Consider the following 288,358-nt stretch of genomic DNA (forward strand, 5'->3'; position numbering starts at 1 on the left):
TGTGGTGGTTTTGGCTTTTTGCTGTTCCTAGAATGAATTAGTTTCTTATAGACCTTTAGATTCATCATGGTAATTGTATATTATCAATTGCAATTAAGTCTCTACCTTTTATGGAACACTTTGAGGTACACCACTCTTATGGCCATTTGATTTTGTCTCAGAAGTAAGAACTAAGTATAAATTTTGTTAATGTTTACTGAGGATGTAATCAATCTTTATGGTTTTGGAATTTGGTTGTTCATTAAGTGTGATATTTCTTACATGGGAGTACAAAAAATATACACCCTAGGATATGGACTATATGAATGAGAATGACTATCTAGTATCTAGTATTTATTATCCTTTGCACTATTATTTGCATCAATATTTTGGTTGCTATTTGACAATAATTGTACACATGAAAAGGGTTTCATATGTTAGCTTTGACAATGACTGTAGACAATTAGATATAATGTTTTTGTTATTACTTATTAACATATTCCAAAGTCAGTCAGGTTCCATTTGCTAGTGTAGTGTTGCTTGGTCAAAAGAAGTTATTTCAGATGTTAGGTTGGTAAGAGGGTATGCTTTTTAAATGTGAGCATAGTTGTTTTCTTTGTTACATCTTTTAGGAGCCATGTCTGAAGTGTCTAGTAGGAGCAATAGTAAATAGGTAAGACGTGATGATCCATTGCAGTGGCATATCTAAGCCATAGAATTGGATGATAGCTTATTGGCTTCAAACTGATAACATTTCATAAAATTTGCTGACATGGATTGAAAAATTGATTAACTATTTTTTCCATTTGGCAATTCTTGCTGTCACTTAAATTAATCAATTTTCTGTCCTAAAGTCATGTGGTCTAGTCCTCCCTGCTCCTCGTAAGTCGTATCGTGGATCTCAGTATGTTTTCTTACTATTTGTGTATCCTTGATTTTGATGATCATGCAATATATGAGTAAGGATTTCATTAGTTTCTCACATCTTGTTTGCTGGAGTCATGATATGCAAAGCAATCTGTTGAGGGAGATATAAATTGATTTCTCAAACTGAATAGGTAAATTCAGGCACCTGCCTATTGTGGAAAATGGTGAAGTCATTGCCATGCTGGATATCACCAAATGTCTATACGATGCCATATCTAGGATGGAGAAGGCAGCTCAGCAAGGGAGTGCCATTGCAGCTGCAGTTGAGGGGGTGGAGTTGCAAAGGGGTAGTAATGGATCTGGTTGGTAACTATACATACATCTTTTATTACTAGTTGTATATGAATTCTTCGATTCATTTTGCTTGCTGCAATGTATTCCCTTGGGTTTTTTTTTGGTGAGTTTGGAGTTGGAGGGGGAAGAAAATGGAGGACTTGTAGTATAAAATTTACGCTACAAGCCTTCCCTTCTCCACTTCACTTAATGTTTATAGGAGAACTGCCACCGTTGAATTTGTAGTTGTATTGTTGATCTTTTTTTTTTTTTGAATATGGAATTTATCTTTCTGATTTACTAGTTAGATGATTTGATTATTTAGAACTGTTTGCTGTTTTCTTTATTATGTTTAGCAAGTTCTCTCTCTCAAGATGTACTTCCTCATTCCCCACTATTTTTTTCCAAGTAAAATATATTTTCGACATTTACAACTCAATCATCAACTTTAACCATTGATTATGTTTATATAAATATTTTTTTTCCTGCCTCAAAATTTGTTTCATTGGTTATCACTTATCATGGTTTTTGAAATTTGATTTTTTTTTTTGTTAGTTCTACTTCCTAATCTTATTTTTATGCTTCTTATAGTGATTTTAAAAGTGTTGAATGTTCTCCTTCTATCTCTTTTTTCTATAATAATGGTAATTTTCTGTTTCAATTATCATCATTTTTTCAGCTGCAAGTGCTTTCATTGAAACATTGAGGGAGCGCATGTTTTAAGCCTTCCTTGTCAACTATAGTTGGTGAAAATTCAAAGTAATCTCCGCATCATTGTTCTTTGTGCTTTTACAGATTTCTAAGAAATGTTTATTTGCTCACATATAATAGTCTTACAACATTCTGTAGCATTGTGTTTCCAGGGTTGCTATTGTATCATCATCAGATCCTGTCCAAGTAGCTGCAAAAAAGATGCGGGAATTGCGTGTCAATTCAGCTGTAATTGCAAATGAAACCAAGCTTCAAGGGATACTTACGTAAGATCCTTTTTTGAGGATTTGTTCTCCTTGAATGCGATATAAGAAATGGATTTTTGATAAGCTTTATTTTATTTTATTTTATTTTATTTTTTGCATAGTAGTAGCTTTATTGTCCTTCCATATATTAGAACTGGATTTTTGACTTCTTTGAATTTAGTTATTTAGCTTTTTACATGATGATCTATTTCTTATCTTTTCATAACAATATATTGTTCTGTAAATATCACATACAGTTCCAAGGACATCCTTATGCGTGTTGTGGCTCAAAATCTTGCTCCTGAGACCACTCCAGCAGAAAAGGTTGTTCTGTTTTCTTTGGGTTTAAAGTAACTAACTAACTATACTGAAAGTTCTGTCACAAAAAAAAAAAACTATAATAAAAGTGGTTAATTCTAAGATACTATTTCCTCAAGCTGATGGGTACACATTGCTCGGGGAGCTGCTTTGCTTTTCTTCATTATTCCCTTCGTCACTTATTTTTTGTTAGGTAATGACTTCAAACCCTGAACATGCATCATTAGAGACAACAATTCTTGATGCACTCCATATGATGCATGATGGGAAGTTCTTACATCTTCCAGTGGTGGACAAAGGTAACTTCGCTTTTTCAAATGCATACATAATCTCTCTACTCTTTTTCTGGCATTGAGTATTATGTTTTTTGCAGACGGCAACATTGCTGCTTGTTTGGATGTTTTGCAAATAACAACTGCTGCAATTTCTCTGGTAAATTTTAGGTTTTAAATACTCGTAAAATGTTGAATAATGGACTACTCTGTTATCAAGCATCAATTTTAACTCCTTAGCTTTTAACTTTTGAAGAAATTTTTTTCTACCCTCTACTTGGATGGCATATCTTGTAACTTTTCCCGCTGAAAGGATTATTCTGGAATTTGTCTTAAATTCTTCAAATTTTGTCTTTCTTTTTTGTTCCTAATTAAATGATAAAAGTTGTCTGCATATATTATCCAACTGTGTTTTCCGTAGTCACTGAATTTGATTGAAGGAATTGAAGTATTGATAAAGTATTTGTGCCTTCTAGATGCAATGATATTCATGTATATGATTGTTTCCATCTATATCTGGACTATTGCTGAATGTTAGCTGTTACCCTTCCCCGAATGATCAGAATATTGCTGCAAGTTAGCTTTTCATTATTCTTCGTGCATATTTTCTTGATAATTCTTTTTGCAACTGTTGGCTATGTACTTACCTGACATACAGTGAATATTGCTTATTAAGCTTTGTATACACCTTTGTATCTAAATTTGCTATTATCGTGCAGATTGTGGTGTCTTGTTATTAAGCTATTTATATGTAATTTGTAGGTTGAAAGTAGCTCTGGAACTGTTAATGATGTGGCAAACTCAATTATGCAAAAATTTTGGGACTCAGCTTTAGCGCTAGAGCCACCAGATGATTATGACACTCAGAGGTTCTTTGGTTGTAGCTATTTTACTTCAGTATACAATTTGTTTTGGCCATTTAACAAGCATTTATGTTTGGTCGCAGTGAAGCTTCCGGGATAATGAATTCAGATGGAGCAGATACTGCGAAGTCTACATACCAATCTGTAGGTCATGGAAATTCGTTTATTTTTAAATTTGAGGATCCTAATGGTCGAGTGCATCGAGTCACCTGTGGTGAGTGACATCTTGGAAAAGCATTGCTTGTACATCATTTGTCTTATCGAAAATTAGCCTTCAGCTTCTTGTGGATAAACGTTAATGTTGTAATTTTTCTTTCCTACCTATTCTTTTATTCTTGGAAAAACTTTGTATCACCTCTCCCTTTTCTGTAGGAGCAGAAAATCTAGATGAACTTGTATCTGCTATCATGGAAAGGGTCAGTAATAATGACAGATCACGTCCCGTAATTTTGGTATGTCTTCTTCTAGTTCAGTTCTCTTCCTTTTGATTGTAAGCTCATGTATTCATTATGTTGCCCCTTTTTTCTTTCCTTCTAGTATGATGATGATGAAGGTGATAAAATTGTTATTGCAAACGATAGTGATCTCGTATCTGCTGTCAGCTATGCTCGATCTGCAGGACTGAAGGTGAAGATTCTGCTTTTACAAGCTATTGTCTCGGTTTCCATGGTTTAATTCTTATTTGGTGTATGCATTTAAGCATCTTTATATTTCAGGCCTTGAAGTTGGATTTGGAGTTTACAGATTCAGCTAAACCCGTGACACCAGAGTCTGCAATAGCCATGACCACAACCACAGCTACAAGACGGAAAACAGGTGGTGGCATGTTGTCCATTCGCTCGAGTATTTTTGCAGGTGCTGTTGTTCTAACGAGCATTGGCGTGGTGGCTTACTTGAAGCGCTCAAATCAGTGATTTCTTCACCAGTTGGAAAACACAACAGGCAGTAAAAATCATACTGGATAAACTCCTTAGCTTTATTGTCACTTAAATCTTCATTCATTGCAGCAAGGTGATGTGAAAGTTCTCCTCTATATTTTGTAGTTGTTTTAGCCAATGCTTGTGAGGGTTGTTTGGTTTTGCATATATTTTTAAGAGATATGTTACGTGTACATATTAAGTGTCAGACATTGTGTCGACTCATTTCTCGTAGATGGGATGTGAGACGGCACAACATTTAACACGTAATACGTTACATGGAACACTTTTCTATTTCTGACTCCAATGTAATTGTTAGTTACCTGTTACCACTTCTGCTTGCAAGTGAAAATATGTAAAAGATAAAACCGTGGCATGAATACTCAAATGTCATGGTATTCAACACTTGCAATTCCTGAAATATGTGAACTATCATCATTGAGGATTATAATTATCATCCAAGTTTTGTGATCCACTTTGGTGTATTACCATGTAATGTTGGCAGAGTTTTTCGTTCATTTTTTTTTCTCCAGTTATAGAATATGCAATGGTAGATCTTAAAAAAAAAGTAGCTTGCACACACTAAGTATAAATAAATATTTTTTATTTATCAAATGAAGTGCTTCTGTCCAAAAAACTATATCAAATGAGGTCTTAATTTTTTTATTTATTTTTATGACGCATAATTCTAAAAAGAAGAATGTTAGAGGGTTATTAGAATTTATTATTTTTGGCTCTCAGTTAACCATTAATATTTAAAAGTATGGAATAAAATATGTTGTTGGATTACTAAACTAAAAAATAAACTAAAATAATTATGTTGATGGACAAGTAAGTCAAAAATAATAAATTTTGATAATTTTTTAATATTTCTCTTTTTAAAAATACCAATAAGACTCGAGTTAAAAACTTTAAATAAGAATAGTTTAGCTGCCATCGTTATAAAGATGAATTTTAACAATAGGAATAGAATTTAAGTTTATTTAGAATAATAATAGTATTTTAAAACACTATTTAAAAAGTGAGGATAAAAACTAAAATTTATTCAAAATATTAAAAATTAAATTAACTCAAAATAGATATTAAAAATATCTCTCAGTGTTTTGAAAATTAGTGTTAAATTCGTGCGATGCACGGGTTTACATTTTAATTTCACATGGTAAATCGAAAATAATATTTTATAATCATACATTTCTCAAGTTTAGTATAATATTATCATCGTCATTATATAATAAATGTACACTTAATATGTTTGTTTATCTTTATTCAAAGTAAAATGTAAATGGAATAGTTTGAAGTCTATAATATTTTTGAGTTATAAGGAAAGAGACCTGAAAAAATAAGAACATATATAACCGTAACAGTAGCATGTCAATTTTACACTAAACTTTATATTATATGACTAATGAAAATTTATCGACAACCTAGTATTTTATTAACCTCATTAGAAAAGCAATTGGCATATGATGTTGTGCTCCATGTTATACATTTTATTTCAAGCATGAAAGTATAATTAATAAATTATTTATATATACGATTTGTGCAAAAGTGTAAATCATAACATGTTACTAAAATAAAAATACTATTTTCTTATCTAAATATTTGAATTAAGTTTGCAGATAAAATAAATATATAAATATATTTAAAATATAAATCCTAGAAAACACAAATTTTCAAAGTTTTAAACACAACGTTCAAATAAAGAGAATCAACAGATTTTTAAAAAGGTGCCTTCTTAACTATAATTGAGGCGTATTAAACATAGTAGAGATAGAGATCTTATGCGACAAAAGTTGTTACTTAATTTATAAATAAAATTTATCTTAGCAAAATTAAAATAATTAAATAATATCTTTATTTAGTTTAATAAATTTAAATTAATTGTTTATCTATACTAAAGGAAATTATTTCAATTTTATTGACATTCTGCATGAATCCTATCGCCAAAAAATAAACAAATCTAAAAAATAAAAAATATCACTTGTTTTTCGTTATCCTGGGTTTCTCACCCAACTCTCTCTCCTCTTTTCAAACTTGTCTCTTCTCTCCGATAAAGAAGATAAAGAAGACGAAGAAGCTTCCTCCACGGCGCCCTGCCAAAGTCACCGCAGGATTTGCGCACGCCTCACCCAGTCAAGTAGAACGTCGTCGCGTCAGAGAGCGTCGCCATCTTCTTCGAGCATCGCCGTCTTCCTCGTTCCAGAGAGTGTCGTCGTCTTCCTCGCCGTCTTTCTCATTTTTCATCACCGTCGTCAGCCTCTCCCTTCCGGTAACATTCTCTCTCTGATTTATGTGATTTTAATTATTATAGCATTGTTTTTATTTTTGTAATTAATGTAATTTGGTTTGATTTATGTGATTTTATATTAGTTGTTGTTAATTTTGACAAAATGAAAAACTTAAGTATCAATTTGAGGGATTGTTGCTAGAGCTTTCTGTGGGTGCTATTTTGCCTGGAATTGGGGCCTCATTAGGGGAAGTTTGCCATGATTATCTTAATGGGCGATGTATAAAAGTCGATTGTAAGTCGAATCACCCACTTCATAATTTGCTAATGACTGCATTAGCTGCAACAACCTCAATGGGAACACTTAGCCAAGCTCCTATGGCTCCGATTGCTGCTGCAATGGTTGCTGCACAGGCAATAGTTGCACATTTACCTAGTTGTCACCATTTTTGGACCTCGATTCTCTGATATAAGCCACCTTCTATCCTACTGCGTATTTTGATCCAATATGGCTTTCACAATTTTTGTTAGACTCGTTGCCAATGTTGAACCTCAGAGTAGTTCAGTTATATACAATTTTAAATTCTGGAATCCTTCTCTACTATTCATATTATGAATGACTAGTCAAAATAAGAAGTTCCAATTTGCCTTCTGGTATTTACAACTGATGAAACTTTTATAAAATGTAGTTTCTCAGCAGAGGAGAGATACAAATACAAATACAGAGGAGATACGAATACAGAGAAGATACAAAGGTTGGGTGAAGAATTTAGCAAAACAAAAATAAAGTAATTTTTTAAGTATTTTTTAGATTTGTTTACTTTTTTTGGTATCAATGATTGATTAGGGTTTATGGAGAGATAAATAGTTTTGTTAGATGTGTTTTTGTTTTTGTTTTTTAGATTATTTAAATTTTAAAATAATAAAATTAAATATTTTGATTAATCTAAAATAGTAATTTTTGTCTAATATATTAAAAAGGATATTTAAGTCTTTTAAAAAATTAAATAAAAAATATTTTTTATTTTTATTAAATTATAAGGGTATTTTAGTAAAATTAGTGATATGATATATATTTTTTTAAAAAAAAATCTGATACTGATGTGGAAAATAAATTTCACATGTCTTGTTATTATTTGTCTATATTTTAAATGTATCGGTACGTATAAATTTACCATTGTATGGAAGCAAACACCATATTTTAATTTCATCCGATTTCATTCACAATCTTTTATATTAGAAAAAACTACCAAAAGTACCCATAAATTTTACTAACGTTAACAAAAGTACCCATAAACTAAGGAAATTAACGCTATACCTATGAAAGATGGGTTTCGTATGACGAATATATCCAAATCCTAATTTTTTGTTAATTTTTTAATAAAATTCCCAAACTACACCACCCTAACCCCATTCTACCATCACTTCCTCTCTTCCCACTTCTTCTTCTATCCTCATTTCTCCCTCTCTCAAAAATCCTCACAGAGTCACATAACTCTTCTCCTACTTCCTCACTGTCGTCCGCCACCCACCTACCCCGTCACCGCCAATCTCCTCCCTTTTCACTCTTAAGGTGGCTACAACACCTTCGTCGTGCGCCTGTGACCCAACCTAAGGAGAATGTCGATGTGGCGTGTCTGTCCCAGCTGAGGAGAACGTTGTCGTGGCGCGCCTGACCCATCCAAGGAGAACACCGTCGTCGCGCACCTGAGAAGACATAGGGGTCGTGGTGCTGCTGCATGTAGAAAGATGGTTTGTTATAGGAGTAGTTTTGGACTCCATGACAAGGGTTTTAAAGGTGCAGGTTGGGTTATGGAAGGTTGAAAAAGTGAATTGAGGTTGAGGGTGGGGTAGTTTGAGAATTTTATTAAAAAATCAACAAAACTTAGGGTTTGGATACTTTTATCGTACGGAACCCATCTTTCATGGGTACATCATTAATTTCCTTAGTTTATGGATAATTTTGTCAGTGTTTGTAAACTTCATGAGTATTTTTGGTAGTTTTTTCTTTATATTAATATTTTGTTTGAGTCAAATAATTCTTTAATCATTAAGCATATTATCGAACAAACTAAAAAGAGTACATGTTATTAGTAATATTTGTAAAACTTTTTCGATCCAGCAAAAAATAAATAATAACAACGTAACGAAGCTTTGGCTCGCATAAATTTGTTGATCTATGTCCGAACTGAGAAAGAAGTCTTAAAAACCTATCGACATGTCTCTATTTTACACGGGGAAAATAGGATGAGGGATGTTGGACGGCGCAAAGACGTCAGGCGGGTTGGGTTGTAGGGCCCAAACACACAGCAAAAAAAAAAGCAGTTCTAAATAACTCTAGTTAAAAACTTATCACTTCTGAATGACTTGGCCCCACAAAGTTAACCCAATCAATAGTAAGCGTAGTGAGGCCTGAATCTGTGGAAAGGCCCAAGTAACATGAGTGAGAGTCCATCAAACCAAACAAACACAACGGCAGTGTCAATATCTTCATCTCCCTCGACGCAAATAGATTTAGCCCTATTTGCATACCTTTTAGAGATATTTCGTTACGATGGGTTACTGCACCGTGTGAGAAACCGTGGCTGGCGAATACATCATCATCCTACCATACCGATCCCTAAACCATTGTTTTCAAGTTATGGTTATGTACTCCGGCATTATCCGTGTGAGTAGGTACTTCGAGTGCAACACGTTGCGGCGATGGACAAAGAACAGATCAAGGAACCGGTGTTATTGTCAACCCCGAGAGCTTCTGCTGCACCTTCCGTGCCTAGGGGTTCACAATTGGAGTTGTCGCCCAATCCTGTTAATGGGTCGGAACACAAGTAAGCCTATGGCGAGTATTTATACTTACGTTATAATAGCACTCACTAAGTTTTCATCACCTTTCTTTCAAATATAACATACGTCCTTGGTTTTGTTGGAGGAGGGATTTGCAGGAACCTGTACACCCTATCACAACCACGTCTTTGGCTGAACGCATCTCCCAAATTGAAGCTGACATTGTGGATGTTAGATTTGTTATCCAAAATCAAAAGCTCCTAAATGAGAAGTATGTGGAACTGGTGGAAGAGATGATAAATCAGCAAGCTGTATCACCCCACATTGGAAGTAACTCTCTGAAAGTAGGGAAGACCACCATGACCAAAAGGACCATTGGAAAAAGTGGAGCAACCTTAAGGACATGCAAGCAAAAGAAAAATGCTACTCCCATAACAACTGGAACCGACCCTGACTATCTCCCAATTCCGACGCCGCCATCTAGTCCAGAAGGGAGCACATTCTGCTTGAAGCGCAGAAACAAACAGAGGCATTATGGATCGACCCCTACCTCAAAGGGAGAAACCCCAAAGGGAAGGAGGAAATTGTTTAACACAGGAAGCGTTTCTGGGGTGGGCCAGAGCAAGGGAGAAAAGACTCACATCACTAGCAGCTCTATCCCAGCAGTCCAATATGTCGAGCAACAAAACTTCCTGCAGATTCGGCATGTAGATAGGAGCCAGTGGGGGAAGGAGATTGGGAAAAATATTGCTCGTGTAAGTCCTGAACTACCATTAGAACCTTATGCTTAATAACTGATCTATAAACCATAATGTTTTGAATTCTGACAATTCTTAATAACTGCACACGAGATTCTCCTTACAGGGTATGTCATTAACTTTCTTCCCCACCAAGGACATGAAGATTTTAGGCCTTGATCTATGCGCTGCTGCGTACATATTCAACACAAAACTTGACCAAGAGTAAGTTTCAACACTGATTGTAGTAGTTTTCAGTGGCATAATATACTGAATAGATAAATTGAAATGTCAGTTGTACGCATTGTTTGTCACAGTTGGTTCCACTGCTATACCAGCAAGATTTTTCACTCCAATATTCATACTAATGCATGTTTTGTTGGCGACATCTGTTATAAATGATATACGTTTTTTGTTAAGAAGAATGGTCACCCACATTCTTGAGCTCATGTTATAACTAATTCGAAATAAATCATGATTGCTAATACTGAACACTACAATGAGCTTCTTGTTCAGAGCCCGCACTGTGCTATTACCAGGGGTGCTCTCAAAATTCTAGAGCCTAGGAAGCCCGTGGTCAACAACGTGAGTACAAAATTAGTAAAAAAGCTATGTACATGATCCCCAATTCTGCAGCTGCATGATTTTGCTGAAGTGCATGCCTAAGTATTGTGCATTGTGTATGTTTACAGGTGATGATTCTGCTTGCCTGCATGCTGGCTGGAAACTCCACTAGGATTCATTGGTTCTTGCCGACAACCTTCTCAGTGAGTGGACCTCCTATGAACATTATCTTCTAATAAATATCTTTTCCTTATTTCTGCTGCTAATAATTGGTTATTGTCTAAATAAATAATGTTAATTTTTACATGATCAAGTTGTTGTAGGTAATAAATTCAGTTAAATTGGTGTACTATATTTAAGGATTGAAAAACAGTTATTTTACTTGAAAAAAAAGAAGAAAAAATATGTAACATAATATGAACGGATGTTTTAGTAAAAACATAAGTATCATGCACATAATATTTCTCCTTCCTAAAAAAGTTACGCCCTATACGAGTATGCATTTTCAAAGTGCTTCATTATTCACCCATATAAACTAACTTTATTTATTTTAAGATTTGTTGTTGTTTTTATTTTTTTTCTCCAAACCATATAAATTACTTAGAACATATAGGGAAATTTTTTTTCATTATGAAACTCATGAAATATTTTTAAGGTCATCATTGAAATTTGTCGTTACAGCAAATTGCCACCGGAAGGGGACCAATTCCACATGCGACACTGAAGGCCATCCGAGAGGATTTTATGGGCAAAGCCAACTGTGTATGCAAGGTAAGTCCCGATAAGATTTGTAATGTCGTCGTGGACTCCAAATTGATTAAGCATGTGAATATTCCATCACTGGTTTCTGCTGGCAGATTTACTGTCCCATTTGGTGCGATGGACGTTGGTTTATGCTTGTGATTGACGTCATTCGTAGGCAGCTTATGTACTTGGACTCCCTTCCCTCAGAAGATGACAGACCCAAGCGACTCCGGCAACTTAAAAAAGTGGTATGGTCTATCAATCCACATAAAAACTAATTACTCCATTTCATTTTGTTCGAAAGGCATCTGAGCATATGCTTCTTTTTGTGCACGGAGTGATGCAACCATAAGGCTATCTTCCTGGAGGAGGTGCTGGATAGTGATGATTGGTATGACGACCCGACAAATCCTAGGATTCTGTGCAGCGACTACGAGATAAAGGAGCCTAAGGTCACCAGGCAAGACCCTGGAAGGTATCCCTAGACTCCATCTACTTCTGTTACCTTAGGCTAGCTACGAACTTAAGTCATATGTGACTAATTGATCCATGATGATCTATGATATGATATCTTTGTTCCACCCTCTATTCTTTTGGCATGATGAAGTGTTTCAGCATCAGGTTGTCCTAGTGGTTTAACTATTGTCACTTGAATCAGAATGATGTGTTACATGATTAAAAAAAAATAACGTACATAAAACAATTTTCGTTCTAGCAATGACTGCATCATGTACGTTGGGCAATGGATGATAATGTACCAGCTTTGGAACTCATACGAGGCTGAGGTATACCCACACACCATAGACATTAGGATTTTGTTTGTAGTATTATGAGAAAATGAATTAAGTGAAATAACTTGTGGTTGCAGAAAATTACAGACTATAGTCGTATGAGGCTTGCTGTTGACATGGTACTAAAGTACCATAATGACAAGTATATAGAGGTCATTCAAGCTGCGTTGGAATACTGGAGGAACTTAACCAACGGTTCCCTAGCAACAAACTGACCCAGTTGTTCACCTAAGCTTCTTTTGAGAATGCTTGTTTGAATGCTTACTAGCCGAGAGACTACAACCTTTTGTATAATATTATGTAATCCATCTAATTATTGAATTGAGCAATGCTTCTTGGGAGCTAAGTTTGACAACCTTTTGTGGCTATTTTCATGCAACTCTTTGTGTAACCCATGACACGTTTGACCTACACAACTAAAATCCTCACTAATATGATGCATACATCATTACGAATGTGGAAATTTTCTTAACCTGCATCTCAAATACACTGCACATTAAATAACAAATTCTGATGTTCAAGCTCGATATAGGTATGGTGTCAGGAGTTACAGATGAGGTACAAGTGGATAAACACCTTTCAAGAACGGGCACAAACCAACCATAGTCTTTACAGAGTTTGCAGTAGATACATTCGACTTTTGTAAAATAAACTATACATGTCGATGCTTATGTTAGACGTCAGCCATGTCTTTCGGACCTTTCTAAATTCATCAAGCATAATTTAGTAAACCTTTGTGTACTGTCTTTTAGATTCATATTTGTGGTTGTTTTTCAGATGCATATTTGTGGCTATTCCAATGGTTCTGGTATTTGCACTTTTTGTTCTAGGTTAGACCACATCTAGGTATTGGAGATATCTCCCACCCCTACAGGCAAGGGTGCATAGGATAGCGGAATAATACTAAACCAATACAAAATATTTTCTAAACTCACATATACAGTATGTACAAATAGTAATTAGTAGTGTAAACTTTTAAGAGTATTCTATTGCATGGATCACTTTACCAAAATGTGGGAACTAAACAATTACAACCCCCTTCCTGTTTACGTTAACACTGCCAAGAGGATAACTACCAATGTTTCAGGTAAAAATAATAAACCAAGACAAACAGGCTATAAGAAAATCCTGCTCCGAATATAACTACCATTCCACTTGAAAAAAACCCGTGTAAACATAAATAATGCAAGTTAATAACATGAATGTTAATAACATGAAATGTTCATCTGTAACATGGAGCCATACCTTACATGGAGCCATCCATTTTCTGAATGACTAAAATAGCTAAATAATGCAAGTTAATAACATGAAATCTTCATCTGTAACAATCTCCTGTTATAAATATCAATACAATAAAACACCTTAGCGGATCACAACACATCCATAAATTGTCCACGTTCAAGTTTCTCAACTCCCCGAAGAGTTTCGAGTGCTGCGATTTTTAAGTGCATTGCACATCAATTTGACATGATTTGTTAATGTCACCTCATCTTTCGAAGTAGTTGTTAAATAATTATTTTTTACCAGTAAATAGCTGAATAAACCCAAGTTAAAATATGTACCAACATGTAATGACTTTACCTTACATTTAAGAGATACTAAAAGGAATTTTCACCCTCTGCCAGAAAGAGAGAGAGAATAAACCTTCCAATAAAGTTTCCATCATCGAGAAACTAAGTCAGTTATTGACATCACCAACGCGAACAATCAAAAAGATGAAACTAATTAACCATTAAGAATTTATGTTATCCATGATGATTACTTTGAAACACCATGAAAGACAAACAAATCTCAGTCTACAAAGCAAAACATTAATTCACAACGCATGACGTAGTAGCATAAGAATTTGAAGAGTTTAATACAAGACACTATTTCACCTAAATTTCGAATCCGCATCTACAACAACCCCAAAAAAATGCACCCATGGTTTGGCAAATCCAAACATGCTTCATTCAATAGCCTCACAGTGACGAATAGATGACCAATACTTCATCCCCCACAAACTGTTTCATCACAGAATGCCTAACCTCGCCGAACCCTTTTACAAGAAGTTTGAGACTGCCTGTTAATAGTTTCTGCTCCCTACAAAATCAGAAAAGATAAGACAACGCTGCTCAATCAAAACAACAATGTAGAATTTTGAATGGTACACACACAACATAAAAGACCTAAACAACTTATGAATTAAGAAACCAAAGTCTCACAAACAAATCAATCAAACACTAACCTCATCATCCGGTTGTTTGTTCCTCGCGGTACAATTTCTATGGTCGTGCCCAAGCCCATGGCACCTTCTACATCGCCTCCCCATCTTTACGTTCATGCTGCCCCTGGGAGCACCATTCGACTTTATAATAGTTGGATCCAGCATGTTGACATGGTCATCGCCTTCTCTGCCAAATCTGTTCCTTCCACCTTGCGGGCCCGCTGGCTCAATTTTCTTCGTCAGTTTTTCCACTTGAGAAAGAACATTCTCATACATGTTTCCATTCTGGGCAGCTAAAAAGAACATAGACATACATGCACTCCACAAGGACCCATAACGTACTTGAAATGCCTTTTCCGTATTAGCCACTGGAACCACACCAACTGACACCAAAGACTTTGCATCTTTACACCACCTACAAAGCACTAACTACCTCGGCAACGCCTCTATCTCAAGCTCTTTCATCGTACAAAATATAGGACTGCAAGGGACCCCCTAAACTATTCCACAACTTGCTTGAGCACTCATAATTTTTAGAACTGCTATCGTATAACACAGTATAAACTCAACAGGGCCTTCAGAACTTCCTTAGCATGAGCTTTTGAATGGTACCATAAGTCTCATGATGAAGCACGAGCAACGCAAAACTTACTCTATTTTTTTCTTAACCTCAAAGAATATCTCCCGCATGTAAACCTTGCTTACAGCCTTCTCAATACTTTCCAACCCTGTTGTCATCACCGGTTCCAAATATAAGCATTTGAAGTCGGCCATGAACTCGTTATTCCAATAATCCTTCGCCACATAATCCAGGTTATCCAAGAGCTCAAGAAGACAATTTTCAGATCTAATAAACTTCTTGAGGGATGAATTGATTCCCTCACATCTCGATGTTGTTCTCACTCCAGCACAAAACTTATCACACAGATAGGCATTCGCCCAATACGCCCTCTTTTCATATGTTTTTCCAATCCAATCATTATTCTCTAAACCAAAGCTCTCAACCATCTCCGCCCAATAGTTTTTAAACTCTTCAACTACAAATTTTTCATACACCGCAGTCTTGAATACACTAAAAAATTAGCATCCTTAATGTTAGAGATAACATTTCGAGCAAGATGCTAACTGCATAGTCTATGTGTTGGGTTAGGAAATTCGTTCTAGATAGCCTCCTTCATTGATTCATCTCCATCTGTAACCACAACCATCGGCTTTTGCCTCATCACATCCATGAAACACCTTAGCATCCACTTATAAGAAGGAATCTTCTCATCCTCAAGCAACTCAAACCCAAATATAATGGTTTGTCTGTGATGGTTAGTACCTGAAAAAAATCACCAAAGGTCTATTGTATAAATTCTTTTTATAGGTTGAATAAAAGGCCAAGACATTACCAAAACAATCATAGTCATGCTGCATTTGACCATCACACCAAAACAGATTACCCAAGTGGTTCTCGACATAGTACGAGTATTGTACCACAGCTAGTGGATCAAGTTCGGTCTTCCTTTTAAGATAGATAATGGCTGCAGCAGCATCACCCTCCACAATGCAGAAACATCGAACATCATCGATATAGTTATATAGATCCTTCTTTATAAAATGCAAATTACGATAACCACCTGCGAGATAGGCAAAGAATCCCATGATTTATGTTGTCTGGAAACTTACTTCGTGCAAGCTATGAACATGGACCTTGTCGCCTTACGACATGTGCCGATGCGGTGCCATTATATTTGTGTGGTCTGCTGGGGCTAACTCATGGTTATGATTCGCTTACAAAAGACTTCATCTTCCACTTTTTGCACCCCTTGTCTAGATGAACCACAAATCTCGGCTTACAATTGGTTCGTGTAATTGTTTTATGTGCACTCTGTCTATCAATTCTTTCATAATGTTTCTTATCGTGCAATCCTTCTTTATTGCTGAAGAAAAATTTTCTCACAACATTACCTTAATTATCTTTTCCAAATCTGCCTTTCAAATCGCAAACCCAGTAACTCGTGCATATTCCACATACTTGCATATGCCTCCTCAACCGAATTGAACTCAACAAGAGCTAAATCTTCCGCAGTTACCCCTGCCTCACAACGATTGGAACTATTTGGTTCTTCATCTGACCTCACCATCATCGAACTAGATCCCTGTGCTTTCGCATCATATACTACCCTACTAGTTTCCTCAGTATCCAACGATGTCATATTGACTTCCTCTGGTTGCCTCGACTCTGCCCCTAATGTCTCACATTCGTCAACCCCCGATCCTGTGCTCCATCCGTCTATCTACTGCGCAGAGAACTCTGAGCTACCTTCTGAATCACTCTCCATCTCACACCACCAAATACCTGAACAGGCAAAAAATTTGTATGTCAACTGGCAACTAAGGAAAAAATAGCGTAGTAACTAAGCACAAGACCCGAAAATCTTTAATCAGCATCCAAAGGAACCAACAAAAGGATCAAGTTATGCTATGTTTGAAATATTTTGAGAATATCTATCCATCAATAAAATAATTCTTTTCTTTGGTTTGGAGTACAATAAAAATATAATTTTCAAATCTCAAAATAATTTCAATTCTTACCTTAATGTTCAAACTAAATCAGACAAAAATTATACTCAAATTTGCAAGTTCATTATTACTAAATATTAAAATGTCAAAATTATTCTTAATGAACAAATAAAGAAAAGACAAATACATAACCACAAGGATAAAAATAGTAAAAATAAAAAATTTCATATTTACTCATGCAATTAATTATTCCAAATCATGAATTTATATTTTAAAAAAAGTTGAAATTCACTACTTAACAAAAAAAGAATTCTTTTCTCAATTTAATGCTCTCCATCCACACTCAATAAGAATCATATATGTATAAAGGAAAGTATGAGTGATGCAAAATGTTTATTTTAGGGCAGAAATAGAGACAAAATCTAACTATTCATAGGCACTAACTTTGAATAAGAATGACAAAAAAAAGTTTAACTTTGTAGAGGCTTAATTCCTAGCCATTGTACCTAAAGTGTACTCCATTGTACCTAAAGTATACTCGTACGACACAGTAAAATTTGTTACTCTACTATTAATTTATTTATGCCAACAAGGCTGCTTCATTATTTTAGTTCTTTAATGTTTCCTACATAGCTTTCACAATGAAAAAATGTCCACAGGAATTCAAGTATTTGCATTAACTATGCATTAGTTATTTTAGTTCTTTAATATCATCCTACATCTCCTGCATAGTTTTTACAAGAGTAATACCTCAAATAGGTCCAAAATTCACGGTCAAACAGATTTGTTTCCAACAAAATTTAATTAAAATTTTGTCCCTGACGTTTTTAGTTATACACCAGATACGTCCCCATGGCAATTTGACCCAGTCAAGACGTCCTACGTGGAGGTTAACGGGCTGACTTGTCAGGTTAACTGTCACGTGTCACTTCCAGGACAATTTAGTCTCCATCCAAGCTAGACAAAATGACGTCGTATTGGATCATGAGGCGAATGACGTCATTTCATGGAGGACAAATTCGTCCCCACCAAGGAAGGCAGAGTTACGAAATGGCAACGTTTTAAATGGGGATCTATCTGCCTGTTTGAGGGGACTTATCTGCCTGATGATTATACTTCTATTGGGACCTATTTATCTGATAACCTAATGTTTGGGAACCTATCTGACCTATAATTAGTGACATTACCCTTAAATATATTCATTGTCTTTTTTTGTTTCATTAAAAACACAGGCTGATGTATCTGGACCTGGTAGCTTGCAAAATTATAATCCTCCCTCTCATAACACTCAAATTAAAGATTCTCCTTCACATGTCACAAAAAATGTCTCAGGCAATTCCAAGGTATGCAAATTTTGAATGACTTAATGCGCATGTTGAAATCTGTATGAAACATCCTCATAATAATTTTGTTAATTCCTGGCTCAGCAACCTTTTAGACGTCCAAAGCAAACAGTAATCGGGGCAAAGACTTAGAAGAGTGTTATTGTTGAAACCATGGTAGCTGCAACCAATGACACAGCATCTAGATTGTTCAAATTTATTCCAACACCAGGATTGAAGCAATCTACGAAGAAATGATACTTTTAAGGATTCCGACACCATATTTTGTTACGTTGGAGGAAATAGTTCTTTTGTTGTTTGGGTTGGTTTGGTTTGGTTTAGTCTATATTGAAGGAAATAAATATTCTTTTGTGAGATTTGGTTTATCTTGATACTAAATTTAGCTACTTGTGTGGTTACAATATTTTAATTATCAGTTATGTAACCATTTTGATAAATGGGTGAAACAAACCAAAAGCAATGTGTTTCTTTTATACTATTTCACCACGATTGATTTCATGCATATCCATCTAAATATAATGAGACATTTCAATCTAACAATTTGATAATCAACACAGATTAAAACTTGCCTAAACAGCCACTACATACATACAAAACACAACTACAACTACCAATGCCCCCAATTATTATACCCATAAACAAAGCAAAAATAATATACTTCTTCACAAGTTGGCTATCCTCATTCTTCTTCAACAATAGATCCTCCAACTGCTTCACTCTCTCCTCCAAGCCATCGTTCAACATACGCATTAAGTCATTCAAAATTAGCATACCTTGGAATTGCCTAAGACATTTTTTGTGACATGTGAATGAGAATCTTCAATTTAAGTGTCATGAGAGGGAGGATTAGAATTTTGAAAGCTACCAAGTCTAGATACATCAGCCTATGTTTTCAATGAAACCAAAAAAGGGCAATGAATATATTTGAGGGTAATGTCACTAATTATAGGTCAGATAGGTCCCAAACATTAGGTTATCAGACAAATAAATTACTATAGAAGCATAATCATAAAGTAGATAGGTCCCCTCGAATAGGCAGATAGATCCCCTATTTAAAATATTTCTGTTTCGCAACTCTGTCTTCCATAGTGGGGACAAATTTGTCCTCCACAAAACGACGTCGTTCGCCTCATGATCCAATACGGCGTCATTTTTTCTAGCTTGGATGGGGACTAAGTTGTCCTGGAGGTGACACATGGTTGTTAACTTGACACGTCAGCCTGTTAACCTCCACGTAGGACATCCTGACCGGGTCAAACTGCCATGGGAACGTATCTGGTGTATAACTAAAAATGTCAGGATCAAAATTTTAGTTAAATTTTATTGGGGACAAATCTGTTCGACCGTGAATTCCTTAGGGACTTATTTGGGGTATTACTCTTTTTACAATGTCCACAAGAGTCCAAGGAATTGCATTAACTAGGCAATAGAGAACCAAATATATGCCACGCTTGGAGACCTTAGGCTCAATTACTATGGAAACAAATCCATACAAATAATCTAGTTCCAAATTACCATATTTTGGTACACTACTTACTCCGCCAACAAATTTTGGACTTAAAAAAAATTAGTAAGTATATAGTTACAGTCATTAAATAAATTAAACATAAATATTGGGTCAAGTCAGGGCGTACGGTAAAAGACATCTTCTTTACCTTGTTTTTAGGCACAAATCTCTCAAAACAGTATCTATTGAAAACTAGACCAGGCAGAAGGTTAATCTAACTGACACGAACAAATGCATCTAAACATATCAGCTCGAAACTTTTTCTACTGGCATACCATGCATATATACCCAAATTCTTTTGACAGAAAATGCACAGAACCAGGTACAGATATAAATAAAACACACATTATCAATAAAATCCTCTTACCCGATCACAAGTTGCTTTGTCTTCGCCAGTCGCTGCTAGTCTGCCTCTGACATCTATCTTCTCCGACAACGAGTACCACTGACGATTAGCTCTTCAGAATCTTCCTACAATCTCAACGCTGGTTTTCCATCAGTTTCCCAGTTCTCCTCTTCTCACGGTGGATCACAGACAATGCGATGTGAATACCCAATGCTTGCTATAATAATCGGTCTTCCCAAACCCACGAAACCCTAACTCATGTAATACCTCAGCATCCATGGATGATGAGCTAACATCTATTTTTTCTTTAATTTTCTAGCATTTAAAATTTATTTCCCTAAATTTCCGTTTAGAATATTTACCCTAACCATTAGCCTTTTTACCATGTTTAAAACACAATAAATCAAAGTCAAAATTTCTTCACTCAAACCAGGTGTCCACAATCTATTGGCAACCTTCTTGTAGTCACTATAGTCATGATAAAACAATACGTACCACAGAATGCACCTAAAGAAAATTGTAAATTTTTTGGTATTGTTAGAGTTACGATTAATGACTCAGACCATGTGGAAGCAATTTTGAACGATTTACATAAAGAATACACCGCATTCATCACAACTATTATGAACAAATCCAATCCTATATCAGTGGAAGAACTTGAAGCTCTACTCATGACACATGAAGTGTTAGGTACTAGAATTAATAGGGAAAAATAACATAATTAAAATTTGCAGACAAGAAATAGATGCAACTAAACAAGAATTTAGACGATAGTGAAAATAATATGACAAAGTGGTGAAATTACAATCTCTCACAATACATAGAGAAGTCTATAATAATCTTTTACATATTATGAAAATTCTTGCAAAGGGATTACACATGTGAGAAACCTTACTACTTTTTTCTAAGTTTGACTAACTAATTCTATGCAAAATATGACATACATTAGCAAATAGCTTAACCCCCTATATATAGTATTTTGTGGAGATGCATTTAGTTTACAAGTTGATCAAGTTATGCACAAATTTCACATTATAAACTACTTGCACAAATTGTACAAGTGTGTGTACTAGCTAGAGTCTTCTTTCACATTCATTTTTATCAAGTTGTATGACAAGTTGATGAATATCAACTTAATCTTACAACTCATTCTTTGACTAAGTCAAAGATTGCAACTAAGCTAACTTATCTTTAAGTTGAAATTTTTACTAGAACTTTGACTATGCAAGTTGTCGTTTTATGAGTTTTCCAACTTGATAAGAACATACTTAATTCTAGACCAAGCTTAAGTTCAATAATGATTTTTAATCTTCTACAAACTTCAATTTACTCCACTTGTACTTCTAACCCCTTTTTTTGTTGACTTCAAACCAAAAAACAAGAATTTTAATTCTTCTTTTCACAATCTCCTACTCAAAATTATTCTTTTGGTGTATTCATGTTGCTTATATTTTCAATAGGTCAAGAGAACATCTGTACCGATCAAATTTATTTGTATTGATTGGTTTTGTCATGATATCTGCAAGATTGTCATTGGTATGGATTTTTTGCATATCCACTTTTTCTTCCTCCACTACTTCATGAACAAAATGATATTGAACGCCTATGTACTTCGTTCTTGAGTGAAAGACTGGATTTCTTGCAATGTGCAAGGCACTCTGGCTGTTATAAAATATTGGAATCATATCCTGATTGTGCTCGAGTTTCTCCATTAATCTTTGCAACCAAATTGTTTTCTTATGAGATTGCGTAGTTGACATATATTCAACTTCTACAGTTGATAATGCTACAACTGCTTGTAATTTTAATAACTAGCTTACTGCACCTCCTGCAAGTGTAAACACATAGCCTGTAGTGAACTTTCTTTTGTCAAGGTCTCTTGCAAAATCAGAGTTAACATAACATTTGATAGTAAATTCAGATAATCTAAAATATAAAGCAACATCAAAGGTTCTTTTAATATATCTCAAGATCTTTTTTACAGCACTACAGTGCTCTTTTCCTGGATTTACCATGAATCTGTTGACCATCCCGACAGATTGGATGATATCTGGTACGGTGCAAATCATAGCATACATAAGGCTTTCCATTGCTGATGCATACAGTACTCGAGACATTTCTATATTCTCTACTTCACTGCTAGGACACATCTTAGAAGATAATTTAAAGGAAAAGTCTAGGGGGCCAGCAACTTTGTTAAATTCTGGCCAGCATGTAACCAGCAAAAAAAGTGAGCCATTGGATGAAATTTCACATCAATCTCACACCATTAAAACCATCATTGATGGCTATTTGATGGATACAAATCACAAAAGTTGCTGGTCCCCTAACATTCCTTAAATTTAAAATTGACAGGAAGTGGGTAGATATTGATTTACACTCTTGCTTGTTGAAACGCATAAGACCTTCCTCAAGTAATTTTCTTGGGATAGCCAAATCTTTCTATCTTTTCTGTTTCGGAAAATCTCCATCTCCAAAATCTTGTTTGTTGGTCCCAAATCCTTCGTATCAAACTTACTAACCAACTGAGCCTTTAATTCCTAGACACGATCTTTGTTAGGGTCTATCACCAACATGTCATCCACGTATAATAACAGAATATTGAAATCACCATAACTAGACCTCTTGTAATGAGTACAATGGTATGATTGAAGTCTGTTGTAATCATGGATAATAATGAAGGAATTAAATATCTTGTATCAACATCTCGGTGCCTACTTTAAATCGTACAGATATTTTGTTAACTTGCAAACCAAGTTTTCTTTTTCTGGTTCTTCAAAGCCTTTTTGGTTGGAGCATATATATTTCTTCTTCAAGTTCACCATGAAGAAAAGCAATCTTTACATCTGGTTGCTCTAGATGCAAATCATAAACAATACATATAGCAAGAATTATTTTTATTGTAAAAATTCTAACTACTGGAGAAAATATTTCATTGAAATCAATACCTTCTTCCTGACCAAATCCCTTTATGACCAATCTTGCACGATAATGTTCTATCTGGTCATGATTGTGACGCTTGATTTTGTTAACCCATTTGTTACCAATGTCTTTTCTTTTCTCTGAGAGTAGGACAAGCTCCCACATCTTGTTTCTATGTAATGCTTCCATTTTTTTTTGCATGGCTGTCATCCATAAAGAAGAATTTGGACTTTCAACAGCCTCTTGAAAGGTTGATGGTTCTTCATATTCAGTAACAACATAATATGCATCATGGTAGTCATGACATAGTCGGTATGCCATGATGGTCTTCTTAGTTCATGTGTTGTTCTGCGAGCTTCATTTGGTCCTTGTACAATTTGCTCAGATTCTGCTTCAGAATAGTCTTTTTCTCTAGACTCATCATCCATATACATTGTAGTAGTTTCTTCAGTGCTGCTATTGTTTTCTTGCTTTCTTTGCAAATCATTTTTAGGAAATATAACATCTTTACTGATAATAACTTTATGGGCAGTAGAGTCCCACAAACGATACCCCTTTACATTATCAGCATAGCTTAAGAAGATACACTTTCTTGATTTAGGATCAAGCTTTGTTCTTTCTTAGAAATTGAACATTACATAAACAAGACATCCAAATATATGTAGAGAAGAATAATTGAGCGGCTTACCTTGCCACATCTCCATTGGTGTTTTCAACCCAATCACTGTTGATAACGATCTATTAATCACATAGCAGGCTATTTTGACTGCTTTTGCCCAGAAATACTTGGTTAATCTTGTAGTCCACAACATAGCTTAAGTTCTTTCTAAAAGAGTTCTGTTCATTTGCTTTACAACACCATTTTGCTGAAGTGTATATGCAACTGCCAATTGTCTCTGAATATCCTCGTGCTTGCAAAATGCAATGAAATCACCATTAATGTATTCTCCTCTATTGTCTGTCCTTAAGCATTTTATTTTCTTCCCAGTTTCAAACTCTATTCGTACTTTAAACTCCTTCAATATTGGAAATACATCTGACTTTTTCTTAATAGAGAATACTCACACTCTTCGTGAGTAATCATCTATGAAGAAGACAAAATATTTTACTCCTCTTAGTGATAATTCTGGTGATTCTCAAACATCAGAGTGAATCAAGTCGAGTATGTGCTTGCTTCTAGCGGTTAATCTTTCAAACTTCAATCTATATTGCTTGCTTGTTACATAGTGCTTACAAAAAGATAGATTCACCGTTTTGAGCCCTAGAAGGAGATTATGATTTGCAAGAACCTATAGAACACGTTCTAACACGTAGCCTAATTTGCAATGCCATAATATCGTTATGTCTTCTTGGTCTGTAGATGCAATTGAGGCCTCTGTGTCTCGAATTGTATCTCTAGAAAGCAAGTATAGATTGATTGTTAGCCGTTTTGCCTTCATGATCACACAAGCACCACATTTTTAATATTAATCTTGTACCCTTGAGAATTCAATAGCCCAACAGATAATAAATTTTTTCTCAGGCCATTCACATGTCTTATACTTTGAACTATATGGATGAAACTATCAAAATCTTAATTTTAATGGTACCAATTCTCACAATTTCTAAGGCATGGTCATCTCCCATGAGTACAGATCCTTTTGAAACAGGTTTATAAGTGCTAAACCACTCATGATGTGGAGTCATGTGATATATTATTGCACAATTCAAGCCAGAGATCAGCTAGTAATTCATTGTCTTCATGACCAATTGCACCTTTGATGCACAAGACATTTCCATTATCAAAGGTGTTTGTAACACAACCATGTAAGGTAGTTGCATTAACAGTTTTTTTTTACTCTTCTTGTTAAGTCAATAATCCTTTTTCAAGTGCCCTGTCTTACCACAATTGTAACGAGTAAGGTTCTTCTTTCGAGATTTTGATCTACCACGACTTTGACTCCCACTAGAACCATGTTCTGTTGATCTTCCTCTCATCACCGACAAAGCTTCTGCTTGCTTTGAACTTTCCGTTCGATCATCTTTATTTTTGCGCCTGCTTTCTTCTTCAAGAATAGTAGCAGCAACATCATCAAATCAGAGTTGATCAGCAATATTATTATTTGTGATATTGATGATAAGTTGATCATACGAGTATGATAAACTTTGGAGAAGAAGTTCAGCACGTTCATTCTCTACAATCTGACACTCAATGGTTGTCAATTGTGAAAATACAGTATTAAGATTGTTGATGTGATCCGTCATCGATGTGGATTCACTCATACGAAAAGTATAAAGCCTCATTTTCATGAATATCCTGTTGTGAAGTGACTTTACCTCGTACAACTTAGTGAGTGACTCCCAAATCTCCTTTGCTGTCTATTCCTTCGAGAAGCTTGATAATACCGAATTTGCCATAGCCAAGTGTAAATTGGCAGCAGCGTTTCCGTCCATCTCTTTCCACTTGTTATCAGGAGTGCCGGTAGGCTTGCCTTCTATTGCTTCTAAACAATTCTACTTTTTCAAAATTGCCTTGATGTTTAGTTTCTAAAGGAAAAAGTTATTCCCATTAAATTTCTCGATCTTAAATTTTATTGCCATGGTTCTGACACTAACTGCCCATTTGCAGCGAAAGATTAAGAACCAAGCCCTGATACTACTATTAGGTACGAGAATTAATAAGGATAAAATAATCAATTAAAATTTACGGGCGAGAAATAGATGGAACTAAACAAGAATTTAGACAATAGTGAAAATAATATGACAAAGTGGTAAAATTACAATCTCTCACAATACATAAAGAAGTCTATAATACTTTCTTACATATTATGAAAATTCATGCAAAGGGATTACACATATGAGAAACCTTACTATTTTTCTTTCTAAGTTTCACTAACTAATTCTATGCAAAATATGACATACATTAGCAAATGACTTAACCCCATATATACAGTATTTTGTAAAGGTGCATTTGGTTTACAAGTTGATTAAATTGTACACAAATTGTACATTATAAACCACTTGCACAAATTGCACAAGTGTATATACTAGAGTTTTTTCAGGGTAAAAAACGCATTTAAGCCAGGGAGAGAAGTATATTACGCATATAAGCCGAACATGAATCTGATGCAAGAATCAGCCAAAACAAACTATTATGTAATTCGAAACAAGTGTATTCGAATTACATTCGTTAATAATTCGAATCAATACAGATCGAATTATTCTAAACCATTGCCTACACGTAATTCGAATTAACTTGGAACGAATTATAAAAGTATAATTCGAATTGTATCAATTCGAATTAGTAAGAAGACGTGAGTAGTAGGAAGTTCGAATCAAATTGATTTGAATTACTCACTTTGTGAAACAAATTTATTTCATGCGATGTAATTAAAGAGAAGACTAAATTTGAAGATAAATATTTATGCATGTAGTCAAATTTTAAATAAAATAATCTACATAATCAATAATAATTTAAAAATTAAAAAAATATTTTATTCCATACAAAACAATTTAAAAATAAGACTTAAAAGATATTAGGAGTACTATAAAAATTTATAATGTCCCAATAATTTAGATAAGTAGATGATAAAAATATTTTTTTAATTTTTAAATTATTATTGACTATATAGAGTATTTTATTTAAAATTTGAGTACATATATTTCTAAATCACTAGGACATTACAACTCTTTATAGTACTCCTAATATTTTTAAACTATTTCTTTAATACCATCTCCTAGTACATTATTTTATTCATACAAAACAATTTAAAGAAATAAAATAAAATAAAATACATGTACTAGGAGATGGTATAAAATAAAATACATGTACTCAAATTTAAAAGAAAATATCATTGACGTTTTATAAAATTTTTTAGATTTGTGTCTTTTGAAAAGTTAAAAAAAAAAAAAAAAGTATAGTAGAGTAAAACTTACCTGAAACCAAATAACATAGTGTAACACACATCTTTGATCAATATTAAAAAAATTAGCCTAATTATGTACATAAAATCCTAAAAAATACAGTTCTATCTTTTTTAATTAAGTTAGCTTTAAAATACCAATAATGTTTTTTCATGTGCTGCTTTTAATCTAAAATCCTAGAAAAAAATTAATTTAAAATGTTATAATGTTATTATATTGGCACAACACTTTATTTTTGTACGATAAATACAAGTACATTTTTATATAAAGTATTTAAAGTATATAAAAATGTACTCCTATTATAAAAAAATATTTAAAAAAGTCATTAAATTTTTATATGTTATTAAAATTTAATAAATACAAGTACATTTTTATATGTTATTTTTAATTCAATGTACTAATAGTAGTTAAAATTAATTTATATTTAATAATTTTATACTAAAATTAATTTACTATAATCTTGTTTTATACTTCTTTTAGTATATTTTTTTTATATTATATAGTATTTTTTCTAGTATCTTATTATACAATGTGTAATTCGAATTACCATTTGATTCGAAATGTGAGTAATTTGAATCAATTTGATTCGAACTTCCTCCTACTCACGTGTTCCTACTAATTCGAATTACTTGTACGCAATGGTTGAGAATAATTCGAGCTGTATTGATTCGAATTATTAAGGAATGTAATTCAAATAAAGTTGTTTCGAATTACATTAAAGTGTGCTTTGGCTTATTCTTGCATCAAATTCTTGTTTGGCTTATATGCGTAATAAACTTCTCTCCTTGGCTTAAATACGTTTTTTACCCTTTTTTTTTTTTTTTAAGTCAAAGATTACAATTAAGCTAGCTTATCTTCCAGTTGTAATTTTTTACTAGAATTTTGACTATGCAAGTTGGATAACTTACAAAGTAGTTTCATGAGTTTTTCAACTTGATAAGTACATACTTAATTTTATACCAAGTTTAAGTTTTATAATGTTCCTTAATCTTCTACAAACTTCAACTTATTCTCCTTATAATTTATAGTCTTTTTTTTGTTAACTTCAAAAAAAAAAAAAAGAATTTTACTTCTTCTTTTCACATCAAGAACTATTAGAAAAGTACAAGAAGCTTGGTTATTTCATTCAAGCACATGGAAGAAACTTCTATCAACAGAAAAAAACTGCAAAATTTGATAAAGGTAGTAAAATTATATCTCCACGTATCTGAAAAGAAAAAAAAATTCTTGCTTAAAAAATGTTTAGTTTCACAAATATCAACAAAATTTCTCAAATATTTATCAATTTGTCAAAAATAATAATCTTTTTCGAATTTCATGATGATTACTGTACTGTTAAGATATGCTTTTGAAAATTTTTAATCTATTACAACTTGTTACAAGAATTAAAACAGGATAAAGTGATAATATAATGCAACAGAGTATATAACTTTATCTAAGTTATTGTAGAAAATCAGTGTGATTTGGAGATTTTCTTATCCATATGAGTACCAACAGATAGAATAATGATATTGCAGATTGTAAATACATACATATATTGTTTAAACAAGTCTCACATTATTAATTTGAAGACACATCAATAATGAAAATTGAACCCCTTTTACTTAATCACATTCTCCAAATTGCACGTTAGAAAAGATATTATAACTTATTGGCCCTGTTATGAATTATTAGCTTTTTTCTAAATGTAAATTAAAATTAAAAATTATTATAAATTTTAATTTATTCTTTTAATTATTTTCTTAATTTTAAATAATTTTTTTTTTGAATTTTTATTTTTTTATTCTTCAAAAATAATATATATTTAAATTTTTACTCGTTTAAATATTTGAAGTATGTATTAGGATAATAAAATAAAGTAAATTAATTAATGAGGGATATATTAGATAAGTTTAAACTAAATTAGTAATAGTTAGAGATATAATTATTTATATTATCTTCTTTAAATGGTTTAAATTTTTGAAATGAGTGGTTTTATAATATAGTATTAGAATTTTCTATCCAAAAAATTTAAAGTTTGGTCTTAATAAATTCCAAAAGTAAAAAAAATAATATATGATAAATAAAAAAAGAAAAAAAAATCTGTGAAAAAATCAAACAAATTCAAAAAAAAGTATTTATTTAAAAAAAATAAAAAAATATTAAAAATATAATTATTTATATTGTATTAATTTTTTTATCAATTTAAATTTTTGAGATAAGTAATTTCACTGTAATAATTACTACATGAAACTCTGACTAGTCATAATTAGATGAACATTATCTACCAAGTTATTTTCTCAAAGTTGCTAGAAAGTAGAAACATCAAGAATATGATAAGGTTATAATGCTTAAAAGGCAAACATTAATTGATATTCTATAGTTGGACAAAATTTTTGAGAAAAACAATTAAAATATTTACATGAAAGAAATATTCGGAATCCATTCACTTATAGCTAGTATGTTCTCTACAACACACAAAGAAACAGCTAATTTTCTTTCAATGCAAAATTTGTTCTCTCATTTGGTCATTTTTTCTTGTGCATAAAAAGTTAAAAACCATGAAGATAGATTGATTTCAATCACTTTATATTTGTGTTACAATCGCAAGCCACAAAATCAAAGGAAACACAAAACTAGGAATTGAATATCCCTACTTTATTTTATTTTATCTTATCCTCTAGAAAATTCTAATGGCTAGTAAACCCTTTGTGGAGTCAATTTTACAGTTAATCAACACATTCTTCATCATATGTGGATTATGGACATTGGGTTATGGAATAATTTGTTTATTGAAGTGGAAGCAAAACCCATTGAAGGATCCAATTCCTAATAGCAATAATGCCAAATTGATGATTGTTCATCGCCTATTGCTTTCTGTTGAACTTTCAAAACCCTCTTTTGATTTACTTCCTAAGGCTTGGTAAGCACCTTCTTCTTCTTCTTCTTATTATTATTATTATTATTATTATTATTATTATTATTATTATTATTATTATTATTATTATTATTATTATTATTGTTGTTGTTGTTGTTGTTGTTACTCAAATCTATATATGCTAGTGTTTTTTTATTGGATTATTATATTTAGAGGAGTGATTTTGTCATTCTCAAATTTCATAATGTTACTCTTGTGTGATTTTACTAAATTATCCTTCATATTTATATTTTACGGTGGTAGAAAAAAAAAATCAATTGTAAGGATAATTTGAGAAGTCAGCAAATTATTTACTGTGTAAATGATAATCTAAAAAATACATTGGATATTGAATGACTTGGTCTAAATCTATTAAAATTAAATTTAAATATTAAAGTTTGGTATTTGTTCACTAGCTATGTCACTATGTGGTTGTTCTTTTCTTTTCTTTTTTATTTTTTTTTATTTCAGGTTTATCTACCTCCTAATCGTAATTGGTGGAATACTCCTCATTATCTCTTGTAGTGGATTTGTTGGAATAGCATCAAGAACCCCCAGTTGTTTACTTTTTGTATCCTAAAATTCAGGATTAAGATAATCTTAAAAGTACAAAGATCAGAGTGCACAATTCATCATCCATTCATTATTATTACCATCCAATTTAATTTCTGATCAGATTTAACTATAAAGAATACAAACTTGTAATTTTAAATTCAATTATTCCTTGAATTCTATTTGTTTATTGTATGTTTGTTTTTTCATGATTAATTATCATGTGAAATTTAATTTTTAATTTAAATGGACTAAATCTCCATTTTGTTAAAAGCTTGGGGTAAAAACGGATTTCATTCGAGTGCCCGAAAATAATATTCTAAAGCTTTTGTATGTTCTCCGTTACTTGTGTGAATAAGGCCTATGTTATAAAGTATATAACTTCGATCATAGGGATCAATTTCCAGTCGCATAATCGCACCATCTCTGTAATAAGTAAATGCCTCCTTTTCTCCCGAGGTTGTCGGAATTATTCGTAATAAGATATTGGCTACAATAGAAAAGGTCTTGTCAATAAAATTTCCATTTATCCGAGATCTAGGCATAGGTAGGAATCCATTCGAAAATTGAATTCTTTATCACGCGATTATCCATTTTGATTCTCGAAATTTAAAATTATTTATACTGGTCCTTCAGATTCAAATCCGGGCACTAATGTGGTCCCTCGACCTTTTTCGGCGATGATTAGACAAACAGGATGCTAAAATGACACCCTCCCTACGCTGGATGATGAGTAAACGACGCCGTTTACCCTTGGCATTCAAACAAGTCAGAAATGTCGTCAATTTGTATATGAAGGGAGAAGAAACGATAGAAACCCAAAATAAAGTATTCTTCTTCTTCTCTACCTCCACTATTTTTCATTTCTGACTTGTTTGGGTGTCAAAGATAAACGACGTCGTTTACTCATCATCCAGTGTGGTAAGAAGGGTGTTATCTCAGTATTTTGTTTGCCTAATCATCACCGAAAAGAGTTGAGAGACTATATTGATACCCGGACTTAATTGAGAGACTATATTGGTACCCGAACTTAAATCTAGCAGACTAATATAGATAATTTTAAATTTTGAAGATCAAATTAAATAATCGCGTGAATCTCAGGAATTAAAATGGAGATTTAGTCATTTAAATGAGTCAATTTTGTTTTCTTGTTATGAATTTTCTTAACATTTTTTCCATTAATGAAATATTTATTTGCTTTATAGTCGCTCCTTAATTAATACATTTTTATGTAGTATTGTGAGTTCTTGGCTCTACTTGTCATAGTTGAGTTGGGGAGTGCAGTTTTCATATTCTTCGCACACAATTGGGAAAAGGTAATTAACATATGATTTAATTATTCTGTTGATCTTTATAGTTTCACCAAATTTTTAATTAGATTTTTATATATTTTTTTAATTAGATTTCTACCTATTTTTAATTTTGTAATAATTAAGTCCTTTCTTAAAATTAAGAGAATATTTTTCTCAAAATACATACAATAAAAAATCTAATTAGATTTTTAATTATGAATACCTTTAATTTGTAAAAAAAATATTTATTTAACTTTAACTTTTTTACACTAGGAATGACTTAATATAAACCTAAAAACAGTGTACAAATCCAATTAGAAGAAAAAAAAATATAAAAATCTAATTGCAAATTTAGTAAGACTATAGAAAACAACCGAATAATTAACCCTTAACATATCTACTTTCATCTTTGTTTTCAAAATTGCATAAATAATACAATTTCCACAATGCTAAATAAATGGAGAAATTAACCCAAAAACTTGGTGTATTATGTGTTATGCTATAATGATGTAAATTTAATTTTAATGAAAAATTTTTTTTCTTTTCATAATAATTATTGGAGTAAAAAAAATTAATGCATCCAAAGTCTATATAGCTTTGGCCTTTGGATGTGCTAGCATTTTTTCGATCACTACTCTAACAATTGTTTTGTAACTTATATTCTTATTACTAGATAATCTCATATATATCTTATGAGAATGTGTTTCCCTAATGTTCTAATAAATAATAATAGAAAAATCGGTGCAGGTTATACCGAAAGATACAAGTGGTAGATTTATCTCAGTTTATGGCTTCATGAATGTCCATTGGAGTGTCCTCAGATGGATTGGTCTTGGTGTTTTTGTATTACAGGTATATATATTTATAGAGCCATATATGGTGGTAGAAATTAAATTTGAAATGCATTGAACAACATACAGTTTAATTAGATACATAGTCAAAACTAACATTATTTTTTACAAATATATATGATGAAGAATATGTTAAAAAAAGAAAATTTGTATACTAACTTTTTTTCTTATATCTCCATTATATTATATTATATATAAAATAAGTAATTTAATTTTGATTCAAGTTCTACTATGTATCAAATTATGTATCACAACGTGAGTAAAAATAACTATTTTTTTCGTTGAATCTGTGAATGGTCATTCAAACATAATTGAACAACAATGTAAAATATTTTATATTATCAATGTATCAAATTAAACTCTAAAATAAATATAATAGATTAGAATTTTACGTCACCTATGTACCTACTACCTAAGGATGATGGTCTAAATAACTTGAATAAATTTTAGACAACCTTGAGCAGTTGAGCTAATTTTATGAGTTGTATATATTTAACTTAATTAGTATTCAATTCTAATATAACTGTTCTTGGAATTATATATTTGTTATTTTCAGGTGATCGCTATGCTTCTAGCATTATACTTGAGATCAGTGTTCAAGAAAGATCATGATAATAATGATGATAATGAACGCATTGTGCATCTTTCTCGTGTTAGACCATCCAATAATAATTACAGGATTCATGAAATTCCAATAGTACCAAAGCCAAATATCCAACAAGCTATAAGGCCACATAATTAGTTTTTTTTTTTTTTCATTGCTTAATAATTTCAATGCTTTATATTATTAGTAATATTTTTTGGCAGGAAAAAGAAGGGAAAAAAACATGCAACGATTTCATTATTGTTAGACTTTTTTGAGTTGGTATGTCACTGACTCCATATAAGAATTTTTATTCACAATATTTTTTTGAATAAACAAAAATAAAATGGTATGATCAATGCTGTTTCCTGCTGGCTTTCGGATGCTTTCTTCTTGTAAAATAATGATAATTGATTATTTTATTTAAAAATATAAAATAATATATAAACACATGAATATATAATAATGAATTTAATATCTCTGCAATTATATTATGAACCACCAAGTCACCAACAAATAAATAATAGGTTAAATATAATCAGTAAAAAAATTAAATAATTTATTTATTATTAAATATAATTTCATACTATTAAAAATATTAATAATAATTAATTAATAATTACAAATCATAAAATTTAGTGTTTGCTAACACTTCTTCGGATTATATATCAGCATCAGAGACCTAGTTAGTCAACTATGTAAATAAAAGTATAAGTGCGTGAGACCTAGTCATCTACATACGTAAATAAAAGCATAACTTTCTCCTCCATAAAAATGAAAGATTTCAATGAACAAATAATAGTAAGAAAGGAAAAAAACCGAAAGCCATGGCCAAAACACGTTCCAATTCCCTGCTTCAAACTCTACTTGTCTTCTTCGTAATCACTCCTATAATCACTGCTATTCCAGATTGTAAAAATTCAAGTAATGCCCTCTCTCCTCTATCCACACAATCTTCATCTCCATGGACTTCACCATCCAAAGATTTTGCATTCGGTTTTCAATCTGTTCAATTCAAGGATCCACGCTATGTCCCTCTGCTCTCCATCTACTTCACCAAATCACCCAACAAGACCATTGTTTGGTACGCGAAACCCAACCGGGAAATCCCGGTTAGGTCCTCCATCAATATCACAAACAATGGTCTCGTCATATATAACCCCAAAGGAAGTGAAATTTGGTCCCGTCCAGAAAAGAAGGACAAAATGGTAACTTGTGCTTCTATGCTAGATACTGGAAACTTTGTTCTTAAAGACAAAGACGGTAATATAGTTTGGGAGAGTTTTGAAGAACCAAGCGACACGCTTCTCCCCGGTCAGAATTTTTCCAAGTCTCAGCCATTCAATTTGCAAGCTCGTCAATCGGAAACAAATTTCTCAACTAACAATAACTTCAATCTCAGCTGGCAAGGCGATGGCAATTTGGTACTTTACTATTCTCAAAATCACAAAGAAGATGAACAGGCGCAGATTCATGCATACTGGGCAGCCGGAACTGACGGTCGCGGATCGCGTTTATTCTTCGACGAGTTCGGACGGATTTACGTTAAGGATGATAATGACACTGAGCTGTTCCAAGTAACAAACGGGAACCCAGGTTCAACTCAATATTTTTACATGGCGAGATTTGAATCTGATGGAGTCTTCAGGCTGTACAATTACCAGAAGACTAAAACGGTTACAAACGAGGAGGATAACTGTTCTTCTGGATGGAGAGTGTTGGAACAAGAACCCGATGATATATGTGTTCATAGCATAGCTCAGAATGAAAATTTTATCTGTGGGCCTAACAGTTATTGTGTTTCCATAAATGGAAAGCCTCAATGCACGTGTCCGGATAATTATTCCTATTTTGTGCAGCCTAATGATCCAAACAACTTAACAAGTTGTAGGCCGGATTTTCCGCCTCCCAGCTGTCTGGTCGACGGCTGGGAGATGGATCCGGCCAAGGTGGATTTCCAAGAACGGCAGAATTTGAACTGGCCTTTCTCCGATTACGAGTTGGTGAGCGGTGATTTCGATAAGTACACGTGTCGGGAAAGGTGCGGTGGCGATTGCTTCTGTGCTGCGGCTGTATACTACGTTGATAACAACAAAGTGGCAAATTGTTGGAAGAAGAAGTACCCTTTGAGTAATGGAAGGTATAGTACGAAAGCCGAAAATGGAACAATAGTGTTCCTCAAGTTTCGCAAGGCAGGGAATGGAAACCAACATCGATCTTATTTAACACTTATTTTGTCGTTTCTTCTTGGGAGCTCGGTTTTCCTCAACATTCTGTTGGTGTTGGGAATTCTTGGAATTTACATGTTCTTGCGCAAGAGAAAGATGTTAGGGCAGCCACTAGTTGCGAGCTTGGCGCCGGAGACGGTTAGAAGCTACACATACAAAGAGCTTGAGAAGGCGACACGTGGATTCAAACAGAAATTGGGTCAAGGTGCTTTTGGAACTGTGTATAAAGGGGTATTAGAATTAGGGTCTAATACGAAAAGATATGTAGCTATTAAGAAGTTAGATAAGGTGGTTGAAGAAGGTGAAAATGAATTCAAAACAGAGGTGAGTGTGATAGGCCAAACCCACCACAGGAACTTGGTTCGGTTGCTTGGTTACTGCGACGAAGGGGAGCATCGTCTTCTTGTGTATGAGTACATGAGCAATGGTTCATTGGCGAGCTTTCTTTTTGGGATTTCTAGGCCTCATTGGAATCAAAGAGTGCAAATTGGATTGGGAATAGCTAAAGGAGTCACATATTTGCATGAAGAGTGTAACACCCAATTCATTCATTGCGATATCAAGCCTCACAACATTCTTCTGGACGACGTATTCGCGCCCAGGATATCCGATTTTGGGCTGGCAAAGCTGTTGCTGGCAGAGCAAACTCGCGCCACTAGGACGCACGCGAGAGGGACTATTGGATACTTTGCACCTGAATGGTTTACAAAAGCTTCAATCACAAGCAAAGTCGATGTTTATAGCTTTGGAGTGGTGCTGCTAGAGCTCATATGCTGCAAATCCAGTATTGTGTTTTCAATGTCAAATGATGAAGAACAAGCGCTTATAGATTGGGCATATGATTGTTACAAACATGGGAAATTGGTTCAATTTGTTGAGAATGATGAGGAGGCAAAGAATGATATTAGGAGGGTGGAAAAACATGTTATGGTAGCAATTTGGTGTGTTCAAGATGATCCTTCACTAAGGCCTTCTATGAAGAAGGTTGCTCAAATGCTTGAGGATGTTATTGCTGTACCTTTGCCACCTCGACCTTCCATGTTTTGTTCATCATCTGCAACTTCGTTAAGTAGTGTTTCTTTTTGAATTTGATTTGTATTTGTATATATAGTATAGTATATATTATGGACTGCCATTAAAATTATGCTTTGTTCATGTGATGATTTTCTATAATATGGAAAAGTACGAGGACAATGTATGTTTTATACCATGTGTATAATGTAATTAATTTGAAATTAAAACTAAATTATAGGCCACTAATTAATTTTGAGTAGTTTTCAATTTAAAATTTAAATCAAATATTAGGATTACCGTCGGTTTTGGAAACAAATAAACTACCTCCCTCTCTCACCCCTCTCTCTCAATACAGTTTGTCAGCGTTCTATGCCTTTCTCATTGAGTCTCGCCGGTACACTAACGTCACGGTTACCAGCCGCCATCGGAAATCGCGCCGACACTGTTCCGATTGGCGCCGTTGTCGCACAGGCCACCGCCAAGGGAGGAAGCGCATATTGTGTGGGTCAAACTAACAGCACCGCAGCAACCCGAACGTCCAGCGCCTCCGTCGCAGCGGTGTGTGCTTTCTTCCCGACACCGTCCTCACGTCCTCCGATGCGCCTTCACTTTCTCCCCTTCCTTCAAGTCTCTTCTCACCAATGATACCACCATACTCTTCTTCTTCTTCGGATCCAAGCATGGTTAGCTTCTTTCATGATTTGAGCCCTATGCTTCACAACCGTGCCGCTTTTGTCATGACTAGTCCTTCAAAATTATGTTTCACCACAATAATAGTTTCTTCTGTTTATTCATCTTCTTCTATTTTAATGGTCAATTTAGGATGGTCATTTTAGTAGGTATGCGGATGGTTATTTTATTTTTATGTAGATGATTATTTTGATTGGATTGAGTTTAGTTATATATAATTAAAATATGTTAGATGTTCAATTCATTATGTATGCGGATGATTATTTTTATCCTTAAATGGATGGTTATTTTTATTAAGGGTGAGTGGCATGTGACAAGTCAAGTAGCTATGGTGAAATGGAATGATTATTGATGAAAGTGGGATGGCCGCCGGTCGAAGAAAAAGAGAGTATTAAAGAATTTCAGATGGTTATTTTTTTAAATAACTAACTGGATTTTTTAAAAATTTGAAATTTGAAATTGGAGAATTTAAAATTTGATGTGAAATAATTGAATAAGAGTTTTTAAATTTATTATTTTATGGGTAATTTTTATTTTTAACTCATTGGACTAAATAAGCAGCCCATTGTACATATTGTACAAATATTCCATTAATTCTCTAGCAAAACTCCTATAATATATAGTAATGTTATAAGCTAACTAATATCTTATTATAGTCATACTAATAACTAATAGCTAATTAATTAGACGCAAACATGTTATCAGCAGAACTTTAATTTTATCATAGACAGAGAAGAACAAATAATCCAAGCAAAGAATAGACAATGTAAACTACTAATAAGTTGAGTTAGATGAACAGGAGCCATAGCCCCAATTATATCAGATAAAATTAAGGCAAATTTTATGGTGTAGAACAAGAATTCTTTCTACACTTATAGATGTCAGGTGTTGCAACTAAAGAAGGGAGAGAGTGCCATTAGAACAGAATGAGAGACAGTGTCTGTATTTATGGGACCCAATTTTAACTAGTATTTTAGTATTATAATAATCAATTCCAGCTATATTTAATGTTAATATAGCTGGTAAGACCATTAATTAGCAGAATAATTAAGCATTGATATTTAAAAAAAATTGTAAAAAAAAATTATTTATTATCTGATATTTTGGGCCCAAACATTAGCTACCCCATCAGAGAAATTTATAAAAATAGGAAGGGGACATTTAGCAAAGCAAACTGGGTGGGAGACTACAATTATGTAGCGGCGGTCAAAAATTATTCATTCAATTAAATATATAAATTTATTTTTCTTTTCGTTGAAAACAGAAATGAAAATAATCAAACTAATCAGTCCTTACGTGTTTTTTTTAGCTCAAGATCATAAGTTCGTAAACATATTTTTATATATATTTTTTATTATTTTATAGATATTTATAACACATTCAAAATAATATAATAATACATAAAATACCTTTTATACACATCCAAATTTCATTTAAATTTGTGTTTATATTTTTTTAATATAAATAATTTTTTAACATATCTAAAATAATAAGATAATACACAAAATATTTTTAGTATATATCTAAAATTCTTTCAAATTTATGCTTATGTTTTTCTTAATATAAATGATTTTGTAACTCATTTAAAATTATAAAATTGTATAATAAATAATTTCTTAATACATCTAAAACTTATCCAAAAATAATTATGTTCATTGTTCTTGTTAATTAGAACTAAAAAAAATTATATATACCAGTTTTAAAACGAAAAAAATTGATTTTGATACTATTATTTTAATTTTAATTTAGTTTATTATTTTTATTTTGTTAAATTTAAATTTAAATATTTTAACTTTAAAGATATATCATTTTAAATTTTAGATATTCTAAAAATAATTATTACAATAGATAATAATTAAATAAAGGATAAACTATGATGAATAATTGGATATCCAACTCCAATTAACTCATTTCTACCTACAAAAGAACTACAAATAACCCACATCAGACATAAATTAAGGCCCACAAACAATACACCTGTACCACTGATTACTAAATCCATCTTATTAACCTGCTACACATTAATTAATCATCATTAATTTCCATAATAATAATCCCGTAATCTTTCCTAACCCAACCTACTACTACTGAAAATAACAAAGAGGTTGTCCCCCTATCACCATATCATTATGTCATTTCTGACACTCAATAGTGCATCATAATTATAGTGTGATTTTTTGGCTATCTGGGGAAGTCGACATCTGACATCTATAGATGTAGAAAAAATTCTTTATCTACACCATAGCATTCGTCTAAAATTAAAGGGGTTAAATACAATGCATCAACAGAAAGATCCAGATCAAGAGTGTCCTCCAAACATGATTCTATAAAAAATATGAATCAAAGAAAAATTGGGGACTAAAACTGTATAACAATATAAAAGGTATTTTTATTTAAATAAAAAATTAAAAATACCTTATTTAACGGTTTAACTTGGAATTAAAGAAATTTACAAATTTAAACATCACGTGTATCAGTAGTATCAGTGGTACTAGTATAGAGAATATATCACTACTTTTTATCTCTCTTCTACTCCATTTTTGCTGTCAATCAGAGCAAAAAAGTGACAAAAAACTTTGATATATTTTCGCTAACAATACATGTGAAAATGGAAAACTAAATTTATTTTATTTTCACTTTAACCGTGATTGCATAAACCGTTTAAATTTGATATCAAAATGCTGATGAATTTTTAGTCAGATTACGTGCTAATCATGGCGGTGAACGTTATCAAGTCACCAGAATTGTGGAAGAAGTGCTCAATTGAGTCGGTCTGAATGTTGGTTTTATGAATCGACCTCACTTTGTATCCGCTTTTTCTCAAGTAGTCCAAATGGCTGAAGTGCCAAGAGGGGTGAAAAATCTAAAAATAATCACAAAATTTGCAGGGGAAGTTGGAGAGTCAACCACTGAATATGTCGCTCGATATTTGGTTGAGATTGGAAATTCAACCAATGATGAGAATTTGAAAATAAAGTTTTTTCCTTCTTCGTTAACGAAGAACGTGTTTACTTGGTTTTCAAATCTCTGGCCAAATTCGATAACGACATGGAATCAGTTAGAAACTGCTTTTCATGCTCAATTTTATCGAGAGGAAATGAATGTGGCAGTTACTGATCTGGTTGCTTTGAAACGTGAAGATGGTGAAACCATTAACGATTATATGATAAGTTTCAAAAATGCTAGAAGTAGATGCTACGTTTCATTACCCGAGAGTGAAATTGTGAAAATAGCAACTATGGGGTTATGATTTTAGCTCATTTGGCTAAAAAGGTTCGTCAGACCGAACTCATGAAAAAGGAGAAGGAGAAATATAGGAGTGAGCAAAGATCAAAGAGTAAACCATTTACTCGAAAAGAAAAGTTGCTTATGTAACTATGGAGTCCTCAGAGGAGGAACTCGATTTCGAGACAGAAGTAGATTTGGTTGAACTTAAGAAGGGCCCTCTATATGTTTGCTCTTTACTTAAAAAGCTTTCTAGTAGTGAAAAGTCCAATGAATCAAAACTGAAAAGTGGCAAAAAATATAGTTTTGATATTTCAAAATCTGATCAGATTTTTTATGTGTTGCTTAAAGATAAACAATTGATTCTGCCAGAGGGTAGAACTTTACTTTCGGTAAAAGATTTGAAAGGAAAACCTTATTGTAAATTTCACCAAGCAACCAGTCATTCGACTAACAGTTGTGTTCGTTTCAGGGACTTAATTCAGGAAGCTATCATGGAAGGACACTTGAAATTTGATGATAGTAACAAAGAGATGAAGGTTGATACTGATCCCTTCGATGCTGATGCCAGCTTTGTTGAACCATGTTTCGGAGTAAATATGGTTGGCATCTCTTATGACTTTGACGTGGCTCTTGATGATTTTGAGTCACAGGTTCGATCTGTGTACCCTCGAGCAGGAGATGGCTTACTCAATTTCTTGGTACAACAGAAGATTAAAGACCGGGACGTATCTCTATGTCCACGGTGTAATGATGTTTTCGATGCTGAAGCTGCAGCAATCTTCGAAAAAGAGAGAATGAAGAAGGAGCTGGCTCATAGAGAAGAGTAGGCTCGATAAAGGCAGCCAGTTAGGCATATGGAGGGTCAGAATTCTAAGACCCCTCAACAGAATGTGGTTCCACCTTTGAGCCGATCTTAGGCTATAGGTGTTCAATAGATTCGGAACTGCCAGGAGTTCCAGAAGCGGGATGCTCTTTATCGCCAAAGCCCACAGTTGGGGCATCGGGGACCTCCCCGAAACCAATATTCCCACTTTCGTGGTTGAACCAGAGGGTATCCAAGAGGTAGAGGGGGTAGAAGAAACTTCAATCAAAATAATAAGCCTCAGGTAGAAGTAAGCAAGGGGGCAACGCCTTCCGTACATTCCCGAATTGTCTTTCCTTCTGACGGAGAAATGTGTCCAAAGGGAATTCCATCTCCTGCAAAGATGGAAAAAGCCAAAGCTGTGGCCCAGTCTTCAGGGATCAAAAAAGGCAAGAAAGTCAATGTCGATGAAGAATATTTTGAAGAAGGGGATGATGATATGATTGGGACGATTTCGATCATCCCAACTGAATATCTGGGGGAGTATGAAGGTGACCCAGAGGATGATTAGGATATGGAGGATGAGGAAGCTTTTTCCTTCATCCGAATCGAAGATGAGCCAGGATATTTTCTTCGGCCTACTGAAAAATAAATGTCTCATCTCCGCCCGCTTTATATAACTACTACTTTGAGTGGGATCAAAGTAAATAAAGTCTTAATTGATGGTGGAGCGGCGATCAGTCTCTTGCCAGAGAGGATGTTAATGAAGGTGGGGAAGCACCCAGATGACTTGGTCCCCACAAATATTGTTGTAAAAGACTTCAGCGAGGCTTCGACTCCAGCAAAAAGACTGGTCACTTTGAGTGTTAAGGTTGGATCATCCGAACGAAATACTGTGTTCGTGGTGGTTTCATCAAAAGCAAGTTATAATGCTTTGTTGGGGCGAGACTAGATCCATGGTGTAGGGGCTGTACCTTCTACTGTTCACCAAAGTGTTCTTCTTTGGACGAAGGATGGCAAGCCTGAAGTCAATAAGGCATATTCGAACCTTTATATCGAACAGCAGCATATTGATTTCAGAATGTATAATCCTAAGTTGAAGACGTTTAATGTTGATAGGACACTGAATTCTTATAATTGTGAAGGTTGTTACTTGTCCTCGGAAAGAGTGTCAGTGAAGTTGCACTACCCAAAGTTGGTCTTTACTCCAACTGGCTGGGAATGTCTTTCTTAAAGGCTTGAAGGAGGACCACTCGATGGACCAGGGTCGAGATGTTTCAGACTACCTGGTAACTCTGAACAATTATTTAAGTAATTCTATTTCTGTAGGAAATAAAGGTGGTTCCTCTGATGAAGTGGAATCATTTAGGAACGTAAGTTCTTTTAGTGATTGTAGTAACTCGATACCTTCTATCGAGTTTTGTCATGGGCTTTCGTTTTTCTTATTTCTATAATCCAAATAATGTTTCGATCGGAACTGCTGATTTAGTAGCAGAGATACATGGTATTGAAAATCAAGTTGATGTTAATTTCATAAATGATCAAGTTCATCCAACTCCCAATGAGTCTGTTGATTTTTCTTTTGATTGCATCTATGATCTAGAACCTTTGAGCTTCGAAAGATATTCAGTAAAAGATGATGACCATTTCAAAGGATTTGAATCTCAAGATCCCTTAGAAAAAATTAATCTAGGGACTCTTGATGATGTTCAAATTACATATATTTGTAAAGATCTTATCGATCCATTTCGAACTAAACTTTTCCATCTTTTACATGAGTTTAAAGATTGTTTTGCTTGGGATTATCATGAGATGCCTGATTTCGATCATTCTCTTGTAGAACATCGATTAGCATTGAAACCAAATGCTTGACCTGTGAAGCAAATTCCACGTTGTTTTGCTCCAGAAATCAATCAAAATATTTAAGAAGAGATAGAACGCTTGATTAAAGCGAAATTTATTCGAACCGCGCGATATGTGGAATGGGTTTCGAATATTGTTCCTGTGATGAAGAAGAATGGGAAGTTAAGAGTATGCATTGATTTTCAAGACTTGAATAAGGATGAATACTTTATGCCAATTGTAGATATGTTAATCGATTCTGCAGCGGGAAACAAAATTTTGAGTTTTATGGACGGTTATTCAGGATATAACCAAATCTTCATTGCGGAAGATGATGTGTCCAAAACTGTCTTTTGTTGTTCTGGAGTGTTAGGCACTTATGAATGGGTAGCTATGCCCTTCGATTTGAAAAATGCCGGTGCTACTTATCAACGAGCGATGAATGCTATATTCCATGAGTTTATTGGGAACTTTATGGAAGTGTACATCGATGATGTTATGGTCAAGTCGATTTCGGTGACTCAACATATTGATCACCTAAGAAAAGCATTTGTCACCATGAGAAAGAAGGGATTAAAAATGAACCCTTTAAAATGTGCTTTTGGGGTGTCGGCTGGAAATTTTTTAGGTTTCGTTGTTCATAAGAAAGGGATTGCAATTGATAAGAATAAGGCAGACGCAATATTGGCTCTATCTGCACCCAAATAGAAAAAAGAAGTGCAGTCCTTCCTAGGAAAGGTAAATTACCTTAGAAGGTTCATTTCGAATCTTTCTGATCGAACTCGAGTATTTGCACCGTTAGTGAAACTAAAGAATGACTCACAGTTCGAATGGACGAATGAGCATCAACTAGCATTTGATTCGATTAAGGCTTATTTATCTAAAGCTTCGATTATGGCAAACGCTCGCCCACATGAGCCATTAAAATTATATATTGCGACGTCCATAAACACAATTGGGTGTATGTTAGCCCAAGATGATGAGAATGGGCATGAACGGGCTGTTTATTACCTTAATCGAGTTTTAACTGATATCGAGACAAGGTATTCCCCTATAGAGAAACTATGTCTATCTTTGTACTATGCCTGTATGAAATTAAAATGTTATATGGTGGCTAAATCAGTGAAGGTTATAACACAAACTGATTTTATCAAATATATGTTAAGTTTCTCAATGTTACGAGGATGTTTAGGGAAATGGATGCTGGCCCTAACAAAGTTTGATTTACAATATGTCCCGGCTAAAGCGGTGAAAGGTCAGGTCATTGCAGATTTTCTTGTCGATAATTCGAGTAATCTGAATGACCAGGGGGCAAATGTAATTGACGGTGAGGTCGATTATTGGAATTTATATTTTGATGGATCGGAGCACAAAGATGGTGCAGGGGTTAGAATTCTTATTATCTCACCAGAGGGGATTCCGTCTGAATTCTTATTTGAATTAAAATATCCTTACTCGAATAATGTGGCAGAGTACAAAGCTTTGATTTCGGGTCTCGAAATATTAATTAACAAAGGGGCTTTGGAAGTCCATATATTAGGGGATTCCCAATTGGTTTTAAAGCAGTTATCAAAGGAGTTTAAATGCAATAATGAGAAGTTGTAAAAGTATTTAACAACCGCTTGGGAGTTGTTAACCTCTTTTCGAAAAGTTTCGTTGATTCACATCCCAAGGATTCATAATGAATTTGCTAATGAGTTAGCCCAAATTGCTTCGAGATATAGAATCAGTCCAAAGACTCTTAAAAAATTGGCTAGTATCCATCAAATATTAGTGCCTGTGAATGAAAGAGAGGCTTTGTGTATAGATGAATGGGAAGATGATGATTGGAGAAAGCCCATTGCTGAGTATTTGAAAAACCCTAGCACCTCAGTTAAAAGAAAGATAAAATTGCAAGCAGTAAATTTTGTCTTGATGGCTGATGAGTTGTATAAGAAAGGGATCGATGGGAGTTTGTTAAGATGTTTAGGCTTAGATGATCAAAATATTGCTTTGAGAGAAGTCCATAATGGATATGTGGTGACCATCAGGCTGGAAAGAAGATGAAATGGGTGTTATATCACAATCATGTGTATTGGCCATCTATGATAAAGGATTACATTGATTATGCAAAAGCATATTAAGAATGCCAGAAACATAGTTCGATACAACAGATTCCAGCATCTAAGTTGCATTCGATAATAAAACCATGGCCATTTAGAGGTTAGGCTTTGGATCTGATTGGGTTAATTCACCCCCTTCATCGAAATAGCATAAATTTATTTTGGTAGCAATTGATTATTTTACAAAGTGGGTTGAAGCAGTTCCCATAATAGAAGTTGGTTAGAATGAAAAAATAGACTTCATTTAGGAGTATATTATCCATCGATTTGGAATTCCTCAAACGTTGAGCACTGATCAAGGGACTATGTTTACTGGTCAACGAATTAAAAATTTTTTAGCCTCGAGGAATATCAATATGATTACCTCAACTCCTTATTATGCACAAGCTAATGGACAAGTGGAGGCAGCAAATAAAATCTTGATAAGCTTGATCAAGAAGCATATCGGGAGTAAACCTCGAACATTGCATGAAACTTTACGCCAAGTATTATGGGCTTATTGAAATTCACCAAGGGGGTCAACAAGTACTTCACCCTATAAATTGGTTTATGGCCATGATGCAGTGCTACCACTAGAGATTAATTTGAATACTTTAAGAGTATTGAAACCGAATAATTTGCCAGTTGATGATTACTGGAATGCAATGTTTGATGAGTTGAATGAATTAGATTCAGACCAAATCCTGGCACTTGATAATATGATTCGACAAAAAGAAAGTATTGCTCGAAGTTATAATCGTCGAATAAAAGACTAGTGTTTCAGTATAGGTGAGTTAGTTTTAAAGGTTATTTTGCCAATGGAAAAGAAATCGAGATTTCTTGGCAAATGGTCCCATACTTGGGAAAGTCCTTTCCAAGTAATAGGATTGTATTTGGGAAATGCATATCGAATTAAAGATATCGAATCGGGAAAAGTAATTGATTCGATCAACGAAAAATACTTAAAGCAATATTTTTGTTTGCCAAATTGAAATCGAGGTGCATAAGTCCTAAAGTAAGTAAGATTATTACAAATACTGAAATCTAAAAGTTGTGAGGTGCCAGGAGTCTTGCTAGGTCTGAGCGTAGCTTTGCCCTGTTGTTGTCCAAAGTTGAAAGTGTCCCAGCATGCTTGAACTTTTCATATTGGACCTTGTCAAGTTGTTTCACATATTCTTCTTGCTTGATCTCAATAGAAACAGTTTCTTGAATGATTTGTTGTTGTTCTTGCTGGGCGGTAGTCAGGGGTACGACTATTTCAGCCCGTCTTTCACGCACTTTGGCAAGCTTTTCATTGATCTGGGCCAATTCTGTTTCAAGTCTTATCTCTTCTTTGTCATAAAAAGCTTTAATGGAAATAGCATGAGAGATTCTTAGATCGAATTCTTCACGGAAAGCTTTCTTCAGTTGAAGAGTAGAAGCACAATTTTCTACTTCAGTTATAATCTTAGCTTCCTTGTTTTCGATCTGATGAAGTTTATTTTGGAAAGTTACATTGTTGTTGGTAAGTTGTTTGAATTGTTGGATAATGGCAGAATATGGAGTGAAAGCTGAAAATTCAAAATTTGAATTCAAAAGATCAGATAAAAGCTGGTTGAGAAGGGCATCTTTGATCCATGCAGCAGGTGGATGATCCAAGAGTTTAAGAAGTGACTAAAGCTGTTCTCGAATATCAACATCCAACTCGAATAGAGGTCTGGATGAAGAAGGTCTAGGAGGAATTGGTGCAGGAATATGCACCTCGTCTTCTTGGATAACTCGATTTAAGACAGAAACCAGGTTGACTAAGGTAGCACTTGTAGGTGTGGTAGAAGTTCCCAAGTTTCCAGATTCTTGACCGGGAGGAGTTTGAAACCCAGCTTGTTGAGGGGGACTGGAGAGTCCTTGAGGAGTTTCTAAGACTCTGGATCGAGACGAGTCTGAATTGGTAGTTTTAGTGACTCGAGAGACAGAATCAGAGTCTGGGGCTACTTGATTTTCAGTAGAAAGTGCAGCCTGGTTGTTTGGAGAGGTTAGATCAAGGATTTGTGTTTGTGTTGGAGAATGTTGTGAGGGGTCTTTTGTTAAATCAATCACCGGTGTTCCGGTGGGAGGTGGAAAAGTAACTTGTAGTGGTTCTACAGATCCCGTAGCTTGGATTGAATCATGAGATGTAAAATGGCCCAGATCAAGGTGTTGTTGCAGAAGTGGTTGATCAGGTGCCACAGGAGATGTGATTGACTGAGCAGTAGTGGTAGGCTGATATAAAAGGTACACAGTTATAAGTTAAGATTTATTCTAACTTAAATGAAATATATGTGAAAATGATAATGTTACCAGAATGTGTCTTGGCATTCAAATTAGCTGAGGACCAGGGTCTGAATCAGCTGTATCCTCTGATTGAAAGGAAGTAGCAAGAATGTTCCGGATGGTTTGATAACTTCCATCAGAGCTTTCACCTGATGGTTGCAATCGTAACTGATGGAAAAATCAAAATTAAGAATTGTCAAGCAAATATGATTCTTGAAATGTTCTAATTCGAAGTGCATGAGTGTGTGTAAGGAAACAGTTACCCTTCTAGAAGTCCTGGTGGGAGTCTTTCGACTTTTATGTTGAGTCTGTCGAGAGGAGGTTGCGGTATCAGCTTTTCTTTTTTGAGATTTTTTGGGAGAATCTTCAGCAGCAGGGGCTATTCAAATTGCAGATTGCTGGATCTCCTCTAAAGTACGATTGTACCTAGAGTAGTAAGCAGTCCACCATTCGAGACAAGACTTGGTGATGTATAAACTGTGATCATAAACAAGGAAATTGAAATGTTCCCTGTGTTGTTGATTTGTTGCGAGGAGGAAATCAAGGTCACTTTGAGAAGTCAGAGTGATGTGGCAAAATGGCTTGCTGTTTCGAGGAAAAGGGGTTGGAATGGCCTGTGAGAATCCTAGTTGCCTAGCTGTAAAGTGAGGGGGCGTACAGGGTCACCTTGAACTTTTCTTTTTTGTGTTGGGGTAGCCCTATAGGAATTACTTGAACAGCTAGCAAGTTTGTCCAGTTTCGATTAGCCCGTTCATTTTCCTCAGTATCATTTGGAAAGAGCAAGCGATCGAGCCATGCAGAACCACAATTTCGACCTAAAAAGGGAGCGAATTGAGGTTTTCACTATAAAAGTCTTTACAGGAATGGAAGAGAGAAAAAATAGCCCAAAATCAGTCTTCATCCAATTGTGTATCTGGGAAGTTTGGCTTGTAGTCAGCCAATCGGAAGCCTTCGATGTGTTGCTTGTCAGTAGCACCACCTCCAGGCTTTGTCATATACTTTTCGAAAATGGCATTAAGCCATAGTTGTAGAAGCCAGAGGGGGCCACCAGTATTGATCAGACTATTTTCTCGAAGACAATGCACAAATTGACCAAGCTCTTCGAAAACATGCCCTAGAAGAAGCTTGGCCAAATTGAGGGTATTTCCTTCATGAAGTAGAGCAGCCAGAAGCAGGAAAAAGTTTGACATATGGACACTTCGAGAACAGAAAATGATGGCATTCAACCAATAGAATAGAAAGGCTACATGCTCGTCATCTATGATAGCAGTGCCCTCTTTGCTCATGTGATGAGCAATGAAATCACTGTAAGAACTAGTAGGGGCAATGTTGTAGTGGCATCTTGGTTGTATGTCAGGAGTGCAGTCTAGAGGATTTATGGGAAGCCTTGTAATAGCGGCCACATCCAAGAGAGACATTCTAATCATTCCACAAGGAAGGTAGAAATTGTTGGTTGTCCTGTTCCAAAAACATGTCACGGCTCCAATCATCCAAGGGAGCATTGAGGGTGAGAAGTGAGAGAGCCTTAGGAGTTCCTGAATCCCTAGAGCCCCCCAAGTAGCGCTTTTTGTAGGGGCAAGGCGCTGAAGCCAGGCCGTGAAGTTGGTACCTCGAGGATTAATCTTTGGATTATTGCTGAAGGGTTTTTGATTAATGAAAAAAGAGATATCGAGGGCTTGGTTGATCAATAAATCTTCCCTTTGAGCGCTAGGGAAGAAAGGTGATTTCTTATTCGCCCTCTCCAGGGATTCAACAGGCCCAAGGAAATAATGAGTATATGCACCCACTGTGAAAGGGATCAAGATTCTGGTATCATTAATTTGAAGTTGTGGATTGTCAATGACTTCATCATTGACTTGATTCAGCACATGAAGGGCTGGTGGAGCCGGTGGTGCTACCATGGGACCTTTGCCCTTGTCTTGAGCAGCAGCGTGAGAAGAAAAAGCGGCCATTGCAGAATAGAGAAAAAGGAAGTTTTGAAGAGATAAAGGTTGATGCAAGAGGAATTCAGAAAGCAAAGGTTCGAAAAAATTAAACAAGGGCAGAAATGTTGAATTTAAAGGAAGTGTTACTGTAGCCGTTATTACAGAAGGAATGCAAAAAGAGGTAACTTTGCGAAGAAGGCGAAGTGGTGGAAAGAGAAAGCGTAAGTCTCGGGAAACGTGTCGAATGGATTAGTATTAATAGGGAAGTTAAATGGTAATTATTACTGATTTAAGATATTGAAATTTGAATTTGGATTAAATGTTTCATCTTCCAATAATGTTATCGAAGGCAAACACATTAATCTAAGGGGGCAATTTGTTGATCGAAAAATATTTTCGATTAAGGCAAGTTGGTTCGAAGTAGTGAAGAAGTCGAAGATTTAAGCAATTTTCAAAAAGATGCACGTGCAGGCATTGGCTGGAGGTACTCGGTGCGGATTTGATTTCAAAACGCTTATTGAATCGAACAAGTCTAGTCGGTCAAGTATTTGAAAGAAGTAATTGAATGAGTTATTTCGAATAGTAGATCGAGCGGTTACATAAGTGGAAAAGTTGAAGGCATTTACCACGTGAGGAATTTATGAGTAAGTGTCTATCAGCTAAAGGGCGGGAACGGTTACCAAAGAGTGTGCATTCAAGATTACACCTTGTAATTAATTGTCAGTTATGGAGGTAGATTATAAATACTAGAAAGTTTTAGGGAATAAGGGTTGGAACTTCGTTTCGGAAATTACTCACGCACTCTCACATCCCAGCGACTTTCTGAGTTTGTCTCGAGTCAATTATCTGTAGGGTTCCTTCCATTTGTCTTTATCTTTCATTTAAAATTCCAGTAAACTTTATCTTTCAAGCAAGTTTATCTTTCACGTTAATTTATCTTTCAAGTACTCTTTAATTTCCATGTCCAATTTACATTTCAGTAAATTTAATTTTCAAGTCAAAGCCCTTTGATTCAGTCGAAGGCACCTTTACTGCTTTGTTTAAATTTCAACGCAACCTTTATGATTTCAGCCAATTTACTTTTCAAAAACTTTACTTTTCATTCCTTTTATTCTTTTACAAATTTTGATTTACATTTCATTTTGATTCCCATCTAATCGAAGATACTTTGATGCACTTATAGAAAACTGGTACCTGCAAAAGAGGAGTAGGCTTCGCTCTCAGACCATTAGAATCGAACCACCATCAATTTGCTAAAAATCGACAAAACACTTCCTAAGGCTTGGTAAGCACCTTATAATTACCTTATTGTTGTTGTTGTTGTTGTTGTTGTTGTTGTTGTTGTTGTTGTTGTTGTTGTTGTTGTTGTTGTTGTTTTCCAGGTTTATCTACCTCCTAATCGGAATTGGAGGAATACTCCTCATTATCTCTTGTAGTGGAATTGTTGGAACAGCATCAAGAACCCCCTGTTGTTTACTTTTTGTATCCTAAAATTCAGGATTAACATAGTCTTAAAAGTACAAAGATCAGAGTGCACAATTCATCATCCATTCATTATTATTACCATCCAATTTAATTTCTGATCAAATTTAACTATAAAGAATACAAACTTGTTACTTTAAATTCAATTATTCCTTGAATTATATTTGTTTATTATATGTTTGTTTTTTCATGATTATTAATTATCATGTGAAATTTAATTTTCAATTTAAATGAATCAATTTTTTTTAGTTAAACCCCAAAGTGGTCCCTAAGATTCACGATTTGCACCAATTTAGTCCCTGACTTACCAATTGCACCGTTTATATCTCCGACTTTGTTAAAATTGTACCAGGGTCGTCCCTCCCCACATCTCCGGCCAAATTAATTGCCACTGGCAGTGACATGGTGCTGAGATGCCACGCTGGCGTAGATAACGGCTAGCTGAGATGGCAATTGAAACTGTTTGACCTAATGTGGTCCCTTTACCTAGTTTTAATCCTATTTTCTAGCATGACATCGTTATTCCTCTTCATCTTCTTGTCTCTGCCCAGCAACGTTCTTCTTGTCTCTGCCCAGCATCGTTATTCTCCAACTTCATTTTTGTTACTCGTTGAACTGAAATGAAAACCATGATTGGGTGTCCAAACCAGGGTCAAGGAAGCTCTACACGATCGACGATGAGAACGTGGAGTCGGACCAGACCGTCGCGGTGCCAGAGCGCTGTGGGTGTGGCTACCGGCCCGTGCTTCGTTGGTTCGGAACAATACCAACCCAGATAAGCCCTTCTTCAGTTGTCCGAATTACAATGTGAGTTTTTTGTAAGAAAAATCGTTTTGTGGTTTTCTGTTCTTTACTCCTTATCATATCTCATATTCAAAGTAGGGGCAAAACATGGTGTGAATTTTTTCTCTGGGCTGATGATGTAGAAGAAGAAGAGGAACATGAAGGAAGAGTGAATGCAACTGCAGTTGACAATGAGCAAGTGAGAGTCAATTTAGCCTGGAGGATTGGAAAATTGGAAGCTGAAGTGAGGACCCAAAAATGTATGGTACAATTCTTAGGCATAGTGGTGTTTTTCGTTGTAGTTGTTGTATTGGTTATGACTTTGAAGTTCTGACAATGTTATGTTGTATGTAATGTGTTCATAGATGAATGAAAGTAAGAGTTGGTTTTTTATCTTCAGTTATATTATGCCCTGTTTTTGATAGACTAGTTATCATAAAGAGAAATAATTACAGATCATCTGACATCACAATAGCATAATGCATAATGACAAAAGTAGCAAAGATAAACATATTTGAGTAGCAAACATTAACATGTTTGAGTTACAAACATTAAAGGAACAAAAGAAGTGCCACAGCTAAGATATCAAGGCTGGCAATACAAAAGTTTTGACAATTGTCCTAAACAAAGCTACTATATATTAACTGCCTTTAACAAAACAAAGAAGTACTGTCCTAAACATTCTGATGTCAAAGTCATCAATTGTTCTTTTTCCTTGGTGCTTTGAAATCAGGAGTTGGAACAAACTTCATAAAATTGGCCAATCTGGAAGATGTTGCCCTGGCTCCTTGCATTGAATCCACACGAATGGATTGAGGTGGTGGTGAGCTCCTCCTTTTGGTGGGCAACTTCTCCGGCCTTGATGGTGCAGGTGCAGCAAATCCTGCTATGTCCTACAACAGAAAAACAGCTCAACACATGAGCCCAGATAACAACAAAAATATATTTTATTATGTTGTCACGTCAAGAATTGTATTACCTGTGATCCTTCGTAGTTTGGTTGTGATATCTCAATCTCCACAGCAGGAGGTTTATCAACTGGTGCAGCAGTATAAGGTTGAGGGCCAAGATTTGAAGCAGAAGTAGCAGTATAAGGTTGAGGGCCAGACTCTGAAGCAGAAGCAGCAGCATTTGATTTGGCTTTATCTGCAGCAGCCTTTGCAGCTGCAACAGCAGCAACTATTTCATCCAATCTCTTCTTTGAGCACCCTCTCTTAGTATGCCCTTTTACCCCACAATACCTATATGTGAATGGCTTCAAAACCCTTTTCAAACTTCCACTTGGTTTGGCTTTCTTGTTACCACTGTTCCCCTCATCATCATTTTTTCTCCTTTTCTTTGTCATAGCTCTAGGCCTCCTTCTAATGTTAGGGGCCTGTGGCTGAGTGTACATGGATTTCTCCCACAATGATTGGCCAGGGAGAGGGTTAATATGATGGGCATAAGTCTTGTTGTATGCCTCCATAGTACACGGTTGGTGACAAAAGTCTTCCGGCCTCTTGTTTACCCTTGCAAGGGCAGCACAGGTATGAACACATGGAATGCCTACAGTTAGTAACACAAATGCAGAGTAAGACAATCACAGTCGTCAAAGTACACAAATATTAATAGTTAAGTTAAAGAGATTGATAAAGGTCACTGGTCAGCAACCAGAATTGACAAGTGCATAGTCTTTGTCCAAGATCCACGACCATGTTTGTTGGATGGCCATGAACCTCAAATTTTTCATAGTCTTCTTCACCGGTCCAGATAGGCATCCAGTTCTTTGATTCTTTTCTGATTTTATCTAGGCGACTTTGAATTACAAGGGGGAGTATGCCAACATGATTTGCCAGTTTTACCTTATTCTTTGCAATAGTTCTCATCACAAACATTCTCACCTCCTCAAGTAATGTGATGATGGGTTTGCTTCTGGCCTCTTTGATTCTTGCGTTGAAAACCTCACAGGCGTTGTTGCAAATGTTGTCCAGTTTTGGCTTATGGCTGAACTGGGACTTTGTCCATGTCTCTCTAGGCCATTTTTTGAGATATGCCCAAGCCTCCTCGTTCACCCTCTTAATCTTGTTCAGATTCTAAAATCCTGGAATGTTGTTGATCTGGCACATTCCCAAAGCGGTCCCCTCAACTCAAAGTCCTTCCATTGTTTGTTGAAGTTCCTCCAGAGGTGCCAAACAGAGAAACGGTGGTGAACTCTTGGCATCACCTCCTAGACAGCATGAATTAAACCCTGCAAGACATTGTTACACTATGTGTCAGAACCAAAAAGTGATGTACACACTTTTATCGTGCCACAGCACAATCCCTGAGTTTACATTAATGACCCTAATATAGTCCCTGACTTTCGCATTCTAATACAATTTAGTCCCTTCATTTAGGTGTAAAATGCACGATTCATCCCTACTGCTATTTGGACATAATTAACTGTGCATATTATCCACAACCAACTTCATGCATACAAAATCTAGCCAAATGTAACAACCATTATTCCAAGACAATTCACTTACATCCAGAGACTCATAGATTGTTAAAAGCACATGAAAGGTAACATTACCTTCTGCATATCAGAAATAAAGAACCATCCGTTAGTTTTGTAGTCTCCAAGATCAGCATGAAGCAGTTCCAGGAATCATTTCCAAGTGTCTGTATTCTCTATTTCAACTATAGCCTAGGCAATCACGTAAATGTGATGATTGGCATCTTGTGCCACAGCAGCCAAGATCTGACCTCCAATTTGTGTCTTCAGAAATGCCCCATCAAGCCCAATCAAAGGGCGACAACCTACCCTAAATCCCATCTTGCAACCATGCAAACAGACGTACATCTTATCAAATATGACCTTTCTGTCTGGTTGAGGTTCGACGCAGATCTGAACCATAGATCTAGGATTCGTCTTCAGTAAAGTTTCAGCATAGTCCCTTAGCTTCGCATATTGTGCCTTCTCATCCCTGTATACTACATTCCTTGCATCTGCCAGTGCCCTTGCAATGGAATTTCTATTCAGCATAAGGTCACACTTTGTCCTGAAGTACACAGTAGCCTCGCATTGCTTGAAATTGGGGTATTTTCTTACCTTTTTCACTAATTTACTAGCAACCCAATCCGTATTAGCAGCCCTGTTGATGTTCTCCCTTGCACAAGTATGATCATCGTTAAAAGTTTTGATCTGCCAACATGCGTCGTCACAGTCCCTTGAGGCATACACAATCCATGCACACTCTTTCACCTTGCACACAGCCCTGCATCTAATAGTGTCATTTTTCTTGAACTTAATTCTCCTCCCCTCTTGGATAGTATACTCTCTTACAGCCTCTCTGAACTCATACTTGGTGTTGAATTTCATACCCACTTGTAGTTATAGCTCACCGAATCTTGCCCTATTTCTAAAGATTGGGAATTCGTCTGAGTCCTCATCAGATTGCAGCTCATCCTCAGAATTAGGAGGAGTTTTCATCTCCTCTGAGTGCCAAGAATTAGCACCATCAGACTCTGCACCTGGGTCAAGTGCTTCATACACATCAACAATCCCTGGAGTTCCCACAAACCCCAAGTCTACCTCTCCATCTGACACATCCTCAACCAATGCATCATCTGGTTGCATTATGTTCTCTTTTGTCTTAGCAGCAGCATATGCACATCTCTTGAATTCTTTTAGTTTCTTATTTCTTAGTTTGGACATACTTGCATTGTCTTCACTGCTAGAACTGTCTTCTTGGATTGGCTTAAAAGAACTATCCTCTGAACTATCATGATCACTGGAGTCATCATTTACAGTTAAGTCAACATGAAGAGCTTCCTTGCCCTTATTAGTAGACCTTCTATATGTTCCAGCAGCTTGAGATCTTGTAATTCTCTTAGGTAAGAACTGAGGTTTGGACTTTTCAGTCAGTTTGGGTTTGGAGATGGATGTTGGGTTGGGCTTTGACTTAGGTTTGGGCTTTGGTTTAGAATTTGGGCTTTAGAATGGGTTTGTCATGAGCCCTAACATAATTTGGATTTGGTGTTGTGTTATCATTAATGGGGTTTGGAATAGTGACAGGGTTGGTTTCAGGGGGTTGGAATAGGATTGTTTATGGGGCTTGGGTTTGCATTTGGGATGGGATTCGGTTTTGTAGTTGGGTTCGACATGTTACCATCAGCTTTGGGACCCACATTTGTGTTCTTCTTGCTCACCAAGTCTCCCTCACAAGTATCATCAAGTCATACTACAACTTCCTTCCCTGCAATCACCTCTAGTGTGGACACCCCATGCTCAAAATATACATAAAAAACTCCATCATTCTTCTGTGCAGCAAAACACATCTCTCTTAACTCACCATTACATGTAAGAGCCCTCAATCCACCATCTAAGCTCCTCCCCGGAGGCAGCCACCAACACTGAATTATATTGTCATACTCAAGCTCCTTGTAATAGTTCCTTACGAAGAACACATCCAATGCGTCCTCATCTAAATCTCCTAAGCAAGTTCGGTTATCTGGTGAGTACACTAGTATTCTATCATCATTTTTTTTAAATGTTCTCCCATGATGGAACATGATATCCATCAAAGTCTTCATCTGCATTATGCAAAAAACCAAATTCAGGAATCAAACAATCAGATTCACACATGCAAAAACAAACATTGACATTCAACCACATACAAAACACCAGAAACACCCATCAACTAACCTAACTAAGATTGCATTAAAAATAGAGCATGGAAAAAATTTCTCCACTACCCACAAAAACCCTAACAGATAATGAAAAACTTTAAACTTTCATCAACCAAAATCAAATTTTCAACAAACACAAATATTGATGCATATCTTTTTGTTGAAAAGCATTTTTTGCGAGTTCAGACGTACCTTTGTGTACTCCTGATGAACTCCTTCTCCTTCCGTCAGTGACAACAATCACACAAAACTATCACAGTGGTAGCGAACTCCACGGAGCAAAACGTTTTCAACCTTCAAACCTTATACAGTGCTCAGAACTCAGGACTTCATGGTGCGTTGTTTTGGTTTTCAGAAGATGAAGAAGAAGATGAAGTGATCATGGGTTATTTGGGTTTTGTTTCTAAGCGTATCTCAAACGACGTCGTTCCATCCATCCATATTTTTAGCCCCAAAAGTGACACTCCAGCGTAGCACCCAGCGTGGCATCTCAGCGCCATGTCACTGCCGGCGGTAGTTAATTTGGCCGGAGATGTGGGGAGGGACGACCCTGGTGCAATTTTAACAAAGTCGGAGACATAAACGGTGCAATTGGTAAGTCAGGGACTAAATTGGTGCAAATTGTGAATCTCAGAGACCACTTTGGAGTTTAACTCATTTTTCTCTTGTTATGATTTTTCTTAACATTTTTTCCATTAATAAAATATTTATTGCTTTATGGTCCCTCCTTAATTAATACATTTTTATGTAGTATTGTGAGTTCTTGGCTCTACTTGTCATAGTTGAGCTGGGGAGTGCAGCTTTCATATTCTTCACACACAATTGGGAAAAGGTGATTAACATATTATTTAATTATTCTATTGATCCTTGTAGTTTTATCGAATTTTTAATTAGATTTTTATATTTTTTTTTCTTTTTAATTGGATCATTGCACTATTTTTAATTTTGTAATAATTAGGTCCTTTTTATATTAAAAATGTTAAAATTAACAGAATATTTCTCTCAAAATACTTGCGATAAAAAATTTAATTAGGTTTTTAATTATAAATACCTTCAATTTGCAAAAAAAAATTATTTAACTCTAATATTTTTTACATTAGAAAGAACTTAGTTATAAAATTAAAAGCAGTGGAACTCAATTAAAAAGAAAAAAATATAAAAATCTAATTGCAAATTTAATAAAACTATAGAAAAGAATAGAATAATTAACTCTTAACATATCTACTTTCATTCTTTGTTTTCACAATTGCATAAATAATACAATCTCCACAATGCTAAATAAATGGAGAAATTAACCCAAAAACTTGGTATATTATGTGTTATGCCACTACAACAGAGGCGCTGCTTAACGGTGGTTTTTTTCTCTATTAGCGGCGGTTTTAAACCGCCGCAAAATCAAAGGCCGGCGGTTCAGTGGACCGCCATGGATATAGACGCCGGGATTGGGTTTGGCGGCGGTTTCTAACAACCGCTGGTATAACCTCTGCTGAATCAATTTTTTGCAGCAATTAATTTAGCAGCGGTTACGAACCGCCGCAATGTTATTATGTTTTTTAATTTACGAATGTTTGCGGCGGTTATGAAACCGCCGCTAATTTCAATACAAATTTAAAAAAAAAAAACTCCTTTTAAAAAACGCTGATTTTTTTTGTTTAATTTTAAAGATAAAATTTTTTGCCTTTTCTGGATTTTTTTTAATGCCATAAATCTTAATATTTTTCAGCTATTGAATATAACTTGTGGTAGAAACAACAAAATTAACTGATACATCCTTTGCACTAAACTCAAAAAGTATACAAACCAAAATATAGAGCAACAACTGTGAGCACATATAGTACGCATTGAAAAGGTGTGTACAACAGGTGTCAATCAAGCTCTTAAATAACTATTAAGTTACATTAAAAGAAAACTAGCATACTATAAACCCTCTTAGATAACTATTAGGGACTAGCTGAATGATAAAGTAATCATCAACATTCGCAATGATTAATAGTCACCTTTCACAACAGACACCATGAAATTCTCTTGCTTACAGTAAGGCTAGTATTAACAATATCAGCAATGAAGTGAATAAGTTACCGCCTTAGGATCTGGGATAACAGGATTTTCAGCAGGAACATTTTCAGCAATATCGGTAGATTTCTTAGGCTGATCAAGGTTAGGCTGGATTTGGGTGCTCCTTTCATAGCCACTGAACCCATTATTCTGGTTTTCACCAAAGAGTTGAGATGTTGTTTCACGAGCAAATCTTGTTACAAGAGAGAACTTTTCTAACACTTGAATAGAAAGGTCCCGAGGATCATGAGCTTTATGTTTTGGTCTACCATGGAATTGAGGAACACTGGCACTTAGATTATTGGCACCACTATCAATCCTTTCTTGGTTCTCATTCAAATTTGTTTCATCAACTGAAGGTCCACATGCAACAGAAATAGCCCTAGGCAGCTCCAAAGAAGACAAAGCCATCTGGCAGTCAATCCAATAATTGGAATATTTAGCTAGCCAAATATTATGATATAAAATTGAATCTAATAAATCAAGGATACTTCAGACTCATAAGGCATCCAGATGTAAGCATCTACACTCTCCTCATCCATTTTCAAGAGAGTAGCCAAAAACCCATACATAATATGAGTGCCTATCCTAAGATTTATATATATCTCTACGCATATAATAGCTTAGAATCATTCTTTTGAATGTTGACATGTGGCACTCAACTAAAAACCTACAATTTTCCAATATCCAACCAAAAGTCGGACAAGTTCCTGCTGATGAAAACTTTTCTCTTTATGTTCTGAGATATTCCTCCATGTAGATAAAAGTTATAGATATCATGCACCAATAATCCAGTTGCCAACCCAATATAAACATTAACAAAAAAAATCAAACAACACATACCTGCAGTGTATGCTGAGAATCATTCACAAGGAACACATTTGTATCTTCGACGGATCTGAGAATTCATCATATAGCTAATCACTTACCTGTAAAAGATAATGACTTAAACATATTAAATAAAAAGGAATGCTGGATGCAATCCTCAGAAGAAGAACATGTTGCTTAATTGTAGTAAGGAATTCTTTGACTCCTCCACTATAGAAGTACAGTGGAGGATAAGCAAGTCTTGCACGAAGATTTTATTCACACCAGATAGAATTGTCAAAAATAGAAGGGTATAGAAAGCCACAAATATTTAAACCTACTCAAGATGAAAGCAAGTCTCCATTGATGAGAGAAGCGTATACATTTTATTTACATAATCAATGCTACCGAAAATGTTACCCTAGAAAAAATTCATTTAGATTCATCACAAGAGCTTCACCTGATGATAGAACAACAACGATATATTACCATCCAAGTGCAGGCGACTGCCTCCGGATGGACCTAATGTCAGTGAAGGGCACCGCTCTTTGGTAACTTATTCACTTCATTGCTGATATTGTTAATACTAAGCAGTGTCCGTTGCTGGTTGAGTCACCCCAAACTTCACCAATAGTTTATTCAATGCATCAGGGGAGCAAACTTCATACTTGACCTTTCCAGAAGGTGAGAATTATTAGCAATCTGCATGATTTTACATTATTTTGGCTTGTGCATATTAAAAGAGAAGAAGAACATGCCTGGCGTTGCGGCGACAACATTTCATGGAGATACCGGTGCGTCTTGCAAGTCAAGATTTTGCTTCACCCCCTTTTGTCCTCTGTTCATGGCAAGACCAAAACCAAAATAAAAGACTAAATTGAAACCAAATCAAGAAGAAAAGGTATAATGTGAACCAAAATTGAAATCTGAGACCAAATTGAAAGGGGGATTTTTCAGATCCCAACAATCTGAACCAAGAGTATGGCATACCTAAGATCGGGACCAGAGGGAAGAGAGAGCAGATCGGCGGTGGACCCACTAGCATGGGGAAGCACCACGCAACTGGTACTGACGAGCGGGGCTACACAGCGGGAAGGATTCACGATTGGAGATTTGTTTCGCGCCCTCTGCTCCCGTTCTTGTTCGCACCAAGAAAATAGGAAAGAAAAAAATACAACTGAAGAATTAGGGATGAGCACTTACCAGAGACGAGAAGACGAGCCAGCAGTAGGTACAAACTGACGACGACGACGAGGAGGTCTGGGCTTGACGAAGAGGGAAGAGACGTCATCGCGACCAGCAACTCCAAAACGACCTTCTGGCGACGCAAGGAGATGCCAGACCTTCGACGGCGAGAGCTGCTACAGGTGAGGGCTGCTTAAGGTGAGAGCTTCCAAAGGCGAGTGCTTCACGGCTGGAAGGCATAGGGAGTCAGGGTTGAGGGTTAGGGCTGGTGGAAAATGTATAACGACGGGGAAGAGCGCGGTGAGTGTTTTTGGAAGGGGGAGTAGTATATCTGATGGTGTTAGTACTTTATTAGTAATAATAATAGGATCAAGGTCCTGATTAGCCGCGGTTGTTCAAGAAATAGCCGCTAATCAATCAGACTCTGCAAACATGATGTCAATTGATGCAATTTTTGATATTTGCGGTGGTTAGATAAACGGCCAGAATTTTTTTGCCGCTATCCTCCGCCTATCTTGTAGTGTGCTATAATGATGTAAATTTAATTTTAATGAAATTTTTATATTTTTTTCTTCTCATAATAATTATTGGAGTAAAAAATTGTAATGCATCCAAAGTCTATATAGCTTTGGCCTTTGGATGTGCTATCATTTTTTCGATCACTACTCTAACAATTGTTTTGTAACTTATATTCTTATTACTAGATAATCTCATATATATCTTATGAGAATATGTTTTCCTAATCAGGGGCGAAGCTTCTCATATTGTAGGGAAGGCAGTGGCCCCCCCAAAAAAAATTTTGTTTATAAGAATAATAAAAAATTAAAGAGTGGCCCCCCTAAAAAAAAAAGTAGGCCTCCTCCTTTGAAAAATATATATTGTACATAATTCTATTCAAAAAATAGTTTAGAAAGTAGTGTGTTATTTGGGCTATGAATAGTGGGTCATATACTTAATTAAAAAAAAGCCCAAATTCATATTAAAAGTGAAGAATCTGAAAAGACAATAATAAAAAGTCAACAAATCACTTTTTTCATTCTTCTCTCTTCTTTCAATTAGAAAACAAAACATCACTCCATATTTTCATTATCATTACAACTTAGAAGAAAGCAAGTAGTCTTTGGTCTTCCATTATCATCTTTCATTCTTCTTTCTTTTGTAAGTTATTTATTTTATTTGTTTTTATGAATAATTTATATATTTATTTATTTATTTATCTAGTTTATAATATTGTAATAATAATTTAGATTTTTGAATCATGTAATTATAATGTTATCCTTGTATTATTTTTAATTTTTTTCTCATTATTAATTGTTTATGATAGTGATATTATTGATCTGCAAAAAATAAAATAAATTGAGTTTAGTTAAGTTGCATAATGTTTATCTTATTATCTATGTAAATTTTTAATTGTAGGAATTTAGTTGAATCATGAGCAAGATGAAAACAATAGATACTTTTTTCAAAAAGACTAGCCAGAAGAGTGAAAATATTTCTAATGTTGTTACATCAACACCAACCTCTTCAATACTTGAGGCATCAAACATAAACACTTTAGCTCCTCAACAAGATAGTTTAAAGTCAAAGCGCCCACAACTTAATTCTAAACAAATGGAAGTACGTCATTTGGTAAGAGATCCAAGAATTCGACCAATGATTTGGAAGTTTCATCCAAGTAAAAGAGATGAAATTCATCGAGCTTATCTTAAAGCTGGACCAAATCAACCAATACTTGATAAGTATCCATTCTCAAGCGATACAAGTCATCGTCGTTGTTTTCAAGCTTCTTGGTTTGAATTATATCCTTCATGGTTAGAGTATTCTATTGAAGATGATGCTGTATATTGTTTACCATGCTACCTATTTGCTATGGAATCTTCAATCAATACAGGTTCAAATGCTTTCAATGAAAATGGCTTCAGGAATTGGAAGAAGGTAAATAGTGGAAAAGATTGTCCTCTTTTGAATCACATTGGCAAAGGCCCCAATTCGTTCCATCATAGGGCAACGAAATCATGTGATGATTTGATGAAGCAATCACAACTAACATGTTGATACACTTATGAAACGACAAACATCAGAGGAAATTGAGAATAATCGACGTAGACTTGGAGCATATCTATTGATTGTATTAGATGGTTGACTTTTCAAGGTTGCGCTTATAGAGGCCATGATGAAAGCTCGAGTTCAGATAATCGAGGTAACTTTATTGAATTGTTAAAGTTTTTGGCTCTTACAATAGTAGTGTTCAGAAGCTTGTTTTGGAAAATACTCCTAGATTTGCTAAATATACTTCAAGTGATGTTCAGAAAGAAATTCTACATGTTCTTGCTACAATGGTAAGAAACTCCTAGATTCTCTTGAATGCTCGATTGCAACATTATGCATTTGATATACCGAATCATCTAAAAGATGTTGGGACACTTTCTGAGTTATGTCAAAGATTGAAGGAAACAGGAAAATCAAGAACTTATCATTTGGTTGATAGACTGATTCGCAATGTCTTGACTCTTCTAGTATCTATAGCAACAACAGAAAGAGCTTTCTCGGCAATGAAAATTGTTAAAACAAGACTTCGGAGTAAAATGACAGACGAATTTCTTGCAGATAATTTAGTCATTTACATTGAGAAAGAAATTGAAGCTACTTTCAGTACAGATTCAATAATAGATGACTTTGAATCAAGGAAAAAACGTCGAGCTCAATTGTCTATGTAAGTTGTAAATTTTAATTTATTTCAGTTCTAATAATATTGTTACTAATTTTTTTATTGCATAAATTATGATTGTGATTTAAATTATTTACATGAAGGTTGAAGTATAATACATTTTTTTAATAATTTTGCAGGAAACGTCTAAAGAAGAATTGAATAGTAGTTGAAGATTCTAAAAACAAGTATGTAACAACTTATATTTACAATATTTGAAATTAGTTTTGAGATATTTGTGTTTAATTATTTTAATATACAATATGTTCAGTTATTTTATAAAAAATAAATTTTAAGTTTCAGTTGTTATTTTTAATTAAAATTATATATAGAATTACTTTTAACTTTTTTATTAAAATAAAAAACTAAAAAGAATATTGGCCCTGATAAATATTGTCTGGTTTCGCCCATATTTCTAATGTTCTAATAAATAATAATAGAAAAATCGGTGCAGGTTATACCGAAAGATACAAGTGGTAGATTTATCTCAGTTTATGGCTTCATGAATGTCCATTGGAGTGTCCTCAGATGGATTGGTCTTGGTGTTTTTGTATTACAGGTATATATATAGAGCCATATATGGTGGTAGAAATTAAATTTGAAATGCATTGAACAACATGCAGTTTAATTAGATACATAGTCAAAATTAACATTATTTTTTACAAATATATATGATGAAGAATATTTAAAAAAAAATTGTATACTAACTCCTTCTCTCATATCTCCATTATATTATATTATATATAAAATAAAAAATTTAATTTTAATTCAAGTTTTGCTATGTATCAAACGATGATGTAAAATATTTTATATTATCAGTGCATCAAATAACTTGAATAAATTTTAGACAACCTTGAGCAATTGAGCTAATTTTATGAGTTGTATATATTTAACTTATATTCAATTCTAATGTGATATTATTATTGGAATATGTCATATAACTGCTCTCGAAATTATATATTTGTTATTACTTTACAAATTGAACTCTTTCAGGTGATCGGCTGATCGCTATACTTCTAGCATTATACTTGAGATCAGTGTTCAAACGTGATGATAATAATGATGATAATGAACGCATTGTGCATCTTCCTCGTGTTAGACCATCCAATAATAATTACAGGATTCATGAAATTCCAATAGTACCAAAACCAAATATCCAACAAGCTATAAGGTCACATGATTAGTTTTTTTTTTTTTTTTTTTTTTTTACATTGCTTAATAATTCCAATGCTTTATATTATTAGTAATATTTTTTTGCAGGAAAAAAGAAGGGGAAAAAAACATGCAACGATTTCATGATTGTTAGACTTTTTTGAGTTGGTATGTGACTCCATATAAGAATTTTAATTCACAATATTCTTTTGAATAAACAAAAATAAAATGGTATCGATCAATGCTGTTTCTCGTAGCTTTCGGATTCTTTCTTCTTGTAAAATAATAATGATGGTATATAAATATATGAGATAACTTAAATATAACGAAATATCTATATTTTTCGTACATCACACAAATATATATACTAATTTATTCATCAAAAGTAAAATATTTATTACTCGCTTATTCAATTATTATTAAATTATCATTAAAAGAGAGGGAAAAAAGGGGTAAAAAGCTTGACATAAATGGTTGAAAAGTTAAATAACTTGCTTATACTAACAATTTAGGCAAATTCTCTGGAATGGATTGGAGAAACATCCATACATATACATATAGATGCTGAGATCAGGTGTGTACTAGACACCGAAAAATGTTATGGAGACAATAATTTTTGTGATTCGTAGCCATTAAATAGTTATTAATTATAATTTTAATGGTGTGAGATTTCATCCAATAGTTCACTTTTTTTTGCTAATTACATGCTGGGCAGAATTTAATAAAGTTGCTGACCCTCTAGACTTTTTCTTAGACACCAACATTAACACGTAGCTTCTTTCTTCTGAGTTTAATGGGAAATTTCAAACTTAAAAATGTGTGACCGTAGGTTGATGTAGATGGGTTGTCATAGCTGGTTGGACGTTTAATTTAGAAAAAGAATTGTATTAATGTGAGTAATTATAGTTTTTGGAATTTGGCTGAATTTTTTTTCTTTTTGGACTTCTAGACTTGAAGACTTTATATTGTGGATTAACAGACTTGAGTGAATTATCTTTTTCCATATATGTTAACATATATTTGCCTAAAAAACCTATACCCAACCTAGATTGTCCATCAAAAATATTTTTAAAGAACAAAAAAGAATTCTGAAAAAAATTTTATTCTCTGAACAAAAAAAAAAAAAAATTAACGTTGATAAAAAAAAACGGTGAATAATGCCTCTCTCACAAGACTAAAATTAATATTTTTTACTCATCATTGTTATCATTGAGTAGGTTAGTAATACTAATATAAAATATATAAATATTATTATTATTCTCAATTTATTATTACATAAAACTTATTACTTTAACAGTAAATATATTTTTATTATTATTGTTACATAGTATAAAATATTTTACTTTTTTTAAAAATATTTATCCTAAAAATTTAATATATTTCATGATTAACGTAATAAATAAAATGTATTATAATAATACATATGTTTTATATATTTAACATTAATCATAATACATATATTTAATATTAATAATAACATAAACTATATTTCTATTAATGTAATAAAATTTGGAGCTAAATATTTTTATAACACGTTAAAATATTAAAAAATATCAAAATTTCAATAGGTACATATATTTCATATTATTCTCTTTTTTTTTGGAAACAATCGAATAATTATTCTTAATTTATACATAAAAAAATTTATTAAAATGTCATTTTATATAACAGACTAAATAGTGAGAGCATCATCTCCTCATTCTTCTGTTATTTTTTCAGTCATGCATCATCTTTTTTTCTTTTCTTTTTTTTTTTTTTTGTCAAAGTTCAAAATAATGTCCCACATATTTTTGCTTTCATAATTCATTTAAGAATGTAAAATTCAAACAATTTTTCATATTATTAGAATATAATGATAAAAAGAAAATTTAGAACTGACTACATAATCTCATATCATACAAAATAAAAAGTCTATTTAGACTAAGCAAATCCGAAAAAATTCAGTCCAATTCTAAAAATTATAATCATTCACATTAATATAATTGTTTTTCTAAATTAAACATACAACCAGTTATGATAATTCATCTATATCAATTTGCGGTCACATGCTTTTAAATTTACAGTTCTCCATGTGACTTAGAAAAAAGAAACTAACTACACGTTAGTGCCTGATATACACACATCTCAACATCTATATGTATGAATGTTTGTCCAATCTATACCAGAGAAATTTAACGTTATCTTCCGAGAAACTGTCGTTGGAAAACTATTTTTGACAAAATCAAACAATTAGAATGGTTCAGTTGATAGGAACCAATTCATAGTCATGTATATAAAAGTCCTCTGTAAAGTGACATTAACCATATTATATATATGAATACTGAAAATAAGTTATTTATATAAAAATATATATTTAGTTATATTACTGTAAATAAATTTAATTATTTTATTATAATAAATTTAATATTTTTATTATGTTAAATTTGATTATTTTGATAATTGATTATTTTATTTAAAAATATAAAAAATAATATATATACATATAAATATATAATAATAAATTTAATATCTAATTTTTTAGAGTTAATAAAAATACTTTTAAAGTATCATATTATTTATTTACAATTATATTATAGACCACCAAGTTAGGAGTGTACATAGTCCGGTCTAATCTGAAGACTCGTTTGGCCTCTAAATTTTTTAGAGGCTAATTTGATATGATTTTACCGGGTTTAAGATCGGGTAAGGATCTCAAAAATAGACCCGATCATTATTGCAGGCCGGGTCTGGATCAAAATGGACCTGACTTCACCCGACTCATGTGTACCTTAAGGTAGCGTTTGTTTTGAGGTATTGAGACTGAAATTGAAAGACTGAAACTCAATATCATGTTTGTTGGTTCAGAGATTGGTACTAAAATTTCTGTCTCTGCCTCCAAAATTTCAGTATTTCAGTACCTCTAAAATGTAGGGACATAGGGGACTAAAATTTTTAGAGACGGAGGCTGAAATTTTAATAACATTTTATACCTAAAATTCCTCATTTCAATTAATTAATTCCAATTTTATCTTTTGTGCAAATTAAATTAGAGTTTCATTCTTATTTCAATTTTTGTCTTCCATTTTACACCAAACAGAATACTGAAATTTATTTCAATCTCTGTCTCTATCTCTCAGTCTCAGTCTTTCCGTCTCTGTCTCTCCACCAAACGCTATCTATAATAAGAGAACTAAAAAAGATATATATGTTTTAAATTAATTTCAATATTATGTTATATTAATTATAAATTTATTGTTTTATTTTTAATCACACTTAGCTTATTAAATTAGAAAATAGATCTAAGAAACATTAAATTAGAATTTATGGACAAATTCAAGTTCAAATATAAATTTCATCTTTTCGATAACAAATTTTTTATTTATAAACAAATGCATCATATATAAATAAATTTTTTTATAAATTATTGTTAAAATTTTAAAAATTCGATATAGACTTAATATAGTTATGACCTAAAAATATTCAAGTTTCATTGAATTTAAGGCCAGATTAAAATCTAAAAAATAAATTCGGTTATATTTAAGATTAAATTTAAATCAGGACAAACCAAAATTTATCCTGCCTATGTTACACTAAGTCACCAACAAATAAATAATAGGTTATATTAAATAAAGTTGTTTAAAAAATTGGCTTGTTGTCTCCTCATACTTTTATTACATATCAGCATCAGAGACCTAGCAAGTCATCTACGTAAATAAATGTATAAGTACAGTGTATGAGACCTAGTCATCTAGGTAAATAAAAGCATAACTTCTCCTCCATAAAAGGTGATTAACATATGATTTAATTATTCTGTTAATCCTTGTAGTTTTATCGAATTTTCAATTAAATTTTTATATTTTTTTTTTAATTGGATCACTGCACTATTTTTAATTTTGTAATACTTAGATCCTTTTTATATCAAAAATATTAAAATTAATAGAATATTTCTCTTAAAATACATGCGACCAAAAATCTAATTAGGTTTTTAATTATAAATACTTTCAATTTGCAAAAAAAAATATTCATTTAACTCTAATATTTTTTACACTAAAAATGACTTAGTTATAAAATTAAAAACAGTGTACGAATCCAATTAAAAAAAATATAAAAATCTAATTACAAATTTAATAAAACTATAGAAAAGAATAGAATAATTAACTCTTTAACATATCTACTTTCATTCTTTGTTTTCACAATTGCATAAATAATACAATTTCCACCATGCTAAATAAATGGAGAAATTAACCCAAAAACTTGGTGTATTATGTGTTATGCTATAATGACGTAAATTTAATTTTAATGAAATTTTTATTATTTTTTCTTCTCATAATAATTATTGGAGTAAAAAAATTTAATGCATCCAAAGTCTATATAGCTTTGGCCTTTGGATGTGCTAGCATTTTTTCGATCACTACTCTAACAATTGTTTTGTAACTTATATTCTTATTACTAGATAATCTCATATATATCTTATGAGAATGTGTTTCCCTAATGTTCTAATAAATAATAATAAAAAAAATCTGTGTAGGTTATACCGAAAGATACAAGTGGTAGATTTATCTGAGTTTATGGCTTCATGAATGTCCATTGGAGTGTCCTCAGATGGATTGGTCTTGATGTTTTTGTATTACAGGTATATATATTTATAGAGCCATATATGGTGGTAGAAATTAAATTTGAAATGCATTGAACAACATACAGTTTAATTAGATACATAGTCAAAATTAACATTATTTTTTACAAATATATATGATGAAGAATATTTAAAAAAAGAATTGTATACTAACTCTTTCTCTCATATCTCCATTATATTATATTATATATAAAATAAAGAATTTAATTTTGATTCAAGTTTTATTATGTATCAAATTATGTATGTCATATCAATAAAAATAACTAATTTTTTTTTAAATGCGTGAGTGGCCATCCAAATATAATTAAACGATGATATAAAATATTTTATATTATCAATGCATCAAATAACTTGAATAAATTTTAGACAACCTTGAGCAGTTGAGCTAATTTTATGAGTTGTATATATTTAACTTATATTCAATTCTAATGTGATATTATTATTGGAATATGTCATATAACTGCTCTCGAAATTATATATTTGTTATTACTTTACAAATTGAACTCTTTCAGGTGATCGGCTGATCGCTATACTTCTAGCATTATACTTGAGATCAGTGTTCAAGCGTGATGATAATAATGATGATAATGAACGCATTGTGCATCTTCCTCGTGTTAGACCATCCAATAATAATTACAGGATTCATGAAATTCCAATAGTACCAAAACCAAATATCCAACAAGCTATAAGGCCACATGATTAGTTTTTTTTTTTTTTTTACATTGCTTAATAATTTCAATGCTTTATATTATTAGTAATATTTTTTTGCAGGAAAAAAGAAGGGAAAAAAAACATGCAACGATTTCATGATTGTTAGACTTTTTTGAGTTGGTATGTGACTCCATATAAGAATTTTAATTCACAATATTCTTTTGAATAAACAAAAATAAAATGGTATTGATCAATGCTGTTTCTCGTAGCTTTCGGATTATTTCTTTTTGTAAAATAATGAAGGTATAAATAGGGCTGGAAGTGAGCCGAGCTAGACCAAGCTTAAGCTCGGCTCACAAAAATTGAGCTTGGCTCACGACTTGGCTCATTAATAATCGAGCTTATTTCTTAAGCTCAAGCTCGACTCACTGAAAGCTCACGAGCTGACTCGAGCTCATAAGCTGACTCAAATAATAGAAACATAAATACATAATCTATAATTCTATATCAATAAATTATAACTTATATATTTTATAAAATATTTAAAAAGATCAATTTTATATATTGTTATATATCATTAAATTATAAATTTTTTATTTATGTCCTATATCAAAATTATATGTAAAAATTAAATATAAAATTTTAAATAATTAAGGTCATTAATATATATATATATATATATATATATATATATATATATATATATATATATATATATATATATATATATATAGTACTATTTCATATGTATATATATAATATTAAAAGTATAGATTAAATGCATATAAGATATGTGTATTAATAATTATATATATATATAATCGAGTCAGCTCACGAGCTAATGAACTGAACTTATCCAAACTCAAACTCGACTCATTTAATTTATGAACTCAATTCCAAACTCAAGCTTGGCTCACTAGCTCACGAGCTTAGCTTATCGAGCTATTAACGAGTCGAGCTCGAGCTAGCTCATAAGCTGACTTGACTCACTTCCAACCCTAGGTATAAATAAATGAGATAACTTAAATATAACAAAATATATATATTTTTGGTACATCACACAAATATATATAATAATTTACTCATCAAAAGTAAAATATTTTTTACTCGCTTATTCAATTATTATTAAATTATCATTAAAAGAGAGGGAAAAAAGGGATAAAAAGCTTGACATAAATGGTTGAAAAGTTAAATAACTTGCTTATACTAACAATTTAGGCAAATTCTCTAGAATGGATTGGAGAAACATCTATACATATAGATGTTGAGATCAGGTGTGTACTAAACACCAACATTAACACGTAGCTTCTGAGTTACATGGAAAATTGCAAACTTAAAAGCGTGTGACCCCAAGGTTGATGTAGATGGGCCCATATTGATATAGATGGGTTGTCATAATTGGTTGCACGTTTAATTTAGAAAAAGAATTGTATTAATGTGAGTGATTATAGTTTTTGGAATTTTGTCGAATATTTTTGGCTTTTGGGCTTCTAGAGTTGAAGACTTTATATTGTGGATTAACAGACTCGAGTGAATTATCTTTTTCCATATATATTAATATATATTTGCCTAAAAAATCTATACCCAACCTAGATTGTTCATCAAAAATGTTTTTAAAGAACAAAAAAGAATTCTGAAAAAAAATTTATTCTCTGACCAAAAAAAAAAAAAATTAACGTTGATAAAAAAAAGTGAATAATCTCTCTCACAAGACCAAAATTAATATTTTTTACTCATCATTGTTATCATTGAGTAGGTTAGTAATACTAATATAAAATATTTGAGGAGTACTAGGGAGTCAGTAATTTTTATGTTTTGTAACCATCAATTAGTCATCAATAGTGTTTTTAATGGTGTGAGATTACATCCAATGATGGAAAATTCCTTACTTTTCTTTTGATGGTTAAATGCTGGCTACAAAACACTAAAGTTGCTGGCCTCCTAGACTTTCTCAGATTATTATTATTATTCTCAATTTATTATTTCATGATTAACGTAATAAATAAAATATATTATAATAATACATATGTTTCATATATTTAACATTAATCATAATACATATATTTAATATTAATAATAACATAAACTATATTTCTATTAATGTAATAAAATTTGGAGCTAAATATTTTTGTAACACCTTAAAATATTAAAAAATATCAAAATCTCAATAGGTACATATATTTTATATCAAAATCTCTTTTTTTTGGGAAACAATCGAATAATTATTCCTAATTTATACATAAAAAACTTATTAAAATGTCATTTTATCAAATGGATTAAATAGTGGAAATATCATCTTCTCATTCTTCTGTTATTTTTTTGGTCATGCATCATTTTTTTTCTTTTTTTTTTGTCAAAGTTCAAAATAATATCCTGCATATTCTTGCTTTCATAATTCATTTAAGAATGTAAAATCCAAATAATTTTTCATATTATCAGAATATGATGATAAAAAAAATTTAAAACTGACTACATAATCTCATATTATATAAAATAAAAAATTCATTTAGACTAAACAAATCCAAAAAAATTAAGCTCAATTCTAAAAATTATAATCACTCACATTAATATAATTATTTTTTTTTAATTAAACATGCAACCAGTTATGATAATCCATCTACATCAACCTGTGATCACACGCTTTTAAATTTACAATTCTCCATGTGACTAAGAAAAAAGAAGCTAGCTATGCGTTGGACCGTTGGTGCCTAGTATACATATACCTCAATATCTATATGTATGAATGTTTGTCCAATCTATACCAGAAAATTTGCCAACAATTTAACGTTATCTTCCGAGAAACTGTCGTTGGAAAACTATTTTTGACAAAATCAAACAATAATAGAATGGTCCAGTTGATAGGAACCAATTCATAGTCATGTATATAAAAGTCCTCTGTAAAGTGACATTAACCATATTATATGAATACTGAAAATAACTTATTTATATAAAAATATATATTTAGTTATATATATATATATATTTTACCAAAGATATGAGACTCGATCTCGCAATCTCTTAGTTGAGTATGAGAAGACTATGACATTTGAGCTATTACTCATTTGTATATATTTAGTTATATTACTGTAAATAAATTTAATTATTTTATTATAATAAATTTAATAATTTTATTATGTTAAATTTGATTATTTTGATAATTAATTATTTTATTTAAAAATATAAAAAATAATATATATACATATAAATATATAATAATAAATTTAATATCTAACTTTTTGGAGTTAATAAAAATACTTTTAAAGTATCATATTATTTATTTACAATTATATTATGGATCACCAAGTTAGAAGTCTACATGGTTCGGTCTAGTTCGAAGACTCGATTTGCCTCTGAACTTTTTAGGGACTAATTTGATATGATTTTACTGGATTTAAAACTGGGTAAGAATCTCAAAAATAGACCCGATCATTATTTTAAGTCGGGTCCGGGTCAAAACGACCCGGCTTCACCCGACTCATGTGTACCTTAATAAGAGAACTAAAAAAGATATATATGTTTTAAATTAATTTTAATATTATGTTATATTAATTATAAATTTATTATTTTATTTTTAATTACACTTAATTTGTTAAATTAGAAAATAGATCAAAGAAGCATCAAATTAGAATTTATGGACAAATTCAAGTTCAAATATGAATTTCAACTTTTTTATAACAAGTTTTTTTTTTATAAATAAGTGTATCATATATAAATAATTTTTTTTATAAATTATTGATAAAACTTTAAAGACCCGATTTAGACTTAATATATCTGTGGCCTGAAAATGTTCAAATTTTATTGAATCTAAGACTAGATTAAAATCTAAAAAATAAATTCAAGGTATATTTAAGATTAAATTTGAAACAGGACAGATCTAAATTCATCTTGCCTATGAACACCCTCCACCAAGTCACCAACAAATAAATAATAGGTTATATTAGAGTTGTTTAAAAAATTGGCTTGTTATCTCCTCATACTTTTATTACATATCAGCATCAGAGACCTAGCTAGTCATCTACGTAAATAAATGTATTAAGTGTATGAGACCTAGTCATCTAGGTAAATAAAAGTATAACTTCTCCTCCATAAAAATGAAAGACTTCAATGAACAAATAATAGTAAGAAAGAAAGGGGAAAAAAAAAACGAAAGCCATGGCCAAAACACGTTCCAATTCCCTGCTTCAAACTCTACTTGTCTTCTTCGTAATCACTCCTATAATCACTGCTATTCCAGATTGTAGTAATCCAAGTAATGCCCTCTCTCCTCTATCCACACAACCTTCATCTCCATGGACTTCACCATCCAAAGATTTTGCCTTCGGTTTTCAATCTGTTCAATTCAAGGATCCACGCTGTGTCCCTCTGCTCTCCATCTACTTCACCAAATCACCCAACAAGACCATTGTTTGGTACGCGAAACCCAACCAAGAAATCCCGGTTGGGTCCTCTATCCATATCACAAACAATAGTCTCGTCATATATAACCCCAAAGGAAGTGAAATTTGGTCCCGTCCAGAAAAGAAGGACAAAATGGTAACTTGTGCTTCTATGCTAGATACTGGAAACTTTGTTCTTAAAGACAACGACGGTAATATAGTTTGGGAGAGTTTTGAAGAACCAAGCGACACGCTTCTCCCCGGTCAGAATTTTTCCAAGTCTCAGCCATTCAATTTGCAAGCTCGTCAATCGGAAACAAATTTCTCAACTAACAATAACTTCAATCTCAGCTGGCAAGGCGATGGCAATTTGGTACTTTACTATTCTCAAAATCACCAAGAACATGAACAGGCGCAGAATTATGCATACTGGTCAACCGGAACTGACGGTCGCGGATCGGGTTTATTCTTCGATAAGTTCGGACGGATTTACGTGAAGGATGATAATAACACTGAGCTGGTCCAAGTAACAAACGGGAACCCAGGTTCAACTCAATATTTTTACATGGCGAGATTTGAATCTGATGGAGTCTTCAGGCTGTACCAGAAGACTAAAACGGTTACAAACGAGGAGGATAACTGTTCTTCTGGATGGACAATGTGGGAACAAGAACCTGATGATATATGTGTTCTTATGATAGCTCAGAATGAAAATTTTATCTGTGGGCCTAACAGTTATTGTGTTTCCATAAATGGAAAGCCTCAATGCATGTGTCCAGATAATTATTCCTATTTTGTGCAGCCTAATGATCCAAACAACTTAACAAGTTGTAGGCCGGATTTTCCGCCTCCCAGCTGTCTGGTCGACGGCTGGGAGATGGATCCGGCCAAGGTGGATTTCCATGAACGGCAGAATTTGGACTGGCCTTTCTCCGATTACGAGTTGGTGAGCGGTGATTTCGATAACTACACGTGTCGAAAAAGGTGCCGTGACGATTGCTTCTGTGCCGCGGCTGTATATTCCGTTGATAAGGACAATGTGGCACAATGTTGGAAGAAGAAGTACCCTTTGAGTAATGGAAGGTATAGTACGACAGCCGAAAATGGAAAAACAGTGTTCCTCAAGTTTCGCAAGGCAGGGTATGGTAACCAACATCGATCTTATTTAACACTTATTTTGTCATTTCTTCTTGGGAGCTCGGTTTTCCTCAACATTCTGTTGGTGTTGGGAATTCTTGGAATTTACATGTTCTTGCGCAAGAGAAAGATGTTAGGGCAGCAACTAGTTGCGAGCTTGGCGCCGGAGACGGTTAGAAGCTACACATACAAAGAGCTTGAGAAGGCGACACGTGGATTCAAACTGAGATTGGGTCAAGGTGCTTTTGGAACTGTGTATAAAGGGGTATTAGAATTAGGGTCTAATACAAAAAGATATGTAGCTATTAAGAAGTTAGATAAGGTGGTTGAAGAAGGTGAAAATGAATTCAAAACAGAGGTGAGTGTGATAGGCCAAACCCACCACCGGAACTTGGTTCGGTTGCTTGGTTACTGCGACGAAGGGGAGCATCGTCTTCTTGTGTATGAGTACATGAGCAATGGTTCATTGGCGAGCTTTCTTTTTGGGATTTCTAGGCCTCATTGGAATCAAAGAGTGCAAATTGGATTGGGAATAGCTAAAGGACTCACATACTTGCATGAAGAGTGTAACACCCAATTCATTCATTGCGATATCAAGCCTCAGAACATTCTTCTGGACGACTTATTCGCACCCAGGATATCCGATTTTGGGCTGGCAAAGCTGTTGCTGGCGGAGCAAACTCGCGCCACTAGGACGCACGCGAGAGGGACTATTGGATACTTTGCACCTGAATGGTTTACAAAAGCTTCAATCACAAGCAAAGTCGATGTTTATAGCTTTGGAGTGGTGCTGCTAGAGCTCATATGCTGCAAATCCAGTATTGTGTTTTCAATGTCAAATGATGAAGAACAAGCGCTTATAGATTGGGCATATGATTGTTACAAACATGGAAATTTGGCTCAGTTTGTTGAGAATGATGAGGAGGCAAAGAATGATATTAGAAGGGTGGAAAAACATGTTATGGTAGCAATTTGGTGCGTTCAAGATGATCCTTCACTAAGGCCTTCTATGAAGAAGGTTGCTCAAATGCTTGAGGATGTTATTGCTGTACCTTTGCCACCTCGACCTTCCATGTTTTGTTCATCATCTGCAACTTCGTTTAGTGTTTCTTTTTGAATTTGATTTGTATTTGTATAGTATAGTATATATTATGGACTGCCATTAAAATTATGCTTTGTTCATGTGATGATTTTCTATAATATATAGTAATTTTATAAGCTAACTATTATCTTATTATGGTCATACTAATAACTAATAGCTAATTAATTAGACGCAAACATGTTATCAGCAGAACTTTAATTTTACCATAGACAGAGAAGAACAAATAATCCAAGCAAAGAATAGACCGTGTGAACTACTAATAAGTTGAGTTGGATTAACATGGAGCCATAACCCCAATGATATCAGATAAAGAATTCTTTCTACACCTATAGATGCTAGGTGTTGCAACCAGAAGAGAGAGAGGGTGCCATTGGAACAGAATGGGAGACAGTGTCTGTATTCATAGGACCCAGTTTAAGCCAGCGTTTTAGTATTATAATTTGGGAGCCACTCACATCAAGTTATCAAAAACAACTTTTTTTAAAGACACCTTATATCTACCAATTATCTATGGACATAGTATAGTGATTAGATTTGGTTTAATATGATCGGTTTTTGCCAAAATCAACAATCCGAATCGGTTTATATAAACCGGACCAGATGATTCTTAATTTTTTTTTAATTTGAAAATTCTATCCCCTTCCACTTTTGTTCCTCTCTCGTAGCCTCACTAAACTCGAGCTCGCTCATCTCTCTCACTGGAATTTGGCTTATTAGCTCTGGAACTCAAGCTCTCTCCCGCTCTCGTCTCCGGCCTCTCTCACTGTCTCCGGTCTCGCACTCAAGCTTGTTAATACTCTCTGGGTCGTCAGTCACCACTGTCTCGAACTCAATCGTGTTCGTCGTCGCCGGTGACAGAAGTAGCAGATTTCAAGACCGGTCGGTGTCGTATCAAATCAAGCATGGAGCATTTAACACTATTCAATCATACCACTAAATTTTTGCAAGAGTACTTGTCATCCTATGAGCCAACCTGAAGTTCAATTTTATATGTCCGGGGCTGCCCCAGCGCAGCAGCATCTGAAAATTCAAAATTTACATCAGGATGTAGCTCATGGTCAAAAGCATTCCCTTCTTCACCATTTGGTGGTAGATGATGCTCTGGTGTACCATTGCACTCAAGAGATTTTTGGTAGATATAAATCTCCTATCCTTGTTTGTTGGTCCATCGCCCCCATTGGCTTAGTGATGCTAACCAAGCATTTCACAGATTCATGTCGGAAAGTTATATCCTGCGTTGGAGACAAAGCTGTGGTTGAGCCTGTGGATGGCCACAATGCAGTTTTAAGAAGGCCGTTGACAATCCTGCAAATATCTGATTGAATTATAGGAGTTTAAATACTAAATAAAGATGCAGAAATCACAAGAATATACATGAATATTTTCTAGATTCATAATGAGGATCCCAAAAAAGGCTCTAGCTTAAGAAAGAGAGTACTCTAAATATAACATGTAAGCAAACTTCTTAATAAGAATATAATACGTAAGCAAACGGAGGGGAGAAAAGCTATTTCAATTAACCTCAATTTACCACAGCCAAACCCAAACAAAATACTTAAGCACGTTAGCAAATTTCTTTAATTGAATAATGACAACTGTTAAGGTTTAATAACAGCAAAATATTACATAAGCATGATACTTTTCAAATATATTTGAAGCATCCACGCCACAATCATAATTGACAAAAGTGTCAATTATAATTTGAGGATCTTGAGAGATTTTGTCCAACAAGTTGAGAACAGTCATTTTCTACAAAAAATTGGGCTGAAGACATTCTCTAGAACCCGGAGAATAAGCATAAAAAAACATGCCAATTTCCTTTTTCAATCCTGATCTGAATTTAGATAACAAGTTCATGAAAATTGCACACTGAAGCTGGAAAATGGCCATAGCTAAGAGGGCACTGTTCTTTAATAATGACAGGCAAAAATACTGCTTGATAGTATTTAGAAACTTGCACCATGAAAAGCAAAGATGAGTCTGACAGATACAGAAAAGTATGCCAGTTTAGAATTCAAAGTTCATAGTCATGTAATAGCAGAAGTGGTTGTAATTCGGTAGTTTCAACATCATCAAATCTCTACAAAAGTGGAAGTCACAATTTGAAAAAGTCCCCAGACAAGAATTGAACCTCATATGGTTTGAATTATGCAAAGTATAGAAATAAAATGATTATGCTAATAAAGGAGCAATTATAAATGATTGAGTTGCAACTATGATACCACTTGTCTCTCATTCTCGCGCCACATTGAGCTGCCATTATCTATGACTACCTTAAGGAGTTCCAAGGACAAAATTTTCCCTCTCAAGAGGATACAATTGTCAGGGTGCTGCTGAGATGAGAATTTCATGTACAGTTTGCACAAATTTTTGAAAAGAAGAAAATCATCCTCCCTTATTTTACTTTCCCCAGGTCCTGTTTCCCTTATTTTTGGAGGGGAGGCCTGAAAGAGGAGATTGGGATTGGTTGGTGCCTGAAGTGGTCGATTCAGATTCAGACTCAAACACTGATTCGAGCTTGTCAAGGGTTGCTTTGCAGGCCGCGACAAGGTGAGAATGCTTGCATCACGCGGCGTTCTTTATGATCTTGTCGAGTGATGGACCGAGCACTCGACCGCACCATGAAGGACCTCCGAGGGATTGCGATGCCGACATTTTTTTCAGTGATGAAATATATACAACAGGAAATATTCGATCATAGAATTTACTTGCTCGCACGCATTTACTGATCTGTGTGAATAAGGAACAGAGGTGAATTTTGCTTAAGTCCGTTCAAGGATCCATTCTCTCCTTTGGCTGGAGATTTAAGAATTACAATCCTGCATGAAGAACAATATAAGCATAACTTCGTCATTTCCAGGTGATGAGATAGGGGGCGACGACAACGACCAGTCCTGGGATCTGTTGCTTCTGCCGCCGGCGACGACGAGTGCGATTGAGTTCGAGACGGTGGTGACTGACGACCCAGAGAGCGTTGACGAGCTTGAGTGTGAAACCGGAGATAGTGAGAGAGGCCGGAGATGAGAGCGGGAGAGAGCTTGAGTGCCAGAGCCAATGAGCCAAATTTCAATGAGAGAGATAACCGAGGTCGAGCTTAGTGAGGATGTGAGAGAGGGACAAAAGAGGAAGGGGATAGGGTTTTCAAATTAAAAAAAAGAAAAGAATTATTCGGTCCGGTTCGGTCTGAATTGTTGATTTTGGTAAAAATCGATCATATTAAACCAAATCTAATTACTATATTATGTGTCTATAGATAATAGGTAGATACAAGGTGTCTTTAAAAAAAAAAATATTTTTAATAATTTGATATGAGTGGCTCCCAAACATTAATAACTAGTAATATAACTGGTAAGACCATTAATTAGCAGAATAATTAAGCATTAATATTTTTAAAAAGAAAAATAATTTGTAAAAGAAAATTATTTATTATCTGATATTTTTGGCCCAAACATTAACTACAACCCATCAATTTAGCAAAGCGAACTGGGTGGGAGACTACAATTATATGGCGACGGTCAGAAACTATTCATTCAATTAAATATTAAAATTTATTTTTCTTTTCGTTGAAAACAAAAATGAAAATAATCAAACTAATCAGTCCTTACGTGTTTTTTTTAGCTCAAGATCAGTAAGTCCCTAAACATATTTTTTATTATTTTATAGATATTCATATAACACATTCAAAATAATACGATAATACATAAAATACTTTTTATACACATCTAAAATTCATTTAAATTTGTGTTTATATTTTTTAACATAAATAATTTTTTAACACATCTAAAATAATAAAATAATACACAAAATATTTTTAGTATACATCCAAAATTCATTCAAATTCATGTTTATGTTTTTCTTAATATAAATAATTTTGTAACACATCTAAAATTACAAAATTACATAATAAATAATTTCTTAATATATTTAAAACTTATCCAAAAATAATTATGCTCATTGTTCTTGTTAATTAGAACTAAAAAAATTATATATACCAGTCTTAAAACGAAAAAAATTTGATTTTGATATTATTATTTTAATTTTAATTTAGTTTATTATTTTTATTTTGTTAAATTTAAATTTAAATATTTTAACTTTAAAAGATATCATTTTAAATTTTAAATATTCTAAAAATAATTATTACAATAGATAATAATTAAATAAAGGATAAACTATAATGAATAATTGGATACCCAACTCCAATTAACAACTCATTTCTACCTACAAAAGAATTACAAATAATCCACATTAAACATAAATTAAAGCCCACAAACTACCAAATCCATCTTATTAACGTGCTACACATTAATTAATTATTACTGATTTTCATAATAATAATCTCTTAATCTTTCCTAGCTCAACCTACTACTACTTAAAATAACACAGGAGTTGTCCTCCTATCTAGGGGTGGCAAAGCGGGCCGGTCCGCCCCAACCCGCCCCGCCCCGCCTAAGCCCGCCCCATAAACGGGGCGGACCGGCCCGCCCCGCCAACTAAAATGGGTTCAAAATGCTAGCCCGCCCCACTTTATGGCGGATTGGCGGGTTGGCGGGCTAGCCCGCTTCTTTTTTTTTAAAAAAAACAAAATTCATTAAAATTAACCAAAAAATAATAATTAAAAAATTAAATACAAATAAAAAATAGTCAAATTATAATATAATTTTTTACCATTTTTTTTAATTTTTAATTTCAATAAAATTGTTCAAAATAATATTTGTCAATAGAATCATCTTTATTTTAAAAAACAAGTCATATAATTTGAGCATATATACGAAATTGTAAAATAAAATAAATAAAGTTAATAACTAAAAGAAAAATAAAAACAAAAAATAAAAAAAAAGTGTTTAAAATTCTATAATTATTAATTTTATAATAGTAATCACTCTTTTATTTAATACCAAAAAAAGAAAAATAAAAATCTTCGGCCCGGCGGACCGGCCCGCCCCACCCCGCCAAAACCCGCCAATTTGGCGGTGCGGGTTTGGCGAGTTTGTTTAATTTGGCGGGCTCTAAATCCTAGCCCGACCCGCTTTTTTTAGCGGGTTTAGCGGATCGGCCCGACGGGCTCGACCCGTTTTGCCACCCCTACTCCTATCACCATATCACCATGTCATTTCTGACACTTAATAGTGCATCATAATTGTAACATGGTTTCTTGACTATCTGGTGAAGTCGATATCTAGCATTTATAGATGTAGAAAGAATTATTTATCTACACCGTAGCATTCACCATTAATTAAAGGGGTTGAATACAATGCATCAATTGAAAGATCCTGATCGAGTGTCCTCCAAACAAGATTCTATAAAAAATATGAATAAAAAAAAAATTGGAGACTAAAACTGTATAACAATATAAAATGCATTTTTATTTAAATAAAAAAAATTAAAAATAGCTTATTTAACGGTTTAACTTGAAATTAAAGAAATTTACAAATTTAAACATTACGTGTATCAGTCAGTGGTACTAGTATAGAGAATGTATCACTACTTTTTGTCTCTCTTCTACTCCATTTTTGCTGTCAACCAGAGCAAAAATGTGACAAAAAACACTGATATATTCGCTAACAATACGTGCGAAAATGAAAAACTGAATTTATTTTATTTTTGCTTTTAACCGTGATTGCATAAACCGTTTAAATTTGATATTAAAAAAGGTGATTGTTATGGTGTCTAAAAATATTTGTCTAATTTACTAAAAAGGGTTAAAAATTAATATTTAATTTTTAAAGTATAAAAATAAATAATTATTAAATATTCAAAATTTGTCATAAAAAATAAGTTAAGACAAAAGTTAAGTAAATAGGCACCAAGTTATAGGCATCATAGAATTCACCATTAAAAAAAATACAACATTATTAAAGATATAATATTAATGTTACTTTCTCCTATCAGTTTAAGTTTTTAAGATAAGTAATTTCGGAACATGATATCAGAATTCTAAATATTAGAGATATAACTATTAATGTCACCTTCTCTTACAAAGATATTCATAGATCATATCCGATTTGTAAATCTATCGTGTTTATCCGAATTCATTCAGAAATTTTTTCATATGATCCAATTTGCAGTCTTATAGGATCAATTACGAATTTTATGTAGATATATGCAAATTTAAAAATTTGCAAAAAATAAATAAAAATATAAAGTGTAAGTTTTATTAATTCTATTAAATTTATTAATTTTTATTAAGTTTATTAATTTTTTTTTGTAAATTTTTGTTTAGTTTTACCAAATTTGGTTAATTTTTATTAATTATTTATTCATTTTTATTAATTTTTTGTTTCTGCGAATATATCTGATATCGATTTGATCTAATTGATAATTTTAGTGCAATTTAAATTGCAATTTTAATCATATATAATCCGATATGATTCACGAACACCCCTACTTATTTAGCAGTGAAAATAGTTTGACCCTCTATTTTATTATTTCGCGAAATCAAAACCGAGAGAGAAATAGAGAGAAAGAGAGGGGGTACCAAAACCTTAAAAACAATGAGAATCTTGGCATCTTAAATAAGAGTTTTTGCATTCGATGTTTAATATGCACTTATTAATTTTACACCATGTAATCTTTCACAATAAGTGTGTTCCGTCGTAGAAGACTTGATGAGGCATGACATAATATTAAGGGTGTTTATGAATCGAATTCGATTTGTAGATCTATGATATTTTATCTGTATATCTAATTCGAAATTGCAAATTTGATTCACATGGTCATTGGATCATATCCGATCCAATTCGCAAACTAGAGGATCGGATCGCGAATATAAGTAAGTATTCGCGATTCGATTTCCAGATCCGCAAAATAAAAAATTATTAAATAAATAAAAATATATATAGTATAAGGCAACCTAATTCGGAACCCTATTTCCTATCCCCTCCTATTCACTGTCTCTTTCACTCTCACAGTCTCATGCCACTTCCCAATAAAAACAAAAAAAAAAAAACAAAAAAATATTAATTGAAATTGAATAAAAAAGATATATTAAAATTGAAATAGAAACAAAAATGATAGATTGAAATTAAATACAAAGATAATCACTCAACTTTTTATCTAATTTTTTTATGCAACAAAAAAGGACTCCTCAACATAACTTGTTCACACCATAGTTTGGGAATTAAATCCAAGAAACTCACTCAACCTTCTACTCAATTTTTGGATGCAACAAGAGAGGGACTCACTCAACTTCACTTGTCCACAATATGGTTTTATTACGAAACCAAAAAGGACTTTTTTAAACCTCTAAATCACTTTGTATTAAGACTACAATAGTTTATGAGGTATTTATAACCTCTTATTAGGAGGTTAAAATACAGAAAACTCTAAGCCCACAAACATAAAGTCCAATTTAGTAACTAAATAAACAAAATCAAAATACATCAAATTAAATTAAATATTCTAAAAATATAAATTAATAATTTTTAAAAAATATTTAAATTTTTTATATAATAAACATTTGAAGCACATATCACAAAAGTTTAAATTATTAGAAGGATATAACATGAATGGTTATATCTCTAATCTTCCTCCTATAACATCCTAACTCTCAGCAGGTCCGGACAACTACAATCATTAGGCATTACCATTAAGTCAACCTAAGGTATTCTAGACTCTATATTTATTTATATAATATTGAATATGTAGCATTATTTGTAATCGAATTTTTCGCATCACTTTATATTAGTATGAGTTGTTAAGACAGAAAGATAAAGTGATCATGAGTATAGACAAAAATAGAATACAACATATAATATTAATAAAGTTTCACATAAGCATTTAGACAGAAATTTCAGACATACAGGCCACACAATACCTCAATATAGACGTAAACTCTCTTAATATATTATATAGATATTATACATACTCTCATGCAGTGATGGATCCAGAAAATTTTAATAAAAAAAATTTATATAACGTGATAATAATTTTTATAATAAAAATAACGTATATATAAAAAATTAAATATTAAATTATCTATTAACTATTATATATCTGTGTATAAATACATATATTATTTAACTTATTTTCAATATGTATTTTATATTTTAATATATATTTTATACAGATAATTATTTTTAATATACATATAACATGATTATTGTTATGATTATATTTTGTTATTATAAAATATTATTAGTATTCAAAATATCTAATATATAAATTAAAACACTAAAATAATAATTTAAATAATAATATATAATTTAAAATTCTATTGTTTTAGATTTTATATTTTTAAAAAATTAAGTGATTTTTCTCTTAACACTACCATCAAAATTTCTCTCTTTCCATATATATTACTAAACAATTATTAAGAAATTTATTTCCCAACACAATTAGAAGCCGACTCTTATTGATATTTATAGTTAAAAAAGTTCTTTCAATTAATACCATTGCTACGTAAAAATTAAAGCTAATTTGAAAAGAAGATAAATAATATTCTTTTGAGTTGATTTTTAAAATAGAACACTAATTTCGTTTAAATCTGAGAATTGATAATTTTAACGAATATCTAATATAAAATTTTTAAATTGACGATTAAGTACCAAAAATTGAATAAAAATTATTGTGGGGTCAAATTTAATAATCTAATGGGGGCAAATAAATATTATTACCATATACTACTCAAAAAATTTCAAATTGTAGTGAGGGCGCTTGCCTCCACACTACTACACTTGGAACCGTCCCGCTCTTATGTGACTAATCCAACCCAAATTTTTGCCTATTTAAGAAGTTTTTAGGTTGAAACTTAGTACTAACTGATAGCAATAATAAAACCTAACCCTCACAAAAATGCTAACAAGTGGAGAGAATCACTCTAGCCTCCTATAGTAACATGACAGGTGTCTTTCAAGATACTAATATACTTCATAACGAACAACAGCTTCATTGTTCAGCAAATGGCACTGTCAACTCCACTTGTAGAAAACGTGGAGGAAAGGGGATGAGAACTTACGATTCCCAACAGGATACTAATGAGAGGACAAAACGTATATCGATCCTAAGACACCGCTTTATCATTTAGATCGTCGTACGTTTATCATACTAACCCTAGGTTTTAGTGTTAGCTTCCGCTTATCTATCCTAGTCTCAATCTTTCAGTAACTATTCCCTAATCTATCACAAAGTTTAAGTAGCAGAATAGTAAACAAACACAAATTAAACATATAATACATAAAACAGAGATTATTCAAACCACGGAGAGTAGAAACATAGTATAACACAGAAAATACACAATGCACAAAAAATATGATGCATGCCTGTCCTAAGCAGACCATGAACTTATGTGTTGGTTGACTACCCGCACCTGACATTACGCAAGACTGAGTCCGAATATGGTTCCTCAACTGAGTCGGTCAGGTATATGATCGTCATGGTCGAAACCATGTCCGTCAAAACACTGGAAATCATTGCAAAGCTTGACGCCAATATATACATCTCAAGTTGAGGAACAACATCGTCATACAGAGGGCATCCCGATATCATTCCGGCACTGGCTAGGCGGAATAACACCTTCATTCTTTCAGGAAGTCATCACAACTAGAAAATTGGTTAATACAGACAGATTTAATCTTTATTACAGACGGATTTTTAGTTACCGACGGATTTTGTCCCTCTATAAAAGCCTCGTAGGAAATTATTTACCGACGAATTTTTTTCGTCGAAAAATTACCGACGGATTTTTACCAGTTACCGACGAATTTTTCCTCGGTAAATTCTCCCCTCGATTTCCCTAAAACGGTGAACTTTTTGATGGATTTTCCGTCGGTAATTACAGATGAATTTTTTGACGGATTTTCCGTCGATAATTACAGACAGATTTTTCAACGGATTTTCCGTCGGTAATTGGCAACAGATTTTTCGTTTGTAATTTGAACATTGAAAAATCATCTCACACTCTGAATACAGACAGAAAATCCGTCTGTAAATCTGTCAGTAAGGTAAAATAGCATTTTTTTAGATATTTTTTATTACAAAATAAATATAAATTTAATGAATACAAATTTTCATCTAATTTTCATCTGACTTGTATCCAAACATTCATAGTATTTCAAAATATCAAACATGATGTTTGGTTTTGACAATGTATCAAGAACAAAGACATTTAGTAATCTCCTCTAAATAGTCCAATATCATTAGTATATATTTCTTACAAGAGATAATCATTTATAAATTTATTTTGATTTGAATTGATTTTATGACGAGGGCTTCACTTAATTTAATTTTCCTTGCATCCATCTTGTGAGCATGTCAAGTGCGGCTTCTAGTTGGTCTATAGGAAGAAACAAAACTAGCAGTAGTACGAGATAAGAAGTGTTTTCCCATCAATTCTTCCTGTTAACAGGACAAAACAATAAAGCAGCATTAACATCTGTAAACAATCATGCAAAAGGGGCAAATAAATACAATTAACATGAATGAAATTCTACCTTGATCATTCCAAGTGCAAATACAGCCATGTCTCTTTTACTAGCTGCATTAACTGCACATGCTGAACCCTGCTTTTACAATAGAAACACAGTAAGGGGACTGCTAATAGACACACACTAATTCATAATATTCTAACAAGACAAAGTCAAGTCACTGGTTTTCTTCTTATAACTTAAGAATGTAGAAACTAAAGTGCATTATCAATTTTTGTATACCTTTTTCAAACTGCATAGATCCTGGCAAACTGCATCTGGTCCTCCTTTCCTCAAAAGTTTAATGGAAACAGAAGTAACTGGATGCAGGTATTCGACCACCAGTCTTCTCTTCTACCCACTAATTGGATAAATGTCTTTTAAAAAAATTATTCTATGCCAATATAAAAAAAAGTCAGCACAATCCAGTAATAAAAAGGAACAAAGAGGCTTTTACATCACGCAAATTCGAAGATTTGTAGCCAAAGGCGGCATCTTTAGCAAACTCTGTGTCCCCTGCAAGAATGCTGGATATGAAGCTTATAGAAGATGTCATATTCATTCATTTTCAAATGTTCAACAGCACATAACTAGAGAAGATTAAATCTTGTTAAACAAGTTTCATAACCTATTCCCATGTATGGTTGTTTCTGTGAGATGGAAGCTATGTAATACAATCTCAATTTCTACCATCAAAAGCAGTGGTTAAACTACCTAGCTAAGCTTCAGTAGTTCCAACTACTTTCTCAACTTCAGCAATGGTGTTTCAAGCATCATCGATTTCAGAACCTTCCTTCTCATTTGATTTCTCTAGCTCAGCCTGAAAGAGGACATAAAAATGGCCCACATGCCATGATTCCATGAATCAGAAGCATAACATATAGACTCAATTTCAAGCATATGTGCAACTTGAACTTGCTATTTGAAAACAGAGAAAACAAAACAAAAATATAGATCAAACATAATGAAGAAAGAAGTACAAATTATTTCAAACAAATAAATGAACCTTCATTGGCTTGCTTAAGAGAACAAAAGTAATTGCACAATAGATTTCTCTTTAGTTTTCAACTTCTATATTTCAGTTTAATACATTTTGGAAAAGATTTTGTTATAAAATTTTTTAGCAGAGTACCAATCAAAGCAGTGCCTCAATCTTCCACTAATAAAATAAATAAGTTGTTTATCACATTGAGATTATGATTAGATGAAGAAAAATGAAGGGACACACAGGAATCAAATCAACAAATGCTGCACTGATAAACTCAAAGAAAACCCAACTCATAACATCATTAATGGGTACCAATACCATCATCCATTGGAAACAAAAATCCAAGGCATGAAATGCAAAGCATGTAAAATGTTTGCAACATGAGAAAACAACACAAAACTAAGGCATAAGTTAATAACCATGGAAAAAGAAAACAAGAAAATGTACATTACCAATGCTCCTTTTAAATCCACGAGTGCGGCCTCAAGGCGCTTGTGGCAATCAGGAATCATCATCCTAGACTCAGCCAGCACATTTTCCTGCCCAAAATATCAAGTCAACAAATAAAACTTGCAATCATTATTCACCATATCATCACTGACCTTAGTGATTTCCCAAAAACAATTAAGGAGGAAAATCCACACCCTACTAAGATGTACAATTTAAATAATTCAATCTAATAATAACTATATTTAAAAACAATCACATATTATTTTTGCATAAATAGATAAATTGAAATTAGATACCTGCTGCTTGAGATCATAAGGGTTAGCACCCTTCTCCTTCATGTCAGCAGTTTTTGCAGTTTCTCTCTCAACTTCCTTCTCATAAGATACTAATAGAGTAGATACTTGAATGCTAGAATTATTATAGCTCTAAATTTATTTATCTCAAACCTTGCTTGTTTTACCTTTGGATATGATTCTTATTAATTCATGCATGATTATAAGTGGACTTATTGCAGTGAAGTTGTATCCATATTGAAGAACTACTAATGAGATTGTAGCGTTACACTTCTGAAGTTTTATCCATATTGAAGAACTACTAAACTAAACAATCAAGAGATTTTTCTTGGTCTCGTTAGGTACCTGAGCAAAATAGTCGCTTAAGGAGTGAGCAGGGTCAGTTGAAACTATCATAGTGGGGTGCCCATGATTTGCAAATCTCACTACAAGGGAGACAGCACAGCTTGTTTTTCCCACACCCCCTTTCCCACTAAGCATGTAATACTTCCTCTCCTTCCCTGCCACCATCTCGTCAAATCCACAAACACCTTCTGTGCAAGATCCTAGTAACCGCACTATATTACTAAATATAAGAGCAAATTAAAATATAGCAGAAAATGGTGTAGTGCGATTTCTCACTCTAATTGAAGAAGTCCATCGTAGATCCCAGGCATCAGTGAAGAATGCGAGACAACAGTAGGGATGATGATGGAGGTTCAAAGCAGAAGCAGAACCAGCTGAAGAAGCCTCCATAGAAGAAGACAAAGACTGTGTTTAAGTGAAGAAGCCAACTGAAGAAGCCTCCATTTAAGCATGGATATTAGATTTGCATCCATGATAAAGCATTCTGCGCTGCTATTATAGATGTGTCCACAACTCCACATGAAGCATCCATTTAAGTGCATCTAATTGTGCATACCTAACTAAATAGACAGTCATCTATTCATATATAACTCGGTCATTGAAATTATTTGACTCTTAAGTCTTATCCCCACTATCTTAAAAGTTATATAACATACAAGATTTGATTGCCTAATAGTATATATGCATTATCAGCATCAAAATTGATCTCATTACTAAAATTAAGACCAATAGAGAATGCTAATATTTTTATTCAATTTTTCATAGTCACCACCTGAAGATTCTATTGTCAATTAACGTGGACATTCTCAAATAGTATAATACAACAGAACCTAAAACTCTTAACAAGCTCAAGAAAGTCCAATGCAATGAAAATTGATTGAAAAGCATTATTAATTTGTAATAACTAATAACCATAATCAAAATAAAAGAAAGAACACACCTTCTGGTCATCTCTGGGAACATCATAACCACTGTAATACATCTGACCTACCAAGACCTGCATGTTTATGTCCCCAGCTTTAGCTTCTTTCAGAGTGTCTCTGAACCACCTTTCACACAACCTGCAACAACCCCTGAAAGTGGCACACGCCCATTCCTCTCAATTCCACTGCTACTATCCATCTATGATTGATAACCCTTCTTCAAATCACTGCAACTTCAGCAACTTTCTTTTTTTCTTTTTTGGGGGGTTGGTAACCGCTAATGAGAGACTGGGAAAAAAGGGTTTCGTAAAGAAAAAGGTTGAAATTTTGGGAAACTAATGAAAAAAATCAAATAATGGGTATGTTTCAGATTGAGCTAAAAGCTTAAAACACTAAGAAATATAGTACACAGAACTGCAAACTGGATGGCAAAGCTGAAAACCTGTAGGTTCATTCAAAAAATTTTAACATAGGAGTTCAAGCACTGATGCTTCTCGATAAAATCATATCCAAGAATCAGGTCAAGCAGTGATGATATAGACAAGAATTTATACATGGAAATTGAGAGTAGCTAGCAACGTATCTTTTTGCTAAGATGAATAGTTGTAGACAAGACAGTTTAGTCTGTTACTATATATAGCTTGATGAAAAATTACAAAAGCATTGATAATGAATATTATTATTTAGTGTGCATAAAGATATATTCAAAGACATGCATGCAAGCAATGTCACCTTAAATTGGTAACCCCAATTCTATTGGAACGTCTACTTGACACCTTACTCCTTAAATGTGAATGATAATGAAGAAGAGTATTATTAGAACAAGCGTATCCGTATCTCTATCATAATCAAGTCTCTATCTTGGTGCACTCTGCGATCTAACCTTAGCTCTAGAAGAGTGCGTGTTGGACATGTAGTTGGGGTGCCCTGCATTGCCATGGAAGGAGCACCATGCCTCCTAGATGATGATGAAGACAATAATATTTGCGGGATGTTATCGGCAGTTCTTGAACACACTTCTTCTTTTCCTTTCAATGACCTTAGTGGCGGTTTTCATGTGTCTACTTCCAGAATCTTGTCACTCATCTTCTCCTCATCGTCATCTCTATTTTCTCTTTCTTTCATCCATCACTCTAACCAACTCGAACCAAACCGTGCCCCCCCTCTCCCACTCGCTGTTCTAGAAGTTCGCATTGGAACTACATCTCTGCCACCAGTTCAACAAGAAAACTTATGTGTTAATAACTACTAACATTTAGATGATTAATATGAGGAAGAATTAGAATTTTATACCTTCAAAATAGAAGATCCATCAAATTTAGTAATATATTCTTCAGGGACCTTCCAAGTCATAATTAAGAAAACCTAAGGTCACCAAGTTCAAATAGAACAACAAGGCAACACACAATAAACAAGTTTCAAGAGTACAATGACAAAAAGAAATATTAAATACCTTTGGTGAAGGTAGAACACGACCATCCACTTGAGTAAAGCCGATGCTTATAGAGATTTCACAATTTTGAAGCATAGGTTCAGAACCATAGTTACTGGTTTTTAGTGCCTAACAAAATAATAATTAATAAGCTTCCTTAACCAAGGCATAAGCAGTGTAACCACATCACTTAAAATTTAGAATAACAACGTACATCAGATAAAACCCTCATCCTCTCCGGTGGCTTCTGCCTGGACTTCTCTACCAATGAAGCCCTTTGAAGCGTGGACAGCGTGGACTTCTCTACCAACGTTAAAATAGTCACTTCTTTAGTACCATCATCACCATCTCTTATACCTTTCTTCAGAGAAAACTTGCAAAAATCATCAAAATCAATATCAAACTATGAAAGTTAAAAACTATAGAAAGCAATAGCCTACCATGAATTTTAGGTCAAAAAAGCTTCGATTGCAGAAAATAATTCATCAAAATCAGAGTAAATCTGTAGATTCAAACAAAGCACAAAAGCAGAGTATGATAAACCTAAAACTGGCACAGAAAAATTGAGCCCTAAGATTTATCACGAAGAACAGAATCACAAAATCAGGATATATATACCTGAAATTTGAGATGGTTACGAGAAGAACTGAGAGAGCGAGTTGAGATTAGATGGAAGAGGAGCCAGAGGGAGCAGATGCGACGAGAGCGGCGGCAGAGAGAGCTCTGCAACAATGGGAGTAGATGCGATGAGAGCGGTGGCAGAGGGATCTCGTGCAACGCAAGGGATGACAGAGAGAGATTGTGCGACGCAACGGCAACAACAGCAGCGGTGGAAGAAGCAGAAGTAGCAGCCACGGAGAGAAGAAGTAGCTCGTGCTACGGAGAGAAGAAGAAGCTCGTGTTTCATTTGGAAGAAGCTCATGTTTCATTTTGGTTTAATTCAATATTTCTGACGGAAAATTTTAAATTACAGACGGATTTTCTGTCTGTAATAATTTAATAAAATATAGCATTTTGTCGAATTAATTACAGACGAATTTTCTGTTTGTAACCATTTCTCACGAAAAAAATTAATTTTTTCGGCAGAATTGTCGACGGATTCTCTTTTTCGTCGATAATTTATGCTAATTCATTTTTTTTGTTTTCCGAAAAAAAATTCCTCTAAAATTTCATCTGTATTTCTGTGGGATAAAATTCGTCGGAAATATCCGTCTGTAATAACTAGTTTTCTAGTAGTGCATAAACATCTTAGGGCTTTCCTTCATTATCATTATTCATTCATCATATCAATTCTCTAAGGGGTCCGGCCCTTCTGTCCTTAGTCTTTTTCTATGATTACTATTTTGTCCTTATGCATACATTTTCTTTTACTCTTGAGACTTTTAAGTTCTCTTTTCTTCTACTTTCACAAAATCATCATCAAACATCAAGCATGAACTCAAGAATATTCAAGAGACAATCTGAACTATCCTAACTCTTACCTCCTCTCCAAGTTACTCCTTAATTTTCTTAGACACAAAAATCCTCCTAAACAAAAACAACACACCAATTAATGAAACTTAGGCCTTATGGCCGAACCAACAAGAGAAGAAAAGGGAGTGATTTCTCACCCTCTTGAGCTTGATTTTTGGCTAGCTTGAATGTTTTCTTTGAAGTTCCTAAGAAAGACTTGCTAATCAAGAAGAGAAACAACATAAATTTCTTAAGAAAGCTCTTCAAGAAATCGGTTGGTGAAGGAAAGAAATTAAGAGATTTTCTTCACTAACCTTATGAGATTCAAGTGAAAAATGAAGAAGATAATGAGAGGAATGATCTTGATTCTTGTATTCTTGAGAACTGTTCTGATGGAGAAGAAAGAAAAATAAGAATAGAAATTGGGTATTTTGGTGAAGAAGGAGAAGGGTGTTTTGGTCTGAAGAACAGTTTTAAAACTAAGTTAAACCTTAGGACAATTTTGTGTGCCAAAAAAAGTTAGGGACGAAAACAATTTTTGGCCTATACCTTAGGGACCAAAATCGTACTTATCCCTTTCCTTTACATGTAAACAGGTGGGGATAATCTGATCGCATCTCGTCTTCTAGTTCCCATGTATGCCCAGCTTCGGCGTTGCATCCCCACGCTACTTTGACCAAAGAAACTATTTTGCCTCGCAGCTGCTTATCACTCTTATCGATGATCTTAACCAGGGGTTGCCGGGTATGTTAGATCGTTCCGCAATTGTACTGTCTCTGGTCGCAAGACATGACTCTCGTTAGGATTATCTTTCTTAAGCTGAGAGACATAGAAAATATCATGAAGGTTGGACGTGGAAAGTGGATGAGCTATTTGATACGCAACTGGACCGACTCTTCTAAGGATCTGAAAAGGGACCACGTACCTAGGGTTTAGCTTTTTGCTTCTAAGGGTGTAACCTATACCGGTGGTAGGATTTGCTTTTAAGAAAACATGTTCACTTCCCCTAAATTCTAAAGACTTACGTATATTATCGGCATAGCTCTTTTGTCGACTATGTGCCTCTGAATCTTCTTGTGAATCTTCTTGATCTGAGAGGTTGTTTCCTGCACCAAATCCGGACCCAACGCACTATGTTTTTCTCTTTGGTGCCAACACATCGGAGACTGACACCGTCGTCCATAAAGAGCTTTGTAGGGGGCTATTCCAATACTCTGTTGATAACTATTGTTGTAGGTAAATTCCACCAATGGCAATTGCTTGTCCCAGTTTCCCTATTGCTTAATTACACATGATCTCAGCATATCTTCTAATGTCTGAATTATTCGTTCTGACTGTCCATCTGTCTGTGGGTGATAAGCCGTACTTAGATGCAGCTCTGTGCTAAAAGATTTCTGAAAAGCTCCCCAAAACCTTGATGTAAACCTCGGATCTCTGTCGGAAACAATTGAAGAAGGTATTCCATGCAGTCGCACCACTTCTTGAATGTACAAACGCACAAGCTTTTCCAATGTATAATTGGTTCTGATCGGAAGAAAATGAGCCGACTTTGTCAATCTGTCCACTATAACCCATATAGCATCATGCCCAGTCGACATTCTCGGTAATCCAGTGACAAAATCTATGGTGATTCTCTCCCATTTCCATTGAGGATTTTTGATGTTCTGTCTCTATTCCTCCCATGCATAGCTTCGGCTATTTCTTTAAGGAGAGAAAGAAAATATGTGCCTTATATAACATGTAATTAGTGAGTAAATGTCACTTAATTAAAGGAGAAAGGCATGCGTCGCGACACGTGACACTTTAAGTGCTGCGTGTCACAATTTTGAGCCGCAGTCAGTTACTGAGTCAGCAAGGTTAAATTTTTAAATATCTTAGAAGGTAATTAAGGTAATTGGGGATGGTAAAAACTCAAATAATTATCTCAAATAATTAAGGTAATTGGGTAAATTACTAATGTAAATGACATTAGTAAAGCCAAGCTTTTTAAAATTTTTCGGATCCAATATCAAGTGACCATCTTTCGTCAAATAAAATTAAATAATAACATAATATTAATATTACATTATTATTCATTTTATTTAAAATCGTAGAAAAAAACTTATCATAGACGTTACACGAATAAAATGTAAAACTCGCATACACAACTCTAACGCAAAAACCAGGATGTTACAAACGGCTAGGTTGGAGAGGGACGAAGGAGGGAGACGTCGCAGCAGCCTGGGTGTCGACGGAGCTAGCGCAAAGAGGAGAAGAGGTAGAAAGGCACTCTCCTTCGTTAAAGTTCCTCCTGAAGATGCGCAACCTAGAGACAAATGTCTGGGTTAGCTACCAAATGTGTCGGGTTCTGGCAGTTCAACCGACATGTGAGCTCACGGCCAGTAGAATAGACACACATCATATGCATATGTTTGAATTGCTTGCTTGTGTTTTAATTGGGTTTGCCTATGTGATTATTATGCTTACTTGCCAAACTTGCCACCTGCTGTAATTGTATTCTACTTGTGTTTGTCTTTGTCTGTCTTGCTTATCTGTGTGACTCTATTGGATTCTGGAGGACTTTGAAGGATGGAGATGAATCTTGGAGGGGATTGGTTAGAGTTTAGTTAAGTTTAAAAACCTTAAAGGACCACCCTGATTATGGTTTTCGTCTTTAAATCTTTAAGTTTTATATCGGAGTTCTAGGATTGCCTCTACCTTTTTCGGGACCTTATTTATTATGTATATGGGCACCTTAACCATACTGGAAACCCTCGGTTCTCATCCCATACGATATTATTGTTTTTCAAATGCAGGTCGAGAGGTACCTCGCTAGGCGTTTGGAGTTCTCTGCAGCAAAGATGGACTTTTGGGAGTGTACCTTTTGTTCTATTTGGTCATATCTACATGTATAGAACTTTCCTTATGTATATCTGTTTTGCTTTTTCACCTCATAGAGGTTTATGGAGAACTAGGGTTACCTTTATGTATTTTGGGTTATGGGTTTCATATTTATGTACGTAAATATTCTACGGCCAGCCTTGGCTTCGCAGGCTGAGTTAGGAGCTTGTTATTTTGTACTAATGATCCTCTATTCTCATTTTCTGTATATATATGTTATGAACCTTAGCTTTCTTTGTACGCAAGTAATCCTTGTTCTTGAGCATTGCGCTTTTAATTTCACGGTTTTGTTTTATCTATTCTTCAAGGCTCCTAATATACTATGTTCTTTCAATTATTATACGTATATATATTTTATTTTAGAAGTCGTAATACCACACCACCTATGTTTTACGAATTAAGCATAAAACTTTGTGTGGTAGGGTTCGGAAGGTTTTGGGTTCGCGGAGAGGGGGACAGAGAGCTCGCCGCGACGGAGCTAGCACGAAGGGGAGAAGCTGGAGGAGGGTAAGGAGACGTGCGGCGGTGCTGTGGTGGGTAAAGGAGAAGAAGAATGGTGTCGATTCCCTCTCCCTCCTTCTTCTTCCCTCCCCTTTGCATAATTCCCTTCTCCTTCTCATCCATTTCTTTCTCTTTTTTTTTTTCATTTTATAATTTTTTTGGTTAGTGATACATGTTCAGGAGGGCATTTTTGTCATTTTAGAGACAAGGGATAGAATGGTAATCTTGTCATATTCAAGGATCTGAATACTAGAAGAATTATACTATGACGGCCTTGGACATCAAGGAGATCAAGAGTTCGTCTCAAGAAATGGCGGCAGCTCATAAGGCCCATTGGGCTATGTCAGTACAGCAAGAGACCCAACAGTATTTTTTTTGAAGTCCAGTAGAAATACAAATTGGCTATTAATTTTCGAATTGATTAGGATTTTATTTTAGTTAGTTTTGCTGTTAAAGTTGTTGAAAGATTTGATTTACTTCTGATTTGCTTAGTAGTATTTTTAGAAATTTTAAATTTAAATCAAATCTGATATAATTTAATAAAATTAAATCTGACTTAAATTAATTATCATATATCTTTAGGATTTTAAATTTAAATCACGTATAATTCAATAAGATTAAATCTGATTTAAATTAGTTATCTTATTATTAGGAGATTTAAATTAAGTTATCTTATCTTATCTTTTAGTTAGTTTATTAGCGGACTATTTAAACACCTTTGGTGAGACAATTTAGACCATTTTTTATGAATAAAATTTTCCGTTGTTTTATGCACGTTTTCATGTGTGATTAAGTGAGGTGAGTGATTTGCTTCGCTTATTGCATAAAGAAGATTGAAGGATCCAACACTAAGGTAATTCTTTGTGCTAGTCTCTTTTAATTTTCATCTCTCTAATCTAGGTTGTCAAGATTGAAAGATCCAACACTAAGATAATTTGCTAGTCTCTTTTAATTTTCATCCCTCTAATCTAGGTTGTCCATGACAGGTTCTAGTAGAGAACCCTTTCTGGTGACCTAAATTGCTAAGAATAGGTTTCTTGGAGGTATAATAGGAAATCTCCTTATCTATCATTTATGTTTTCGTGGTGTGTCTCGAGGGGTGTGTCTTTTTGTGTCATTCTTTTTCGTATCTTCCTTCCAATCCTTCCGTTAGAACTTTAATACTTCGAATTTATTAAACTCCCTAAAACTCCAATAACTTCTTATCAGTTAGGAATAATTTGGTAATAAAATTTAAAATTTAGATAAAAAGAACGATTTTAAAACTAAATTAAACTTTAGGAACAATTTTGTATGTAAAAAAAAAGATAGAAACAAAAATTTTTTTACCTTAAAAACTAAAATAATACTTTTTTTTCCAAAGATCGTAGGTTATATTTCATTAATTATTGAAAAATGAAATACAAAGATGTCCAAAAGTAGGACAGCATAATGAAAGGTGGGAATTTCCCAAAAATACTACACTGAAGGTATTCATCCAACGGTGCGTGGTCGAAAAACGAAGAAAAATCTTAAAGAAGAAAGAATGATAAATCAAATTGAATGCAACTAAGAGCTTGCCTCATGGAGATGACGACCTAAACTGGGAGTTCTTTGGATTTCACGGAGCAACTTGGCAGAGCTTGCTAGAATGGCAGACGGCATTGAAGTAGAACCTTCAAAAATCAATTGGTTGCGAGCTTTCCAGCAGTTCCAGCAAATGATGGCAAGCAATTGAGGATTACGGTCAGCATTCTTCAACGGGTTAAGCATCTCTGTTGATGCAATCCACCATGTCCAAAAGTCGTTAGGACTCTGAGGGGGAAGACAGTCACGAAGATAACTCTGAGACCATACATTTTTAATTCTAGAGCAATCGATCAAACAATGAGTGATTGTTTCTATTGCTTCATGACAGCGGAACATATTGGTGATATAGATGGGATGCGGTGATGAATCTGAGCAAGCACTGGAAGTCGACCATGGAGAGCTTTCCAGATAAATAGCTTAATTTTGTGAGGCAAGTTCAACTTTCATAGATCAATCCACGACTTTTTCTGCTGCATATAATTAGGGCAAAGCTCCAGAGGCGGATGGTAAAATAAATAGCCAATTCTGTAACCTGAAGCTGTATCATATTGTTTGGATTTGTTCAAATCCCATTGCAATTTGTCCCTACTCTGCTGAATTTTAACTGACAAAATTCTGTTTGCAACATCTTGGGAAAATAATTCTTGAATAAGATTCTGATTCCAATTCCTATCTTCAGTAATTAGATCTTTAACTCTTGGAACTAACTCAGAAATAGCTTGTCTATTTGGCATGTCAAAAATCATTAAAGGATACGGAGGAGGCAGCCAAGGATCCTCAAAGGTTCGGATATTCTCTCCAGTACCCACAGCCCAATTAAGACCTTTTTCAACAATCTTTCGGCCTTCCAGTATGCTCCTCCATCCCCAAGAAGGTAAGACTCCAATTTCTGCCGTTATAGCATTACCATTGCTAAAGTATTTACCTCTTAGGATTTTGGATAACAAGGAAGTAGGCTATGTTACAAGTCGCCAAAACTGTTTGCCTAAAAGCGCCAGATTTTGGATTCTGAGATCTTTAAATCCAAGGCCTCATTCTTTTCGTGGGCGAGTCATAGTGTCCCAGCTAATCCAATCCATCCGCCTTTCAGAACCTTTTTGTCCCCACCAGAACTGAGAAAGTAGAGAGTGAATTTCCGAGATTAAACCATCAGGTAACTTGAAGCAAAACAATGTATAAATAGGAATAGATTCTCCCACTGCCTTAAGCAATACGTGTCTACCACCTGACGATAGAAGATTGCGCTTCCACCCTTGGATTCTTTTCCGAACCTTTTCTTTGATCATACTAAAAGAAGCCTTTTTCGATTTAGAGACTGTAGAAGGCAAACCAATGTATTTATCCTGAGCCCCAATATGATTAATATTCATAGAGTTAGCCAGTAGTGTACGAGTAGTGGAGGGAGTGTTGTGGCTAAAGAATACAGCAGATTTATTAAGTTTACCCTCTGGCCACTGATGCTTTCATAAGAATTCAATAAATGCAGGATATTTGAACATGCTTCAGGATTAGCCTTACGGAATAAGATGGAATCATCAGCAAAGAGGAGGTGGTTGACCTTGGGACATCGCCTATGTATCTGAAGTCCCTGAATTAGTCTGTTTTGTTCTGCCTTGTGTAGCAAGAAGGAGAGACCTTCTGCACAGAAAAGAAAAAGATAGGGAGATAGAGGATCTCCTTGTCGAATACCTCTATTTGGTTTGAAGAAACCATAAGGTTGTCCTTCCACAATAACAGAATAAGAAACAGTTGTCTCTAATTCTCGAATCCACATGATCCACCGAGAGTCAAAACCAAACTTCCCCAATATAAACCAAAGAAAGTGCCATTCCACCCTATCATATGCCTTACTCATAACTAATTTTAGCGCCATTTCATTTTCGAGTCCCCTTTTTTTGTTCTTCAAGTAATGCATACACTCGTGAGCAATTAGGATACTATCAGAGATTAATCTGCCTTTAATAAAAGCCATCTGCGTAGGGTTAATTAGTCTATTCATCATACCCTGAAGTCTATGTACAAATACTTTTGAGATAATCTTATAAAAGACTGAAGATAGGCTTATTGGTCTTACCTGAGTCATATCTTTAGCATCAGAAATCTTGGGAATAAGACAGATCTGAGTGTGGTTAAAATCCTTCAAAATTCTACCCCCTGAAAAGAAACTCTTAACTGCTCGAAACACATCACCACTAAATATGTTCCAGAAGTTTTGAAAAAATTTTGCTGTCATACCATCATCCCTTGAAGTACTTTGAGAATGAATGCTAAATGTTGCACGTTTTACTTCCTCCATAGTCACTGGTCTTTGAAACCTATGGTTCATGTGAGCTGTAACCTTAGATTCAAAATCAGTAAACAGAAGTTCAAAGTTCTCATGACAAGTGGAAGAAAAGATGTCCTTGAAATCATACTTAATCTAATGCAATATTTTTTTTTATTGGAATACTAATAGTTGTATGTAATTAATAAAACATTCCTTTAACGAATGGTTATTGATATTTGCATTTCTGTGGGATTCATGCAGGCATGCACTAGTACGAAATTATATTATAAGTAAAAAAAAAAATTTGAATTTAATCTATAAAAATTACAAAACGTTTTCTTTTATGAAAACATATGACGAAGAGATTTTAAAAATAAAAGTTTATACATTAAAATTCTTTAATATCTATTACGTGAAAAAGTTGTATACACTAAAATCTTTTATATATATATATATATTGACCTAAATAAAACTAGTCATTTAATTCAATTCAAATAGAAATTTGATTGAAATCATACCGATTTAAATTAGATTGAATTTTATTTTTTAGCAAATTGTATAAATTAAATTGTATTTTGTATTTATTTTTTAACACGAACTCATCAAATTCTGCGATTATATAATAGTATTATTTTATTATTAAATTTAAATTTTATCTATAACATATTTAATTTATTATATATTTTTATTTTATTCATATATTATTTTGTAAATATTTTATAAATATAAAATGAGATTTATTTATTGATTTATTTTATCATTCTAAAACTATTCTTTTTTAATAAATAAAATCTTTAAATTTTATTTTTTTTAAAGTTTGAAACTTTGAATAGATTGATTCAATTCAAACTATAATAATTTGGATATGATTATATTAGATTAAATTAGATTGAATTTGAAATTAAAATAAAATGTATTCAAATTACATGAGGAACACACCCTATATATATATATATATATTTTAACAAAAATAATAGACTTCAACTAATAAAATAAAGGGCCGATCAATTTTCAGCAGTCCCTCGCGGTGGCACCCAAAACTCAGTGTCCGAGCCCAAGCCCGAGCCCGAGTCCGAGTCCGATCTGACCCGCCGCGATATCTTTCTCTCTCAATCCTTCCGAAACCCCGTCTCATCCTTCTTCTTCTTCTTCTTCTTGATCTTCTTCTTTGATAGCGACCACAATTCTTGTTCCTGCACCGCCCTCACTTGATTCCAGCTCTTAACGCGGCGTCGTTTCGAAAAGCGTTTCTCTTTTGTCTGGGATCTGCGTAGCTCAACTTTCATCGCAAACTGGCTATGGACTACGAACCCTTCGATAGTAGTGGTGGCCTTCATCTTCCTTCTCTTCAAAGTTCCTTCCTTTATTTATTTACTTTTTAGTTCTTATTTTCTCCCAAGTTTCAACTGTGTGTACCTCTTGGGGGATTAAGGTTAGGGTTTCGCTTTCAATTTTCAATTTTTTTTTGTGTGCCGTCTCTAGGGTTTTTAGGGCAATTAGAAGTGTTACTTGTGTGAAACTATGAATTTCTGAAGCTGTGTAAGACGAGAAGTTGGAGCGTAAGGAGGCCATTAATTCCATGAGTTAGGTTTTTAGTTACTAATTTATGTTTACTTGCTTAGGCGAAGAATTGGGGTTGAGCTTAGTAGGGTTTATTTATTTCTGTACTCTTTTTTGTTTCTTGTGATTTAGTTTTTTTTTTTTTACGGAGAAGTTAACCGTGTAAACAGCTTTTGCCAGCGGGATAAAGCTTGCTTCGTGCTGTTCTTGGTCTTGAGCAAGATTTTGACTTGGAACTAAGCTTTAGCCTAGAATTTTCATGTAAAATCTGAGAATATTCCTTAAGGGCATATTAAACTGAAACTTGAACTATGCTTATGCATTTAAGATACTCAGATATGAATTAGGTGGTTCTGTAGAACATTAAGGTATAAATAATAATGACAAACTTTGTATTTTAGCAAGATAAACCGTATCATCTAATGCTTGCATTTTAATGTCTTGCAAAATCTAACTCATTGTTCTGCGTGTTGGTTTTCTTCTGTCCTCATGTTTTAGTTAGTAATGCAACTCTGTTTGTGTTGAACTATTTGTTTAATGCTTGCCTTATGTATGGGATAGAGTTTTTTAAAATATTTGTATAACATTGAAAAATATGGTTGATATTTGCTCTGTGGATTACTGATCCAGTCTCACTTGTTATATTCATTAATTTGATTGTTATGACTGCAGGAACCGACGATGATCTTCCACCAGCACACCAAAATAGGATTCCCAGGGGTGGAGGTCGTCTTGCTGGGAATGGTAGATCTGCTGTGGGTTCAATTCCATACCCCAGGATGTATGGTGATGTTGATATGGAAGCACAAATTCACCAACTTGAGCAGGAAGCATACAGTTCAGTTCTACGAGCCTTTAAAGCTCAAGCTGATGCCATTACTTGGGTATATTTTATAATTTTGTTCCCACAAACCTAATATCCTTAAATTTGTTTGGCCAGGTTTAAGTGATTGCTACATGTCATGTATTTTATTCAGGAGAAAGAAAGTTTGATTACAGAACTGAGAAAAGAACTGAGATTGTCAAATGAGGAGCACAGAGAACTTCTAAGTCGGGTTAATGCGGATGATGTGATTCGAAGGATAAGGTCTGATAAAATTGTGATACAAGGTTCTTTTGTGAGCTATTCTTTAGAAGTGATATTTATGGTTGAATATGTTAATTAACATGTTGCATGATGCCATTAGAGAATGGAGACAGGCAGGTGGCCATCAGCCAGGCGTCGGAAATACTGGTCCAGCACTTCATGATTCTAATCCCAGCCCAACAGTCTCTGCACCTCACAAAAAGGCCAAGATAACGCCATCTGGAGCAACACGGTCTTTAGGTGTGCCTTCTTCTTCATTTCATCCCCAACCACTGACTACGCCCCACCAGCCATCTTCTTCGGGACCCAAACGAGGATCTGTTCCTGGATCAAAGGGAAAGAAGCAAAAACCTGTAAGTAAGCAATATAGATTAGTTTGTAGCATGCCTCTGCTTGTATATACCTTACATAGCTTGGTTTGGCCTTTTGATTGTTAGAGGATATTTGTTTATGAGATATTGTAGTAGAACATGGATAGAGATAAATTATACTTCAGTAACATTTTTCTGTTTTTATTTCTGTATTTGCAGGGTCAAATGCCACCTGGTGCACCTTCAATGAAGCAATTTCCATCAGGACGAGGTGGAAGGAATCAAGTGCCTAATAATAGAGTGGGTGACCTAGCTGAGGGTGCATCATTTGATTCATTGGTTGGTAGGAGAGTGCGGACAAAATGGCCCGATGATAATAACTTCTACGAAGCTGTTATCGCAGACTTCAATCCGACTAATGTATTTTCTGCACCAATTTACTTGGGGAGTTGGGATTCATTTTCCATTGAAATGTATCAGTGTTTTTACTTTTGCTCTTATCCTTTCAGGGCCTACATAATCTAGTCTATGACATGGGAAGTGCAAATGAGACATGGGAATGGGTTAATCTTTCAGAGGTATATCTGATGCTTTATTCTAATTCCTGTTGTTGAATTCTTGCATATATCTTATAATTAACACATTTATTCCGTACTAATTTATCTCTAGTAATAACTCCTTGGTATTGTTTTAACAACCTTAAATGGAAATAAGGCAGTAACATAATTTTGCACGATATTTTGATTTGTTCACCTTCTCTTCACTCTGCAAAAAAGGTGCTGACATATACACTCACTTCCCATATTTACCCATTTTGGCATGAAATACCAAAAATATAAAAAAATATTCCCTTCTCTTTCTCCGTTGTTTACCAAATCACTGTCCAACTCTATTCTCTTTCCCCTTTATTTATTTTTTAATAAATGATAATCCAAGAAATCTGCACTGTCAAAAAGCTAAAATTCTTAGTTTTTACCCCGTCATTCATCAAAGAAGCACCCTCTCATTCAGCAAAGTGGTCAGTATTGCTCTTATCTCTTGCATGCACTAGACTCATTCTTAATACATGACCAACATGACTACTTGAACTATTGCCATGTTACTCTGTAATTACTAATTAACAATATTTTGATTTGTTTTCATCTCCTCATTGTGGTGATAATTTGATTTTGGTTCCACGTACTTAGACGTGTTGCTTTGTTCGTCCCATGTATGGGATTGCTTGATAATGTCTAGATGTTTTCGAAAACGATTGTCTTGCTATTTATATGTTTTGCTAATTCAGATACAGTATGTTAACTGCAGATATCTCCTGAAGATATTCAATGGGTGGGTGAGGATCCTGGAATCAATCTTCGTGGGGGTATAGCAGGTCCTGGGCATGGGATGAATAGGCCTGTCGGACGTGATAGTGTTCCAGGGGCCGGAAGAGGTAGGGGAATTCCAAAGGGGCAATCCAGGAAAGATATTTTGTCATCACAGAACGGCATAGGAAAGAAAGCTCCAGATGATATACAAATACTTCACACAGACACACTAATCAAGGAGGTAAATGACAACAGTTCTATATGAATGTTAATTCATTGAGATTGTTTGGTCTTTTTCTAATATATGCTTAAGCCTCTGTTGAACTCGACAGGTGGAGAGAGTATTCAGTGTGAATCGTCCTGATCCCTCTGAAGTTGACAAAGCAAAGAAAGTATTGAATGTAAGGCGACAGTAACATTTCTCTGCTGTTATGTACTTATATCTACCGTTCTTTTTTCCTTCTCTGTATGTATACATGCCTGATTTGTATTTAATTCAATGCAGGATCATGAGCAAGCTCTTATTGATGCCATTGCAAGACTTGAAGATCTTTCTGATGGTGAGAGTGGTAATTCTCAATTTTCATAGCTAATTGCAGTGCTTTGTGAATTCTGTTATCCAAAAGTACTCCTCTAGATTAAATGGTCGTGAGATATTTTGGTTCTGAGTAGATCTATTTAGTGCACAATCATTACATAAATAAATTGGAAGGAACAATATAAAATTTCTGAACATGCAACATGATTTGATTTTTTTTTAAATAGAAATGTTTGCTTAGTATGGTTTTATCTGAACTGTTAATGATTTTACTTGTTAGCTTCTACATGTTGACTTGGACAGGTGAAATAAGTAAAGGGGAGTGGAATTATATTTAATTTCCGGTTTAATTTTTCAGTGTTTTGACTGTTTTCTGTTTTCAAAATTTTACAAATAAAAAGGTGAAAAGATTGAAATCTCGTTTTCTTTTCTCTTCTTTTATTTCTTTTCATTTTTTTCTTTACAAAATTTTAACAATAAATAATATTGAAATGAAGATAGGTAATGAAAATAAAATGACTCACATTGCTAAACTTGCTTTTATTATCAATGGTGGAAAATCACTTTCCACTAACTTCAGCAATGTTGGTGTGGCCATAGATTTTGTGGGTTTGAAATGTAAATGAGCTTCCCGCCACCTTCAATATTTTCCACACATTCTTCATGCCAATAGAACCGTTGAAAATGGAGTATACCATATTTTTTGCTAAAAATAGGTTCATGATTTTCCTTTCATAATAAACTGAGTGATCAGTTCTAATATCACTTATTTTTAACCAACCTTGATGTTATTATTAATCATGCAGATGGTGGTGGTCACCATTTCTCTCATGCTCAATCAATGGATAGAGACTAATGAAAAAAGGATCTTTTTCCAGTTTGTACAATCATCAGGGGAAGCATGCTGTACTCTTTTGTATTATGAATATAAGATTATTTTTCATCTAACAGTTCATAGCTTTAGGCATGGGTTCTTGTGGGTTAGGTTATGGAGGGTGACAATTAATGTAGTTGGGTAATAATTATTTATGGGGGTTGTCTACTTTTTCTTTTTGGATTTTCTTTTTCTTTTTGGGATATGGCAGATTAAATTAGGACCAGCTGTGATAAATTGTATTATACCATTGCTTCAGTGATTAGTCTATGTTAGTGCTTAAATTCTTGTTTTTAATGCGTCAAGTTAGTGTTCACTGGCTCTCCCCAACCGTCAAACCTGACTTGTGGATCTTGCTGTGAAAAATAACATTCATTTATTAGCTTTCAAAGTACTAGAATCAACTTAATATTATTATTAATCTTTTATTTTGTGTAAAGATCAAATTAATGTCAATTTCAAAGTTATAAGACAAAAGGGTGTATCTTCCATCATAAAACATGAACGGTGACAGAGTTCCTTCCATTTGTATTAATATTCATGCAAGGTTAAAAAAAGTAGGATTAATTATTAAAATATAAACCATTTTAACATGTTAAATTTATTCTTAAATAAATTATTGTATTAATATTAATGAATATAAAGATAGGTCTTTGTCCAGTTCTAGGTTGACAACGCGTAGGGGTGGCAACACTACCCGAACCCGCGGGTACCCACCCCGCCCCTACCCACTCGGGGCGGGTAATTACTCGCTCGGGACGGGTAATTACCCGCCCCCGCACCGGGGCGGCTTTTAACGGGGCGTGTTCTTGGGCGGGGCGGGTTCAACCTAAACCCGCCCCGGTATATATAATATATATGTAAATATATATATTTTTAATATATAATATACGTAACATATATAAAATAATTAGTAAAATGATTAATAATATTATATTATATATAAATTTTTACTTTAATTTATATTATGTATGTAAATGGTGGTTATATAATTTTTAAAATTTAATTTTATTTGTTGGATTTAATAATTATAGGGGCGGGTACCCGCAGGGGCGGGTACCCGCAGGGGCGGGTACCCGCAGGGGCGGGTACCCGCAGGGGCGGGTACCCGCAGGGGCGGGTTAGGGTTTAACATTTTACAACCCGCGGGTAGGGCGGGACGGGTTTAATGCGGATTTTCTGTAGGGCGGGGCGGGGTCGGGTAGAGCAAAAACCCGCCCCGTTGCCACCCCTAACAACGCGTCATTTAACAGACGCATATCAATTTAACTTTACACGTAGGCACTTTTCGTTAGTCAGTTCAGGGTATGGACCAATCTGGGTCCGAGGTCGAGTTGAATGTTCATTCATTGAATAACAAGAGTATGGTTTAGCACGTTAGTCATTTTCGTTAATATTTATATTAGGGTATTTTTAGTGCATTTTTAATATTTTGAAGCTACTTTGTGTGTTTATCATAAAACAATGGTATTTTTGTTATTGATTAGATAATTCGAGGATATTTTTAATGGTTTATTCTTTAAAAAAATAAACAAACTACTAAAATCACCTCAAATTTTGAAAATGCTGACAAAAGTAATCCACTTTTTATAACAACAAAAATACATTTAAAATGTTATAAAATATGATAAATAATTTTAAAATATTTTAAAATACGACATACATAACAAGGATAATTAATCAGGAAGATAATATGTGTGTTTTATGTAAAAAAGATGTTGAAAATGTTCATCACTTATTTTTTGGATGTGAATTTACTTGGCAGGTTTGGTGCGCTTGGTTAGTTCATCTTGGCAGGAATTGGTCCTTTCTCGGAACTGGAAGGAACATTTTCAAAGTTGGACAGGCGCAACCGGTAGAAAGAAAGAGTGCGAAAATTGGTTCATTTGCTATTTTGCGATAGTCTGGAACGTTTGACTGGAAAGGAACATGAGAATTTTTCAGAATAAAGAAAAAGGAGTAGAAGACATTATTGACATGTCCTTTCTTAGTTACCAGGAGTGGAGGTATAAAGATCCCTTGTGTTGTTGATGGCTATGTCGAAGATGACAATGAGATTTGTTTTTGTTCTGTGAGTTGCTAGTTGTTTTCTATTTTTGTTAGACTTTTTGACACCGCTTCTTGCTTTACCTTAGTGTTGAGCTCTCTTGTTTCAAAAAAAAAAATATAACAAAAAAGAATATTATTTCGAGTGATAATTAGAAGTTCTGATTCATGTTTCTAATTATACTCCTAATACTTAAAGAATAAGGTTCTACAACCAAGTAAAATACCTAATCAAGTCTAATCAAGAGTTTTAAATTCACGCACGCTTCTTCACCCATGTTGCTACTGCATCTTCTTCTTCTTCTTCACCCTATTGTTGTTGCTACTTCTTCTTCTTCTTATCCTCCTTTTTCCTCATCTTTCTTTTTCATTATCGTTGTTATCACCACCACCTCCATTTCCTTCTCCTCCATCTTTCTCTTTGAATTTCTTCGATTCCCTCCTTCTTTTTCCTCCACCTCCATCATCATTATTATCATCATCGTTATTGTTATTGTTATTGTCATCATCGTCATCTTCGTCTTATATGTATAACAGTTCAAATCTAGAATGCACCGAAATTTTTTAATGATGACGACACAGAAACAAACTCAATTCAAAACAAATTCAGACCAAAAGTGCACATTGAATACACCAAAATTACTTAATGATGACGATACACAAACAAACTCAGTTCAAAACAAGTACAGACCAATAAGTGCACCTTATTTAAATCCAGAATGCACTGAAATTACTTAATAATAACTCAAAACTCCTTCTCTTCCTCCTCTTCCTTCTTCTTTATTATCATCATCATCCTCTTTTTTTTGTTAATCTTCTATTTTATTATCAAATAAAGAAAAAGAAAAAACACATAATGCTGTAAAATCAGTAAGGAGAGGAAAAACCTACATTCATTCAACTAAATAAGATTGCAATACAGTACATACATGTTCATTCAAGTCTAACCTGATAAACAATGCTCCTAAAAAAAATAAAAGCAACAGACAAAAAAAGAATAAAAAGAAGAAAAAAATAAAACATTAAAGAAGACATTTGTATACTTTTGTAGTAATATTTCGGTGTCAAAACTTAAAAATTTATGTGTGATTGTTAAGAAATTTCGGTATTTTTTTTAATAAATGCTGCAAAATTCAAAACTCTTCTCTTCCTCCTCCTCCTCTTTTGCTACTTCTTCTTCTTCTTCTTCTTCTTCTTCATCTTTTTCTTCTTCATCATCTTCTTCTTGATTCATTTTCTCATAATTCTTCTTATTTCACTCTCTTAAGAGGAATAAAATAAAATAAAAAAGAGAAGAAAAAATCAAACAAAGAAGAATAAATAACTGCAATATCACATGAGGAAGAGGAGGAGGAGGAGAAGAAGAAGCAAAAATAAAATGCAGCAACAGTAACACCAATAGAAGAAGGAGGAGGAGGCCCACGAAGAAACATGAAGAAGATGAACGGCGTGATTTCACGCGCATGTGGTATGAGTGAGTTTTGTTGGGTTTGGGCCAACTTGATTAGACTTGATTACCAAAAAGACTTAGATGTGTAGCGAGACTGATACTTAAATTGGTAAAAATTCAAATACATATGTTATTTTTTGAAAACATAAACGTTATAAAATTCAAAACTTTATTTATTTAGAAGTCAGGAAGAGAATTAGAAAAATGAGTGAGGACTTCTAATTATTTTTCATAAGTAACAAACGACTTTTGTATTTAACAAATCGTTTATACATTTTATCCAAATTTTTTTTTTGTCCACGGTATCTTCCAACCTAACAGGTCAAGAACTAATCCGTTGCGGATCTAACATTTTATAGGAATATTTAGATAATTATTTAAAAAGTACACACAAAAAGCCAGACCAAAATTTGATTTGTAGAAAATTTTCATTTTTTAAAAGCATTATTGGGCATTGAACAAAAAAAATTGAAACACTCTATTTAGTATAAAATTACTAAATTTTAAAGATAAAAATGTCTCATTTGTCTAATTATGTTTGTAAAAAACCGTATCAAATTTCAATATCAAAAATATTTTTTGAGAATATATATTCAACGATTGAATATTTTTATCGCATTTAAAAATGTTTTTATGACATTTTTGTCATTAAAAAAACCCGAATATTTTTGTTAGTGTCTTTAAAAATTCGAGAACAATTTTAAAAGTTTAGCCGAAAGAAAATGACAACGTCACCAGAAGTGTCTCCAAAATTTAGGATTTTTTATTTAAATTAAATAATTATATTATTTATGAAAATTTAAAAAGCACAGAGTATTTACGATTTTGTATAGCATACCACATTTCTAGTACTATGATTTGAATGTAATTACGAGCATATCCCGATGACTGAACACCTGGAATACAACACAGATGGAGAAACGGATACTGAGTACCAAGATATGCCTGCAGAGAAAAATGAATCACAGTACGTTCATAGTAAAAAATGGGGTCATAGTACCCAAAATGCATGCATAATAAAAAATGGGGTCACAGTATTCGAGATACGTGTCTAATTATCTAGGTGTATCTGCAATCTAGATAACTAAGAGAAAAATTCTATATAAAGAACTTCCTAGCTCAACCATTAGTTGCATTACATCCATATCTCTATTCTCTATCTTTATCCTTCTTTTTTGTATTCATGGATAATAATCAATTTTTTTGTTGTAATTTATCCCAACGGGATAATAAGAAACGGTGAGAAAGGAGTGATTTTTGAATCTAATTCAACTGTGATTTGCGTACTTATTGTGTTGATTCTCTACATGCGCTAAAGACAGTCTTACTGAGCAACAAATGGGCAATAGATTCCAAGGAAGTTGGGCTTGTTGTATATAGATTTTTATGAGCACTTTCAAGTGGTAGATTTACTAACAAATTATTTTAGCTCGAAGCCAATCAACATGTGAGAGTAATGTTCGACGTACATGTTAGGCTAATGCAACATGTGATGGAGTGGTATGCTGTTCGTGACGTGGGTGGTGGTTGTGGGCCGTCCTCTTCGAGGCCGCAAGTAGTCCTATTGGATGCAAGACCGATTCACTTCGCCAACCTTGTGATAGTGTCGAAGAGGATGGCAGCGAAAGTGATTCGGATTATGTTGGCGAAACCGGATCGTCCAACAAGAGTGATTCCTCTTATGAGAATGTGGCGGAGACTTCCACCGGTGAGGGTGATCGGTTTCTCTTGCCTTTTTCTTTGGCCATTCCACAATTATTAGAAGTTTCAAGTCATTATTACACTTGAATTTGGATGTAATGGCTGGATGATCCTTTCAACCCTGGCGACGGGGAGGATTACAATACAGATGGTGGTGTGGAATTTCGGGTGCGACATATGTTCAACAATAGTGATACTGTTTTGATGACAGTGAAGAAGTACAGTATTGGAAGAAACGCGAAATATAGAGTTCTGGACTCAAATAAGCTTAAATACTATTGTCGTTGCAAGCAATTCTTTATGGGTGTCCATGGAGTCTTCATACAGCAATTCGATAGGATTTAAATTACTGGTAGATTTTCTCCTTTATCCTTTATGAAATTAAATGTGTATATATTGTATACTAGAAGCTGAGATCTATGAGTAATTTTGTAGGGAGGTGTATAGATTTGGTAGACCACATACCTATTTGGCGGACCACATATCTGTTTGGTGCTAACCATGTCTTAGGACCATGCTTAGTTGGATAGTAGTTTTATGTGTAAGGTCATCCTGCCAATAATACATGCTCAAACCAAAAACTTGTACAGCCAAGTTATCCTTAAACCAAAAATCTGCTTCAATTCCTTTGACTTTGGTGGCGACCAGTTGCCAAGCAAATTCTCAACTCACTCTCATGCGGTGTATCCATGGTACTACTAGAAGTCTCTGGTGCAACTCCCAATCGACTCGCTGTCAGTGTGCATACCAAGATGGTAAGCAACATTTTGGAGCGTAATACTGTCTTCACCCTACGGAAGGTGAAAACTATAGGTCTTGGACTTCCACCACTTCACAAATGTAGAGAACAAGACATTGTCAAATATAAAATTCCTCAACTCTACTACATGTTCAAATTCAACCTCCCTAATATAAGATAATAGGACGTGGCAGGAGAATGGACAAGGTCATACGGCGTGACAATAGCAATCGATACCTCCACAATAATAGCAACATTTAGTCTCACAAATTAATCTTATCTAACCCATTAGATAAGTAATATTTATTGTATTTAAATATTCTAAAATTAGTAGATAAATAATTTTGTTAATAAAATATTTTATGTCATGAATAATATATTCATATAACAACATTAATATTAATTAGTAATATCCTAAGTATTAAATAAAAAAAACAGGAACTTCAAGTAAGTTTTAATTATTCATGTTCGGCTATTCTAACGTAACTAATGGTCTTTTAAATAATCTCGATTCAACGATTAATTAAAGTAAAATAATATGATCTAACATGTATTTTATTAAAATAATATATTTATTTAATTTCACTAATATATTTATTTAAATTAAATAAAAAAAATTTTAACTAGCTATTTTAATACGTACTCTAATTATTTATATCTTTTTATGCTAACATGTTGAATAAATTAGGTAAGTATTATTACTTCTAACCAACTCAAAATACCTAATATGTTAACTAACTTAATAAAGCCTAAATATATAAACTAATTAATTACTCAAAATAAAAGAGACAAAACAAAAACTAATTTCATAATCCAATGCTCCAATAATGTGCCACATCACATTTAGTCGATTGATGTCTCCGTCGCATATATATTGTGTACTTTAAGTATTCGAGCTAAAAGTGTTAAAAAGTTACTAAAGTTTGCAACTAGAGGTGAAAACAGGCCAAACCAAATTAGGTTTTACTCTTAATTTATAATAGAGTATATTGGCCTAAACTTGATATGTAGTCTGGTAAAGGTTTTTTTAATGAGTAATGAGCTTGACTTATTGTCAAATTTGGCCTAACCTAAAACTTGTCAATAGGTCTATTTTTTTTAAATAAATAATTAAATTTAAGGTATAATTTAATTTTTAAAATTATAAGACAACAAATTTATGGATAATATTGATACAAAAAATAAAATATCGATAAATAACTATTATTGGTTAAAAATGCAGGTAGATAATTAAGGAGATAAATGATTTAATGGATAAAAATATTTTAATATTAGAAAAGACTCAAATTCAAATCCTTCTAATTATATTTTTATTAGTATAATAAAATTCTACATATATACTCGTAATTGCGTTCGAATCACCATACTTAAGATGTGATACATTTTGTAAATTTATAAATATTCTATGCTTTATGAATTTTCGTAAATAATATAATTATTTAATTTAAATAAAAAAATTCTTGAAATGTATATGCGAATACCCTAAAAAAATTGAAAACATAATAAAAATAATCAAATACATATATTATCAAACAGGACTTTATAGGTCGAAATTTGATACGTTTGTTTTTGTAATTTGACGAAAATTTTTTCAAGAAAATGAAAAATATTTGTTGCTCCATTTTTTGTTTGAATATTTTAAATCATTATCCAAATGTCTAGCAAAAATTGGATCAAATACACTAGTTATTGTCATTACAACTTACCAAAAAAATTTGCGCCTTTTAGTTATTTTTATCGCTTTTTTGAGTTTTTTTTTTTATTTTTATTGATTAAATACTTAAATTAGTCTTAAAAAATTTCAAGTCGAATGATTTAATTCTCAATAAATTATTATTATCTAAAAATTCTTAAAAATTACTTATAAATTAGTTTTTTTGTTTATCGTTTAAAAAAATTATTTTATAATGATATTTTTTGAAACCTAGTTATTTCGTAAAAAAAAATGTTAAAAATTTATTGGACTAGCATATATAAAAATTTGATGAAAAGAGGAAAGACCACTCTTTGAGATGATATTTCTCAATAACTTGTACCAAATAAAAATTTTTTAGGCGTGCCTGAAATTCATTAGTTTTAGTTTTTAGAGCATTTCTGTTAGTTTAACCCTTTAACCTCTTCTGTTAGAAAAACCCTGATGACAAGTGACAACTAACCCTACTCTCGCCGTCGCCGTCTGCCACTGCTCGCCTCTGCTTCGCCGCTTTGGCCTCTCCTCGCCGCTGTTCTGCTCTGCTCGTGCTTCTTTGTCGCCGCAGGTAAGCTCTTTTTCTTTGTTCTCTAATTGATTTTTTTTAATTAGTTGATCCAGGCATTTAGTTGCTGATAGATGACAGTTAATTTAAGCATTTAGCAAGTTGTTTTACCAGATTTCTGATTGCTGATAGGTCTTCTGTTCTAAAATAGTCTAATCCTATACTTGGTAATTCTAACTTACTTGAATTCCGGGGTTTGCTCAGCTTGCTTGAAAAATAGATATGATATGATTTTAATTTGTTGAGGTTCTAAGTGTTTATCATTTCCTTACTCCTGATTTTAGCTACAATAGTCAATACTGAATAGGTTATTGAATTTAGAATGCCAAGTAAGGTTGTGTCCTTATTTGTGATCTATTGTGGTGTCTTTTACCTTAAATTAAATATATTATTTTATTAGAATCTGGCTTTACGTTGATTCACTTGGTTGGACCAATGAACCTTTAGCTTGACATCCAGTTTTTGGAACCTATTCTTCAGTAGTTCTAAGTTTGAACTGTGTTATAACTTCCTGTTATTTTTTCTTTCAAAGATGAGCGAGCTTCTCTTTGATGATGTTTTCAAGGTAGAGAACATAGACCCTGACGGTAAAAAGTATGACAAAGGTAGTCCTCTTCTTTCCTTCCTTTTTGTATATCATAAACTTACATTCAATCACTTGTTTGAAGCACAAGTGCACAACACCATGGTTGTTTATTATAGCATCATCAATCATTATTGTGGCTTTCTTAGTTGATTTTTCATAATTTTGGGGTCTGATTGCTTTGACTTGGATATTTGGGATTTATTTATGAAGGTTTAAGTTCTTCACTTTATGTGCCGGTATCAGATTATCAGCTGAGTAAAATTGTTGGTAAAAAAAATTGTAGGTTTAAAATAATTTGTTGGCTGAACTTACCCAAAAAGATGTTAGGTGAAACTTCTCATGGATACAAGTCACATTACATAATAATTCTATTCTTAAATGTCGTTTTACATGTGTTGTGTTTGTGTTTATGATCCTTGTTGAATTGTATTTTAGGAGATATGTTATTTGTACTTATTTTTGCTTTGTGTTTATGATCCTTGTGGAACCTATGTGGGATGTGCTCCATGCTCGATTCAATGGTGGAGGCATGTGTATTGAATTGGTGTATGACGATGAATGAATAGATAACACATTTCTTATATTCTAGCCAGCATGGTGTCATATGTGTTTTTGCCTTGTATCTCTGTGCCCCCCCCCCCCCTCCAGATAATTTGTGTAATTTAGTTGGTCTGAGCTTTGCAGTTTCATTTTTCTTGCTATTGTCTTGTATTGTAGTTTCTCGGATTGTAGCACAGAGTGAGAAGCGTGACATGCACATGCTATTAGATGTGAATACAGAGATCTATCCAATGAACAAAGATGAAAGATTCTTGATGGCTCTGTCTCCTTCTCTTGTTTTAAATACCAAGGTAGGCTTCGATCTCTTCTCACTTTATGGTTCTCTATTTTTTGCTTTACAGACAATATAAGCACGACTCTGTTATTTACTTAATAATTCATCAAGTTCTCAGCCTTTCACACAATGAAACTTTGTCGTAAGTTGGGCCTAAAGAAAACAGACTTGCGGTTGAACATAATCTATGGAGCTTTCTTCAGTTGGTGCTAGCTATCTTGTCTTTATCTTGGTATTGGTGTTATTGGATTTGTAAATTAAATTAAATAACTCTTTCTGAAAGATTTTTTTTTCATTGTGTGGTTAGCACCATGGCCTTAGATGCCTAACTAAGGTAATTCAAATAGTTAAATTGAAAACATCAGAACCACAAGAGATATTTGTCCGGTTCTCTTCTATTTGTCTTAGTCACTTCTTGTTAGCAATATATTGATTATTGATTCGAGGATGTATCTAGTAAACTCTTTGGGCGGTATAGATGAAAGCCTAAAAAGAAAAAGACATTCATCTTCTGCCTTCCATATTTCTTCTGCATGATTCGGGGAAAGAAAATCAGAACTGCTCCGTTGAAGGGGAGATTAATCATGGAACCACTGTGATCTAATCTTCATATTTATTGAAGGATTTTATGGTCCATTAATTTATGGAGCGATAGAAAAATGGAATATAGCTTGATCCAATATTGTTAACAATAGTCATATATCAAAATCATCTTTATTCTTATGCAAAAATGAGTGACAAGTAATTGGTTCTTGGTAGGGTGACTTTCATTTGTCTTGAAAGTATCTAATTGTGCCTTTCCATTCAATTGATTTTTTCTCAAGGATGGTCCAGTGCCAATTCAAGACAAGTTTGAGTACATCATGCATGGAAGGCTGTATAACATTACCAATGATGGAAGTTCAGAGGCTGACCTTGAAGTGTATGCAAATTTTCACTTATATTTTTACTTCTTGTTCCGTCTTGTCCCCATGTAAATATTGCAGTGTTAACTCAAATTGAGTTCTATTGTCAAAGTTGAGCTTCTGCAATAGTAATTTATACATATGCTAGTATACTACTGTTTTGCTAAATATTTCAATAAACTATATGAGAATATAAGGGTATGCTTGTGAGTTTCAATTTCGGGGGAAAAGGACTGAAGGGAAGGGTCTGAAGTGTAAAATGGATTAAGGTTTACACTTCACGCACCCTAGTACGAGTAGCCCTACTTTGTATTGGTGTTAAATTGTTTTTCTTTAAATTTCAAACTTTGAATAAATGACCATTTGTACCCATGAGAGATGAAAACCCTGATATTTGTATCCATGATAGCTTGAAACTAAACTTATACTCATGATAGATGTCCTCTATGTGACAAGTGCTCTGGTTTGGATCTGAGCTTGGTTGTGGGAATCCGATCCTAGGTGGCACTCCAACCCCCCAAAGCCCTATCTTACGTGAATTTGAAGCCCTATCTTACGTGGAACACCACCACCACCACCAACGCCACCACCTTCGAAAGCAAGCGACTTTACAACAATGACACTGTTCTATTCGAGAATCTCGCCGTCGGGGACTCCCAGGTTTGCGCCACGGTTGTGGGAACCGGGACGGCGTCGTGTTGGAGAACTGGTAGAAGCAAAGGTTCCGACTTTTCATCTGGGTTGAACCGGTTCGCATCCATATCATCAGGGTTGGGTTTTTCATGTGGTATTTTGAAGGAAAGTTCTCGAATTCGGTGTTGGGGAAGTAACGCTTCCGTTGCGGATTCCATAGAGTGAGTTTCGAAACGTTTCAATGTTGAGCATTGTGGCTGGCGGTTCACACCTGTGGTTTGAATTCAACTGGGTTTTTGGTGTGTAAAGGAAGTAACAGTTTTGGGCAAATTGAGGTTCCTCATCAAGGTGTTGCTTTTGAGTATTCTGGTTTGGCTCTCGGTGATTCTCATAGTTGTGCTATTAGAAGATCCAATGGTTCTGTTTTTTGTTGGGGTGGCAACGGAATTTTCAATGCTAATTTCACAAAAGGTGTGTCTTTTGAGGTTATTGTTTCTGGATCTGATTTTATCTGTGGATTAACGACAAGAAATTTCTCTGTTTGTGTTGGGGTCCTGGTTGGTCAAATGGTTCTGATTCTGATTCTGATGTTGTGGTTCCTTTTTTGTCTCCGATTCTTCCGGGGGTCCTTGTGTTCAATCTTCTTGCAGTGAGTGTGGTATCTATCCTCAATCTCAATACTTGTGTTCTGGTTTTGGTAACATTTGTAAGCCTAGGCCTTGTGGGGCTCAAGTGCCAGTGATGCCGGCTAGGCCTCCTGCGATGGTGCCATTGCCGGCGGCGGCGCCATCTTCTCGGTCAAAGACCTTGCAACAGGGTTGTTGGCATTTGCCATAGTTGGATCAGTGGGTGCTATTGCTGGAGTTTGCACTCTGCTTCATTGCACTCTGCTTTTTTGGGGGTTGGAGTGCCACCTAGGATCGAATTTCCACAAACCAAGCTCAGATCCAAGCTAGGGCACTTTTGTCACACGGAGGGCATCTATCATGGGTATAAATTTAGTTTCAAGCTATCATGAGTACAAATGTCAGCGTTTTCATCTCTTATGGGTACAAATGGTCATTTATTCTTTAAACTTTTTTGTTGTTGTTGAGTTTCTTTTTGGAATCTTTTGGTTTTAGTTGGTTGGATCTAACTGATTTGCTTTTGACTTAATTCAGGGAGGTATACGCTTCTTTTGGTGGGCTGCAGATGATGCTAAGAGGTCATGCTTCACATTGCGTCAAGTTTGCAGTTGATCAGAAATTGTTTATACTAATCAGGAAGATTGAAAGTTGAAACTCATGATGAATTTGATCAGGGATGAAAAGATACAATTTTGTTGCGGTTTTTCTCGTAGGAATTTATTTCAAAGGAATAGTTAGAGGTTGGGTTTTGTCACTTTTGTGCTTGGAATGTTTTATCTCTAAGTGATTTTGAGTTGCTTCAAAAGCAAATTTATTTTGAAGTTCTTGAGGTTTTTATCTATATCTATTATATCTAATGGAAGTACGAGAAGAGTTGGTGACTTGAGGACAACTTTCTTTCTTAAAATATTTTTTACTATATATAATTAATATTTTTATTTCTAATACTTGAATTCAAAACCTCATAATTATGTACGAGATGGATTGTGTGGAAGTGTTTAATTTTGTTACTAATCACTAAGATGATTTTAGGTTTATTGATTCGTCAATGTTTAAAATAAGGGATATCATGCATTGAAATTGGTGTTTCGTTTGATTATGATTGATGCAAACACGGTGACTGACACTTTGGTAAAGATGGCAATGAGGTTACAACTTCATCAACTGGAGTCCTTCTCTTTGGAAAGAGTTTAAAGAGTAGTCTTAAACAGAACTGTCTCTCTATTTAAAAAGTTCTTTTGTTTTTCTTATTTTTTCTGTTTAGCTTATTTAAGTCACAAAAAATCTCATAATTAAGTTATAAACTAGATTTAAATCTTTCCATTATACGAAACTATAATAATTTAATTTTATATATAAAATGTTATTTAATAAAAAAATCTTAAAAATTAATCTTAAATCTAAATAATTGTAAATATATTATACATTTTAGTGTTTGAAAAATTCATCGCCTAATACATATGTTTAATAAACTTATATATTATTGTGCAAGAATGAAATGCAAATATAAATATAATGTTTCAATAATTAAAAATAACATCCGTTTTTTCATGAATTATGATATTATGTATTTTCTAATTATTATAGTTAAATAATATTAAAAAATATAAATTGTTAAAAACAAAAGTGATATATAAGTGACAAATAATAACTAATTGATAAACATAATTAGACCAAAAATAAAAAGAGAAAACTTAAAAACATTTATAAGAACATTATACATTATAGTATTTTAGATGTTTATCACTCAATATACAGTGAATAAATTGTTTAGCAAATTACAATAAAAAGTTATAGTCATCAACTAAATTTTTAAATAATTGTGTAAAATATTTGTACAGATAGAAGAGAAAGAGTGAGAGACATAAGATTATATTAGAGGAAATAAATAAGATGTGTGAAATGAATGTTAATTTATATAGTAAATATGAGTAAAAGTGAGAATAAAAAAAGAGAATAAATAAAATTTTATTTATATTTATTAAAAAAAAATAATATTATTACTAAAGACATAAAATAACCTGCATAAAAATAAAGAATAAAAGATATTAACAGGTAAAACTAAATACTACGTAAGAAGAATAAAAAGTGATATGATGATAGAAAAATTATAAAATGGCAATTTCGTTAAAATATTGACCTAATAATATTAGAAGTTACCTAATATGTTAAGAGTTTATTGTATAAATAAAACATAGACACATTTCGGACACCACACTCATTGACACTCGTTCGACACGCATGTTTTTCATGTCTAAAATGTGTCTTAATAAAAGATAAAAAAATGTTCCGTCCATATTTGGACACATCTAAATGTCATCATTTCAGACTTATTCTTAACTTTTAAGTACTTTTACTTTTTAAATAATAATAAATCGTATTTTTTATTTTATAAATATATATTATTGAAAATCGGTAAAGTATATTTTTTGTTCTTAAAGTTTGGCAAAAATTTTAAAAATATCTTTAAGTTTTATTTTATTTCAATTTTGTTCTACAAGTTTTCGATTTGCATCAAATATACTCTCGACGGCTAAATTTTTAAAAAACTTAAGACCAATCTAATAATAATACATTTTTTTATTTGCTTGTATTGAGAGTTGTTTTTATGAAATTATTATTGAATTGGTCTTAAATTTTTTAAAAAATTAACCATTAAAAAAATACAAATAAAAAATTTTTTGAGACAAAATTAAAACAAAATAAAATTTAAAAATATTTTTAAAATTTTTATCAAATTTTAGGAAAAAAAAAAAAAAAAAACTTTACCTGTTGAAAACCAACATTTTAATCGTAAGAAGATCAAAAAGCGAAAGAACAGAACCTAACTAGCCCTCATCAAGAAAATTCTTGAATCAGAGAGCTGAGGAAACTGCGACAGCTTAAAGAGGAGAGACTGGCTTATTATAAAAAACCAGATCATTTCTAGCAATCCAAATTCTCCATTGAAGGAAGCTACAGAAACAAGACTGTGTTCATCCGTTGCTGCTTCCAACCACAATGGTTTGTTCCCTTCTTTTCTGTTCCTTTTTCTAAAGCAATTTTGTGTTTTATTTTTTGTTTATACTTTGAACACAGTACTAAGATGGCAAATTTAGGTTTTTCCTTTTTCAATTGGTTGCAGGCTACCCTCGCCGATTCTTTTCTTGCTGACCTCGATGAACTCTCTGATAACGAGGCTGAAATTCCGGTGAATACAATATTCTATTTCTTATCTATCCGAAATAATTTTATTTTATTTTTCTATTTTTAAAATTTAAGGATTGATGAACTATGTGGTGCTTTTTCTTTCAGGAGGATAATGAGGTCGATGCAGCAGATATGGAAGAAGATATCGATGGTGACCTGGCTGACCTAGAGAATCTCAACTATGATGACTTGGATAGTGTTTCCAAGTTGCAGAAAACCCAGAGATACATTGATATTATGCAGGTTAGTTTGTATACAATAGTTTCTGTTATTCTGCAGTTGCCGAATTGCCAGAATTGGGATATACATTGCTACCTTTATATAGTTGACATTGAATTCTTAATGCTTCTAAGCTTTTTGGTAATTGCAGCTGAAGCTATTGACTTCATACTTCCTCTACCCCCCAAAAAAAAATTGTTGTATATGCAATATTGTTGTTTTTTCCCTCTCCGTTTTTGCCTCCTATCCTTCTGTGCCTATTACTTTACACCATTATCTTACTTTTCCCCCTTGATTTAGTATATAAGGCTTGTAACTAGGGCTAACATTATTCGATCGTGGCAGAAAGTGGAAGAAGCCCTTCAAAAGGGTACAGATGTGTCAATTCAAGGAGTAGATCTAGAAGATGATCCTGAATACCAATTGATTGTTGAATGCAATGCCCTGTCGGTTGACATTGAGAATGAAATTGTGATTATCCACAATTTTATTCGTGATAAGTATCGCTTGAAATTTCCAGAGCTTGAGTCACTGGTTCATCACCCAATTGATTATGCTCGTGTTGTTAAGAAGATAGGAAATGAAATGGATCTTACTCTTGTTGATCTAGAAGGGCTGTTGCCTTCCGCAATTATCATGGTTGTCTCAGTTACAGCGTCAACTACAACTGGCAAGCCTCTACCAGAAGATGTCCTCAGTAAGACAATTGAAGCATGTGATCGAGCTCTTGCTCTTGATTCAGCAAAGAAAAAAGTTCTTGACTTTGTCGAGAGTAGAATGGGGTATATTGCACCTAATCTTTCTACTATAGTTGGGAGTGCTGTTGCAGCTAAACTCATGGGGACAGCTGGTGGTCTAGTAGCTCTAGCAAAGATGCCTGCCTGCAACGTTCAGCTTCTAGGTGCCAAGAAAAAGAATCTTGCTGGGTTTTCCACTGCAACATCTCAGTTTCGCATAGGATACATTGAGCAAACAGAAATATTTCAGACTACTCCTCCTCCTCTTAGGATGCGAGCGTGCCGACTCCTGGCTGCAAAGTCTACACTTGCAGCACGAGTAGATTCAATACGTGGGGATCCATCTGGGAAAACTGGGAGGCATTTCAAGGACGAGATCCACAAAAAAATTGAGAAGTGGCAGGAGCCCCCTCCTGCCAAGCAACCCAAACCGCTTCCTGTTCCTGATTCCGAGCCTAAAAAGAAGAGAGGTGGTCGCCGCCTTAGGAAGATGAAAGAAAGGTTATCATAGTTTTAAACTTGCATATACTGAATTTTCAGGTTGCTATGTTTTAATTTTTTTTCCCTTTTATATTGAATTCATGACCCTACAATTCTTATGACAGATATGCAGTAACAGACATGAGAAAGTTGGCCAACAGGATGCAGTTTGGTGTTCCTGAAGAGAGTTCTTTAGGTAATTTTAACAAAATTTCACATACACAGACAGCACAGTAATCCCGATGTGATTTTTTTACAATGCAGTATATTTGTTATTTGATGAATCTGTCTGTCTATTATGCTGTATAATGTTTTTATAGTGATTGGACAGAGAGAATAAAAAGAGAATTAATCCAGGTTTAATTCCAAGTATAGTAAAAGTTTGAAATGAATACTGCTCTAGCCAAATAGTTTAGTTAATTACTAACACAATCTAACCAATTAAACATAATTACCATATACATGTATATATGTAGTGAATTCTATGATGGCTATTATTATGGCGGTTGTGGTGGCTATGAAATTTTGGCAACACTTAATTCTATGATGGCTATTATTAAGGTCGTATTTTTTTACCATTTGGCAACACTTTTAATTTTAAAATAAAGAAAAAAGTAAATGTCGTGATCAAATTAAAGTGTTGCCAAATAGTAAAAAAAGTGTAATTTAATTTTAGCTACTCTTTTTAAGAGTAGTTAATTTTTTTATAGCCACCATATCCACCATAATACTATGGTGAAGTGGCCTTTTGGGTGACTAGAATGCAGAGAGGTGATTTTGTGGTGCACAGTCTGCCACATTGTTATTTTTAATAATAACACTTTTTAAGCTACAATTATTAGAAGTGTTACCTATATATAAATATATAGTACAGAATGTAGTATAAAAGTCTCTGGAAATTTAGTTTTGTCTGTTTATTTTGTTCTCCAACACTCCAAGTATTTTGATGTTTTAAAAATGATTTGTTGCTTTTGCATTATAGGGGATGGTCTAGGTGAGGGTTACGGAATGCTTGGTCAGGCTGGCAGTGGCAAGCTTCGTGTGTCAATTGGGCCTAGCAAACTTGCTGCAAAAGTTGCTAAGAGGTTAGCCCTGTTAGATCCTTCAATTTTATGCATGTAGTTATGTTTTAATTATTTGATTGTTTTTTGTCACTGGACACTGGATCATCATTCTATTTATTTGACTGATCAACTATGTTTCTGATGGACCTTTTTTTATTTATTAGATTCAAGGAAAAGAATTATGGCAGCAGTGGTGCTACATCTGGTTTGACCTCAAGTTTGGCCTTTACACCAGTTCAGGTTAGTGATTTTAGAAAAATATAGAGGTCAACTTATTGCATGAGACGAGTATTTCTAATCTCCTTAAGATATAGAAACAAAACATTTAGGAGTCAATTGGTTTGATCATTTTCATTTCTATTTTCAATAAAAATGAAAATAAAGCATGAAAATATGGTTGGTTACAGATTCTAAAAATATTTTAAAAAATGCAACACAACTGAAAATGGCATTTCTTGTTTCTGGAATTTTCCATTATAAGAGTTGAAAATGTTTTCAACTCAAAAGGAGGTGATTTCATTCTTTCAATGATCATGTGCACTGTTTGAACTTTCATTACTGCATATGTGTTCCTTTTTCCTTTTTTTAATCCCTCTGTACTACTTTCTCTATTCTCTCATCAAATGTCAAATCCCTCTTTTTTTTTCATCAGGCATATTTTCAACCTTTATTTTGTTTTTATTTGAGGGACTTATCTACTGCTCATTGTCTTAAAAAAATTTCTAATTGACAATTTAGTCATCATTCATCAATTAGAAAAAATAGACATTTTATAAAATTAATTGTTAACTTAAAAAAATAAATTGATTAACTAAATTGTACACTTAATAAAAATATAATACATTAACTGAAAATCTTTTTTTCTTTAGTAATAAATATAATTTTTAATTTTAATAATAAAAAAGATCAATCAAGCATATTTCATTATTTTTCTATTTGGAAATAAAATTCATTTTAGCCGCCAATTGCATTTTCAAAAATCTAAGAATCTGAAAATGAAAACGATTTTCAGAAAATGAAAATAGCAAATAAAAATAGAAATATTTCACAAACCAATCAGCTTATTTTCCTATAGAATACTTAGCATCACTTATCACTGTTCCTGCTGATTTTATCCTTTTTTTTTCATAACTAGCTGGAACATTGTAAATTGCATGAAATGGACACGGAAAGTTATATCCAGCAGAATAAAGTCTACTTAGTAGTAATAATTGAGTTTGCCTGTCAACAAGTATTCTCTTGGTATTGCTGCAGTTGTTACTCTTTAGGTTATTCTTTTCTTGTTAATACCAAATATATTGGTTTTGAATAGATTTTGTGGTAGTTTGGTCAATGAACTTTAGCAAAAGTGTCAGGACTGTTGTCCTTTTGAGTTTCATTTATGGTTGCCTAGGTTTTTTTTTTTTTTTTTTTTTTTTTTTTTTTTTTTTTATATAGAATATCCTGAAAGATTGAGTAATGAGGCCATTATGTGATTTTGTTTTGCCTTCATTATTAGCATATTCTATTATCATGCATCTATTTGATGTTTGGTTGAAGTGAAGGATTCTTAGACACATGCAAATAAATAACACACCAATCTCTGTAAAATTGAGTCTGAAAGTACTGCACTCTTGTTAGGCCTCCTGCTTGAAAGAAATACTATATTTATATATATCTGGCCACTATTTAGCATATGGATGATGGACTATTTGATCTTAATCAGCTTCTTAAGCAGAATAACTCGAATATAGTTCATTAGTCTTTCTCTCATTGACGTTTATTGAAGTTTTAAATTCGTGTTCAATATTATTTGCAGGGGATTGAGCTGACAAATCCACAGGCTCACGCACACCAACTTGGTAGTGGGACTCAAAGCACTTACTTCTCTGAAATCGGAGTCTTCTCGAAGATCAAGAGGACTTGAAACCTTGCACAATTACAAACTCTTGCTGTGTCTCTAAATTGTTGCTGCTACACATAACTAGGAACTTGTTGATCTTGATGGATGTTATGTCCAACCCCAGTTGGGAGAGTTACCATAAATATGAGATGGAATTTGGCTAAATATGGGAAATTTGAATTTTTCTCCCATGCCTAAGGATGTTGCTTCAGTTTTGGGTTTGGAAGGTCATCACTAGAGTAGCATTAGGTCTCTGAAGTACATTATGGGAAGCGTCTTAGTTTTGTAATATTTTTAATTTGATGTACATTTCCCCCCAAAATGATATTTGTTTATTACCTATAAAGATTTAGAATGCTGATAAAATTATTTATGAAAAAATAAAACTAATATTGTATCTATAAAAGATGGGTTTGATTGACAAATATATTTAAACGTTTAACGTTGAATTTTCAAGTACTTCTTTTTTATCATCTATCAAGTAGCAGTGTAGCATATTTATCTCACACTTCACTTTACTCGCACTTGTTTTTCTTTCATTTTCTTTTATATCTTTTATATCTGAAATTTTGTTCGTTCTCTATTCACTCGCACACTGTTTGTGAGACACCGCATATCAAACCCGATAAAAAAAAAAAAGGGACAGAGAAAGAAAGAACAAGAGGATGGATGACCATTGATGTTGCTCTTTTGGATTTCCAAACCTTACGTCTTACATTTCTTTATCTCTCTCTATTTCTCTGAGATTCACGCTCTCCTTTTCTTTAATCGAATTTGTTGTGTGCTTCATTAACAAAAACGGTGAAGCCCTAATCCCTAATTGGTGATTCAGCCCCCAACGTCTCTCGACTCTCTTTCTCAGTTTCTCGTCACTCTCTCCTACGAATTCAAGCTCTCGTCAGCTCGTCTCATCTCCGGTCTCTCACCTCTCATCTCCGGTCTGTTACTTCTCTCTCTCGGTCTCGCATTCATCGCTTCACACTCAGTCATCGCTGTCGCTCTCTGTCGTCGCCGCGGCAGAAGCAGCAGGTCTCGGGACTGGTCGTCGTCGTCGCTCTCTGTCTCGTCATCGTCTCGCACTCAGACGCGCGCCTTCCCTGCCCTCGTCGTCGCCGGCAGCAGAGGCTGCAGGTCCCGGTGGGCTGGTCTTCGTTGTCGCCTACTTGCTTCGAGCCTCGCCGTCAGCTTCTTTTGCGCAACCCGATTTGGTGAGTTCCAACAAATTCCCCTGTTGCTGCATCACTGCACTCTGATTTTGTTGCTGAAAGTTGAATTTGATGTTGAAATTTGTTATTGAATTTGCTGAATGTGCCGAAATAATCACTTAGCTTAAGTTTGTTTGTTGGAAAATCTTGAATTTGTTACTAATTGAACCTTGAATTTGGTGCTGTTTTGCTGAATAATCACTTGGTTAAATTTTTTTTTCTCTGAAATTCATCACCGAGTTGAATTCGTTCACTGAAGATTGAATCTATTATTGTCTTGCTGAAATAATCGCTTAGCTAAATTTTTTGTTGCTGTAACTAAATCATTTGTTGCTGAAAATGATTATAGTTGGATTTGTTGTTGAAAATGAGGTTCAAGCTCTTTGCAATTTAGAATAGAATTGTTCAGTTGAATTGTTGTTTCCATACTTTTTGTTTGTATTATTATGAATTATTCTTGGTTTTGATTTGTGAAAGATATACAAATGTAGATATAGATGCAAATCAAAATGAAGGAAATGTTGGTCAAGCTTTAAGTTTATCCTATGAAGATACAGATGCCGAGTTGCAGATCACCCCTTGGATTTGATTACTGATTGTGTTATAGTTTGTTCTCTCTTGTTATTTAAATTGAGAAAGTATTTTCTATTAGTGACTAATTAATTATCTCTTTTTGTACTTTAGTTATGTCTAAGAATTAATGCTTGATTGTTATTATTATGTTTTAATGCTTGATTGTTATTATTATGTTTGTGAAGACATATACTTTTTATTTTTATAATTTTACATTTTTATTTAATTATGACCAGATCAACCGAATAAATTAGTGACCTACCATTTGAACCAGTGATCCGGTCGTATGACCGAGTCAATTACCGGTTCGGTTCTAATAACTGTGCTATTTTCCATCCGCAGTTCTGCGCAAATACTGTCCCCATCCAGAGTCAAAATCAGTGTAGTCATCCACTTCCATTTCACGCCCACACTTTGCCCCATCACTGCTCACCTCCCGTCCATGGCAGAGAGCAGCAAAAAGCGTCGCCGAACCAACACCGACGACCTCCCTTTCAAGAACAAGCTTAAACCAGACTCCACCATCCTCCAAACCCTGAAAGACTTCTCCACCTCTTCCTCCTCCTCTTCCTCTTCCTCCAAAACCCTAACCCTCCAAGACCTCTCCCTCCCCTTCTCCTGCCGTGAAGTCTCCGATCTCAGCCTGTCATCCGTTCAGTCCAACATCGAGTCCCTCGTCCTCCGCATCGCCCACTCCATCCTCTCCGGCAACGGCTTCGCCTTCGACGTCCCTTCCCGTGCCGCCACCAACCAGTTTTACGTCCCGGAGCTTGACCGAATTGTCCTCAAGGACAAGAGTTCACTTCGTCCTTTTGCGAATATCTCGACGGTTAGGAAGTCCGCAATTACTGCCCGCATATTGCAGCTGGTTCACCAGCTTTGCATTAAGGGGATTCATGTCACGAAGCGTGATCTGTTCTACACGGATGTTAAGTTGTTTCAGGATCAGATCCAGTCCGATACGGTTCTTGATGACGTGTCCTGTATGCTCGGATGCACACGGTCCAGCCTCAATGTGGTTGCAGCCGAGAAAGGTATTGCCTTAATAGATCACAGTGTCTTAAATTGCAGTTGCGGTTGCTGTTCATTGTAGAAATTTTGGTGGTTGCAATGTGGATACTCTCAAGTATAAAGTGCAATTGACTATGTGAAGTGTGTATTTTTATTAATTTGGTAGGAGTCAACTTGTCAATTGTGGATAAAAATCTAAATTTGAAATGGTTGAGTAAATTTTCCAATTGCAAGGCATGGAATTGTGTGTATGAAACTTGAAATAGAAACTGTTGCCACGCTAATGTAATTGTGTGATTGAGAGTCACATGTCAATTGTGGTGGTTGTGATTGCAATGTTGCATCTGCATCTTGTTATGAGCATTTTCGGTTTTGTATGAGTTGGGGAGTGTAAGGTTAGACGTTTAAGTTTTATTGACGAAGTTTAACGTGGTAGTATGGACTTGGTGCAAGGGACTATATATTTGAAATTATCTTAAGAGTCTTAGTTTAAGATGTGGTGTTAGCTTGCTCCTCGTTTAAAGGCATGTTCCATATTTTTGGGCTCCTCCTGGCCACCTTAGTATGCAAATTTATATCACTTTTTATATATTCAAACTCATTATGCTGGAATCTTGGGTTGTTTATCATCTTGATTGATCCGTTGTGAGTAGTTTGGTGTAGTTACTCTGGCAATTTTAGCTGACTCTTCTTGTTAGTTACAAAATGCACCTGACTAAGTGATTGTTTGCTCCCATGTAATCAGATTAGTTCATGTGATTAGCTAGTGATTATTTACCTCTGGGTGATTTGATTATTAGGCTTAGATATAGATGCATGTGTGATTTACTACTCATGTTTGTATAAATGACTTGTTATATGCACATTTCATTGCCTAGTAAAATTTTTCCAATTATTTTCACTTGTTTCTTGTGATGTTTATCAACCATAGGTGTTGTTGTTGGGAGGCTGATCTTTAGTGACAATGGAGACATGATTGATTGCACGAAGATGGGTATGGGTGGGAAGGCCATTCCACCAAATATTGATCGAGTTGGGGATATGCAGAGTGATGCTTTGTTCATTCTGTTGGTGGAGAAGGATGCTGCTTATATGAGATTGGCCGAGGATAGATTCTACAACCGGTTTCCTTGTATAATCGTGACTGCCAAAGGGCAACCCGATGTTGCTACAAGGCTGTTCCTGAAGAAGATGAAGATGGAGTTGAACCTGCCAGTGCTTGCACTTGTAGACAGTGATCCGTATGGGTTGAAGATTCTCTCTGTCTACGGATGTGGGTCAAAGAATATGTCCTACGACAGTGCCAACCTGACAACCCCTGACATAAAGTGGCTCGGGGTTAGGCCTAGTGATTTGGACAAGTACAAGATACCCGAGCAGTGTAGGTTGCCAATGACTGAGCAGGATATTAAGACTGGAAAGGACATGTTGGAGGAGGATTTTGTGAAGAAAAATCCAGGTTGGGTTGAGGAATTGACATTAATGGTGAAAACTAAGCAGAAGGCTGAAATTCAGGCCCTGAGCACCTTCGGCTTTCAGTATCTATCTGAGGTTTATTTGCCCTTGAAATTGCAGCAGAAGGATTGGCTATGACCTTTCACAACCTAAGAGCAATGTTTATTGTCTAAGATGCTGACTATGTCACCACCTGTTCCAACAGTTTAGTGATGCAGTAGTATTTATTAATGCTCTGATTAGATTGACTTTGTTTATACTTCTGCCTTTGATCTCCCAGACTTCAACGCATTTGAATTGTTAAGAGTTTCTCTTTATCTTGGTTAATCCTGAACCGAAAGCATCATATTGTTTTGTAGGACTGTAAAAATGAGTAATTGAGTACTAATGCAACTTCAAAATATTGAAAAGGTTAAAAAGACATGTAACTGGAAAAATACTCCATATTAAAACAACTAACTCGGTTTGATTATGATGGATTGATAGGAAGCATTACACTGGGAGTTGATATGTTATAACGAAATTGCTCCTGTTTATTAGCTATAGCATATACTTGTAGTCTTGTACAGTCTGTTATAACTTAACAAGTTGGTTAGGATTTGAATTAGTCATATTAGTTAGTTAGACTATCACTTTGTATATATAAATGCATGATTGAGTGAGTCAATACATAATTCACTTTTACAATCGATAATACCTAATTCTCGCACAATATTCAACACTGTTCTTTTTTAAAAGCCATTTTAAAAAACCAAGCTTGCTTGGGGGATTTGTCATGGCAAGATTATAATAGAAATGAAAAGAAAAAGACTCAGTTTGGTCTCTCAAATTTTGTGTGGTTCAATTCGATCTCTCATCTTAATTGACTCAAATTGCATAGTCTTTTTATATTTATCTAAGAGGTCGCGGATTTGAGTCTCCCTGTATTATATATATATATATATATATATATATATATATATATATATATAGTGAATGCTATCCAACTTCCTCTAAAATAACATGTAAGTTACCATTCATTATGTGTCACATTGTAATCGATCCTTATCTTAACCATAGTTAGCTTATTTTATAATTTATTATTTGAGATTAGAAATGATATAATTTCTTAAAATATCAAAGCTTCACTCTCGTTAATTGAAGCATATTCCACTCCTCCATTCTTTGTTCATCACTTCATCGCATAGATTCGGTCCTTCCAAGCACCGTCGCGTTCGTAAAAAGAAGCGCCAACGTCATCGCCATCTACTGTCCTCCCACACAACCTCTCTTTCTTTAGTGCATCATCCCTTAGTCACGTCGTTGAATTCCGTCGCCCATAACTTCGTCGTTCTTCCCCGTATAGCCAACATCTCTTTTTGCCATGGATCACTGTTTATCCACATAATTAATGGTTAATTTTGGTTATTAAATTTTTTTATTAAAAAAATATATCTTTATTTAATTACGTGATGGAACATATATTTATATGTAAAATATAATATAATAAAATAAATCTATTCAAAGTATTTAAAAGTATAATTAAAATCATGAACATACAAATATAATAAAATTTATACTCCAAACAAATAAACATATTTTTTATCATACATATATTATTTAAAAAATAAATATATTATTAAAATTAATAACAGAAATTTAAAATGATAAAATTCAACTTTCTTACCGTATTTTTTATAGTATTTTTATTTTTTTAATTTTTAATTTATTAGTACTTTATTATTTAATTAATAATTAAACAAATTATTTTTATGAAAAATTATTTTTTGTATTATATTAGAGAAGAGACCAATATAGCAGTTTAAAAAATAAATTATATAAATATTTAAGAGATATATATGAAATACATACCTAAAATAAATAAAACAGACAAAATGGGAGTACTATTGAGAAATAGAGAATTATTTTTGTCTGTTTTATTTATTTTAGACATATATTTTATATTTATCTCTTAAATATCTATCTATATAATTTACTTTTGTATTTAAAAATTTTAATATTATCTATTTTTTATTTAAAAATTATTTTTACATTATTTTTTAAACTGTTATATTGGTCTCTTCTTTAAGATAATACAAAAAATAATTTCTCATGAAGATAATTTATTTAATCATTAATTAAATAATAAAGTACGAATAAATTAAAAATTAAAAGAATAAAAATACTATAAAAAAATACTTGTAAAAAAGTTAGATTTTATCATTTTAAACTTGTGTTATTAATTTTAACAATTTATTTTTTTAAAAATAATTTATGTACGATAAAAAATATATTTTTTCTGATTATATTTTACATATGAATATATGTTCTATCGTGTAATTAAATAAAGATTTGTTTTAATAAAAAAATTTAATAACCAAACTAAACATTACTTAGGTATGTATTTCATATTTATCTCTTAAATAATTATACCATTTATTTTTTAAACTGTTATATTGGTATCTTCTCTAATATAATACAAAAAATAAATTTTCATAAAAATAATTTGTTTAATTATTAATTAAATAATAAAGTACTGATAAATTAAAAATTAAAAAAATAAAAATACTATAAAAATACGATAAAAAAGTTGAATTTTATCATTTTAAATTTCTGTTATTAATTTTAATAATATATTTATTTTTTAAATAATATATGTATGATAAAAAAATATGTTTATTTGTTTGGAGTACAAATTTTATTATTATATTTGTATGTTCATGATTTTAATTATACTTTTAAATACTTTGAATAGATTTATTTTATTATATTATATTTTACATATAAATATATATTCCGTCACGTAATTAAATAAAGATATATTTTATTAATAAAAAATTTTAATAACCAAATTAACTATTAATTATGGGAAGAGAGGTTGTGTGGGAGGGTAGTAGATGGCGATGACGTTGGCGCTTCTTGTCACGAACGCGACGGTACTTGAAATGACCGAATCTAGGTGATGAAGTGATAAACAAAGAATGGAGGAGTGAAATGTGCTTCAATTAACGGGAGTGGAGTTTTGATATTTTAAGAAATTATATCATTTTTAATCTCAAATAATAAATTATAAAATAACCCAATTATGGTTAAGATAAGAACCAATTAAAATGTGACACATAATGAAGGGTAACTTACATGTTATTTTAGAAAAAACGTTGCAAATAAAAAATAATGAGAGAACTAAATAAAAAGAAGATAAAATAATTTATGATAAAAAAGAGAGAAATAGATTATAATATTGTTTGGACATAAAAGTTAGTTAATGGTAATCAGTGGTTAAAAAGCACCATAAAACAATCATCAGAACCAACAATGTTCATTGTTCCCCATTGCTACCATTTCTTTGTTACCATCCAGTGAATAGTCTGTTATTGGAGCAAAAGTTCTGCCAATTACTACAGTTTTCTGAAATAGTTTAAATAATGCAACAAAAGTTTGTAGCAAATTTAATGCCTGCTCTAGAAATGTCTTATGTTAGACATAAAATAAATGTTATGTGGATTGAGAAATGAGCTTCATAATTTTCTTACCATAAGGGCAACCATGGCAGATACAACACCAACTCTAACACCACAGGGGCTACATATTTTCCACCGAAAAAATTTTCATTAGCAATGATGGGTTCGCACCACTCTTAATATGTTTCATCTGATGAAGTAGCATATAAATACTATGATTAAGTTTTGTTTTCAACTTTAGAGAAAATACATGTATACCCAATTAACATTATTATCATGGTACTTACAATTGATACGCCTTCATTGTCTGTTTTGGTAATAAACACACAGAAATATAGACACCACAACAGTGATCATAGGAGAAATTGCAGATTCATAGAAGAGTTTCTTGTTCTTTTTCGCCTGCTATCACAATAGAACAGCAATGCAAGTTCTAAAAGGGAATAAATTTTAAGTGCTAAGAGGAGCTGTTTAATATGCTCCCCATGGCCTCTTAGACTTGTAACTTCGATCAAAGTGAGATTCATTTTGGATTTGACAGAGTAATTTAATTGAAGGAAAAATGTTGGAATTCTTACAATATACTTGGTTATAAGAAGGAAGATAAAAAATGGTAGTCCAATGAGAAGACTTTGCCAATTCCACTATAAGTAGAAACTAAGATTTAAGAAAGCATCAAAGCAATAATTATTTGTGAGCTTGTTCATTATCTAAATATAGTGAGACCAACAATGGTGGAGCTTAAAAGAAATTTTTGGAAGGACCAAAAATTTTAATAAAAAAAAAGTATATAATAGTATTTATATTAAAAAAACCTAGAAATATAATTATTTTATTTTTAAATTTATTAATTAAAATATAAGATTACATATGATTAAGGTTAACTAAAAAAGTAAATCTGATTTTCGATAAAAAAATTGTTTAGATTAATAAACCAATTTGATTTTAAATAAAAAGTTAATTTAAAAAAAATAATTACTTTTTACATGAAAAGGAATAGTTTTTGTCTATAAAAATTTATTTTTATTTAAAAAATCATTTTTTAATTTAAAAATTGATTTTTCTTTTCAAAAGAGTGATTTTTTATTTAAATTATACAAAAACGATTATGACTTATAAATTATTTTGTAACATTTTAAAAGATTAATTTTATTTTTGATAATATTTATCTCTCAAAAATTTTAAGACTAATTATCTTTGGTATTATTTTTATTACAATCAAATAATATAATACAATAAAATAAAATCTTAAATTTCTAATAAAATAAAAATATCAAAATTTATTAATGTAAACCGTGTTGATACTACAATAATATTTAACTTGTAATGTTGATTTAAAATAAAATATTAACTTTTTATTAATAACCGATATTACTAATAGTTATACTATAATTTTTATTATTCTAAAAATAAAATGATGCATGAAAATATTTGAGAAATCAAATATAATTCAGTGTAATATTGATTTAATATATGCATGCAAGAAAAAAAGTTTCAAAGAATAATGAAGATGAATGTTAAACCCAAGTATATAAGTTAAAAGCATATCATTTTAATCAATTAAGCTAACCTTTTTTTTAGATAGAATTATGTTACGGCCTGACCTAAAACCTCCACGGGTCGGTCCGACCCGAACGCCACCCGATCCGAACGGTCAAGGGTGAGGCGTCTCGCAATCGACCCGGACACGCGTCCTAGACAGCTCACTTACAGCTGTGGGATAACGTCTCGGAAAAAGTGGGCCTACCCTTGTAGGGCCCACCTCTGACACAGTATATAAGGGGAAGGTTTTACCCTTCCCCCAAGGTACGTCACATATCACATCACCCATTTTCGCCTGCACTTTTACTGACAAGAGCGTCGGAGTGTCTTTGCAGGTGACACCCCCCCTCCTTTTCTACACGAAGTACTCAGGACCTCGTACACGCCAGCCCGGCAGTTCACGACCTGACAAGCCCCTACCACTCCCTGGAAGTCCAAACCCAAATCGTCCGGTAACCGACCTACCGAACATTGACGCCGTCTGTGGGGACTCGTCCATGGACTTCGTGCTAGTCCAAACTGGGACAGGCTGCGAGGCCGTGCCCGGTGGCGACGCCGCCGCGACGGAAACCCGACAACATTCCAGGTTGCCTCCAAGGAACGCAACACAGTCACACGAGGGACGCCCCTTTGGGAGAACTGGCGACAACCACGCCAGAATAATGCAAGAGCTACGCCACAGAATGCAAGACCTGGAACGCCGGTTAGCAGATAGGGAACGCGATCAACACACCCCAGAGCAGATTCACTCCCGTTCTCGCTCCAGGAGTCGCTCCAGACGCACGCCTACCCCCAAGCTGAGTCCGAAAGCACCGGGGGGCGAGGGCGCGCGAGAAGACGTCATGACCCCGTCATTTACGCCAGACGTGAGAGGCGGCGTACCGCGAATCGCGGGGACGAGGACACTCGTCGGGAGAACGACGAGGGAAGCACAACGGGAACACGGGGACCCGTAATAATGGGAGCAACCCCATTCCACCGTTCTATACTCGAGGTCCGGCTGCCAAAACACTTTGACAAGCCAACGGACATGAGGTACGATGGAACGCAAGACCCACTAGAACACCTCACGGCCTTCGAGGCCAGGATGAACCTAGAGGGAGTGGGAGACGAGGTAAGGTGCCGCGCTTTTCCGATCACCCTGGCGGGACCTGCAATACGGTGGTTCAATAACTTCCCGCAGGGCTCGGTAACCCGTTTCTCCGACATCAGCCATGCCTTCCTGGCTCAGTTCACGACCAGAATTGCCAAAGCCAAGCACCCGATCAATTTGCTGGGGGTGACCCAGAGAGCCGGGGAGCCGACCAGAAAATACCTAGATCGCTTCAACGATGAATGCTTGGAAATCGACGGGCTGACGGACTCGGTGGCGAGCTTATGCTTGACTAACGGGCTCTTGAACGAGGACTTCAGGAAGCACCTTACCACAAAGCCAGTATGGACAATGCAGGAGATCTAATGCGTCGCTAAGGAGTATATTAACGACAAAGAAGTCAGCCGGGTCGTGGCCGCCAACAAATGGCAACCCCCCTACAACCAAACCCGCCACTACGAGGGTGGAGAAAGACAAAAGGAACACGCCAGGGACGGCGGTCCAAGTAAGGCGCCGAAGCCATTTCCCCGAGTAGGAAAATTCACCAACTACACCCCCTCACGGCACCAATCACGGAAGTTTATCAACAGATAGTCGAGAAGGGGATACTGTCGAGACCCTGACCTCTGAAAGACAGAACGGGGGGAAACAAAAGCCTTTACTACGAATATCACAAGGGATACGGGCACAAGACCCAAGACTGTTTCGACCTAAAGGATTCCCTGGAGCAAGCAATTAGGGACGGAAAGCTTGCCGAATTCTCCCACCTCATAAGGGAGCCGAGAAGACGGAATCGCGATCACGAGGGCGAGGACAGGCCCCGGGCGACAAGACGACGCCAAGAACCAGAGGGGGAGGACCACGGTCTTACGGTGGTGAACGTGGTAACAGCGAGGAATTCCGCCCCGAGGTCGAGATCGGCACAGAAGAAAGACGCCAAAGTCCTGGCTGTCTCCTCTTCACCCGCGAGAAGTTCCCAGGGACTCCCATCCATCTCCTTCGGCCCCGAAGACCAATGGTTCGACGAGGTACCGGAAAGTCTTCCCATGGTCATCACGGCCAGAGTCGGAACTGGCCTCGTCAAAAGGATCCTAGTGGATACAGGGGCGGACTCGAACATTATGTTTCGCAAAGTTTTTGATGCCTTGGGACTGCGTGACGCCGACCTAGCGACCCACCAGCACGGTGTGGTAGGGTTGGGTGACCACTTCATCAAGCCGGATGGGATCATCTCTCTCCCGACCTCCATGGGACAAGGACAGAAGCGAAGGACAGTAATGGCCGATTTTGTAGTCTTGCGAGACTCCACAGCCTACAACGTCATCCTGGGGAGAAAAACCATCTACGACCTCGGGGCAGCGATTAGTATGAAGCTGCTCGTAATGAAGTTCATTACGGATGACGGATCTGTAGGATCCATCAGATGGGACTTGGAAACGGCAGTCGCTTGCGACCACGCCAGCCTCTCTCTCAGGAAAAAGTCCAAAGAAGCATCAGGAGTCTTCCTTGCCGACCTGGATGCCAGAATAGACGACAAGCCTAGGCCCAAGCCAGAGGGGGACTTGGAAAAATTTAGGGTCGGTGACGGAGAGGAGAAGTTCACATTCATAAATAGAAATCTCTCCCATGAACTAAAGGAACCTTTGATGGAGATGATCAGAGAGAATGCCGACCTATTTGCTTGGACGCCAGCTGACATTCTAGGGATAGATCCCCAGCTCATGTCACACTATCTGGCCGTCAAGCCGGAGGCTAAGCTGGTGGCCCAGAGGAGAAGGAAGATGTCACAGGAAAGGACAGAGGAGGTGGCCAGGCAGACAGCCAACCTCCTTGAAGCAGGGTTCATCCGAGAACTGGACTACTCGACTTGGCTATCGAACGTGGTCTTGGTGAAAAAACACAATGGGAGGTGGAGAATGTGTGTAGACTATTTCGACCTCAACAAGGCATGTCCCAAAGACTGCTATCCCCTCCCTAACATTGACGCGCTCGTCGACGCGGCGGCGGGGTACCGATATCTGAGCTTCATGGACGCCTACTCCGGGTACAATCAGATACCGATGCACCGACCCGACGAGGACAAGACAGTGTTCATAACGCCGGGAGGAATCTACTGCTACAAGGTAATGCCATTTGGTCTGAAAAACGCTGGCGCCATGTACCAAAGACTGATGAACAAGATATTCAGCGAGCTCATAGGCAAGACAGTAGAAGTCTACGTGGACGACATCCTCGCAAAAACCACCCGGCTCGACGATCTCTTAAACGACCTGGGTGGCGTGTTCGCGTCCCTCCGGCAACACGGCATGAGGCTCAACCCGCTCAAATGCGCCTTCGCCATGGAGGCCGGAAAGTTCTTAGGGTTCATGATCACCCAAAGAGGAGTAGAAGCCAACCCTGAGAAGTGCCAAGCCATTCTCCAGATGAAGAGCCCGGGTTGTATCAAAGACGTCCAACGATTGGCAGGAAGGCTGACTGCATTATCTCGTTTCCTCGGCGCATCGGCAGCAAAAGCTCTGCCCTTCTTTAATCTAATGAAAAAGGGGATAGCATTCGAATGGACCCCGGCGTGTGAGGAAGCATTCAACCACTTCAAGGAGATCCTAGCAGCACCTCCCGTGCTTGGGAAGCCCAAGGCCGGAGAGCCACTCTACCTCTACCTGGCAGTAACAGAGGAAGTCCTTGCAGCAGTGCTCATACGAGAAGAAGGGAAGGCTCAGAAACTGATTTACTTCGTAAGCAGAGCTCTATAAGGAGCAGAGCTGAGGTACAGCAAACTGGAAAAGCTGGCGCTGTCACTCCTAACCTCCTCCCAAAGGTTGAGGCAATACTTCCAAGGCCATCGCATAATCGTAAGAACGGACCAAGCAATTCGCCAAGTGCTCCAAAAACCTGATTTGGCAGGAAGGATGATGACCTGGGTCATCAAGCTCTCCCAATATGACCTGCAGTATGAGCCCCGACATGCAATCAAGGCACAGGCGATGGCAGATTTCTTGGTAGAGGTAACGGGTGATCCCCACGAGGAAACGGGCACACGGTGGAGGTTCCACGTAGACGGGGCCTCCAACCAGAAGTCCGGGGGAGCCGGGGTCATGTTAGAAAGCCCGGCGAGAGTCATTTACGAGCAGTCGACCAAGTTCGAATTTCTGGTGTCGAACAATCAAGCGGAATACGAAGCCCTCTTAGGTGGACTAACTTTAGCCCGAGAAGTCGGGGTGACAAGGCTGGAAGTGTGCAGCGATTCACAGGTCGTCACCTCGCAAGTAAACGGAAGCAATCAAGCCAGGGACCCCCTCCTGCAAAAGTATTTAGAAAAGGTTAGAGAATTGACCAGGCAGTTCCAAGAGGTCACGGTCCAACACGTTCCAAGAGAAAGGAACACACGGGCAGACCTCCTATCTAAATTAGCAAGCACGAAGCCGGGAGCAGGCAACCGGTCTCTCATCCAGGGCATGGTGAAGGAACCAACGGTTGCCCTCCATTTGACGGAGTCAAGCCCCTCCTGGCTGGACCCCATCACAAACTTCCTGGAACATGGCAAGCTGCCTGATGATGAGAAGGCGACCAAAACATTGAGAAGGGAGGCAGCCAAATATGCAATCATACAAGGACAACTGTTCAGAAAGGGCCTCAGCCAACCCCTATTGAAGTGCTTACACCCCGACCAAACGGACTATGTACTTAGAGAAGTCCACGAGGGATGCTGCGGCCACCACATCGGGGGCAAAGCCCTAGCAAGGAAGCTCATCCGAGCTGGGTATTACTGGCCATCAATGATGAGAGACTCCAAAGAATTTGTCAGGAAATGCGTAAAGTGTCAAGAAAACGCCAACTTCCACAAAGCGCCGGCTTCCGAGCTGAGCCTACTAACGTCTACACGACCCTTCGCTCAATGGGGAGTCGACCTCTTAGGGCCTTTCCCGGTTGGCCTAGGGCAAGTCAAATATCTCATAGTCGCCATCGACTACTACACCAAATGGATAGAGGCTAAACCACTAGCCAGCATATCCTCATCCAATTGTAGGAAGTTCATGTGGAGACAGGTGATAACCCGTTTCGGTATCCCGGAGATCGTCATTTCGGATAATGGGACATAGTTCACTGACAAGAAGTTCACGGAATTTCTCACCGGCCTGGGGATAAAACAAAGGTTTTCCTCAGTAGAACATCCCCAGACGAACGGACAAGTGGAGTTCGCAAACAAAGTCATCCTACTAGGCCTCAAGAAGCGCTTAGACAACAAGAAAGGCACATGGGCCGACGAGCTCGCTTCGGTCCTCTGGTCCTACCTGACAACCGAGCAAAGCTCCACCGGGAAAACCCCCTTTCGCCTAACATACGGGGTCGACGCAGTGATACCCGTGGAAATTGGCGAACCGAGTCCACGGTTACTCCTCACAGGAGTACACGAAGCGGTGGAAAAGGACCTAGTGGAAGAGACCAAAGAGATGGCCCACTTGTCAGAAACAGCACTAAAACAAAGAATAGCCCTACGCTACAACACCAAAGTCCTCAGGAGGGACTTTGAAGAAAAAGACCTCGTCCTGCGACGCAACGACGTCGGTTTACCGACCCCAGGAGAAGGAAAACTGGGGGCAAATTGGGAAGGCCCCTACAGAATCAAAGAAGTGCTCGGCAAAGGCACCTACAAGCTGGAAAGACTCGACGGCAGAGAAATCCCGAGAACATGGAACGCAGGTAACCTGTGGAGGTTCTATTCGTAGCTTGGTTGCCCCGACCAAGTGGCCTGATGAGCTGGATAGAGGTTTACTTTAATCAAATGTTAATTCCCAATTATTTACTTTTATCAAATGCCTACTGTGTTCATGAACTTGTCTAGCTAACGACTAATTCTTAATTGTCCAAATATTCCAATGCGTACCCCGCAAAGATCGTACTCGTAAACGGCAACCCAGGACTGATCACCCCGGGAAGCCAACGGAACCATAGCCATATCGAATGGCCGCAATAATAAGACCACAACGGTTTCTAAAATAAAACCACGACGACCCCAATCGGGTCACCAACGCAAATGACAAAACGGACACAAGCAATAAGTCCACCCCGGAAAGACGGTAACGAAAATAAAACGCCAAGCAAGATAAACGATAATAATGATAAGTCGACCAAGCGACCAGTTAAGCATAAAAGTTATAAAGTCACGACAAAATGTTCAACAAATCTGCACCAAATCAAAGTTACAAGAAATCACTTCCGAGGCATGTCAACAATCTTGCCGTCTTAGATCGTCTTGAAGACCCCAATAGCCGACGTGTCGAAGTCAGGAGCCACGATCTTCACCTGGGCCTTCAGAGCATCCTCGGTCATGAAGATCGCGTTCTTCCTTTGCTCCTTGGTCGCCTTGTGCTTTTTCTTGAGCTCTTCAACCTCGGCTTTAGCGGCTTTAGCCGACGAGATGGTCTGGTCACGCTCCTTCTCCAAGACCACCACCCGACCCTGAGCAGCGTTCAGCTGGCTCTCTAGAGTCATCTCCCGTTCAGCTAAACGGGCCACCGTCTCGTCGGAAGCCTTCAATTTCTCCCCGACAGATGTCGCTTTCTCCTCAAAAGCCTTGAGCTTCTCCCCCATCTCGGACAACTGACTCTGGAGCAGCTCGACTTGCACCTTAAAGTCGTTGTTCGCCTTGCCTGAAGATTCGAGTTTTCTTCGGAGAGTCTGCATTCCCGACAACTCGAACTCAGCCTTTTGAGCTATCACGGCCCCCCGGAGCAGAGTCCGGTACATCCATCGCGCCTGCCCATCCAGGTCGGTCCCAAGAAAATGCTCCTCCGTCCCAGGATAATGGTGAGAGTCCCTTCCGGGCTGGCAGATGCCTTCCGCTTCTTGGGGGTATGAATAAGTTCCACATCATCATCTTCTTGATGGGTAGGAGACGAGTGCCTAGCAATGGCCGCCTCTTCGGGAATAGGGGAAGCCTGCACCTCGGCTGGATCTTTTTCAAACATCCTGGTGTCCTGGGGAGAGGGCACGGCCTGATCCCCCTTCTCCCCGGAAGGGCCCCCCGGTTCCCCGGCATCCTTCTCGTCGGCCTTCTCATCATCGCTATCCTCCAAGAAGGTCTTGACCAAATTTTCAAGCCCAGTCACCAAAGCAGACATCTCTACTACAACAAGAAACCAAACACGTTAGTCGTGAAGTCGGGAGAAACAAAATAAACAACAATCAATGCAAAAACACAAGGCAGAATAGCTCACAAATATAGTTCCTGGCGGACTTCCGTTCACCCATGAGGAGGTGGGGGTTCACGGGGTTCTTTCCAAAAATAGCATACAACACATCGGCAATCCTTTTATTTACAGAGGACGTTCCCTTGTAGGTCACCTTGATGAAAGAGTTAGACCCCGCCCCAAAACTCCAATAAGTCGGGATGAGGCGTTCCCCCTCTAACGACAACCAAAAGGGATGGTGACCTTTAGCAGAGCGAACTTTGAAGAATTTGTCCTTGAACCCATGATAGGAGTCCTCGAACAGGCTAAATATTCTCCGGCCTTGGGCAGACCGGAAAGACAAAAACCCTTTTCCTCGCCTTCCCTTGTTTGGAGGGGTTGGTAAGGTTGAAAAAGAAGAGGAAGACATCCACTGACGCCGACAGCTCGAGATATTCACAAACCATCTCGAAACAGTGGATAGAAGCCCAGCTGTTCGGATGGAGTTGCGACGGCGACACGGATATCCGATTAAAGAGAGACATCTGGAAATCGGAGAACGGCAGGCGGACGCCGACCTGGGTGAACATGGCTTTGTAAAATCAAATCCAGTCGGCGATCCGGGGAGAACGGAAATTAATCTCGTACAAACGCTCGTCGGGCGCAGGGACGAAAGTCTCGTAATTGGTCTCTTCATCTGTTCCCCCGCAGAGATATCCGGCTTGCCGGAACTCCGTCAACTCCTCCAGATCCATCTGGTTCGGCGAGTCCTTTATGTCTGAGGTCACCCAGGCGTAGGGGTATAGTTCGCCGCGGAGGTGGAAGCCCGAGAGACGACGCGAGGCATACCTACAGTGGGGGTACCACTCCATTAGTCTATGAGGTCGGGAGCCCAGAAAAACCCAAAAAACTACGTTTATCCTATTTGACAATTAAGATCAAGCATGGCTAAAGCTACACCTATCCCGAAAGCCACCTAAAAACCTACCCTGGAATGGTACCCCTTCCCTAACACGTCTACCTAGCATCAAAAGGTCATATAACCACAAATTCCAAGCAAGACAGCAAGAACAAACAAATACTAACAACAAGCACACAATAACAGAACAGGAAAAAGAGAAGTTCGAGGATTACCTGAATTTGTTGCGAAAGCTGGAAGGATGAGAGGAAGATGTTCGAGAAAACTGCAACAGCACTCTGGAATTTCTGAGGGAAGGAAAAGGGAGATAGCAAGGAAATGGAAGAAACAGAGGCGTAAAAAGAAAGAAAAAGTGGGAGGTGAACTATTTAAAAACTGCCATTCAGGAACCGCGAAAGACTTGGGGGCAAAATGGTAATTGTGCATGGGGTTTTGCAACCCATTATGAGCATTTAATGCTCAGCACGAAGAACGAAGCGACGAACGGTTGCTTCAACAACCAAGAGACACGCGCGCAAGGGGCATGTCCCTTCCACGGGCGACCGACCTGACGATGATGCATAGAACATGAAATAACGCGCCACTAATAGATCCCACGACTATCACTGGCGCGTGGGGGCACTGTTACGGCCTGGCCCAAAACCTCAACGGGTCGGTCCAATCCGAACGCCACCCGACCCGAACGGTCAAGGGTGAGGCGCCCCGTAACCGACCCGGACACGCGTCCCAGACAGCTCACTTACAGCTGTGGGATAACGTCTCGGAAAAAGTGGGCCTACCCTTGTAGGACCCACCTCTGACACAGTATATAAGGGAAAGGTTTTACCCTTCCCCCAAGGTACGTCACATATCACATCACCCCTTTTCGCCTGCACTTTTACTGACAAGAGCGTCGGAGTGTCTTTGCAGGTGACACCCCCCCTTTTCTACACGAAGTACTCGGGACCTCGTACACGCCAGCCCGGCAGTCCACGACCTGACGAGCCCCTACCACTCCCTGGAAGTCCAAACCCGAATCGTCCGGTAACCGACCTACCGAACAAATTACTTACAAAAGCTTTGAGGGGCCATGACCCATTGTCCTAACAAAACTCTGCCAATAGTGAGACCCACATAAATATTAAAATATAAAGAAAGATGAAGATTCACCCTATGGTGCACATTACTCCAAAGTCCAAACCGAGATCATTACAAAAACAATATCAGTATTCTTGGTAAAGTTCTTTATACCTAGTAACCTAGCAGACCTTTAAGCGGGTGCAGTGCAATAATAATGACAGCTCCAGCCATGAACTTTACAAAAAAAAAAATTCAAGATAAGGACTAAGAAAATAAAGTATGGTTGCTTGATGGCAATCAATAGAAGGATTTATTCAAATATATAAAGGAAGCAATCTACATTTAAAAAGAATAAAAAATAATTACAGAAGAAAAGAATAGCATTCTTTAATATGATTGAAGAAATACTCAGTTTTGTTAGCAATATAATGATTTGTTAGTGATGAGCAAATAATCAAGTCACAAAAATAATGCAAATACTAACTCCGAGTAAGCATGGACCATTCAAAACTTCTAGCAATTTGTCTAGCGTCTGCTAGTTAGTCGTATACTAATGATTTATGATAACTTGGCATAAAAATAACATAAAAAAACACTGATGCTTCATTATAATAATATCTCATTGCTTCTTTCTGAAACACATTTAGATTCATGTACTCACTTAATCAATCTTAACAGTCAAGTTTTTGTTTGAAAATTGTATCTTAATCAACCTCAAATAGTCAGAAGTCATGCTTTCATTGAAAAAATGGAGAAATAATAAACAATTTATCATTTAGCACTTCAGCAACCTTTTACCTACTATTGTACTTTTAACGAAATGAATTTGCTAAGGTCAACCATCACAGCTCAAAACTAATTAAAATTCTCTTAAAAGCATATATTCCTTTTTCTTAAAATATGAATATTTACTATATGTGTATCACAAATACTTGTTTTTGTGTCCAATGCTATTCAATATCACAACTACTTATTTTTTTGCAGCAGCTGCTACCACCTCAGCTTTATTTAGCAACTTATCATGTCTGCCTTCAATTTCACCTGCTACTTTGCTAATTACAAATTCATTCTCATTCAATCTATTCTCAAAGTTTGAAGGTATTTTCTTTCTGCTTCTATTAACTAACACAAATTCTATCCAAAATATATGCTACGATCAAGAAATGAAATATCGTAATTCAACATCTCATCTTTATCATGCCAATATATTTTTACTTTAAATAGTCCATCACTAAGAATTCAATGCAACATAAATATGATGAGAATAAGTAGAATAAAATTCAAATATACTAATCTAAAAAAATTATTTTTATCTTTCTTTCCACTCTAAAATCAAGAGAAAAAGGACTCCGACGCTCAAATCAGTTCTTAATACTAAAGAATACTCAAAAAACTATTATCTTTATGCCCGTTTTGTATCTGATTCCCTCTATAACCGTGACCTCTCTCTATTTATCGTTACATGGTGAGAACCGATCTATGCATGGCCTTTACGAGTTGTCCACGGTCAGTTTGATAATAATTCGAACTGCCTTTGTAGTGGCCGAAATATGCACGAATACTATAGAGGTGCTAGTAACGGTTTTTTTGTTAGAAAATATTTTTGATATTTGAAATTTAGTTCCGAGATATGGTGTCATGGACCAAAGTATTCAAGTATGGATATAGTCCCCAAACTTGACTTGCTTTTGTGTGAGCAAGTTGAGCTTTTTTATGATACTTGTATCTCGGAGCGTTGTAAGTATCGCAGTAGCCCCTCAAGCTCAACGTGTGACCATTTGAATGCATGTTAAGCTTTTTAGGCCTCTTGAATGTTACTTAGGGAATGTTAAAGGTTTGCGTTATTTTCAATGTATTTAATGTAATAATTACCTTTATGCGATTATCCCAAGTAAATAAAATCCGTTCATTTTTTGCAGTAGATGAATAGTTTTTTCTCATCCAATGGTAAATAGTGGTAAATGACGCAGATTATGTGCTAGTGGGCTTACCATGATTTGTATTACACTTTTTTTTTACACATTAGGAACAAGTGCTGGGTGATTACTCATAACTTTACCAAGTGAAGAAGGGATGACTTCCATGTTAGGATTTGGTTGAATTAGTCCCACATTGCTTAGGATAGCAAATGGAGTGGGTGGCCTAGGCTATAAATATGAGGCTAAGTTCTCCATTTGTTTTTGCATAAGTCAGAAACACTTTAAGCTTGTATCTGATTTTTCTTTTTCTCTATACTCTTTGATTAGAGAGTATTGTCAGGTGTAGTTAGATATTTGCTTTGAGAGAGTGTGGGTGTACTGGGGTGCCGGTGTTAGAGAGAAAGAAGTCTATGTGTTGTAACAATTTTCACATAGTGATATTCTCTGGTTGTCATTTGACAACGGCCGTGGTTTTTTCTCCGGGAGTTTCCACGTTAAATTCTTGTGTTGTGATTGTGTCTATTTTATTTCTTTGTCAAAGGTGTTTTCTCAAGGGGGAATGATGTCTTATTCCCAACATTCCAAAGGTTAGTGTTGTTTACCTTCGTCTTTGTCTGTTTCTTCCTCTTTTCTTACCATGGTAAAAGACAAAAAGAATAAAGTGGTATAAGTAAAAAATTATCTGTACGCATGGGTGCATGCGGATGTAAAGTGTCGCGACTCCCTGTATTACAAAGTTGAAAAAATTTCTGAACTTTCTGCTTATAGTTACGTCAGGGCTAGTATGCTAGTAGGTGTAGAATTGCTTCTAGTTAAAAGTTTCAAAGAAATGTTTGTAAAAGTACCATAAGTGAAAATTGTATATCCGTTTTACCTAGATGACGAGTTGGTGGAAAAGTTTCCTTTATATTAGTATCCCAAACCCATGCAAATTTTAGATGCTCCGGAAAAGAATGAGGAGGAAAATTTGGTGTTAGAGTTCCTGATAAAATGTTTTTCTTCAAAAAAGTTGTTTTCTATTCTTGAGATGTTGAAGGTTGAGGGTGATAAAGAAGCTTTGGGAACTTATATTAGTAAATTTTTGGCATAAATTGAGTTTTATAATCGATTCGAAAAAAGCTGGTTGTTTCTCAGATTCTGATGCTATGTCATTTGTTTCAAGTGGAAAGATTCCGAGCTTATCATTTGCATGGATGAGATTGTTTTTGGATCAAAAGAAGAAGAATGATAAAGAAACTCCTGTCGCGGTTGTTGGAAAGGGTATAGAGATGGATGCTGCATAGTCAAGTGCTCGTCCGTTAAAAAGGAAAAAACTGGATTTAGTAATGTGGTTATTTACAAAACCTTGTGGCTACTTCTTAGGTCATTGGTGCCAGGATGCTATGCTTAGGTTGAATGTCTGAAATAGTCGGAGCGGAGGAGAGGAAATATGCAAGTAAAATTCTGGATTTGGAGAAATTATTAAAAGAGGGATGAGGTTGTTATTGAGGCTACGGCAAAGATGAAAGGTATGAAAGTGGAAATGGCTAAACTTCATGAATAGATCTGAGCAGTGCAAGGTCAGGTCAAGGATGCTGATAATGAAAAAGGGCAGCTAACCTCTAGGGTACATGAGTTGGAATAAGAAGTGATGGAAATGTTTGCGACAGGCTTTGACCGAGCTATTAGTTAGGTGACGGCATTGTCCCCTGACTTTGATGTCGAAAGTCTTGACATGACGAAAATAGTAGTTGATGGTAAGCTGGTAGATGGTGAAACTGGTGAGGAGGCAGAAGGTGACAATGGAGGATCTGTTCAGAAGGATAATTGACATAAAATTTGTAGTTTTTGTATTATGTGGCTTGTTTGGTAGCTCTTTTGACAATGGCCTTTTGGTTTGTATATTTTGAATGATTGACATGGTGTTTTGTACACCATTATTTTGAAAAACTTGCCTATTTGCTTGATGAATGCATGTTTGCATATTGTGTGTGTAATTTTTGCAAGCTTTCATATAGAAAAAATAGTACTTTATTGAACTGGAGGATTTGACAATACTTTCTAATATGGAAGGTGCAAAGTGATCGGCCTTGTTAAAACTTTTCCGAGAAAAACCTGTGTTCTTTTATTGGGAAAAACTTCGTTGGTAAGAAAAAGAGTACCTTTCAGCTTCGGCTTTTACATGTAATAAAAATGCAAGGAAGATATGTTCCATGTGTTTGGGAGCTCGGTTCCTACCAGTGTTTGTAGAGAATATGCCCCTCGTCCGTGTACTTTTGATACTCGGAATGGTCCTTCCCATGTGGCGGCAAGCTTTCCCTAGCCAAGAGGTTTGCGAACATCTTCTACTTTCCTTAGAACAAGGTCTCCGTGTTGCAATGTTCTCGGTCGCACCCGTTTGTTATATTTTTGTCTTATGACAATCGGCATTTCCTGTTGCCTTCGTCTGGCCGAGGTGCATTCTTCATCTAAAGTGTCCAGCTCGGCTCGACTCGCCTTATCTGGTCATTGGCCTTGGTAGTTGTTAGTTCAGTTCTTAGTGATCCTTGTGAAATTTTCACTGGGATCATTGAGTCTGCTCCATATACTAGTTAGAATGGTGTTTCTTTAGTTGTTGAATTTGGTGTGGTGTTATAGCTCCATAAGATTTCTGGGATCAGCTCGGCCCAGTGTCTTTTGGCATTGGCTAACTTTTCCTGTAGGGACTGCAAAATAACTTTGTTAGCAGCCTCAACGAGACCATTAGTTTGTGGGTGCTCAACAGAAGAAAAATTATGTTTGATATTAAGGTTATTTATAAAAGATGCTATGCTTTTATCAGTAAATTATCTATCATTATCAGTAACAATATCACCTGGCAAGCATATCTACATATGATAAATTTTCATATGAAAGATCGTACCTTATTTGAGGTTATCTTGGCTAGCGGCTGCTATCCATTTTATGAAGTAATCAATGGCAACTAGTAAAAATTTTACCTGATCTTTGGATACCGAGAAAGGTTCGAGAATGTCAAGCCTCCACCTATAAAAAGGCCATCCTACCTCGGAGGTGTGTAACAGCTCAGCTGGATTATGAATAGTTGGTGCACACCTCTGACAATTGTCGCAATGTCGTACTTTCCTCATGCAATCATTCTAGAGTGTTGGCCAATAATAACTTGTGCGAAGGAGTTTTGAAGCTAGGTTGTGCCCTCCGATATGTGTTCTATAGATCCCTTCATGTGCTTCTACCATGGCGAGGCAGTATTCCTCCGTTCCGAGACACTTTAACAGTGATCTGGAAAACCCTCTTTTGTATAGATCGTCCTAATCAAGGTGAAATGACTCGCTTTCTTCTTAAACAACTTTAGGTTTTCTTCTGTCGTCAGGATCTTTTCTGTTTTCAAATAAAGCTTGCATGGTGTCCTCCAATCTGTTTCTTGTGACAAAGAGAAGACATGGATACTACATATGATTGGTTCCCCAAGCGTTAGTTGTGACAGAACTGGTATGGTGTCTGTAACTTTGGAAGTTGCTAAATTTGGATAAAACACCTGTCCTATTATTATCCTCCCAAGGTATATGAGTGATCTCAAAAGTTTGGAAAATTTGAATTAACCTTTTAACATTGTTCGAATATTGTTCCAAAAAGGGATCTCTTGCCTAGAAGTTGTCGTTTACCTGTTGTACAACTAGCAATAAATCATAGTAAACCTTAAGGTGTTGAACTTTTGCGTCTTTGGCCAAATGTAAACTGGCTAAAAGAGCCTCGTATTCGGATTGATTATTACTTGTCTTGAATAGGAATGTGATGGACTGTTTGGCACATACTCCAGTATTGTCTTTAAGAATAATTCTGGCTCCGCATCCATCCTCGTTGAAGTGTATTTAGGACTAACTACGAGACCTTCAACCTTTCATTATAGCATTATCTCGCTTCCTTGTAGTCAGAATGTACAGTTTCGATAACATTATCTTGCACATGGAACTTAACACATAGGTGAATAGTAGAAACGATAGCTCCAAAAGAGTTTAAAGATGGTCGCTCTAATATAATGTTATAAGGGCTAACACAATCAACTACCAGATATTGGATATCTAGGGTTTTTGAATGGGGTATTCCTCTAAAGTTGTTCTCAACCACACATAACCTGCTACAGGTACTCTTTCCCTAGAAAAGCCAACCAATTCTCCAAATGAAGGTTGCATACTGCTCGGGTTTAGCTGCATCTTCCAAAAAGTTGATAAAAATAACATATCGACACTACTACCTGGATCCATTAGTACTTTCCTAACTGTGGCTTCTCCTACTGTTACAGATATTACCACGGAATCGTCCAGGTTTTGGCTTTTAGATCGAAAATCAGAATCAGTGAAAGTGATACATGGTACTGAGTTTGCTGGGTTCCGAAGTTCCGTATATTCTTTTGTCAAGGTTAGCATGGTCCTGTAACTTCTCTTCCTTGTGGAGCTTGTAAGTCTTCCACACGCAAATCCTCATGAGATATAGTTTCTGACTTTTCTTGTCGGGGGTGGGGGATTTGTATTGGACCATTTGGCATTATTTTTTGCAATTGTGGCTGAGTTCGCGTGATCCTCAGTCGCTGGGGGACTCTCGGAAGTTTTCTGTATTCGGCCGTTGACATATTTATCGAACAATCCTTGTCGTGCCAACCGCTCTAAAAGGTCTTTTGCTACTACACACTCGTCGGTCGTATATCCAAACTTTTAATGAAATGCACAATGCTTATTTTTGTTGACACATTTTTTATCTTGATACGTTCCGGCTCTATTGGGGGGTTTAATGATTTTGACGTGCAAGATTTTTTTTATAATGTCTTTTCTCTGAGTTAAATTGTGTATAGGAATCGAATTTTGGTGTCAATTTAAACTGCTTTTTGCCTTCTTGATTATTGCTCGTCCTGTTTTGCCTATCATCCTCCCTGCGCGGTGATGGTTTTTCCATCCTCTTGGCCTCTCTTAACTCCTCAATCTCAATTTGACCTGTTGCTTTATCTCTAAATTCGACTAATATTTTTTGTTTTGCTATTGCTATTGCTTCCTGAAATTTTTTGGGACAGAGCCCACTTTTCAAGACATGCAAGTGTACTTCTGGATTGAGATATGGAATTTCCATTACTGCTGTTGCAAATTGTGTCATGTATTCCTTCAAGTTTTTTTTTTTTCATCTTGCTTATAACCTTACAATACGCGCTGTCACTGTTAACTATTAACAAAAAAAGATATTATACAATAAATAGTAACCAAGACCCAACTACCTACAAAGGCTCATAGCATCTGTCTTATGTAAGCCAAAGTTAACATTAACTTAACAAGGGAGTCGACCTAGGAGGACCCATTATAAGTTTATAACCCCCCCGAAGCTAACCCCTACAGGAGAGCAATCCACACACTGCTTTTTGGAATAACATTTTTTGTACCTCTTCACAATCTTTATCTGTACCATAGAGCAGTCATTTTTTAAAATTAATTTATATTTTTAAAAATAATTCCAGTTATTTTAAAAATATGTAAAAATTATTTACTTGAAATCATTAAATTTTAAGTTATGTTTACAAATATTACATATGGATTCCTTACTCCCACTTTTATGTGGGAGTATCATTAGCCAACACTAAAATAATTACAAAAAGAACCCCATTTTTTTGTTTTTAAAAAAATCAGTAATTAGATATTGACCCTCTAATTACTCTTTTTTACACATTGTTCTTTTTTCTTTAATTTCATATTCAAAGTAGTGGTGAGAGACTGAGAGTGAGACATTTGGTCTGCTAGGGTTTTGTTTTCCTCCTTCAATCACCGTAGCGGTGTAGCCATTCTCTCTTCCTCTCCCTCCGCAGTCTCTCTCGTTCGCTGCCGCCGCCTCGCAAGACGCCGCCGCCACACTTGGAGGTTAGTTAATCATTATTTTTTTCTCAATAGTCAAGAAATTTAATTATGCTTGCAATGAAAACTTAGAAATCTATTCAGTATTTTCACTGAAAATAATTTTATTTGTATATGTATCTGGTCACTACCTCTATGGTAAATACTAAATAGAGCAGCACTATCTAATCTAGTGTAGTAGATGTAGATCAACTCAAACTTTTATGAACAGAAAAGAAAAGAAAGTTGTGGAGGCACTTATTGCTGTCAGCAAGCCATCAACTTCTGTGTATGTGTTGTGGCCAATGGCAGTGAAGGGTGTCTTTTGGATGCTTGCTTTTCTAGCTGCATAAACGGGTAATTATTGGAGAAAGAGAACCGTTATGCGTGACAATGTAAAATTGACCTCACCATTGTTTTATATTATTCATTTAACGTTTTATTATAATACTGTTGAATGGTCCTTGTTGCTAAAACATTATTATACTTTACTGCTATTACTGCTGTAACCTGTAAGTGATTAATCTTTGTTGAATGAGACTTGATTAGTAAGCTGAGTTAATTGGAATTTCTAAGGGGGGACAAAATCTAAGATAGCAGTAGCTTAGGCATGGTGGATGAACTCAATAAACTATTTATACTCAAATTGGTTTGGAATTTTGGTTTGGTTTGAGAAATCAATTCATTTTAAAATGTAATCAAACTAAACCCTTCTGGATCCTTCCAAGTTTCAGGGTCTCTATGGATGGCAAACACATTTACGTATACTATCGTCTTGGCTTCAATTTCATACCCTGCTATTCTGCTATTTTTGTTGAATTCTCTTGGTACCAATGGTGCAGGTGCATAATATCTTAATGTTTCTTTGATCACTGCTTTCAGATAAACAAGCTTTTCAATATCTTCATCTTCTATGAATGGTTTCTTGCCATATAAACTTCGTATCTTCTTCCGAACGCAATCCTGCACACTATAGAATTCGACACGGACATCAATATCTCACTCAGATTCGTGGTTTTCGAAGAACTCACGTGCTCTGATATCTTGCCTAACATTCTTTCCACTTCAGATTTTCTGATGTGGTAGAATCCAGAGATTCGCTTGGAGCTGAAGAAATGAACGACGCAGATCTTCCTGATTTCTCTCCAGTACTCGCTGCATGGAGAGAAAATCAAATCGAAACCGTTGTAAGAGAGTCTAGTGGTTCCGAGCGACGGAGGTCTGCTTGAAACGTCAAGATCATGGTCTTTGAGAACCTCCTTTGCGAGTTTCGGTGAGGAGATAACTATGGCTGGTTTGAACCCTATTTGAAGGGAGAATATGGAGCCGTAGATCTTTGAGAGGTTCCATAGTTGGAGATTGAGGTTGGAGCTGTCGAGTTGGTGGAGGTTTCCGATTATGGGAAGTGGTTTAGGACCTGGTGGTAGTGGTTCTTTTGTGTTGTTGTTTCTTTAAGTGATGAAATATCACTACTGCCATTAGAGGAATTGCAAGAAGAAGCAGATAATACAGAAATGAAAACATTGAGTGGAAGAAATTGAAGAAGCCAATGCAAGCTAAGGGTGACTAATTAGTTATAGAGAACGATCAGATACACTTTGCTGCTAAGAAAATTAAATATCTTACTATATATATAGAGTTAAACCTTGTAAAATTGATAGTTGAGAGTCGTTATTTTTTTTTTTTTGTAGTTATGATATTTGATATGATATGAAGCAGCCGAAGAAAATTCATAGTCCAAACGGAGGTGCAGTATATATTTTTTATGTTGTATATTCTGGTAAATCAGCAGAGAATTAAAACTTTATATTAAATTAATGTACTAGCAAGAGATGATATAAGACCAAATGCTCTGAATAAGAAGACAATTCCAAGTCGAAAGAGTTGTTACAATTTATATATGAAGGCTGGTGTATGTGTAGCAATTGAAGAGTATGCAACTTTTGTGTGACTCTACTCTTACATTCGACAAGTGGATTCATACTCATTTTGACAAGTTACGTTTTGTTGAATCTATACTAGATCCACAACAATACATATATGTTGGAATTCATTATTAATCTATTATCTCAGCTTATACAATGTACCAAAAAATACGCACGCTTTCTTGTCTCCTCAGATCAGAGGTGCCGCTTCATGAATTTTTTTTATGAAAAAAGTATAAATAGACAATGAGAATACTAAACAATGTGAATAATGAATATATTATATGTTTAATTTAATAGATATGCAGATAATTATGTTTGTTATTTTTAATTGGATGGTTATTTCTTTTGATATGCATATGCCCTTCGATGACACTAAATTCAATTAAACCAAAGAAGTAATAATATATCTCTTAAGAAGAATCGAGGGATAAATACATTACTGACAAATCTTGGAGATTAAGCTTCATAAACCTAACTACTAACTGTTATATCAGATTCATCCATGAAAGTATTGGATTTTCAATGTGTCATGAACATTAAATCTGTTTGCATTCTCACTGGTGGCTGAATCATGAATTCTCAGCCTATCAAATTTGGTACATCAATTCTGATCCAATTTCTATAGCAGCAATATAAGAACAGAAGATAACAAAACAAAAGGCTAAAACAGAAGCATCTTATTACAGATTTTAACTAAATACATTTCAATAGGAGGGTTATTTTGTTATTGTCATGTTTTAAGAAGGATGGACCTTGCCAGAAGAGATTCCCTTCCAAGCAGATTTCATGGAAGCAGTGGCTGAATTGAGTGCAGCCTCAATATACTTCTTGGAAGCAATGGAGGCAGCTTTCTCCATCAAATTTCCCATCTTTCTTGCACCCTCAGCAGTGTTAACTAGGCTCTCCATTTCAGCCTTTGACATGCTCTCAAGCTCCTCTTCGAAGCGCCGGAACTCGTCCATGGCACTTTCCGTGATAGAATCAAGGTAGTCCTGAGCTTCCTGCATGGAAACCTCAGCCTCTTCAACCTCTTTCTGTTGCTCAAGTTCTGCAGCTGCCCATGCCTTGTATGACTCAATCTCAAACAGCTTCATGAGGACGATTTTTATGGTCTGGAAAACTGTTCACTTTCTCTTATCTCTCCGAAAATTGAATCCCTTGAGGTACAAGGCTGTAGTTGGATCAGGGTCCCTGAAACCGGGCATTTGAAGAAGCTTTCAATTTCCAACAGTTCGGGTAATTTTCCATATTAAGTGATTCTTGTACATATAGTTTTTTCTTACTGGCTGTGTTTTCTTGTTCTTATATTTCTTTCATCTCATGTTAATTGTTTCCAGGGAGGGTATACATGATAGATTTCGGAAACCTCAATGTTCTGGAGTTCCTGTCGATGCGAGGAGTCCAGTGGTGCTGGGATGCAATATGTAAAATGCTGAAATTGGCAAGTGAGGTGAAGCATCTTTTTATGAAGGTTGAATTCACAGGGGACTTTGAGGCTCTGCAACCCTTTCCAGAGATTGATTTTGTCGAATTTTTCAATAGCCATCCAAAGCTGCGCAAGATATAGTTTTTGAACGGAATAGTCTACTAGCTTCATTGCTCTGGGTTTGTCTCCAAGATTTAGCTTACTTGCTCCCATCATAATTCATAACTGTGTATGAAGTCGTGATGGCCATGCTGCAATCTAGTGTGAATGATTGTGACACTATAAGAACCCAAGAATCACTTGAATTGACATATCAGAGCCGTCAAAAACATTAATATATTTGTGAGAGCAAAGCAATAACAATAATCATAATAATGCAGCACAGAGCAAATTAAGCGGAGGAAGAATCATAATTTTATCACTACATACTCCATAGACTGAAAACAAATGTCAAGGCCATGATCAAACTACTAGTCGCGCCATCATAGGGCCATAAGCCATATACATTAACATCAATACAGTTATTATCATCATTCATTTTTGGCATAAGTACTTAACAGATCAGTTTTAGAATGCACCAGGCACAAAATTAATAGCGGCTATTCGTTTTTCTAATTTATAAAACAAAACAGAAGGATTATCTTATTTATAAATTTTCATTTTGAGAAATATTAGAAGACTAATATTTTTCTTTGTATTATCTTACATACTAGTCAACCTAATAGCTGCGTTGAAATCACTATTATCCCTAGAATAACATTCCTCATAGCTACTGAGTAGCAAGGCAATATCATCACTATTATCCCTAGCATCAAGGCAGGAGAATCAAATCCAATTGGCAATTTCTGAGTGTGGAACCTAATAGCGGTGTTGAAATCATTAAAAAACCTCCTAAAATTCAAATTCGAATCCCCTCTGCCTCCAAGTTTCAAGCTAGGAGAAGCAGCAGAACACACACTGTGGTTTGTGACATTGAAGTGCAAGTAATTTGATAAAGCTAAAGCGCAATTATCAGAGCCAAAGGTGAAGAACTTGGAATTAAAGGCAAATCGACCAATATGGGATACAAAATCATGGACAAGACCATGTTCTTGTTGAACACTCGCCGAATGAAACATGGTTTTTGTTCCGTGTTACTCTGCCGAGGTTACAACTACCATATGAATAAGCCAATAAAACACCGAAAACTAATAAATATAGTAGCAAGTAGAGAGAGTTGACATGAGAAACACAGCCATTATCACCACCAACAACAACCACGTGTGTTAACCATTTACAACATAGAAAGTGCGTGTGTGTGGAGGTCAAAGTCAGAGAGAGGGTCAAAGAGATTGAAGAAGTAACAGTGCAAAGAACAGAGAAGAAAACATACGAAATGATGAATTGAAGAGGGATAATGATTAACTAAGAGGTTCTGTATTTTGGGACTGGAAAAATTAAGAAAACAAACCTTAAATAGCTTATTCCGAGAACCAAAACTTTTACTATGAACTTGAAGAACAGCAAGAAGCTGAGTGTATGTCTCAATGGCACTCTTTAACTGGCCCTGAGCGATCTGAAGTTTCGCCTTTGTTCGTAACAAATCACCTTGATCCCATTTCCCAGTCTGATCCAAAGCAGCATTGATAATAGATTCGGCATCTAAGAACCGCTTTTGTGCGGATAATACCCTAGATAACAGTAACCAACCTTTAACATTAGAGCCAACTTCAAGTTTTACAATGCACTTAGCATAATGAAGTGCAGCATCCAACTTCCGTTGCTCAGCATATTCTAAACTCAGATGGTATAATACAACAGGGTCTTCCATTCTGCTCAATTTGCAGGCATTTTCAAGGGTATGAAGTGCCTCAGATTGTCTCTTAACCCTCTCAGCATCAGAAATTGCAAATTTCGAGTATGCAGAAAGTGAAACACCAAGTAAGAAATTGGCCATATTTTCTAACTGATTACATCTTCCATCCAAGTTCTCAAGTGCCATCCGAGCAAAGCTTACCCCAGGGTCTTTTGTAACACTGAAGTTCTCGCAACAAATCTTAGAAGCCATTAACAAACTTGGAACATGTCTTGGGTCCTCTCTATTACTCAGCAGTTTTCTAAGAAGATCCAGCGCTTCCACGTTCTTCCCTGCTCCGTAATAACAAAGAGCTAAAGCATGGAACCTCTCCTTTCGATGGATAGTTCCAGGAAGCAATTCTTCCAATTGATTGGCTAAAATCATCAAATCTCCAGAAACAGATAGAGCAAATGAAAGGTGGTCCAAAATTGAAGGATCCCACTCAATTCTATTTAGAGTGACTTTTCTTAGCAAAATCATTAAAAGAAGTATAGCCTCTTCAATGTTGTTTCTAGGCACAAACGATCCGTCCATTTGCAGCCCAATAGGGTAATATAGTAACAAAAGCAATTTAAAATTTACCAATTGCCCCAATTTTGTGCTCCCGACAGATATCTATCAGATCTTTCATGGAATTGAGTATTGACAACCTCAGATATCTGTCACCCATCACAGGAGGCAAATGATGAGAAAGCTTGATTAGATAATAATAATAATAAACTTATAAAAAAACTCTAAGTAGATTTAAGTAGTGTACCTGCAAACAATAATGATATCTAATTAAAGCCAATGTATTTAGATTTAGAGTAAAAGGAGAAATTCCAGTTAAGGTAAACCACTGTGAGCACAATTTCTAATTTGTATGACCATCCAACCCATTTTACTAAAAAAGCAATGTCCCATCCAATTGACTGGCTATGATAATTCTTTTTCCCTTTCAACAAAAAACTTAGTCCATGCTTCAATTTTGGACTGTTTGAAATTTTTTGTTGATTTTTTCAGATCATTTCTATGATCTCCAACCATTAATTAACAAAGCAACACCATTTCTAAGATCCTTCAACCCTTTTTAGCTGAGACTTCTTTTTTCCCAGGACAACAAATGACTCGGTCCATTTATGAATTTTGGACCGTGTGGATTTTGGAATGCCAGGCCAACTGCAGAAGCAATGCAGGTCCCTGACACTTAAGAAGTTGGCCTGGAATTAACAAATTGTTGAAAACATACCTAATATACAACACATTTAAGATTCGGAATATGAAATCAAGATGTATACCTGATGAACCAGATGAGCGATTTAGGGCCGCAGAAACCTCTTGTCTTATTGAGCGTGGGAGGCGTGGTGCGGCGGCGGAAGCAGGGCGAGGCGGAAGCGGGGCGAGGCGGAGGCAGGGTGCGGCGGCGGCGGAGGCGTGGCGCGTCGGCGGAAGCAGGTGGCGGAAATTTGCAGCAGAGGAAGGGTATGAGAATGGCAGGGATTGCAGTTGTCTGAAAACCCTAACTGCTTCTCTTCTCTGAAATGCCCCTGAATCTGAAATAAGAAAAAGAACGGGGATGGCAAAATTAGGGTTTTTCAAGAACTCTAAGGAGGGTGGAGAGTGAGGGCAGAGTTAGGGAAGGAAAGAAAGGCTTCAACCTGGTTGATGCTCTCCAAAAATCAGTAATCTCTCAGTTTCTCGTACCAAAGAAGGGAAAGAGGTCAAAATTAAAAACCAATAATTTGAGGGGTTAAAATCTAATTAGTAAATTTTTAAAAATAAAAAATGGGGTACAATTTGTAATTATTTTACTGTAGGTTAATCATACTCCCACATAAAAGTGGGAGTAAGGAATCCATGGCCCTATTATTATTAATTAAAAAATAAAAAATAAAAAATTTGGACTTCCCTCCTTTTTGTTCCATCTAAAAGTTAAAAACTTAAAACAACCAAAGCTCGCAGCCATAGCAGCGTCTGCGTGTGTTGTGGTCACTGGCGATCTGCAAATCTTGATTCTTCCAAATATGAAAAAACACGCACAGAAAATTGAAAATTCATAAACACACTTTATTAATTTTACTTATTAGAGTATCAATTCAAGAGAGAGAGATAGAGAAATAATTTGAAGTTTTAAACCTTGTTCCCTCCCACCAACCATGTCCTTGGATCCCAATTTCACAGCGGCCGCCACCACCACCACCACCGCTATCGCCACCGCTGCCACCGCCACCACCGCTGCACCAGCAAGACCTATATCACCACAGGTTCGCCCAAACCCGCAATTAACGAAACCTAACAATAACCACGACCAATCTCAGAATCAGAATCAGCCTTTTCTGTATCCAGTTTCTTCTTCTGGCCGCGGCTTCATCCCGGGGATTACGAATCCCTTCTCCCGTGGTGGTGGCGCCGACGCACGCCACATGTCGCCTTCGCTAGCTTACGCTCGTGGCGTTCATGCTCACCTTGAGTATCTCAGCCAGATCACTAGGCATCAGCAACTAGGTCCCACTATTAAGGCTCTTCCTCTCTCACCTCAACAACACAAGGTATCTTGTAATAGAAATTCAATTCTTCTGGTTTTATTATGGTGCTATTGTTTAATTTCTGTAATAATAATCATTCCAAAAGTAAATGCTTTTGTGGCTTTTGTTTTGTGGCGTTAATTCTATACTCTAATTTAACTAATTGTTGATTGTTCGTTGAAGCTTTAGCTTCTGGCTGTGTTATTGTGCTTCTTATAAGCTGATATTTGATGATTTTTGCTCTAATTATTTAAATTAATTTTTCATTGTGGGGTTTGTATTTAGGCTACACCTCGGTCTGCTGTTACTGATAGCAATGGCTATAAAGATACAAGCACAAGGTTGTTATTTTTATGTTTAAACGATATGTTATATATATTCGTTTGCTGTGTTGGAATCGATTTTAATATGTTTGGTTTGTTTCTTAGGGAGAGAAGCAGAGATGATCAGTATATCGTGGTCAGAGATAGAAAAGTGAGTCTTCATTTGCTTATTTTGCATGAAATTAATTGTGAAGTTCTTGTGTTAGAAAGACCATATTGATGTTGATATCATAATAAATTGTCTGCGTTAAATGTGTGACAATAGGATACTCTTCCTTTTTTGGAGTGTGTGTTTAAATTCATCTTGAAATGTGCTGAATCGGCTAATCTCTCTCTTGCATGTTATATGCTTGTCAATTGTTCTGCCTTTTGATCCTAATTTATCTTTCTTATTGATTCTTAATTTCTTCCTTATTACAATTATACATGTAAACTCTGGTTGTGAGGGTCCTTCCAATAAATTGATGGTCTCCTATGTTCCTTTTGATTCCTCTTACTTTCCCTTCCATACCTTGATATTATGTGATTTAAACTGAGTTCTACAAATGGGTGTGTTCTCACATGTTGCGTAAAGCATAATTGATGTTGTTGTTACTGGTATTCTTTGATTTTGTACATATTCAGATATTCCAGTGGTCATGCATACTCCAACTCTAGTTATTCAGGAGTGAGTTCTTGAACTCTTGCTTTTGTTGTGTTTCATCCTTGTTCTGATTTGGAAAGAGTGCTCTGAGATGACATGTGAAGTAAGGAAGTTGAGATAGTTCACTTGTTTCATGGATGTTACAACTAGAAAGATAAATTATATTTACTTTGCATTTAGAAATGGCTTTGGCTGATTTTAACAGACGGTGGAAGTTTGTATATTTTTTCTCTTGGTGTTAAATGTTTAGATACCAAGTCCTTCATGAATTCAGGTTTGTGGAATGAGCAAGCTTTACATCATTGTTGGAAGTCATATCACAGATACATCTATGAGAAGTATGATGTAGGAATGGGTTTATACAGAAGTAAAAGGGAAAGCATATTAACCAAGCTATAATAACATGTTATTCAAGCCTAGACATAAATTGGGGTACAAAATAATATTGAAACATTTCACAATAAAGTGGCTTGTATTTTGGTTTATTTATTTTGCCAAACTCCATTTATTTTATGGTTGAATAAAGTCAAATTCCATGCCTTGTCTTCTCACTATTTGCTACTGGTAGCTAAAGTGTAAGATTTAATATATTCTTCAATCACTTTCAAATTCATTACTTCGCAGCTAATTAAAACTTAATCATAGATTTTTTTATTTTTTAACCATCAGGAACATTTTTCTTGCTAAAAGCTTCTCATTGGATTTTTTCATTCTGATAGTTGTTACATTATTATTCATAACTTAGGTCAGATAACAGAGGATGTCCTCTATGTATGCACTTTGTAGATCATGGCTGAGGAATGGTGTACATGAAGAAAACCAGGTTTGAGTAATATCTCTCTTTTCATAGTTTGGCATCTGAGGAAATCATGTTTAACTGTCACAACATTAGATTATTAGCTTTAATGTTTTGTTAAAACAGGATCAATCAGCTTTGCCAAAATGTTTGTTTGACATTCATTTCAGTTGTTTTTGTTAGAATATCGATGTTAGCTCTCTAATTAGCTACAAATGATCAGATTAACTAGTGGTTAGGGTACAAAATACAAGTTAGCTGCTAATTGTCAGAGTGTAGGTTTTTTGAAAGAGCCTCCACGAGGTCAGACAATACTGTATAAGGCACCCCTTGATTTTTTAAAAGATACCCTATCCTCCCATGAAGTTTGGGCGATATTATACACTTGATACCCATTTTAAACATTAAACTTACGTCTGCCTTAGGGAGGTTAGTATAGCATATAAATTAAGGGGTGTCGGGTGTAATCTCAACGAACCTCAAGAGAGGTGAATGTAATTTACCCTTTAGTAAGCCCTTAATCTTAATAAAATTTTATAGAAAAGGCAACTAGGCAAGTATAAAGTGTACTATGAAAATGAAAAGCCTTGTTACATCTGTTTTGTGTTCTGTAGCTTCTATGTAACTTCATCATATTGCACTGTTAATAGGGTTCTGACCAAAGACTTTCTTGTTTGTGATATATATATATATATATATTTTATTTTACTTTCTGTATGAGTCTGTTTATTTTGATGAACTTATCAATTTATCATCTTATATTTCATTGTACCTGGCAGCCACAACAAAATGATGTAATGAGGGCACTTCCGAAACCATTGCCTGCATCTGCGGTGGCTGGTTATACGTCAAACAAGAAAGAAGAAAAAGACAATGATGAACACGAAGAGGTTTGACTTTCTAGTTAGCTAAGTATATTTAGGAAAAATGATTAATGGAAGCAGAAAGCTTTGTTTACATGTCAAATACAATTTCTTAACAACATTTATATTGTTGATTACACAATATGAGGCCAACTTTCTTGAACAAAAAATATTAGCTATATATTGAGTGAATATTTAGAAATTCCAAACTGCTTGGTCATAAAGGTTTTGATATTATGTTAGTGCCCACTTTTCCTTTAAGCTATATGGTGAAACTTGAAAGCTCATGAATTTTATATATAACGAGTTACAGCTATTGTCTAGTATTTTTCAAAGCTCATGTTAAAACAGAGTTCTTCAATTCTTCGCCGAGAGAGTGATCTTATTAAATCCTTATCTGTTGATTTTATACACATTTCTGCTTTCAGAAGGAGGAGTCTGTTGAGCATCTATCAGCACCAGATATATTGAAGAGACATATTAAAAGTGCTAAAAAGGTTAGAGCAAGGTAAGTGTTTTCCGTATTATATCTTTTTGACTCGGTTTTGCTTTAACACATCTTATGAGTTCTGCCTTTGTGGTCATTTGTACATTGCATAATTATGGTCACATTTTGCTGTCATCATAAATTTCACTGCAGAATATTTTATTCTGCAATTAATAATTCAAATTTTGTGACTAATAATCACATCATTACTTATTTGAAGCTGAGTAACCTGTATGTATAACTTATTTTTTTATTATTGCCCTCGACATAAATGTCTAACAGTTTCAGTTGAGGAATAATTTTTGTATTTTTATTTCTGCCAGTAAGGGTATGCTTGTTAAGGGACAAACATGGATGCAAATTATAATAGATCCATGAAAAGTTTCACTCAATTTTGACCCCCTAAAAAAATAGTGGAAGGTACAGGGGGACTTTCCAAATTGCTTCATTTGATCCTCCATTGGAGTAATGGCTACCAATTTATACCTTCGGGTAGAGTGTATATAACAAAAGAATGGTGTGCCAGGGATGTTTGTACCAGTGAATCTTGTAACATTGAAGTTCTACGACACATAGAGACTTTGGCGAGTGCATAATTCAAGATTTAATGAAGAAAAATGTTGTGTACATAAGATCTGTGAGATACATGCTCACTCACTATTTACCATTAAATGGAATATGGGCTTCATATCTCATCGAATAGACGAATAGTGAATAGTATGAGTCAACATGGTGTCACATTATATTTTCAAATAACAATTCTTGAATGTTAATACCAATTTGCCATACTTATTGTCTTCTGCTTCTTGTAGATTAAGGGAAGAACGGTTACACCGTATCTCAAGGTACAGAAGTAGACTTCAGCTTTTGATTCCACCACAAGTTGAACACTTAAAAAATGACACTGCTGCTGGGAACTGACCTTACAGACTCGAGAGACATCAAGGTTTGTATTAATTCTATAAGGTTTGATATTAATTTAGATTTAAAATATTTGATAAGGTTTGGGTTAGCGCTTTGTTGGTAATGGTCAAGGTATTCCTATTAATCATCATGGCTCTTCTCTATTGTATGGCAACAATAGCAATATATGTTTTAAACTCACCAATGTTTTGCATGTTCCACAAGTAACTCATAATCTCTTTAGTGTATCTAACTTTGCTGAGAATTATCATGTTTATTGAGTTTTGGCCTAAATTTTGTTTAATTCATGACCAGGTTACCAGGGATCTTCTCCCCAAGGACTTAGCTAGAGGAGGAATTTACTCTTTTGATCATTTACTTGTTCCCCACGCTACGCCTCCTAAGGGTGTTTCTTTTAATTCTACCTTTGAATCTTTCTACTGATAAGTCACATGCCCCTACTGCTATTTGTAGTTCCTTTTCTTGTAGTTCTGTAGATTCCAATGTACCATTTGATAGTTTTTTGTGTAAGACATCGAACATTTTTGCTTCTTTTGATGATTCTGTGAATAGTTTGAATCCTATGAATAACACACCCTTTTAATTCTGGAACTAATAGTGTTACCTTGTGTGATAATAACAGATTTATCATTCTAACTAAGCTTGAACACCATACTCACAAATCAATTCTGATGAACATTTCTCCCAGATTAACCTTCTCCCTTATTCTTCTCCTTTCTTTTATTCTTAACAACCAAAGATCAATGACAATAGTAGCCCACTTTTAGCTTTCTTGACACAGAATCAAAGAAACAATGCTGTTGAGCTCTGGCATAAAAGGTTGGGCTATAGACATATAGTGCCATCAAAACTGTTCAATTGGTCATGTACTCATGTCTCAGTGTTAGATACCTTCCTCTCGTGGCACCATGTCTCATAAATCAATTGTCCTTTTCCAACTCCCTTAAATTGGTTTTTGTTGATATTTGAGGTCCATCCACCTTTACTTTTACAAATGGTTTTCGTTACTCTCTGTTTCTTGGATGCTTTTCTTGCATTCTCCTCCTTGGCTCCTTGTCAATAAACCTTAAGCTTTTAGGCTGTATTTGTTTACTGAGACAGGACACTGAGATAGGGACACAGAGACACAAAATTGTGTTTGACAGAAGAGACATAAACAGAGACAATGTGTTTAGATACATTGAATTAGTGTATTTTGTGTCCATCCTGATAGGAAGGACACAGAGACACTAACAAGAGACAACTTATTTTTTATTTTTTTTAATTATTCTTGTTAATTTTTCATAACTATATTTTTTATTATTATATTTTTTGTCTCAAATTTTTTGAATGAAAAAAAAATAGAATAAATTGAATTTTCATAATTTGTTCTAGTTTATCACCAAACAGAATACAAGAATATAAAATTTTGTATCTATGTCCTTTATGTCTTGTTCTCCGTATTTTGTCTTATCATGTTTTCATAAACAAACAAAGTCTTACGGCCCTCAAAAATTACAAAACCGGCATGGAGACTCAAACTAGCTATAAACTCAAAGCCTTACAAAGTGACAATGGTATAGAATTGATGCCTAAATCCTTTACTTCCTTGCAGATCATGGTACTTTCTATCATTCCTATTGTCCCTATACACATCAAGGGACGTTAGAGAGGAAATATAGGCATATCACTAAGACCGGCCTTTGAAATTTTGGGATTCTTTTTGATAATGTCACTTTTTATATTGCACATGATTTTCCATTGTATGTTTAAATAGTTTTAAGTTAGAGTTGTTTAAATAAATTAAAAAAACAAAATTTTAAATTTCAGTAAATATTAAAATACTCTTATAATTAATTTTAACAAATACAAATATTCCTAAAATAAGATCTTAAACTTTAAAAAATTTAATTTTAAACTCAATAGAACTAAACTAATTTCAACGTGAAGGTTGGTTGCATTTGGCGAGTCTGCGGAATCCTGTAACTTTAACCTCGAGCCTGTGGTATCATGCCAGAGACTTTTAGAAATGCAAGATGTAGATAACAGTCTAAGTCAAATTTGGTGGATGTTAAATTATGTGAAATAAGATATGTTGTGTTGATGATTATGATTTGATGAGAGGCATGACCCCAATGACGACAACGATACATAACGCTCACTTGTGGATCGGAAAGTCAAATGCTATATGGGGATTTACGATATGTAACGTCCATAAGAGTGCTATTTCAAAACCATTTGTGAAAAGGTGTCGGGTTCTGGAGGTAACCGACATTGAACTGATATCAGTAGGATAAGTATCATCGTATGCATTTGTTTGAATTATTTGAGTGCGTATATTTGTTTGGGTTGCGTAAGTACTATTTAGAATAATTGTGATTTTGTTATGTTGGATATGCTTTTACTTGTGTTTGTTGGAGCATGGAGGTGATGGAGGATGAGATGTGTGGAAATTAGATTTGACCCTTAAGTTACTATCATAGACTAGAATTCGAGAAAGAGAGATGATAATTGGTAGAAACTAGAAAGTCATTAGGCCGGTCTGAGTAATTTTGAACAGAAGACATAGAGGTTTTCGGTATCAAATGAGTAAATACTCAAATTAGTATTTGAAAAATTACTTGTTTTTCAAATTAGCCATCGGAAAGATTTTTTTAATCAAATTCGTTTTTTAAATATTTTAAATTAGTTATGTTAGTCTTTCTGTTACTTTGTTTGTTAATGATGTCAAAATTTGTTAATGTTGTACATTAAGTGACACTTTAACACATATTTAGAAATTTTAATTGACTATTAACATAATAAGTTTATAAAATTAGATCAAATAAAAATCGAGTTAATAGTCAAATTAATCCCTACAAGATAAGGTATTTTTCAAATTCGTCGCTGAAAGATTTTTTCAATCAAATTGGTCCTTCAAAAATTACGAATTAATCATATCTGTCCTTCAGTTACTCCACTCACAATTTTTGTCAACGATTGATGATGTGAAATGTTAACTGAAAGCATACATGACAGATGACATATAACATGTTCAATTAGACGTCGACTAAATATGTTTACGAAAATCTATCAATTTAGTCATTAGGTCATATTAGGAATACAATTTTTATAATTAGAAAAAATGATAAACTTAATAAATTTTCATAAACATATTTGGTCAATATCCAATTAGACATATTAGGTATTATATACGTTATTAATTGACGTTTTACAACATTAATATTTGAAAAAATTATTAATGGAGTGACTGGAGGACAAATATGATTAATTCGCAATTTTTGAAGGATCAATTTGATTGAAAAAATCTTTTAAGGATGAATTTGAAGAATATCTTATCTTTCAGGGACTAATTTGACTATTAACCCAATAAAAATCTAATTGTGAGAAGAACTTAAGTCATTGAAATCTCTCAATTTAAGATTAATTTTATCTAATTTCATAAACTAATCATGTTAATAGTCAATTAAGACTTTTAGGTGTGTATTGGGTGTCACTTAACGTGTCACATTAATAAATTTTGACACCATCAACAAACAAAGTAACGGAATGACTAACATGACTAATTTAAAATCTTTAAAGAACGAATTTAATTAAAAAAAATCTTTCAAAGACCAATTTGAAAAATAAATAATTTTTCAGGGACTAATTTAACCATTTACTCCTTCCCAAATTATAAGTGGCTAGAAAGAGTTTTTTTTTTCCTCAGTATTTTTCCCTCGCTTTTATTGTTTAGAATTTGTTTCTTTTTAAGAGATATAGGAGTTGTATTTATATTGCTTTTATGAAGCATTATTGTAAATAAAGAGTATTATGAGTGGTGTAAAAGCAAGTAAATCTGTATAATTGTAATTTTTTTTTTCAATGTTTCAGGAAGCAAAATATCACTTATTAAGGAATCCACTTCACCTAATCTGAGCAAAGCTTCCATTTCTTCTCATAATATCTCCAACTCCTTCTCAGAGTCAGTTTTTTCAATAGACAATTTCTTTGCACTAAAGTGAGATTTCCTCGAAACTTGAGGTTGCTTTGTGATCGTATCACCCCTGCCTTATGAGGATCTAAGGACAATGATTTAGAAAAGGATGAAAAGAAATCAGGTTAAACGAAGCGGGCATGAAACTGTATCTCACTCTGGCGAAGGACAAAGAGAACTCGCCTATGATCCATGAAAGAGTGGAGAACGAAGAGGAAGAGAGGGAGAACAAGATGGAAGTAGGGGTGTTCAAATCCAAACCGATCCAAATTAAACAGTTTATTCAATCCGATCCAAACCGAAAACCGATTAAAACCGTACTAATTCGGATTTGATTGGATTCTATTTTTTGCAAACCGCTGGATTTTATCGGATTTCGGATCTACTTTTCATAACTGATCCAATCCAATCCAAACTGCACAATGTTCTATAATATTATTATTTTATTATTATATTTACAATTATACTTATAACATCTTCAATTTGTTATACATTTTTCTATTATTCATGTATTATTATTATTTAATAAATATTTTATGTTGAAAATGTTATTTATTTATTTATTTTAACTAACCTATAATTTTATTTCTATTGTTATGTTATCGTTAGTTTTTTAAGATATTATTAAGACTTGTTATGTCATTGTTGATTATTTAAAATTTGATGTTAAGACTTGTTATATGTATTTAATTTTTTATTTAAAAAACCGCAAATCTAAACCGATCCAAACCGCTTGTAATCGGATCGGATCGGATTGGATTTCCGAAAAAATTTTATCCAATCCAAACCGCACCGCACATAAATTAAGCATTCGGATTGGATGACTTTTTTTTTCTTAAAACCGAACCAAACCGCACCGCGAATACCCCTGGATGGAAGGAGAAGCTGAAGGGGAAGCATAAAGCATGGGTGGATAATCCAACACTGTTCATAAGAAAGATACAATCACAAAGCAGCCAGTTCCTGAAGTTCCGAGGAAATTCCACTTTGGTGCAAGAAATGTCCATTGAAAAAACTGAATCTGAGGTGTTAGATATGTTGTGGACAGAAATGTCATATATATATATGGAAAAGTAGAGGTAATCAACAAGATTTTTGAACAATGTGTAAATAATGTAAATTAATAGGGTTAAAAGAGTAAATTTAATTAATAGCATTAAATTAGAGTGTAGTGTATTTTTATTTAATTAGTAGTTGTTCAAAATTTTCATTGTTCTCCTAGCATTCCCCTATATATATATATGTGTGTATATGTTGTAAAATTTTGCTAGACCCTTTTTCATCATATTATGGATATTTTTTGGATATTATGCATATTTTTTGTGTCACATGTTATGCAAATTTTTTGCATTAAATATGTGTTTGTTAACTTGAATGTCTTTGGTATTCTTTTATTTTCAAAATCTGTTTGATGCTTGGTTATTCATTGTATTTAGGGTCAGTAACAGATGAATTACAGTGAACTTTGAATTACTAATATCTGATTTGTACAAACATGATAAAGATTCTTGTAACACATGCAATAGTAGGCTAATTTTTTTTAGAAATGAAAAAAAATTGTTTAATGCAATATCATGATTAATTGGTGTATTTTTTTATATGAATTTTAATTTTTTTATTTTAAATAACAAAAATCTTCATAGTGCACAAATCAAAGAATCCAATTTGTGGTGGAATAATTTTTTTTTTGCTATAAAGCAAATCGGAGGATCTGATAAGTATGATTAAAAATTTTTTCATCACTAAAAAACAAATCTTAGGATTAGATTTTATATGTAAATTTTTTAAATAAAAAAAAATCTGACCCTTAAATTTACATATTTAAAAAAAAATTGAAAATCACAAATTTGACCATCAGATTTGTGGTATCCGTAAAAAAAAAAAAAAAAAAATACACCATGTTTTCACATTGTTAAGAAACACCACTTGAACCACAACACTAAAAATAAAAAGCGGTAATGGGAACCATGAAAACGAAAAAAAATAAATGTTAAAAAAGAAGAAGCTAAATTCAGTACACTTAATCTAAAAAAAGCATTAGTTATTCGTTAAGAAATGGTTGTATACATGAAAATGTCCAAGGAGATTAATTACCTTATTATGTGATCCTATTCCCTATTGCTACAAAGCCTCCTTAGTACTTAAAACATCAGAAAAATCTTGAAAAGCTTTCATCTGTATTTCAAAGGATCACCACAGAGAAAAGGTATTAATGGGATCCTTTTAGAAATATAGACATCTAAATTCAACGAAATTTCTAGTCTACGCTTACATTAAAATACAAAAACAGCACACTTGCAGCACCACAAAAATGCACTCATGGTTTACCTACGAAATCGAACAGCATGCCAGTGTTGCCAACTGGCTTTTCTCTCTATTCTTTTTCTCCGTTTGATTTTTTTCCCTTCCCTTCAATCCATTCCCAACTTGATCCATCAAGACTTTTGGATAAAAAGCAGTTCAATGAATTCATGCAAATCCCTGTTATAATTTGTTATACTGCAATTACCTGCACAGACATACACACACACCCCACCAAAATAAAGGAAACAACAAAAGTTATGATCGAGGTAGAGGAAACAAAAATTTAGGTTTAATTATTCTATTGGTCCCTATAGTTTCATCAAATTTTTAATTAGGTCCCTATACATTTTTTCTTTTCAATTGGGTCCCTAGTGTACTTTTAATTTTGTAACTTCTCATATAAAAAATGTTAAAATAATTAACAAAATATTTCTCCTAAAATACATGTAGTCAAAAATCTAGTTAGGTTTTTAATTATGAATACCTTCAATTTGCAAAGAAATATTCAGTTAACTCTATCATTTTTTACACTATGAAGAACCTAATTATAAAATTAAAGTAGTGTAGGGACCCAATTAAAAGGAAAAAAGTATAGGGACCAACAGAGTAATTAAACCAAAAATTCACAGAGACAGAAATAATATAGTTAAATTTTGCACATAAGGAAAAAGAAAAAAAAAATTGAATTAAGCAACCTAAGAAATAATAAAGCAAAGCTTCTAAGAACTGAACAAGAAGCCATACCCTAATAGCACACATCTCCCCAAGAAAAAGAATTTTTGAGGCCACAAACTACTATCAATGAATATGTATAAAATAACTACCGAAAAACTAATTCTCATAGTTTAACAATGAAGCACAAAATAATTACAAATTTCATATGAATTTCAGGGAACTATATGTAAGCATTCATCAAATTAGGTGAATATTGATTATTGATCACTGTTAACAAAATTACCATATTATTATGCAGCTACTTTCTTTGACTGATCAACCTGCAAGGGCTTATCCTGCCGTCTCCTAAAAAAGCAGAAAATATGATTTGAAATCAGAAACTAAAGAAGTATGCAGAGGTCATTTCATTAACTAAGATCGTAAGAAAATCAAAAGACGTGTAATATAAAGCTGCATATTATACCTCAAAAAAGTCACAATCAATAACATTAAGAGCTAGAATAACTATTAAGTTATAAAACATACATCAGCACTGCTCTAAATGTATGTTTTATTACCATCGTTCAATCCCAACCATGTTCAGTTCCAAATGCCCTTCAAACTTCACATTCAGTTTATTGACATGCTGTGTTTTGAACCATAACCTTAGCAAATAATCAAGGAATATACTTTCTCTGCAATTTCACAAATGCCAGAGTATACTACATATGTGTATGATAAATTTAGTTCCATACATACAAAAACATTGTAAATCAATCATTTTAATTCCAAGACTTGCCTCAGAGAAGAAATGAGAAGGGGATAATCAATCCTAGCCAAAGATGCAAAACTACCAGAGATGATCACTCTTACTGAAGCAGCATTATTCATTTGTTTTACAAAGAAACCTAATAGCATTGCAGAATGAGCTTATTGGAGTAGTCTAAGTCATAAGCCCAGTAAAGAAGTTCTTTTAGTTCAGTATCTCACGCTATTTTAAGTTCCGTATTATTGTTAAAAATAAGACCTTTACCATTTTATATCAATATACAGGGAAGTGTGTCATTCACTTTATTTTAGTGCTTTCTCGAATATCTTTTGTTTAAAAATCCTAGTCTCGTTAGGAATTTCTCTACAGTCTACAATATATCTCCAAATATAAAGAGTATTTTCTTCACTCTCTTTTCATATCAGTGTAGTTCTTTCAAAAATCGCAGTTAATAATCCCAACTGATGATAAACTCCAAAAACAACCAGGTGCCTTTCACTTAGATTATCAGACAACAAATGTAGACACTGGAAATATTGAAAAAAAAATTATAATAATAAGAGAGAAATAACTGACATTTGCTTTAATAAAAAACACAAATGTTGTTATTCCGCATAAATAAAATTAAACTAACACTTAGGTAATGTATACGTCTGCAAGAACTTACCTGTCATATAATTTAGAAAGTGCCTGTGGCCTTAAATAACTATGTTTTCCAGTTTTCAATACAACTGCATTCCCGGATTCAGGTTGCCCTTCACCTTTTTCGGCTTTAGGTTTCCCTCTTGTTCCCCTTGATAACGGCTTCCAATTAGCATTGCTAAGAGAATGAGCCAGTAGATCAGCTATGTCTGTGGCCATTGCCTCGGCTTTCTTCACATATGGAAATCTTTCCTGCTTGAAGTGGTTTGACAACCATAAATACATAGACAACACTTGATGCCTAGTCTCAAGGTCCAGGAGTTCTGAATCATTCCGGGCAGAGCTTCTCGGCAAGCCCATAGCTATATTGACAGGCATATTCTGACTGAACGTCGTAGCAAATCTGAGTAAGTGGTACATAGCTTTCGGGTCTCTAATATTAACTGGGGCAAAACAGAAGTTAAAACGATCTTCTAAAGACAGTCCCTGGACCCTCTCCAACATATTTGCAATCTTCTTTATGTGATCATATAGACACAAGAAGTATGATCCATCCAAACGGCAACTTTCACCAAACTTTTCTAGTAGCTGGCAGAACGTCATATTAGGAAGTTGACTGGCAAATAATTCAACCTGCTCAAAGAAAGGAAACAACCCCACTTTCTTAACCTCGTCAAAAGGTTGTTTCAAACACTCGATCAAGTAATCCAAATCATCTAAATGCATGGTCGTGGCAAGACCATCGGGATAAAGGCATCCTCTCCTACCAGCTCTTCCTGCAATTTGCTTAACCTGTGATGCTGGGACGGGGACCATTTTGTCACCATTGTATTTCGAGAGGCTATTAAAAATCACCCTTCTAATGTTAAGGTTCAGGCCCATTCCCACTGCATCACTAGCTACTAGAACATCATATTCATTACTTTGATCATTGAACAAAGTAGCCTGGTGTCTACGAGTTTCTGGTGGCAAGGCACCATATATAACACAACAACGATGTTTGGTCTGTTTCTCGATGGCCAACTTAACCTCAAATATCTCTCTCCTTGAGAAGGCAACTACACAATCCCCTGATCGAATATTTTGAAGATTACCAAGTAAGGTCTTTGCTTCAACCACCAGCGGTTTGAACCTCTCATAATGTTGCTCATACAACTCATCTCCAGTGTCTTGACAGATCTTTCGAACAATATCCAAAACACTAGGATCGCCACACAAATGTATCTCATCAGCCTTCAACCCCAAGAGTGCCCTTGTCCATGCAAACCCCCTATATGGATCTGACATCATCTGAATCTCATCAATAATGGCCACATCGTACAATTCTTGCATTGACACCATTTCCACAGTACATGCAACATGATTCGAAAATGGGACGTGCTTCTTTTCTTGCCCCGTTAGTAGACTGCAATAAATGCCTTTTGCATTAACCTTATCAAAAACTTCCATAGCCAACAACCTGAGAGGACCACAATAAATGCCCTTTTTCGCATCCATAAACCGTTGCAGAGCATTATATGTTTTACCACTATTAGTCGGCCCACAATGATAAATTATCTTCCGTTTCATAGCCCGCGCAAATGGGAACCAAGTGTGAGGCTTCGTGAGGTCCGCCATCTCAACCATACCCCTGAACCTCTTGATCTCATCCGGGAAATTATCCAAACAAAACTCAACAAATATAGGAAACAAGAACTTCACAGCAGAATCACTCGGCCCTAGTGACACCAGGTACCGAGCAACATCAGCAGGGCATTTCTTCCTAAAAAAGTGGTGGAACTTGCTCGCGGCTGTGGGGAAAAAAGACAAACCAATGTAAATGGCCAGAGCCTGGTTTGACGCCCAACCTGACTTGGCAAAGTAATTGAACACTTCCAGCAGCACTTCCCCCTCTGATCTCTCAAGCTTTGCACCCTTTTTGGCATCGCAAAGGGCACGGTACAATTCAACAGGATCTCGCAATGCGACACTTGCAAATTCCTCACTATTCTGATTATTATTATTACTATTATTCTCTAATTCATCCCTACCAATACTACTACTACTACTATTACTATTGCATTCTACAGAATCATCATCTACCTCCGAATTGCATTCATTAGTATCATCATTTTTAACAACCACGCTACCAGATAAGGAAGAAACACCATTAACTTCATTTTCAAGCTCAAAACTAACACTCTTACCAAATTCGTAATCCGATTCCGCGGCAGTGTCCTTCTCGCCGCCACCATCGCCGGCGTGGTCTGAAAACTGCCTCATGGGGAGGGTTGTTCCACCGGAAAGATTCCAACTTTGGAGGAAACGCAGGGGAAAACGAGAGTTCCGGAAGTGGGTCGAGAAACTTGGAATTGGAGCATCAAAATTTCGAAATTGTGAAGTAGAAGCGGCGTTAAAATGGTGGATGTTGGAAAGAAGGAGAACCTTGAGCCTATGAATGGTTCTCTTGCGTGCGCACAAGTTGAAGAGAGTTGTTGCCATGGAAGAACTGAAGAACAATCAATTCAGAGAAGGCTCAAACGGGAAAGAATGGGTTGCCGAGGTTTTAGAGAAATGAGAACTGGTGAAGGAAAGTGAATAGAGGGAAACGTCTGGTTAAAGGGTTTTTCTTTTCCTTCTCGTTTCTTTTATTTATTTATTTATTTTTTCTTTTTTGGGACAAAATGTTAGGGTTAAACGAAAGTCTCTCTTTCTCTCTCTCCTATTTTTATTTTGTTAATTACTATAGGGTCTATAAATGTTTACAAAACTTATTAAAAAAAAGTTAAAAATATCCGCGGGACAAAAGGTCAGGGACCTATTTGTCATTTTCTCTTTATTTTATTAATGTCTGCTATTTTATAGTATGAAAAAATTGATAGAAGACATTAGTAGATACTCATGGTAAGAGTGTTTAGGATTGGGTCTAATCACATTTAAAAGGGTATCGGATTAATTTTGATTCGACCCAAAAATAACTCGAAATAAATTGGGTCGACCCAATATAAAATTAGTATATACGAATTTAAATATTTTATATAGGGTAATACTCAAATTAGTCTTTAGAAATTTTAAAATCGGACATTTTAGTCTTTCAGGTTTTAAAATACATAAAACAGTCTTCAACTTCTATTTTCGTTTGACAATACAATCTCCTTCCGTTAGTCACTAACAGTAATTACTGACGTAGAATGTTAACTCACACACGTGGTCGTTAAGTGTCCATGTGTGAAAGTTGGACAAATAAATTCCTAGAGTAAAATACAACACAGTCTTTGAAAAATTAAAAAAAATCTCAAAACAGTTCTTGAAAAAGTATTAAAATTTCAAAACAGTCCTTTCAAATATTTGTGATCTTTTTGGCTAATTTTTTTAGCAATGGAGACTTAACATATGTTATGCGCAATTATAGAACTATAGCATATTTTTTATGGATATAAAGGTGAATTTTTTTTAGTTAGAATTTGTAAATTGAAGGCTCAATTTTGCCTGTAATACAAAATTTAGGGTCCGACTTGTGGTGTGGTGAAGATGATGAACAAATTGAAGGCTCAATTTTGTTTGGGATACAAAATTTAGGGTCCAATTTGTACATTTAAACCCAAATCTAACCTTTAGATTTGTATTTTCTTAAAAAAAAAATTTTAAAATCACAAATTTGAGCTCTCCACATAAAAAAAATTATATCAAGTTTTCGCATTATTTAAAAACACCATTAAAAGGCTAACACCAAAAATAAAAAACAATCTTTTTCACAAGTCGACGTCTTATAATATTTTTGTTAATCAAAGAAATAAAATATTATTGAAAAATATATAATACATAAAGAATACAAAAAATAATAAAATATATACTATAAGATAATTTTATTAATACTAAAATGTTATAAGAAATAACATTATTTAATCATTAATATATGATACTTACATCGAGATTATATAGAAACCATAATAATACCAATTAAATCTAAGAGGTTATTGAATTATAAAAGCTGTTATTTATATATCTAAACTTCTAAGATATTGATATCGAATAAATTTTAAAAAAATATTTTCAAGTAAAAAAAAATCTATTTGCATAATTATTATCTATGGATTGTGGTAGTACAAACAACTTTAACTGTAAGTTTATTTTATGCAATATTGCAGCAACTGAATTCTAAAATTCTTTAAGAAACATTAATAGAACATTTGAATTTACCAAGACATTTCTTTAAGTATTATGAAGTATTAGAAGTTTCACATTAAGATTTTGTAAATCATCTATATTGATCTTGTAGTTAACCAAAACTTAAAAATTTGACTTCATAAATGACTTGGTTCGCATTACATGTAAATTCTAATAAAATGTTGTCTTCATAAGCATTTACACAAATATTTTCAATTATTTATATATGTAAAAAATTTTATGTTAAATAAGAGTTCTCCTATCTTTTCAAACAATAATAGCTCATTCTCTTCGTCATCATTAAAGAATGATCATAAAATATAGTATTTATAAATTAAATTAAATTAATATCTTGTATGACAAAAAATAAACGAGTTTATTTATTTTAAATTTTTTTTTTTTGAAAAAAGTACATTTTCAAAATTAAGTTATAATTTATTTTGAAAATACATAAAAAAATTTGTATATAAACAATTAAATTTGAGATAAATAGACCGAAAATGTTAGAAATTAAAATTTATTAATTTAAAAATAATTATATATAAATAATTAAAAAAGATTATTTTAAAACTTTAAAAATTTTTTAAGGATTGTTTTGATATTTTTTTAATTTTTTACAGACTATTTTATACTTTATCCTAGAGACTGACTTGTCCAATTTACACAATTAATATACTGAAGTTATTCATCCAACGATGCATTGTCAAAAACTAAGAAGAATCTAAAAGAAGAAAGAATAATGTGTCGAACTGAATGAAACTAAGTTTTCCTCATGGACACGGCAAGCTAAGATAGGGGTTCTTTGGATTTCACTGAACAACTTGACGGAACTTGCAAGAATGGCAGATGGCATTAAAGTATAATTTCTAAAGACTAACTAGTTGCGAGCTTTCCAGCAATGCCAGCAAATGATGGCAAGCAATTGAGGATTTCGATTTGTATTCCTCAATAGGTTAAACATCTTTGTTGCTGCAGTCCACCATGTCCAAAACTCGTCAAAATTTTAAAGGGAAAGACAATTACAAAAATAACTTTGAGACCATATTTCTTTAATTCTAAAATAGTGAAGCAAACAATAAGTGATTGTTTCTGTTGTTTCATGACAGCAGGGGCATATTGACCATGTAGATAGGAAGTGATGGTGAATTTGAGCAAGCACTGGAAGGCGACATGGAGAGCTTTCCAAATAAAAAGTTTTAATTTTGTGAGGAAAGTTTAATTTTCATAGTTCAGTGTATGGCTTTTTCTACTGCATATGATTATGATTAGGGCAAAGCCAAGAGACGGATGGTGAAATAAATAGTCAGTTTTGTAACCTAAAACAGTACTATAATATTTGGATTTGTTCAAATCCTATTTCACAATTTGTCATTACTCCAATGAATTTTAACTGACAAAATTATCTCTACAACGTTTTGGAAAAAAATTTTTGTATGAGATTCTGATTCTAATTCCTGTTTTCAGTAATTAAATCTTTAACTTTTGGAACCAAATACAAAATAGCTTGTATGTTTATCATTTCAGAAATCATTAAAGGATACGAAGGAGGTAGTTAAGGGTCCTCAAATGTTCGAATATTCTCTCTAATACTCACAATCCAATTAAGACATTTTTCAACAATCTTTCAGCCTTTCAATATGTTCTTTCATTCCCAAGAAGGAAATACTCTAATTTCTGTAGTTATAACATTACCATTTCTAAAGTATTTACCTATTAAAATTTTGGATAATAGAAAAGTAGGTTATGTTGTAAGTCGCCAAAACTGTTTGCCTAATAGCGCCAAATTCTTATTTCTAAGATCTTTAAATTCAATGTCTCTTTCTCTTCTTGAACGAGTCATAGTGTCCCAGCTGATCAAAGTCATTTGCCTTTTAGAATCCTTTTGCCTTCACCAAAATTGAGAAAGTAGATAGTGAATTTTCAAAATTAAACCATCAGACAACTTAAAGCAAGATAATGTATAACTAGGAATAGCTTCATCCACAGCCTTAAGCAATACTTGTCTACCACCTGAAGATAGAAGACCGTGCTTCCATCATTGGAATATCTTCCGAACCTTCTCTTTGATCATACTAAAAGAAGCTTTTTTAGATCTAGAGACTGTAAAAGGTAAATCAATATTCATAGAGTTAGCCAGTTATGTACGAATAGTAGAGAAGATGTTGTGACTAAAAATACAACAGACTTATTAAGATTCACCTTCTAACCACTGATGCTTTCATAATAACTCAACAAATTCAGAATGTTTGAACATGTCTCAGAATTAGTCTTACAGAATAAGATGGAACCATCAGTAAATAGGAGGTGGTTGACCTTGGGACATCGCCTATTTACTTCAATACCTTGAATTAGTTTGTTTTGTTTTGCCTTGGGTAGCAAAAAGGAAATACTTTTTGCACAGAAAAAAAAGGTAGGGAGATAGAGGATCTCTTCGACGGATACATCTATTTGGTTTGAAAAAATCATAGGATTGTCCTTCCACAATATTAGAATAAGAAATAGTTGTCGCTAATTCCGAATCCACATAATCCATCGAGAGTCAAAACCAAACTTCTCCAATATTAACAAAAGAAAATGTCATTCTACCTTATTATATACCTTACTCATATTCAATTTTAGCGTCATTTTAGTTTTGAGTCCTAGTTTATTTGTTTTTCAAGTAATGTATATACTCAAGGATAATTAGGATAGAAAAAGTATGGGGAGCCAATAAATATAGTGTACAATGTGTACAATAGGGATAAAATTAAAATTAACATCAAATGATAATTAAGTTAATTAATTATTAATAATTTTTAATTTGAAATTCAGTGCAAATAAGGATTTGCAGTTACATACACCGCAAAAACGGAAAAAATTTGGTAACAAAAAAATTTCAGCCATAATTAGCCAAAACTTTCTATAATAGACTTCATTTACATCATTTAATAACAGTTTTATTTTTTAGCCCACTCTCTTATCATTCTACTTATCATTCCACTTATCATATTCTTATCAACTCCATTTATTAATAATATTAATTATAATATCATATCCTTTACTATTAAGCATTCTTGTAATCAATACTTAATATTTCCTTTTATAATTTGATTTTTATATTTAAGAATAAAATAAAAATAATTATATGACATTAATTGTCCTAAGACACACGTAATAGCATATATAGTTTCTCTGGTATGTTCATATAAAGATTAATAATAATAATTAACAACGGTTATGATTTATTATTGTAATTGATTCTTTCTTTATTCTTTCGCCTAATAAAAATACGATAATATCACATAAATTCAATAATTGTAATTGAATATTATCATACACGCTTTTTTATTTTATTATTATTATTATCATTATCGTTTTTTATTGTAATTAATTTTCTATTTTTGTTAAGTCATTTATCATCATTCAATGGAGAGATACAAAATCTGCTACCCTAATATAATTTTGTTTCCGTTAATTCAATTATTTTAATTCAAAATTCACAACTCTAATACCATTGCAAGCACAATTAGAATAGGTCAAGAAATTTTATAAGAAATCATCTTTATCATTACAAATAGTATGACATTTGAATTCGACCTTAATACGGTACCTATGGTAGAAAGTGTTGAAGAATTTGAACAATAGATGGACTCACCCGACGAGGTTATTGGTAGTCAATCAATTTTCGAGAATATGAAAAACTACACTAGTTTTGATGAGGTATAATAATAAACTGTTTTAATTTTTTTTGTGTTTTTATGTGCATTTATAATTATATTGTACTAACTAAGTTCATACACATAACATTCATACGTTTATATACATAACATCCATAATTACATACAACTAACATCTATAAATTAAATTCATGTTTATTAGATATTACATCCATACACATATCATTTTTTAGTTATTGCATAAGTAACTATAAAATTAACACATGTTTTTAAATTTTATCATAATTGAATTTAAAAAAATATCAAATTCTTAAATTAATTTATTCAATTGATAAATTTATTCATAACATCCATAGATTCATACACATAACATCCATTATTTCATGTTAATAATATCCATAATTTGTACTCATAATATTCATAATTTTATACCTATATGATGTCTATAATTAATAAATTTTTATAATTAATATTATCAAATTTTAAACTATACGTCTTATTGTATTTTTCAAATTATCTCATATGTGCACTAATAGGTCATGATTTTAATTATTTTAATATTTTTATTTAATATTCATATGTATGCTTATTTATTGATTTTAATATAACGAGTTAATAATTATTTTTTTAAAAATTATTTTTTAATTTTTGTTTATATTTTATGTTTTATTTTTTAATAGTCTATATGTAAAATATAAGTTGTATAGTAGTTGTTAAAAATTTTTAATTTAATTTTCATAATTTTTGTAGAAAATTATTGTATTTTAATGGATAATAATGTGATTGAGAGATGTTAGGGATTTGATTTAGGAGAAACTGAAATTGATTTTGGAAAGAACATTAATGACTCTAAACATGCAGCAAAATAGTAGGTGATAAAAAAAATAAGTGATAAGGAAGTGTATGTCACTTGCTTATCAAGAGAATGAGAATTTTTATGTGACATTTCTATATTGTAATTATTTTTTAGTTACCTAGCATCACCCCGCAAAAACAGCCTCCCTCTCCCCATGCGATGTGAATTTCTTCACGTCCACTCTCTTCCCTTCTCACCGATGAAAGCTTCGACAACAACATTAGTCACCACCACGAGAGCATCAGACCACGCCGCCCTGTGACCTGCCAACGTACAAGCAGCACCGTTGCACACTTTGCATCACTCACTAGAAGCATCTCAATGTGCCGTCCGCGCGGCCCCTCCCGCAGCCGGCGTGTTTCATCGTCACTCCGTTTTCATCCGCCACAAACAAGGGATAGAAGCGGCTGACCGTAATTAAACATTTCACTTTGGAAAAATTATTAAAAAGGACCGTTAGGAAGATTTAATTATTAAAAAAGACCTTTAATATTAAAATTAGTTAGAAGGACTAATTTTATAATATTTTAAAAAAAGATCAAATTTTTTTTGTGAATAGACAAATATATCCTTAGATTATTGGTTATTTATTATTTTTTTAAAACATATTTTTTTTAATTATCACTCATACTCAAATCCTTATTTTTCATCTATAATTCAGAGACATTTGTTGCTGCCAATAACAAAATGTAAGACCTGGGAGTACCTGGGAATATACTATCTTTCTTCAATTATTCAAGACTTAGCCATTGAATCAAATGAAATAATTGGTGCTGATCTGAAACAATTATTTACCTGTCAGAGATCAATCAGATATATTCTTATGATAAGTTACACGTATTTAAATACTAATGTAGATTAATTATAATATAATCTAAAATAAATATATGCTATAAGATATATTGTGTTTAAACAAAATAATTTTAAAATGACTAAAATTTTAAAATTCTTAATACATTTAAATAAAATTTAAAAATTAAAAATTGCTACTAAATTTTACTTAAATGATTATAATTATAATATAACAATAATATAAAATTTATAGTCGAAACTTATAATTTAACATGCTAATTAATACAATAAGAATATAACTTAACTATTTGTATTTGTGTTTTTTGTGTTTATTTATTATTTTATTATAAAACAATTTTTTCGATTGAACTAATAAATCATTAAATCAATAACTATTAAACAAATATGTTTTATAATTTTATATTATAGCAATAAACATGTTCTATATTTTTTATTGTATTGATGATTTATTGATTTTTTTTATTGTGTTGATGAGAGATGTTATTAATTTTATTTTAAAACGGTTTTTTCGGTTAGATTACAATTGGACCAGTTGAACCAATAAATCAGTGAATTAACGACTAAAATGGTTCAATGACCGATCCAATTCTCAGAACCTTGATATATATATATATATATATATATAAAAGTAAAATTCTTATAAATATAGATGTAAATTATTCCTAATTAAATATTTAAAAATTAATTTCATTGACTATATATATTATTTGATTTATTTTTAATGTATATTTTATAAAAATAATTTATTTAATAACTAATTTTTAGTATATACATAGTATAATTATTAGATGGTACTGATTGAAGAATCAAATTTTCTATTCAAATACCTGAAAAGCCTGAAAAGATATTTTTCAACCGTGGCAGAAATTAAAAAAAAAATAGTTTTGAGAGTTATTTTGGGTAATAACATCAATTTTTAAAAAGATCCTTAGATCTTAGGTGTCCAACGATGTAACTGGGGGCATTTTTGATAAGAGAGTTTATAATTATATTGCTGGAAATGGATGGGACTTCGAATGCATTGTAAATATTCTGGCCTCTGGACGAGGATTTAAAGAAAATCTCATGCCCTAAGCTGCTCAAATTGTGATGTTGATGGTTTGATGAACCAGAAGGAATTAAGAGAGAGAGAAAAATAAGTTCCTTTCATTATTGAAGAGAATGAAAAATTTTCTTAAAAAATATTTGTTGAGTTATTACACCTTATATACTATGTACTCTTTATATACACTCACTAAAAAAAAATTATAATGGTAATTGATAAAGAAATAATCTAGGTAACACTCTCTCGCAAGCTAGAATTATGTAAATCTACTAATCCTAACTTGGAAACATTAGCAAGAAAAGGATCCGGTGGCAGAGCTTTGGTAAAAAAATCAGCAATTTGATCTATGGAACGAACTGGCATAAGATGAATGAGTCCAGACAAATACTTTTCACGAACAATGTGGCAGTCTACTTCAATGTGTTTAGTTTTTTCATGAAAGATGAGATTATTGGCAATATGAATGGCTGACTGGTTGTCACAGAATAGAGTGATAGACTTTTGAAGCGGCAAACCAATAAAATTCATTAAGAAAGATAACCAACTAGCTTCACAAGTGGCAACAACAAGAGACCTATATTCAGCTTCTGCAGAGGACTTGGCAACTGTGGTTTGCTTCTTACTCTTTCAGCTAATGAGAGAGTTTCCAAGCAGGAAGCAATAACCAAAAACGGAGCGACGAGTATCGGCACAGGTAGCCCAGTCAGCATCGGCAAATTCAGTGAGATGCAGATTAGAAGTAGAGGAGAAGAAAAGACCAGTTGTAGGTCGGCCTTTTAAATATCGGAGTACGCAAAAAGCATCCTGTTGGTGAGAAGTGGTTGCACAGTCTAAAAATTGGCTCAAACGTCCCACAGCATAAGAGATATCGGGTCTAGTGTCTTTGAGGTAAAGGAGTAGGCCGATGAGCTGTCTGTAAACAGTGTTGTCTGTTCAAATAGTACCTGATTCCTTGGAGAGTTTCTTACTATAATCAAATGGGGTAGAGAGAGGCTTGCAATCTAGATAACCAAAATCCCTGAGAAGGTCCATGATGTACTTCCGCTGATAAATGTGAATTCCAGAGTTAGAGCGTGCTACTTCCATTCCCAAGAAGTATTTGAGATCACCAAGATCCTTTATTCTGAATTTGTCATCCAACTTTTGCTTGATGGAATTGATTTCGTCAATGTCATTCCCGGTTAAAACCAAGTCATCAACATATACTAGAATGGCAGTGAAACTTTCAGATTGTTTCTTGATGAGGAGTGAATGATCATAAAAAAACTGCTTATAACCAGCATCCATAGGAGTCTGAGTGAGCTTAATGTTCCATTGCCTGCTTGCTTGCTTAAGCCCATATAGAGACTTTTGTAATTTACAAACCAAACCTGGTTGTGACACATCCAAACCGGGTGGTATCTTCATATAAACTTCCTTGTCCAAATCTCCATGAAGGAAGGCAGTGTTGACGTCTAGCTGTTTCAAATGCCCTTTTTTTGCTGCTGCTAATGCTAACATTACTCGTAGAGTAGTTATTTTGATAATTGGACTAAAAGTATCACCATAATCTACTCCTTGCAGTGAATCCTTTTGCAACTAGCCTCGCTTTGTGCCTCTCTATCGTGCCATTGGGATTGAATTTTATCCGAAAAATCCATTTGCAACCCACAGCCTTCTTGTCTTTTGGGAGTTCAGTGAGACACCAAGTTCTGTTCTGATCTAGAGCTGTCAATTCATCTTGTATTGCCTTTCTCCAACATTCATGTGCATCCGCTTCCTCATAAGTGCTAGGTTCTTGATTTGTGGTGATGGCTAGAGAAAGTGACTTATATTTTGGGGTTAGTTTATCATATGACAAGTGTTGTGAGATAGGGTATAAAGAGTTAGAGTTGGCAAAGTTACTAGAGTGAGCTGTCTGGGTTGTCATACAATGATAGTCCTTCAAATAAGCAGGCGATTTCTTGACTCTTTCAGATTTTTTAGTAATGCAGTCATGTGTGATATCAGAGTGTTGTGATGTAAGTGCATTGTTAGTGTGTGGTGTGGTAATGGGTGCAATGGTATGTGAGAAAATTGGTGAGTGCATTGAGCTTGAGGGGTATCATATTGAAAAAGATCAATGCGTTGTGGAGTACGAGTGGGTACCACAGAAATGTCAGTGCTAGTGGAATGTAAAAATGGAAAGTGAGTTTCATAAAAAGTTACATTTCTGGATATGAAAATTTTCTTTGATTTTAAATCAATAAGTCGAAAACTCTTTGTTCCTAATTTAAAACCGAGAAAAGCTGTTTTTCTAGCTCTTGGGTCTAATTTTGTTCTTGAATTTGTTAATGTGGAGGCATATGCAAGAGAACCAAATACTCTTAAATGTGAAAGGTCAGGTAAGTTACCATACAAAAGCTTGTAAGGACTAGCATTATCCAAGTTAGTGCTGGGCAGCCTATTAATTAGGTGAATGGCGTGAGCAACTGTTTATTACCAAAAACAATATGAAATTCCTGATTGAAATAGTAGTGTTCTAGCAATACCTAAAATATGCTGGTGTTTTCTCTCTACAATTCCGTTTTGCTCTGATGTTTCTACACAAGAAGTTTGGTGTAAGATTTCAGTTGATGCAAAAAAGGATTTTAGAGTGAACTTTGACCCATTGTCAGTCCTTATACTCTTAACTTGTTTATCAAATTGTAATCTGACAAAATTCACAAAATTAATAACTAATTGTGATGCTTCAGATTTGGTTTTCATAAAAAAAATCCAAGTGAATATGCTCTTACCATCCACCACAGTCAAAAAATATCTATGTCCTCCATTGGAAGGGACAGAAATAGGACCCCAGATATCCATATGAACTAAGTCAAAACAATCTTTTATTTCAGTTGTATTAAGAATTTAAGATTAAAAGATAATTTCTTTTGTTTTGCAAAATGACATGAATCACAAGGAAGTTTTGAAACAATACAATCTATAAAAGGATAATACTTCTTCAGAAAAATTAATTTATGCATGGGTATGTGTCCTAATCGAAGATGCCAAATGTTGTTGTGCTCATTGTGTGAAGGTGTGGTGGGATGAGTAGTAGTCGTAGTTGCCGCCAATGAAGCTTGCTTTGTTAGAAGAGGTAGAAAGTGAGAGAATTCTGGTTCTTTATTCATTGTATATAACCCTTCTATACACTCAACAATGCCAATCATCTTTGATGTGGATCGATCTTGTATCTCACAACACTTATCATTGATTAACAGTTGACAATATAAGTTTGAGGTTAACTTTGACACAGAGATCAGTTTAAAATCAAAAGAAGAAATGTATAAAATATTTTTGAGAAAATAATTTTTAGAGAATGTGATTGTGCCAATAATGGTGCTAACAATTTTTGTCCTATTTGGCAATATCACATTGATTGGAGTAATATTTTGAAAACTTGCAAAATCTTTTAAATCAAAAGTCACATGATCTGTTGCACCGGAATCAATTACCCATAGTACAGATTTTGGAGTGATAATACTCATAATTCTCGCATTAAAATGCAATGCAATGGTTTTACCTGGAGTGGAAGTCTGAATGGGATTAGTCAAAATTTGATTTGCATTATGAGGTTGTTGCTGCACACTTTTGTCTTTGATCAACTCTAACAAGACAAATCTTTGCTCTGGACTGAACCTAGATCTTGATGTTCCAGTATTCTCTTGGAGACAATTGAGCTGGGATTGTTTGTCACTGAGTATATCATCATGCCCCTCAGTGATCACGTAATTGATGGTGGTGTTATGTTGATGCCGTTGATAGAAATAGGAGGAGTATGTGTGGCCTTGCTTGTTACAATGAGAGCAAGCCAATGTAGCTCCATAACCTCTACAATGGGAGGATCTGTTTACCATGTTCGCCATTTTGAGAAATCAATGAATCATAGAGTAATAGGGATTCAGACCTTCTTCCTTCCAACTCGTTGATCGGAACAACTATGTTCACCAAGAAAGAATCTTGCGAAATAACCTCTCATCAAACTCTATTGGATGAGTTTGAAGGGAGAGGTAAGAATGGGGAAAAGAAAATGTCGAAAGAAAAATTAGGGATAGAAAGAAAATGGCAAAATTTGATTGGATTTCAATTCACAGCTTGGTTGCTCTCCACGCTCACCGCAACATGAAGAAAATCTCATGCCCTAAGCTGCTCAAGCTGTGATGTTGATGGTTTGATGAACCAGAAGGGATTAAGAGAGGGAGAAAAATAAGTTCTTCTCATTGTTAAAGAGAATGAAAAATCCCCTTAGAAAATATTTGTTGAATTATTACACCTTATATACTATGTACTCTTTATGTACACTCACTAAAAAAGAATTACAATAGTAAATCTATTATTGATAAAGAAATAATCTAGGTAGCAGGACTGGCGACCCATTTTCATTGTCTTAAAGATGCTAGAGCCAAATTTAGGAGAGAATATAGTTATGCGACTTCAAAATTCTAATAGTTTGTTTACTATTAGATCAGTTTGTACTATCTACTTAAATTTCTCGAAGCATGACAAGACCGAACTTTACTTTAAAATTTGGAACCTTGAAAAATTCTAAAGAATTCGAAACTTTTGTTTGTTAGTTGCTAAGAAAGCACGGCTTACTAATGAGCTCTGTTTTAAAAGACATGTGACTTCGGATAATTTATACAATATTTGTAGATTTTTATATAAATTTTTACTCTACATTTTTCGTAGCTGCAAAGTTACTCATAAAATGTGAAAGATCATAGACAAAAAGTTGAGTTCAGATAACTTTTCTACTTTTTCCCAAGAATTCACCAATAAGTAAAGAATCAGAAATAAAGTGAAAAAGTTATCTGAACTCAACTTTTATTATGTACCATCTAATAATTATACTATGTATATACCAAAAATTAGTTATTAAATAAATTATTTTTATAAAATATACATTAAAAATAAATCAAATAATATATGTATAATCAATGAAATTATTTTTTTTAATATTTAATCCGGAATAATTTACACCTTTATTTATAAGAATTTTTCCTTAATATATATATATATATATATATATATATCAAGCTTCTGAGAATCGGATCGGTTATCGAACTATTTTAGTTGTTAGTTCAAATTTAACCGAAAAAACTATTTTACAATAAAATTAATAACATCTCTCATCAACACAATAAAAAATAATCAATAAATCATCAACACAATAAAAAATATAGAACATGTTTATTGCTATAATATAAAATTATAAAACATATTTATTTAATGGTTATTGATTTAATGATTTATTAGTTCAATCGAAAAAATTGTTTTATAATAAAATAATGAATAAACACAAAAAACACAAATACAAATAATTAAGTTATATTCTTATCGTATTAATTAGCATGTTAAATTATAAGTTTCGACTATAAATTTTATATTATTGTTATATTATAATTATAATCATTTAAGTAAAATTTAGTAGCAATTTTTAATTTTTAAATTTTATTTAAATGTATTAAGAATTTTAAAATTTTAGTCATTTTAAAATTATTTTGTTTAAACACAATATATCTTATAGCATATATTTATTTTAGATTATATTATAATTAATCTACATTAGTATTTAAAAACGTGTAACTTATCATAAGAATATAAAACTAATTGTTTTTGGTATGAAAAAATTAAATTAAATAGATGTTGTAGAAATAAAATGTTAATAAAAGGGGAAAAAAATAATGGGCCCAAATAAACTCCAGGCCATGTAGACATGAGAAACTAAACAAAATCAATCCGCTGACAAAAAAAAAAAAATCAATCCCTCTTGCTCTCTTCCGTTTTTCAGATTTTTCCCCTGCTTCACTGCCGATCTTCTTCCCCTTTTGATCCTTTTAATTTTTTTGCTGCTCCTATTTTTATTTTCACATATATATAATTATTTATTTACAGATTTTTCTTCTGCTCCAAATTCAAAAAAGTTTAGGCGTTTAGCCCATTTACTAAAATCGTTCGTCCCTGCCACCCTCCTGGATCTCGATCTCTCAGACTGTCTCATTTCCCTCACGCTTCCAGTCTCGCCGTCCTCTGGTTCATCACCGTCGCCGTTATAGGTGTGGCGCAAGTCCTTCTTCTCTCCGTCCGCCTCTGCTTGCGCATCTTGCCTCCGATCGATTGTAACCGGGTCAGTCGGGGGTGACCCAGTTCGATTGCCGGGTCGGTTCTGATTTGAGATTTGAAAGCAGAAGAAGATGGATAAGGCGAAGATTGAGGAGGTGATAGAGAAGCAAGTGCTGACGGTGGCGCAGGCCGTTGAGGACAAGATCGACGATGAGATCGCCGCCCTCGACCGCCTAGACGCTGATGACCTAGAAGCCCTGAGAGAGCGCCGCCTCCAACAGATGAAGAAGATGGCCGAGAAGCGCAGCCGTTGGATCTCCCTCGGACACGGCGAATACACCGAGATCCCTTCCGAAAAGGACTTCTTCTCCGTCGTCAAGGCCAGCGAGCGCGTCGTCTGCCATTTCTACCGCGAAAACTGGCCCTGCAAGGTAGAATTTCTTCACTTCATATCAATGCATTATTCTCTTCCAAATGATGATGATTTGGATAATGTATGTAAAAATTGAACGTGATTCGTGATCTTACAAGTTGGAACTGAGATAGATTACTGTTAATTCGGTTAGCTTAGTTCTGAAAGATTTCACCTTCGCTTTTTTCTTCCCTCATTCCTTCAAATTATCATGTCAAATGACGAGGTTTTGCATAAAAATTTTAAATTGAATGCCAAATAGCGAAACTAAGGTGGTTTCTGAGTTTTCTTATCAACGAAAGTTAACAAGTTATTAGTTTTGCTGCGTAGGAGCCGAATTTTCGATAGTCGTTTATGATTCATTGTTAAAGCTGAATTGCAAGTGTGGTTTCATAAGGTTTAACCTTTTACATATGGTCTTTTGGTTTTTCTATTCTCTACAATGTACAAATTATATGCCAGAGAAACAGTTCAATGAAACAGTTCAATGAAACAGTTCATTGCAGGTGGTTGATAAACATTTGAGTATATTGGCAAAGCAGCATATCGAGACTCGTTTTGTGAAAATTAATGCTGAAAAGAGTCCTTTTTTGGCTGAGAAGCTCAAGATCATTGTTCTTCCAACTCTTGCCCTCATTAAGAATGCCAAAGTGGATGACTATGTGGTATGTATTTGAACCACCTTGGTGTTGGTTGTGATATATAATGCCACTGTTTTTGGTCTTTTGGACAGAAATAGTTACCTGTCTCTAATTCCTATTCATTTATAATTTTACTCCCTTTAATCTCATAATGGCATGTAAACAGGTGGGATTCGACGAACTTGGTGGGACTGATGAATTTAGCACAGAGGATTTGGAAGAGAGATTGGCTAAAGCTCAAGTAATCTTTTTTGAGGGTGAATCTTCATCAAGGTCAAGTGCGCAAACTAAAAGAAGTGTTCGGCAGAGCTCAACAGCAGACTCATCGGATTCCGAATGAGTTGTATTTCCTGTTGGGTGAATTTTATGGTGGCTTTGTTGTGGTACCTAAATTGCCTAACTTATCTTTTGAATTTTATGCGAATTGTACTAATGATGCTAATCCTATCCTATCTTGTATTTTCCAACCTATCCTATATATATTGAATTATTCAGGTGTCAATGTATTTTATGATATCCAAGAGATCATTTCGTGCCAAGGTTTTTTACACTATTTGAGAAAAAAAAAATGAACCATCACTCTAACAGACAGATAAAAGCTAATTAGCTAACTAGCTTAGCATGAGGTTTTACAAATATCATGCCGCCGGTATACCTTAAAGCCGTATAACTATAGTTTGGGATCTAAATAAGGTTTAGGTATTTATAAATATTTGTTTTTTACTTTTGGTTCAATAAAATTTTAAAATTGTCTATTATAATTTTATGTTACATTATCGGATAACTTTCTACATTGATGTTTAATGTTTTTCGTCAATACTTAATGGAATAAAATAATTATAGAGACTATAATATAGATAATTTTTAAATTTTAATGCATAAACAAAATTATAAGAACCAAAACCAAAAAATAAATATCTTATACTATGATAGAAATTAACATACAGTTGTTTTCATATAAAATTAATAAAGAATTATTACATGATAATTTAGTCAAAGTTACTAAATTAAGTGTCCAAAACTTATTTAATCAAACATCATAATTGTTTACAACAGACTATGCCTAATTTGAGTAAACAACTTAATTAATATTTTTTTTTTAAAAATAACTTAAATAATAAATACTTATATTAAAAGTAATTTATAAATAAGTTATTTTGTATTTGATTTTTTAATTCTAAAAATATTTTTTTTAAAAGAAATGTGATAAAAAACTTTTTATTATGAGAAGTCATTTTTTTAACTTCTCTATAAATACTTAAATAGCTTCTTAAAAAACTATAATTTAATTTTAAAAATTACATCAGACATGAATATTATTACTTTTCATAAGTTAATATCTCAAAAAAAAAACTTTTAAAGCCAAACGCACTCTAAACACAACATACATGTGGTACATTATAAATCCATTCCTTACGCAGGCCACCTGATTCCTTTGATACATGTTAGGACCCTTTCACCGTAGGGATGGGCATGCAGATATGCGTAATTTGACAAAATTCTATGTACAAGCGTTCTATGCGTAACGCCCTGCAATACAAACAGAAGGGAAGGGGAAAAAAAAAAAAGGTAAATAGTAAACAAATATTTCGACATAAGTTTTGTAGACCCATTCTAGAATGTTCAATGATAAAGTTAATTTGACAAAAAAAAAAAAAACAGTGCGTGTAACAACAAAAAAGGTTAGAAATACCGTGGAAAATTGCAATGCTCTCTGAGCAACATAATTCCCATAATAATGTCGAAGGAGATTGACAAAGTCGGGGCTGTTGACGAGCTCCATAATTATAATGGCAACATCGGTGGGGTCAGAATGTCTAAACAATACCTCTATTACATGGCTCGCATGCCTGTTCATAGAGAGTTCAGCATAGCGACCGCGAAGATGTTGTACTATCATTTTAGTTACAGGTGGCTCTAGTATATTCCTTTTAATTATATACTGCACCACATAGTTTCTACAGTCACAAGAAGAAACTCAACTTTAGAGAGAAATTAAACTATACAATATAGATTTAGATATATTTGATGAAGGAATTAAGGTTAAAGAACAAACTGTTCAATAGAAGAGTTCTAACCCAAATGGATCTGCTGAGAGTATTCCTGAGTTTAATATTATGCTTTTAACTAGTAACAGTATGGGGACTCCCGCGCCATGGGCCATACATTTCTGAATTACAGAACACCCCTTTTTGTCTGTTGCAACATCTACACAATTCCTTGCTATTTCATCGAAAATAACCTAACAAAAAATTTCATTTACATATTTTTTTCAAACTTTTTGCACAACAATAAATCATAGAATTTGCAACTCCTAAGAAGGTATATAAGTTTTCAAAAGTAGAAAAAAAAGGTTTCATTCTTAGATGCAGTGACAATTGTCTAATAGACTACTGTATAACTCATTCCATCAATTGGGAAAGAGAAATACTAGATGAACAAGTTATTTTGTAGTCAAACTCCATTATTATTTGGTATTCACCTTAAAAGATAAAAGGTAAGTTCGGCACTAAAACGAAAGGCACCAACTTTAAATCATAAAATAGCAGAACCGTTTCAATTAAAGGTCTATTAAAAAAGATAATCCTATTGAGTCTAGTGCAACAATGCATGTAATCATATAAGAAAACATAGCAGATAAATCATGTGTATATATAGGGTACTGTTTCATTACCTTTTGACACGATTCTGTGAAAACTCTCACGCACTGTTGAATGACATAACCGCCATTAGCATTCTTCAGCAGTGGCACAGTGATGTACATAAGTCTTCTAACAGTATAAGCAATCTGCACTGGATCTCTCAGACTTGTTAACATCTTCTGTGCTACCCTAGTTCTGCACAGACAACCTTATATGCATCAGACTAATTGCACCACATAATAACAACTAAAACGTAACACAGTTCAACTATAATATCTCCCTCACTCCCTCACCTCACTCCCTCACTTATCCTCCCGTAACCCCCAGCCCACCCCCTCACCCCCCACTCCCTCACTCACCCAATCTCCTTCCACCTCCTCCCTCTCCTTTTTCTCACCACCATCACCACTGCCACCATAATCATTCATTACTCATAACAAAACAAATTAACAGCAACATTCACAAAACAAAATAAATCAACACAAAAATCGGAGGCAGAAGAAGCATAACAATTTCAATAATCACATCAATTTCAATAAACAATAATTCAATAATCATCAACTACAATTTCAGTTTTCAGATCCAAAAGTTACAATTTCAGAAGCAGAAGTTCAAGCAGAGCAGAGGAAGAAGCAGAGGCAGTCACAAAATAAGAAGCAAAGGCACTCACAGAAGAAGAAGCAGCGCCGGCGGGGTCCCCCTCCCGATGACCACGCGACGGCGGCGGCGGCGAGAAGAAAAATCTTCTCCCTCAGAGCCTTATGCACCTTACTCCCATCAATATCCCTATACCCAAAACTATTCCCATCGTAACCAACCGGTGCCTGCAAGTCACCTTTCTCAGTGGACCACCCCAACCGTGTGTGCCCTGTTTCCCCCAAATGTAAAACCCTAATTTCGAAGTACCACGCTCCTTCAACCACCCCTCTCGTTGGCCTCACCATTCTGTAGCCCTTCGTGCTCCCTGCCACCATTCGGTCCTCGCTCAGCTCAACCTTCTCCGCCGTGTCGTCGCTCTTGTCCGGGAACCTTGGCACCGGCGTTATAAGCACCGTGTCTTCGCCGTTTGCGCCGTGGTGATTGTTGTTATTGTTGTTAGCCTTGTTCTTCTTCTTTGAGGGAGTGAGGGGTGGGGGTGAGGGAGTGGGCTGAGTGGGTTACCGGAGGGTGAGTGAGGGGTTTGTGGGGTGAGTGAGTGAGGGAGTTACGGGAGGGAAAGGGAGGGGGCTTAACTTTGTTTTAATTTTTTAATATTATTTTTATTAATAATAAAAGGTAATATGCTAAAAAATAAAATTAAAATAAAAAATGACGATTTTATAACGTTTTGTAATATTGAGAATGATTTTAATAACAAAAAAAAGTTGAGAACGATTTTAATTTTTACCCTAAAATATTAGAAACGATTTCAATACTTAACCCTAATCAAAATTAAATCACATAGAACTTACCCGTGGTCGTTCATGCAGGTATGCTCGAGCTGCTGCACGTCCATGATTACATAACTTAAAATCCTTTGAAATTGATTAAAAGTGAGCTTTTCTGAGGTAAAAAACTTCTCAATTAAGTAATTACCAAAGTGATGGGTCATAAGCTCGTGTGTGTGATCCTCCACCTCGTCGAGGATCATGTCAATTTCTTGGGGAATGCCATCATCAATCATGGCCTGAAGAAAACGACAACCATACTGATCCCTTGCTAGTGTAACCACGTGTCCCCTGATACCTTGGAGTCTTTGTGCAACTGATTCCCCAACATCATGAGTCTCTTGTTCTATACTGTTGAAGCCGTTGTAGTCATGGCTTGAAGTAAGAAGAGCACCTTGAACAATGGCCCCATTATTATAGTTATTCATAACATTCTGATTCCCATGCTCAGAAGAAGCTTCCTCCAATGTGAAGGGAGTCAAAGTATATTCACGAGGGTCAACACTATTTGCTGCTGCTGACTTTTCTTGAGACATGATGGACAAGCTAAGTCTTTCCATGGAAGAATCAAGGTCTTCCACTCCAAGATTAGTGTTGACCCAGCACCAGTCATTAGGCTGAGAAGAATTGTTGTTGACCATTGGAAAACAAGGAATAATGAGTTTAAGGTTTCCAATAAACTATCAAACAGGGCTTAGCTTAGTTTTTTTAATTTTTGGTATGCAGTTGATATGTATATATATTTAGCAAGGATATCATATCTTAACTACTTTTAATTTTTTGGCAATCTTATGTAATATGATTTAGGAATGAATAGTGGAGAAGACCAGTTTTTTAAATTAAAAAAATAATTTTTATTTTTAATATCTTTTTAAGTCTCTAGATAATAATTGGTTATGCTATTTATTATTCCACATTCCCTTCTTGTTAACCTTGTCCCTGTAGCAAGGGCATTCGTGCTTGTTCCCATAGGTGCCAGAAGGAACACATTTGCACTCTTGGCAGCAAATCCCACAGTACTTTAACCCCAGCAACAGAGCACCTATCTGAGCACTTCTTCCCTCAATATGCTGCCATTGAAAGAAAAATAACTCATTCAACACCACAATAAACAAAGTAACAGATCTTGGTTAGGTACAGTGACTGTAAATCTTACATGCATCTTCGCAGTGGCTGGTTCCAATAAAGACGAGCTTAAAAGAAGAGAAAACAGAGCAGCAGTGTAGCGAAAATAAGCTTCATTTTTTTTTCACTTGCTAAGTTTGGTGGTAAATTAAAGCATGTTAGAAAGTAGAGGAATTCAGCAAAAAGGGGGGTTGGGGGGGGGGGGGGTGTTTACCAATGTTATAAGTGGATTTATTTATACTGATCCAGCTTCATACATGGCGACAAAATAAAATATTTTGGTCACAGTAAAATAATAATAATAAATATATGCGTTTGAAAATAGATATGATTTCATTATAAAATATTATATAATTAAATTAAATAGATGCCCTCTAAAGACTAAATAAAAGTGCTAACTGTATAGCAATAATTGAAACTTATTTAAATTGCATTATTATTGTGCATGGAAAAACCTATTTAAATTTTAGCGTAACAAACTATCATTGGTGAAACAAACTAATAACATAGACTAAAATCAATTTTTTTTTTAATTTTCATGGTTCAAAAACAAACTTTAAGAGATTAAACAAAAAAATATGTTTAGAAACTTATTTAAACTTAAATTTTATTATTATCTTGTTGTTAAAAGACATAAAATTACCAAATAATTATAATTCAAATAGTATAGTCTTTGTATTTTCACAAATAAAAGATAATTAACTCGATTTGATTTAAATAAAATTCTTTTGAATCAAATTCAATCAGTTTCTTATGAATAAACTTAAATTTAAATTTAAATTTTATCAGTGAAATTAGTATGATATATAATCAAATTCAAATCAAATTGGATTCATTTCAATCAACTGATTAACTGTATACTCGTACCTCTGCAACTACATCAATCTCAATTACTGTGAGAGAGTCGAATGCATTCTCCGAACCATCGACAAGTGCGACTTCTTTGTTCCGCGCCGCCTCTGATTGGTTCTACAAGCTTTGGATGAATTGAGTCCATGCCCTAGGGGATCCGCTGTAGACTTGTCACCTGATTGCGCGGAGATGCTGCAGAAGTTCGTACTCGAGAAGAAAACCAAAATTAATTTGGATGCAAAGTGATTCAATTAGCTAAGGAAGTTCAAATTGTAAATGCTTGAATTTGACAGGTGGTTTGGTTGCATTCAAACTCGAGATTCGTTGTAAATACAACTTGTGTGTTCAAATTGAAACTTGTGTTCGAAGGTGTGGGATCTTCACAATGTAAGGCAAAGGAGTTTCACTTTGGCTTCAGCTAGTGCTACTCTGAAACAATTATTTACCTGTCAGAGATCAATTAGATCAGCACCAATTATTATATTTGATTCAATGATTAAGTCTTGAATAATATACTCTTAAGTCTTATGTTTTGTGATTGACAATAATAAATGTCTTTAAATTATAGATGAAAATTAAGAATTTGAATATCGTAATAATTAAAAAAAAATATGTTTTAAAAAATAATAATAAATAACTAATAATCTAAGGATATATTTGTTTATTAACAAAAAAAATTTGATATTTTTTTTAAAATATTATAAAATTAGTCCTTTTAAATAATTTTAATATTAAAGGTCCTTTTTAATAATTAAATCTTTTTAACGGTCATTTTTAATAATTTTTCCTTTCACTTTCTTTGCATAAAAGCTTTTACATTATAGAACAAAATTTGAAAAATCTATTTGAGTGGCTACATTTTTAGGATTTTCATAACTTTAAATCTTCTCCAAACTCTAGAGAAGCTTAATCTTTTTCGTAACTTTTAATAATTAAAATAACTATCTGGCTACTTAATGAAATGAGTATCCAATATTTGTTAATTATATATACTTAAATTAATCATTCTCGTAAGAATTACAATAACTATCTACCAACCTATTAAACTGAACATCCATCAATGGGCACGTAAGGGAAAAGCATAGATAGGAAAGACATGGGTGCGACGGTGGGATTGCGGGGTGTCACATTGTTAAAATTTGAAAAGTGGGAGTAAAAGTTTTTTGTTATTAGAATTTAGGAGGTGTTTTTTGTTTTTTAATCCACTATGAACCAATATATCAGCTTATTGTACACAATCTTAAAATTTTTCATTGTTTTTCTAATGAAATTTATTTTAATAACTACGTGGATGATTGTTTGATGGCCAGTGAAAAAACTTATTTTTTGAAATAACTGTTTAAAATTTTTTTTATATTAAACTAAATTCAAAACCTATTATACACATTGTCCAAATTTTTCATTGTCAATGAAATTCTACTGAAAAACACGTTCCTCCGAAAATTTTTCATGAACATTGACAAGTTCAAATACTTATCTTTTTTAGCCTATTCATTTATTTTTCACAATTTATATTTTAAATGTTATTCCATTTGCTATGTTATTTATCATTTTTCTTACTCAAGTTGTTTACTAAATTTTTAATTAACCTATATTTTTATATAATCTAAAGTTGTTCCATCTACATAAATATACTAATTTAAAATATAAAACTTTAGTCATAAAATATTTTTAATATTTAAAAGTAGATTAAATAAAAGTAATGTAATTAATCTATTTTATTTTTATTAAATTAAACTGACTCCAACACACAAAAATATAAATAAAAATATTTTTTGGCGGTGCAAAAAGGTAATTTAAAATTGTTTAATAAATTTTTTGATATAACTATTTAATTTAATTTTAATAATATAAATAGTTTCATAGTTTAAAAAAAAAATACATACACGCACGTCACATCTCTTATCCAAATATATCAAAATATCATGTATAATATCTTTGCTATAAAATACTAATAAAAAATTCAAAAACCAAAATACATGTATAGAAAACTAAAATTACCACACACACAAATAATAATTAAAAAAAATACATCCACAACATCACCAATAAAATAAACCACATCCATTATAATAAAACCAGAAAACAAAAATCTACAAAATAAATAGCAAATACATTTAAAAAATAATAAACATAATGTTTTATAAAATTTGATTTGTTATTTGTACATTTGTTATCCTAAGCTGTTGCCAGCATGTTCTATGAAAAAAAAGAACAAAAAAAGAACAATATTTTAATTTTAGTATGTACAAGTAATATTAGAAGTGTATAATATAGAGACATACAACTTTTACCTATATATTATATTTAGTAACATTTATTTATTTTTTATATGGTTATGTATTTTATCTTAATCTACATGCGAATGATATGATATTTTATAATTTAATATTATACTTCCTTTTATATTTTTTTAACTAATCAATATTAAAGAAAATATGTTTGGAAACGATCCGAAACATTTCTCAATTTATGGTAGAATTTTATTATTATTATTATTATTATTATTATTATTATTATTATTATTATTATTATTATTATTATTATTATTATTATTATTATTATTATTATTATTGCATCTTTTTACTTAGTTGTTTATTATAAATTTATTTTTTTGTTGGATTTTTTATTATAAATTAATCTTTTACAAATGTAATAATATAAAAAGTTTATTAATATTTGAGAGTAGAACAAATAAATAATAATTCACTGAACTTATTTTATTATATAGTTTTATATTTAACAAATATAAATATATAATAGTGTAAATATTTACTTATTTAGTTATTTATAATTTTTTTTATTACTTAAGTTGTTTATTAAATTTTTAATTAAATTATATTTTTATATAACCTAAACTAACTCGATCCATATACAAAGATACTATTTTAAGATGTAAAATTTTAGTTATAAAGATTCTTAATATTTTAAAGTAGATTGAATGACAAGGATTAATTATAAGAATTATGTTGGGCATTAAGGGTTTAATACATTTAAAGTAATAAAATTTTAATGAAAGGGGATAAGAAAAGAATGACATTTAAAAAGAAGAATTTGTTGGCCTAAAGAGACACTGCAGAAACATAAAAGATAAATAAAAATTTTTTCTATTAGACCTCTAAAAAATCTGTTCTTAACAACTTAGGTCACTGGAAGGGGCTCTCTACTAGACCTTCAAAGAACTTTTCCTTGACAACCTAGATCAGAGAGATGAAAATTGAATCACTCAATCTTCTCCATGCAACAAGCGAAGCAAATCACTCACCTCACTCCTCACACAATAAAAACATGCTTAAAAGCAACTGAAAATTTATTCATCAAAAGTTATGTAAATTGTTTCACCAAAGGTGTTTAAATAGGCACCAAACAAACTAATTAAAAGATAAAATAACTAATTTAAATCGGATTTGATTTAAATTTTAAAATCCTAAAGATATGATAACTAATTTAAATCAGATTTGATCTTATTAGATTATATCAGATTTGATTTAAATTTAAAATTCCTAAAAATACTATTAAGTAAATCAAGAGTAATTCAAATCTTTCAACAAACTCTAACAACAAAACAAACTAACATAAATGCCTAAAAATTCGAAAATTAATAATAAATTATGCCTCTCATTAAATTTAAAAAGCATTATTGGATTTCTTGCTGTCCTGACTTAGCCCAATGGACTTTATGAGTTATAAGAATTATGTTGGGCATTAAGGGTTTAATACATTTAAAGTAATAAAATCCTAATGGAAGGGGGATAAGAAAAGAATGGCATTTAAGAAGAGGAATTTATTGGCGTAAAGAGACACTGCAGAAACATAAAAGATAGATAAATATTTTTCCTACTAGACCTCTAAGAAACCTGTTCTTAGCAACCTAAGTCACCGGAAGGAGCTCCCTACTAGACCTTCAAAGAACTTGTCCTTGACAACCTATATCATAGGGATGAAAATTAAATCACTCAATCTTCTCCATGCAACAAGCAAAGCAAATCACTCACCTCACTCCTCACACAATAAAAACGTGCTTAAAAGTAACTGAAAATTTATTCATCAAAAGTTATGTAAATTGTTTCACCAAAGGTGTTTAAATAGGCACCTAACAAACTAACTAAAAGATAAAATAATTAATTTAAATCAAATTTGATCTTATTGGATTAGATCAGATTTGATTTAAATTTTAAAATCCTAAAGATATGATAACTAATTTAATTCAGATTTGATCTTATTAGATTAGATCAGATTTGATTTAAATTTAAAATCCCTAAAAATACTACTAAGCAAATCAGGAGTAATTCAAATCTTTCAACAAACTCTAACAACAAAACAAACTAACATAAATGCCTAAAAATTCAAAAATTAATAATAAATTACGCCTCTCATTGAATTTGAAAAGCATTATTGGGATTCTTGCTGTCCTGTTATGAGTTGTCACCCTTTCAGCACCACTGAGTTGTCGCCCTTTCAGCACCACTTTTTGAGACGGACTCTTGGTCTTTTTGATGTCCAAGACTGGTATGGTACAGTTCTTCTAGTATTCAGATCCTTGAATATGACAAGATTACCATTCCATCTCTTAACTCTAAGATGACGAAAATGCCCTCCTGACCACGTATCATTCGTTCCCTCCTCAAAAAGATTCCTCCTCAAATCCTGCATGAGATGCTCTTCGTCCCTCCAAAGAATCCAAACTCAATCTCCAAGTTTAAATACCATGGTTTGATGACTTTTCTCTACCCACTGAATTGTAGCTATGTCCTTCATGTGTGCCAGTTCAATCTTTTCAACCATACATTCACCATCTTATCCAAAGTGTGCAATTTGTCTTCCTTTTTTTTCATCCATATTAATGCTTCCATAATTGATCAGTGAATCTACAAAGCCTGGAAAAGTTGATATAAAAACACTAGGAATTTCATGGTTAGATGTATGAAAAACTAAGGATTCCGTGGAATTCAATGATACTAATGCACTCTTGTCTAAGCTAGAACTTTCTAGATCTCTCTCACAAGTGTGTTTATTGCTTTCAGTTTCTTTGTCACTCATTGACTCCTCTCTTTCACTATTCTCATCTTTTCTCTCAAAACTCTCGCTTTCAAACAAACATGGATTCTTTTCACTCAAACACTCACTCTCTTTTTCAATTTCTTTTCTCTCATATTTTTCAAATTGCTCATATCCCAAGGACTCAGTTGAGAAATTCTGCACGTTTGAATCTTCCAAGAATACATCACCATCTACAGCATACTCAACAGATTTTTCCATCTCTGACTTTGAAGAAGAATGAAAGATAGCTGTAGAAGAAATTGTCTTGTTATGGCGATCTCTCATTTGTTGCACCTGCTCCCAGCCAATGGCCAATTTGACCAAATCCTCCATGGTTGCGTAACGGTAACGTTGGACTGTATCTGCAAGTTCTTCACGTAATCCAAACAAAAATCGTTCCATAAGAACCTCAGGTCTCCTTTTAATATTAGCTTTGCCCATTAAATATAAAAATTTCGTGTGGTACTCCATTATTGATTGTGAACCTTGTTGCAACTTACAAAATCTTCCAAAAAATTCATTGTGGTATGATGATGGCACAACTCGATTCCTCATGTGGTATGATGATGGCACAAACTGCCTCCTCATGATTTTCTTCATCTTCTCCCAGCTGTAAATTGGGCTCTTTCCGTACCGTCTTCTAGATCTTCCTAACTACCTTCCTTTCCCATCTGAAATACGCTTCAGGATCATTCCTCCCTTTGAATGCAGGGATTTGTAACTGAGAACCCTTTTTGGCATATGAGCTTCTTTCATCATCACTATCGTAATACGTAAACATTTTTTTTTGTGACTCTTTTTTTTTGGAAACTCTAAGGTGAATTAAAGAAAAAAAATAAAGAGATTAAACAAGACCCATGAAACGGGTAGATAAATAAGAATTTACGTACGACTCGTAACTGATACTAGATGATAAGGATTAATTATAAGAATTATGTTGGGCATTAAGGGTTTAATACATTCAAAGTAATAAAATCCTAATGGAAGGGGGACAAGAAAACAATGGCATTTAAGAAGAGGAATTTATTGGCGTAAAGAGACACGGCGGAAACATAAAAGATAGATAAATATTTTTCCTACTAGACCTCTAAGAAACCTGTTCTTAGCAACCTAAGTCACCGGAAGGGGCTCCCTACTAGACCTTCAAAGAACTTGTCCTTGACAACCTAGATCAGAGGGATGAAAATTGAATCACTCAATCTTCTCCATGCAATAAGCAAAGCAAATCACTCACCTCACTCCTCACACAATAAAAACGTGCTTAAAAGTAACTGAAAATTTATTCATCAAAAGTTATGTAAATTGTTTCACCAAAAGTGTTTAAATAGGCACCTAACAAACTAACTAAAAGATAAAATAACTAATTTAAATCAAATTTGATCTTATTAGATTAGATCAGATTTGATTTAAATTTTAAAATCCTAAAGATATGATAACTAATTTAAATCAGATTTGATCTTATTAGATTAGATTTGATTTAAATTTTAAATCCCTAAAAATACTACTAAGCAAATCAGGAGTAATTCAAATCTTTTAACAAACTCTAACAACAAAACAAACTAACATAAATGCTTAAAAAGTCGAAAATTAATAATAAATTATGCCTCTCATTGAATTTGAAAAGCATTATTGAGCTTCTTGCTGTCCTGACTTAGCCCAATGGGCTTTATGAGTTGTCGCCCTTTCAGTACCATTTTTAAGACGGACTCTTGGTCTTTTTGATGTCCAAGACTGGCATAGTACAATTCTTCTCGTATTCAGATCCTTAAATATGACTAGATTACCATTCCGTCTCTTAGCTCTAAGATGACGAAAATGCCCTCCTAACTACGTATCATTGAATAAAAATAATTACAATACGCAAATAATAAAAAAAAATTACATCAACAACATCACCAAAAATATTCTAAATAGGAATGAACAAGAAAATGACATAATAGAGATACCAAATCAATATTATTCAAGTTCAAATGCACAAAATGAGATACTAAAAATAGAATAACAGTTGAAGATATACTTGCTATAACATGGGAATCAGAAAATCAGGTAAATAAAAAATTCTATTTACAATAACTACATTATATAATGTCATTTTTATTAAACTCTTCTACAAAATCAAAAAAGAAAAAGTCTACACAATTTTGACTATTATAAATGACGTTGATGATCAATATAATTAGAGTTACATGTTATGTAATAAAAATTACAAAAAAAAAAACGGAAAAAAAATAAATATTTCTACAACAATGATCGTCAAAAAATAAAATATTCACAAATAAAATAAAAAAAATTAAATTTTAAAATACTTCATTTAAATGTAATACTCAATTATATTCTATTAACTTATGAATATCCAAAATATTTTTAATTGAACACATAATTTATTATAATTTTAGGATAAAATTCAAAGTTCTCGACAATATAGCAACAACAACATTCATCACACTCTTTAATAGAGAAGTCAAGAAATTAATTAGAATAACTGCAACAAATTTAAAAAAACTCTAAAATAAAACTGACCTCCAAACAAAATTGTAAAACCTATTTAATAGGTTACTTATATTTGAAGTCAATTTAAATTATTACAACCTTAAAGAATGATCTCAAAAATTTACTGCGACAAAAATATTTGTTCTAATTAAAAGGTGATGACCAATCAGAATTACCCTTAAAATAAATCAGATACGTATTAATACTAAACCATTTGTCAGATTACTGTCCTATCATCTTAGAGTACATGTGGCAGAGAGGAGGTTTAAGGCCGTTTCGAAGCCTAGATTCACGGTTTACACATGCAGGCTTTTTTAGCTTCGTGAAGGAGGAGTGGGGAGGTTCGGGGGAGATGCAGTTCACTGACAAGTTGAAGGCTTTGACGGTTCCGTTAGAGAATTGGCATAAGACTAAATTTGGGGATATGGACAAGAAGATTACGAAATTTGAGGAAGAAATCAAGAAGATTGATGACTTGGTAAGCAATGGGGTGTATGATGGAACGATGGAGACTAGAAGAAAAGTATTGGTTACTTGCTGTGAGAAGTGGTATGTCAGAAAAGAAATCCGTTGGAAACAGATGTCCCGGTCTCGTTAGGCAAAGGAGATGGACAAAAATACAAGATATTTTCACAACATAGCTTCAGCAAGACGGAGGAACAATAGGATTGATACATTGGTAATCGGCGGTAAACTGGTCAGGAACCAAGCTAGAATAACAGTTGCTATTAAGGAATACTACAAAGATTTATATCACCAGGATAATTCTCCTATGCTGAGCTTCAGAGATGGTCTGGTAAATAAGATAGAGCAGGAAGATTCTGTAAATTTAGAGGCGATGCCGACAGCTGAGGAGATCAGAGAAGCTATGTGGGATTGTGAGTCTTCTAAGGCACCAGAGTACGACGGGTACAACATGAATTTTGTCAAGAGGTATTGGGGTGAGATTGGGCCTGAATTCACGGCTGCAGTGCTGGGGTTCTTTCAGACGTCAAGGTTACCGACAGACTCTAACATCACTTGGGTGGCATTAGCACCAACGTTCATAGGGGCAAAGGAGATTAAAGATTTGCGACCTATCAGCATGGTAGGATGCGTTTACAAGGTTATCTCCAAGGTGTTGGTTAGCAGGATGAGACCAGTGATGCCAGCATTAGTAGGGAAAACTCAAAGTGCATTTGTAAGGGGCAGGAAGATATATGATGGGGCACTTATCGCATGTGAAACGGTAAACTGGCTTAAACTGAGAAAAAAGGAGGCGGCACTAATCAAGCTAGATTTCCAGAAGGCATTTGATAGAGTCAAGTGGAGTTTTGTGGACATAGTATTGCAAAAAATGGGGTTTGGCCATAGATGGAGATCGTGGGTTATGGAGTGTGTCTCCACAGCATCTATGTCGGTTTTGATAAATGGGTCGCCTTCCAAGCCGTTCAAGATGGAAAGAGGCCTGAGACAAGGTGACCCGCTTTCTCCGTTCTTATTTGTACTGGTTGTGGATGTTCTACATCGGTTGGTGGGAGAGGCAGTCAGGAGTGGGCGTATATCACCTTTGTTGATAGGCAGAGATAGTGTAGCGCTGTTACATCTTCAGTTTGCTGATGATACGATTCTGTTTTGCCCACCAGAGGAGGACACTATCAAGAATTACAAGCGGCTATTGAGATGCTTTGAGTTGATGTCAGGCCTCAGCATTAATTTTGACAAGTCGAGCTTGATTCTGATAAACTGTGAAGAATAGTGGATCCAGAATACGTGCCAGTTGTTGGGGTGTAAAGGTGAGACCCTTCCAGTCAAATACCTGGGTATTCCCTTAGGTGCAAATCCAAGGTTAGTGAAGACCTGGAAGTCTATAATAGACAAAGTCGATGAGAAGCTCAGTCTGTGGAAAGCTAAACTTCTGAATAAGACTGGGAAGTTGGTTTTGATTAAATTAGTCTTAAATAGTCTGCCTGTGTATTATTTGAGTTTGTTCAAGCTGTCGAAAGCTGTTGCTGAAAAATTGATTTCACTGTAAGGAAGGTTCTTGTGGAGTAAGGAGGATGGTAGTAATGGAATGACATTAGTCAAATGGAAAGTGGTGCAGGCTCCGAAAAAACTAGGCGGGTTGGGAGTTGGGGATGCTATGGTTTGGAACACAGCTATGTTGTTTAAGTGGTGGTGGAGGTTTGCTGAGGAGGATTGTCCGTTGTGGAAGAAGGTGGTTTGTTCCTGCTATAATCTGAATCCTCATGAGATGCTGTCAATTCAAGTGCTACCTATTAGAGGGGGACTGTGGAAGGATATCTGCTAGCTACATATAATGAATGACCAGATAAGGGATAAGATGGTTACAGGCTTGTCTATGGAGATTGGTGATGGGCGCTGTACACGGTTTTAGGAAGATATTTGGTTACTTTGTAGGCCTCTAAAAGAGCGGTTTCCCAGGCTTTTCTCTGTTTCAAACTAATGTGGATCTGTTATAGGGAATTGTGGGTTTTGGGACGGGTTAGAATGGATTTGGAACTTCCAATGGAGGAGAGAGCTCTTTCAATGGGAGTTGGGACTACTGGGTCAATTACATGAGACATTGAGACCTGTGCAACTAGTAGTTAACAGAGAGGATATGGTTGTATGGAAATATGATAGACAAGGAGTTTATACAACTAACTCATTTGTTTAGGTTTTGCAGGAGGCGATACTCTCGGAGGAGGTGACAAGCTACAGCTTTACAAAGACCATCTGGAAAGGGTTAGTTCCACCTAAAGTAGAACTATTTGCTTGGTTTGTTCTGCTAGGTAGGGTGAATACAAAAGAACGGTTAAGCCGTTTGGAGATCATTAACCAGGATGATAACATTTGTGTTCTATGTAATAAGTATGCGGAGCACGTGCACCACTTGTTTCTATGTTGTGAATTTACTTGGCAGGTGTAGAGTGCTTGGTTAGCGATGATCGAACAACAATGGTCTATTTCAGGGTCAATGAGAGAACATTTTCTGAATTGGACAGAGGGGCCAATGAGGAGGGAGGATAGAGAGCAACGACTGAGATGCTTCTGTGCGATTGTTTGGAACATCTGGCTGGAGAGGAATAGAAGGATATTTCAGATCAGAAGCAAAGGTGTTGAAGATATCACTCACATGACTGTGTTGAGTCACAACGAGTGGTGTGGTGAAGACTCCTTTAGTTGTTGATGACAATACCGGAGATAACAATGGGGCTTCTTTTATTGTTACTATGTTTCTTTAAATTGGTTATTAGTTCTGTTTGACTACTCCACTGTATTGTGTTGAACTCTTTCTTTTCAAAAAAAAAAATATTAAACTCTGCTGCAAATAAACAATATTATTTAACGTTTATATATTTACAACACTTACTAACCAAATTATACATCCTTTGAAAAAGGAACCGGATTCACTAATGGTAAAATCATCCAATGAAAATTTAATACCAATAAATAATTAAATACATTACGAAAGGAAAATCTAAAACACATCCAACAAACAAATTAAATGGATCAACAAATAATAACAAAAAAAATAGAAGATAATCAACAATGCAAAATTAATAACGAACAAATTTTACCCCAAACATTCAAGCGAAGGAAAACAAAATAAATATAGCCAAAAAGCAGCAATCCTCCAAAAAGAAGATGCAAAACGCAAAATAAAAAAATTTAAATGCAAAATTATATTGAACAACTTTATTTAATTTACTACTTAATACATTATAATTTTTTGACAATTTTAAATATATTCATACATGATTAAATAAAAAATTCAATAATACATTATTTATCGCAAAATAAAATTATTCATATAAATATACACTATTTTATTTAAATAATGTTATAAAATCTAATTAAAATAATATTATGCGAAAATCATAATTTAAATTCTTCACAGATGGCAGGGTTAAAATCTAGTTATCGTTAAATCGTGCACGTTCTTCCCTCGTACGTCCACATGTAAAAAACATTTATCAAAAAGCAACAAATCATGATTCTACCTATCCCTTCATGCTATAAGCACCAAAATATTCAAGATATGAACACCAGCACAGCACAACACAAGGGTCCATGCCAAGTGACTGTAGCTCTAACTACACTATAACAAATCTCCTAATAACTGCAATGAAAGTCGGCAAGAAACCTTTTGTTGCACTGATATTCATTACAGTACCCATAATTAACACTACCACTATTACAACCTAATAAAAGCACAAGTTATTATCTATGTATACATAATTATTTATCAAATGAATTTATGTATAAATAAATAAAATTATTTTGAACGAAATATTTGTAACAAATTCCGCTCAAAATATCTTTAATAGTTATTTTTACCTTTTTTTTTTTTATACATTTTTGTGTATGTTTTTCTTTTATAATTTTACCTTTTTTTTGTTAATTCAAAATCTATTACTTTCCAATTTCTCATTATTTTCTTGTTATTGTTTGTTGAAACAAACTATTTTTATTTTATAAATTTCTATGTTTTTTTGTATAATATTCTATTTTTAATTAATAAAAAACTATTAATTTTTAATTTACTCAATTACTTTTTGTTATTGTTTTTCATAGAACTTTAGGAAGATAGTTGGGATAAGAAGTACAAAGAAGCATAGTTATCAAAATTGTTACTGGATGATTGGGTTAGTGGTTCAACCAATGGGTCAGTAGTTGAACCATTTAACCAATAATATTTAAATAAATATAAAATTATAATATAATATTTATTAAAAAATAAAATTAGTGTTTAATATTTCATATTATTTAAATTTAAATAAATTATATATAAATTTCATTAACTTATTACTTTAATAGGATATATACAATTTATATAAATTATTAGCCTTTAATTTAATAGGTCTAATCTAAAAAAAATAAAAAAAAAATTATATATAAATAAAATTAATCTTATATATAAACTAGTATATAATTGTAGGTTTAGAGCAGTCTCATGTGAATTTTATTATTATATATTTTATTATTAATCTATAGTAATCAAAGAAGAATGTCTAGCTTAGTAGTAAGGGTGTTGAAGTTTCTGCAGGGTTAATTATAGAAGCGGGTGGTTCTAATAACTATGTAAAGAAGTGAGAATGTATTTTTACGTAAATTTATTATTTGATAGATTTTATTGATCCAATTTAAAGAGTGGAAGCACTCCCTTAAGTTGTAAATATGGAGATTATATTTTTTATGAGAAAAGTTTAGATTTTTGAGAATGTAAATGTAGAGTAGTAATCAAGTTTCCAACGGTGATGAAGGGCGTGGATGATCAAAATCTTGGCGATTTCATTTGGTGATGAATTAGAAAAAGAGATTGGAATGTTGCTTCACAGGCTTATTTCCATTATCATAAACAATTATATTAAATATAATGTATATCTTAAAATCAGTTATTAATATAGAATAATATTTATTAAAATATAAAATATATATTTAAAATAAATTAAATTATATAACAAGTAATTTTATTAGTTAATTTTAATCTAAAAATAATATTTTTTAATCACAAATTAGTTAATTTTAAATGTATAAATTAAACATATAAATACTTCTTTGCTCGCTAATTTAATTTTTTAGCAATTAAATTAATGAGTGATCCAAAGCATTATTGGTGCTGATGGCCTTTGATTTTTGCTCAACTTAATCTCGCAGAAGTAAGTTATCTCACTTCTTAGGTTTCCGAGACAAACTAGAAGTTATCCGACGCCTGAATAGTGTAACATTCCGAAATCTTAACGAAAAAGATTTTAATTAATAAATTAAAATTTATTTCTTAGATAGGAATAACAATGTTTTACTTAAGATAATATTTAAAATAGTCTTTAAAATTTAGTGATAATCTCAAGTTGGCTTTAAAATTTTTAATTCACTCAAATTAAACCTCTACATTTTAAAAGTTTACTTATGTTAGTCCTTCCGTGTATCTCTATTAATGGCGTATTTAGTTGAAACATTAAATGACACACTAGCCATTACTAAATGACGTCATTTCATTGTTAGCGCCTAATTCCTCTTAAAACAATGTAATTTGAGACCACAAGGAGTTAAAAAACAAATCCACTTCAGTTTTAACATTCAAAACACTAAAACAGGATACTCTTCTTTTTCTTTTTCATTCTCTCGCATGTACGGTGGTGAGAAAGATCAATGTCGCTACTATAGTTCTTCGACAAAACTCGATTCAGTCATTCCTTTTTGCAAGAGCGAAGAAGAAAAATTTGCGCAACCGTTTCTTCCAAAAAGGTTAGTAATAGAACCATTGTATATATAGGTTGAATGTTCAGTTTTGTGTGTTTCTCTTACTTGAGGTTTGTTGGCCATTAATTTGTGTTGTATTTAATGACCAAAGAAATTGAGTGCATTGTGAAAGTAGTTAGTCTTATTTAGTAAATGTGCTTTGTTAGGGTTTTTTTATTTGGTTATGATGATGATGACTCATGGAAGACCAAGAGTAAAGCCAATGTTATCTAAATACACATTACAAAAAAAATGTTGAGTACAGTCGGATTTCACGTCAAATTTATAAAATAAATTCACCGTTAAATGGATTACCATCAAATTTGCTGTCGTCTTTGGGTTGACGATATAAACATCGCCAGAAACTGGTTAGCATCGGATTTATTTTATCCAACGCTAATTACCGGTGGATTTACCATCAGTCTTTTTCAATGGATTTGATGAGATTGTGTTGACGGTAAATTTGGTGCCGTTTTCACGTGTTTATGCGTCATTTTACCGTCGGAGTTATCTGAGGGTAAATTCGATGGTAATGTTAATTTTATAAATCCAAAATTTTTTGGCACAATTAGAATAAATGTTAATTTATAAACCCTAATTTTATAAACCCTAAATTTAATGTTGCTAGAAATTAAGATATTATTTTATTAAAAAATAAATAGTCTAAATGCAATAAAATGTCACAAATGTAGAATACAATGTAGACAAACAAAAATGCATACAACCTTAAATCCTATAGATCCTGGTAATTTTCGTCGTCGTCGGCGGCGTCGTGGTCTCCCTGCAACAGCGGCGGAGGAGGTGCTGTCGTCGGTATCCCACTAGCAGCGCCGATGCCTCCAGTATGCATCTGTTGGCCGTATTCCTCCATTTGTTGTTGCAACCGATCGAACTGCTCCAGCTTCTCCGTCAAGTCCGAGCTGATAACAACGCGTGCAAGAAGGTCTCGATACCTTTGCTCATTGTGCTCTGCTTACTGGTGAAGCTCCTGTGTTGGCTTCTGTACCTCCTCCCTCAGGTCAACAACTTCTTAGGGATTAGCTGGGATGGTGGCAGAGGTAGACGCAGAGGAAGCCACCAACATAGAGGAGCAGATGCCACTAGCGAAGAATGACCCCAACCCGAATCAGCGATTCTTGTGGGGTTCAGAGGCAGTTTCGCACCAAATTTTATCGAGATCCACCATGGAGGTCTTAGAGCCGGCTTCGTTGGCCCCACTAGGTGGTTGAGATTGCTGGGTCGCGGCCTCCAACCTCTGCGTGTACTCCTCTTGCATCACACACGTTAGTTGTGATTAGCAGATTAGGATAATAGTTAATAATTAACTTTGAACCGAATAAAGTTGAAACTTAGGATTAGTTTAAACTCACATAATGGGCCGCAGACCGCTAGTCATCAAATCTCTCCTTGTTTGCCTTCAAAGTATGTGTATACTTAAAGGTTTCTACCAGTGTTGCCTCACGATCCAGCGACTTCGACTACAAATTAATATATCAACCAACCAATAAAATAAATGAACAAATTAAACAATGACAAACAAATATGAGCATGAACCAAAATCTTAATTATAATTTCGAAAATATAATTTTAATTTTTTTTATTTCACTGAAATGTTATAAAAATTTTGACAGAATCTCACCTAAAATTCGGATTTAGCCACCCTTAAAGGATTCCATCCAATATTTTCCAGCAATCTCAAAGCCTACTCTAACCTACTCTAACCTACACTAACCACCTAAATTCAGTAGAACAGAAAATTTAACAAACATTTTCTCTACTAACTAATTAATTAAATTAATAATAAAAAAGAAAAGTAAAGATTAATTCAAGTAACTACTAAAACATTAAATAATGTCAAAATTCTTATCAGTTTGGTCTTCATCTTCACGAAGGTCGCCGATCCACTCGTATACCTTGACGACCTGGATGAAGCCCTGTTAGCGACATCGTCAGACGGTGACGCTTGAACCCCTCGTTATCTCTGAAATAAGCTCTCCAAGTCACGCTTGATGTTTGGATGGATCCACAATGTCAGGTGGCCTTTCCCCTAACAAATGTCACTCATTATCTACTGAAACCACTTGGCGGCGCGGCGGTCATAGGTCTTCCTGATCATGACATTGTACTCTGTATCCCATATGAATTTCAACTGCACAAAGTGATCCAACAAGATAAGCGTTTTGGAATGAAATACAATTCCTATACAGTTAAGTAATTCAAACGAAATTGGGTTCTTATCGCTCACCTCTTAAATCACCATTCTCTCACATCAGTCGGGATCTGTGTGTAGGTCGGCCACGGTTAGTTGTACATGGATTTAATGACCTCAAATATCTCTTGTGTGCACGCATTGGAGTTTGGTGCAAACCTATTGGAGAAAAAATCTCACATTAACAAACACATAAGATGAACAAACTTAAGATAAACAAATTTAATATTAAAAATTGAACTCACGACTACATGTCATCGGGCCAAATCCTCAGGTGGATGATGGAAGGTGGTGGAGGGGCATCATGGTCAGGGGCGTTGGAGGCATCACCCACTGTGGGCTCTATCGACGTCGTCGCTGCATCTACAGGGCGACGTAGCAGAAGGAGACACCCAGTTCGAGTTCGGGACCATGATGAATTGCTGGTCCGATGGACCTGCCTGTGGCGTCACAGGAGTCGACGGGTTAACCGAAGTAGAGGATGATGACTGGACAGCCCTGGAAATTCGGTAGAAGCCTGCCCTCTATCACGACTACGTGACTCACTCGACCTACCTCTATTACATGTCGTCATGTCTGCACAGCGAATATATTTCTAAATTAATCAAAACACAATTAAATTCACCAACTCTAAACATATTAATACACTCAATACAGTAAACATATCAATAACATAACAAACACCAATATATAATAACATAAGAAGAAACTCAAGAAATAACAAATAATTATAACAAATGTGAGAAAATATATGAATAATAAATAATTATAACAAATAACCGAAAATACTTAAAATAAGTATTTTAACGAGGAACAAATTTATGTCACAATTAACACAAATATCTATTAACCCTAAACATAATCCTAAGACTTTCAAAAACATAATTTGATTCAATTTCACTCAAAATATTATAAAAATTTCGACAGAATCTCCCCTAAAATTCGGATTTCTCCACCTCTCAAGGATTCTATCCGAACAAAATATCTATCCAAACCAATTTACAAGGGTTGAAATCCTAATCCACCCACCAAGAAGCTTCAATCATTTTTACTACTCAACTCAAATGCACAGTTCATTTAATAAATATTTAAAGCAATCTAACTTTGTAAAATAAACAAATACTAAATCATATAATCTATTTTAATTTCTTCATCATCAAACCAATTTTAATAACCAAAATAATCAACACAAATATTATTTTATAATAACTAATAACAAATACGAATAAAACCTAAATTACCATATGATAACCAAAACGCAAATCCTACATTAAGTTAATCCCAAACCCTAAATTAGCAAATAATAATCAAATCATAAATCCCGAAATTAACGTATAACTAATCCCTAAATTAATATGTAAATAAATTTTAAATTATAATTTATATAAGAAGGAGATGCAACGGTGGCGGTGCTGGACGATGATGGCGGCGGTGCGGCGGCAGGAAACTGGATGGTTTCCGTGAGAGGGCAGTGAGAGACCGGGGCTGGAGCAGCGGCAGCGAGGTGAAAAGGGGTAGAGAGAAATGGAGAAAAGGTGTTTAGAGAGAGAGAGAGAGTCTTTTTGAAATAAAGGGGGACATCGTTCGCGCTCTCAATTTTAAGTTTGATTACTGTCGAAGAAGAATTTCTTGCATATTCTTTCAGCATGTGTGGTAAAGTACATCGAGCTTGTTGTGGTCGTCGAAGGTGTCAAAGGCATATGATGCTTCGGAACAAGTTCTAGTGGTAGAAGCCGTTCTTGAGGACAAGGAGAAGGAATTGGCGGAGCTCGGTGAGAGAGTTACAGATCTCTAGGAGAGCCAAAGAAACTGCCTAGCCACCGGTGATGGGAAGAGCAAGCATCAGAATAAATGGCACAGAGTGTGGCACGGTATCCAGTGATGGGAAGAGCAAGCATCAGAATAGAATCTTGAGCGCTGTGGTGATGAAGGCCAGCAGGGCGGTGCTGCGGTGGTTATGGAGTTTTAGGGAAAAACGATCCATAGTTATTCAGCTACACCTTCACCTTCATCACGCGCCTGGTTCGAAGGAATTACAACGCGCAGAAGTGAAGCGGAGACGGGGGGCCAACTTCGGAGGTCGCATCGGCGGCAGTAGCAAAGTCATGGACGGCATAACGGAGGTAGCAGAGGCGTCAGCAACGGCAGCAGGAGCAAAGGCGTCGGCGGCGACAAGACTGACTATAACCGAGGTAGTGACAGCAAAGTCGTTGCCAGAGAGGAAGGAGGATTCGCGTAGTGTTCCAACATGAAGGAGTAGGAGAAGACAGTCATCAGTAAGGGAGTTCTGATAGGTAGCGTTTGTTTTGAGGTACTGAGACAGAGACTAAGAGACTGAGACTCAGTATCGTGTTTGTTAGTTCAGAGACTGGTACTAAAATTTCTGTCTCTGTCTCTAAAAGTTCAGTATTTCAGTACCTCCAAAAAGTAGGGACACAGGGGACTGAAATTTTTAGAGATGGAGACTGAAACTTTAATAACATTTTATACCTAAAATACTTTCATTTCAATTAATTAATTCCAATTTTACCCTTTGTGCAAATTAAATTAGAGTTTCATTCTTGTTTCAATTCCTGTCTCCCATTTTGCACCAAACAGAATACTGAGATTTATTTCAATCCTGTCTCTTAGTCTCTGTCTCTCAGTCTCAGTCTTTCCGTCTCTGTCTCTCCACCAAACGCTACCATAGAGAACCGGGTCAGGTAGTAGTTAGGGTTGGTTTTTCCGGGTTTGGACTTGCTTTGGTTCCAGGCCTCAAAAAAGAAAAAAAAGTAACTTAACGTGCCACGTCATTTTCTGTTAGAGTTGTCAATAAGAAAAATAACGGAAAGACTAACGTGACCAGATCCGTTATCTTTCGAGGATAAATTTGATTAATTTATTCTTTCGAAAACGAAAATAGAGATCGAAGTATCTTTCAAAGACCATTTTGACTAGTAACTCGTAAAACAATGATTCTCTTCTAAATATAAATCAGGACACGCACTAAAGGGTGTTTGGACATGTTCCCGTTACTTCTTGTGAGAACATGTGAAAAGTAAAATACCAAATTCACAACTAAGGATAATTCATGCTAACAAATGTACCTAAAAATATTCTCAACACACTAACAGGAAAACTTTGGCTCTTTAGTCTCTCTTTAGCAAATTATTAAACAAACATAAAGCCTAAAAAAACCCAACTTTCTTAATTAACCATTTAAGGTATTACTCTTATTTGTCAATATGATAAATCATTTTTTTTTCTAATTAAAAACGGATAATAATGAGTGGTGAATTAGGTAAAACTTGGTGCAGAGATACATTGAGCAAATCTAAAGATGAGATGAAATGAGAGATGTTCAATCTGAAGAAAATATACATCTCACAATTTCATCTTTAAATTTGCCAACCACATCATAAACCAAGTTCAACTTGATGCATAGTAGTAACATTGTCCTAATAAGTATAGCTCAAAAAGTATCTTAACAAAAATCTAAATAGTACAACAATATTTGAAAGATAATTAGATTTCTTCATCTCATCTGACAAAGACAACTGATGCTTGAATTAATTAGCAGGAAATTTGAGTTCATATGCACCATCTGCCACATGATATGCAACATAGTAACATTGACTTGCAAGAAATATAATGCGGAGAATATAGGATAACAGAGGCAGTGTAGAAAGTAATGCTAGTACTTTACTTGATTTGACTGTCAACAAAGTCAGAATTTGTTTGGAAATCCCAAAATTGTCCCTGGAAGCAAAGCAGTCTCAGTGTTCATCTTTAGAACAGTAATTGTTACAAATGCCGTTTTCAACAGGTGCCTCCAATACATCTGAAATGAACTTAATTAAAGAACAAAGCCCTCCCAAGAAGTTGTGATCAATGGCACCTTTTGCATCCGCCACATGTGCAAAGTCAACAAGTTTAACAACAGCACCTGAACTACTACTTCCTTTCATCAGAGATTCCCTTTCATATACCACGAGGACAGAACAAGAATAGAAATGAAAAATAGTTTGAACCTCAAACCATTTCTTAAGTTCCAGTAGCTGTTCCAAAATTCCAGAAGGTCCACCAAAAACCTTGGACGCAAAAGAACAATCTGGGTGTATGTTATCATTTGAAGCCACGTTGGAAGAAACAAACCTACTCAATACCAATTTGGCGTCGTTGGCAGCTAGGTTTTGAAGAAACTTCCTACCCGGCTGCCAGACCGATGCATCTTTGGAGGAGGTCACTAACTTCAATCCTGATATTCTAAAACCCAATGTCAGACTAGAGGATTCTCTATCCTTTTTTAAACACTTTTCAATGTAGGACTCAGAAGCTTGAGGATCCCAAGTCCTAGAACCAATTTTGATGTCCATTACAGATGGGCTCTGGTAACTGGAGACAACATCTTCCAAAACAAGATGGGGTTGTAAGCCAGAGCCATCAGATGCATTGATAGCCTTAGTACCACGAAAAATGGGGAAGTATCTGCGAATGTTGTCAGGGACCCTGGGATCAGAAGACAGGGAGGTATAAAATGCAATTTCTTTGGAACCACGTTCATCATTTTGAAGAGGCTTATAGAAGTTTCCAGAATCGTCTATTAGGGGGCCAAGGATACCATCTTTGGCTTGATGACCAGCAACTTGGTGCTCTGGGATCTTAAACATTTTCCTGTTGATAATGGTAACAAACCTCAGATACAATCACAAAATATTAACATGCGATTTCTAAACAGCAGTTGTTTTATAAACAAAGTTCTCATTATGGCACAACCCTAGACAATGAGAGTGGGACCAGAAAACCCCACCATCTTAAAAATCCCATAGGGACATGGGGTAGAGTTAGCAACAACAAAGTATTGTTCATTAGGTAGCATGATGATCATTTATATATATAAATAAATAGAAACCATAAACTTGGTAAATCTCAAATTAATCAATATAACAACGTATGAAATGGGCCGACACTTTCCCATCCCATCCCAAGCATGCTAATGCAAGTTTGTCCATCAAAATGACAGAGAACAGAAGCATCAAAATACTGTTTATTGATGCAGTTCACTAGCAAGTGCAATCAGCATCAACGATAGCTAGTATTCAATTATCCTTAATTCCTTAGTCCCAAGATCTTTGAGAATATCAAGGCTGTAATATACAGTTGCCTTGGAAAAAACTAACAAAAATCAAGCTTAGCATAGGGTGCAAGGAAGAGGAAGCAAACATGTACAACTTGGAGGAGAATATATTTGGGAACATGACAAAGTGCTTAAAGCAAATCCTTCTGTTGCTGGGGACTGATAAAAATATTATTCCCCAGATGCTAGAAGTTTGCTTTATCATTTCTGTTTTTGTTTTTGTTCTAGTTTCTCTAGATACTGAGAATAAGAGCACTTGTATTCAGGAACTCCCCTTGAACTGTCTCAATATTTATACAGAGAATAATTTTCATGTATGATAGACATTTAGTTTCTGAAAATAGTCTTCAATGCCTTTAAGAAAGAAGCTTTATTAGAGAAACTAGTTTTCATAGAGGCATTAAAGCATGAAATGCTTGCCATTTTATTATTAAAATGGGAATAAAAAGGGAGGAAACACAGAGAAACACAAAATGAGACATCTTAATATATGTAAATTTGAGAAACATAAAAGAAACAAATATGATTAGAAATGAATAATTGCAGAACACACACACACAATGAGACCTCTTATATATTTTGAGAGGGGGTTGGGGGGGAGGGGGGGGGGGATGCAATAAGATTAGAAACGAAAAACTACAGATAGTACGATTTAGATGCATAGCGAATGGGAAAAAAATTAAAAAGGGTGGAAAAAATATAAAATATACAGAGAAAACAATGTAAAGAGGGGTTCAATATCATCAGCCTTGTTAACAAGTAGACCATGTTAACCATTATCCATACTTTTTTCTTTTTAATATATTCTGGTAGTAAAACTGAGGCAAAGTGAATGTAAGTCACTCACTCACTCTCAAGTAATACTTGATAGAAGCGGGGATTTAAGTCAATAAGTTCCTAATATACATACAAACAAACTCAATCTTACACACAAAGTATCCTTGTAACCATGGTAGTTTAAGGAAACAACATCCAATAAAAAAAGCAAGCCACCATGTACTGGTGTTTGAATCTGATGCACACAAGCCAAGGAGATAACATTACATCAAAACATGAATCAGTGGAAAAGTATATTATTATTATCACAAGTCATGACTCTATTTGAAAATACCAAACTATGCAAGAAGCAAACATCAATGTAAAGCAAATTATGCAGGCAGGCATGTCAAATGTTACTACTGAGGATGATATGATAAAAGAAAAATGAGGCATCACATAGATCCTTCAAAATGAATAACTTCAGAAACAATAAATTTCTAAAACTAACTAGCCTCAAATCTTAAGCAAAACCTTTCTAAAATGTCAGACTTGTTTTTCACTTATTTATTTTGTGATAATCCAACTAATTCATTATATTCTTGTACCAAACTTGTCATAACACAGGAGCTTCACATTGTTTTGGTTACTATTTCTTACTTAAAAAAGATAGAAACATATATCTTTTGGTACACTTAAAAGAAAGAATTTTACTCTATCCATGCATTAGTTAGAACAGACTGCTACATACTAATCGTTCAATTTATCAATTAATAACAAAAATACCGAACAAAAATTTTCTGACAATTTTTTCAATAACCAAACTAATAAATAAATTAGTGGCATCAGAATGAATGAAGAGTGATCTTCAAGTTCTTTCCAAGCTACAGCATTTTCGCTGTAACACCTTTATCACATGGTATTCAGGAAATAAAGATTTCAGGTTTATACAGCATAATATGCAGCACAAGCTTCAATTGTGAAGCACAAAACCCTAATTTTGAAATGTTTCTTTTCTAGCCATCCTTTGAGCTTATACATAAGATTCGTTAATTAAAATCTTCCCAGAAGAAACCACAAAAACACATTAATCTTTCTCCTTTTCTGTTAGAAACCCACATTAGGGAAAGTATATAGACAAAACTCACCTTAAAATTAAGAGAGACAGATCCCCAAGTGACTATCTCTGTGAATTTTAGAAAAAATCTAAGCAGAAATCTGCAAATAAATAAATAAATAAACAAACACACTGAAATCAGCTTACCAGAAAATAAAAAATAGAAAGTTTCAAAACCTGAGCTACTTAACCCAATTACCTGAATCAGAAGGCTCTTTAGCACATTGCCTTAGAAGATTTGTTGACGGAGGTTGCAATGTTGAATACTTCTCTTCGTTGAAAACACAAAAGCGGATCATAGTTAATGATTGTATCGTATTGCTATCATTTATCAAGTAACAAGCATTTGAATCTAAGATCATAGTCCAATATGCAGCGATTTATAAAGTTAGGAGCTACATGCATTTTGTTTTTCCTTTTCTTCTTTTTCGATTATTTTCTGATTTACGCGTAGAAATGCAAGAAAAAACAATGCTAGTAATGAGTGCCTGAATGTTAATGCAAAAAGAGAAAAAGAAAGATCGCAGAGGTAATGAAGATTAAGTAGAAAGTGATTACGGCGAAAATTGCAGAGGGAGAAAGTCCTCCGTCATAGAGAAACTAAGAATGAGAATGACAACGTGACTGTGAAAGGTGCGAGATGCGTCGGTATAAAGCCAAAAGCCGAAAACACGCCAAGGGCAAAATGGGGATTTCACGCATCAACCTTTTGTTATTTGGTCTGAGTCAAACGTTTGACTCTCAATTTTATAATTTAGAATATGAACACCACTCTTTTGCTTTGCGTCGCAAAAAGAGAGAGAACCTCAACGGTCAACAACTGTTGCGTAGAAAAAAGAAAAGTGTTAGTTGAATTGAGATGGAGGATATCGAGGGGAACACACATGTCTGTATGCCAAATTCCATTTTAATTTAAAGCCTTTCCGTCAAGATTAGCAACCAATTGACAAGTAATAATGGTTCTCCTGAAACAGAGGCTGATGGGTTGCTGGCAACACTCAACGACGACGAGCTGGTGGTCGGCGGCGGCAACGGGCTGGTGGCAAGGAGGTGAGAGAAACAGAGAGACCCGGAGATCCGGTGAGAGACGACGCGACGGTGAGAGCTTCCAAACCCGAAGCCGTGAGTGGTGGTGAGTGCTTCCAAAGAAACACTTTACTTCATAATAATTTGAGAGAATACCCAATCCGCCCTCTTCCAATTTTTTTTTTGGTGACTCGATTTTTTTTGGTGACTTGCCCTCTTCCATTTTTGTGAGTAATTACTAATTACCCAAATAATTAGTCTCCAAAATTTTAAAATCGAACATTTTAGTTTCTAAGAGAAACTAATACACAAATTAATTTTTAAGATTTTACTCCAGTAGATAAGTCAGTCCCAATTCATTTTTCAGCAAAATAATTACCCAAATCAATATCTAAAGATTTTAAAAATAGACATTTTAGTCCTCAAAAAAAATTAATGTACAAATCAATTCTCAACGTTTTTTTCTATTAGACATAACAGTCCTCCGTCTAAAAATAAAATAAAATAAAATAATAATAATAATTATTAACCATACAATAATACGGTACTATATTTTTTTGTATTTTTTAGACAAAAATAATAATAAATTTATTCATCAGATTCTCATATATATATATTCACTCAATAATAATAATAATAAAATTATTAGAGATTATTTTACAAAAAATACCATTTGATATTTTTGTATTTAATATAATTAAAAAATATGCTATGTAAAAAAAATATGTTTATATTAAAAAATATGTATTAAAAAAAATATTTTAATTTGAATTTATATTAAATACAATATTTTTTTAATACAAACATATTTTTTAAAATAGTATATCTTTTAATTATATTAAATACAAAAAATATCAAATGATTTTAATCTTAAATTTTTTAAAATAATCTCTAATAATTTTATTAATTATTATTATTATTATTATTATTATTATTATTATTATTATTGAGTGACTATATATATATAATGAATAAATTTATTATTATTTTTATCTAAAAAATACAAAAAATTATGGTACAATATTATTCTATAATAATAATAATAATAATAATAATAATAATAATAATAATAATAATAATCAATAAAATTATTAGAGATTCTTTTACAAAAAATTCAAGGTTGAAATCATTTAATATTTTTGTATTTAATATAATCAAAAATGTACTATTTTAAAAAATATATTTGTATTAAAAAAATATGTATTTAATATAAATCCAAATTAAAATATTTTCTTTTAATTCATATTTTTTAATACAAATATATATTTTTTTTAAATAGGACATCTTTTGATTATATTAAATACAAAAATATCAAATAGTACCTTGAATTTCTTGTAAAATAATCTCTAATAATTTTATTATTATTATTATTATTATTATTATTATTATTATTATTATTATTATTATTATTATTATTAGGGGTGGTAAAACGGGTTGAACACGTCGGGCCGATCCGCTAAACCCGCTAAAAAGGCGGTCGGACTAGGAATTGGAGCCCGCCAAATTAAAAAAATCCACCAAACCCGCACCGCCAAATTGGCGGATTTTGGTGGCCGGGCCGAAGATTTTTATTTTTCTTTTTTTTATTAAATAAAAGAGTTATTACTGTTATAAAATTAATAATTATAGAATTTTCAAACACTTTTTTTTGTTTTTATTTTTATTCTTCTTTTAGTTATTAACTTTATTTATTTTATTTTACAATTTCGTATGTTTTCTCAAATTATGTGACTTATTTTTTAAAATAAAGATGATTCTATTGACAAATATTATTTTGAACAATTTTATTGAAATTAAAAATTGAAAAAAATATAGTGAAAAAAAATTATATTATAATTTGACTATTTTGTATTTGTATTTAATTTTTTAATTATTTTTTGTTAATTTTAATGAATTTTATTTTTCAAAAAAAAAAGAGTCAAGCAGGCTAGCCCGCCGACCCGCCAATCCGCCATAAAGTGGGGCGGACTAGCATTTTGAACTCATCTTAGTTGGTGGGGCGGGCCGATCCGCCCCGCTTATAGGGCGGACCTAGGCAGGGTGGGGAGGGTTGGGGCGGGCCGGCCCACTTTGCCACCCCTTATTATTATTATTATTATTATTATTATTATTATTATTATTATTATTATTATTGAGTGAATATATATATATAAGAATTTAATGAATAAATTTATCATTATTTTTGTCCAAAAAATACAAAAAACATAGTACAATATTATTGTACAATTAATAATAATAATTTTATTTTATTTTATTTTTAGACGGAGGACTATTATGTCTAACAGAGAGAAACGTTGGAGATTGATTTGTACATTAGTTTTTCTTGGGGACTAAAATGTCTGTTTTTAAAATCGTTGGGGACTGATCTGGATAATTATTCTACCGAAAAATGAACTGTGGACTGATTTGTCTGCTGGAGTAAAACCTTGGGGATTGATCTGTGTATTAATTTTTCTTGGAGACTAGAATGTCCGATTCTAAAATCCTTGGGGACTGATTTGGGTAATTACTCAATTTTTTTTAATGATTACAAGACTTTTAAAAAAAAATTATTTTTGGCTTTTGATATTTAATTTTATAAGATTGATTAATTTCTGTATCAATGATCTCTTTTTAAAATATATTTATATGACACATTAATTATTAATATATTTTTTATTTAATTTTTAAAAATAAAAATAATTTAAAAATTATTAATATTTTTTAGTTTACTTTCACATAATAAATTTAATTAATGTATTTAAAAAATGTAATGAAAAAAAAAAAACTAAACGGCATTAATAATCATTTTTAAAAAACAATGAAATTCTTAACAAAAAAAAAATTGTTAATTCTAATTCTTAATAAATAAATCAACAGTTTAATATGTCATGTAGGATTATTCCATTAATACCAATAGAAAATATTGACAAAAAATCAGTCTCATACAAATAAAAATCAAAGATAAAAAAAATATTTTTGTTGAGAATTTGATTATCTTTTAAAATAATTATCAGGCCTCTTTTTTCTCCAATAATTCATAATATGTATTTTTTTTTCACTTAATACTCAATAGTTGATTTGGATCTTCTAAATTTTGAATTTTTACTTTAGATGGTAAAGTATAATCTCTTACCTTTAAATGATTTCTCTCTCATATTTTTTCTTAGTCCCACCTATAAAATAAATAATGAGACATCACACTTTACCTTCTAAAATAAAATTTAAAATTTAAAAGATCTAAATCCCTGATAGTGGTAAGATGGGCATCTCCTATGCCATGGCAGTGGCCAATGGGAGCGCACGTGAGGAAGGAACACTGGAACAGGGGTGTGCATGAACAGGCCGTTGGATTGATTACTTGATTGGATTCGGATCCATTTTTAATATTTTATTAGATCTATTTTAAGAATAATTCGACTCTAAATCAATCTGAAATAAGTTAAGATATATGGAATCAATATTTATATAAAATATAGAGTATATACCTATTTTGGTCCTCAAAGAATTTTATAGCAGACACTTTAGTCCCTAACTAAAATTAATTACTCGATTAGTCTCTAACAATTAACTTCGTCAGTCACTTAGGCTGCGTTTGGTTCATGTATAGACTGAGACATAGACACAAATATATAAACATTGAAGACAGACACAATGAGACTAACAATTAACTCTGTCAGTCACTTAGGCTGCGTTTGGTTCATGTATAGATTGAGACATAGACACAAATATATAGACATTGAAGACATAGACACAATGAGACACAAAATTTTTAAGTTGTTTGGTAATTAAATACAGAGACACAACAATGAATTACAATCATATAAAAATTTCAATATTACCCTTATCACAAATACCACCATCCTATTTTTTTTTCCATTACTATCTAAACTACCACCACCACCACTTCTCTATTACCATTAATAACTCTTAAATTAATCAAAAAATTTAATCAAAATAGAACAACACAGATATAATAAATATTAATCAAAATTTAATTAAATAAAAAATTAAATATATAATTTTTTCTGAAAAAAAAAAAGAAAATCAAGGGAGGAGATGAAGTTGAAAACAGGGGTGGAAATAGAAAGACAGATCTAACAGGGTGCAAAGGTTGAAGCATTTTTTGCAGAGGTAGCACACTGATTCTGGCTGAAGTGGCTGCATCGGCAGTTCTGCAATTCCAAAAAGTAGCAGTGGTGATTTTGGCAACGCTAACGACAATGGTAGTTCAGGCATAGGCGAAGAGAAGAGTTCTGCGATTCTAGGAGAGGAGCGGTAGCAGATCTTGAAAAGACACGAATAGTTCGATTTGTTAAACTGGGAGAGGAAGCAGTGGCAACTATGATAGAGGCAGTGGTAGGATGGTAGCGATGGCTTTGCGATTTTGAGAGAGGCAGCGGCAGCTGTTCCGGTAGAGGAGGCGGCAACGGTTTTGGAGGAGGAGCGGCAACGATTTGGCAGATGAGCGAGAATAATTCTTGTAGAGGCATAGATTCAGAAAGATGAAATGGTTTGGAAGAGAAGAAAGATGAAGAAGATGACGGTGTAGAAGTGAGAAAGGGATAAAGTAAGGAAGAAGGTAGATTTAGAAATTTTCTAAATTGACTAAGGATAAAATTGTCCAACATTTTATTATGAATCTGTGTCCACCTTTAAAAATCCGTGTCTCATACTTTTGAAGAGACACAAATTACATGTCTCTAGTGTGTAAGTGTGTGTAACTGTGTCCTTCATAAACTTATGTCTTATAAAATAGACGCGGTACGCGTACCACCGTGTCCATGTCATTGGTAGACAAGGACAGCAAACAAATGCTGCCTTAGGTCCTTTATTCTGTCAACTCTAACGGAGGACAAAATAGTCCCTGACAACTCTAATAGGGGACAAAATGGTCCCTAATCTCATTTGTTCGGAAACGACACTGTTCGCTCCCAATTTCCATCATATCTCGCATAACACTAACAGTCTAACATTGTAACTTCAAGCTACACAATGCATACTCTATAACTTTAATGTTCATAAGGAAAAAAATCCTCAACTTATTCTCAACCAATTCATACTCAGGAAACTAGTGACTATGTCTCTCAACTACTTATCGTCTTCGATGGATCCTATGAATCTAGACAGCAAGTCTGATTTGTTAAGACTCGTCGTCGTTGTTGTCATATCCCTCCTCCTCTGCTCTATCATCTCCATGACACCACATTATCCACCACTCTGATCGCTTCCTTCAGCTTCTTCTTCGAACCAATGTTCAGTAATCGCTTTAGTTTTCATATGAGCGGCAACGGCGACATTGCTCGTTCTACTGATAGCTTAGATGCGAGGTTGAAGCTGTCTGCCAACTTGGACTCTGGGAAAGAAGGAATGAAGCACTCGGTATCTATTTCAAATGAGAATTTGCATATGATGTCGAAGGAGAATCTTCTCATGATGTCCTAATGTCCAACAATCTATATTACTTGCCGGAGAGTGGAGAAAGGCGTGCCCTTGGGGTAGTTGTGGAACTTGGTCTTGAGGATGTCGTGGACGTTGTCGGGGTTGGAGGTGATGTTATCGAAGACGTGGAAGTAGATGCTTCTGGTGGGTGAAGTGCAAAGGAGGTGGATGTACCAGTCACAAAGATTTAGGAAGCGTGTTGTCCATGACATGTTGAGGTAGGTGCGACACGTGTGGTAATTACACCATGGCTTAATCTTGGAGCTAAAGAGGGGGAAGAAAAAGATGGAAAAAAAGATTGTGAAGGTGAAGAAGGAGAGTATGAATATTAGGATTATGCGAGATATGATAAAAATTAGGGAAGAACAGTGTCGTTTTCGAATAAAGGATCAGGGATCATGGATCATTTTGTCCCCTGTTAGAGTTGTCAAGGATCATTTTGTCTTCTGTTAGAGTTGACGGAGTCAAGGACCTAAGTGACTGACAGAATTAATTATTAGGGACCAATCGAATAATTAATTTTAGTTGGGGACTAAAGTGTCTGGTTTAAAATTCTTTGAAGACCAAAATAGGTATATACTCTAAAATATAATTAGTACATATTTTTGAAAATTTATGTACTAAATAAAACATAATTTTTAAAACTTAAATTTAATAAATATTATATAAATGTATGTAAAAAATAAATTATTTTAAAAATAAAATGATATTTATAATATAAAACATTAATTAAAAATAAAAAAACATATATAAAATCTATATTTTAGTTTTAGAATATAACTTCTGGTCGACTTCAGTCAACTCGAAGCATAGTTTAAATTCAATACGGAAATGACACCAAATTAAAAATGAGAAACTCAAATTAATTTCGGTTGATCAAGTGATTAATTCACTTATTTGTTTAAACAAATGTCCATTACTAAACAAATGTCCATTACTCAAATCTTGCTTTGTATATATAACAATTATTTGACAAACAACAAATTCTTAAATTAAATTATGATACGAGACCAATTTGTCTTTAACCGGCCGGTTCAGACGGTACAAAACAAAAAAAATTGACAAATTTAAATCCGATAAAATATACTTTCGTTAAAATGGTAAGCAACTCAATATCACTTAAGTAACGTCCAAAATTTATACAGATCTGACTATTTACATATACACAATCACATTACTGGTACTTTATATGTAAAGAAATATAATCTTCCAAATGCTGCATTTATTACAGTAAATTGATGTTTAGAATCTACTTGCAAACATTAGAACTCATGGTATCAACACAATAGAACCTGAGGTCTTCCTACTCTCAATGTCTTCATGCGCTTTTGCTGCCTCAGACAAAGGGTAAGTATGGTTAACCCGCACCTTCAAGACACCGGAAGAAACCTTGGCGAACACCTCTGCGGCAGCCTCCAATAGCTCGTCACGAGTAACGACGTAATGCATTAGGGTGGGCCTTGTCAAGAACGGTGCTTTTGTAGCCAGGGAAGCCAATGGAACTGGATCAGGTCTACCTGATGACTGCCCAAAACTTATCATGTAACCTCTAAGCTTCAAGCATTCTAAAGATCCCTGGTTTATAGTATCGGAAAGTTTAGTCATTTACATGCTGATTAAAGAACAAAAAATCAAGAGTTGATTATAAAATTATGTACCAAACAAATAATTTATAATGTAAATGTTCATTATTTATTGTACTGTACTTAACATTATATAGTGGTTAAATGTGGAAAATTCTTAATGAATTTAATGTAATCAGTCGTGAAATATAATTATGAATCCATACCTAAATTAGACATAAGGTGGCTTTCATCAATATGATCTTGGAATTTATTTGAAGATTTGGCATAATAATCACTACATACTTGATATCTAGGATCTCCTTGTTATTTGTTAAATTTAAAAAAATAAAAATAAAAATGGATGATTTGATGCATTAATCTACTGCCATTTCTGGATAATCAATGATCAAAAAAGAAAGAATACAAAGTAATAAACTCCTAATGAAATTAATGGCTTTGATCGTTTTCGTTTGTCACTGTCACTTTGTGGTACATCCTTGGATCCTTGGATACAAAATCCAAGGATGTACAAGGAGGGAAAAAAAAAGAAGAGAGGGAAGGATTGCAATATAACGTAATTCTATCTCTCTCGTACTCAACCATCTAATTTTGAAATTTCAATATAGCACAGAATAGGTTTACCTGAAATGTATCTTTTCCTACAGAATCATAGACTACTTCAACTCCGTTGCCTGATGTTATCTCGTTGACACGAGCAACAAAATCCTCTTCTGTATAGATTATAACATGATGACAACCATCCTCCCTAGCTTGGGCCGCTTTCACTTTATTGGATACGGTTCCAATAACAGTTGCACCGAGAGCATTAGCCCACTGGCATAACAAAGATCCAACTCCACCAGCTGCTGCATGAACGAGAATCGTGTGACCAGGCTCTACCTGTAAACTGATTTATATTAGTCTGTGTTTATCACCATGCTGAAGCAAAATTAAAAATGTGTTGGTTTTAGGATGAAGCTTGATTTTAGTACTTAATAGATAACATAGTCAGCTATCATATTCCCTCTAGTTTTCAAGACTGCATATGCCTCCATTACTTTATTTGAAGAACATTACACTAACTCCCTTATTCATAAAATCATTTCTTTTAAGAATAAAAAAAATATATAAAATGACTACATTAACTTATTTATTCTATTTCTATTTTTCTAATATGAAAACAAACAAGATTTCCTTCAGATGTAATGACAACCCGATATAGAAACACACCTTGAAACAATGTCGAATCAGAAAAAGAGTTGTCATGCCCTTTGACATGACGGATGCCCCAATAGCTGGGTCAATTGAAGGAGGGATAGGGACTACTTTTTCTGCAGGTAGAATTTGCTCTTCAGCATACGAGCCTAACGGTCGAGCTGCATAACCTACCAGATCTCCAACCTTTGCACTAGTGACTCCAGCACCGACAGCTACGACAACCCCAACAGCCTCCACACCTGCCACATTAAATAGGAAAATGATGCCTCGGAGTTCAACACAGCTTTCAGTTAAATGTTGGAAATTAGAAACTTATCATAAATGCATATATTGCTATTGAAATTCTTTAGCTCCAAAAACAGATTGGAGGAGAAAGAGTAGTTAATGATTTCAAATTGGATAGTTGGTAAATGTAATGTCGCGCTAAAACAAAAGCACCCCAAAAGTAGTCATCCTGCTGGGTTCGACGGCTTCAATTTTGGTATTATTATTAAAAGTCAATTTATAAATAAAAGAATATTTGATAGGACAAAATACAGAACACGGAATGACCATCACTGTCCATGCAGGAGAGGAGGTTCATGTGTTTTTTCCCTTTTTCTTTTCACTATTTTAGTGATAAGCTCAATAGAAAAGTAAAAGAAAATAAGCACAGGGAACAATTGAGTAACATATATGTGACAAGCTAGTTATATGGCTGTATTTATAATACAATCATATTAGTAAATCCCCTAGAAGAATAACACTAACCATATCAACTCAAAGAGTTTATGGTTAGAAAGATTCAGCCATGAGGGTTTTTCCAAAATGTATAGACTCGGCATTCCCAAATTGCTTAGACCTAATAGAGTGTATAGTAGTGTTAGCATAGACTTGCTTGTACAGGATTCTATAGCATTAGTGTATGGTATCCAGAATCAACATCCAGCATTGGACAGGAAGTGTTCAAAATCCTTAGCCTTCTGACAAGGGAACAAACCACAGCATAGTAGACCAAGAATTTAAGGATTAAGTTTTGTTTTTCCTTTCTTTCTGTTGTCAATGGGTAACTCACTTTTTAACCTTAAAAGGGAACGAAAGTGAGGGAAAAAAAAAAAAAAGAGAGAACATAAAGACCCAACCTAGAACAGAAGGAACCTAAAGAAACCCACAAAACAAAACCTCCAACACTCACCATCATTACAACAATGTTTACCAATACCTCAAAAAACACAGTACTAGAAAATATCATAATAAAAAGTTAAAAACCTGCTAGAATCATGCCACCACCTACAAATAACAAGCCTCCAACAAAAAAGCCCATTTAGCAAAACACGCTTATATATCACTCAGCACTCAAATGCAAATAACTCCAATATATAGCAAGAGTCCTCGCTTGATTGAATTCATTATTATAGAATATTTTTCATTCCGTAAAACATGCTCGTTAGAAAATTTGTCATTGAAGATGTGTGCATTGCGCTACAACAGAAAAAATATCACCACATAGAATAATTTGGTAGAAGTAAATCAAATTAACTAACCCGGAGTATAGGGGAAAGAAGGGGCTTCATAAACTCCTGTGCGAAAGTAGACATCAACAAAGTTAACCCCAATTGCTTTGTGTTTCACATGAACCTCACCTTCTTTAAGCTCTCCAATTTCCACATCCTCCCACTTCAGAACCTGTCATCAATCGGTAACAACAAAAGTACTTAACAGAACCATGAAACAAACCTCAGAAGCACCATCCTAATCTTCAATAATTCAACAATTCATAATCAAGATTAAATATGACGAATTTCAATCTATTTGTGCATGATTTGCATTAAGGAATCATAGAAACAAAAAGCATCACTTTTTTGAGAGCGAGTTTGAGATAATGATATAAGCATCCTGTGGTCAACTGTTTGCCCTTAAGTGGATGATTCATGGCAAAGGGATTGGTCAATGTGTTCGGCCATGGATACCCATGGAAACCACTCGACAAGAAAACAAACAAACACAATATATGCTTTGATATGATATATTAAGACCATCTTTGGGAACCTATAAAATAGTTAAAAAATTTCTTATAAGTGTATATAATATTTTGAAGCTTATGATTATAAGCAAAAGCAAATTATACTACTTAGAATCAGCTTCTTCATACATTTCAAACACAATAGTTATCATAAAATCACTTGTCATCCCAAACATAAATTGACTGTCACATAATCGATTATTATAAAAGCGTGATCATACAAATAAGAATTATCCAAATAAGTTTAATTTTTCAGTGTTACCAATCACACCCTAAAATTGAGTAAACCTAACTAAACTGCAAGACTTAGATTTAACCTACTTGATTGAGCTGATTCTAAACCAAAGGACGCATGTTCATAGTCGATAATCATAATTCATAAATCATAATGTCATTATTTAAAAAGTAACTGAAGATAATAATTGTATCATGAGATTTTAAGTAATAAAATGAGTTAATGATTGTAAAGTAGATAAAATGAAAACAAGAATTAAGAGAGAGAGACCTGAGGGGCACCAATTTGATGAACTCTGATAGCTTTGACCATGTTAATTTGATGATGAGAACGAAGCTAGAGGTTGTTGTGAGAGAGTTCATTGATGGAGTGTGTGTTATTTTTCTTTTGACCATTTGTGGTTCAGAGTCTCTGTTGAGTGTTGATGGCAAATTCAAAGTTGAAAGGGAGTGAAAGTGAAGCGTTGTTGCCTGTTGGCAAATGACGAGGGTACATGCAACAACCTTCTTTCTGTACGGCTACAAAAGAAGTTCTTGCAGAAGCGGAAGGTAAAGGAAATATCTCAACTTCTCAACTTCTGGAATTTAAATTAATTTATTTTGTTAGCACTAAAGTTTATTTATCGGATATTTCAATCAGTTTGCTTCTAGTCAATGGGTTGACCGGATTCAAACTCTCACATTTGTTGTGAACAATTGAAATGATTACTTAATCAACCCAACTTAATTGGAGAAAAAAAGTTTAAATTAATATCAGTTCTCTTTATTATTTATATATCTTAGTTGTGTCATAATAATTAAAATAAATAAATAAAATTACGCACCAAAGATTTATAAATACAAAAGTATATTTTAAAGATTTTTTTTATAAACAAAATTATTACACTATTAATAAAGATTTGATATTTACGATTTTCTGTGTACATTTTTATCGATTGAAAATAATTTTTGAGATATTACTTTGATTGATATTTATTAATCTAAATATATATTTTTGTCTATTCTAAATTCTTTCATATGTATTTTGGTTTACAATAACGCTCAACATCCATATAAAAAACTTATCCAAGTCATCCAAACACTTTTTCTTTAACACGTCTTCTCCCTCTCCCAAAATTACGTGAAATATACGCGCGTCCCCCTCTCTCTCCTATCAACGTAACAGATTTACGTAAATTTTTTCTTCAACGTAAACATTCCTCTTCTTCTTCTCTTCTTCAACGTTAACGATTTGCATTGTAAGTTTCAGATCTGCAATTGTTGCTTATCGTTCTTTTTCTTTTTTCTTCTCTTCTGCTTGTTGTTCTTCTCTGTTGCTCGTCCTTCTTCTTCTTATTCTTCTTCTTTTTCTTCTTCGATTTTGTGGATTTATCTTTTTCGTTTTCAGATTTCAATATTCTATCAAAACAATGAATGATTCAACTTCAAATCAGTTGAATGAGAGCGTTTTAGATTATTCTTCTGAAATGAACCAAGCAGACAAGGTTCGGATTTTTTTTTAATCGAATTGAATGGAATGCAATTGCTAAATTAAATTGAATGTACGCATGTATTCTGAATTGAATTAAATTGATAATCTCTCAATTGTAGACACAGGTGTTTTGAATTTATATAATGGATAATGTTTCGTTCAATTAGTACTATACAATTGTTTCACCATAATAACGTGTTCGGTTCATTCCGCAGAAAGTTGTTTGAATTTGATTTTATATAATGGATAATGTTTCGTTCATTTAACACTATACAATTGTTTCACCTTAATAATGTGTTCGGTTCATTATGCAGAAAACTGTTTGAATTTGAATTTATATAATGGATAATGTTCCATTCATTTAGTACTATACCATTATTTCACCATAATAACATGTTCGGTTCATTTTGCAGACCAGGTGTGTTGTGGATGAACGATTTGTCACAAAGGTCAGGATGATTTTCAAGACACTAGAAGAAGTCGAAAAGTTCTACAAAAATTATTCCAAAGATTTCAGGAGTTTTTGAAACTGAATACTGATAGCAATATTTTTTTAAAATTATCTCTCTGCTATATTGATATATGCATTTTTTCGATTCACCCTGTGTAGTAATTTCAGTTCATTTATTTTTTGGGGCTCTTAATATTTGATAAATATCCTGATTCCATTCACTGTCAACCTGGAACAAAAAAAGCAGCTAGACAATTCCAATAGATATATATTAACATCTCAGACCAACAGGACAAGGACTAATCCATCTTGAATTAGATATATACATTAACATTAAATTTCTAATAACATTTACATTAATATTCACTTATATACATTGTTTGGTTTTTTAAACAAGTTAAACAAAATAGTGTTAATTACAACCAGTCAAACAAAGTATATCCTATTTACTATCTATATTCCCATATGTGAATTTACAATAAGGGCTGGAGAGGACAACAAATGGCTTTGGGAGTCTCATTTCTTCAGATGTCCGAATCACTTGGTCTCTGATTTTGTTCAGTTTGTGCAACAGAATATTTGGATCATATTCAAGCCTGAAGCCAAAATAGTTTGGTCAATACTTCACTCAATACACCGACAAGCACAATCATGCATATTTTAATCAAGTGAATCAAAATGGCCAACCAACTGAATCGAACACCATTCATGTGCCGAATAAAATGTGATAAATATTCAATCATCAAGAAAAATTTTTCTGCATGCAAAAGAACTCAACTGAACATATAACAATCAGGTAAATCAAATGACAAACACCAGTGAACCGAACATCAATCATGTGCTGAATAAAACGTGATAAACATTCAATCATCAAGTAAATCATTTCTGCATGCAAAATGACTCAACTAAACACACTAATAATCAAATGAATTAAAATAACCAACTCCACTGAACTAAATTTCATTGATGTTCTGAATAAAACTTGATAAACATTCAATCAGTAAGAAAAATATTTCTGCATGCAAAAGAACTCAACTGAACACACTAACAATCAGATGAATCAAATAACAAACACCAGTGAACCGAACACCAATCATGTGCTGAATAAAACGTGATAAACATTCAATTATCAAGTAAATCATTTCTGCATGCAAAAGGACTCAACTAAATACACTAACAATCAAATGAATAAAAATAAACAACTCCACTGAACAGAAAGAAAATAAGAACACATTTCCATTCCTATGCCCTAGTTACGCCAAAAAAATAAAATCAGATTAAGTCAATCTACTAAACGAAATAACTCAATTCAGTAAACCTAAAATGCAACTAAAAGAAATGCGAGATTGCAAGATTTTAAATGAACAAGAGTTTTTATCATACCTTTCGCGGTCTTTTTTCTTGTTTTCGTTTGTGCTTTCTTCTTCCTTTTGAAATCTTCTCGCGATTCTTCTCCAGTAACGGTTTCGGCAGAGAACATGAGTGAAGTTTGAGAGAAATTTGAACTTCTCCAGTAGCGGTTTCAATGTTGAAGAGTGAACGTTGTTTCATATTCAAGAATGAATATGTTAACATTTTGTGCGTTTGGGCCCGTGGAGTCACGTAATGAGATTGGATTTTTTTGGTATTGCACCGGCTTGAATAGACTTGGATGAAAAATTATATGGATGTGTAGCATGACTGTTGTCTGATAACTAATAAGTATATAGTACCTTAAAAAATAAAACAAATTCAATCTAGTTTTAGTGCTTGTTTGGACGCCATTAAATCGATAAAAAGAATTTTTTTTTTTTAGTGTGTTTGACAAATTTCTAATAGTAAAAGTAAAAATATTAGAAAAATAAAAAAATTTTGAGAAGTTATAATTTACATCTTTTTTTAAAAGATATTTTTTTCTTAAAAAAAGATGTTTTTCATGTAATAAATGAACAAAAAAATACTTTTATCTTATTTTATCCAAACACAAGTGATAGATAAAAAGATCTTTTTACATGAGATATCCAAACATAAAATTACTTTTACTTTTATAAAAGATCTTTTAAGAAAATATCATTTAAAAGAATATCTTTTTTGAGAATGGCGCCTAAACAGACCCTTACTTAAAATTAACATTTTTTTTATTTTGTACTTCCATATATATATAATTTTCAAATAATATTAATATATTTTATTCGATTATAAAAAATAAATTACAAAATAATATAAATAATATTATAAATTTCTCTATTTTTTAGTAATTATACATCCAAATTCCAAACACAATTTTAACTACTATCCAAGTGACAATCAATCACTCAAAATCATATTGAAAATAAAATATCCAAACACAAATTATATTAATACTAATTCAATTTTAATCAAAATTAATTTTACAAATGTACAGTAATACCAACATTCATAATTGCAAACATTAATTCAAAGTTTCAAACACTTGTAAATTGTAATGTTCACTTTTTTAATATAAAAAAATACCAAATTAATTAAAAATAACATGCTGATTTCAAGACTCAAACCCCGGAGAGAGAAGGAAAGAGAGAGACAGAGAGAGAAGAGAGAGGGAGGGGAGGGGGGGGGAAGAGGAATACACCAAAAGGAATCATGAGACATGAATTAAAACTTAAAAGTGAGAAATATTGGTGACTAATATTTTTTTCCTTACATTTGTCTTGTATTTATTTATTTATTTTTTTTTGTCCGACATTTGTCTTGTATTTGAATTACACTAACTCTAATTTTTTCCTACTAAAAATTTGGCCCCCTAGCATTCCCATTACAATTTACTGAATTTAGTGAAGCGACAAAATACGAGAACAAAGAAACGTGTGAACCAGAAAGAGCGTCACATAACTCTAATCTTCAGAGAATGATAACAAAATTATTCTTTTAATCATATAACAACCTGACGAATACCATACCAAACATTATCTACATGTTACAATCTATAACCCGTTTCCATTCAAAGAGAAATAAAAAAGACAGAACAAGAACCAGGTGCTTAGAAGTTAGAACATTTATTACATACAAACTGATAGCATCATCAAGGTATCAACACAATAGACCCTGAGGTCTTCCTATTCTCAAGATCTTCATGTGCTTTTGCAGCCTCAGACAAAGGGTAAGTATGGTTAACTCGCACCTTCAACACACCAGAAGCAACATTAGTAAACACCTCTCCAGCAGACTCCAATAGCTCGTCACGAGTGACATTGTATTGCATTAGACTTGGCCTTGTCAAGAACAAGGATTTCGCAGCCAGGGTAGACAATGGAACGGGATCGGGAGTACCTGATGACTGCCCGAAATTTACCAAGTAGCCTCGAAGTTTTAAACACGCCAAAGATCCCTAGCAAAAAATATAAATTAGTAAATAATAAAAAAAAAAGAGCTGAAAAAATAGCATACCACCTAAAGGACTTCTTCTCTCATTACATTCACAGTTTCTTGAAAAATAGAAAGAAACATTACTGACACAAATATACTAAACCATGGTTCAATGTTTAAATTAAAAATTGGAAAAAAATGTAATTAACTCTCCTAAAATTTAGCTCATGTGCACCTTAGGCCTTAAACTTTCAAAATACGCAATTCAACACTTGGGAGTTGTCCATACACTGCAAAACAAGGTCTTCCAAAATTATTCTCCCATTGAGGCGTTATGTTTTCTGTAAAAAACATACTATTGGAAGAAAAGTTCGCACAAAAGTTTTGAAAGTTTAAATTATTAGGGGCACATGAGCAAAAGTTAAAGGTTGTTAATTGCATTTTTCCCTTAAAATGTCTCATAACAAAAAGGTTCATCGTGCAGAAATCAGTAGAACATTATACCAAGCATGTTGTTAAATTCCATCAATAGTATACTAATATGAGAGTAGTTCAATCTGTAAATCAAAACCGTGGCATATATTCTTTTTCTGTGTTCAACCGTTAAAGGGTCCTTATTAGAACAATTATTGAATATAAAACTTTATCTGCCTTCATATTATTGTGTCTACGAATTCACAGAAACACAATGCTGATAGGATGCAGAACAATGAGTTCATTCCTAATTTGAAAAGAAAGGCACTTTTCTTTAATAAGATCCAGGAAGTCATCCATATTAAGAACATGCACTGTTAGAGTTCTGTATCTACAATCCTACTTGGTGCTTGTTGATGGTTTAGTTAGAAATGATCATCAAAGGTCAACTGAACCCCAAAATCTAGTTGCATTCCTAGAAACTCAGCCATCATAACAGAAAAAATTTCGTGCAGAAATAGAAAAGGTGCAACTGTGATGCTGATGATATCATCATGCAAAATACAAGATTAACAGTTAAGTCTTTCTACTCAAAATTACGCAGCATTTTGATATTAAAGTTCACTTGGATACGATTGCATAGAATGAGAATTACCTGAAAAGTATCCTTTCCTACTGAATCATAAACTACTTCGACTCCATTTCCAGATGTAATTTCGTTGACTCGAGCAACAAAATCCTCTTCCGTATAGATTATAGTATGATGGCAGCCATCCTCCTTGGCTTGAGCTGCCTTCTCTTTACTAGATACAGTTCCAATAACCGTTGCGCCAAGTGCATTTGCCCACTGGCACAATAGGGATCCAACTCCACCAGCTGCTGCTTGTACAAGGACAGTATGACCAGGTTCAACCTATGAAGTTACATGTATTGGTTTCTGTTTATCATCAACATGGGGAACAAAGAACAGAATTTTAAGGCAAAGCATAGAACTCAAGAAATATTATAGTCAACGACGGTAATAGCAAAATTCTTGCTTCTGTTATAAATTACAACAAATTTTCTTTTGTGCTTTACTTCAAGTATATACTGGATGAGGTATATCTTTCTGCAGTAGCACCTTCAATTGAATTCGCAATGAGATTATCACCCAGAAGAGGAATATCCTAATTTGATAACCATCACTAAAGACTTGTAGCATTCTCTCTTTTTCAGGCACATCTTGCCAGGTATCAATCCTCAGTATCGTTGAGTAGAAATCCCTCTTGTATGCTTTTAGATTGGCAAACATGATATTCCAATACGGAAATTACTACCAAATAGAGGCCAACATCTAATAATCTTATTTGATAAAACTTGCTTGTCTCAAAATCTACTATTAAATCATTTCAACTTGACAAAGTAATTAAGCATTTCAATAATTTTTTTTAAAAAAAGGAAAATTCTAGACAGCCGGAAAATTTCTGATGAACTCTTGGATCAATCAGTGATATTAATCTCTTGGAGCAATGAGGCTCTACCACTTCATCCCATTCAATCTGACAATTTCTGATGGAGTAATAATGTTCATTTTTTCTTTTTCTGACTTATTGCATCTATAGGTTGACAATATAAACAAATCATTAAGGATACCAAACTTCCCTTAAAATGCACATACAAATGTCGGAAGATCAATTATCTGAAAACTGAAATATGCATATAATTCCTCTAAAGTCACAACAAATCTCATGAATTCTTTTATATTTTAAAGATGTAGAAACACAATCTGGTGAAACTGTGGAGCTTGACTATGTTTAGAATATATTAAGAATCTCTTCAATATTTATCTCAGATAATGGATATATTTCTAACATGGAATCAACTAGCTTCTCCCTAAGAAAACAATCTTAGGGAGTGTCTTACTAGTTTCGTGATGTTCTCTAATTTGTGATTTTAAAAATTAGGAGTATAAAAAGCCAATTGTATCAGTGTTCCAAGAAAAATAACAAAATCAAATGAAAACAAAAAAAGAGAGATAAATACAAGTTATAAAAGCCTACCTTGAAACAACGGCGAACCAAGAACTGAGCTGTCATGCCCTTCAGCATGATGGATGCCCCAACAACTGGGTCAATTGAGGAGGGTACAGGAACTACTTTGTCAGCAGGAAGAATCTGCTCTTCAGCATATGAGCCCATTGGTTGACCTGCATACGCAACAAGATCTCCAACCTTCCTACCAGTGAGTCCAGAACCAACAGCTGTGACAACCCCAACAGCTTCCATACCTGAACACATTAAAAGTAAAAGTAATCAACATATGATACTTTCTGCATCAAATATTTGACATATTAGGATTTGTATATTTGCAATTTGCTTATCCTGCTGGTTTTCTTTTCCTTCCTTTCAAGTTTTACACTGCTTTCCTATATTAAATTCTCAATGGAAGAGGTTCAAATCAGAGAATGGCAATTCATTAATTAAAGGGATCACCAATAGAGAATAAGAATACTACATAACTTAGAAAAAGAGAAGATTTTGAGTACAAGATGCACAATTATATTCTTTAGAAAAAGGAAAAATACGAGGAGTAAAAATAAACAAGAAAATTCTTATGGCAAATTGATAGATGTCATTTATTATAGGCGATAAGGAGTCATTACTACCTCTCCCGTTACCATCAAAATTAAATGTCATACATAAACTCCAAATTCCCAAAATGAAGACACACTGTTAACTAGCACACACACACACCAGCATAAGTTAGATATAAATCTTTACACCATTTAATAACCTTTTACTAAATAATTTTTGCAAGGCACACCATTCGTTTAATGGTTTATGGTTGTATAGTTAAAAATTATATAATCTTAAAAGCTGTTCACAGTATAATCATATGGCCTTTGATCACTGCAAACTCTTGCTGCCTCCACAGCCAGAGAATTTTGCCATCAAGCTTGATAGATGCCAGATAATTGGAGTGAATCTTGCCTGAAGGATTTAAGAGATTCAACGGCAAGTTTGCAGCAGATTGAGGATACGATTGTCAAGTGATTTGAACAGCAGATGCATCAGGATATAGTATACCCAAGGGAAATTTGAAGCTCTAGATTCCTCGTCAGAAGTTAGGTTTCAGAGAGAACATGTAGGAAAGTGAAGGAAAAGGTTGAGGGAATTTGAGATTAAAAGAAACTGACATTTCTCTACTTGTGTAATGAATCTGATCTTTTGCATTCTGAAAAGGATCATACACTAGGATCTAACCACAGAAACAGGATCGACACAACCGCAATTGAAAACCAGTGGTCAGTTATCCACAGATTCTACGGATAATAGATGGTGAAGCAGGTCTTCATAACTGACTGAAATACTCTTTAAAAGATACCAGTGCAATACAATACATCCTTAATTTTGAAGAATCCATGTATCATAGCCATCAACAAAATCTAGAATATTACTTCGTTGACATCCAATCATTTCCTAGTGTTCTTTGCGGTAATAAGTAGGAGGAAATCTAATGTTCCAGTATGTAAAATAGAAAGAATACAATGTACAATTTTTGTTATAACTTATAACTAATAAAACATTTTAGTTAAATATTAATTCTACCTGATCCCAGTAAAGGAACCAATTGCAAGTTAATCATTGAAAACCTCATCCCCTTCTATGTTGAAACTACCAAGTACTAACCACTAAGAACTAAAACAAGCTAAATAATCCACAGCTTGGATTGCTGCATGGAGTAATTGAACACTAGAACAAACAAGTCTTCAGGTCACTGCTCAGTAATGGCATTACAGAACCGAAACAATTTTTCTCTACCTCTTCTTTTCATTTTCTTTTTTTATTTTTGGCATTGGCATAAATGTTTCATGAGAGATCAATTGATAAGAGGTAAATAAACTCCAAAAACCTGGGGTGAAAGGCAATGAGGGGGCTTTATAAACTCCTTTCCGAAAGTAGACATCGATAAAATTAAGGCCAATGGCTTTGTTCGTCACGCGCACCTCGCCTTCTTTTGGCTCTCCGATTTCCACATCCTCCCACTTCAGAACCTGTTATCAAATTTGCAACCACAGAAATAGGTCACATGATAATGAAGCAAACCACAGACCACAGAAGCAGCACATCTCTAATCTCAAATAAATTTAACAATAAATCGAATATATCGAAAAATAAAAATTTGTTTAAAAAAAATGCAAGAGTGAATAGTAACACTACTGAATCATAGAGACGGTAACATTACGTAACTAAAGTGGCGAATATACAACACAAATTTGAAATCAGAACAGTAGTAAAAGGAAAAGCATACTAAAATTATGAAAACGGAAAATTCAGGTTCCAATTGAAAAGAAAAAGTAAAATGAGGTCGCTTTGATAGTTCATAATCATAACCTGAGGACCACCGAGTTCATGAACTCTGATAGCTTTGACCATGTTTGATGAGAAAGAAGCTTTAGCAATAAGAGGTTTTTGGGTTGGTGAAAGTGGAAGGGTGAAGAAGGGGAATGAAAGAGTTGAATTTGAAGAGGTTGAGAAACAGAAAGGGGGGTTCTGCAGTGTGACTTGTATTAGCCTTGAAAATAACATGTTTCCTTTCTCTCCCAATAATTGCCAAATTGCCCAACCAGGGGTTTTTGTTTCTCAAAAATACAATCATATTATTTTATATTTTATCTTCAGTAAATAATTTAATTTTTATATATTCTGTGAAATAGTTTATATTTATATGATTGAATATTTTTTTATATAGAGAACCTCACATAAAGTCCAGAAAAAATAGACAAAAACTATTTTAAAAAATAAAATAATTATATAAATTATTTTATGCCGTTAATATATCAAAATTAAATTTTTTGTATATTAAAAACAGGGCAAAAAACCCAAATAAACCAAGGAGCATTTGAAATTACCTAAATCCGCCAAATCAAAAATCTTCACCTGTATCCACCAGGACCAATTATTATGTAATTCGAATCAATAAGATTCGAATTATGATATCAAGTAATTCGAATTGATTTAATTCGAATTGTGTACATGCAACGACTTAAAGTAATTCGAATCAATATGATTCGAATTACTATGAACGTAAGAATATATAGGTAATTCGAAACAACTTGTTTCGATATATATATGTAGAATTCGAGTCTTATTAATTCGAATTACTAGGTTATTTTGTGTTTCAACATAATTCGAAACAACTTGTTTCGAATTATAACTTAAGAATTCGAGTTTACTTAGTTCGAATTACTAGGTTAGGTTGTGATAAATCGAAACAACTTGTTTCGAATTATATATATATAGCACGAACCAGGGCTATATATATATGCTGTGAACTCATGATGCTGTGAACAAAGTGGGGAGATGGCTAGTGAGGAGAGTTTCCTAGTGTTGGTACATTATAGAGGGTCGATTAAAAGAAAAACTCGATCCGGCGTGAAGTTCACTGATAAGGATCCACTATGTATTATCGTGACGCCAACAACCACCTACGATGCTCTTGTTAGCTGTGTGCTGGATAAGCTTGGTCTCGAAGGAGTTAAAAGGGTCAAGAAGTTTTTCTACCGCATTCCAACAGCGGTGCTCCATGACACCGTGAAGTTTGATTGTTCCACAATCGGCAGTAACGAGGACTTGCAGGTTATGTTTCTTTGTCGTAGGCAGTATCCCGAGGTAAGGACACCGGAGTTGTTGGCTAAGTTGGTTGATGTGGTATCTAGCTCGGGTGGTTCAAACCGGAATGCGAATACTATAGCCGCAGTTGCCGGGTCGAGCTCGAGACCTGCTGTTGCTTCGTCCTCTGCTCCTGTGTATGAGCCACCGATGCAGCCTGTTGCGTCCCCTTCGTTTGCCGTCGATCTGGGCGGGAATGTTGGAGATGAGGTTCGGCATGGGGAACATATTCCCACCGAGGAACATTGTCCCACACCGGCTGGTGTTGGTGATGGTTTGTTTGAGGATCCAGATGACGATGACGTGGAGCCGGATTTGATCGCTGATGAAAGCGGCGATGATGTTGGAACTACTGTTCCGAGAAGGGCTACAGGTGGATCTAGTTCTGGCACACAGCAGTATCCACCCCATTTTTCCTCGTTGGACCTGGATGCTATGCGGCAGGATGAAAATGCTCTGCTGCCCTCAGGATTTGGCGCTAGAGATACCGAGGGGTCTGCCGGTGTGAACGAGTTTCAGGTTGGCCAACAATTTCAGGATAAAGATGAGGCGCTGTTCAATGTGAAGACGTACAGTATCCGCCGAGGGGTCCAGTACAAGGTCGTTGAGTCTGACTATCGGAGGTATGTGGGAAAGTGTTCTGAGTTTGGGAATGGGTGCACATGGCTCATTCGGATGAGTCTCCGACAGCGGAAGGGTATCTGGGAAGTGAAGCGATACAACGGTCCGCATACATGTCTCGCCAGCTCCATCTCCAGCGACCATAGGAGTCTGGACTACCATGTGATATCCACCTTCATTATGCCGATGGTTAGGGCTGATGCAGCTGTGAACATCAAGGTCCTTCAAAATGCCACGGCCGCACAATTTGGGTTCAGGCCAACGTACAGGAGGGTATGGATGGCGAAGCAGAAGGCCGTTGCCGTCATATATGGGGACTGGGACGAGTCGTACAACGAGCTGCCAAGGTGGGTTTTAGGAGTTCAGCTGACGATGCCTGGCACTGTAGCCGTCCTCAGGACTTGCCCTGTTCGAGTTGGGGGACAGGTTGACGAGTCTCAAGTTTATTTTCATAGGCTGTTCTGGACTTTCCCCCCTTGTATCCAGGCATTCCGTCATTGCAAGCCTCTGGTGAGTATTGATGGGACCCATCTATATGGGAAGTATGGGGGAACACTGCTAGTCGCCATTGCACAGGACGGAAACTCGAACATCCTCCCCGTGGCATTTGCACTAGTCGAGGGTGAGAATGCTGAGTCATGGTCTTTCTTTCTTTCCCACCTCCGTGAGCACGTGACACCTCAGCCGGGTCTGTTAGTTATTTCAGATAGGCATAATGGCATCAAGGCAGCACTCGAGGCTCCGGATGGGGGATGGCTACCCCCAGCTGCTTACCGGGCGTTCTGCATTCGACACGTTGCATCGAACTTTGCATTGACATTCAAGGGAAAAGATGCCCGGAGGCTTCTTGTTAACGCCGCATATGCGAAGACTGAAGTGGAGTTCGACTACTGGTTTGACATTCTGCGCTCTGAGAATCCGGCAATGTGTGACTGGGCGAACCGAATCGAGTATTCGTTGTGGACACAGTACTGTGATGCGGGTCGGAGATTCGGGCACATGACAACCAATATTTCTGAATGTGTCAACTCAATCCTGAAGGGGGTAAGAAACCTCCCTGTTTGCTCGCTGGTGAAGGCCACATACGGAAGGCTAGCTGAGCTATTTGTCCGTAAGGGAAGGGAGGCCGAGGCTCAGATGGGTACTGGACAACAATTCAGTCAATACCTAGTAAAGTGTATCGAGGCCAACCTGAAGACAGCAAGGTGCTTCACGGTGACTGTTTACGACAGGGATAACTCGGAATACACCGTTGCTGAGACGACTCCGACAGGTTCATTCTCCCTTGGTACGTACAGGGTCTCGTTAGGTTCTAAGACTTGTGATTGTGGATACTTCCAAGCACTTCATTTTCCCTGTCCACACGCACTGGCATGTTGTGCTTATTCACGACTTACATGGCAGCCCTACGTCCATGAGGTCTATCGCCTGAGTTCCGTTTTTGGTGTCTATCAGATGGGATTTACACCTCCCATTCCAGAGGGTTTCTGGCCACCTTATGCAGGGCCAACCGTTATACCGGATCCGAATATGAGGCGTGCGAGGGAGGGTCGTCCTAGATCCACAAGAATCCGCACCAACATGGATGAAGCAGATCCGAACCGGCCAAAGAGATGTGGCCTCTGCAGGCAGCCAGGTCACACCAGGCGTAGTTGTCCACAAGGCGCAGGCCCCAGCGGACCTGCTGGAAATCAATAGGAGATTTCTTAGTCTATTAGCACTTGTCTTCTATGTAAGTTAGCAACCATTGTGCTCCTTTGTACTAAGTTGTTTCCTATTAGTAATGAAACTTGTTATTCGGACCAAATTTTTCTGCTTAATATGTTTTAAGTGATTGAAATTAGTTTCTAAAACAAACAACATTACCGCGAGGGATGAATCATAATGAATAACATAACATGAAACTATATACGATAACAGAAAAGTGGAATACATCATAGTAAATGACATAAGAAAACAACAAAGTACATACCATAACATAAAATAAAATAACTACAACGTACATACCATAACAATGATAACCAACCAATAAGGTAGACAATATAAATATAACAACATGACATACACCACTATCCATAAATCATCTAAATAGGTGCGATCCAGTGCCGCAACGGCGTGGCACCCGTGTCCGGAAACTCCTCCGTATAAGTGGCTCCTCATCCTCAATAGACTCGTCGCTGTCATCCGGAACTGGCTGTCTCGGGGTCACACGCGCAGCATGCACGGGTCTGGATGATGACGGGCCGGCAACTGAATGTGACCCAATAGTCTGGGCAGATGCTGGGGTCCCTCCCATGGCAAAAGGATGCGGGGGAGCTACCGTGGCAGGCTCGTTCAGATCTACATCCAGGGGTGCCTGTGTCCCTGTCGTCTGAACCCGTCCGGCTGCAGCCTCATCCTCCTGCATGATAGTCCGGATATCATCAAGGAAATGCGGTCCACCAAACTCGGCCACAATGCCATCACTAGCAAGCAAGTCTCCAAACATCGAGCTCGGACTCACCCATGGAGTACTCTCCTGGAGGGTATGATCATCACCGGGAACACCTACGAAGTAATCTCCAAGACCTCCACCACCAAGCCCAGCATCAGTGTGAGTCGTCGGATCTCCCATGCCAGATCCACGCGACCCACCCTCATGCCCGCCCCGATGGGCCCTATCAACCCCCGCAACATCACCTCCCATAGGCATCTGGGCACCCTCTCTAGCAGCACCCACTCTCCTCCTGCCTCCACGACCACGAACTCTCCCGCCACCCCTAACTGGGGGTTCGACGTCATCCATAGCAAGATCCGCCCCGATCCACTCCCGCTGGCTACGACGTGTCCCAACTCGAGCTCTCCGCTCAATACGACGTCTGTCGGGAACGTCCTCGACCCGGTCCATATCTGGAAGTCGACCAGCACCCCTCTGCGTAGCCTCATCTGGAATAGGAATACCTCTCGGATCCCCCAATAACATCTCCGGCGACAGAAACCTCTTTCCGTGCTGATACCACCATGTCAAGAAATCGTGTGACGGACCGGGATCGGGGACGATGTCAAACTGTAGAATGTGCTCCGCACGCTCCTGCCAGTGATCGTGCCAGTCAGCGTACTGTGCCGGGAACCAACGGTCACCTCCTCTCCCATCCTTCGACATCAAGAAGTCGATGTTCAAGGCGGGAGACGGTATGGGCTGAACGCCACCAAACTGAGGTAAAACTCTATCAACCTGATGCCACTCCACAACCGCAAAGTAAATCAGGGACGTCCTGCAGCGCCATAACATCGTATGCCGAGGCTCCAAGACCTCCGGATGTACAACCTGGATGACGTCTAGTGCGCTATAGGGCATCCATATGAACTGGAAAAATAAAAATTAAAAGGGTTGGACAATATAAACTGAAACAATGACTTGAAATACACATGCTCTGCGTACTTACCTGCCGAGGCTGTAACAAGTCGATCTTCAGGCGAGCCATCTGTACCCGAGGTCCCTTGTTGCTAATCCCAGGATTGTAACCAGACCATCTACGTAGGAGAAACATTAAAATTGGTTTCATAATCGAAAATAAATACGAGAAGCATTTATAATACAAAACAATAACGGTACCTCGAGGCAAGGGGCCAGCTAATCTCATCATACCCAGATGGTCTAAGAGTGGGAAACCTCCAGAATATCCAAGACTGTAGTAACTGTAAAGGGCCAGCTAACTTCACCACATGTCTGTTGGCGACTCGGCACATGCACCTGTACAACCATGCAAGTGCCGCCGACCCCCAACTGTAGCGACCCATCTCCTCAAGCCGAGCAACATAAGGTAGCCATCTGATGTGTATACGGTTGCCGGACTTGTCGGCAAACAGCTGCGTGCCCAATAACATCATGATATAGGCCCGGACAAAGCGCCTAACTGTCTCCTCATCAGCCCCGTCTGGACACTCTGCAAATGTCTCCTGAAACCAGGTGCAGTTGACTGCGAATTTCTGCACCTGGTTCTCGGGAGGTAAAACACCGAGCAACTCATGGAACCACTGCCAAGCAGGTCTCCCACCCTCAATGTAAAGGTGGAAGTCTGTCAGGCAACCACTAACGTAATCTCCGTCCACTGGCAACCCCAGCTGGTATGCGACGTCCTGAAGAGTGATGGTGCACTCTCCGAACGGCATGTGAAAGGTGTGCGTCTCAGGCCGCCACCTCTCGACGAATGCGCTGACTAGGGGCTCGTCTAGTCGGAACCATCTGTCATTCAGTCTCGCAAGATGGTACAATCCGGCCATCTACAGGTACGGAACGTACCTCTCATCAAGACGCATCCCCTGCTGCCGCCTAACGCTGGATATGCAACGACGAGGCTGGCCAGTACATAAACCGCATAATTAGAAGAGATGCACAACCCACTAACATATACAATATCTTTCATAAGGAAGCAAAAAATAAATCGTCATGTGTAAAAGATAAATGAAACAAACGACCAACATTTTATACAGAAACCGCTCACTCAAACCTAGTGCAAATACCATTAACAAAAACAGATGCATGATCACACTTATCATAAACCGCTACCGTTAACCACTAAACCGCTAAACCGCTTAGTTAAACCGCTAAGACTAAAATAAACCGCTATAAAAAATCATTAAGAAAACCCTCTACCATACACCACCAACTCAGACCACCCCCTAAACCGCTAACCATCACAAAAACCACTATCCAAAACAATTAGCACAAACCGCTTAAAAAAACCAATTTCAAATACCACTAACAAAAACCACTGGCCTAAACCGCTTGCTTAAACTGCTAACACTAAAATAAACCGCTATAAAAAACCATTAAAAAAACCCACTACCATACACCACCAACTCAAACCACCCCCTAAACCGCTAACCATCACTAAAACCACTATCCAAAACAATTAGCACAAACCGCTTAAAAAAACCAATTTCAAATACCACTAACAAAAACCAATGGCCTAAACCGCTTGCTTAAACCGCTAACACTAAAATAAACCGCTATAAAAAACCATTAACAATAAACCACTAGCATGCACCACTCTCCTAAACCACTATCCTAAACCACTAACAGTAACATAAACCATCATCAAAAACCATTAACAAATACCGTTATCATAAAACGCTTTCATAAACCACTAACCTCGTCGTTGATGACACCGGCGATATGCGCAACTCCATCCAAACGATAAAGCCTTCCCGGATCGTCCCCCATCGACAAAAAAAGGCGATCTCCTCTTACTCGTACGAAAGGTTGGTCGTTTTCTCTGGGATTTGGTGGGGTTACAGAAAGACAAACTGATTCGAATGAACTTGCTTCGAACTCCTTTTATAGCCGAAACAGTTGTAATTCGAATCAACTTGATTCGAATTACTATGGAAATCGGTTCTAGCCCTAATTCGAATCAACTAGATTCGAACCACTCAAACATAAACTTCTCCTAGTAATTCGAATTAAATGAATTCGAAATAGCTTATGTAAATTCGAAAGGTATTGATTCGAATTACATGATTTCTTGGATGAGTATAATTCGAATCATATTGATTCGAATTACGTTCATATGTTGCATGGAGATAATTCGAATTATATCAATTCGAATTACTTGAGAGTATAATTCGAATCTTATTGATTCGAATTATATAATAATTCGTCCTGGTTGATTCAGGTGTGAATTTCTGGTTTGGCTGATATTGGTAATTTTGAGCTCTCCTTGGTATATATTGGTTTTTTGCCCTTAAAAACATGTGCTCATATCTATATTTTTTAGAAATTAAAGATGTTTTGTATGTTTTAATTAAATTATTGACATCAAATTCTATTTATGATTAAAATTTTTTCTCTATTTATGTTTATTATGCTCATTTTAAATTTTAAAAATTTTTTACTTCATCAGCTAACATAATTATTATTGCTTGTACTTATTTAGAGTTACTTTTGACTGATTTAACAAAACATAAATACTATAGTTTTTTTAATAAAACTATCTTTTAAAAAATTAATTTTAATAAACTTGAAAAGTAAAAATTGTATCGAATTATATCTTAAAAATTTGCATGATTATTTAATTATCATATTTATGTATCAAATCACCTAATTGATTAAATTAATGTAACAATACATGATTGAATATTTGTAAAGGCTTAATTATTCTGCTAGTCTTTATAATTTTACCAAATTTATAATTAAAATTTTATACATTTTTTTAATTGGTCTATACACTACTTTTAATTTTGTAATTAGATTATTCCGTATCAAAAACGTTAATATTAACGGAATATCCTTCCATAAAAACATGTGATAAATAACCCAACCCTAAAAATATGTTGTCAAAGAAGTTTTTAGGAAGAAATATTTCCTTAAGTTTAACGTCTTTGACACACACAAAAAACTAATTATAAAATTAAAAATTGTATAAGAACTCAATTGAAACAAAAAAATTATAAGAACCTAATTATAAATTTAGTGAAATTATAAGAACTAGCCATATAATTAAACCTTTAAAATAATAACATATTACTTTTAACAAAAATTAAAGATTATTTTTTATTTCTTAAAAAAATTGTAGATAATTTAAAAGAAATATGACATTGATTTATTTTTGTTGAAAAAAAAATTATTTAAGATTTTAATTTTAATGCATTGTAAGCATAAATTAATTTTGTATGTACATTCAATTATATAATATTACGTTATGAAAATTAATTATTTTTTATATTAACTGCGTAAATAATTATTTAAAAAAATAAATATTATTAAATAATTAAACAAAATATTTTACATTATCAATATATGAAAATTAAATATTTTATCTGATATGAAAAAGATAATTCAAAATTAAAAATAAATGCAAGAAGAAGCACTATATAATAGAGCATGTCAAGTCATGCATTATATGTTAAGTGGGAAGGACAATGATGACATCATGGAAAAGGATAAAAAAAAACTTTAGATTTGCACAAATACAATTCGATTTATTTTGGCGGTCATAACTTATGCATAAATCGATGGAAAAAACATATTCGATTTATTTATTTTCACTATTTTAACATAAATCGACTCAATACGATTTGATTAACATGTGAATGGTAAATCAAATTTACTTACCAATGAGTTATAGTTCAAATGGCATAATCTCTTCATACTCAATTAAGAAGTTGTGGGTTCGAATCTCCTATCTTTAGTAAAAAAAAAAAATCGAATTTACTTAATACAATTTACATGAATTAACTAAAAGGACACATGTATTGAAATCAGAAATAAGACATCTATGTAAAAAAAATTTATTATCATTTTATTAATGTAATTTACCTTTTATATTATGATGAGAATATCATTAATACAAGTCTCGGATTCTCAAATATAAATTTCTACTACTATTTTTATCTATCCATTATATTTTTACAATAGACTATCAACACAAACGCTCTTAAGATAAAAAATTATAATTATGTCAATTATTTTTCGATTGAAATTTGTATCACTTCATATTTTTTTAAAAAAAATAACTTCTCATAGATTGTTGATGCTGAGATCTGTAAGAACCGGAACTAATTAACCATTTAATTAACATAAAATAAAAATATAATTTAATTATTCGGATTAAGTTTGGAAAATTAGAAATATTAATTAAAAAATATAAAGATAAAATTTGGATTCAATGAATTTTTTGGAGCAGGAAAAAGTAATTTTTTGCTGAAAAGTGTGTAAAAATGCGTACCGGTAAATTAGTCAGTAGTACCAGTTTAAGTCTGTCCAATACTGCGTGAGAGTAATAAAACCGTAGAAAAAATTAGGAAAATATCTAAAGTTGAAAATCGGATACTAATTCTAAAAGTTTTGGCCCAAAGTGGGTCAAACGGGCTAAAGACGCTAACGGATTGGTCCGAGCCCAAGCCTAATATATATAAACACCCTTTAATGAGCATTCAGCTCATTTCCATCCTAATTTGAAGAAAGGGGCGCTGCAGCTGAGGCCTAGCTCAACTGGTTAAACCATATGCCTCTTAATATGCTGCACCCGGGTTCAAACCTTGGTGAGTGCACCAAGTGTTGAATATGAACCCTTAAGTATTGTGTGGATGAGTGTGTAGTGTGGGTGTGTTGTGATACCTAGGATTGGAGGTTGTCCAATCTACTTGACCAAAAAAAAAAAAAAAAAGAAGAAAGTGTTGTGATACCTAGGATTGGAGGTTGTCCAATCTACTTGACCAAAAAAAAAAAAAAAAGAAGAAAGGGGCGCTAAAGTGAAGAGAGGAAGAGAGATTGAAGTGAAGAGAGGAAGAAAGGGGTGCTCTGATTTGCGTGTCGTTTGCGGCCACGCGAAACTTTTGACGAGCCCGTCATTTCTAACGAACTTTGCTGGTAAGAACTCGTGTCTCATGTTCTATTTTTCTGCCCTAAGTAACTTTGCGTTTTTAGGTTTGGTTTTGAATAGATTTTTGTGATTTTGGTTGTTTAGGGGTGATTTAGTATTGAAATATTGTTGGGTTTTGCCCCTAATACTGTCGGACAAGGTAAGTCTCTTTAAATCCTTGTTGTTTGATGTTTTGGTTAGTCCTATTGTTGATTTTGTATATTATTTAATGTTAGATTGAAGTTTATTGTTTGTTGGAATGAGCTTGGTAGTCTTGAGCTTGGTGGCTTTTGCTTGGTGTTTTGAGTTGTGTGGGAATCGGCCAATGTATGGTTTCGGTTTTCTTTATGTAATATGTAATGTTTCGTGAAATTTAGGTTAGTGGCCCTAAGATAAGATTTAATGTTTGGGTGTATGTTTAATTGTATGTGAATTTGATGTTTGAAGATAAGTTATATGGTGGTGATGATGATGTGGAATTTTGGGATGTCGGATATCTGATATATGATGAAGGTTGAATGAGTTGAAAGTGTTGTAAGTTGATTATGATGATATTATTGATGTTGATTGTTGATTTTCAATGACGCTTGAGGTTGATGATGAATGTTCAAATTTATTATTGTTGATGGGAGTCTATTGATATTGTTGATGATTGATGATGATTAATGGTGTTGTTGATGAATAAGAAGGACTATGAGTGTTTATGATAATTTTGGATGTTGATGAGGAATGATTTTGATGGTGTGGGATGGTGCAAATGTGATATTATGGATGTTTCGGTTGAGAATTGTGACGGTGGAGATTTATAAGGGAAAAATGTTGAAAGAGTTAATGGTCTAGGAAAAGTAGTGAATAATGATATGAGAAATATTTGGTATGAATTTTGAGTTGTTTTGGTATGGTTGAAATGTGATTGAATTGGTTTTGGATGAGGAATGTCGTAAATTTTGAGAAGTTGATAATTTGGTAAAAGAATATTTTGAGCCAACTTTAGCGAATCATAACTTAGCTCTTGGAACTTGGTTTTGAGCGAACTTTATTTCAAATTAAAGAGGGTTGAGAGAGCTTTAAAATGGTATAAAGATATGTGAAATTGAAATTTTTTAGAGATAGTTATGAACGTTGGAATTTAGGGTCAAAAATCTTATTTCTGTGATGTTGCAGAAAATTGGAAGGCCCGTCTTGTGTGCCCGCGCACACTGCTGCGCGTACACACAGAACATAGTAGATGTATCAAGTTGTGCGTACGCACAACATCATGCATACGCACAGGCTGGGAAATCTTTCTGTTGCATGCGTAAGCACACAACTTGTGCGCACACACAGATCCTATTTTTCAATAAAAACTCTGTTTTTATTTGTTTTACCTTCCCAGCAAGCTTGTAAACTTTCGTGACATTTGCTTAAAACTTTTTTGCTAGTATTTAGACTTTGAATCAAGGGGGAATACAATAAGAGAATTAAAAAGGGTATTTTGGTTATGAGTTTAAAGCCGGTGATATAGGTTTTGGAAGGTTTGTAGATGAAATTGGTGAATGTTGAGTTGTGAAGTATTTTGTCGAAGGAATTTTGAGAAATAAGAATGCTTATGATGAATTTGAGAAATTAGAAACTGGTGATGGTTATGATGAGTTGAGAACTTGGGAAAGGATTGAGAACAAAATTGAAAGTGTGCCAAGCACTATATCCTTGGAACGATAGTGTGCAGGGCACTATATCCCTAGAATGCTGAGACTTGGGAATTGAGAATTGGATAATAGTGAGCCGGGCACTATATCCCAAGGACTTGGTTGAATAATGAGGTTTGATCCCACTTGTCGTGGTTATTATGCGTATGCATGGATGGTGGTTTTATCCCGTATAACACACTAATTACCCTAAGCTTTACCTCATGCCGTAAAGTAAAGGTCACGACAATTCTAAGGCTTATATATATATATATATATATATATATATATATATATATATATATAGAGAGAGAGAGAGAGAGAGAGAGAGAGAGAAAGAAATAGTAATTCTAGAAGCCCGATGAAGGAATAACTTCAAAAACAGAGTTACAAATCACAAGACGTTCACACGAAGCTAAAAGCAATAAGGCACAAGCGTAGATACAAAATATCAAGGCATATATAGATATATAAGTAGAATAGTCATAAAGTACTAGCCGCAGCCCGCAAAGTTTAGGCCAACTAGTTATATGCTGACATACAGAGTTTTGAAAGTTAAATCAGCATATACAATATCTATCTCAAAGTTGGCCTCTAAGGCAAATAAAATATAAAAGTGAGAGTACTAAGTAAAATATCCAAAAGAATCCAAAATACGGGATAAAGATCCTCCGCCCTGTCACCATCACGTAACTCACCGAGGTGGGTTACGACCCGCATTTGAAAAATAACAACAAAGTATGGAATGAGAACCGGAGGTTCTCAGTATGGTAACAGTACCCAGTAATGTAAAATATAAGACTTCGGAATGCTAGAGGCAATCCTAGAGCTTCATACAAATCATAAATATTCAAGCTTATAAAACAAGTAATTAAATTCTTAAACAAGTCAACTAACTTAGAGGAGTTCTAAACTATCAGTTCACCGTTGTCCTACAACCTTCACCAACCTAACCTCCAAGCATTCCCATTGCCACCGCCTTCCGAACCTCCTCAATCCCAGTAGAAAACACAAGTAATAGCCATACAAGTAAAACACAAGTATAATCATGTATAGCAAGTAATTCAAGAAACAATTAAGCATGTTATACAATTAGGCAAACAATGCAAGTCGGTAAAGCAAGCAAACATATAAAATATGCACATGATGAATGCCTGTCATATTTGGCTATGATATCACATTGTCGGTTCAATTGCCAACCTGACACATTTCCATGGGAATGTCGCCTTTCGATCACGAATATAGCTACGGGAACCCCCACGGATATAGTGTCAGGTACACTCCTGTGATCCAAAAGGATGCGAGTAGGATACTCTGCCACAGACCTCACATCTCAACGTAAGTGGGATAAACCAACCGTTCTTATGCCGCCGCGATATCGACAAGCGGGATTAACCAACCGTCCTTGCCAGGTGCATAGCGTCTCAACAACCTCTTCAGTATAAAACAATATATCAATGGTTTTCAAAAATCATTCTCAGTACTCAGTAAAGTCATTACTTTAATCTCGAGTCCTAGACTCGTCTCAACCATCAGCGGTCCGTAATTCCATAATTCATTGCACAATCATCATCACAGTTCCGCCATCTCACTCAACTAATTCCATCCTCAATACTCCAGAAACCTAAGTCTCTGTCTTCTAGATTCATATAGAAATTCACTAAATTAAGTCACTAACTCATCCTTAGAAGTATTAGAGCCTTAGTACTAGATAGTATTTCTAAATAGTACTTAAAGAATGTTTGAAAAGCTAGAGAACCTTGAAAACGAGAGAAAAATGATTTTTTAGCAAAACAGGGCATGTGCGTACGCATGCCCAAGTATGCGTACGCACACTTCAGTTTTGGACCATCATCATGCGTACGCATTCCATGAGTCGCGTACGTGGGGTGCTTGGCAGAAACCATCACCCGCGTATGGTGCAGGAGGCCGCGTACGCATTCCCTGCTGTTGACCCATCTCATGTACGCATGCATAGGCCGCGTACGCATACCATCCCAAATTTGCAAAATTCTGTAAAGTTGCAGAAATCAGTTTTAAATACCAAACTTTAAACGTTCATAACTTTCTCTAAAAAATTTCATTTTCCTTAAACTTTTAATCAATTTAGAGATCTTTAGATGAGCTTTAATTTAAGATAAACTTCAACCAATTTCAAAAATAGAGGCTCAAGTTATGATCCGTTAAAGTTCACCAAAAACTGGTTTTACCAAAACTTAGCTAGGTTCTCAAACTTCTAAAATTCACAATCAAACCAAATCAAAGTCTATTCAATTTCACCACAACACTACCAAATACTATACTTTACCTTTCCATCACAATTCAATCAATTCAACATCTACTTTAATTAAGTCATACACCACAAACTCAACAATTCCACGATTTCTACATCAAGACTCTAATATCCACAACTTTAACACAATCCTACTACTCATAAGCATCACTTATCATATCTCAACATCAACAAATATCATAATTTATTATCATTCCACACAATCATCATTATTCAACCCAACATCACAATTCAGCATCATCATTCACCAACATCATCATAATCATCATACATCACAATTATCAACCATCAATTTCAATCCTATCCTATGGTCCACTAGCCTAAGTGTCTAGAAATATTACATATTACATAGAGAAAACTGAAATTATATCTTAGCCAATTCCCAATATACACAATACACCAAGTTGAGTCCAATTCAAGCCTCCAATCACCAACAAATCACCAATCAACTCCAACAAGCATCAACAATCAAATTTTCCAAGCTATACATATTAATTTACTACAAATCAATACCTATGATTCCTAAATACACAAATTTACAAGGGATAAGAGCAAGTTTACCTTTACGCAATAGTTTTGGGAGCAAAACTCAATAGCAACTAAGTGCTAGAGTGTACCTAAATACCCAAAATCACAAAAATCTCTCAAAAACCAAACATAAAATTTTGAAATCCTTAGAATAGCAAAATCGGGAGTAAAATTCAAAATTTTACCAACAAAGGTTAGATAGAACTAATGGGCTCAACAAGAGCTTCACGTAGCCGTAAACGACACGCAAATCGGAGCACCGTAACTCGAGTTATATCCACCGAAAGTTGGTGGTGAATAGTAACTTCTCCCTTTCTCCTCTCAATTCACTTCAGCCACTCAAACCCTTATTTGTGTGTGTTTGTGACCGAAAGGGTTCATTTAAGTGGTTATATATGTTGGGTTTGGGCCTAGTCCAACCTGTTAGCGTTTTTGGCCGTTTGACCCAATTTTGGGTCAAACCTTTAAATTAGTGTCCGGTTTTCAATTCTAATTGTTTTCTTAAGATTTTACTATTTTTCTCATTCTTGCACAATACCGGACAGATTTAAGCCTGTATTATCAGTTAATTTACCGGTATGCATTTTACGCAATTTTTCGAAGAAAATTATATTTTCCAACTCAGAAAAATCTACTGAGTCTAAAAATCATATTTAAATTTTCTAATTAACATTCTAACTTTTTTATCCTATTTTGGGAAATTAATTTGATTAATTAAGTGGTTAATTAGCCGTTGTTCTTACATCCCGCCTACAATGAGGACGGGGGTTCTATCCCCTCACGTATTGATGAATTGTTTAGCAAGGACGGTGGTGTGATCCTGCTTGTATATTATTTTGTGTTGGGCAAGGACGATAGTTTAATTCCGCTTATAGATTGAATTGTGAATGCAACCTGAGCAAGGATGGTGGTGTAATCCTGCTTGCTCGAGGTGCCCAGTAAGGATGGTGGTTTAATCCCGCTTACTGTGGAGGCAAGGACAGTGGTTTAATCCCGCTTGCGTGTTCCGAGCAAGGATGATGGTTTAATCCTCCTTGTTTATGGAATCTACGGATAAGAATAGTGGTCTAATCTCGCTTACCCGAATCGGGTTTGGCAACATAACCGACGCGTGAGCTCATGGCCAGTAGAACAGGCATGCATCATTTGCATCTATGTGACATTGTTTGGGCGTGGTTATTGTATATGTGGTTTGCCTATGTGATTATTATTGTTTAATTGATATATGTTATACTTGCTATATATGCAAATTACTTGTACTTTACTTGCTTACAATTACTTGTACTTTCTACTGGGATTGAGGAGTCTCGGTAGGCGGTGGCGATGAGATTGCATGGAGGATATGTTGGTGAAGGCTGTGGGACAGCGGTGACTAGTATTAGTTAGAAATCCCTTAAGTAGATTACCCAGTTTATGATTTAAGTTATTTATTTATTTTAAGCTTTGATATATGTGTCGATGTGAAGTTCTAGGATTGTCTTTAGCGTCTCGGAACTTTATATCTTACATATTGGGCACTGTTACCATACTGAGAACCTCCGGTTCTTGTAACACCCTAATTACCCTAAGCTTTACCTCTAGCTGTAAAGCAAATGTTAATCAGAGGTTACGATAATTCTAAGGCTTATACATATTTATATAGAAGGAAATAATATATTCTAGAAGCCCGATGAAGAATTAAGCTCAAAAATGGAATTACAAAAGCGCAAAACGTTCACACGAAGCTAACGCACAAGGCACAAGGTATAGATGCAAGAGAATAAAACATATATAGATATAAGAGTATATTAAACATAGGGAACTAGCCGCAGCTTGCGAAGTTTAAGCCGACTAGTTACAAACAGAAAAATACAGAGTTTCAGAGTTAAAAAAGCTTATACAACCTATCTCTCAAATAAGCCTCTAAGGCCATAAAGATAAATATACAAAGCGATGTGAGAGTAACTACAACAAAGTAAAATAGAAATAATACAAGGAGGAATCATACTCCGCTCTGTCACCATATCCGCAATCCCACCGAAGTGGATTTGTAACCTACGTCTAAAAAACAACAACAAAGTATGGAATGAGAACTGGAGGTTCTCATTATGATAACAGTGCCCAATAATGTAAGATGTAAGGCTCTGGGACGCCGAAGGCAATCCTAGAACTTCACATCGCATACGGATATTCAAGTTTAGAATGAAATAAATAAATAAAGAACTTAAACCGTAAACAGGGTTATCTAAACTTAAGAAAATTATAACTAATACTAATCATCGCTGTCCCACAGCCTTCACCAACCTACCCTCCGTGCGATCCCATCGCTACCGCCTACCTAACCTCCTCAGTACCAGACAAACACAGATAATGCAAGTAAGGAAAATACAGATAGTATTCAGATATATAACAAGTAATTCAAGAAGCAAGTAGGCATGTTATACAGTTAGGCAAACTCAAACAGTCAAAGCAAGCAAGCATAAAGAAGATGCATATGATGAATGTCTGTCCTATTAGCTGTGATATCACATGTCTATTATAATGCCAAACCCGACAGAAAATTTGGTCGACAACTCCCAGATTAGTCTCTTTATTGCGCATAAGGAGGAATAATTCCGAGGGATGAGTGCCCTACCACCTTCTCCTTTTAGAGGGAAACATTCCGAGAGAGCATGCCCTACCACCTTTCTCTGGTTGCCGCATGATTACATGGGTTAGTGCCCTACCACCTTGCAATCAGAGAGAAATCGCATTCTCAGGAGGAATAATTCCGAGGGATGAGTGCCTTACCACCTTCTCCTTTCAGAGGAAAAATATTTTGAGGGAGAGTGCCCTACCATCTTCCTCTGGATTTGATAAACATGAGTGAGAAGCCCAGCTTCAAGCCTCACATCCGAACGTAGGTGGGAGACTGACACAGCCCCTACGACGGAAAACAACACATATCGTAATTACATATTCAACTCAGAGGCCACTCCTCATAGCACACTTCCACTCATACTCATTCCATCAACCATGATCAATCATTTCCAAGTTTTCAACTCATCACAACCATCATCAATCCATAACTTTCCATTTTGAACTCACTAGTTCGTCAATTTTCTCAATATATATGTCATTCTTCTTTCGCACTCCACCAAACCCATTTTCAGTACATCAGAAACCTAAACCTCTGTTCTCTAACTTTTCAAAATAATACTAGACCAAAACTCCTAGGACATTTCCCATGTTTCAATACCTGAAGATAAGCCCAAGAGTCTTAAAATGGTATCACAGAAGCTTACAAGCTTGTTGGGAAGGTGAAATGGTTGAAAACAAAGTTTAAATTTGAGAAACAGGGCGTGTGTGTATGCACATGGGTATGCGTGGGCACGCCCAAAGGGATTTTCAAAAAGTGTGTGTACGCACAGGTAAAAATTTTCATAATTTTGTTCACTCGCACAATGCGTGCTAGCGCCCCCAACAGACTGACCTTCCCAACGTGTGCGTGCGCATAGGTTGTAATACTTCATTGGATATGTGCGCGCACAAGCTGTGCTAGCGCTCTAAACAGGAAGCCTTCCCCTACCTGTGCGTACGCACATACCAGAAATCACAAAATTCTGCAACTTTGCAGAATTTCAGATTTTGACACCAAACCTTGAACGATCATAACTTCCTCTACAAAAATCTATTTTTCTCAAACTTTATATCGTTTTAAAGCCCTTGAAATCATCTTTAATTTAAAGCAAATTCCAATCAATTTCGAAAACCGAGGCCCAAGTTATGATCCACCAAAGTTCACCAAAAATCAAGTTTTACACAAAATCTCAAAAACTCAATTTTAACCAACTCTCAATCCAAAACCAATTCAATCACATTTCAACCATACCAAAACAACCCAAAATTTATACCAAACACTACTTCAACTATTTTCTCAATCACACAACCTTCTAAACCATTCAACAATTCTAAATCCAGCCTAATTCACATTTTTTCCAATTTCCATTAACCTTATTAACCTCAATATAACCACTCACCATGACCATTTATCATCAATGTCACATATTGCCAAACTTTCATCCAATAAACATACTATCATCAATTCATCATCATCATCAATACTCAGACTCATTATTCACAATTCTCAACAATGCACTCAATTTATCAAACTTTCTCACTCATTTACTTTCAACATGAACCACAACAATCAACAATTAAAATCATCATCAACATCCATCTTCAAACTTCAGCACCCATCAACATAACTCATCAATAATCATCATCTAACATTATATATCATCACATTCAACTCATTCAACCTACATCCAAACCATCATCAAGTATAACATTTATGTACAATTAATCATACAATCACATCATTCAACCTATCTTAAGGTCAACTAGCCTAAGTATCCAGAAATATTACATATTACATAAAGGAAATCAAAATCATACATTGGCCAATTCCCAAACGCATCAAACACCAAAACGAAGCCACCAAACTCGATCCAAAGCCTCAACCAACTCCAACAAACACCAAAACTCAATCTAACATCGCATATATAACAAAATCAAAACCTAGAAACCACAACATACAACACCACAAGGGTTTATGAGCAACTTTAACTTGTTCAAAGAGGATCGGGGCAATTTTCAACAATTACCCACTACTAAAGATCACGTAAACAAGCAAAATCACAAAATCTACTCAAAAACCATAACCCCAAAAATGCAGAATTCTAGGGCTAAAAACTTGGAAGTGAGACGCAATTTATTATCAGGTTTGCTTAAAGAGAAATGTAGAGCTCGACAAAAGCTTCGCGTGATCGCAAACGGCTCATCAATCGGAGTTCTGTAGCTCAAGTTATGGCTCCCGAAAGGTGGAGGTAAATAGTGCTCCCATGGTTTCTCTTCTCTCTTCTCTTATAACCGAACTCCCTCTCTCTCTTTAATGAAAATGAGCTGAAAGCTCATTAAAGGATGCATATATATGTTGGACTTGGGCCCAACATGGTCCCGATCCAACTCGTTAGCGTTTTAGATCCGTTTGACTCACTTTGGGCAAAACCTTTAAGATTAGCGCCCGGTTTTCAGTTCTGAATTATTTTTATCCTTTCAAAAAAATAAATCACTTTTCAAAATCTTATTTTCCAAAATACGCAATACTGGACAGACTAGAGCCGGTACTACCAGCTTAAGCGCCAGTACGCATTTTTACAAAAACCTTTTGAAAAAGATACTTTTTCCAACTCAGAAAAATTCACTAAAATCAAATTTCACATTTATATTTTCAAATTAAAACTTCTAAATTTTGAATCTATCTCAGGCACTTAAAATTATTATTTTTATTAAAACGGTTTAGCCGATTCTTACAGTTCTCATACCATATATTGTTGTTGTTTTTCAGATGCAGGTCGCAAATCCATCTCGGTGAGTTTGCGGACATGGTGACAGAGTGGAGGATGGTTTCTCCTTTATTTTACTCTGCTTTATTTTGATGTAGTTACTCTCTCATCCTTTATATTTTTATAACTTTGTTACCTTAGAGGCTTTTACTTTAACCTTTGAGAGATAGGAAGTAAGCCTTTTATAAAACTCTATTGTATCTCTCGACTAGTTGGCCTAAACTCCGCAGGCTGTGACTAGTTTTCTTTTTGTATATCATACTTAAATATATCTTGTCTACTTTAATTATTATCTTGTGTATCCTGGAGCTATCTACTAGGTTATATATGTATATATTATGTTTTGCATCTTTTCATGCCAACGCGTTTAGTTATTGTGTATGAATGTTTCGCGCTTTGTAATCCCGCTTTTTGCGACTTTAAGCTTTTATTCCGTCATCGGGCATCTAGTGTTACTACTTCTTTCTATATATATAATATGGTATGAGCTTTAGAACTGTCATGACACTTTATTATCCTTCGCTTTACGGCTATAGATAAGGCTTAGGGTAATAGGGTGTTACAAGATCCACCTTGATTCAATGGATCCCTCGATGATGCTATTAAGGTAAATAATGATGCAACATTAAAGAATCATGCTAGAGCAGTTATTTTTCTTTGTCGTTATCTTGACAAAGGATTAGAAAAAGATATCTTACCGTAAGAGATCTAATGGATCTACGAAAGAGTTTAGAAAAAATGTATCATCACAAAAAATCGATGTTTCTTTCAAATACCCAATATAAATAGTTACATTTGCTGTTCCAGCTTTAAATAAATATCAAAATACAATTTCACAATGTTCTAAATAACCTCGCAATTAAAATTATGTGAGAAAAATGTTATTGAAAGCTAAGAGAAAATATTTTAGACATTCCTTGCTTGAAAATATGCTCCTACAATAGCAATATTGGGAGAAGAGGTGGATTCAAAATCTTGTAACCACAAATATAATTATGCATATTGAACATTTGAAAGAATTATCGACATGATATTTTTCTTCTAGACTCTTTCATAGATTTACTAGATCTTTTATGGTAAGATATTCCTTTTTTAATCGTTCGTCAAGATGACAATAAAAAAAAAAAATTATTATTATAGTAGGATAATTTAATATTGCATCATTGTTTGTCTTAGTGTTATCACCAAAAAGACTCCTTGAATCAAGGTGGATATTAGTATTTATAATCCATGACAAATATTTTTTTCAAAAATAAGAAGCAATACAAATTCTCATCGAAAAATAATTGATATAATTAGAATTTTTCATCTTAAGAGTTTTTGTGCTGCTCATAGTGTGTTGTGAAAATTAATAGATAAATAAAAATAGTAGAAATTTATATACGAGTATATGAGAATAAAAAATTTACTATTATGTGTAATGATGGAGAATTTTAATTCATATCTTTATTATTCTTTTAATATTTAAGTGAGAAAAATTTTGAATATATTATTATTTTAAAAATCTTAGAAAGATAAAAATATTTAACTTTTTATTTAAAAATTAAAAAAATTAAAGAGATGAGTTCTTAAGTATATAATATTTTTTTTTCTTTAATCAAATTTTTATCACACAATATATTTTTTTAACAAGATTTGTGATGAGCATATTCCTAAGAACATTCAATAGAGTGTTATATAAAATATTGGTGAGTATGGATGTTCTACACTTCTACTACTCATTAATAGAGCATTAGTAAAAGGTAATATTTAATTTGGTCTTTAAAATTTGATATTGGATTTAATTTGTCTTTTAAAATCTTAATGAATTTAAATTGAATCTCGAAATTTGTAATCATATCTCGCATTAATATTTAAGCTGATTTTTGTTAACGATATGTTGATTTGGTATATTAACTTGCTAAAATTTGAAGTAAAGCCAGGTGCGAAAAGTTCAGTTCATTTGGCGCTTTTGAGAGTAAGCAAATGAAGATCTCGAGTTAGGCACTTGAGATGCGACTGAACTAAGACCTGTATTCTTTTCTAGATTTTATGTGATCGAGACCTATTATAATTTTTAGAAGTTTAATTGCTACTCTCAGAGCTCCAAATTTTCTAAATTGAACTTGTTATTGTAGTTTTTCTAAAAATGTTAGAGAGCCGGTCAAATTTATAGGAAGTCTAACAGATCTTAGTTATATAAAACCTGGACGAGGTTACAAGGATCCAAATTTTGGTAAGTTAAAGTACAAAATCGATACGTCGTTTACAGAAATTAATTCAAGAGTTAACACGAATCTACTTAATATACTAAAATTGGGTTTTCCCCAACTAATAAAAGTGAGGTGTCACTTTTTCGTGAACCCATTTTTCCTCCAAAATGAATGCATTTAATGAATAATGCATAATTATACTAATTTAGGAAAATATCTTTATTATAATTATATAAAATCAATATTTAATGCATTATTAAACTACTTACCAATTATTAATCAAAAATATTTTTAATTATTTTAATGAATAATGTATAATTATACTAATTTAAGAAAATATCTTTATTATAATTATATAAAATCAATATTTAATGCATTATTAAACTAATTATCAATCGAAAATATTTTTAAACATTTTAATTATATTGATATCCTTCTAATTCTTATTCATTATCCAATGATTTTATTAATAGCAAGTTGTTAACCCATTTATATTGATAATAATAATAATTTTATTAGGATAAATATCAAATTCTATTCCTAATATAGAAATATAAAATTTAATTCCTTCCATTTTTATTTTACTACTATAAAAGACCATGTATGCTAGAAGAAAATATTATTCGTTTACTAATTACTCTTTCATTTGATAGCTTTTACAACAATTCTTTTTCTTCCTATAAGGCGTCGTTGCAAGAAGACAACTATCGTGGACACAAACTACCACACTCTTCAACTTTCGTGCTCATCATTCGGAGCTATATAAGATATGTTATCTATGAAGTATTTATAGACCATGGTGTTATCATGTATGCATAAATAAAAAGTGTTTCGTATTTAAATTTAAGTCATTTACCTGTTTGTAGTATATTGTAGTGTGAAATTACTTTCAATATGTGTTGTGTAATGATATTATGTTCTAATTTAAGCTTTTACTTTAGAACTATATTATGATTTTATCTCATCATTTTTTCTTAGATATCAAGTTGACGTATTTTTATTTATTATTATTATTGAAACGGATGTGATATGAAATGTACCAAAAAAAAAAAACTCACATTCAATTTATTTTATTGTAGTCTTCTATCTATTCTATTTATTTTTATTTTTTTCTTATTCATTTTATTTTCTTTTTAAATGTTATATAATTTATTATAATTTATATTATAATTTATACCAATCTCCTTAGTATACTAAAATTGGATTTTCTCCCAACTTATGATGGTGAGGTGTCATTTTCTTGTGAATCCATTTTCCCTCCAAAATGATTGCACTATTTCTCTCTTTTAAATTTATTTTTAAAAATTATCTTTAATTGATATAATTATATTATAATTAGTATCTAATGAATGATACATAATTATACTAATTTAATATAATCTCTTTATTATAATTATACTAATCTCTTTTAAATTTATTTCAGAAAATTATCTTAATTATAATTATATAACAATATTATACTTAGCATTTAATGAATAATTCATAATTATACTAATTTAGAAAAATATCTCTATTATAATTATATAAAATCAATAATTAATGCATTATTAACCTAATTATCAATCAGAAATATTTTTAATTATTTTAATTATATTGATATAATTCTATTTTTTATTCATTATCCTAAAATTTTATTAGTGACAAGTTATTATCTTAATGGTGACCTATATAATAATAATAATAATAATAAGATAGAAAATTATATTTTAGAGAAATATAAATTGATTATTAATAATTGGTTATTAATAAAGATAATTATATGATTAATTTTTAGTAATCATTAAATATATTTAATATAAATAACCAAGTTTAATTAGTTAACAAATGAAAGGAAATATTATTGCACAATTGTAAAAGCAACAAAATATATATATATATATATATTAATAACCAATTTAATATTAATAACGATAATTATCGTTATTATTCAATAATAATAATAATAATCATCTTTTCTTTTATTAAAACACTCATCTAATTGAATTAATATAAATATTTAATAAAAATAAAGGATGGATTTTTTGGCTTGAAGGATAATACAATCAAATATTCTTGAAGATTTTAAAGCTGTGAGTATATATTATTTCTATATTAATATACGTATGCATATTACCTCATTTTTGCCATAAATGGAAAATAACATTTATCCGTTAAATTTATTAGTTTCTCAACCGATTCATCTTATTTATTGTGATTAAAATTGATATATAATTATAAAAAATTTTTTTCCTCCATTAATTTTAGTAAAAAAATTCATGACATAAAATAAAATAAAATAAAGTCAGTATCTACTTTTTTTCTCAATATTTTTTATATTTACGGTAAATATTAAATGTAAAAAAGAAAAAATAATATTAATTATTATCACTTTTATTTATTTACTTTCATAATTAAATTTAATATAATTATAGTAAGTCTCTATAATTATAACAATTTATATCTGTTACATATATAGCAATTATGTTATATATAATTATATATCTCCTCTTTTATATATACTTAGCAAGTATTTCTATTTATATAATCTACTTAATATATTAAAATTGGATTTTTTCTCAACTAATGAGAGTGAGGTGTGAATTCCTCGTGAATTCATTTTCCCTCAAAAATAAATGCATTTAAAGAATAATGCATAATTATACTAATTTAAAAAAATATATTTATTATAATTATATAAAATTCATATTTAATACATTATTAAACTACTTATCAATTATCAATCGAAAATATTTTTAATAATAATAATAATATACTTCTACTTAATATACTAAAATTGTATTTTTTTCTAACTAATTGAAGTGAGGTGTCAATTTTTCATAAATTATATTTTTTATATTACAGTTAACATTTAATGAATAATGTATGATTATACTAATTTAGGAAAATATATTTATTATAATTATATAAAATTAATATTTAATGCATTATCAACTAATGAAAGCGAGGTGTCAATTTTTCATGAATTTATTTTCTCTCCAAAATGAAAGTATTATTCTCTCTTCTAAATTTATTTTAGAAAAATTAAAATTCCATGCTGAATATAGGTGGCAAGTTAAAAAATAAGCAAGTTAATGAAATGAAATCATATTTCTATAACATATATAAGAATAAGAATGTATATTTTTATTATATAAAAATTAAATTTTTGCACTTCATGATGGACGTGGCATATTTCTTAACATGTTTATTAATTTATTTTTTATAACTCATTTAATACAATTTATTACAGTAAATTAATTATATCAACTAATTGATTTGATTAGGTATTTAAATATCACACGATTTATTATAATTTATATCAATCAAATAATTGTAATTTATTATATCAATTATTTTAATTCATTAATTTATAAGGTACATAATAACATAGATGATTTGTTACTTATACTAATTAAATACAATAAATACATATTAATTTAGTTAAAAAAATCATTGTCTCCTATGTTTTCCTATTTATTTTTTTTTAATTCATTAAATCCAATCAATTATAATAAATTAATTATATCAACTAATTAATTCAATCAATTATTTTTTAATTTATTTTTTGAATTTAATAAATCAAATAAAATTAATTATACTAATTATTTGCATTGACTAATTGATTTGATTAATTCTTAAAAATATTTTTATTTAATTTATTTTATTTATTTAAATATAACTAATTAGTTATTTAATTTTATTAGGATAAATATCAAATTCTATTTCTAATATAAAAATATAAAATTTTATTCCTTCTATTTTTATTTTACCACTATAAAAGACTAGAAGAAAATTTCATTCATTTATCAATTACTTTTTCATTGGGTAGCTTTTACAACAATTCTTTTTCTTCCTATGAGGCGTCGTCACAAGAAGGCAACTATTATGGACACAAATCAGCACACACTTTTCAACTCCCGTGCTCATCATTCAGAGCAATATATGATATGTTATCTATTAAGCATTATAGACCATGGTGTTATCATGTATGCATAAATAAAAAAAAATCCATAATTAAGCTTAAGACATTTGCCAATTTGTGTGGTATATTATAGTGTGAAATTTCTTTCAATTTGTGTTGTGCAATGATATTATGGTTTAATTTAAGCTTTTATTTTAGAATTATGTTATGATTTTATCTCATCATTTTCTCTTAGATATTAAGTTGATGTATTTTTATTTATTATTATTGAAGCGGATGTGATATAAAATTTGTAAAAAAAAAAAAACTCACATTCAATTTATTTTATTGTAGTCTTCTATTCTTCTATTTCTTTTTATTTTTTTATTCATTTTATTTTCTTTTTAAATATCATATAATTTATTATAATTTATACCAATTAATTAATTATAATTGATTATATCAGTTAGTTTAATTCATTAATTTATAATATACATGATAAAATAGATCATTTGTTACTTATACGTTTATTTTTCTAAAATCTAAATCTGAATAATTATATTTTCAGTTTTTGTTATGAACAAAATATTATTAATAATGAATAATAATTAACCACTCATACTTTTAATCAAAGTATTTGGATGATTTTTATATTTATTAATATTAATTATTGATTATTTTTTCATAAATAAATTATATTATAATTTTATGTTAGTTCATAATTAATTAATGATTAATATTCATGAAGCTATGTTACTCTAAATTTTATATTTTATAAATATTTTATTTAAATATAATTTTTTAACATAAAAATATATTATTTTTAATAATATCATAATTTTATATTTTTTAATTATTCTAAATGAATATTTTATCAAATACTAATTAAAGCCATTCTTCCCTTTGCTTTTACTAATCTATTATCTAACTATTATATAAAATTAAAATCGTATTAATGAATTTAATATTAAAGTTAATTTGGCTTTTTATTATTTAGAGTGTTTTTCAATCAATAATTTTATACTCCTTACTTTTTTTTCGGTTTCATTTTGAATTTTAATTTAGTACTCAAAGGTAGTGAAATTCCATTGATACTGAAATAAAATTACAAAATGGTCCATAGGATAGAATAAGTAAAATAATATGATACCCACATTGCAACATCCAAATAAAACAACTTAGGATCTAAAATGTTTATCTTTCTCTTTCTCGCCGTCTATTATATTATCTATTCTATCTATTCTATTATATAAAAATCGAATTTTTACCTTTAATGATAGAATCAACGTAGTATGCTTCTGTTTTATTTTGTTTAACTCATTAAAGACAATTCATTATGATGAATTAATTATATCAACTAATTGATTTGAATAGATATTTAAGTATCACATAATTTAAAATTATGTATATTAATTATTTGATTTAATTTTTATGATATATAAATTTAAGGAATAAATTAAAATAAGATAATTTATTACTTATTTAAATTGAATACAACAAATATAAATTAATTTAGTTAAAAATTTACTATTTTCTAATCTTCTATACATAAAAATGACAAATCAAAATTATAAAAATAATATTTTTATCACTTTTGCTATTTTAATTTTATTTTCTTTGCTTTTTTTATGTATAATTTTATTTTATATTAACTTTATTTATTTAATAATAAAATATACTCATATTAATTCAATCGTATAATAATATATTTTTCTCCTATATTAATCGAAGAATTTCAATAGTTATCAACTACATCTAATAGAATGACTGAGAAGTAAGAACTACGAAAAGTTAAACACAGGTTCAAAATGCTGAAACAAAGAAAAGAAAACAGTGGATATATGATTAGAGAAAAATGTATAATAATGACAAAATATACTAAAATTAGATTTTTTCTCCAACTAATAAAAGTGAGGTGTTAATTCCTCGTGAATTTATTTTTTCTCTAAAATGAAATCACTATTTTTTTCTAAATTTATTTTAGAAAAATATATTTATTATAACTATATTACAATTAACATTTAACGAATAATGCATGATTATACTAATTTAGAGAAATATTTTTATTTTAATTATATAAAATCAATATTTAATACATTATCAACTAATAAAAGTGAGGTGTCTATTCCTCATGAATTCATTTTTCCTCCAAAATAAAAGTATTATTCTCTCTTTTAAATTTATTTTAGAAAAATATCTTTATTAATAATTATATTACAATATTACAATTAGCATTTAATGAATAATGCATAATTATAATAATTTATAAAAATAAAATAAAGTCCAGTAATTTATCTTCCGACTGCACACGTGTGTAGAATAATTTTTAAGAAGGAGTCATGTATAGCAAATGCGCTCGATGATTGTAAAACTGTATACTAACATTGATATAATATTATTTCAGGTATATATTTTGCAGGCATCAAAGAAAAGTGTTGAGTTATTTTTTAGTAGATTTAAATTATTTATTGTTTATTAGAGAATTTTGTGCATTAGAATTTTTTAATAATTTATTATTTATTTTGAGCTAATTTTGATATGTCCTTACTTGACAGTAAAATAACATATAAAAATTTGTTGGTGGGTCTAAGTATTATTAAGTTATTTATGGTCACATTGAGTATATATGTTTGATTTATTGAAGAAAGTAGATTACTAAAACCAATTAATAACTATTTTAGAGGTAATATATTTAACACTAGATTAAGAAAAAATAAATAATACATAACATATTATATTTTTATTAATCAAATTATTATAATTTAAATTAATTTTAACAAAATAATTTAAAATTATAATTTTAATCTTATCACGTGCATGCATGCACGGATTAATACACTTGTTACTATTATAAATTTTAGGATTCAAATTGAGTTAATTATAATTCTAAGAATTAATTTAAATTTAAATTTTAAATTTTAAAAACCAAATTAAATATTAAACCGCGTTAGCCATAATATATGTTTCAACTAAATAGTAAATACGATAAGTCAATAATATTTTACTATTATTTGACCTAAATATTCGTCTATAAATAGATCCCCATGGTAAATGCTTCATTGCACAACATACACATAAGAACAAATTATTAGCTACAAGCTTTGCTTATGATGGATTAGTTCTTGAGTAATATAATAAGTACCATTATATATAGACAGAAATTGTGTTACAAATACTAAATGACTAAGGCTTGTTTGGATGAAATTTTAAGAAAATATATTTTTTTTGAATTATTTTTTTTTTAAAGATTTTATGAAAAAGTAAAAGTAATTTTATGTTTGGATATCTCATTTCAAAAAATTTTTTTATTTATCAATTATGTTTGGGTATAATAATGTAAAAGTACTTTTTTTTGTTTATTTATTACATAAAAAATATTTTTTTAATTAAAATTTTTTTTTAAAAAAAGATGTAAACTATAGTTTCTCAAAAAATATATTTTTTTTTTATTTTTCTAGTGCTTTTACTTTTACTACTAGAAATTTGTCAAACACATTAAAAAATAAAAAGGATCTTTTTTCAATTAAAAAAAATATTTTTTTGTCAAGATAATGACACCCAAACAAACACTAAGTATTATATTATGAAAATATCATTAATACAACTCTTTTATTCTCATATATAAATTTTTATTTCTATTTCTATCATTTATTGATTATATTTTTACAGTATTTATAAGTTAGGTTTATTCATTAATTCATTGTATTAACACAGTATTTTAATGTATATTTTTTGTTCTTAATGTTTATGATTTTTAAAAAATACTTTTACATTTAATTCGATTTAATTTTATTTCTAATGTTTTTTATTTTTGTCAAAATTGTCCCTAGATTTATTTTTGTCTAAAACGTTAAGAACAAAATTAAAAATATATAGAAATAATTTTAAGATAAATAAAAAACGTTATGGATAAAATTAAATGAATCGAAAATATTAAAAACAAAACTAGATCAAATTAAGCGTTAGGAATTTTTTTTAAAAAATCGCCAACATTTGATAAAAAAATGTTTTACCCAAGATTTTGAAAATTGGACCAGACCAACTAGTTCGATCGGATTAACCGAAAATCAATCTTTTAGTTGATCCAGTTGACGTCCAAAATCGTCCTATAAAAAATCGGTCAAAGAATCGATCGAACTGGTGATTAATCGGCGACCCAAACTTAACTGGCCTAATTTTTTGAAGGATCGGTTCTCTAATCCGCATCAAAACGGCGTCATTTTAATCCCCTAAAAAAACCAATAGGCAGAAGCCCCCTTCTCCCTTCTTCTCACAAAAATGAACAATCCAATTATAATTTCTGTAAGATTGTAATCTTATCAAAGCGCAGAGCACAACCACGCCCCCACTGTCAGCCCCACTGCACCACTATTGGCAGTGGCGGTGATAATCAGCGGTGGCCATCCTCGCTATTCGAGAGTCTGCTCTTCTCCTCATTGTCATCAGAAGGTCGGTTTGGAGTTGCTGTTGTCGTCTTGCTCGCTCTATCCTCATTGTTGTCGAACTCTTCGTCAAGCATCCATTTTGAGCCATCTCTGTGTGTGTGTCGAGCTCACTGGAAAAAGGCAAAGTGCAAAGTTCGAACGTCCCTCTCTCCCGCAATGGACTCTTCTGCGGCCGTGGACTTTTTGCCGTCTCTTTCTGCCGTCGTGAGTTTTTCAATATTCAGTAATTTAGTTTAATTTTTTTATTCTGTTAATTATAATGATTCTGAATTGCTGTATTTCTAATTTTGGTGGTACTTCTAAAAATGGTGGCTTTGGATTATTTGTTTATGATGGAGTCGTTGGAACACTTAATGATGATTACGATTTATGATGAGTAGTGTCTTTGTTTAGTATTAAACTTGTTTGTTTAATGTTTTTTATTTGGTGCTAGAACATTTTGTGTTTGTTGTTTATGTACATTTTGATTTTCTTTAATTATAAACTTTGATGTCTGAAGTTGTTTATAAACTTTTAATGATAAATTATAGATAATTTATTGTATGAAATTGTGAAATTTTGAATTTTATTAGTTAGAAATTTATTAAATTTAAATATTTAAAATTATATATTGAATTCTTTATAATTTTATTTTATATTTAATTAAATTGATTCGATCACAGGACAATCCCGATTAGACCATTAAACCATTCAACCAATCACTTTACTAATTCGCTTCTCGTAACCTTAATTTTATCCCATTACAAGTGTAATAATCCATACCATGCACGTGATAAGACTGAAATTATAATTTTGAATTATTTTGTTAAGATTAATTTGAATTATAATAATTTGATTAATAAAAAGTAACATGTTATGTATTGTTTGTTTTTTCTTAATCTAGTGTTAAGTGTATTATCTCTAATAGTTATTAATTGATTTTAGTAATCTAATTTCTTCAATAAATTAGACATATATACTTAATGTGACCATAAATAACCTATTAATACTTAAATCCACCAACAAATTTTTATATATTATTTTACTGTCTAGTAAGGACATATCAAAATCAGTTCAAAATAAACAACAGATTATTAGAGAATTCTAATGCACAAAGTTCTCAAATAAATAATAAATAATTTAAACCCACTAAAACTTAACTCAACATTTTTCTTTGATGCTTGCAAAACATATACCTGAAACAATATTATATCAATGTTAGTATATAATTTTACGATCATCGACCGTATTTACTATACGTGACTCCTTCTTAAAAGTTATTTTACACACGTGTGTAGTCGGAAGATAAATTCTGCTTGATTTCTCAATCAGAAAATTTGAGAAGATATTGACATTCCCCTCGATCAGTTCATTTTCAAACATCTTTGTCAAATAATTCTTGACTGAACAATGAATTTTATCACAATGTAAAACAAATTAAATATAAAAGCTATTAGCACTTATAAAGCTATTAAATCGCACTGTTTTTTATTCGTACAAGGGTTTACTTATTAAATAAACTTAAAATACAAACAAAAAATATTTTTAAACTGGACCTAGCATCACTTAAAAGAATCATGAAACATAATCAACTAATCTTATCATCTATGAGAATCATTTCTATGTAAATCGTCTTGCTCTTGTCAAATTTAGATGGAATTTTCCATAACATTATAATTCTTACCTTTATTTTCCAAACTTTTTCATCACATAATCTACCATAGGTAATACTATTGATAGAATCGTAGCTAGTAGCCATTAGGTATGAAGAATAAAATATTATATATTCTTAAAAAAATAGAATGAATATATAAAAAATACTATAAAAAAATATAAATTGGACCTTAAAAGGATCAACTTAGATGAAAAATGAAGAATATATTCTTATTCTATGAAGTAGTCAAGAAAGAATAATAAATTAAAAAAAATGAGTTGACTCTTAGATCTAGGCTCACGAACCATAAAAAATACTATATATAGCCTTTATTAGAACAAAAATAATTATATAAATTAGTTATTATTGAGTTAATTTTTTATTATTTACGTTATACATCATATATTTGCCATAATTGAATAAGTCATTATCATATCATATACATTTTTATCATGATTAGAATCATAGATTTTTGTTTTAATTTTTTAAGGTAGATACCAATATCAACTTGCCAAAATTGACCATATCATATACATTTTTATCATGATTAGAATCATAGATTTTTGTTTTAATTTTTTAAGGTAGATACCAATATCAACTTGCCAAAATTGACGATTAATTTAAAATTATATTATAATGATTAAAAATTAAAATTATTGACAATTAATATAATTATGTATTAAATGCTAATTTGATGTATAATTATAAAAAAATATTGACAATTAACATAATTATGTATTAAATGCTAATTTGATGTATAATGATTGACAATTAATATAATTATGTAGAAAATAAAGCATAACAACTAAAATTAAATTTGTTAACTAATTGAAGCTAGGTAGGCAATATTTGACAATTATTTTAGTATTTAATTATTGATATCTAATTGAAGCTAGGTAGACAATGTTTGACAATTATTTTAGTATTTAATTATTGATATCTACTATTATTATTATTATTATTATTATTATTATTATTATTATTATTATTATTATTATTATTATTATTATTATAAATGGGTCACCATTAACGTAACAACTTACCACTAATAATATTATTGCGTAATGAATAAAAATTAGAATTGTATCAATATAATTAAAATGATTAAAAATATTTCTGATTGATAATTAGTTTAATAATATATTAAATATTGATTTTATATAATTATAATAAAGATATTTTTCTAAATTAGTATAATTATGAATTATTTATTAAATGCTAATTGTAATATAATTGTAATATTATAATATAATTATAATAAAGATATTTTATCTAAAATAAATTTAGAAGAGAAAATAGTGCTTTCATTTTGGAGAAAAAATGAATTCATGAGAAATTGATACCTTACTTTTATTAGTTGATAATGTATGAAATATTAATTTTATATAATTATAATAAGATATTTTTCTAAATTAGTATAATCATGCATTATTTATTAAATGCTAATTGTAATATAATTATAATAAATATATTTTTCTAAAATAAATTTAAAAGAGAATAATATTTTTATTTTGGAAAAAAATGAATTCTTGAGAAATTGACACATCACTTTCATTAGTTGGAGAAAAATCCAGTTTTAATATATTTCTCATTATTATATATTTTTCTCTAATCATATATTCAGTATTTTCTTTGCTTTGTTTCAGCATTTCGAACATGGGTTTAACTTCTCGTAGTTCTCACTTCTTAGTCATTCTATTAGATATAGTTGATAACTATTGAAATTCTTCGATTAATATAGGAAAAAAATATATTATTATTTGATAGAATTAATATGAATATATTTTGTTATTAAATAAACAAAGTTAATGTAAAATAAAATTACACGTAAAAAAAAAGCAAAGAAAACAAAATTAAAATAGCAAAAGTGATGAAAAGCTTATTTTTACAATTTTGTTCTGACATTTTTATGTATAGAAGATTAGAAAATAGTAAATTTCTAACTAAATTAATTTGTATTTATTTTATTCAATTTAAATAAGTAATAAATTATCTTATTTTAATTTATTCTTTAAATTTATATATCATAAAAATTAAATCAATTGATTGATATACATAATTTTAAATTGTGTGATACTTAAATATTTAATCAAATCAATTAGTTGATATAATTAATTTATCATAATGAATTGTATTTAACGAGTTAAAAAAAATTAAGAAACACTCTCAAAAGCGTCGACTCTATCATTAAATGTAAAAATTTGATTTTATATAATAGAATAGATAATATAATAAACGGCGAGGAAGAGAAAGATAAGCATTTTTGATCCTAGGTTGTTTCATTTGGATGTTGCAATGTAGGTATCACATTATTTTACTTATTATACCCTATGGATCCTTTTGTAACTTTATTTTGGTATCAATGAAATTTTACTACCTTTGAGTAATAAATTAAAATCTAAAATAAAAGTAAAAAAAAGTAAAGAGTATAAAATTATTGATTAAAATTTAATTTTATTTTTGGTTATTATAATAGATATTTTTATTCAATATACCAACACTGTACAAAATTAATCATAAAAAAAGAATAAAATATAAACAAATATACTGAATTAAGAGATAAAATTATATTTATTATCTCATTTTTACTTTAATAAACACAATAGAATATCATATACTCAACATAGCTTAAGATGCAAATTATAATTAATTATACTTTTTATTTTAAAATATTTAAAATTAATCTTAATATAAATAAAAATAATTTAATATATTGAATAAATTAATAGAATAATATAAGTTAACTATTTTTTGATCAATTTCGTTGTTTTTTTTTACTACCTTTAAAATCACGACTTTCTTTTTAATTTGACCATGAAATAAAATTAGAGTTGTTGGTCTATACCATTAAAAAAAATTAACACTATGCAATTACATCTATCAAACAATAGATAGCCGTGGTTTCATCTCCGATGTGGAGAGCTCCCCGCGTTCCAGGCTGGCTCCAATCCCAGGTGGACGCTCTCCTCCAGCGTGGCAACCTCACCTCAACGCGCATGTGCTTCCCTCTGTTTTCGCCGCTCAGCTGTCTCTTCTCGCTATTCATTGACGCAAGCTCCCTTTCTTCACGGATTTGGTTGAACATGTAATGATCAATTCTAACCCTAGATCCCTGGTCTCCTCTTAATTTTCTTTCCTCTGTCCTACGTTGTTTACAGACTGTTTTTTGGGATTCTGCTTCTCCACCGTTCATCGAAGGTTAGAAATTTTGCCATAGAATCTCAAATTGAAGCTCTCCAATAAATCAATCAACTACATTTTTCTGGGCCTTTTAGTTCCAAACATGTTTTCCTCTTCATCCTGTTTCTTTTCCTTCATTGTGTATCCTATCTTACATGGTTATTGTAGATTTTAATGTCTAGGATTTATGGATCTACTATTTTGCAAATTGTGTATCTGTTTTGGTGAATTTTTGGATTCATGTTCTTCATGTAAGATCCTAGATTTTAGAAAATAAATAATAAATTAGTTATGTTTATATGTATGATTTTATCTTTAGAAATATTACGAGACTTTAAAATTTAAATTAATTCGATTTTATATAAATTTCAATTATAATTAGATACTCTTGATTTACTAAAATTAATGATTTTTGCTTAATTAAAATTCAAAGTTTTAGTAATTAAAGATAAAAGAGAATTTTATATATAATTTAAATTAAATAATTAAAAATTTTGATTAATATTATGAACTAAAAAAAATATTTATTTATTTATCTATAATTTTAGATTAAAAATATTTAATTAAAAATAATTTATAATTTAAAAATAAAATAAAATAAAATAATATTTTTAAAATTAATTATATTGATCAAATTTAATTTTAAATTAAAACTCTCTTCAAACCCTAAATTCTCAATCCTAATTTCTAATTCACTAATCCTAATCCTAATTTCTAAAGTACACACACGTAACCCCTCCCTCTACCACCTGTTCATTCTGCAATACGCCACGCTTAGCCTTCCTCACCGCCAATCCCTCATCCCATATACACCCAAGTCCCAACACACAGCACAAACAACAAATAAACAAGTACATGCACTGATGCACAGATACATATACAAAGAGAGAGACCCGAGAGAGCAGCAGAGCCCGGGAAGAGAGAAGAGAGGAGGGGCGACGCCGGCTGGGGCCTCACCGCCGTCGCCGTCGACGTCAAGGGCGTTAGAGGAGAGAGCGAGTTCACAGAGGAGAGCCAGAGGAGCGTGAATGAGCCAGAGAAGGGACGCACTGTTGCTCTGTGAAGACCACCACCGCCGTCGAGGAGCCGTGACGCCGTCGTATCGCCGTCGTGCTTCATGATCGCCACTGCCGTCCCGAGCCGCCGCCAGAGGAAGGTTGCTACCGCCATCAATCCCGCGTTGATGAGAGAAACGCGAACCAGAGAACGGAAGGGAAGCTTGCCGCCATACCATCACATCACCGAACCGCCACTGATAGGGTTTGGTTCCATCAGGTCCTGCCGCCGCCAAGGGTTCCATTTCCGGTTAGATCCTCCGTCGTTGATTCTGCCCGGACCACCGCCGTTGCTGGAAACCACCCCTGGAGCCGACCGCCAACACCATCAAAATCCTCCAATTTCACCCCTGTACCATTATGGCTTGCCGCTGCAGTTTCTGTTTTGGGGTGAGCTGCCACCAACAGCGCCACTTTCAGTCTGATTCCAATTCCATAATTCATAAATCTGTAATGTTCTACCCTTAATTCTGCTACATTTTATTCATGTCTGCATTCTTATTTTAATTTCATTAGTAAGCATATCTGTTTTAGTATCGCTGAGTTCTGTTGGAAATTGTCGCTGCTGCGAGCATAGTCGGGGTTGATGCCATTGCTGCCGTTCCGGATGGTATGGGAGATGCCGTTGCTGCTGTGAGCTCAGATTAAGTGAAATTGTCGCATTTAATCCCTAAGTTCAGTTAATCGAGGTAGGGGATTTATTTTAAAATTAATTGTTTTAATCTATGAATGCCAATGAAGTTTAACGAGTAATTGCGAATAATTTAAAAATGTTTTAGGTGACTAATTGATAGGAATAAGCTTGGTTTGAGATTGTAAAAATTGTGATTTGTTTGGTATTGAGATGAAGTTTTGGTGTTATAATTAGTTTATTGAGTTTAGGTCATGGCTGAGAATGTGACTGGTTTTGTTGTTATGAGTGATTAATTGATAAGATTAGTTTTGGTTTGAGGTTGTGATTGATATTAGTTTTCTGATTTTGATGGAGTTGTTGAAATCCTGATTTTGTGTGATTGTGATGAATTGGTTGAGTTGTGGCTGGGAAATGTGATTAAATTAGTGTTACTTGTTAAATTGAAATATGATGAGTTAATTATTGAAGAAATTGTCGCATTGATAACCGCTGAATGGAGTTGGATTTGAGTTTGGTTTGGGAAGTTATGAATCTGAGGGAGCCCACATGGGTGGTTGGGTGGTGAAGTTCAATTTTAAGAGGAGATGCTGTCCAATTTTTTGTAAAAATGCATGAAAAGTGATTTCATTTTAAAAATTTGATTTATAAGCTTATTTTGAGGAATTATTGATTTGGTTTATTAATAATGATTGGTTTGACCCAATAATACAAGATTTGAAAGGTCTGAATTTTATTAAAATAAAAAGTGACTTAGCTTCAAAGAAAACGTTTTAATTACTGAAAATTATTTGATTTCGATTTTTTTACAGAAAGTCTTGTTTTCAGTTTGATTTATTAAGAAAGTATAAAGTTTTACATTTAGTTTTTGAGAATAGATTTTGTTTCAAGTTATGATTTGAGTTGGGTTGGTTAAGAGAAAGAAGAAAAGAGGAAAGAGAACACGACACACGTATGATTATAAAATGAATAAAAGGTCACGAGAGGGTGACGGAAAGTAACTAGTTAGGGTGCTGATGTGAAAATGTTAAGCCGTGAGCTTTATCTATGAATGGTTGTGCGGGGATTCCCGTGTGTATGGAATGGCTTCCAGGAGAAAGTGGCACATGCTTCAGCTGGAGAATCAGCGCCTGCAAGTACTTGCAGAGGTCATGTTCGGCATACTTCAGCTGGAGAATCAGCGCCTGCAAGAAGTAGAAACTTGTAGAGGTTATGCCGCCGGAATGTCTTATCTGACTTGCGAGTCGGATTGCGTCGGGTGCGGGTCGAAACTGAATAATGAGCTCATTACCTGCGATAGGACTAGACATGCATCATCTTTGTTCGCACATTTGCATTTGGCTGTGTTTGGTTGTATTACTTCTCTGTGATAGTGCTGTTTGACTTGTTTGTGTATTGGTTTGGATCTCTTACTTGTGCTGTTGGTTCAGAGATGCATTGAGGTGTAATGTTGTGGTTGAGAAATGATTGTGGCTGAGAGATGGTTAATATGACTAATTTTGTGATTAAAATCTGTTTTGAGTTTAGAAATTTAAAGAAAAGTAATTAATTATCTAAAAGTATTTTCAGGGATTTGTTAAAATAGTCTTTATTGAGTAAAGTTAATTATTTGTATTTTATTTCATTACTTTTACGGCATTCCTATTCCCTACTGAGAACGTGTGGTTTGTTCTCACCCTAAAATCTTCTACCCTTTCAGTGCCACAAGTCCGAAGACTCCATTTGAAGCTGTGGGCGATTATTAATTTTTTTTAGTTAAGTTTATGTGTTGAGTTGCTTTCATAAAATTTCCTCGCCTTAGTTATTTAAGATTTTAGTTTATACAAAGGGATAGTAATTGTATCTGAGTTTCATTTGAATTATTTTGTATAATATTTATTTTTATTAATAATTTTGTGATTATTATTATTTGGTGATCTTTGATATATGTTTTTGATTGATAGAAGCAAACTTTTCCGGCATTTTTTATAAAACTAAAACACGATATCGAAGTAAAGGCTCAATATTAAATATTAAATAGGGAAAACAGGTTAGTAATTCCTTACTTTTGTACAATCATGACGCCCTAAAAGTTAGGGTGTTACACTTCACTTCATTCTTTGTAAGTTGCTGTTAATATGTGATTTGGGTTCATCATCTTCATTTCATCTTCTTCATTTTCTTTTTGATGTTAATTTGATTATGGTTTCTCCTTTTTGCTAGCTGTTAAATTGTTTGTTGCATGTGGTTTGTGCATTTTATAAATTTTTGGGGTTTTCACTTCATTCGTTGGAATTTCCTGTTAATTTGATTATGGTTTCTCCTTTTGCTAGCTGTTGCCACTCTCGCCTTCCTGCCTCGATCTTCTCTGTGGGTGTTGTGATCCCGATTCTTCCATCTCCACCGTGTGACCTGTCTTTCTGTCCTTTTTCTCGGTTTCTCTCTGCACGGTGTTGGTGTCACTCTGAAATCCTGGATCTTCAACCCAGTTTTCTTTATCCCCATCCAGTTCGTGTTTCTGGATCCTTTCTTGGATTATCCCAGTTTTCTCTATATGGGTACATTGTGCATCTAGGTGTCCGTCTTCCATCGACGTTTTCTGTCCCGAACGACCCCTCAGAACAGTATTGGTATCATCATCGTGTTTTCTATGATTTGCTTGATTTTGTTTCAAATAAATGCTAATTTACTAATTTTTATACTGTAATCTGTTGGTAGATGAAGATGTATAAGAGATCAATTGAGAATGGGGTTGAAAAGAAAGTTATCGATGAGAAAAAAAGTGATTAGTTGATATTGAATTAGTGTGGGTTGGTCTCAAATTTATCTTTTTTTGTGTGTAGCTTTTACTTTGTTTTTCAGCGTTCTTGGAGTTCCAGCTGAATTCTTCTCCATGATTGATAAAAGTTTGTAGCTTTTATTTTATTTTTATCTAGCTCAATCTTGATAAATTTGGTACTTAAAGGGGTGTTTTCATTTACACTGGTATGTGATCAACTGAGATTTGTGTTGGAACTATTCCAAAATCCAAAGGGCATTGTGTTTGAATTTGGATGGCTTGATTTGTTGGTTTGTTACCTTTTGGATTGATGCTTTTTTTTCTTCTGATTGTTAGTTAATTATGTGTTTTGAGAATCAATTTTATGCTTATTAGTTTGTAGGAATTCATCATTAACATTAATTAAAGCTATGTTAGTACATTTTCTAAGTTCTTCTTATGATTTGATACATGATAAATAGATCACTCCCAATTTGGATTGCAGAATAGTTCAAGTACTGCTAGAGGATGGGAACGAACGAATGGCACATCGAAAGAAGATCTAGCTTTGAAACTGAGTCGACTTCCATCGACGTTTTTTGTCCCAAACGACCCCTCAGAACAGTATTGTATCATCATCGTGTTTTCTATGATTTGTTTGATTTTGTTTCAAATAAATGTTCATTTACTAATTTTTATACTGTAATCTGTTGGTAGATGAAGATGTATAAGAGATCAATTGAGAATGTTGCTGGTTTTGGATCTGAAAAAGCATGTAGGAAGCTGTTTGGACTCTGTGATGTTAAACATCACAAGTCAACCGATTTACTCATGCACCAACAATCATAATTTTGAGCTGATTCTTTGTCTAATGGGGTCTTCTCTTTTGCATCCTTGTCTATGGTTAGCTATGATTATTTTGGAATACAGCCATCACAACTCAATTCTGTCACCTATTTGAATATTATTGCATAGTCATTACCTTTTAACTAACTTTTTCTGCAATGAAGATATTCAAATGATCTGAATTTTCTCTAGCAATATATTTGTTCTACTATGTATATGCTAGACAGCATTTTCAGTGTATAGAATCCGACCTTAGTGGAATCAAGATAGTATGTTCATACCATTGTCAAATAATTGTAATGTTTGGAAATTTATACATGTCAGATTGGTTACTGTATTTTTATTGTATGGCAGTGCTAGGGGTCGCCTTCTTGTTCTTTGCCTTGATCATGTGCAAAATTCAGATAGTGGTTCAATGACATTATGTTCAAAAGCAAGATCATCATCTCTACGAACTTCACCATTTCAATTGTTACATATGCTCCTAAACAGTTATAAGGCAGCAGCCCCGATGATAATAGTTCCGATGGGATCAAACTAGATGAAAATGAAGTATGGCAGTTCCGGTTTGCTTATGGCAATACATGGCAGGGAATGGTACTTGCAATCTGTCCTTATCTTGATCGTTACTTCCTGGCATCAGCTGGCAATACTGTAATTCATGAATCTTGCCCCTTTTGTCCATTTATTCTGTCACTTGCACACTGCCACCCCATCCTTTCTCAAGATTTTCTTTTCATTCAGTTGTATTTATGTTCTTATATAATCTACTCATTAAGATATTTTCTTGAATGCAGTTTTATGTTTGTGATTTCCCAAATGACAATCCCCAAAGAGTGAGAAAGTTTGTGCAGGGAAGGACACGTTTCTTGGTAACATCATTGACTGTACATTTCACTAGAATCGCTGTTGGTGATTGTCGTGATGGTGTCATTTTCTATTCCTACCACGAGGTGAGTGGTACTGCGGTCTCTATTGTGGAACCCCCCCCCCCCTCTCTCTTTCCCCAACAACTCTTGCCTTCTTTTTTCTTGAAAAAAAAGGAAAAATAAAAGATAAATGGAAATAAGAACTCAATCTTTGAGGTTTACTTTTCATTGGATCTTCGTGGGATATTAAAGAGCATTTTCTGCATTAATATTGTTTTAGGTTTTCTGCTTTAGTTATGGATGCTTACACATTATTTTTGTATTCTTTTCCTTCTAATCAAATTTCTTGTTCTATGAACATCATCTCTCTCTCTCTCTCCACGTTTTCTTTAGTAATAAAAGTTATCCTATGTTTGGTATAGTAGGATAAAAATCTGCTTATCTTGATATGTTTTGAGGAGGTTGGTAAAGTGATAAAGTAAGACTTTAATCACCCTTGTATTAAGATAGTAGGGCTCACAAATAATAAAAGTTACAAATTCAAAGGTGATTAAAACTCTACTTTTCCACTTTACCATACCTCCACATTTTAGATGATCTTTTTCCCCTTCGTGACCAGAACTGTTTGACTTTTTTGGTGAACTGTTTCACTTATAAATTCTAATTTAGGATACGAAAAGATTGGAGCAACTTTACTCTGACCCATTGCTGAGGTTAGTTGTTGATTGCATTCTTATGGATGCTGAAACGGCTGTCGGCTGTCGTTTCGGATCGTAAAGGAAGCATTGCTATTTTATGTTCAGATCATTTGGAAGGTTAGCCTTCTGTTAAACCAGCTTCTCCTTAATGATTTTCTAATCTAGGTTCAGGTTGAAAGAAAATTATCGATGTGAAAAAAAGTGATTAGTTGATTTTGAATTAGTGTGGGTTGGTCTCAAATTTATCTTTTCTTGGGTGTAGGTTTTATTTTGTTTTTCAGCTCTCTTGAAGTTTCAACTGAACTCTTCTGCATGATTGATAAAAGTTTGTAGCTTTTATTTTATTTTTATCTGGGTCAATCTTGATAAATTTCGTTTAAGTGAATTTTCTAGAGAACTTTCTGCTTTATTTGCAAATTGGTTTCTTGAAACTTAGCTTATTACTCTAAAGATTTTGTGCCTACTGCAGAATAATAATATTTGTTTTTTAGTATCTATTAATTGAAAAAAAGAGTTTATATTTCTATGAATTTTTTTAGACTTTATATTTGATGGGCTGGTGTGGTTTGAGTAAGATATATGCAATTCACTTGAGTTTTGGTGGACTTTAACTAATTCTAAGAATTGATTTATAATATTGAATAAGATGTATAGCTTAAAATGAATTTTATGTTTTTTTAAATAGATAGTCACATGGGCTGGTAACATGAGGTCTATATATTCTCCTCCCGTTCTCCACTCTCGACTCCACTTCTCCTCTCTTGCTCTCTTTAATTTGTCAAAGCTTTGGAAGAGATGGGTTAGGTATCTCTCTCGAATGGGCAGAGCCATTCTCTGATTGGTTATAGGAAGAGCTGTTGGTATGAAGAAGATATTGAAGACAACTTAAGATGGTGTTTTGCTCTTAATAGGTACATTTTTTTAACTACTTTTCTTCCAAATTCTTAATTAGGCAATCCAAATGTATCATATTTGCTGTTTACAGAAATATAAGACCAATGTCCACAACATGTATCATATTTTTTGACATCATGTTCTATCTTGGAACAAAAGATACTAATTTGGAACTATTAGACAGCTCATTAGTCAAATCCTTTGTAACTAAAGATTGTGCAATATCTTAAGATTTATACTTGGTTACTCTTTCTGTTACCATGCATAATTATTTTTTACTCTTATTCTTTTTTTGTGTATTTGTTTGCAGATAGCTGAAACAGGTTTTTTACGCACTATTTTCCTACAATGAGTCTTGTTGCATATAAAAATGATCGCAAAAGGTTGAGATTATATTGTTTTTGTTTTCTATTAACGATTTCTTGTTATATATGTTGTAAAGATACTGAATTGAGTTGATTTAGACGTTTCTTTGGCACAAGAGAGCATTGGCGAAATGATAAAGAATCAAGAATTATGTTCCGCGCATACAAAGGACGGGTACATATTTAGATTAATATATAATTTGTGACTTTTTTTTTAATTACCATGTGATCAACAGGTAAATCATATAATACTGAATTAATAAAATTTGTGATAAATTAAATGTATGTGATAAGTCTCTTTTTGTATGTGTTGGTTCCAGATATAATAATTACTAAATATGGTGTCGAATTGAAACATGAAACTGTCCTAATTGATATCTGTGACAATTGTATCAAGCTTAAATTAAAGAATCGAGGAAAAAAAATTTGGATACCTTCGAATGAGATAAACAAGTTATTTACTTTTTAAAGTTCAAAAGCATGGTCTAGATTGGTTTAATGTATGTCACAAGTGGCATATTTTTTGTGGCTCCCGTGGATAGGCGAAATAATCCAATCTATATGGATTTTTATGCATCTCACTATATTAAAGATATTATTGGTATATCTTTGTTAAAAGTAATCCAAGAGAAGTTGGGGTTGAACTACTTTGATGGATTGGATGATGTTGCATATGGTATAGAAGATAATGGGATCTATGAGAATATGAAAATGTTAGTTTACTTTTTTTTTTATTCTTAATTATTGTTAGTTTTATACATCTTATATTTCAATTACTGTATTTATTAACATATTTATATAAAAATATATCTATAATTTACTGTGTAATATAATGTTATTAGTTGCTTCTACTATTGTCTATTTGTTTTTTCATTGTTATCATATTTAGTTTTTTTATATTTTTTATATTTTGACTAAGTATGATGTGAAAGCTAATCGATTTATAAGTTTGTATAATTATTGTTTTGGTTACTGTTGTGAAATAAAAGATATATAATAGAGATGTATAAATAGAAGACTCTAGTATTAAAATAATTAGCCCAATAATAATTTATATATATATAATAATATTATATGTTGTAATGTGTATATATATACAAAAATAAGGAAAAGTATTAAAAATAAAGAGAGAGAGATTTTGTATTTGTATTATTGCTTGTGTGTAATTGTTAGAGGCTTAAGCCTCTATTTATACACGTACATTAGGTAACTTTTTCAACATCATATTAAATGAAGTCATTCTTGAGAAACTATATATCATGGAAAATGGTCATCCACGTAAGGTATGATAAAGTATTCTTATAATCACAACACTCCCCCTTGGATGACCATTTAGGATTATGCCTCGTTAAAACCTTACTAAAGAAAACCCAATGGGAAAAAAACTTTAGTGAAGGAAAAAGAGTACAAAATCCTTTGTGATGGGGACTGCCTCATTAAAAACCTTGTCAAGAAAAACCCAATGGGAAAAAAACCTGACCAAGGAAAAAAGAGTACAGTCTCCCCCTCTTGCCGACATCATTTAATGTCTCGAAATCGGCGCATCCCAATCTCATGTACCAATCTTTCAAAGGAGGATTTTGGGAGTGACTTTGTGAATAAATCTGCCAGATTGTCACTTGAACGGATCTGTTGGACATCAATTGTCCCTTGATTTTGAAGGTCATGAGTGAAGAAGAATTTGGGAGAAATATGCTTTGTTCTATCACCTTTGATGTATCCACCCTTAAGTTGAGCAATGCATGCTGTATTATCTTCAAACAGGACAGTTGGAGCTATTTTATGATCAATCAGTCCACATGATGATAGAATATATTGAATCAGACTCCTCAGCCAAAAACACTCGCGACTAGCTTCATGAATCGCCAGTATTTCAGCATGATTAGAGGATGTTGCAGCAATCGTCTGTTTCGTGGACCTCCAAGATATAGCTGTACCACCATATGTGAACAGGTATCCTGTTTGAGATCTCCCTTTATGTGGATCAGACAAGTATCCAGCATCTGCATAGCCAACTAATTGTGACTTGGATCCATAGGGATAAAACAAACCCATATCAACCGTCCCATGAAGATATCGAAAGATTTGTTTGATTCCACTCCAATGTCTTCTGGTTGGAGAGGAACTATATCTTGCTAGTAAATTGCTAGTAAATTCACAGCAAATGATATGTCAGGTCGCGTATTATTAGCAAGATACATTAGCGCTCCAATGGCACTAAGATATGGTACTTCAGGACCAAGGATATCTTCATTTTCCTCTTTAGGACGGAATTGATCCTTTTTCACATCTAAAGATCTTACAATCATTGGGGTACTTAATGGATGTGACTTATCCATGTAAAATCTTTTCAAGATCTTTTCTGTGTATGTTGTTTGATGAATAAAGATCCCGTCTTTTATATGCTTGATCTGCAGGCCGAGACAAAACTTAGTCTTTCCAAGATCTTTCATCTCAAACTCTTCCTTTAAAATTTTTATAATTGTTGGAATCTCTTCAGGAGTCCCAATGATATTTAAATCATCAACGTACACAGCAATTATAATGAATCCAGAAGCAGTTTTCTTTATGAAAACACACGGGCATATATCATCATTCTTGAAACCGTTTTTGGCCAGATACTCAGTAAGACGATTATACCACATTCGTCCAGATTGCTTTAGACCATATAAAGATCTTTGCAATTTGACTGAGTATAACCCTTGCGAATATTCATTGGATGGTTTAGATATCTTTAGTCCTTCAGGGACTTTCATATAGATATCACGATCTAATGAGCCGTATAAATAGGCTGTTACCACATCCATTAAATGCATATGCAGTTTATGATATGCAGATAGGCTGACCAAATAACGCAAGGTTATCGCATCCACTACGGGGGAATACGTTTCTTCATAATCTATACCGGGCCTTTGTGAAAAACCTTGTGCCACAAGTCGGGCTTTGTAGCGCACAACTTCATTTTTCTCATTTCGTTTTCTCACAAATACCCATTTGTATCCAACAGGTTTTACATCTTCTGGTGTACGGACTACAGGTCCAAAGACTTCACGTTTTGCAAGTGAGTCTAATTCAGCCTTCATGGCTGCTTCCCATTTTGGCCAATCATTTCTTTGTCGACATTCTTCAACTGATCTTGGCTCAAGATCCTTACTTTCATGCATGATATCTAATGCCACGTTATATGCAAATATTTCATTGACAATTGTCTTATTTCGGTCCAATTTCTCTCCTGTAAAGACATAATTTATCGAGATCTCGTCATTTTCACAATTTTCAGGTACCTGAACGTCTTCTGGCGTTATATCAAAATTTTGGACAACTGCAGGTGTCTTTACTATGTCTTTTTCAACAGGAATCGTATTTACCTCTTTTCTCTTTCGAGGATTTTTATCTTTGGAACCGACAGGCCTGCCACGCTTCTGGCGTGTATTTGCTTCAGTGGCAGTTTGTCCAACTGAGACATCAATTCGAATTGGGGCATTTTCCGCCCTGCCACGCTTCTGGCGTGAATTTGCTTCAGTGGCTACTTGTCCTACTGGGACATCAATTCGAATTGGGGCATTTTCCGCTGGTATATACGACTTGGTTATCCTCTTTGTATCGGAAAATGCATCAGGCAATTCATTTGCTATTCTTTGCAAATGTATAATCTTTTGAACTTCCAGTTCACATTGCCCTGATCGAGGATCTAAATGCATCAATGATGATGCATTCCAATTAAGTTCCTTTTCAGGAAACTTATTCTCTCCCCCTAATGTTGGAAATTTTGATTCATCAAAATGACAATCCGCAAACCGGGCTTTAAACACATCACCAGTTTGTATCTCAAGATACCTCACTATAGAGGGAGAGTCATATCCAACATATATCCCCAATTTTCTTTGGGGTCCCATTTTGGTGCGATTATGTGGCGCAATGGGAACATATATCGCACACCCAAATATTCTTAAATGGGAAACATTTGGCTGCTGGCCAAAAGCTAATTGCATAGGAGAGAACTGATGGTAACTCGTTAGCCTCAAACGAATAAGTGCTGCAGCATGTAAAACTGCATGCCCCCAAACCGAGGTTGGGAGATTTGTTCTCATAAGCAAGGGTCTAGCAATTAATTGGAGACGCTTAATAAGTGATTCTGCTAACCCATTTTGTGTGTGAACATAAGCTACTGGATGTTCAACACTTATTCCATTAGCCATACAATAAGCATCAAAAGCTTGGGAAGTAAATTCACCAGCATTATCAAGACGAATTGCTTTAATTGGGTTTTCTGGAAATTGTGCTTTTAATCGAATAATTTGAGCTAGTAATCTCGCAAACGCCAGGTTGCGAGAAGATAATAAGCACACATGTGACCATCTCGAAGATGCGTCTATCAGGACCATAAAATATCTAAAAGATCCACATGGTGGATGAATAGGTCCACATATATCACCTTGAATCCTTTCTAGGAATTCAGGGGACTCAAATCCAATCTTTACTGGTGATGGCCTTAAAATTAACTTCCCTTGAGAACATGCAGCACAACAAAATTCACTAGTTTTAAGAATCTTCTGGTCCTTTAGTGAATGTCCATGAGAGTTTTCAATAATTCTTCTCATCATGGTTGTTCCCGGATGGCCCAAACGGTCGTGCCAAGTTATGAATTCATTTGGGCTAGTAAACTTCTGGTTTACAGTGGCATGTGATTTAATTGCACTAATCTTAGTATAATACAACCCAGATGAAAGTGAGGGTAATTTTTCTAATATAACTTTCTTATTTGAATCATGAGTTGTAATACATAAATACTCATGATTTCCCTCATTCATAGTCTCAATATGATATCCATTTCGGCGAATATCTTTAAAACTCAACAAGTTTCTTCGAGACTTGGTAGACAATAGTGCATTATTTATTATAAATTTTGTTCCTCCAGGAAACAAAATTACAGCTCTTCCGGAGCCTTCAATCACATTGCCTGAGCCAATGATAGTATTAACACACTCTTCTTTTGGCACAAGATGGGTAAAATATATATCACTTTTGAGAATAGTGTGTGAACTTGCACTATCCGCAAGGCATACATCTTCATTACATGTCCTTGCCATTCTTCAAAAACAAATAATAATAAAATGAGTAGTATGCATAGTTAAATTGAATACTTGATCAGAATTATTTTCTAAGAAATACTGTACATAAAATAATGTCATATACTAAAATTTTATTTTAAAATTTGACACATTTAATAATTTCAAAATTCATTAATATTTCATTATTTATGTACATCACATTTGAAACTTAAATACATAGAAAATAAAACTTAACAATAAGTTTTTTTTTTTTTTTTTACATTATTTATTTACATATATACTTCACAATCCCACATATTAAACTATTCCATCATTGATCAAATGACCAATATTTCCTTCAGGATCCTCAAAGAAATCAAATACATCATAATGAGTGGTGGAGTTCTCATCATCATTTGAAACAAAATTTGTTTCCTTTCCTTTGTCGTTCTTTTTCAAAGATGCCTGGTAAAGATCGACTAGGTGCCTTGGGGTACGACAGGTACGAGACCAATGACCCTTTCCACCACAGCGGAAACACTTCTCCTCGGTTGATTTATTCTGCCCGATATTCTTTTCTTTGTCCCACTTCTGGTGAGATCCTCTCTTTTGAACATAATTCTTTTTCCTTCCATAATTTTTCTTGTTATTAAAAGCTTGCCATTTACCTCTTCTGGGGTAATGATTTGCCGCATTTACTTCAGGAAATGGGGCGGCGCCAGCTGGGCGCGCTTCATGATTTTTTAATAACAACTCATTGTTGCGTTCAGCAACAAGAAGGC

At 33.7% G+C, this 288,358-nt stretch overlaps 19 protein-coding genes, 3 long non-coding RNA genes and 1 pseudogene across 108 annotated transcripts; 14 read left to right on the plus strand and 9 right to left on the minus strand.

Moving 5' to 3' along the window:
• The window catches only part of LOC112770471 (CBS domain-containing protein CBSCBSPB3-like), a 6,090-nt pseudogene extending 1,110 nt beyond the window's left edge, over nt 1-4,980 (plus strand).
• A 6,915-nt stretch (nt 4,981-11,895) lies between these two features.
• LOC112769091 (uncharacterized) lies at nt 11,896-12,569 on the plus strand. Its single transcript, XR_003186364.3, has 3 exons — nt 11,896-12,036; nt 12,277-12,346; nt 12,430-12,569. It is a non-coding gene; the product is annotated as an uncharacterized lncRNA (long non-coding RNA).
• Nucleotides 12,570-29,759: 17,190 nt separating this feature from the next.
• LOC112770473 (tobamovirus multiplication protein 2A-like) lies at nt 29,760-33,420 on the plus strand. The gene is made up of 5 exons (XM_025814826.1): nt 29,760-29,989; nt 30,455-30,554; nt 31,771-31,851; nt 32,575-32,679; nt 33,235-33,420. Exons 1-5 carry the CDS (start codon nt 29,760-29,762, stop codon nt 33,418-33,420), a joined length of 702 nt encoding a protein of 233 aa, XP_025670611.1.
• Nucleotides 33,421-33,946: 526 nt separating this feature from the next.
• On the plus strand, nt 33,947-76,180 carry LOC112773160 (G-type lectin S-receptor-like serine/threonine-protein kinase LECRK3). Its single transcript, XM_025818221.3, has 2 exons — nt 33,947-34,002; nt 73,504-76,180. The coding sequence occupies exon 2, from the start codon at nt 73,597-73,599 to the stop codon at nt 76,072-76,074; it is 2,478 nt and encodes an 825-aa protein (XP_025674006.1). The 5' UTR covers nt 33,947-34,002; nt 73,504-73,596; the 3' UTR covers nt 76,075-76,180.
• Nucleotides 34,014-36,749, plus strand: LOC112773189 (G-type lectin S-receptor-like serine/threonine-protein kinase LECRK2). The gene has a single exon (XM_025818249.3). It carries the CDS (start codon nt 34,089-34,091, stop codon nt 36,573-36,575), a length of 2,487 nt encoding a protein of 828 aa, XP_025674034.1. The 5' UTR covers nt 34,014-34,088; the 3' UTR covers nt 36,576-36,749.
• Nucleotides 76,181-76,964: 784 nt separating the features above from the next.
• LOC112773178 (uncharacterized) lies at nt 76,965-79,223 on the minus strand. Of its 2 annotated transcripts, none has more exons than XR_003187832.3 (2): nt 78,282-79,223; nt 76,965-77,364 (listed from the first exon to the last, which is right to left on the minus strand). It is a non-coding gene; the product is annotated as an uncharacterized lncRNA (long non-coding RNA). The 2 variants fall into 2 exon arrangements; XR_003187831.3 differs by having other exon boundaries at nt 76,965-77,374; nt 78,282-79,177.
• Nucleotides 79,224-86,060: 6,837 nt separating this feature from the next.
• Nucleotides 86,061-91,865, minus strand: LOC112770722 (ATPase GET3B). Of its 50 annotated transcripts, none has more exons than XM_072224337.1 (15): nt 91,509-91,865; nt 91,331-91,392; nt 91,105-91,251; nt 90,912-91,019; nt 90,752-90,799; nt 90,342-90,665; nt 89,476-89,746; nt 88,812-89,091; nt 88,536-88,735; nt 87,900-87,986; nt 87,174-87,279; nt 86,917-86,975; nt 86,703-86,820; nt 86,487-86,555; nt 86,061-86,391 (listed from the first exon to the last, which is right to left on the minus strand). In XM_072224337.1, exons 9-11 carry the CDS (start codon nt 88,698-88,700, stop codon nt 87,226-87,228), a joined length of 306 nt encoding a protein of 101 aa, XP_072080438.1. In that variant the 5' UTR covers nt 88,701-88,735; nt 88,812-89,091; nt 89,476-89,746; nt 90,342-90,665; nt 90,752-90,799; nt 90,912-91,019; nt 91,105-91,251; nt 91,331-91,392; nt 91,509-91,865; the 3' UTR covers nt 86,061-86,391; nt 86,487-86,555; nt 86,703-86,820; nt 86,917-86,975; nt 87,174-87,225. The 50 variants fall into 50 exon arrangements, 47 of the variants coding, with proteins under 47 accessions (XP_072080438.1, XP_072080412.1, XP_072080413.1 ...); XM_072224311.1 differs by having other exon boundaries at nt 91,105-91,263; nt 91,509-91,827; XM_072224312.1 differs by having other exon boundaries at nt 86,917-86,986; nt 91,105-91,263; nt 91,509-91,827.
• Nucleotides 91,866-100,530: 8,665 nt separating this feature from the next.
• LOC112770878 (protein EMSY-LIKE 3) lies at nt 100,531-105,532 on the plus strand. 2 transcript variants are annotated; one of them, XM_025815349.3, is made up of 10 exons: nt 100,531-100,884; nt 101,791-102,002; nt 102,096-102,205; nt 102,306-102,558; nt 102,736-102,936; nt 103,026-103,094; nt 103,822-104,064; nt 104,156-104,224; nt 104,329-104,392; nt 105,168-105,532. In XM_025815349.3, exons 1-10 carry the CDS (start codon nt 100,857-100,859, stop codon nt 105,215-105,217), a joined length of 1,299 nt encoding a protein of 432 aa, XP_025671134.1. In that variant the 5' UTR covers nt 100,531-100,856; the 3' UTR covers nt 105,218-105,532. The 2 variants fall into 2 exon arrangements, with proteins under 2 accessions (XP_025671134.1, XP_025671135.1); XM_025815350.3 differs by having other exon boundaries at nt 100,534-100,884; nt 104,329-104,383.
• A 7,442-nt stretch (nt 105,533-112,974) lies between these two features.
• On the plus strand, nt 112,975-117,903 carry LOC112772069 (DNA-directed RNA polymerases II and V subunit 8A). The gene is made up of 5 exons (XM_025816951.3): nt 112,975-113,429; nt 113,959-114,031; nt 114,730-114,863; nt 115,672-115,769; nt 117,546-117,903. Exons 2-5 carry the CDS (start codon nt 113,959-113,961, stop codon nt 117,661-117,663), a joined length of 423 nt encoding a protein of 140 aa, XP_025672736.1. The 5' UTR covers nt 112,975-113,429; the 3' UTR covers nt 117,664-117,903.
• Nucleotides 117,904-119,800: 1,897 nt separating this feature from the next.
• On the plus strand, nt 119,801-125,007 carry LOC112771341 (U4/U6 small nuclear ribonucleoprotein Prp31 homolog). Of its 2 annotated transcripts, none has more exons than XM_025816054.3 (8): nt 119,801-120,014; nt 120,136-120,201; nt 120,306-120,443; nt 120,765-121,657; nt 121,762-121,832; nt 122,619-122,721; nt 122,865-122,940; nt 124,499-125,007. In XM_025816054.3, exons 1-8 carry the CDS (start codon nt 120,012-120,014, stop codon nt 124,604-124,606), a joined length of 1,458 nt encoding a protein of 485 aa, XP_025671839.1. In that variant the 5' UTR covers nt 119,801-120,011; the 3' UTR covers nt 124,607-125,007. The 2 variants fall into 2 exon arrangements, with proteins under 2 accessions (XP_025671839.1, XP_072080393.1); XM_072224292.1 differs by having other exon boundaries at nt 119,815-120,014; nt 120,110-120,201.
• Nucleotides 125,008-125,036: 29 nt separating this feature from the next.
• On the plus strand, nt 125,037-129,245 carry LOC112771342 (DNA topoisomerase 6 subunit A). 2 transcript variants are annotated; one of them, XM_025816056.3, is made up of 3 exons: nt 125,037-125,790; nt 126,703-127,394; nt 128,303-129,245. In XM_025816056.3, exons 2-3 carry the CDS (start codon nt 126,803-126,805, stop codon nt 128,962-128,964), a joined length of 1,254 nt encoding a protein of 417 aa, XP_025671841.1. In that variant the 5' UTR covers nt 125,037-125,790; nt 126,703-126,802; the 3' UTR covers nt 128,965-129,245. The 2 variants fall into 2 exon arrangements, with proteins under 2 accessions (XP_025671841.1, XP_072080394.1); XM_072224293.1 differs by having other exon boundaries at nt 125,110-125,790; nt 126,279-127,394.
• A 5,521-nt stretch (nt 129,246-134,766) lies between these two features.
• On the plus strand, nt 134,767-135,267 carry LOC112770476 (uncharacterized). Its single transcript, XM_025814828.1, has one exon. The coding sequence runs from the start codon at nt 134,767-134,769 to the stop codon at nt 135,265-135,267; it is 501 nt and encodes a 166-aa protein (XP_025670613.1).
• Nucleotides 135,268-150,543: 15,276 nt separating this feature from the next.
• On the plus strand, nt 150,544-152,711 carry LOC112772241 (uncharacterized). The gene is made up of 2 exons (XR_003187433.3): nt 150,544-150,841; nt 151,697-152,711. It is a non-coding gene; the product is annotated as an uncharacterized lncRNA (long non-coding RNA).
• A 556-nt stretch (nt 152,712-153,267) lies between these two features.
• On the minus strand, nt 153,268-153,836 carry LOC112769069 (uncharacterized). The gene has a single exon (XM_025813468.3). It carries the CDS (start codon nt 153,834-153,836, stop codon nt 153,480-153,482), a length of 357 nt encoding a protein of 118 aa, XP_025669253.1. The 3' UTR covers nt 153,268-153,479.
• On the minus strand, nt 153,268-157,718 carry LOC112769067 (protein NPGR2). Of its 7 annotated transcripts, none has more exons than XM_072224342.1 (4): nt 157,643-157,718; nt 157,283-157,537; nt 155,619-156,664; nt 153,268-154,426 (listed from the first exon to the last, which is right to left on the minus strand). In XM_072224342.1, exons 3-4 carry the CDS (start codon nt 156,537-156,539, stop codon nt 154,388-154,390), a joined length of 960 nt encoding a protein of 319 aa, XP_072080443.1. In that variant the 5' UTR covers nt 156,540-156,664; nt 157,283-157,537; nt 157,643-157,718; the 3' UTR covers nt 153,268-154,387. The 7 variants fall into 7 exon arrangements, with proteins under 7 accessions (XP_072080443.1, XP_072080444.1, XP_025669248.1 ...); XM_072224343.1 differs by having other exon boundaries at nt 153,268-154,447; XM_025813463.3 differs by having other exon boundaries at nt 153,268-156,664.
• Nucleotides 157,719-157,884: 166 nt separating this feature from the next.
• On the plus strand, nt 157,885-163,136 carry LOC112770477 (uncharacterized). 2 transcript variants are annotated; one of them, XM_025814829.3, is made up of 8 exons: nt 157,885-158,533; nt 158,795-158,850; nt 158,938-158,983; nt 160,221-160,298; nt 161,051-161,161; nt 161,563-161,642; nt 162,434-162,567; nt 162,840-163,136. In XM_025814829.3, exons 1-4 carry the CDS (start codon nt 158,141-158,143, stop codon nt 160,227-160,229), a joined length of 504 nt encoding a protein of 167 aa, XP_025670614.3. In that variant the 5' UTR covers nt 157,885-158,140; the 3' UTR covers nt 160,230-160,298; nt 161,051-161,161; nt 161,563-161,642; nt 162,434-162,567; nt 162,840-163,136. The 2 variants fall into 2 exon arrangements, with proteins under 2 accessions (XP_025670614.3, XP_025669252.2); XM_025813467.3 differs by lacking the exons at nt 160,221-160,298; nt 161,051-161,161; nt 161,563-161,642; nt 162,434-162,567; nt 162,840-163,136 and having other exon boundaries at nt 157,927-158,533; nt 158,938-159,187.
• A 5,384-nt stretch (nt 163,137-168,520) lies between these two features.
• LOC112771070 (DExH-box ATP-dependent RNA helicase DExH18, mitochondrial) lies at nt 168,521-173,697 on the minus strand. Its single transcript, XM_025815658.3, has 3 exons — nt 170,895-173,697; nt 169,763-169,824; nt 168,521-169,009 (listed from the first exon to the last, which is right to left on the minus strand). Exons 1-2 carry the CDS (start codon nt 173,348-173,350, stop codon nt 169,770-169,772), a joined length of 2,511 nt encoding a protein of 836 aa, XP_025671443.1. The 5' UTR covers nt 173,351-173,697; the 3' UTR covers nt 168,521-169,009; nt 169,763-169,769.
• A 13,310-nt stretch (nt 173,698-187,007) lies between these two features.
• Nucleotides 187,008-189,006, plus strand: LOC112771971 (thioredoxin domain-containing protein 9 homolog). The gene is made up of 3 exons (XM_025816838.3): nt 187,008-187,882; nt 188,370-188,528; nt 188,671-189,006. The coding sequence occupies exons 1-3, from the start codon at nt 187,583-187,585 to the stop codon at nt 188,842-188,844; spliced, it is 633 nt and encodes a 210-aa protein (XP_025672623.1). The 5' UTR covers nt 187,008-187,582; the 3' UTR covers nt 188,845-189,006.
• A 765-nt stretch (nt 189,007-189,771) lies between these two features.
• Nucleotides 189,772-194,946, minus strand: LOC112771868 (pumilio homolog 12). 4 transcript variants are annotated; one of them, XM_072224257.1, is made up of 9 exons: nt 194,566-194,946; nt 193,730-193,766; nt 193,506-193,643; nt 192,722-193,190; nt 191,817-192,629; nt 191,179-191,341; nt 190,583-190,746; nt 190,198-190,462; nt 189,772-190,034 (listed from the first exon to the last, which is right to left on the minus strand). In XM_072224257.1, exons 2-5 carry the CDS (start codon nt 193,733-193,735, stop codon nt 192,583-192,585), a joined length of 660 nt encoding a protein of 219 aa, XP_072080358.1. In that variant the 5' UTR covers nt 193,736-193,766; nt 194,566-194,946; the 3' UTR covers nt 189,772-190,034; nt 190,198-190,462; nt 190,583-190,746; nt 191,179-191,341; nt 191,817-192,582. The 4 variants fall into 4 exon arrangements, 3 of the variants coding, with proteins under 3 accessions (XP_072080358.1, XP_025672479.1, XP_072080357.1); XR_003187249.3 differs by lacking the exons at nt 192,722-193,190; nt 193,506-193,643; nt 193,730-193,766; nt 194,566-194,946 and having other exon boundaries at nt 190,561-190,746; nt 191,817-192,398; XM_025816694.3 differs by lacking the exons at nt 192,722-193,190; nt 193,506-193,643; nt 193,730-193,766; nt 194,566-194,946 and having other exon boundaries at nt 191,817-192,400.
• Nucleotides 194,947-214,009: 19,063 nt separating this feature from the next.
• LOC112771901 (inositol polyphosphate multikinase beta) lies at nt 214,010-218,487 on the minus strand. Of its 2 annotated transcripts, none has more exons than XM_025816739.3 (4): nt 218,065-218,487; nt 217,706-217,772; nt 217,538-217,607; nt 214,010-215,170 (listed from the first exon to the last, which is right to left on the minus strand). In XM_025816739.3, the coding sequence occupies exon 4, from the start codon at nt 215,164-215,166 to the stop codon at nt 214,273-214,275; it is 894 nt and encodes a 297-aa protein (XP_025672524.1). In that variant the 5' UTR covers nt 215,167-215,170; nt 217,538-217,607; nt 217,706-217,772; nt 218,065-218,487; the 3' UTR covers nt 214,010-214,272. The 2 variants fall into 2 exon arrangements, with proteins under 2 accessions (XP_025672524.1, XP_025672525.1); XM_025816740.3 differs by having other exon boundaries at nt 217,706-217,777.
• A 6,538-nt stretch (nt 218,488-225,025) lies between these two features.
• Nucleotides 225,026-229,666, minus strand: LOC112769416 (uncharacterized). The gene is made up of 5 exons (XM_025813938.3): nt 229,244-229,666; nt 228,260-228,401; nt 226,749-226,975; nt 226,161-226,418; nt 225,026-225,528 (listed from the first exon to the last, which is right to left on the minus strand). Exons 1-5 carry the CDS (start codon nt 229,283-229,285, stop codon nt 225,223-225,225), a joined length of 975 nt encoding a protein of 324 aa, XP_025669723.1. The 5' UTR covers nt 229,286-229,666; the 3' UTR covers nt 225,026-225,222.
• A 4,051-nt stretch (nt 229,667-233,717) lies between these two features.
• LOC112769417 (uncharacterized) lies at nt 233,718-239,265 on the minus strand. Of its 2 annotated transcripts, none has more exons than XM_025813939.3 (5): nt 239,003-239,265; nt 238,521-238,662; nt 236,669-236,895; nt 235,285-235,542; nt 233,718-234,237 (listed from the first exon to the last, which is right to left on the minus strand). In XM_025813939.3, exons 1-5 carry the CDS (start codon nt 239,195-239,197, stop codon nt 233,932-233,934), a joined length of 1,128 nt encoding a protein of 375 aa, XP_025669724.1. In that variant the 5' UTR covers nt 239,198-239,265; the 3' UTR covers nt 233,718-233,931. The 2 variants fall into 2 exon arrangements, with proteins under 2 accessions (XP_025669724.1, XP_072080359.1); XM_072224258.1 differs by having other exon boundaries at nt 233,718-234,505; nt 239,003-239,242.
• Nucleotides 239,266-275,106: 35,841 nt separating this feature from the next.
• Nucleotides 275,107-282,694, plus strand: LOC140181175 (uncharacterized). 22 transcript variants are annotated; one of them, XM_072224273.1, is made up of 11 exons: nt 275,175-275,935; nt 276,020-276,174; nt 278,429-278,725; nt 279,359-279,477; nt 279,571-279,756; nt 280,054-280,353; nt 280,497-280,652; nt 281,238-281,383; nt 281,952-282,177; nt 282,471-282,543; nt 282,625-282,694. In XM_072224273.1, exons 6-8 carry the CDS (start codon nt 280,294-280,296, stop codon nt 281,343-281,345), a joined length of 324 nt encoding a protein of 107 aa, XP_072080374.1. In that variant the 5' UTR covers nt 275,175-275,935; nt 276,020-276,174; nt 278,429-278,725; nt 279,359-279,477; nt 279,571-279,756; nt 280,054-280,293; the 3' UTR covers nt 281,346-281,383; nt 281,952-282,177; nt 282,471-282,543; nt 282,625-282,694. The 22 variants fall into 22 exon arrangements, with proteins under 22 accessions (XP_072080365.1, XP_072080361.1, XP_072080363.1 ...); XM_072224277.1 differs by lacking the exon at nt 278,429-278,725 and having other exon boundaries at nt 275,120-275,935; XM_072224274.1 differs by having other exon boundaries at nt 275,128-275,935; nt 276,063-276,174; nt 279,359-279,482; nt 282,471-282,694.
• Nucleotides 282,695-288,358: the final 5,664 nt, after the last annotated feature.

The sequence above is a fragment of the Arachis hypogaea genome, chromosome 18 (assembly GCF_003086295.3).
Source record: "Arachis hypogaea cultivar Tifrunner chromosome 18, arahy.Tifrunner.gnm2.J5K5, whole genome shotgun sequence".
Taxonomy (NCBI): domain Eukaryota; kingdom Viridiplantae; phylum Streptophyta; class Magnoliopsida; order Fabales; family Fabaceae; genus Arachis; species Arachis hypogaea.

Coding starts and splice junctions, on each gene's coding strand:
- LOC112769417 (XM_025813939.3), bottom strand. CDS start 239,197: ATGTTATTTTCAAGGCTAATACAAGTCACACTGCAGAACCCCCCTTTC. Junction 235,543..236,668: donor TGGTTCGCCGTTGTTTCAAG/GTAGGCTTTTAT, acceptor GTAACTTCATAG/GTTGAACCTGGTCATACTGT. Junction 234,238..235,284: donor TAGGAAAGGATACTTTTCAG/GTAATTCTCATT, acceptor ATTTTTTGCTAG/GGATCTTTGGCGTGTTTAAA.
- LOC112772069 (XM_025816951.3), top strand. CDS start 113,959: ATGAGCGAGCTTCTCTTTGATGATGTTTTCAAGGTAGAGAACATAGAC. Junction 114,032..114,729: donor CGGTAAAAAGTATGACAAAG/GTAGTCCTCTTC, acceptor CTTGTATTGTAG/TTTCTCGGATTGTAGCACAG. Junction 114,864..115,671: donor CTCTTGTTTTAAATACCAAG/GTAGGCTTCGAT, acceptor TTTTTTCTCAAG/GATGGTCCAGTGCCAATTCA.
- LOC112773160 (XM_025818221.3), top strand. CDS start 73,597: ATGGCCAAAACACGTTCCAATTCCCTGCTTCAAACTCTACTTGTCTTC.
- LOC112769067 (XM_025813463.3), bottom strand. CDS start 156,539: ATGGACGGATCGTTTGTGCCTAGAAACAACATTGAAGAGGCTATACTT.
- LOC112770722 (XM_072224301.1), bottom strand. Junction 90,824..90,911: donor GTGTTCTACCTTCACCAAAG/GTATTTAATATT, acceptor TGGTGACCTTAG/GTTTTCTTAATTATGACTTG. Junction 90,666..90,751: donor ATGGATCTTCTATTTTGAAG/GTATAAAATTCT, acceptor AACTGGTGGCAG/AGATGTAGTTCCAATGCGAA.
- LOC112771868 (XM_072224256.1), bottom strand. Junction 193,191..193,505: donor GCCCTTGCTACAGGGACAAG/GTTAACAAGAAG, acceptor AATTCTTCTCAG/CCTAATGACTGGTGCTGGGT.
- LOC112769069 (XM_025813468.3), bottom strand. CDS start 153,836: ATGAAGCTGTTTGAGATTGAGTCATACAAGGCATGGGCAGCTGCAGAA.
- LOC112769416 (XM_025813938.3), bottom strand. CDS start 229,285: ATGGTCAAAGCTATCAGAGTTCATCAAATTGGTGCCCCTCAG. Junction 226,976..228,259: donor TTCTTTCCCCTATACTCCGG/GTTAGTTAATTT, acceptor TTAATGTGGCAG/GTGTGGAGGCTGTTGGGGTT. Junction 225,529..226,160: donor TAGGAAAAGATACATTTCAG/GTAAACCTATTC, acceptor ACTATAAACCAG/GGATCTTTAGAATGCTTGAA.
- LOC112770476 (XM_025814828.1), top strand. CDS start 134,767: ATGGGAGCAACCCCATTCCACCGTTCTATACTCGAGGTCCGGCTGCCA.
- LOC112770473 (XM_025814826.1), top strand. CDS start 29,760: ATGGCTAGTAAACCCTTTGTGGAGTCAATTTTACAGTTAATCAACACA. Junction 30,555..31,770: donor CCCCCAGTTGTTTACTTTTT/GTATCCTAAAAT, acceptor ATTTTTATGTAG/TATTGTGAGTTCTTGGCTCT. Junction 31,852..32,574: donor TCGCACACAATTGGGAAAAG/GTAATTAACATA, acceptor AAATCGGTGCAG/GTTATACCGAAAGATACAAG.
- LOC112771341 (XM_025816054.3), top strand. Junction 120,202..120,305: donor ATAACGAGGCTGAAATTCCG/GTGAATACAATA, acceptor TTTTTCTTTCAG/GAGGATAATGAGGTCGATGC. Junction 121,658..121,761: donor CTTAGGAAGATGAAAGAAAG/GTTATCATAGTT, acceptor TTCTTATGACAG/ATATGCAGTAACAGACATGA.
- LOC112771342 (XM_072224293.1), top strand. CDS start 126,647: ATGACCGAGTCAATTACCGGTTCGGTTCTAATAACTGTGCTATTTTCC. Junction 127,395..128,302: donor TGTGGTTGCAGCCGAGAAAG/GTATTGCCTTAA, acceptor TATCAACCATAG/GTGTTGTTGTTGGGAGGCTG.
- LOC112771971 (XM_025816838.3), top strand. CDS start 187,583: ATGGATAAGGCGAAGATTGAGGAGGTGATAGAGAAGCAAGTGCTGACG. Junction 187,883..188,369: donor GCGAAAACTGGCCCTGCAAG/GTAGAATTTCTT, acceptor AGTTCATTGCAG/GTGGTTGATAAACATTTGAG. Junction 188,529..188,670: donor CCAAAGTGGATGACTATGTG/GTATGTATTTGA, acceptor GCATGTAAACAG/GTGGGATTCGACGAACTTGG.
- LOC112773189 (XM_025818249.3), top strand. CDS start 34,089: ATGGCCAAAACACGTTCCAATTCCCTGCTTCAAACTCTACTTGTCTTC.
- LOC112770477 (XM_025813467.3), top strand. CDS start 158,141: ATGTCCTTGGATCCCAATTTCACAGCGGCCGCCACCACCACCACCACC. Junction 158,534..158,794: donor TCTCACCTCAACAACACAAG/GTATCTTGTAAT, acceptor GTTTGTATTTAG/GCTACACCTCGGTCTGCTGT. Junction 158,851..158,937: donor TATAAAGATACAAGCACAAG/GTTGTTATTTTT, acceptor TTTGTTTCTTAG/GGAGAGAAGCAGAGATGATC.
- LOC112771070 (XM_025815658.3), bottom strand. CDS start 173,350: ATGGCAACAACTCTCTTCAACTTGTGCGCACGCAAGAGAACCATTCAT. Junction 169,825..170,894: donor CTTTCTAAATTATATGACAG/GTAAGTTCTTGC, acceptor CTGCTTTTTTAG/GAGACGGCAGGATAAGCCCT.
- LOC112771901 (XM_025816739.3), bottom strand. CDS start 215,166: ATGTTTAAGATCCCAGAGCACCAAGTTGCTGGTCATCAAGCCAAAGAT.
- LOC140181175 (XM_072224260.1), top strand. CDS start 280,294: ATGGTACTTGCAATCTGTCCTTATCTTGATCGTTACTTCCTGGCATCA. Junction 280,354..280,496: donor TGGCATCAGCTGGCAATACT/GTAATTCATGAA, acceptor TCTTGAATGCAG/TTTTATGTTTGTGATTTCCC. Junction 280,653..281,237: donor TTTTCTATTCCTACCACGAG/GTGAGTGGTACT, acceptor ATTCTAATTTAG/GATACGAAAAGATTGGAGCA.
- LOC112770878 (XM_025815349.3), top strand. CDS start 100,857: ATGGACTACGAACCCTTCGATAGTAGTG. Junction 100,885..101,790: donor CGAACCCTTCGATAGTAGTG/GTGGCCTTCATC, acceptor TTATGACTGCAG/GAACCGACGATGATCTTCCA. Junction 102,003..102,095: donor AAGCTGATGCCATTACTTGG/GTATATTTTATA, acceptor TATTTTATTCAG/GAGAAAGAAAGTTTGATTAC.